This window comes from Elephas maximus, chromosome 20 (assembly GCF_024166365.1).
Source record: "Elephas maximus indicus isolate mEleMax1 chromosome 20, mEleMax1 primary haplotype, whole genome shotgun sequence".
NCBI classification, from domain to species: domain Eukaryota; kingdom Metazoa; phylum Chordata; class Mammalia; order Proboscidea; family Elephantidae; genus Elephas; species Elephas maximus.
In genome coordinates, this window is record NC_064838.1 from 62,519,338 (window position 1) to 62,807,108 (window position 287,771).

Genomic DNA, 287,771 nt, shown 5'->3' on the forward strand with positions numbered 1-287,771 from the left:
GTCATGGTTAATTGAATCTGGCCCTGCCTCCCTGAGGTAGCTGATATCACTGAGGGGGTCTTTCTGGCTTGGCCAGCTCCCACCTAAGAGGACCCTCACCAGCATAAACCCCCAGGTGTGGTCTGGAGGCCTTTGTCTAAGACACTTCATGCACTGGAAAAGTTCCAAGGTTTTGGAGGTTATCTCTCAGGAACCAAGGACAAAAACCAAATTCTTTGGGTAAAGTTAAATTCTTCACCACACATATGCCAAACCCAAAAAACTTGGTTTTCAGAGCTTTTTGAGCTGTGAACTGAGTCAAATAAAGAGAAAGTCCTTTAAATGGATTAGCTTTATGGAAACCTCAGCAAGTTGCCCGTGTTTTTCTCAGGCCACCCTGAACCACTGGAGACTGCCCTAGGGTAGGACGTTTGGGAGCTTCTGATCTAGGCCAAGACAAATCTTTCACACTGTCTCCCAGCTTCACCAGCTTCCTCTTGCATCGGAGGGTACATAAACGTGTGGCAGCATTCCATTGTGGCGTTCATTAGTGTTTCTTGCCATTGGAGTCCTAAGTCTGTCTCCTGGTATCTAGTAACCATGTCGGTCCTAGTTCTGATCTCCGTGCTGACCAACGCTCAGTAACTCCTCTCCTGGCTCCTCTTCAGTGACTGGAGCACACCTCTCTAAGCTGGCGAAAGGCCCAGTGACCTTGGCTCCCATGCTGTCCCTGTCACGTGACAAGGTTGCCCTCCATGCCAAGGGCCTTCTGGAGCAGCTGTGATTTTCAGGGCTTTCAAGAACGGCTCCCAGAAGGATCTGAACTGCTAAGAGTTCAGCTTGGAGCTGGGGAGCAAAGGAGAATGAAGAAAACCAAAGACACAAGGAAAATATTAGTCCAAAGGACTAATGGACCACATGAGCCATAGCCCCCACCAGCCTGAGCCTAGAAGAACTAGATGGTGCCCAGCTACCACCACTGATGGCTCTGACAGGGATCACAATAGAGGCCCTTGGACAGAGCAGGAGAAAAATGTTGAACAAAATCCAAATTCACCAAAAAAGACCAGGGTTACTGGCCTGACAGAGACTGGAGGAACCCGTGAGACTATGGCCCAGGGATACCCTGCTGACTCAGAACAGAATCCAGTCCTGAAGTCCGCCTTTCAGCCAAAGATTAGACAGGCCTATAAAAGAAACAATAACACACGTAAGGAACATGCTTCTTAGTTCAATCAAGTGTATGAAACTAAACGGGCAACAGTAGCCCAAAAGCAGGAAGGGACAGGAAACCTGGATGAATGGACAGGGGGGAAACTGAGGTGGAAAGGGGGAGAATGCTGACACATTGCAGGGATTGCAGCTGATGTCACAAAACAGTTTGTGTGTAAATTTTTGAATGAGACTCAATTGTGCTGTAAACTTTCACCTAAAACACACACACAAAAAGCAGCTTCCTGTCTGTGCATCCTGAGGGAGTATTAGAGTTTTGAACCACCAAGTCCTATTGATGGCTCAGGATCAAACCACTTCTCCAAGGAGCAGTCTGAGAAACGGAGTGCTTTGGAGACAGGCCTTGAAAGGCTGAAAGATTTAGATTCACCGGGAACATACTAGGAAGGTGGAATACTTGGTGGCACAAACAGTTAATATGCTTGGCTGCTAGCCAAAAGGTTGGAGGTTCAATTCCACCCAGAGGCACCTTGAAAGAAAGGCCTGGCAATCTGCTTTCCAAAAAATCAGCCATTGAAAACCCTATGGAGCACAGTTCTACTCTGACACACATGGGGTCTCCATGAGTCAGAGTCAACTCAATGGCAGCTGGCAACAGGAAGGCATTGCATGGAGAGGGTGGGAAGGTGTCAGGTGTGAGTGACAGGTTTTATGAGGCTAGAGCTAGGCCTCCTGGTGGAAGAGTGCTGTTTGGAGGGCGACACCGGAAGATGAGGGATTTCACCTGGGAGAAATGGGTGAGATGAGGAGGCTGGGTGTGGGCACAGAGGTTGCCAGGTACGGGGGAGGATTCGTGATCTTGGTTGTAAGGAGCCAGCAGTCTGACTTAAGCAGAAGGGCAATTTATCATGAGGTTCCTCTTCCGGGCATTTCTATTTCTATCCGTCTGCCTCCCTCCCAATCTCCTTTGAATACAGCGATTCCCCTGGTTAAGAACTTCAGATTTACAAACTGGCACTGAAGAGTGGACTGCCGTAAATCCTGTTGTATTAATGATTTGAGTTAAATACATGGTGCATAATAATGGACAGACACACTACTTTGTGACTGCTGAGTTTCTGGCTAGCAGCCAAGCACAGGAAATGTTTCTGAAGTGTTTTATATGTATAGAAAGGTAAAATACATATCATATACTAAGACAAGCATTAGACTATCTGACCATAAATAAGAACCCTATGTACCTGTTCCAATTTACCTACAAATTCGACTTAAAGACAGACTTAGGAAAGGACCTCGTTTGTAACCCAGGGAATGCCTGTATTCCCGAAGCAGCCCTTCCCTATTCTTGGCCCCTGGAGGACTTTTTCTGTGACCCTTATCTCCTGAGCACTTTCCAGTCCAGGAGTCTCATGGGTGTATCGTCTCTCCCGTATTAAACCACAGGCTGTTAGTGGGGGGCTGGGCCTCACTCCCCTGTGTAGCCTTCCAGCTCCCACTGCCTGGGAGGCATATCCCCGGTTTTGGGATTTCTCCAGGTTGACCTCGCCTTGGCCTCCCCACGGGAGGTGCCCATGTTTCCCCCTCCGTGTTATCTCCTGCAGTCCCTTGCAAGGATCAGATCTCAGGCTCCCTGCATTTATTGCATTTTTATGATCAAAGTTCTCGTCCAAGCAAGATGTTTTACATACCAGGAAACTTAAGAGGGTCCAAAGTGAGCCATGGGAAGAGGAATGGGGTGAGCACAATTTTCTCCAGTTTCTGGGGTGGTTTATAGTGCAGGAAAAGGAATTTGATCCTTCCCTGGGCTGCTTCTCTGGGCACCGAGCTGAGCGCCTTAGTCAATCTAACACACCCCTCCTTTTCTTTGATACTTTTTAATTTTGATACAGTTTAAAACTTAAAGAAAAGTTGCAGAATAACACTGGGAACTCAGATTTGCTTATCCTTCACCTATATTCACCAAGTGTTTATATTTTCACCATTTGTTTATCTGTCTCTATATGTGTGTGTACACACAAACACACACACACTTTTTTTTTCTGGACTGTTTGAGAATAAGTTGGAGGCCTCATGCCCCTTTGCCCCTATATACTTTAGTGTGAATTTCCTAAGAAGAAGGACGTTGTCTTGGTTTTTTTTTTAACTTCTTCACCAGGAGTTCTGGTTTCTTGGCCCTAATACGGTATTTGCTGGCGGTTGGGGGAGGGGAAGTCCCATGGAGCTGAGGGAGTTAGTTACCTCATTGTCGGCACAGCATTACTTTAGACCTTGAAGCTTCTATACAGTCCCTACAGTGGCACAGTGGTTAAGAGCTACAGCTGCTAACCAAAAGGTTGGCAGTTTGAATCCACCAGCTGCTCCTTGGAAACCCCATGGGGCATTTCTACTCTGTTCTGTAGTGTCGCTATTTGTCAGAATTGACTCAATGGCAGCGAGTTTGGGTTATTATTATCATTTTTACAACACCAGAAGGGAGTCCTGGTGACACAATGGGTAAGCACTTGCTTGCTAAATGAAAAGTTGGTAGTTCGAACCCACCTGGCCACACCATAGCTGCTTCGGTAAAGATTGCAGCCGAGAAAACCCTATCGGGCAGTTCTACTGTGTTACATGGGCTCTCTACGAGTCAGAATAACTAGACAACACCCAACAGAGCACCAGAATCCAGAAGGAAAAGAAGTAGCACGGTTGCATTTGTGGAGGAAGGCCTCTTCCGTTTTAGCCCTTGCTGCCTGTCATGGATTGAACTGTGTCCCCCGGAATGTGTGTCAGCTTGGCTAGGCCATGATTGCCAGTGTTGTGTAGCTGTCCTCCATTTTGTGATCTGACGTATTTATCCTATAAAAATTTTTTTATTGTAAATCCTATCTCTATGATGTTAATGAGACAGGACACAATCTACAGGACTAGGTTGTATCTTGAGTCAGTCTCTTTTGAGAAATAAAAGAGAGAAGGGAGCAGAGAGGAGAAGGACCCCATACCACCAAGAAAGAAGAGCCAGGGGTGGAGCATGTCCTTTGGACAGGGGTTCCTGTGTTGAGAAGCTCCTAGGCCAGGGGAAGACTGATGACAAGGATGTTCCTCCAGAGCCAATGGAGAGTGAAAGCCGTGCCCTGGAGCTGAGGCCCTGAATGTGGGCTTCTAGCCTCCTAGACTGTGAAAGAATGAATTTCTGTTTGTTAAAGCCCTCCACTTGTGGTGTTCCTGTTACAGCAGCACTAGCTGACTAAAATACTGCCTCTGGTAACAGTTGCAATTCTCACAGCAGGCCTGATTGCCGTCTTCATCCCATCATCATCTGCAGCAGGGGTCCCCCGAATCCCTCCTGCTCCTAACCAACTTCTCAGAGATTCTGGGGTTCAGGAACTGCAGAAGAAGAGCCATGGACAATCTCCCTCTTTAGGTTCCCCACATTTTGGTGATGGCTGGTAGATTGATGGACAGGAAGAACAGCTTCTTTTTTTTTTTTTCTGCTTGTAAAAGTAATCCATGCTTGTTGGGGAAAAAGTCAGAAATACAGAAAAATATGAAGAAGAGATACAGATCACCTTTAAGCCTTTCAGACACGGGTGTGGCGGAATGGCAGAATCCGTGCTCTAGATCAGCCAGAACTGGTCATAGTTCAAGCTCTGCCGTGACTACCTGGGCAAAGGACCTAACTTCTCTGAAATCCAGTTTCCTCATCTGTAAAATGGAGTAATAATACCAAACCGAACCCACTGCCATAGAGTTGATTCTGGCCAATAGTGACCCTATATAGGGTTTCCAAGGCTGTAAATCCATACAGGAGCAAACTGCCACATGGTTCTCCTGTTGAGCAGCTGGTAGACTCAAACTGTCAACCTTTTGGTTAGTAGCTGAGCTTTTAACCACTGTACCACCAGGACTCCTTGAGATAATAATAAAAAAAAAACCTGGTTAAATAAGCTAATGCATGTTAAGGGGAGCAATTGCCAACGAACATTAGTTCTAGATGACAAAAAAGATCTCATGCCATACCGCTGTGTGGTGGGCTGCCGTTTTCTCTTGCCAGTGGTTATTTCGTTCAACAAATATTTTTTGAGTGCCCGTTGCATGCCAGGCATAGTGCTAAATTCTAGCAGTTAGCCAAAAAAAATCCTTGCCCTCATGGAACTTAGGTACTTTCTAGTGGAGAGAGAGAGAAATAACAAATATGTATTTTTTTTTATATATTATAAAATATGTCAGGGGTGATAAGTACTCTGGAGGAAAACCCAGCACGGTGTGGTGAATAGAGACCACCCTCAGCAGGTCGCTGTTTTATATAAGGAGGCTGTATTAGTTTCTACGGAGCCCTGGCAGTAATCAGTTAAGTGAAAGGCTGGCAGTTTGAACCCACACAGCGGCTCTGTGGGAGAAAGACCTGGCAATCTGCTCCCATAAAGATTACAGCCTAGAAAACCCTGTGGGGCAGTTCTTTTGTCACATGGGCTCTCTATGAGTCAAAAACTGACTCAATGGCACCTAACAACAACAACATCAGTCTCCTAGGCTGTCATAACAAAGTACACAAACTTAGTGGCTTAAAACAACAGGAATTTTATTCTCTCGCAGTTCTGGGGGCTACAAGTCTGAGATCAAGGTGTTGGCAATATTGCTTCCTTCTGGAGGCTCTAAGGGAGAATTTGTCCATGCCTCTCTCCTGGCTGCTGGTGAGTACCCAGAACCCTTGGCGTTCCTTGGCTTGCAGCTGCACCATTCCAGTCTCTGCCTCCACCCCTACGTGGCTTCTCCCTGTGACTCTGTTGAGATGTCGAGAAAGCATTTTGCAGACTATAGAGCATTACACAAACGTGAGAGCTGTTAGAAAGGTGATTAGACTCTGAAATCACAGGCTCCAGATTGTCCTCTCATGGACATTAGCACGTCAACCCTAAACACCTGAGCTCCCCAAGCCTCTGACTATCCCCCCAGCTTTTCCTTTCCTTTGCCTGAAACAAAGCAGGTCTTTTATAAGCGAGGGAGGTGTGGGGTGGCTTTGCTTTTTGGAAACATGCTTTCACCTCCTTCCAGCTCATTGTTTTCATACAAAATTCCAGACGCACAGGGCAGGCACACAGAAGTCTCATTCATAGCCAGCAGTCCCCAGGCTGGTGTGTTTCCCGCCTCCCCTCACATCAGTCTTCTGGTGAAGCCATGACCCCCATAAGGTAGACTCAGGACAAAGGAGGTTTTGTACATAGTTGATGGGGTGTGCTATGGGTTGAATTTTGTTCCCCCAAAGATACAAGTAGTCCCCCCTTATAAGCAGGGGATATGTTCCAAGACCTTCCATGGATGCCTGAAACCACAGATAGTACTGAACCCTATGTATACTATGATTTGTCCTATACGTATATACCTGTGATAAGGTTTAACTTATAAATTAGGCATAGGAAGAGATTAACAACAATAACTAATAATAAAATAGAACAATTATAACAATACACTGTAACAAAATTTATGGGAATGACAGGGTGGGACAGCATGAGATTTCACCACGCTATGTCCCCTAGGCTCCAAAATTGTGAGACAAGAAATTTCTGTTGTCATAGCCTCCCAGTTTGTGGTACTTTGTTACAGCATCCCAGGCTGCTGGTCAGGGACATCCACCCACTCAGGAGGCCCTGTGGCCCGGTGGGAAGATCCCTGCATTTGCTTGCTGGTAGACTAGACTGGATTCCAGCTTGGTTCTGCTGGTTACTAGTCAGATGACCTCAGACAAGTCACTTAACCTTAACTAGTTGCAGTCAAGTCAATTCTACCTGAGTGTCAAAGTAGAACTCTGCTATATATGGTTTTCTTTTTTTATATATACTTTATTTTTGTTATTGTTGGGCATAGGAAACCCTGGTGGCATAGTGGTTAAGTGCTATGGCTGCCAACCAGAGTCGGCAGTTTGAATCCACCAGGCGCTCCTTGGAAACTCTATGGGGCAGTTCTACTCTGTCCTATAAGGTCACTATGAGTCGGAATCAACTTGAAAGCACTGGGTTTGGTTTGTTTTTTTTGGTTTGTTGGGCATATACACAGCAAAGCATACACTAATTCAACAGTTTCTACATGTACAATTCAGTGACATTGATTACATTCTTCTTGTTGTTCAACCATTCTCACCCACCTTTTCTGAGTTGTTCCTCCCCATTGACATAGACTCACTGCCCCCTAAGGTTCCTGTCTCTCGTCTTTTAAGTTGCTATTGTCCATTTGATCCCATATAGATAGATCTTAAAAGAGCACAATGCTCAAGGCAGGCTTTTTTTTTTTTTTTAACACTAGTTAAGCCAAATTATTATTTGGTTTTAAGAAGACTTCAGGGGATATTTTTGGTTTAAGGTTTAAAGATTATCTCAGGGCAATAGTTTCATGAGGTCATCTAGCCTCCAAAAAGTCTAGAGTCCATGAGAATTTGAAATTCTGTTCTGCATTTTCCCCCTTCTGATGAGGATTCTTCTATGGAATCTTTGATCAAAATGTTCAGTAATGGTAGCCGGGCACCATCCAGTTCTTTTGGTCTCATGGCAAAGGAGGCAGTTTTTCAGGGAGGCAATTAGCCACACATTCCATTTCTTTCTCTTCCTGATTCTCCTTCTTCCTCTGTTGCTGCAGGCGAATAGAGATCAATTGTTGTGCCTTGGATGACTGCTTGCAACCTTTTAAGATCCCAGGCTCCATAGGGTTCCCAGTGGCTGATTTTTTGGGAAGTAGATCACCAAGCCTTTCTTCCAAGGTGCCTCTGGGTAGAATTGAACCTTTGGTTAGCAGCTGAGTGTGTTAACCATTTGCATCACTCAGGGTCTCCCACTTAATCCCCTACTCCTCTGAAAAAGGTGGTTCTCAGGATCCTTTACAGCACACAGCTCCGGCCAGCTGCTGCCTGTGGAGCCTATTGGTATCCTGTGGGCCAAGTGAACGCCTCCTTCCAGGCTTGGTTAAATGGGCACAGAACTGAATATGAGGGTTCCTGGTGGTTCTGCTAAATTGTAGGGTGGCTTACAAAGCCTGTCCTTTCGTGAGACACATGTTTATGATTTCCCACTGCTTTCCCTCTACAGGCCCCACACCTCCCTGATTTTAGTCACTTGCAAGTAGTAAAACTCCAAATTGCACAGCATGTACATTTTTAATAAAACCCTTAAATCACTGACTTCCTCAGGCCCACACCTTCTGCTTTCCACAGGGGCTGGGCATCAGGAAGGCGCCACAACGCGCGGGGCGGAGGTGGGGGAAGGTGTCCAGTTACGAAACCCAAATCTGTGGTGTGCTGCAGTCTTTAGTGGAGCGTGATTTGGCTCTCCTGAACTGACGGAGATGCGGGTGACTGACTGGTCTGAGGAGGTTGGCTGGGTAGTTGGAGCGAACGAAAACAGAAATGCACACATTCCCACAAAGTGGACCATTTTTAGGGTAGTGGTATTTCTGGGGAGTGAGATTCAGGGGAACCCTCATTATGTATACTGCTACGTGTTTCAACTTTATACAATGAGCATGTATCAATTTTAAATCACATTTCTTAAGTCTAAGGTGCCATTGATTATGTTGTTGTTTTTGTGTGCCATTGAGTCAATTTTTTACCCCACATAGAGACCCCATGTGACAGAGTAGAGTTGCCCTTTAGAGTTTTCCAAGCTGTAATCTTTTTTTTCCTTTCAATTCTTCATGGATATATTTTTTCTTTTTATTGTACTTTAGATGAAAGTTTACAGCACAAACTGGCTTCTCATTAAACAGTTAGTACACATATCGTTTTATGACATTGGTTAACAGCCCTCCGACATGTCAACACTCTCCCTTCTAGACCTCGGGTTCCCCCTTACCAGCTTTCCTGTCCTCCTCTTGCCTTCTAGTCCTTGCCCCTGGGCTGCTGTGCCCTTTTAGTCTCGTTTTGTTTTATGAGCCCAGGCTGTAATCTTACGGAGCAGAATGCTGGGTCCTCCCACAGAGCCACTGAGTGGTTTCAAACTGCCAACCTTTTGGCTAGAAGTCAAACACTTAACCATTGGCACCTCCAGGGACTCCCCTGAAGGAGAACTACCACCAATTAAACTATGTAGAATATGACTTTGATTAGTAAGTCATGCCTGGGTTTTCAAAAGTTAAAATGTGAAAAAAAAAAATGTGCATCTTAAAACTGATGGAATGTAATAATTTTTAAAAATTAAAATATATTTCCCATTTTGGGAAAAAAAAATTACTTAAGTTGCACTTGCCTCCCACTCTGTCCTCAGAGATTTCCTCAAAAAGGCCCAAACCAACCAGTTGCCATTGAGTCAATTCCATCTCATGAGGACCCCATGTGTCAGAGTAGAACTATCCTCCCTGGGTTTCCAATGGCTGATCTTTTTGGAAAGAGATTGCCAGGCCTTTCTTCCTAGGTGCCTCTGGGTAGTCTTGAACTGCCGGCCTTTCAGTTAGTAGCCAAGTGTGTTTACCATTTGCACTACCCAGGGACTCTTAAAAAAAAAAAAAAAGTCAGATTCTTTTTCCTGATCACAGCGTGTAAAGGAGGGAGTAGAGATTGGAACCCGGCCTGCTGCCCACCCCCACCCCCCACCCCATGCCTCAGCTCTGAAGATGGCCTAAGAAAGGACACTGACCAGTTAGAGCCTCACTTCTACAGGAAGCCTTGTTAGCTGTCATGGACCTGGGGTTCCTGCACGGAGAAGCTCCCAGTCCAGGGGAAGATTGATGACAAGGACGTTCCCCCAGGGCTGAGAGAGAAAGCCTTCCTCTGGTGCTGACACCCTGAATTTGGACTTCTACCCTCCTAGACTGTGAGAGAATAAACTTCTGTTTGTTAAAGCCATCCACTTGTGTTTCTGTTACAGCAGCACTAGATGACTAAGACAGTAGCCAATGGAGTGAAGGCCCAAAGCTCCCCTCTCCCAAGTCCACCCTGTGCACACCACTCACATCTGGTTTAGGGGAAGCCAGCTTCCTCCTGGCCCCCACTTCCCTGCCAATCTGAGTGAGTCAGCCTCAAGATGACCTCACTGTCCCCAGTGGGTTGTTTGGCCACCTGCTCTGTGTCACCCAGCCCCACCCCAGCACCTCTGGCATGGTTGATGAGCATTTTCTCTGCCCCCACTCCTCAAATGTGGCTAGGTTTGAAAAGGTGACCCCCTCCACAGCTTGCCCTCTTCTCTTCAGCTCTCTGTTGGCTGGTCCTGCCCCCCAGCTCCTATGAAAGACCAAGCCAGAGAGGGCTGTTTTCCTCCTGCAAGCTCTGGGTGAACTGCCATCAGGGAGAGCTGGTGTGCAGCCTGGATTTTCCCAGTGCCTGCAACAGAGAGGAGTCCCTGGGTGCTGCTAACAGCTAATGCACTTGACTGCTAACCAAAGAGTTGGAGGTTCGAGGCTGCCTAGAGGCACCTTGGAAGAAAGGCCTGTGATCTACTTGTGAAAAATCAGTCATTGAAAAACCAACTGGAGCACAGTTCTACTCTGACACACATGGGGTCATCGTGAGTCATAGTCGCTGTTTTCGAGATAGAAGGGTGGGTCGTGGAGGGCGTTGCTTACCAGACAGTGAGCAGAATAAGCTGAGATGGCAGCTCTGGGCCTACGCTATATCTAAGTATAATTTTCAAGAAGATTCTTATACAAGCATATAGTGACCACATGTCAGAAAGCCACTTAAGTCATTAATGACGGGACCAGCAAAAGGACAAACCTGGTTCAAGAGATGACCTGAGAAAGCAACATAGGTATTAGGGGAAAAGACTGCTAGGATAAGATTGCACAGTGAGACCCAAAAGTCATAACGGCCTGTGGGGCAATACAACCATGACCTTTGGAGTTATCTTTTTCTACTAAACAGAAGTAATTTGCATCCTTACTAGATAAAAATTATTTGTACCCTATTGTTAAAGCTAATTAACATCTAACTTTTCAGAACTAGGGCCCAAATCAACAGTCCAAACTAAGTAAAATCAACAGTAAACAGTCAAAGAAGCTACCTTCTTCCAGAGTTGCACTCCCAAGTAACGTAGCCACTTGCCATATGTGGCTATTTTAATTTAAATTTATTAAAATTAAATTCAATTTAAAATTCACTTCCTGAGCCACACTTGCCACGTTTCAAGTGCTCAGTGGCCACACACACGGCGAGTGGCCACCATACTGAACAGTGAAAATAGAGAACATTTCTCTCATGGCAAGTTTCCCTGAGCAGCACTGCCTTAGACCCAAGGCAGGCTTGTTAGACAGCGCTTTGCTACAATATTGAAAATGGCATGTAGTAACCTTTGTGCTTATTTGCAAGTTTTGGGTGCTTTTACTGAACACATATGTAGCAAGCAGCTTTGAATTCTCAGGCCTTAATTCCATCTGCTACCCAGGTTCTGAGCTCTTTCCCTCCCTTGATCTGTGAGTCACAGCCCTGGGTCACAGCCCTGGGTCGGAGCCCTGGATCAGAGCTCTGGGTAGGTGGTTCTTGGTAGGGATCCCAGCCTCCACCATGAAAGCAGGCCTTCAGGGCTGCCTGAGCCTTGAGACTGGTGCGGGAGGTGGGGGGAATCTTTTCAGACTTGGGCCTGATGTTTCCCAAAGTGTTCAACTCCAGGCTATCTATGGATTGGGTTCATATTGCCCTGCCCCTCCTCTCAAAACAAATAAGCAAAGTCCGGAAGAGTGTAAGGAGAAGCTAGACCTGACTTACCCTATCCAGTCATTTGTTCAATCAGCAAACATTTATAGAGCATATACTATATGCCTATATGCCAAGTGTGACTGTAGACCCTGGAGACATGGGGACGTACAGTATAGACCCCTCCCTCACCCTCAAGGACCAGGACTCTTCTAATGAGGAGAGACAGTCAGCCAACAAGTAAACAAAGAGATACAATAACTAGACGTAGTGGTCACTGAAAAGGGATATCCAGGGGAGGCCACTGTAGACAGAGTGCATCAGGAAGGCCTTTCTGGGGAGGGGACATTTGAGTCGAGAGCTGAGGGATAAGAAGTTAGCTAGCGGAAGTGTTCTAAGCTGAACGGACATCATGTATGTCTTAGTCTGGGTTCTCTAAAGGAGCAAACCTGTGAAGCATATATAGATATACAGAGAGAGAGACATTTGCTTCAAGGAAATGTCTGGCAAGTCCAAAATCTGTGGGTCAGGAGGCAGGCTGAAGACCTCCATTGGCTCATGTGGTTTTGGGAACTAATGAACCCAAAATCTGCAGGTCGGGCGACATGCTGGAGGCCTCTGCTGGCTTATGTCTCAATAACTGGAGGTCAGACAATGAGGAGATTGCAGGGTTGAGAGAGAGAGCTTTGCCAGAACATCCATTTATATACTGGAGGCAGAACATACCCCCAAGGAAACTCCCCTTTCAGCTGATTGGCTGCTCACATCAGATCACAAAATGGAAGGTGATTACACAGTATCCTGCCAAACCACTGAGCATCACAGCCTAGCCAGGTTGACACATAGCACTAACCAACACAATGTGCAATGATCCTGTAGCAAGAAAGAGTTTGCTTACCTTACTGAATTCATTTCTCATTGCTCGGCGTCACAGACCGCTTGCTTCATGGGGGCAGTCTGTGGTGCTGGAAATGGCAGAGACATGGGAAACTTTCACGTCAGCTTTGGTCAGTCCCTGGTCTTCTGGGATTGAGTGTCTACCTGTTAATAAAACTCAGCAGAAGGCAAGGCCATCTCCACAGCAGAAATCAGTCCCACACAGGGCTTATTAAAGGGAAAGCCTTGGAGCTAGCTTCCAGGGTTCGGGTCCACTCCCCATTGTGTGTGACTTCTGACATTTTTCCACCTTTCTGGGCTTCGGTTTCTTCATCTGTAAAGTGGAGCTGATAGTGATAACGGGGCAATAAGACAGTCCCTAGAACAGCTCACTGGAAGCTCTGAATAAGTGTTCACTATCATCATCATTATTTGCATCGGGCAAATCTGCTGCAAAAGACCTCTTTAAAGTGTTAAAAAGCAAAGATGTCACCTTGAGGACTAAGGTGCACCTGACACAAGCCATGGCATTTTCAGTGACCTCCTATGCATGCAAATATTTTGCATATGTTCTACTCTGTCCCACAGGGTCGCCGGGAGTCGAAATTCGACTCAACAGCAGTGGGTTTGGTTTACTAAGTCAATGAATAAGGAAGAATGAAGAAGAATTGATGCCTTTGACTTATCATGTTGGTGAAGAATATTTAATATACCATGGATTGTTAGAAGAAAAAACAGACCTGTCTTAGAAGAAATACAGCCAGAATGTTCCTTAGGAGCGAGGATGGCGAGAGTTTGTCTTACATACTTTGGACACGTTATCAGGAGGGACCAGTTCCTGGAGAAGGACACCATTATTCCGTAAAGTCGAGGGTCAGGGAAAAAGAGGAAGACCCTCAACGAGATGGATTGACAACAGTGGCTGCAACAATGGGCTCAAACATAGCAACGATTGTGAGAATGGTGCAGGAATGGGCAATGTTTCGTTCTGTTATACATGGGGTCACTATGAGTAAGAACTGCCTGGATGGTACCTAACAACAATAACAATCATCATCATCATTATTATTACTATCCTGTTGTTGTTGGCTGCCGTTGAGTTGATTCCTACTCACAGCGACCCTGTAGGACAGGCTAGAACTGCTCCATAGTTTGCTAGGCTGTCATCTTTACAGGAGCAGGCAGATGGGTCTTTTCTCCTGTGGAGTGGCTGGGGGGTTTGAACCCACCTTTCAGTTAGTTGCCGAGTGCTTAACCGTTGCCCTACCAGGGCTCCTTGTTACTATCCTTGTCAGCACCATTCACAGCTTTGCTATGTTGGGATTCAAAGGGCTGCCCTGCTGGATACACTGGGAAATTCTCCTTCCCTCCTGGGCCTGGTCATTGCAGAAAGAAGAAAATCGTAGCTTGCCTCCAGTCTACAGAAAACGTCGAAAGACCGGTTCCTGATTAGCAAACAAGAGGCCTCTCTGCTTTTCACCCGACCAGGTGATTGCAGGCCAAAGCCAGCACAGACACTTGGCCCCACTTCCAAACTCACCCTGTCTCGTCTGCCCATTCTGGGTCTGGTTTAGAAGGTAATTTCCTCTCTCACTTAAAAATCGATGTAGCTGGCTATTTCTCAGCACTTGCAACCCATGGTAACCTTGGCTGGGCCTTTTGGGGCCCAGAGGGAAAAGCTGGGAACAACAGGCTTTCTGGCTAGAACTACAACTGGCCAGGCAGGAGAAAGCAGGCCTCCCTGGGCCAAGCAGCCACCAGGCCTGGCTTTCATCATCTCAGCTGGGCAGGGCAAGACCTATCAGCACTTAGTAAACCAAACCCACTGCCTAAAGTTGAATTCCAACTCATAAGGACCCTACAGGACAGACTAGAACTGCCCCATAGGGTTTCCAAGGCTGTAATCTTTACAGAAGCAGACTGCCACATCCTTCTCCCAAGGAGCAGCTGGTGAATTTGAACTGCAGACCTTTTGATGGTTGGCAGCCGAGTGCTTTAACCACTTCACCAACATGGCTCTATAGCACTTAGTAAGCACCTCACAAATTGTTCGGTGGGAAACGGGCCACCTGCCATCTGCATACAGGCCTCCTTCTCTCCTCTCGGGGGTCCAGGGGGGCGGATGACACAGGGCCTGGCCGGGCCTTGACAGGTAGCTATTACTGTCACTGCTGCTGTTTTTATTGTTGTCTGCTGAATGAAGACATGAGCCTGGAAGGGCCGCCAAGGGCCCTGCCCCTCAGGCCTCTCTGACCCTGAGTTCATCTGCAAGCTTTCTGAGTTGAGCCAGGGAGGGATCAGGCCCAGGCTGCCTAGGCCCCTTCTCAGACACCATTTCCTGCCCTAAAAAGCCTTTCCCTTCCCCGGCCTGGGTGAGAGCAGGGGTTCCTCTTGGATTGAAACCAAAAGGATGGCCTGGCTTTCTAGAAAAGGCAAAATTTCAGGGACAGAAAGCAGACGGGTGGTTACCCGAGACGAGGGGTGCAGATTGGCTGTAAACAGCTCAGGGCTGACTTTCTGGGGTGATAGAAGTGTGTGAAAACTGGTTGATGGTGGTGGTTGCACTATTGTGTAAATTTACTAAAACTCATCAAACAATCACTTACTATGGGTGAATTGTATGGTATGTAAACTATACTTCAATAAAGCTGTTAATATCTGTGAAAAAAAGTGTGTGTGTTTTATATGAAACACCTAGAACAGGCAAATCTATAGGAGCCCTGGTGGCACAGTGGTTAAAGTGCTTGGCTGCTAACCGAAAGGGCAGCGGTTGGAACCCACCAGCCCGTCGGTGGAAGAAAGATGTGGCAGTCTGCTTCTGTAAGATTTACAGCCTTGGAAACCCTATGGGGCAGTTCTACTCTGTTCTATAGGGTCACTGTGAGTCAGAACCAACTCGTGGGCAGTGAGTTTTTTTTTTTTATAGAGACCAAATTTTATTAGTGGTTACCAGGGAAGGGGAAGGGGGAAAGGAAGAATCATGGTTTAGGAAGCAGTGAGTATCTGTTAACAGTGATGGAAAATTTGGCAATGGATACAAGTGACGGTTGCACGGCGTGGTGAGTGCAATCGGTGTCACTGAATAGTGCATGTAAAATATGTTGAACTAGAAAATGCTGGACTGTGTGTATTTTTACCACACGCACAAAAAAGTGTGTGTGTGTGTTTAATGAATTATTTTAAAAGCATAGTTGGTGAGGGATTACCGTCTTCCAGGCACTGAAAATGCTCACATTTAATCTAATTTAGAGATAAGGAGCCCTGGTGATGCAATGGTTAAGGAATCAGCTGCTAACTGAAAGATAAATAGTTCAAATCCCACCCAATGGCTCCACGGGAGAAAGACCTGATGATCTGCTCCCATAAAGATTACAGCCCAACCCTATGGGGCAGTTCTACTCTGTCGCATGGGGTCACTATGAGTCGAAAATCAACTCAACAGCACCTAACAACAACAGACACCTGATAGGATGTGCTCAATAAAGGGCTATGAAATTGAAAAAAAGAGGGGGAGGGAACTGAATTGGAAGCCATGGCCCTTGTGTGACCCAGGGTGGGTCCATTCTGCTTGGGCCTCAGTTTCCCCATCTGTGACATCCTGAGGGTGGCGGAGTGCTGCTGTGACTCTCAGTGTCGGTTCTGCAGGTCTGGCCTGGGGCCGGTGGAGCAAACCAGGCACCACAGGAGCATCTCTGCCTTCCTGCCTTTGTGCAGGGCATTTCCTCCCTCCAGCCCCACGGAGCAAACATGCATCCATGAACAATTGGAAAGCCCGGGTTGGCCTGGCCTTGTTTCCCCTGCAACCCTGGCCCTTTCCTTTGACCTAGACCAGAGAAGCAGCTAAGAGACTACTGGAGAAAACCCCATCCTAGATGAAATGGGTCAGGTACCTGCTCTGCGTTTGCACCCTCTACATGCTTTAGTCCCTCCCTCAGCAACCTTGACAGGCAGCCTCATCCCATTTTACAGAGGAGAAGACTGAGGCTCAGAGAGAGATACTTGTCCAAGGTCATGCAGCTGCTAAGTGTTGAGCTTCCTGTTCTTTCCATCAGAACCCTTTGCCTGGAAAGGGGACAGGCTCCTTGCCCAGGTGGAAGCTGGGTGGACTGAGATTGCTTGCTTGTTTGGGAATCTCCTGCCCTTCTTGTTCTTGCCTGAGTATCAGGACAGCACAAATGCCATCTCCTTCAGGAAGTCTTCCCTCAAACCTCCGTGCATTCACCCAGCAAGTTCTGATAGCCCCCTCCCCTAGGTCCAGGCAGCAGAGACCTAGAGGCATGAGAAGCTGGGGCTATTTCCTGGAACTCATGATGGGAAGGAGGCCTTGGGAGTCAGAAGAAAATCTGGCCATTCCCACAAGGGACAACGGGGATCTACAGCAGGTTCTGAGCAGGAGTGGGATGAGCAGATATGGCTTCAGAGAACGTGGTTCAGTCAGGAGGACAGTCAGATCAGAGCAGGGCTGGGTGGAGGACGGGGGACCAGTGAGGAGGCTGCAGCCCAGCCTCCAGCAGGTGGGTGTGGGACTGTCTCTTCCTTTCACCTTTTCTTTGCCCCTCCTTTCTCATACTGTTCCTGTCCCCTGCCCCCCTCCCGTGGGCCCAGAAGGGCCTGGCTATCTGATAAGCTCTTGGCTCGCTGCTTCTCCCAGAGAGAGTTCTTAGCTGGCTTCTGATGCCAAAAGGCTGAATGGTGGACATCTGGGGTGGGCGGCTATGGGGGCAAGGAGAGCGGGGAGCGGCTCTGACCGGCTGGGCTGGGAGTAGGCCTGAGGTGGCTACAACTGGCTGACTCAGACTCTCCTCCCCTTCTTATCAGGCCTTCAGAGCGATAAGGGCTCAGTTCCTGAACTTCAGGTTCTAGGCCTTTGTTTGGGGCCGCCAGGAAGTGACTTGGTGTTGCAGTGGTTTAAGGAGTGGGGCTGGGTGTGTCGGGGGAGTTTGCAAATGCCAGGCCCTGCACCGCCAAGCACCAATAGGCCAGCCCAAGGGAGGCCCTGTGGGAGTGTGTCCGCCCACCACACCCACCTCCTGACCAAGGGCCACAGAGGCAAGGATTCCTCACCCTGCTAGCTTAAGACAGGAGGGGTTGCCCAGGGCGTCTCTCCTGTATTTATTTCTCACACATAAAATATTTCCGGAATAATGCTATTAATCCCCAAATGTGTCGACTGCTAAATGCCAAATCTAGACTAAGGGCTTCGCCTGTACTATCTCATTTAATCTTCACCCCAATAACAACAACCCGGAGAGGTCAGTGTTATCATTTTCCCCATTTTGCATGTGACAAAACTGAGGGTCAGAGAGAGGAAGTACATTGCCCAAGTTCACTCAGCTAGGAAACAGCAGAGATAAATTCCAAACTGAATCCAAAGTCCATGGGCGACTCCCATGAAAGACCAGAACAGACGTTAAGGCGGGGAGGGACACGGCTTCAAAACAGATGTTAAGGCGGGGAGGGACACGGCTTCAGGAGTTTTTTAAACTCCTGAGAAGCCATCCGGAGCTGACATCGGGTCCTCAAAGGTAACAAATCACTGCCCCAGGGGATTCTACCAAGCTGGAGGTGGTTCTTTTGCAGCCTCAGTTTCCTCATCCATGTGATGGATGAGAGGGCTGGGTCAGGTGTTCTTCATGAGCCAGAAATTAGGGGAGTAACCTGATGCTGCAGTGGGTGGGATCCTCTTCCAGTCTCTTGCAATGGAGAGGAGGCAGTTGGAGGAAGCATGGTGCCTGGAGATGAGATAAAAGAACAGGAAATTCCCAGCCCAGTGGGAGAGACCAGGCCCTATTAGTCAGGACAGAAAATCAATTCCAAAAAAGGAGAGGTTCTGACTCATGTCACTGAACCATCTATTGTCAGGACCATGCTCACTCAGCATCTATCAGTTAGACAGGCTTCATATGGCAAGCAAGGTGTCTGCTCAATGTCTCAGGTTCATGTCCTGCCAGCTTGACCTCCCTAGTAGAAACAGAGAGTCTCTGGCAGAAAAGTCCCAGAGAAAATTCTGATTGGCTTGTCTTGAGTCACACGCCATCCCTGAAAAAAAATCACCATTGTCTGAGGAAAGCATTTTCTGATTGGTCAACCCTTGGATCTTGTGGGGCAGAGGCAGCAGCCCAAACAAACCACAGGGAACAGGTGGGAGGTGGTAGGGAAAGGAAGAGGTAGAGGCAGAGGCAGGCCCTCTACCCCCCAGCCTTTCCACGCCCAGCTCCTCTGAGCCATTCCTGTCAGGCCAAGGATGCTAGAGGGTTATCCCATGGAGGGGCCATTCCGTGTTTTGGTTTAGGTCAGATGTTTTTAACTTCAGTACTATTGATAGTTCGAGGCAGATAAATCTTCATTACAGGGGGTTTTCCTGTGCATTGCAGGATGTTTAGCAGCGTCCCTGGCCTCTACCCACTAAATGCCAGTAGCACTCACACACACCTTGCTGTAACAATTAAAAGTGTCTCCAGACTGGCAAAATGTCCCCTGCAAACCTCTGGTTTAGGTTACCCCAGAAGCAGATCTTGAGTCTAGGATCCCAGTATAATTGGTTTATTTGGGAGGCCATCTCTGGAAACATAAGGAGGGAGGGGGAAGTGAGACAGGGAGGAGATACAGGGTGCATTAACGAGCAGGTTACTACGGTAGACAACTGGGCTCAATTCCACAGCAGAACCCTGGGAATGGTATGGAACATGCATCTCAGAGTTATCCCAGCTGAGGGGTAGGGAGTTGTGGTGTTTCTGTCCCAACTGCCATCAGGGCCTGAGGGCTGCTGGACTAGAGGGGCATTAATTCTGGGCTCATCAGGCCTGCCACGTGGCATAGGGTGGGCCCTGGCAAATCAGAGACAGCAGGTGCTGGCAGTTGGAGGCTGGGCGGTGGGCACTGAAGTGGTGAGGGACAAGGAGCTATGGGGCACACTCAATAAACCCAAACAGAGTTCCCTGCTTCTCTCCCCCTTGTTTCTCCTCTTCCAGCTGATGTAACCACGCAAGGATCCTGCCTCAGAGGAGGGTCTGTGGGCCTGCCATGCCCTCAGACCCCTTCTGAGGGCTTCCTTACTCCAAGGTCTCCATGTTTAGCATCATCTTTCCCACCGTTCCAGCTCCACAGACCCAGGTTTGAATCCTGACTCTGCTATGTCCAACCTGTGTGAGCTCGGGCAGATTTCTTAACCTCTCTGGGCTTAGATTTCTCCTGTATAAAATGGGCTCACGACACCTGCTTTAGGGGTTTATGAGGCTTAAAAGATAATAATGTGATAGGCACACAGTACATGCCAGTGGTAATAATAACCACTAGCTGGCTTCCCTGTTCCTCCTCTCATTGTGACGGCAGGACTCTGGGGGCAGACCTTTTCCCTAGTTACTCATATCAGGGCTTGCAACCTCAGGGCAGATGCTTCTCCCATATAGGGCAGGGTGGCCACACAGAGGAAGACTGAGTCAGCGGACACGCAACTCTAGACAAGGAGCCCGGGTGCCGCTTTTGGCTGAGTGTGTCATCCAGCCTGGGTTATTATCGTCCCTGCCTGCTGATTCTTCATCGAAGTAATGGGGCGCTGTTGGTGAACCCTGAGGACACGCTCTATAACCCCGCTGTACCACCTACCATTGTGTGGCTTAGGGCGAGCCCTCCACCTTTTAGTGCCTTTGTTTCTCTGCCTGAAAAATGAAGACAACTGGCAGAGTTTGTGTGAGAACTGAACAAGATAATCACAGAATCTGACAAGTATTAAGCACCTTCTGTATGCATGTATTATCTGACTGTGATAAAAACTCCTGCTTTTATCCCCATTTTACAGAGAGGTCAACTGAGGCTCAGAGAAGATTAATCATCTGGGATCTACAAAGAATATCTCACCTTCTCTGGAGGTCCTCCTAGGTACCTGAGAGTCCCATCTCTGGCCCAGCAGGTCTGGGAGGTGAAGGACCTGTTTGGCTGAGCCCTATAGGTATCTCCCACCCTGACCAGCACCTGCAGGGTTTCTGGCCCAGATTGACCACCCCTCATTCCTGAGTGCTGAGCTCAGAGACCTTGTCTCTGAATTTTCCCAGAAACACGTTGAAGTCGGTATTATCAACGTCCCCATTCTACAGAAGAGAACAACGAGGCTCAGAGGGTGAGCCAACGTCACATGGTAGTAAATAACTGATCCAGGACTTCAGCCCACAGCGACATGAGTAATCAGGTAGCACAAACCGATAAGTCCTGGATCCAAGCCTGAGCAGGGCCCAGAGGGGCAGTCAGCATGGAGAAGCTGCCTTCTCTGTTAGGGCGGAGACTGGTGGCCACCCAGAGAGTGCACAGCAGCCAGGCCAGGGGTCCATCCCAGAAGGCTCTAGGCATTGTGCTTCCCTGATGGTCAACCAACCAGGCTCAGGAGGGAGCCAAGGTCTGGCCCAAAGCACCAGTTGGGAGAGTCAGGAAGGGGCAAAACCAATCGTGGTTGAGGGCCCACCTCCCTGCAAGATCCTCCTCCTGCCTTGTGGAGAAGGCAGCTGCACTGTGGGATCCCGGCCAAAGCCCTGAGGAGGTGTATGGGTTTAAGTTACCACTTCATGGAGCCCTACTGGATTGCCCCCATTGGCTGACTCCCCCCATTCTGCTCCTACAGGTACTTAAGTACCCAGCTTGCTCTGAAATCATCTACAATCATTACCCAGATTTTTCAGTTATTAATGTGGTGAGGGGAAGTTCATATATCCAGAATGGTCCCAGAAGCCTGGGACCTTTTCACTGGGATCCTTATGGCCCCTGGCACAGTGCTCACTCACACACAGCTGACAGATCACCTGCCAGGAGCTAAGAATGAAAATGATAGCCCCAGCATATCTGTCTGCTCATTGAGTGGGAGGCAGGGCGGGCCAGTGCTTGGCACTCAGGCTTGGGCATGAGATTGGTGCTGGTCAAGTCGTGGCTCAACTTCTCATGGGCTGGGTGGCCTCAGTTTGCCCATTGGTAAAACGGGAATAATAACAATATCTGAGTAGTAATTAGATAGTGATGCAAAGCCCTTTGCCTGGAAAGAGCCCAGTGCTTATTAGCTGTTCTCATTCTTGCTGGTCACGTGCTCATGACATGCCCTGTTTCACCGTCTCCAAGAGGCCATGGGTTATAAAAATGAACATACCATTCTTTTTTGTGCCACTAAGAAAGAAAAAATTCTGCCAATAAAATGACACACTACTCTTTTCACTTAGGATGCTTATTTTTTCTCATTGAAAAAGTTCTTTTATTATATAACATATATCATTCTTCTGTATACATAAAATATATATATGCACACATATATGTATGTGTCTGTGTGTTGTTGTTAGGTGCCATCAAGTCATTTCCGACTCACAACAACACTATGTACAACAGAACAAAACACCGCCTGGTCCTGCACCATCCTCACAATCTTTGCTGTGCTTGAGCCCATTGTTGCAGCCACTGATATATATATGTGTATATGTATGAAGTATATGGATCAAGATATTATTTAGTCAATGACAGTTTTGTCATGATTGCCACCTGGTCGACTACAATCATGAGACTTACTGACCCAAATTTGCAGAGGCGGTGAAGTATGGAAATGTGCTTCTTATAATCAATGAAATACAGTCGTATGAGAGAAGAAAGACCTGGCCACCTACTTCTGAAAAACCAGCCACTGAAAAGCACATGGAGCACAGTTCTACTCTGTCACATACAGAGTTGCCATGAGTTGGAATTGACTTGATGGCAACTGGTTAACGTTGAGAAAAAAGATTTTGTCTTTGCATTCTGTTGTTTGTTCCTTCATCCATTTGGTAAATATTTACTGCCCTGAGGAGACCTGGGAGCTGTAGAGGGGAAGGTGGGCTCGGGGTGCCTTGGAAGCCCAGAATTCGGATCTCTGTTCGCTGGCTCCCACACCAAGGTCTCCCCCAGTCATTGAATGAAAGGAAAAAAAAATTGCTCCTGGTGTCAGAGGGTTGAGCAGGGTGACTTCCAAGGCCACAGAGTGCCATGCACTCAGCCTGAGGTTTCTCCCTGATCACATGGCAGGAAAAGTCTAGTGCCTGCCTGTGTCTGCCTGGGCCCAGCTTCCAGCTCCCAGTCCCAGGGAAGCAGTAAAATCTGCAGAATGAGTGAAAACACGGGGCTTAGCGTCAGTCAGATGGGGGTTCAAGTCCCAACTCTTCCTGTTGCCAGTTACCTAATCTTGGACAAGTGACATCTCCTCCCTATGTGCCTCAGTTTCCCATCTGTGAAATGGGGTAATAATAGTATGTCCTCGATTTGGTTTTCATGAAGATTAAATGGGACACATAGTAAATGCCTCCTGCACGTTACCTCTTATTATATTTCTATTTTAGGTGACTCCAGACTGGGCCCAGCTGACTTCCACTGTCCCCACTTGGGCTTTTTGCCTCCAGCCTGTAGATGGGAGTCCTCTCTCATCTGGCTGATTTCAATGACTTCCAGGTTGGATTCCAGGCCCTGCATAAAGCCAGGGGCTGGGCTTTTTGCTCTCTCCCATTAGGAAACAGAGCTTGAGAGTTTTTAGGCTCCTGGGAAACCCTAGACGGAGAGGCTGGACGTGGTAAGCTCCTGTGTGAAGTCCCACAGTGGTGGAGATGGGTCCCATGCTCCCCTGGCTCATATGGGTTGCCGGGGCTCCTTGAAGGCTCATTAGAGCAGGAGCTGTCCTGAGAAGCCTCCGACAGCACGTCCATCTGCTGGGTGAGGGGGACATGCTGCAGCATGGAAAAGGACAAGTCTGTGGATGACGTGACAGCACCACGGGAGGGGACGTGGAACTGTGGCAAAGAGAAATGCCAGCGTCCATCAGGATAGGAAGGAGCTACCAGAGCTCCAGATGGTCTCTTTGTAGGGTGAGTAATGAGAATGGCTTAGGGGGGAAGGAGGGATCAAGCTGATCTTTACCCACATGCTAAATTAGGTGTGCTCCTCAGATCCAGAGGAGTCTGAAAGATCAGTCCTCCAGGTTTCCAGCTGCTACCTGGTCCAGGGCCAGATTAAGGCATGTGAGGGCCTCAAACACTGATAATCTGTGGTACCCCTCTCATCTTTTTACTCGCACATTCAAACGGGATATGTGAGTTATATACACATATGTGTGTATGTGTCTTAGCTATCCATGGTACACACTCCCAAGGGGTCTGCTGAGATAAGGAGTTTCAATTACATGGGAGGGTACCTACCACAGGAGACAAACGTCAATGAAATTGTTGGAGTGGTAGGGACCTCTTAGCTTAAACCACCTTGCATGTGGGCACCCTCATGACCCTGCACGAACTTTATTCCTGGCCAGTACATTTCACGCACTGGAGCTGGTGCCAGTTCCCTTCCCCTGCTGTGCTTGCTTTTCCTTGTGTTCTGTCTGCTTGGCATCTATGGGTCTGTGCTTTGGATAACTGGTGCCCATTTTGTTGATGCCTTAAACTCATGCTTGACCTGGCCCCGATTATCTGAAACTATCTTGATTTCAAATATTCTGTCATTATCCACATAAACATTCCAAATGGTCCAGAAATCCCAACACCTTAGTGTCAAACTTAAGTGTCCTGAATTCATTTTTCACACAAAAATAATAAAACAAAACAAACAAACTGAAAGCTTGCTCTTGATCCTTGGATTGGAAAATATGGTGGCCATGGAGAACAACTCTGCTTGGTTTCCAATAAGAGCGGAACCAAAGCCTGTAGCTGTTGATACTACCTAAGTACAAATAAACACCTCATGGGGTTAGTTTTCTTGGTTCAAAGGTTTAGGGCCATGATTTCATGGGCCTTTCCAGTCAATTGACCTAATGTTGTTTTTAGAGATTCTGCTCTAACTTCTAGTTCAGTGAGTAGTGCCTGGGGTCTTAACAACTTGCAAGCACCACCCAAGATATAACGATTGGTCTCTATTCACCCGAAGCAATAGAGGAAGAAGGAGGCCCAGAACTGGGAGAAGGAAATGGACTGTAGATCTAATTGCCTCCATGAACTACTACCTCCTTTGCCATGAAACCAGAAGAAATGGATGGTGCCCCGCTACCATTACTGAACATTTTGATCAAGGACCCAATAGATGGATCTTGACCAAAAAGAGGAAAAAATATGGAACAGAACTTGAAATTCTTATCAAAGACAAGACTTACCCAATACATTGAGCCTGGAGGAAGCCCCCTGAATCTATTACCTGGAAACAACTTTTAAGTCTTGAAGCAAAACTATCCCATGAATTCATCTTTAAACTAAACAACAATTTAGCTCATTTAACAAAGCATATTTGCCTTCAGCATTGCATTCTTCTAAAGAGTTATCTACATGACGTTAAATGGAAAACAAAAAAAAAAACCCACTGCCATCAAGTCAATTCTGACTCGTAGAGACCCAATAGGACAGAGTAGAACTGCCCCATAAGGTTTCCAAGGAAAGCCTGGTGGATTTGAACTGCTGATCTTTTGGTTAGTAGCTGTAGCTCTTAACCACTATGCCACCACGGTGGACAATAGAAACTCTAAAACATAGAAGAGAACTTCACGGGGCAGAGTCTAGGTTAACAGTGCTGAAACAATGTGGGCAGAGAGAGGGAGAACAGTGACACAATGTGAAGTATGTAACCATTGTCAATGACCTGTACATGTAAAAACTGAATGGGTATATGTTTTGTCATATATATTTTCGCCAAAAAAGTTTTTTAAAGGTAACGATCATAAAGTTTAAGTGGAATGAAGTTGATAAAAATAATAAGCCAGTTCCATTTCACTGATTAAAAAAAAAAGGAAACTGGAGGATGTGAGAGTCAGAGGCTGCGGGCGAGGGGGAAGGAGGAACTTTCAGGGCCGGAAGGGTAACGGCCTAGGCATTTGAACCCCTTTCCTAGGCCATCCCTACTCCTTAAGTGTTCTCCTTGGTAGACACCATCTCCCAATTCAGGACAATCAAGAAATGGCTTTATGAAAGCCATTTGTGTTACTCTAAGGAGAATCATCTCTTTACTTTGATGGCGTCTTAGTTATCTAGAGCTGCTATAACAGAAATACTGTAAGTGGATGGCTTTAACAAACAGAAATTTATTCTCTCACGGTCTAGTAGGCTAGTAGTCCGAATTTAGGGTGTCAGCTCCAGGGGAAGGCTTTCTCTTTCCGTTGGCTCTGGGGGAAGGTCCTTGTCATCAATCTTCCCCTGGTCTAAAAGCTTCTCAGTCCAGGGACCCCGGGTCCAAAGGACATGCTCCCCTCCTGGTTCTTCATTCTTGATGGCATGAGGTCCCTCTGTCTCTCTGCTTGCTTTTCTATCTCAAAAGAGACTGACTCAAAATACAACCTAATCCTGTAGTTTCTGTCCTGCCTCATTGACATAACTGCCTCTAATCCTGCCTCGTTAACATCATAGAGGTTAGGATTTACAACACAAAGAATAAATATATACGATCACAAAATGGAGGACAACCATGCAATACTGGGAATCATGGTCTAGCCAAGTTGACACACATTTTGGAGGGACACAATTCAATCCATGACAGATAGCAAAGACATCCCCAATTTTCACTTAGGGAAAAAAAAAATTACAGGTAGGTGTATTAACTAGCCTTTGTTGCATAAGAAATCACCCCAAAACTTAGTGGCTGTAAACATCATTTATTATATCTCATGATTTGGTGAGTTGGTGGAGCAGTTCTAGTCTGGCCCCTCTCCATGTGACCTCTCATCCTCCAGGAAGCCAGCTTGGGCTTGTTCACATGGTCTGAGGGTTGCCAGCAGCAACAGAGGGCAAACCCCAGTGTCCAGTCTCCAAGCTTCTGCCTGCATCACTTTTACTAAGGATCCTTTGGCCAAAGAAAGTTATATGGCCAAATCTAGATTTAAGGGAGAGAAATAAACTCTACCTCTTGATGGGAGGAGTTACAAATTAGTGTGGCATTTATTTATTTATTTGTTCCTTTGTTTATTTTTTTCACCAAGGTTGTACACTTGTGTGTGATAGCCTAAAGAAGGGGTCTTGGGTCTGGGCAAAGCTCCCAAGGAGTTCCAGGAATAGTTTTGATTTAATAATTTAATTTTTCCCAAATTTGTGTTGCCTGATGGAAATTGTGAACATGAAATTCAGTGGTAGACTCCTGGCTGCAAGTTATAATCACCTGGAGGAGCTTTTAAAATACACTGATTTTGGAGCCCCACCTTCAGAGATTCTGATTTGATTGTTTTGGGAGTACACCTGGGCGTCAGGATTTTTTTTTTAAGGTCCGCTGATGATTCTAATGCACAGCCAGAGCTGAGAACCACTGATGTAATTAATCGTGTCTCAGGACCTTTGCACATGCTGTTTCCACTGCCTGACAGGCTCTGTAGCCAGATTCTCTGTGGCTGGCTTCCGGCTGCTGCTGTAACAAATTACCACAAACTTGGTGGCTTAAAAAAAAAAACCAACCCCCCTGGCATTGAGTCAATTCCAACTGATAGCAACCCTGTAAAGCAACGGAAATGGATTCTTTCACAGTTCTGAAGGCCGGAAGTCCCCAATGAAGAGGTCAGCAGGTTGGCTCCCTCTGGACCCTCTGAGAGAAAATCTGTTCCATGCCTCTCTCATAGCTTCTGGTGGCTGCTGAAAATCCCTGGGGTTCCTTGGCTTGGGCCTTCATAATTCTGATTTTTGCGTCTGTCTTCACATGGACTTCTCTCAGTATCTGTGTCTTCTCCTTTTCTATCTCTGACAAGGATATGCATCATTGGATTTAGGGCCCACCCTAATCCAGGATGATCTCATCTTGAGATCCCAGGCTTAATTATATCTGAAAAATTCCTTCTTCCAAATAAAGTCACATTCTGAGGTTCTGGGTAAGCATTTCTTAGGGAGCCACAATTTAACCCACCACAGGTCTCAAATGTCACCTCCTCAGAGAAGCCTTCCTTGACCATCCCTACTAAACCAGCCCACACCAGGTTACTTTGTTGTCAGTGTTTTATATTCTTCATAGCAATGATCACAGTATGACTTTTTATTATTATTTGATTAAGGGTTTATAATCTGTCTCCCCCACGTAAAATATAAACTCCAGTAGAGTAGGGGCAATATATGTCTTGTTCTTTGCTATATCCCCCACTTCCTAGTACAATGTCTGGCACATTTTGAACACCAGTAAATACGTGTCCAATGAATAAACAAAGTTTCCTTCTTTGCCTTTGCTGCCAGGAAGCTCAGAGCCAAACTATGACCCATCTCTAGTAAATAAGGGGACTTCATAGTTCTATTCTGTTTCCAACCTCATTGTTGGCCTCCTCTTACACTTATTTTCATTTCATCTCCTTTCTCATATTTATTTTAAATTTATTTTATCATGAAGCATTGCATTCAGATATGTTTTCAGACTTCCTTATATTATTCATAAATTCGTTCATTTGGCAAATATATATTTAGCACCCAGTATATGCCAAGCACTGCTCTAGGCCTAGGGATACGTAAGTGAAAAAACAAAGGTTCCTGACCTTGTAGAGTTTATAGTCTGGTGAGGGCAGAGAAAAGATGAGCAATAGCACATTAAATAAGTTATACGGTATGTTGTCATTGTTACTTGCCATCAGGATGGCTTTGACTGGTGGCAACGTGCGCCTGGTCCTACGCCATCTTCATGATCATTGGTATGTTTGGCTCCATCATTGTGGCTATTGTGTATTTTGAGCGGGGGCTCCTCTTCCAGCACTATATTGGACAATATTCTGTTGTAATCCATGAAGTTTTCAGAAGTAGATCACCAGACCTCTCTTCCTAGTCTACCTTAGTCTGGAAGCTCTGCTGAAACCTGTCAATTGTGGGTGACTGATGTACTGTGAAATAACATGATGTCTGGGATTTGCTTTAAAATATTTCACACGTGCGCACACACAAAAAGAAAGGAGAAAATAAGGACAGACTAAACAAGTAAGGCAATATCTTATTGATGGGTGAATGAGTGATGGGTATAATTTCATTGAACCATCTTTCCTAATACTGTGTGTGGATGAAATTTTTCATAATAAATGTTTTTATTTTATTTTTTTAATGAAACAGCCAATCAAACAAGTTGTCCATAGAACATGGTAGGGATCTGTCTGGGGTGATTTGGGGGAGGAGTGGGAGTGTGCAGATTATATGCAAAATCTGCATAAACCTGAAGGTTGGGGAAGGATTGGCCAAAAACATTGATGGGATGACGCCACCATTGTGGCTAAGGCCAAACCCATGTCTCTGTTGGGTCCTAACTGTTAAGGTGGCCAGGGCTGGAGGGGAGGATCCCATGAAGTCACCTCATCCAGCCCGTGGCTCCAGGCAGGACAACACCCCATCCAGGTCTGAGGCTGACTCACCCCCAGGTACTTACTGGAAAGTTAAGCTGCTCCCCCTCCTCTTCCTTCCAGGAAACCAGGCTTTCCCAACCTGGGCCTACAGCGTGCCTCTTCCTGCCCTGGGGTGTAATGGGGGTGATAGGAAGAGCTGGGTTGGGGGACTGGCTCACCCTCACCTCATCACATTCCTGGAGTTGGGGAAGGAGTGAGTCGCCCCCACCCCTAGCCTCCCAAAGCCTGCTGCTCCGCTGCTATGATTTGTGGGGCTGGCTTCCTGACCGAGAGATGATAAGCCAGTGGATCCCAAGGACACCGTAGAAAGGGCCCTGTCTACCTCCCATTTGGGAAGAACAGCAACACAGACCTGGGTTCAAGTCCCTGCTCTACCATGTCCTACTGGGTGACCCTGGGCAAATTCTTTGAGCTGAGCTCAGTTCCCATATGATGATGGTACCTAATTTATAGGGAAGGAGCCCTGGTGATGCAGTGGTTAAGTGTTGGACCAGCCGCTCTGGGCGAGAAATATGTGGCAGTCTGTTTCCGTAAAGATCACAGCCTTGGAAACTTTATGGGGCGGTTCTGCTCTGTCCTATAGGGTCCCTATAAGTCGGAATTGACTTGAGGGCAATGTTAACTTATAGGGTTGCTTGGAGGATTAAATGAGATACCTTAATCCTTTGCATAGTTCTTGCTGCAGGGTTTCTGCTCAGGAAGTATTAGTTACCTGGGAAGCAAAAGCATTTAAAGACAAAGGCCTTTTTTCTCGGACACTGAGGGCACCCACCACCAGGTCAGAAGGGGCTGGGAGTGTCCCAGCTAAGACTCTGTGTGGCGCTACCAAGGGCTAGTGTAGCTAGTGGGCGAGTGTACAGGCTTTGGAACCAGACTGCCTGGGTTAAAATTCTAACTGTGTGATGTTAGACAAGTCATTTAATAATCTGCTGTGTGCCTCAGTGTTCACTTCTGTGTAATGGGCATAATAATGAAAATGGCCTCACAGGGCAATCATGAGGATTAAATGACTTCTACATAAAGTGCTTAGAACAGTACCTGGAACACAGTAAGTCCTAGGAATGTGCTGGCTACTACCATCTGTATTATTTGTGTCTGTCCAGAGTCCTCTTCATCCATCCCCAATCACAACAATAACAGCAGCAGCCACTGTTTATTGTCCTCTCACTTGAAAAAATTATCTCAACAAGCCCACAGCACCATTATCACCTTATAGGTAGAGAGCCTGAGGCTCAGGAATGCTGGGTAAGGTGCCCAAGATTACACTGGTGGAGTCAGAATTTGAACTCAGGTCTCTCTGACTTCAGAGCCCACATTCTTAACCATTTGCTATATTATGCTTAAGGAGCCATCACCATACTTTGAAGGGGAATGGTTTTGTTGATCCTTTCTACTGTTTTTCTATTCTCTATTTCACTTATTTCTGCTCTGATCTTTATTTCCTTTCTTCTGGTGGCTGTGGGCTTCTTTTGCTGTTCTCTTTCTATTTGTTTGAGTTGTATAGCTAATGTTTGGATGTTATCCCTTTCTTCCTTTTTGATGTGTTTGTCTGTTGCTGTAAATTGACCTCTGAGCACTGCCTTTGGTGTGTCCCAGAGGTTTTGGTATGATGTGTTTTCATTCTCGTTTGATTCTAGGAATTTTTTTATCCCATCTTGATTTCTTATATTACCCAGAGGTTTTTAATCAGGGTATTATTCAGTTTCCATGTATTTGACTGTTTTTTTTTTTTTTCCCCCTTGCTCTTCCTAGTATTAATTTCTACTTTTATGGTGTTGTGATCAGAGGAGATGCCTTGTATTATCTCAGTGTTTTGGATTTTTTTGGAGGTTGCTTTTTGGCCTAAGATGTGGTCTTTCAACGTTCCATGGGCGTTAGAAAAGAACATGTACTTTGCTGCTGGTGGGTGGAGTGTTCTACATATGTCTGTGAGGTCAAGTTGGTTGATTATAGCCTTTAGACCTTCTGTATCCTTGTTGAGTTTCTTTCTAGGTATTCTGTCCTTTACTGAGAGTGGTGTGTTGAAGTCTCCTATTGTTACTGTGGAACTGCCAATTTCTCTTTACAGAGCTGTTTTGTGTGTTTTGGAGCTCTGTCATTGGTTGCATAGATATTTTTTATGATTACGTCCTCATGGTGGATTGTCTCTTTAATCAGTATATAATGTCCTTCTTTGTCTTTTACGGTGGATTTTGTTTAAAAGTCTATTTTATCTGAGATTAGTATTGCTACTCCTGCTTTTTTTGGTTGCTGTTTGCTTGATATATTTTTTCCATCCTTTGATTTTTAATATATTTATATCTTTGTTTCTAAGATGTATCTCTTGTGGACATCATGGGTCCTGTTTTTCATCCATTCTGTCACTCTCTGTCTCTTTATGGGTGCATTTAAGCCATTTAAGTTCTGCGTGATTATTGATAGGTGTGAGTTTATTGCTGTCATTTTGTAGTGCTTTTTTGTGTGTGTGGTGCTGATGTTTTCTTTGTTCCTCTTACTCTTCTGTGCTGAATTACTTTTGTTTATGGATTTTTTTTTTCTTTTCTTTCATTTTTGTTGTTTTTTTTTTTTAACTGAGACTTTATTTTTGTCTTTATTTTGATGAGTAGGTTGGTTAACTTTCTTTGCGGTTACCTTGAAATTTACCTGATCTTCCTAAGTTTAAAGAAGTCTTTTATTACTTGATAACACCTTGACTTCCTCTCCATTTGAAAGTTCTATACCTACACCATTTAGTCCCTCTTTTATTGTTCTGACATTGTTGTCATTTGCAGATTGCCGTCTCTGGTTCCTTGTAAATGTTTTAGTTTTGTTTTGTCCTTGAGAGTTCATTATCTAGGTTTGTATCTGGCTGATGGTGTCTTAGGTGCTAGATTCAGGTTGTTGTCTGATGTTGTTGGTTCTATAACCAAAGGACTCTTTGTAATAACTGTTTTAAGTTTGGTTTTTACATATTCCCTTAATTTCTGTTTATCTGGAAATGTCTTAATTTCACCATCACATTTGAGCAAGGGTTTTGCAGGGTAAATTATTCTAGCTTGGCAGCTTTTTTCTTTCAAGATTTTACATATATCATCCCATTGCCTTCTTGCCTGCCTGGTTTCTGTGGAGTAATCAGAACTTTGTCTTATTGTTTCTTCTCTGTATGTGACTTTTTGTTTGTCTCAAGCTGCTCTCAGGATTCTTTCTTTGGCTTTGGTTTTAGCTTGATGGGGAATGAGAGGCGAGCCAGAGCATAAACCCTCAAGAAACAATGAGACCTGGAGACAGTGACCTAGCAAACACCAGCTGTACCATCAGTCTATCATACAGTAAGTGTTCAGAGGAGAGAGGGAGCCAATGAAGGCCTGCGGAGGAGGTGTCTGGCCTTGGGCCTTGAGGGTTAGGTGCATCGGGAGGGGCATGGTTTCTGGTAGGGGCAAAGGTGTGGAGGTGGGGCTGGGTGGTGCTGGGTGAGGCCTCTATTGGAGGCAGTATTTGGCAGTGTGGAATAGGTCAGGGACGGGTGAGGAGACTGGCCAGCTTCCAAGTGGAACTGAGGCACAGAGCTGAAGGCTGAAGCCCAGGCCGGGATCTGAGCTCATCCTTCCCCTGTTAGCCAGGCTTCCCTTTCTCAGGGACCCCCAGGACTTGAGTTTTCCACTAGAATCTATCATCCCTGCCCCTAAAAATCCCAGACTTTGGAGACCAAAGAAATAACAGGTCTCCCTGCTCAGGCTATGCCCAGAACAGGGAGCAAGGAGCATGGGTGGGGGCCCCTATAGCCCCCTTTCATTGATTTATCCTCCTCTCAGGGGTGAGAACACCCAAATGGTTCCTGGTAGACAGTGGACACCCAGTAGGTGTCTTTGCCCTTCCTCGCCTTCCAGGACTGGGGGTGTGACCCAGCCTTGACACAGACTCACTCTCCCTCCAAAAACAAATCTAACTCCCACCACCAGAAATAGTTTTGCCAAACTTTGTTAAGTATTTAAAGGGCAAGGTCTTCATACAGCGCAACTTCCTGAAAATTCCACTTCCCACCCCAGCTGTCTCCCCAGAGATTTTTTTCCCTGAGGCCACACCTTCATTCCTCCTCTCTGCCCCGCTAGCTACCCCCTCGCTTCCTGCCTCTCAAAAATCCCAGTCAGCCTGCAGCCCTCACACACACAAACACTGTTGCCTGAGCAGGATTGGGTATGTATTTTGCAAGACCTGGAGTCCTATGGAAGCCTGGTGGCAGAGTGGTTAAGAGCTCAGGCTGCCAACCAAAAGGTCAGCAGTTTGAATCCACCAGCCACTCCTTGGAAAATCTATGGGGTAGTTCTACTCTGCCCTAAAGGTTCAATATGAGTTGGAATCGACTCAACGGCAACAGGTTTGGTTTTGGTTTGGAGTCCCTGGCTGGTATAAATGGTTATTGCACTCAGTTGCTAACTGAAAGGTTGGCAGTTCAAGTCCACCCAGAGGTACCTTGGAAGAAAAGCCTGGAGACCTATTTCAGAAAAATCAGCCATTGAAAACCCTATGGAGCACAGTTCTAATCTGATACACATGGGGTCGCCATGAGTCAGAATCGGTTCAACGACAACTGGTAGTGGTGGTATGAAATGAAAACGCAGGACCCCTTGTCCAAAAATGATGAAGAATTTCAAGATGTTGGTAAGCAGAGCATTAAACCGGGGGTGGTGCCCTTCTGAGTGCAGGACCTTGTGCAACTGTAGTGGTCACACACCCATGAAGCCACCCTGGCCCTCAGTGCACACCCTGGATGGTGAAGAATGTCAAGTTTTCAAGAATTTTAAAGCTGAAATCTGGTATTGTTCCCCCCACCAAAAATAAATAAACCCTATTGGAGAAGGGCTGCTGTGTGCTATACCCACCCTCAACCCTTAACCTCTCTTGCTCTTAGGCCCACAGGGAAAAATTTGAGCTCTCATATTTGAGCTGATTACACCTGTTGCAAAGTGCTTTCGTATGTTCTTCCTGAGACAGAAGTTATCATTCCATTTTACAGCTGGGCAAACGGAGATTCAGAAACTTGCCACCTGAGCTGGCATCTTACTGGCCAGGAGCAGATCTGACACCAAAACTCTGGTCTCCAGACAAAAGGACCACATAAACCAGAGACTCCATCAACCTGAGACCAGAAGAACTAGATGGTGCCCAGCTACCACCAATGACCGCCTTGAAAGGGAACACAACAGAGAGTCCCTGACAGCGTGGGAGAAAAGTGAGGTGCAGAACTCACATTTATGTAAAAAGACCAGACTTAATGACCTGACAGAGACTGGAGGAATCCCCAAAGCCATGGCCCCCAAATGCTGTTAACTCAGAATTAGAACCATTCCCACAGAAACCCTGGTGGTATAGAGGTTGAATGCTATGGCTGCTAACCAAAGGGTCGACAGTTCAAATCCACCAGGCGCTCCTTGGAAACTCTATGGGGCAGTTCTACTCTGTCCTACAGGGTCGCTATGAGTCAGAATCAACTCGACGGCACTGGGTTTGGTTTGGTTTTTTTTTTTCCGAAGCCCATTCTTCAGACTAAGATTAGACTGGACTATAAAATATAAAATAATACTCGTGAGGAGGGTGCTTCTTAGTTCAAGCAGATACATGAGACCAAATGGGCAGCTCCTGTCCAGAGGCAGGATGAGAAGGCAGGAAGGGACAGGAGCTGGTTGAATGGGCATGGGAAACCCGGGGCGGAAATTGGGAGTGTGCTATCACATTGTGAGGACTGCAACTAGTGTCACATAACAATGTGTGTATAAATTTTTGTATGACAAATTAACTTGAGCTATAAACTTTCACTTGAAGCACAGTAAAAAAAAAAACAAAGACAAATAAACAAAAAACCCTGTGCTCTCCAGACACTCTCAGCCTTCAGTCATTTCCATGAAAGGAAGAACTCAGACTTTATCTGAAGTCAAGGCATAAATGATGCAAAGGGAATTCACTAGAAGGAAATCATCCCCGATGAGTCAGGGAAGGATGGGGACATTACCTGCACCTTCATCAGCAATTCAGCTGATGGAGGTCTGGTGTTCCTCTGGGTTGGGAGGGGCAGTTTCAACATGAGAAATTCCTGTTACCATATAAATAAAAGATGGCCAGGTGGGTTTAGCAGGAGACAAATGGAGACAGAACCAAACTGGGGGTGGAGTGAGGGAGAGGGGCAGGGCTCTCCAGTAGAATCCAGCAGCAAACAGGTCCAAGCCTGGAAGAAACATAGTCTGAGGCCGCAAGAAGTCCAGCAGCGAGGCGTGTTGCTGGTGGCCATACACATTGGTATCGTCTTCCTAAAGTGCGTAAGAGGCCAATGGTGGTTCAGTGGTAGAATTCTTGCCTTCCATGTGCGTGGCCTGGGTTCAATTCCAAGCCAATGCACCTTGTGTGCAACCACCAGCTGTTATCATTGGGGACTTTGCATGTTGCTATAATGCTGAACAGGTTTCAGCAGAGCTTTCAGACTAAGGTGGATGAGGAAGAAAGGCCTGGTGATCTTTTGAAAATCAATGAAATCCCTAGGGACAATGGTCCGATTCGCAACCAATCGTGAGGGTGGCACAGGATGAGGAGGCATTTCGTTCCATCGTGCATGGGGTCGCCGTGAGCCAGGGACCTACTCAAAGCCAGCTAACCACAATAACAACACAAGAGCATATGGGTAATTTATAGGGGTCACAAAGAAGAAGCTGGCAACTTTTTGCATTGTGGAATTCTGGGTAACCCTGCTTTCTTCTTTCTTTTTTGGTTTCCTCGAATGAGGTTACATTGTTATTATTATGGAATCAAAGCACACTTTCACAAAGCAAGTTTGCACATTTTGTAATCAGGATAGTAGTAATTTGGTGGACAGTTTTGGGACACTCTCTTTGTGTTAAGCATGAGAGAGGTCCTGTTTTCACTCCTTTGGACAGAGTCGGGTGCAGAGGCTGAGACAGGAGTCTCTGAACTCACTCCAGGTGTTCCCTGCAACCACAGACCAAAGGGGAAAAGAGAGTCAGCACGTTTTCTCAGAGGTGCGTAGCAGGACTCTTTGTCCTGCTTCATTCCTTATTCAAACTTGAGGAAACTTGACTTATCTTATTAAGTAAACTTTATTTTGGATACATTTTAGATTGCTGTAAAATGGTAGCATCAGAAGTCCTCCGACTCAGGAGCGGTGAGGAGAATCTCAATCAGCGTCGACCCAAGGCTGATTCCTACGATGGGCAGGTCAGACATACCTTCACCCTCCAGCCTTTTTACCAGTTCTGACACCAGCCATCCCTCCCATGGCACTCTCTACTTCCCTCCTGGGTTTGATATTTCATTGCAACGGCCACACAGAACTTACAGACCATATTCACAATTACGGGGTTTATTAGGGAAGTAACAGGTTACAATTCAGGATCAAGATCAAAGGGGAAGTAACCGAACTACTCAGGATACAGTTCTTCCATCGGGACAGCTTCTTCTCACCTGTACCCACCAGGCGGCCTCTGCTGCCAGGCCCTGCTCAGGCAAGTGTTACGGTTCTCTAGTTCCCTGATGGGTGCCTGAAGGTACCCCACTCTGCCACGAAGCCTTCTACCCTAGGGCACTCAGCTCCGTTGCTCTGAGGGTCGGTGAACACACAGTCCTCTGCCATCTAGTGCCACTGTCCTCTGGTGCTGCTGCTGTTGCCTCCAGCGTCACGCTCTCCAGTGTTATACCTCTCTGTCTCCTGGGTCTAGGAGGTTCTCAGCACAGGGACTCTGGCTCCAAAGGATGCATTCCGCTCCTGGCTTTTCTTCTTGATGGTAGTGAGGCCCCCCTCAACCTGTGGGATTGTCTCTTTTTAAGCCTAGTGGGATGGTAAAACTGACCAATCCCCTGGGTGGGCCACAGACACCGTATTTGCATAGCCCCACTCAATCATTTTGTGGGAGTTAAGAGACCATGACCAGAAAGACATAGAAAGAGAAGCCCCTTGCCCTGCAATTATAAATATTGTAATTTTAGATTGAGAAGTTGCAAAGATAGTGCAAAGAGGTCCTGTACACCCCTCACCCAGTTTTCCCCATTATTTACATCTTATATTACCATACACCTTTGTCAAAACTAAGGACCAGGCATTGGCACATTGCTATTAGCTAGACACCAGACTTCATTTATATTTTACCTCTTTTTCCACCGGAGCCCTCTTTCTGTTCCAGGATCCCGTCCAGGATACCACATTGCATCTAGTCATTGTGTCTCTGCAGTCTTCTCTTGTCTGTGACGGTTTCTCAGCCTTTCCTTGTTTTTTATGACCTTGACAGTATTAAGTAGTACTGGCCAGACACCCTGTGGAATGCCCCCAATCTGGGTTTGTCTGATGGTTTCATTGTGAGTAGACTGGAGTTACGGGTTTTTGCTAAGGATGCCACAGAGGTGAAGAGTGCTTCTCATCACATTGGGGGTATGAGACAGCCACGTGGTTTCTAGGTGATGTTACCCTTCTTTCCTTGGTTAAGTTAGTGTCTGCCAGGCTTCTCCACTGCAAAGTTACTATTTTTCTCTCTCCCTACCGTATCCCTTAGGAGCTCTGGTGATGAAACAGTTAAGTGCTCAGCTGCTAATCAAAAAATTGGAGATTTGAACCCACCCCGCGGCTCCATAGGAGAAAGACCTGGCCATCTACTCCAATAACGATTACAGCCTAGGAAACCCTGTAGGGCAGTTCCACTCTCCCATACAGGGTCAATATGAGTCAAAAATTGACTCGACGGCACCCAACAACAACCACTGTATTCTTTCCAAACAATTCAACAAGTCTAGCCCATCCTCATGGCAATGGGTGGGTTTTCAGCCTACCCTCAAGTGGGGGAGGGTAGAAATTAAGCACAACCTCCAGGAATTAACTTTTATTTCTAAAATGTTAATTTAATTTCCATAAAACAAATCCCTTCTCCTGGTTTAAAATTCAAAAGATTCCAAAGAATACACAGTGGAAAGCCTCTCTACCTGTGTATCTGAGAGTAACAATGTTACCACTTCATTGTGAATCACTCCAGAGGTATTTTATACACAGACAAGCAATACACATCCTTGCTCCACCTTCATTACACAAACGTTGCTTGCTAGCTGCAGGGTTATTTGAACTAGTGAGACCCTGTAAACATCCCAATTGTCCAACCTTGAGAGATTGTTAAGTAAACTATTTTACTGTGTGGCAAGGGCCTGGCCATAGCCATCAGCAATTGTATAAGTAAACAGTATCCAGTACCATAGAAAAGTGATATGTTATAAGGAAATAAAATCAAGTGCAGAGTCCATTATGATTTCAATTGGGTAGAAATGATCTTTCAGGAGGAAAAGGTGCAAAAAAGACCACAGGAAACTAAATCCTTGAGTGAGGTGGAAGGTGTGTGGCATAACGTTTTGTTATGTGTAAAGGGGATATTAAAAGACAGGTCTGCGAGCTTTTAGGAACACAACCTTGAGACTCCTTGAGATGTCATGTATGGATGGCAAGACTCTGTCACTCTTTTCCTGGTCAGGGATAGGAGGGTTGTTTGACTTCCTAGATTCTGTCTCCCAAGGTTGAGATGTTTGCAGTTAGTTGCTTGGTGAAAATAAGAATAGAACAAACACTCTATCCAGAACAGGAACAGAACAGTTAAGGCCTTAGCTGTCCAGGCTCAAGGCCATACAGTTTTGGATGCTCCACACCCTACCACTATCAGGTTGCCTTCAGGAGAAATTGCTGTCCCCTCAGCCTGACTGCTCATCCATCCGTTCATCCATCCGTCCATCCTTCCCGTCTGTTCATCTATCCGTCCATCCCTCCACCCTTCTATTCATCCTTCCGTCTATCATCTGCCCATCTACCTATCCACCCGCCCTTCCATTCATCCTTCCATCTGTCATCCATCTGTGCATCCATCCATTCAGGGTTGGAAGTTTACCTCTTTTTTTACATCTCTGCCCAGCACCCAACCCAAGGCCTGATATACAGAAGGTGCTCAAGCATTGCAGATGGAACAGACGGGCATGGGCTAGACTCTGTGTGTTGGGTCACCTATCACTGGGGAACCGGAATATGTCTAAAAGTCCTCAACCCATGGCTTCCTGATCTGTAAAACAAGGATATTTTCTTCAACATTATTAGAGCACCTATATGCTGTGCTGGAAACAAGAGTGAAAAAGACAGAGTTGCTATTTCAGGGAGCTTCTAAGGAAGGGCCTGAAAAGTTACTAGGCAGTTATAATCCATCACAATGAGATGATGTGCTCTGTTGAAGGAGCACTAGGATGCTGGGTGAGCACAGCTTGGGTTGTTATCAGTTAATGAACTAATATACATCACACAGAGACATCAGATGGATCCTGGCTGAAAGCAAAGAATACCAGAAAGATGTTTCTGTGTTTTATTGACTATGCAAAGGCATTCGACTGTGTGGATCATAACAAATTATGGATAACACTGGGAAGAATGGGAACTCCAGAATACTTAATTGTGCTCATGAGGAATCTGAACATAAGTCAAGAGGCAGTCGTTCGAACAGAACAAGGGGATACTGCGTGGTTTAAAGTCAGGAAAGGTGTGCATCAGGATTGTATTCTTTCACCATACTTATTCAATATGTAAGCTGAGCAAATAATCTGAGAAGCTGGGCTATATGAGGAAGAACGGGGCATCAAGATTGGAGGAAGACTCATTAACAACCTGCATTAAGCAGATGACACAACCTTGCTTGCTGAGAGTGAAGAGGACTTGAATCACTTACTAATGAAGCTCAAAGACCACAGCCTTCAGTATGGGTTACACCTCAACATAAAGAAAACAAAAATCCTCACAAATGGACCAATGAGCAACATTATGATAAATGGAGAAAACGTTGACGTTGTCAAGGATTTCATTTTATTCCGATCCACAATCAACACCCATGGAAGCAGCAGTCAAGAAATCAAGATGCATTGCATTGAGCAAATCTGCTGCAAAAGACTCTTTAAAGTTTTAAAAAGCAAAGATGTTACCTTGAAGACTAAAGTGCGCCTGACCCATGCCATGGTGTTTCCAATCACCTCGTATGCATGCAAAAGCTGGACAATGAATAAGGAAGTCCAAAGAAGAATTGATGCCTTTGAATTGTGGCGTTGGTGAAGAATACTGAATATACTATGGACTGCCAAAAGAACAAACAAGTCTGTCTTGGAAGAAGTACAGCCAGAATGCTTCTTAGAAGCAAGAATGGCAAGACTTTGTCTCACATACTTTGGACATGTTATCAGGAGGGATCAGTCCCTAGAGAAGGACACCATGCTTGGTAAAGTAGAAGATTAGCAAAAAAAAAAAAGGAAGACCCTCAACGAGATGGATTGACACAGTGGATGCAACTATGGGCTCAAGCATAACAAGGATGGTGAGGATGGCACAGGGCCAGGCCGTGTTTCCTTCGGTTGCACATAGGGTCACTATGAGTCAGAACCGACTTTATGGCACCTAAGAACAACAGATATTGATGGAGATATTGATGGTTTCCTGTGTGCCAGACACTATGCTGAGCGTTTTACATAAACTGACTCGTTTAATCCTCAGGATAGCCCTATAAGGTAGATACTGTTATGATCAACCTCACTTACCCAGAAGGAAACAGAGGCTCAGAGAGGTTAGGTAACCTACCAGGCTCACGCAGCTGGTGAGTGGCAGAGCCAGGCTCAGGACTCAGGTAGTCTGGCTCTTAACCACAAGCTCTCCTGAGTAACAGGACACTGTTAGTCACAGATATCCTGACACACAGGTAACACTGAACTCTCCTTTACTGCTGGGAAGGCGAGTGAGGTCATGTCTACAGATCATGGGGCGAGGGCGGTAGCAAGGTTGCAGTAACACTTCAAAAAAGAATCTTTTTGGAACTTCCAGTGAGGCTGAAGTCTTTCCTGAGTCCCTGGCTCTGAGCACCCAGCCATAATCTGTCAGCTGGGCTCCTCCAAGGTTTACAGTAGAGAGACAGCTGGGAAGACATTGGGGGTGCAGGGGGGGTGGGGTACAGGGCCCCTGAGCTATGGCCTGATGTCTAAACCAACCCTTTGCTATAGACTCCAGACCCTCACAGTGAGGTACCTGCGGGTCCTCCAAAATGTAAAGGAAACTTCATCCCTCACTGCCGGCCTTCCTTGTCTCTTGGGATTTCCCTCCCCCCTTCCTTTCTGCATCCACCCCCATAACCCGAGCATTATTCATGTCCAGAATATCTCAGAAAGCCGCAACAGCCCTGCCCTTCACCCAGGACTGCATAGTCTCTTGGCCTGTGTTCTTTTAAAAGGCCATCTCTCTCCCTGCCCTCTACCGTTTGATCTATCGGGGGCCCTTCATGTCCTCTGTGCTTCCCTGGACAAAGCAAGGGTATGACTTTTTCTCAGCTATCTGGCCACAACCAGGAATTTGCCCACAGACACCATTTTCCTATCAGCCTCTGGGGTCCTGGGCTGCCAAGCCAGCCTTTCTGCCACCACCTGCAACCAAGACCTCACCCAGCTGTGGCAATCAGCTAATGTTCCTGCTTTGGTTTGTTCTAGACAACATCTCCACCACCCATCTATCAGTGTGTCGTCCTGTAGTAGCTTGTGTGTTGCTATGGTGCTGGAAGCTAGTCCACTGGTATTACAAATTCTAGCAGGGTCAATGGTGGACAGATTTCAGTGGAGCTTCTATACTAAGACAGACTAGGAAGAATGGCCTATTGATCTGCTTCTGAAAATTAGCCAATGAAAATATTATGGATCACAACAAAACACTGTCTCATATAGTGCTGGGAGATGAGGCCTCTTGGTTGGAAGGCACTCAGAATGCACAGTGGCTGCAACAATGGACTCGCAAGCTTACCAGTGATCATGCAGACGGGCCAGGACCGGGCAACATTTCATTTTATTGTACATGGAGTTGCCATGAGTTGGAGCTGACTGAACGGCAACTAACAGCAACAGGGCGCATCAGCATGTTTGAGAAAGGAAAGAAAACTGTGTAAGAGCCTTTCACCAACTGCTCTGCGGGTCTCAGAAAACTCCAGGCCTCAGTCCTGGCCTTGCCCATTTCCAAGGCTGAAGGAGCCATATGTTCCCGAGGCTGCCATGTTGTTTACAGCCACCAGACCCTGGTCCCACCGATCTAGCCTTCTGGAGCAGCGACGGCTTTGGATGATGTCTGTAGCTTGATGCCCACCCGCCCCCCTTCAACCCTTACCTTTTCTGTGCACACAGACTTCCAGCTGCCAGCAGCTGTGTCCCTTTGCCTGAGGACTTCACCTGTTCTACTGGAATCTGCTTACCAGCTCTACCTGGACATGAGGTGGGCCAGAAGGACCTCCTCCAATGGAGTGCCTGGGTAGTACAAACAGTTAGCATGCTCAGCTGTTAACTGAAAAGTTGGTTTCAGTCTACCCAGAGGCACCTCGGAAGAAAGACCTAGTGATGTACTTCCAAAAAATCAGCCACTGAAAATCCTGTGGAGTGCAGTTCTACTCTGGCGCTCATAAGGTCACTGTGAGTCAGAATCAACGCCACAGCAACTGGCTTTTGGTTTTCCTCCACCAGCAGGCCTCCGTCAATGCCTGAGAGTAATATCCCCACATCAACAGCTAGGCTGGACTGGCTAGTATCAGATCACCCAGTCCCACCACCACCACCAAGAACATCTAGAAGTGGCCCAGAGAGACAAGTCTGACATTGGGAGTCACTTTTCCCTTCAAGGCATTGGCTGATTCGGGCAGCTGAGAAGCCAAGAAGCCAACGAGCTCTGGTAGTAGCCTCAATGTTGTTGTTGCTGCTGGGTGCCATCAAGTGGATTTTCGACTCCCAGCAACCCCATGTAACAGTAGAACTACCCTATGGGATGTTCTAGGCTGTAATCTTTACAGGAGCAAATCGCCAGGTTTTTCTCCCATGGAACTGCTGGGTGGATTCAAACCTCCAACATTTCAGTTAGCAGCTGAGTGCTTAACTGTTGCACCACCACGGCTCCTTGACAATATCCATGAGAGGAACAAAAATTAAAGTACAGGACCCACCATGGTGGTGATTCCTTGATAAAACCCTCAAGCTTTGAGGTGGGACTCTAATAACTGTAATACATTTATGAAATTACTTAACAAGATAAAGAACTTCAGCAAAAAAAAACTGGAAACTATTAAAAAAAAGAATCAAATGGAAATTCCAGAACTGAAAAATACAAAACTGAAATTAAGATTTGCGCAGTTATGTTCTGAGCTGTGGTGTCTTCCTGGAGCTATTTGGGGAGACAGAATATAAACAAGATAAATAAGTTATGTAGTGTATATAGGTGGATATACTTCACACTAGAAGGTGGTACGTACCAAGGAGAAAATAAGGCAGGAGAGGAAGGCTGGGCGTTGTCAAGGGTGGGGTGGCAGGGTTTCAACTTATATGGGAGTGGTCAGAGAAGGGGGCTTTAAACAAGTATTTGTTTTATTTGTTGTTGTTGTTGAGAATATACACAGCAGAACATACACCAACTCAACAATTTCTACACGTACAATTCAGTGGCATTGATGACATTCTTCAAGTTGTGTAACCTATCTCACCCTCCTTGTCTGAACTGTCCCCCCCCATTAACAGAATCCCACTGCCCCCCACGTTTCCTATTTAAACTTTGGAGTTACTATTGTCAGCTGGATCCCATATAGGCCATTCTTAAGAGAGCACAATGTTTGAGGCAGATATTCTTTACTAATTAAGCTGAACTACTTGAAGAAGAGAGAAGGGGATTTTTGAGTATAGATTTGAAGACTCAGTAGGACAAAGTAGAATTGGCTTTAGACGAAGATCTTTCTGGACGATGGTGATGACAGCTATCTCTTCTTGGTTATCTGCTGTGCGCACAGCCCAGCATCTTGTTCTTTACCTACATTGGCTCATAAGCACTTCACAACAGCCATGTGAGATGTATAACTATCACTCCCATAACACTCATCAGTGGCACAACAGAAGTGTGAACCTGGTTCTGGGTCCAGAATCCCCACCATGCCTGACTTCCCATAGTGCCCTGGGAGGCAATTAGGGCGGTGGTTCAGAGCTTGGGCTTTGGAGTCTGACCTCTTAGCAAGATGCCTTTGGGCCGTTTGCTTAACCTCTCTGGGCCTCATGAGTTCCTACCTCATGGGGTTATGTGAAGATTCAACGCAGTGATAGATGTAAGACGCTCGCTCAATACACAAGAGCAGTGATAGATGTAAGACACTCGCTTGCTCAATACACAAGACTTGTGGTTATGATTATCACTGCTATTACTAGTGAAGTTTTGCATTCTGAAAAGCCATTCGGTTCAGTGGCCTCCCTGTGGTCAACCATCGAGCCAACCGAGGTGCAGGGAAAAAGTCAAACCTTCCACACTTGGAGAACAGCGACCCTCGAAGATCTCATTAAGCTTTCGCTTGGCCAATCACTTTCTCATTGTTCTCTTGTTACTTATCAATGAGCTTCCCCAGTCAAGGCTCTAGGGAAACCAAGGAAAAATGCTCTGTGTTGACTGTCACTCTTCCTCTCCCTCACTATTGAAGAGAAACCCAGAACAGTTGGAGGGAGGACTGACATCCAGCTGGTTTGGAAGGGCTTGTCTTCTTTCAGGGGCTGGTTCTGGTCTGAGTTGAGAGTGTATTTACTGGCCAAAGTCTGCTCCAAAGTAAACATGTCATCACATTCCTCGAAGCCTGTAACCTCCTCAGGGAGAAGCTCAGGCCATCATGGAGCAAAGGCAGTGAGGAAAACTTATCTAACTCCATGTCAGCGGCATCCCACTTAATTCCCTCTTGGTGGGGGTGGGGAGCCACAGGGGAGAGAAAGGAGCAGATAATCTTAAGTAAGTTGAATAAAAAAGCAGCATGTTTGGTGTAGTTATCTCTGCCATGTTGGGTTGGGGTGACTAGGAGATTCAGAAGACAAAAATGTTATGTCGTGAAACAGCACATATTTCTATGTGGGTGTGTCTTTGAATGTATTCTTATTACTTTTTTCTATCCATATAAGTAATAATACAGACTTGGTTTATTTTTTAGGTATAATTGACATACCTGTACTTATTTAAAGTGTAGAATTTTATAAGTTTTCACACACACACAAAGCTATCAGTACAATCAAAATGGTGAACATATCCACCACCCCCAAAATTTCCTCCTACTCTTTTGTGATTCCTTCCTTCTACCCCTCCCCACCAATTTCCTACATCCCCAAGGAGCCATTGATCTGCTTTCTGTCACTACAGATTAGTTGGCACCTTCTAGAATTTTATGTAAGTTGAGTCATAAGGTGTGTGCTCTTTTTTGTCTAGCTCCTTTCTTTTGAGATTCATGTTGTGTGTATGTTGTTGCTTGTATCAATAGTCCATTCCTTTTTACTGTTGAACAATATTCCATTGTATGGAGATACTGCAATTTTTTTAATCCATTCACTCGGGTGGACATTGGGTTGTTTCCAGTTTTTGGCAATAAAGCTGGTATGAACATTCAAGTAGAAGTCTTTTTATAGACACATGCTTTTATTCCCTTTGGGTAACTACCTAAGAGTGGAATGGCTAGATCATATGGTAGGTGTGTATTTAACGTTTTAAGAAACTGCCCAAATGTTTTCCCATTTACATTTGCACAATTTTACATTTGTGCCAGCAGTGTTCATTTACAAAAAAAAAAAAAAAAACATAAGAAAAATTTAAGGTAGAAACTCCTTAAGGGAGAAAGTAAAACTCTTATAATTCTACCTCCTAGTGAATGCCCGGAACCCTGGTGGCTCAGTGGTTAAGAGCTTGACTGCTAACCAAAAGGTCAGCAGTTGGAATCTTCCAGGTGCTCCTTGGAAACCCTGTGGGACTGTTCTACTGTGTCCTACAGGGTCACTATGAATAGGAATCAACTCAACAGCAGTGGATTAGTGAATGCTCGAGCCCTGGTGGCTCAGTGGTTAAGTGCTTGGCTGCTAACTGAAAGGTTGGTGGTTCAAACCCACCAGCCAGTCTGCAGGAGAAAACTGTGGCAGTCTGCTTACATAAAGATTACAGCCCTGGAAACCCTATGGGGCAGTTATTCTTCATCCTATAGGGTCTCTATGAATCAGAATTGACCAACAGCAATGGGTTTTTGGCTAGTGAATGCCCTGATTAACCGTTACAGAATTTTCGAGGATTCTTTTTTCTTTTCTTTCTTATCCATGGACAGAACCCGACTGAGACATATAGGTAACCTGGGCAAGCTAATAATTTGGCATTCCCTCAACCTGATATTTTAAAAATTGTTATACAACATTTATGTAGGCAGAATGTGGGGAAACTGATTTCCTGTCAGTAAAAAATAGCATTCCCTTCTGGAGCCGTTGAGGCTGGATGAACCCTAAAACTATTGCCCTGAGATGATCTTTAAACCTTAAACTGTCAACCAAAAATATCCCCTGAAATCTTCTTTAAACCAGTGTTGTTGTTAGGTGCCATCGAGCCAGTTCCACCTCACAGCAACCCTGTGCAACAAAACAAAACACTCCCTGGTCCTGTGCCATCCTCACAATCATTGCTATGTTTGAGCCTATTTGCTGCCACTGTGTCAATCCATCTCCTTGAGGGTCTTCCTCTTTTTCATTGACTCTCTATTTCAGCAAGCATGATGTCCTTCTTCAGGGATTGCTTCCTCCTGATAACATGTCCAAATTACGTGAGGCAAAGTCTCACCATTCCCATATCTAAGGAGCATTCTGGCTGTACTTCTTCCAAGACAGATTTGTTTGTTCTTCTGGTATATACCCGTCCATGGTAGAGTCAATTTTCTTTGCCAATACCGTAATTCAAAGGCTTCAATTAGTCTTCAGTCTTCCTTATTCATTGTCCAGTTTTTGCACGCACATGAGGCAATTGAAAATACCATGACTTGGATCTGGCACACCTTAGTCCTCAAGGTGACATCTTTGCTTTTTAACACTCTAAAGAGGTCTTTTGCAACAGATTTGCCCAATATAATATGGTATTTGATTTCTTGACTGCTGCTTCCTTGGGTGTTGATTGTGAATCCAGTAAAATGAAATCCTCTACAATTTCAATCTTTTCTCCATTTATCACGATGTAGCTCACTGGTCCAGGTGTGAGGATTTTGTTTTCTTTATGTTGAAGTGTAGTTCATACTGAAGGCTGTACTGTAGACTTTGATCTTCATCAGTGAGTGCTTCAAGTCCTCTTCACTTTCAGCCAGCAATGTTGTGTCCTCTGCATAATGCACATTGTTAAGGAGCCTTTCTCCAATTCTGAAGCCTCGTTCTTCTTCATATAGTCCAGCTTCTTGGATAATTTGCTCAGCATACAGACTGAATAAGTATGGAGAAAGGATACAACCATGATACACACCTTTCCTGATTTTAAACCACACAAGTATCTCCTTATTCTGCTTGAACGATTGCCACTTGATCTGTGTACAGGCTCCGCGTGAGCACAATTAGGTGTTTCAGAATTCCCATTCTTCACAATGTTATTCATAATCTGTTATGATATCCATAATTTGTTATGAAACCAAACAATAACTTAATTAGTTAAGAATGTCCACCTTGAGCACTGTGCTGTTTTAAAGAACTACCTGCATGGGATAAAATTGTCAACAGCAACTGGAAAGATTAGTTAGGAAACTTAGGGGGCAGTGAGTTTATGTTATTGGGGGAGGAACAATTTGGAAAAGTAGGGTGAGAATGGTTGGCCAAGTTGAGTAATGTAATCAGTGTCGCTGAATTGTACGTGTAGAAACTACCGATTCGGTATATGTCCCGCTGGGTATATTCTCAACAGCAACAACAACAACAAAATAAATTATTTCAAACAATAGCGTTCCTCTTTCTTCTCGAAATAAGGATTTATTACATGCATGGAATGTAACTTAACGTTTTAACTTACATGGCACTGTCCTGGAATTGTAGTTGTCCAAGCCGGTCAGCTTCTCGGGGGCTGTATTAAACGGTGTACAGTTCAGGTGACACACTAATAAATCACTAGGTCTCGGGGGCAGCATGTGGCCCTGGTCAAGGTCTAAGCTGACATGACCAAGGACTTGAGAGTGTGTCATGCAGCTGGCCTCTGGCTTGGGGGTGTAGCCAAGAGTTGCACCTTGTGCTGGAGAAAACCAAAAACCAAACCCACAGCTGTCGAGTCAATTCCGACTCATAGTGACCCCACAGAGGAAAGCGTTTTAATTTTCTCCAGAGGGTGCTATTTACCCCTGTTCACTGGTTGTGACAGGTCTGTCCTGTGTGGAAACCTGAGTTAACAGGCACCATGTTTCTGATTTATTCCAGTGCTGTTTGGCCTTCCCTTCTAGGCTGGCACCTGGGAGGCTGCCTTGGTGATCAGCTGCTTAATCCACCTCTGTGCATATTCACATACATTATTAGCATTCTTTGGATTTTTAAAATAGGTACATGAGTTAGATAATGCTGATTCATGTTGGTCTTTAACTTGCTTTTGTTTTTTTTTTTCATTTACGAATGAATTTAGGGATCTTTTCACACCAACATCTCACATTCTTTTAAAAAGTGCCAAGGGAGTCCATCTGATGGATGTATTGTAATGCAGTCCTTTCCAAACTTTACTGAGTGCGTGAATCACCTGGGGATCTTTTTCAACTGCAGCTTCTGACTCAGTAGGTCCTGGGTGCCGGATAAGTCCTGCATTCTAACCAGCTTCCAGGTGCCAATGCTGCTGGTTGTCCACACTTTGAGTAGCAAGGCTACAATGCATGTAATCAACCCATTAAACAACAACGACAAAAAAAAACCCAAACCAGTTGCAGTCAAGTCAATTCTGACTCATGGCGATCCCATGTGTCAGAGTAGAACTGTGCTCCACAGGGTTTTCAATGGCTGATTTTTCAGAAGTAGACCTCTAGGGCTTTCCGTCGAGGCAATTTTGAATGGACTGGAACCTCCAACCTTTTGGTTAGCAGCCAGGCATTTGTGCCATCCGGGACTCCCTTACCCAGAGACTGTGAATACTTGTTGACACATCTGTCACCCCAGCTAGGCCACAGGTACCTGGAGGGCAGGGCTCTGTGATGCATGTCTGCACCCCCTGTGCCTGTGTCCGCCTGGCATGGAGCAGACACTCAGTAATTGTCCCTGGAGGATTTGGAGGTGTTCTTTCCCACACACAACCTGGCCTTTCCCTTAGGCCCTGCCAGTGGCACGAGAAGCAGCAATGTTGTTTTTTCTACAGTGAGGAAAATGAAGCTTCTGGAGGTTGAACAATTTGACTAATAATGTCATAAGACTAGAGAGAAACAGAGGCTGAACCCCAGTGGAATAACCTGATTCAGGGGTTCATTCATTCATTCAACGTCAAATACTTACTGAGCACCTGCTGTATGTGAAGTATGTTCTAACTGCCTGCATCACCCAGGGCTCTAGCGGGAATGTTTAGGTTGTTACAAGCAAAGCTGCAATGAACAGCCCTGAGCATGCACTTTGGAGCCCTACAAAGCAGGTTTTGGGGTCAGAAGACAACGTTGAGCTCTGCCCCTGACACCGGGTGATGTTAAGTGAGCCACTTAAACTTTCTGATCTGCCATTTAGTCCCTCCTCTGTGGCAATTCAGTGAGTGATCACAAGCACCTCCACTCTTTTAGACTCTAGGGATAAAGGGGCACAGTCCCTGTTCTGGAGAGCTCTGAGAAGCAGAATGCTAATCTTGGCGTGCAGAGCCATGGGGGAGTATGTGAGATTAAGACAGAAAAGGATTTTGTCAGCCTGAGAGCCATCCACAAAGGGACAGTTCTGTTCCAGTTGAAAAGCAGACCAAGCCGGCCAGGTGAGCAGTGGCTAGACTGGGTTTTCTTTAGCAAAACAAGTGCTCTGTGGCATTTGTGTTTAGTTTTTAAAAAAACAAACCAGATGCACATTTAAACCTTCCAAGGAAGCCAAAGCCAGACTGGGTGGAGAAAGGGGGCCCAGTCATTTACAAATTATTATTATATTTGTGATTCCAGCAAGACTGGGGAGTGGCGGGTGCTCCACCTTGGGCTGGGAAGGCCCGGTGGGAGGAAAGCAAGGCCCTCAGCAGGCGCTCTCTCCCCACCCCTGCTGAACAAACCACACACAGATGTCCAGGGATGGTGGCCGCTGCCTCCATTCCTTTACCGTAACCAGGTAAGCTGTGCTCCAGCATTCAGGGCTGTGGGCTCTGAGGGCTGTGGGCTCTGAGGACTGAAGAACTTAGACATCAGAGCTGGCCTCTGCAGTTGGCTAGCCCAGAGTTGGCATACAGACTCTGACACTTAATATCCACATGCCCTTGAGCAAATGACTTGATTTTTTGCAGTCTCCATTTTCCCATCTTTTTTTTTTTTTTTAACATGGGGATGATAATGATAGTACCAAGTTTACAGTGTTCTGGAGAAGATTAAAAAGGATAACCCATACTAAGACACCTAGCTCAGTACCTGGTACTAGGGAATGACCATTTACTATGCAGCAATGAGAAACAAAGGCGAGAATACAGATCACAATCACTCAGCCCCACTATGCGGACGCAGTGAAGTGTGGCTTCTGGGAACTCGGCTTTGCCCCATCTGGAGTGGGTGAGTGGAAGGGCTTGGGTGAAGGTCTACCAGCAGCCCCCGCCTTATCTCAGGATGATCTGGCTGGTGGGGCCCCGGCCTTCAAAATGCCAGCACCTTTTGTCACACCACCCAGGGAAGGCCTGTTCTTTCTACCAGCATGAGCTTTCTCCCAGCATTCCAACCAGATGGTTCCAGAACATTTGTGCCCAGCGCTGCAGGTGGGGGATGAGCCTGTCCCCTTTCCAGGGAGCTGCTGAACCAGCTCTTCTCCGCCTACGGGCTGGAGGCAGAGGAAACGTTCTCCTTCATATTTTGCTTCCCTTTCTGGCAGGGTGTGGATATGGGTGTAAAGTTACAGCAAAGAAGGGCCCCACCCTGGGGGAAGGCACAGCTAGGGGAGGCACAGATGCATTTTGCAAGGCCTGGTTCGCCATCCCTGTTCTCTATGGAAAGCAGCCTGGTAAATCTGGGACTTTCAGGCTGCACTCTTTAGATGTTGGCTGGCAGAGGTGTAACAGTAGCCATGATAATGATAGCAGTAGCTGCTTCCTCAGCAGATACACACCTGCTAAGGGCTGGACACACAGTTTCTCAGCAGCAACTCCGAGGAAACAAATTGTTAATGTAGGTTAAAAAAGCAACAACAGTGGCCATGGAGTAGCTTCCAGCTCATAACAACCCCACCTATGTCCAGGTAGCGCTGTGCTTCATAGGGTTTTCTGTGGCTGATTTTTTGGAAGTAGATCATCAGGCCTTTCTTTTGAGGTGCCTCTGGCTAGACTTGAACCTCCAACCTTTCTGTTAGCAGCCAAGCACGTTAAGAGTTTGCACCACCAGGGACTCCTACCTAATGTAGGTTACAGGTAAGGAAACAAAGTCAGGGGCTGTGGCAGGTCCTGGCTCTTAAGACTGTTGCTTTTCTTAGCCCTTCTTCAGTTTCCAGGCTCTGCCACTGCGTGACCTTACTCCTCTCAGCCTCAGTTTCGTTATCTGCAAAATGGGGATAATAATAACAACTGTCTCCTGGGGTTGTTGTAGGATTAAATTAGACAATGCCAGAATTCAAGCAATGGAAGCTTCTATTATTATTATTACTGTTATTAGTTTTTACTGTCCCACAGCACCCTGTTATGAATATCAGAGAAACTGCAAAAGCAGGTCACATGGCACCCCTCTGAGAGAGCTGGGCTTCTTCAAGTGTGGACGTGGAGGGTCCCAAGGACAGGACCCTGGTGAGATCCTATGGATCGCCAATTTATTAACTGATTTAATTCCACCAGTCAGGCATATCTCTATCTATACTGCACTGTCCAGTATCATAGTTACTAGTAGCCAAAGGAGGAGCCCTGGTGGCACAGTGGTTAAGTACTCAGCTGCTAGCCGAAAGGTCAGTGTTGGAACTCACGAGCCACTCCATGGGAGGAAGATGCGGCAGTCTGCTTGCATAAAGTTTACAGCCTTGGAAACCCCATGGGGCAGTTCTAATCCATCCTCTGGGATCGCTATGAGTTGGAATTGACTCCACAGCAGTGGTATTTGGGTTTTTTAGTATCCAAAGGTGGTTACTGAGCGTGTGGAATGCGGTGAGTCTGAAACGTGCTATTATTAGTGTAAAACATGTCAGATTCAAAGACTTAGTATAAAAAAAAGAATGTAAAAACATTAAAATATTTTTTATATTGATTACATGTTGAAATGGTAACATATTGAATATATTAGGTAGGGTGACCAACTTGTTCTAGTTTGCCAGAACTTTCCAGGTTTCAGCACTGGAAGTCTTGCATCTCAAGAAACTCCCTAGCCTTGGACAAACTGAAAAGGTTGGTGTATCCAGTTCCTACGGCTGCTGTAACGAAGTGCCACAAACCAAGTGGCTTAAAACAGCAGAAACTCATTCTCTCACAGTTCTGGAGGCCAGAAGTCCGAAATCAAGGAGTCGGAAGGGCCATGCTCCTCTGAAGGCTCTTGGGAAGCATTGTTCTTTGCCTCTTCCAGTTTCCGGTGGGCCCAGGCATTCCTTAGCTTGTGGCAGCAAAATGCCAACCTCTGCCTCTGACTTCACGTGGCCGTGTGCTCAGCGTGTTGCTGTGTCTCTGCGTGTCTCCAAATCTCTCTCCTTATAAGGACAGCAGTTATTGCATTTAGGGCCAACCCTAATCCAGTAGGACCTCAAATTGATTCCATGTGCAAAGACTCTATTTCAAAATAAAGTCCTATTCACAGGTACCAGGGGTCAGGAATCGACTCGATGGCACTGGGTTTTTTTTTTAGGGGTCAGGACTCCAGCGTATCTTTTCTGGGGAGACAATTCAACCCACAGCAGGTCACCATAATATTGTCTTACAAGATATTATTGTGATTAAGTTCGCCTGCTCCTTTTTACTTCTGTTTTTGATTTGGCTACTAGAAAATTTAAAATTATGTGTGTGGCTTTCATTATATTTCTGTTGAACAGCAAAGGCTCCACCAGGTCTGCAGTGCAGTGAATTACTTCACGTGGCCTTTCTACCCATAGCCTTTGTAACTCCCACTAAATGGCTGGGTGGAACTATGCAAATGAGGTGCTTGTGGCCCACCAAGAGGATCGGACAGCTTGCTAATAATGCAAATAAGGTGCATAACACCCTTGTGGGGGTGGAACCACACAAATAAGGTGGATGGAACCCTAACAAGGGGATTAGTCAGTTTTGCCATCCCACTAGGCTTAAAAAAAGAGCTAATCCCAGAGCAGAGGGGGACCTAATTACCACCAAGGAGAAGAGACAAGGTTGGAACATGTCCTTTGGACCAGGGATCCCTGCGCTGAGAGCCTCCTAGACCCAGGAGACAGATGGAGGGAGCTGTAACATGGAAAACATGGAGAGGCAGGGGCGTGAGATGGCAGGAACCAGGAGATCCGCCTGAGACGGCTGCGATGGGGCTTGCAGACCCATGGAGCTAAGAGGTGTAGTACTTGCCCCAGAAGGCCCCTGCAGGGCTTGGCGGCAGAGGGCGAGAAGCTGTCCTATTTGAGGAACTGTGTCCTGAGTTGTTATTCTTGTTACTTCCAAGTTGATTCCGATCCTGAGTTGTACCCTCTTACCTCCCTAACAAATCACTTAACCGTAAATACGGTTCATGTGTTCTGTGAGACATTGCAGTGAATTAGGGAGCCCAAAGACAGGAGGGAGAGTGCTGGGGGTGGGGGGGAGTAGTTGATGTTAGAGATGATGGAGTGGCACAGCAGCTTGGAGAAGTTGGACATTTGGGACATCTTTAACCTGTACCTCATAGGAATAGCTTTGTGCTTGTTCCTATAAAAGAAATTGTTTAAGGTCTTAAACTCCAGGCTGGATGCTGCAAAGGGACAGAGATGACAGGACAGGAGCCTTGCCCTTCTTCAGCAATTGACCACAGCAAACGGCAACTGCACTTCAGCCCAAAACTCTTACCGTGACTCGCATGTGCGAATGAGGGGCCAGAGTCTGTGCTTCCACTTCTACTCCCTTCTACTCTCAGGGGTTCCACCAAGAGACCAGGGAAACCTGTGACCACGAGTATGAATGGGAGGCCTGGAAAGCACCCGCTAAAATGCTCTCTGCAGAAATGCTGCGTTGAGGTTTTGGGGCCTCATTTCTTTTCAAATATTGATAAAGAGTCATCTGAAGATCTGTCTGCATTTTCCCTCATTTCTAAAGCCACTGGCCACCCCTCCACCCTGGCTGTTGAGCCCCCCCCTCCTAAAAATCACTCTAGAGAGAACTTCTGGAGCCCTAGTGGCACAGTGGTTAAGAACTTGGCCGCTAACCAAAAGGCTGGCAGTTCGAATCCACCAGACGCTCCTTGAAAACACTATGGGGCAGTTCTACTCTGTCCTATTGGGTCGCTATGAGTCAGAATCTATTCGACAGCAACAGCTTTGGGTTTGGGTTTTTAGAGAACTCCTGGAGTCCCTGGGCAGTACAAACAGTTAAAGCACTCAACTGCTAACCAGAGGCACCTCGAAAGAAAGGCTTGGCCATCTACTTCCAAAAAATCAGCCACTGAAAACCCCATGGAGCTCAGTTCTACTCTCACACACAGGAGGTCACCCTGAGTCAGCATCGACTGAATGGCAACCGGTAACTGGTAGAGAACTCCTGGGCTTCTTTCAGTAGTGTGATGAGAATCACCTGGTCTGTCCCAGGACAGGGCTGTCTCAGCTCAGAGTGAAGTAGACTGGATATTTACATGCAGGGCTTATTAGTTGAGCCAAGGCATAGTAAAACAGAAACAGAAGAAAGGAGAAACTTAGCACATTAGCAGCTGCTGAGTGGGCTGAGTCGATGACATTAGCTTCAGTCTCACCTAGCAGGGAGGAGGTCCCTAAGGGAGTGAGACACTGGCCGATAAGTTTTGATGGATGAGTTTGGGTGGAGGAACGCATGAGGCACTGGGAACCTTGGGCACAGGGAAGGCAAAGGTTACCATCTGCCTCTAGTGAATTCACTGTTCAGGGAGCCCATTGTGTGGACAAAGGCAAGTCCCAGGCTGGGGGGCAGCATGGGACCCTCAGGCAGAATACTTTGGAGTCAGATCCAGGTTCAAATCCTATTTTGTCTGGTCTTTACCAGCTGAGCTCCAGCAAACCTCTTCACCTAATCTCTAATGAAGGAAATGAGCATTCAAATATTTATGGAGACCCTGCTACGGGCCAGGGCCAGGTAATACACACTCTCACCCCCAGCCGGTTGTGAGCACATCCAGCGAGCAAGGCGATCTTTCCAAGCAAAGCACTTCAGTGTTGTATGCGTTCACCCACAATCTGCTGGCCTCTCCTGGGCAGCCCCCAGGATTAGAAGCTCTTGATCTCTGTCCTGGTCAACCCCTCTTCCTCCAGGAAGCCTGCCTGCCCTGATCCCCTTCGCCTAAGCCTGGATTAGGTGCCACTTCTCTGGTCCCAGGGCACCCTATGCCTCTCTCTCTCCCCTCCCACAAGAGACTGAATCTTGCAAGTCTTACAGGCTTGATTCTAGTTCTAACTGTGCTGTGGGGCCCTGTACCAACCACTCAGTTTCCTCTTGTCAAATGGGGTCAAGGGCATGGAAATTGCTTACATAGTGCCTAGCACAGGTACACAGTAGGTGCGTAATAAGTACAAATAGTTATTCAAGCTGTTGACAGCAGAGGCCTGGCCTGGGTCTCGGCTGTATTCCAGCATGTAACTCAGAGCCTGGATGAGTACAAGAGAAAGTACTCAGTGCATGATGTGGCAGACAGAACAATGGCCCCTCAAGGATGTCCATGTCCTAATCCAGGAAGCTGTTAATATGTTACCTTATATGGCAAAGGGGAATTAAAGTTGCTGATGGACTTAAATTTGATGATCAGCTGTCTTTTAAGATAGAGAGATTATCCTGGATCATCTGGGTGAGCCCAATGTAACCATACCCAATAACCAGTTGCCTTTTTGTTGACCCAACTCACGGTGCCCCATGTGTGTTACAGTAGAACTGTGCTCTCCACGGTTTTCAATAGCTCATTTTTTGGAAGTAGCTCGCCAGGCCTTTCTTCCGAGGTGCCTCTGGGACAAAACACCTTTCAGTTAGCAGCTGAGTGCAATAACTGTTCTCACTACCCAAGGGTTCTGTGTAATCACAAGGTTTTTTTTTTTTTTTTTAAGAGTGAGCATAAAGCGTGGCTAAAAAAAAAAAAAATTTTTTTTTTTTTTTTTTTTTTTTTTATGGAGATCCAGAGAGATGGCAGCATGAGGACTCGGGCTGAGGTTGCTGGCTTTGCTGATGGAGAAAGGTGCCACAAGCCAAGGCACGTGGGTGGCCTCTGGAAGCTGGAAAAGGCAAGGAAACAGATTCCACCCTAAGGCCTCTAGAAAGGAATACACCTAGCCAACATGATTTCAGCTCAGTGAGTCATGTGAGGGGCATCTAACCTAAAGAACCGTAAGATAATAAATTTGTGTGTGTGTGTGCGTGTATTACTACTACCACTAGCTGTGATTGCTGACTCCTTCTTCTCTTCCGAAGTTAGGGAACAAGCCTGCCTTGATGACCACTGGGCGATACGTGCTGAGAAGAGAGGACCTACCAGACCGTCGGCATTCAATAAATGCTATTGATAATATTATAACTCATATGATTATAACTCATATAACAAAATGTGTTTCCCTCACGACGTCTCCCAGTCCCTAACATGGTGCCTGGCACACACAAGAGCTCAATAAAAACTCTTATTAAATCTATAGATGGATGAAAAGCCCCTCTCCACCGGCACCTCCCCCATGACCGACACCACGGTCCCCGCCCATCCTGTCCAGCCCCCTGCCTTCCCACCACCCAGAGCCAGTTGCCGTTCTCCTTAAGGAGCCCTAAGCCCCTTGGCCAGGAATCCTGCCTGAGCGCGAAATGAGGGTTACCAGGACGACTCGGAACGGGGCGCAGTGCCCACTATGGGCAGCAGGGGGCGAGCGCGGCCCGGGAACTCCCGCCCGAGGACGGGGCGGGGCTTCGGGGGGCGGGGCGGCTTAGCGCGCAGGCGCGGGGCCAGGGGCCTCTTGCGGCCAGGGGCAGACGGCGCAGAGCAACCCCGGCCGCGGCTCCGGTAGCAGCAGTGAGTTCGATCCCCGCTCCCGCACCGGCTTTAGTTCGCGCTCCCCCGACCCCTGGGCCTCCCGACACCAGTTCCCTGCAGCTCTCCGCGTCCTATCCCTCCTCCCGCCGCCAGGATGCCGGTAACCGAGAAGGACCTGGCGGAGGACGCACCGTGGAAGAAGATCCAGCAGAACACGTTCACGCGCTGGTGCAACGAGCACCTCAAGTGCGTGAACAAACGCATCGGGAACCTGCAGACAGACCTGAGCGACGGGCTGCGGCTCATCGCGCTGCTGGAGGTGCTCAGCCAGAAGCGCATGTACCGCAAGTACCACCAGCGGCCCACCTTCCGCCAGATGCAGCTCGAGAATGTGTCGGTGGCGCTGGAGTTCCTGGACCGGGAGAGCATCAAGCTCGTGTCCATCGGTGAGCACCCTGACCCGGCCAGGCTGCGGCCCGGGGTACCATCCGGGCCCCGCGCGTGCGCCCCCGCCGCTGGCAGGGGCTCCCCAGAGCGCGCCCCCACCACACCCAGCGGCCGCGGGCTGGGTGTGGGCGCGAAGGCGAGAGGAGTCGGCCCCCGGCGATGGGGGCGTAGGCCCTAGGCCCCTTCCCCGATACCGTCTCCGGGGCTGGGACCTCCTTCATGTGCCCGCTCCCCGCCATGCGCCCCGGCGGTGCGCCTAGGCTGCTTGTGGGTTGAGGGCTTGGGGTGGGGCTGCAGGGGGAGTGGTGGGAAAGTGGCATTTCTTCGCGCCTGGGGCGTCCCTGAGGGAGTTGGGGGACTGGAAACCCCTTCGTCCGCCTTCCCCGGGGGCGAGGCGCTAGTCAGATGCTCCGCGGAGCGCTCTCCCCGCTGCGCCCAGGCCAGTGCGCTTGGCGGCAGCGGAATGGGCGTTGGCGCGAAGGCCGGGGGGCGAGGGAGACCTGGGGAGGAACCGTTCTCTGCGCCTGGGGTCTCCCAGCCCAGGTGGAGACGGGCCCTGGTACCCTCCCCGCCGTCCCCGGAATGGGTGTGGGTCCCGAGATTGGAAGGAGAGCCGTGGGGGTGTGTCCCTTCTGGCTCTCTCTGCTCGCGGCTCGGCTGTGGCCCCGCGCAGCCCCGGGTGAGCCCGCTCTCCGAGGCTGAAGTTGTAATTGAGAGGTGGTGGAGATAATGGTGACTGCTGCGGTGTACGGAGCCCAAACTAGCCCCGTTCTGTGCTAACAGCCTTCAAAATGATTTCCATCCTTAGACATCGTGAGGGCTGGGGTCTCTTTAGACCGTCTGTTCAGATAAGGGCGTCAGGGACTTAACTGACGTGCCTAGGGTCACCCATGTAGCGAGAACCCAGCTGAGAATTGAAGGAAGTGGGCGACAGTTAGAAGGAGGCTTCTCGTTCCTCTCCGCCCTCCCCACACCAGGGTCTTCCTGAGAGGAGGGAGGTGTTGGTGTCTGGGTTCCTCTCCCCCTCCGCTGTAGAAGAAGAAGCGGGGGTAGGGTGAGGCCTCCCTCATGACCTGGGGCAGTTGGGGCCTTCCAGGAGGATGGCAAGGCTGCTGACGAAGTGGGCTGTGACGGCAGGGGGAAGGGTGTGTGCTGCGTGTGTGCGCGCGCCCGCGTGCACGCACCAAAAGAAAGTGTGCGGATGTACACGGCTGAGTGTGCAGTGCTTATGTGCAGAGAGATTGTGTGCGCATGTACACTCTACCTATGTTTTGTCAATTGAGGCCTGTCAGGGAGCGGCTGTACCTCCTCCTCCAGGCCTGGGCCTGGGGTCTCTTCGAAAGAAGTTACCCCAATGCTAGGAAGAGAAGTGGGCGTGGCTGCTGGGACTTTCTCCTGCCAGAAAGGAGTTCCCTCTAGGCTGGCCTTCCCTGGGCCCCGCCCTCGCCTTCCTTCCCCCACACCTGTCTTGGCGGGTAGGGCTTCTTCCTGTTTCCTGGGCCCAGATGGCTGCCACCTGCCCTGTTGGTCTGGCCTCCCAGCTGGGCTCCCAACAGGGCTTCTCCACCCCCCATGGCCACCCCGCCCTTCTCTGCAGAGGGGAGCTTCGTGGGGTGCTATTGTCTTCTTTTTGAGGGCCCGTCTCCTCTCTTGGGGAGAGTTAGCCTCAGAATTCTCCTGGAATTCCTTCTTTTCCAGGAACCACCCTCCTTCTGAGGAATCTCAAGGCCTGGCCAGGCTCAATTTAGATCCTTTCTTCTTTGTTTTAAAAATGTGTATTTATTTAATTAACTGAAGAAAGAAAGCAAACCATGACTTGAAATCTCTTTTAAAAAAATGAGGGGGAAAAAAAAAAAAACCCACACCACCAGAAAATCCCAGATTGCCTAATTTCGCCAACTGTTTGCAGAGGCTCTAGCTTAGATTCACATCATGCCTGAAGCTTGTAGGTCTCATTTTGGACTTTATTTGGTCCCTTGCATTTTTCTGCATGGTCCTCATGGTTTTCATTCCTGAACCAACCCAGGTCTTAGTGTCTCCCATTGTCTTGACATTCCAGTGTCAGCCTCTCCTCGGCCCCCCGCCACGTGGGCTGTTGGCAGCTTTTTGCTGTGGACCCACCACAAGTTACATTGTTTTATTTGTTTTTTTCCTTTATAATTATAATTATTTCTTTGACCTTATTCCCCAAAGTGGCATTCTTGGGGCAAAGGGTGTGACCATGTTTATGACTTCTGTTATTGACTACCTAGTTGCTCTCCAGAAAGATCTCACAGCAAACAGATTTTCCAGCATCTTGGAGACCCGGAGGGAGACTTGCCAAATGGCAGAACTCCTGCAGGGGTAATGTCTGAGGCCTCCTCCCTGTACTCCTGGAATGTTCTTGGTGATGGCCCTTCAAAAAGTCACATCCAACTTGGACTTCAGTTTATGTATTGACTTCTTATGTCATATTGCACTGTGCTGACTGTGGCAATACTCCAATTTTGGGGCACCCAGTGGTGCTGGGCACTGTCCTAAGTGTGTTCCATTGACCACCCCCCTGAATCCTGGTGGTGCTTACCGATAGCAATTATTATCACCTTTCCTGAGTATCAGTTCCTTATCTCTAAAATGATCTACTTTAGCAAGTCACAGGGAAGGGTGAAGGCCTAGGCCCAGTCCCTGGCCAGAAAATGGTTGCTATTATTGTTGTTGTCGCTGTTGTTAGTACTATTATCCCTATTTAAAGATGGGGAAACTGAGGTTCACAGAAGTGAAGTAACTCACGGAGGTCACCCAGGTTGTTAATGATGACTAGAACTCAGGTCTTTCCAGCTGTTGAGCTTGAACCTTAACTAACTTACCTTCCTGTGTTAGAAAACATCCCTCCCACCCATCAAAGGGCCCCTGTAACATTGGGTTTTGCAAGTCTGGGATGTTGGGGTGGTGGCCGGACACCCACACTTTGAGCCTCTGGACTTGGCCTGGTGAGCGACAGGGTTGATCCTCTGGGCTGTGATGAGGGGCCCATGAGTTGGGTGCCATGTTGGGAGGCGAAGGGAGTAAGTTTGCTTCTTGTATCCAGATGTACCTTTTGGGGAATGGGTACTCTGTCTTCACTGGTGTTTTTTATGGAGATTTTTTGCTACCTAATGGATGACACATTGCTCCATAATCAGGGAAAGTATCACTGAACAAATATGGGTCTTGTATACTCTTGGATAAACTCCCAAGAATACACATTGTGGATAACATTAGAATTGTGTATGGGCGCCCAGCTCTGGGACGTGAGATGGTCAGACCGCTGCCAGACGATGGCTGTACTGCTTAGATTTCACTGCAAGGTAGCCCAGGCTGTTTCCTCAGGTTGTGATTGTTTTGTAAGGTGGGTGGGCACATTTTCGGCTCGATCCCAAAGCTGAAGATTTTCTTCTATTTCTTGTTATGTCCTGGGCAGCTCATAGTGAGGCCTCAGCATATTTAATTCCAGTTGTCTGCCAGGAGCTGGCGGTTTTATTTACTTGTTTTTCCAAAGACCTTCCTGACCCTAGGCAGCCCAGCCAGCTTGGAGGAAAGGGTTGCCTAGAAGTTTGGGTGGTGTGTTTTGGTTTGGTCCTTTAAAAAAAGGGATTCTTTCCTTTTCAGAGGATGTGGTCTGACCCTAATGTTTACGGAAGTCACTTGTGCCAGGCCAGTGCCCTGGAGCGGTCTGGACACACGTTCCCTGGGATGTTGGGTCACTGGGCAGAGTTTCTACCACGCTGCTCAGCCCCTTTTCCCTCTCTCCCTTTTGTCCCACCCCCTCCTAAATAATGTACAAAGAACGCTCTCTTGTCTTTCTTTTAATAATTTATTTTGTTGTTGTTGTTGAGAATATACACAGCAAAACAGACACCAATTCGACAGTCTCTACATGTACAATTCAATGACATTGATTACATTTTTCGAGCTGTGCAACCATTCTCACCCTTCTTTTCTAAGCTGTTCTTCCCTCATTAACGTAAACTCACTGCCCCCTAAGGTTCCTGTCTAATCTTTTGAGTTGCTATTGTCCATTTGATCCCATGTAGATAGATTTTAAAAGAACATAATGTTCAAGGCAGACATTGTCTACTAGTTAAGCTAAACTATTGTTTGGTTTTAAACAGGGGCTGTTTTTGGTTTAAGGTTTAAAGATTATCTCAGGACAGTCATTTCAGGGGTTCATCCAGCCTCCATGGCTCCAGAACCTTTCTTGACTACCTAGCAAATGCCAGAGTGTCTTCTGGGTAATATACCTCAGACCCAGAGTGTTTAAAAAAGTAGGAAACAAGATCTGGGCTGTTTGCACCAAGACAGCACATTAGTGTGAGAGGTGGCTTATGCAGTGGTTAGGATTCTTGGTTTAGATCCTACCTGCCACTAACTAGCTGTTAGGAAATGTCTGTGCCTTGGTTTCCTTATTGCTAAAATGCGGTTAATAACTACCTCTTTAAAAGGTTGTTATACAGACTAAACAAGTTAATACTTTTTAATGTGCTTGGAACAGTCCATGGTACATAGCAAGTGTTATGTGTCTGCTAAATAAATAAGGTAGCAAAAAACCAAACCCAACCCATTGCCGTCAAGTCGATTCCGACTCATAGCGACCCTGAAGGACAGAGCAGAACTGCCCCATTGGGTTTCCAAGGAGCAGCTGGTAGATTGAAACTGCCAGCCTTTTGATTAGCAGCTGAAAGCTTAACCACTGTGTCTCCAGGGCTCCTGCACACTGGAAGGACATTTAAAATCAGCGCTGCTATGGGGAGACTAGCTTGGTTGGCCACTGTTGATTCTACTTGCTATAATGTGCTTATGGACTGTCTAGAGGGTGTTGCCTGCATGGAAAGGGATGACCCCTGGGGTGTTATGACTGCCTCTGGGGCCCATTCACAGCAGCTTTGTTTCCCAGCAGGACGGAAGCTCCAGGGTGGCTGGTCATTCCAACCTCCCACCCCTTTCACGAATCCCTGGGCCAAATCACTTCCAGATGGGGTTGGGCCCCTGTGGTGCTCCTCTAGCCCCGCAGAGCCAGAGTGCTGGTCAGCAGTCTTCTTCGTTCTTGTAGAGTCTGTGCTGAAGGAGGGCTTTGATTTGGAGCCAGATTATGTCTTTTGGGGACACCCACTGCAGGTCCTGCTTCAAGGTGGGTGTTGTGAAGTTGGCTGCTGCATTGGTTAAGGATGGCTGCTTTGCTCCTCGGAGCTGTAGATGCTCAGGGCATGAAGTCTTGAGGCCTTGCCTCCAGTGGCTCCATTGCCAGGGGTGCCATGTCACCCTGTTTGCTCCATAAATGGCCTCCAGGTGTGTACATACGAGGCTAAACTGGATACACCGTAGACTAATGATTCGGGGCACGGACCTGGAGCTAGACTTCCTGGATTGTAATCCCACTCTGGCCCCTAACTGCTGTGCAGCCTTGGTCCACTGCCTCAGCTTCCCCATCTGTAACATGGAAGACATGAATAGTTCCTACCTTAGGGCTGCAAGAGCATTGTGTATGAGTAGGTTAAGGTGTAGTACAATGCTTGGCTTTATTATTACTATTAGTGTGCCTTTGAACCCAAGGCCAGGCCTTTGTCTTGTCTTCCATCTGCTCTTCTGGCCAGTTCAGATGTTTTTGGAGTCCTGTTACTGTTACCTGTCATGCTGGCTGTTCCCTCTCCCCTCCACCTGAAGTGTCTGGTGAAGATGCCTCTCGACATCTTTCACTTCTTCCTTTCCTCATTTGGCAAATACATGAAAGACCCGCTCGGAATCAGGCCCAGTGCCAGGTGCTGGGGCCACAGGGATAAAGAGCCAGTCATGGCCCCTGCTTGCCTCATACACAGCTCAGTGGGGAGCAGCGGCAAGCAGCCAGGGAGTGTCGCAGAGAGCAGAGCTTCTCAAACCTTAAGGTGTACACAAGCCACCTAAGGACGTTGTTAAAGGTGTGGGTCTGATTTAGTAGGTCTGGGTGAAGGCTGAGCTTCTGCATTTCCAGACAGCTCCCAGACCTCACTCTGAGTAGCCAGGACCCAGACGATAAGCTCTCTGGAGAGCAAGAGCACCTACCCCCAGGCTAGGGTGGAGGGCTCCCTGGAGGAAGAGGCCTTTAAGCTAAAACCTAAAGCTTAACTGAGCAAGTGAGCAGAGAGCCAGATGCTCACAGGAGTACAAGACCATGTCAGGCAGAGAACGCGGCCTGTGAAGTCCTGGAGGTGTGTGTAAGCTAGTGAGAGAGACCACGTGGGCCGTGTCTGTAGGGCTGGAGGTCACAGTGCAAGTGTCAGAGAGGCAGTGAAGAGACAGGTGGGACAGGCTCACAAAGGGCCTTCTGAGGCTGAAGGCTGCCAGCTGAGTGTCCTCTGTGAGCGAGCTTTGTGTAGGGCTGGTGAATCCGGCTGAAATGGGTCATCTAACTTGGGGATCTCGCAAGTGCTTTGCTCCAGTCATTCATATCAGTAAAAGGTATTAATATGCCCTTTCTGTGTATATGTATATTTATTTGTTAGCTATATACATATACCAGGAATGCTGGTGATGCAGTGGTTAAAGCGCTCGGCTGCCAACCGAAAGGTCAGTGGTTGGAACCCACCAGCCTATCTGTGGGAGGAAGACGTGGCAGTCCACTTCCATAAAAATTTACAGCCTCGAAGAGCCTGTGGGGCAGTTCTGCTCTGTTCTCCGGGGTTGCTATGAGTCCATATCAACTTGACAGCAGTGCATTTTTTTTTTTTTTCTGTTTTGGTTTTTTAAAATAATATACCGCTGTCAATCTGTATATTAAATATTAATATTAGTGAAGTTTAATTCCCTTTTAAATAACAGGTTCAAATATAAGACCTGGTTTTTCCTGATTTCTCATGGATTATCTTATGCACCTTGGTGTACACATGCCTGACTGTGGAAGCCTCTGAGAAGCTGCGTTTCTGCATTTAGTTCTTTTTTCTTTTGCCATACTGTAGTGTGATACATTTAGTTTTCATCTTTGATTATCCTCAGTCAGGGAGCTGGATCTGCAATTATAACCCCTGCCCCCAACAATAGCTTTAACATAAAGCAATTGGAACGAGCCATTTCAATCTAAATGGGTGCTTTTTCCTGCTCTTGTAATGGTTAAAATTGCTTTTCATGACATTTTTCTAGAAGCCATCTTACATTGCCATTGTAAAGCTAGTTATGTGCTCAAAAACGATCAGATTGGCTCTGGTTATTGTAAGTGACTACCTTACTCAACAGGGCCTGGAAAGGTGGTCTTGTATTTTTAACATGCCTAGCTCACTTTCCATGGGAAATTTGGTCCATATGCTAGGGAGGGGGCTTCTTGGGAAACATGATTAGAAAACCAAATGGCTCCCTTTATGTTTAAAGTGATGAAACAGTAGGAGAGAGTTGGAATACATGGTAAAAAGGATGGAACTACGGGGTATTTTAATCATTCCCATTTAGAATCGAAGTGGCCTGGGTTTCTTTTTTTTTTTTTTCTGGCAAGAAAAATACTGAATTATGTGAAGTTACTGCTGTTTTCCTAGGAGCCTTACAGCAGTTGCCTGAAATATGTTCATTAAGTTCATTAAAATAAACTTTTGTAAATGGTTGTTGTAAAGCCTTTGCAAACTGTTCAGTTATAAAAACAATTTGATGGGCTCTTATTTGCGCCCATTGTCTAATCACAGAATTTACCAAAGAACATCTGCCCTCCCTGATCCTTTTTGACCAGCCTTTATACAACAGAATGTTCTTGACCAAAATTTTCATGAACTATAAGTCAAGAGACAACCCTGGTGGTGTAGTGGTTAAGAGCTACAGCTGCTAACCAGAAGGTCAGCAGTTCGAATCCACCAGGTGCTCCTTGGAAACCCTTTGGGCAGCTCTACTCTGTCCTTTAGGGTCGCTATGAGTAGGAATCGACTTGACGCCAACGGGTTTGTTTTTTCAGTTTTTGTTAGTCAAGAAGCAGTTTGGCTTTTTTTACTCAGTCAAGACTGGCTACCCACCAAAACCAAACCGGTTGCCATTGAGTTGATTCTACCACCTAGTGACCCTCTAGGACAGAGTAGAACTGCACCATAGGGTTTCTAAGGAGTGGCTGGTGGATTCAAACTGCTGGCCTTTTGGTTAGCAGCCGCGCTCTTAACCACTGAGCCACCAGGGCTCCAAGACTGGCTATAAGAATGAGTTATTCTGACAGAACATCTGACTTTCTCCTTGCCACCATCATCAAAACCTGGCTTCTCCAAGCAGCACGGGTAGAAAGCTTTGTGAGATGTACATTTGTCCTTCTGCAGGTCTTGGCGATTCTCTGTACCAAGAAAGCGTATGAATGATGCTGGCTGGGTACCTGGTGTCAAGGTGTGCACACGCATAGGTGCATTCTCTAATGTAATGTCTACTATTTTTTACATGCCTACTGTGTGCTTATGCACTGTCCTGAGTGCCTTACCTTTGTTACTTCTAGTCCTTGTTACAACCCTGCAAAGTGGGTGGCTTCATATCCATTTCTGTTTTACAGATGAAGAAACTGAGGCTCAAATCTGCCTTACTCCAAAGAACAGGCATGATGTCTGCATCAAGCTGTAAAGCTTCATACCACGCTTGTAAAGTAAAACGCACAGTGTAATCGGTGAGAGCTGGAAGTCAATGGGACTGCCTTGTTTTTCCAGGTCTCGCAAGTTTTCTGCCTTTGACAGGGTTACTCTTAGCACTTTTCTGTCAGTCTATATTGGTGGAGGGAGTCGGAATTGACTCGATGGCAACAGGTAAGGTACGAGTATATTGGTGGCAGATATTTGCATTTTCCGTCTCTGGCAGGTTTCTGCCTTACACAGGTTCCAGCTTTCGCAGGCTTTACCGTAGTGAGACTACGTGAGATACAGTTTTCCACTGATTTGGTTTTGTTTCTTTTTGTTTTGCCTGTAACTTTACTCATTTGTGCTTGATTAATGTGAAATTACAGGACAAAAACTTTTTTTGGCCCATTTGCCTTCTTACCATTTCCAGCCCTGCAGAGCTTTGGTTTCTCTAGCTCTTTCCTTGCTTTGTTTGACTGGGGGGAGGAGTGGGGATAGTGATGTCACTACAGACCCAGGTGGTAGGAACCAACCAAAGGTTACTTTGGGGGGAGCCAGGCAGGGCTGTCTTTGTGAGGCCTGGCAGGCAGAGGAGAGGAAGGAGGTACCTTGGAATTCCTCTTGACTGCAGTCCTGTGTGGAGCAGTGGTTAAGAGCTCAGGCTACTAAACAAAAGGTCAGCAGTTTGAATCCACCAGCCGTTCATTGGAAACCCTATGGGGCCATTCTCCTCTGTCCTATAGGGTCACCATGAGTGGGAATCGACTCAAGGGCAGTGGGTCTGTCTGTTTTGGGTTTTTTGCAGTCCTGTGGGGCTCACGGTGCCCATCTCAGGGTGGATGTTGGGGGGCTGTGTTGAGATCCAGCTATGGTGGGAGATCCTTGGTGACCGTAGCCATTGGCACAGCTGTGCCCCATCTGAAATGACTTCAGCCACATCTTCCTTCTACCTTTAAACATTACTGGTAGGTAGCAGGGTGTGCTGGGTTATGTTTGCCGAACTGAGCAACTTGACTTTTATCAGTCTGGTGAACATGGCACAAGTGGGCAGCCTGCTTCCAATCCAAGCAAGTGGCTTTCCGCTAATCCTCCAGGAACCTTCCAGGCAGCCCTCCCGCTGTTCTTCACAGCGTGAAGCTGTGTGCACCAGAGCTGAACTTGTCTTCCCCAGGGTATTCTCTGCAGCTCTCCTTCTGAGAGAGAAGGCTGGTCTGTTTGGCTGATTCAGAGCTCAGCCTACCTCCCCAGAAATCGCAGGGCTGGCTTGTTGAAAGGTCTGGGCGTTAACACAACACTCCCGTTCTCTCTCTGTAGGCCCTTTATGCTGGCATGAATTCCTTTTCTCATGGAGATCTGAAAGCTCCTTTGACTAAATGGGTCACCTTTCTGGGTATTTTCATAAGGCTGGTCAGCTTTTGCCATGCCAGACGACTTTTCTGGAATTTCCTTTCAGATATAAAGGGAACCAAAGAGGTTGGAATTATTTGGAACACAGGGTGGAATTTTGGCTTTCGAGCCATAGGGAAATGGGTGAGGCTTTGTGGCAAGAACTGTGTAAATTTGCTGTGGCCCATAAATTAAAATTTTAAGATTAAAAAAAGTAAGCAGCAGCCAGTGTACCTTCCACAGAGAGGAATGGTGTTACTTTATGCCTTACAGCGGCATTTGTGCCTGAGGGAGAGGCTGGCCCTGCCTGGGGGCTGGGTTATGGAAGGATTCTTGGTGGTTAAAATCAGATTCCTTGCTCTCTGTCCTGCTCCCCCAAATGCCCTGCATCCCGCTTCCCCCTGCCCCCAACTACCTGGGTGGTGCAAATATTTAACACCCAAACTGCCCCATAGGGTATCCAAGGAGCAGCTGGTGGATTCCAGCTGCCAGCCTTTTGATTAACAGACTGCTAATTGAAAGGTTGGAGGGTCTCAGGCAGAGGTGCCTTGGAAGAAAGGCCTGGCAAACTACTTCTGAAAAACCAGCCATTGAAAACCCTGTGGAGCACAGTTCTACTCTGACACACATGGGGTCACTTCGACAGCAACTGAAGAAATGAACTGAGCTGCTTGTGTGAAGCACTCTGATTTCCCTGCAGCCTCCGATTCCAGGGAAACAAGAATTACTTGGCATCTCGCAGCCTGTGGGGAGCAACTGCTTGCCAGAGAACAAAGTGGTATTGCCCTTGGTGGGGTAGAGCAGTCCAGGGTGCAAGACCAGGCCCTGTCAGTTGGGTGCTAAGGGCTTTGAGCTGAGACCCTACAAGCTAGGCTTTTGTGACTTGGAGTTTCTGTTAGATGGCCAGAGTTCCAGGTTCTGGGCCCGAAGAGGCCCCTCCATGGAGTGTCCTGTCATGGGGGGCAGGACCCAGAAAGTATCCTGGGTGGAGGATCCCTGGTGGAGGTTGGCTTGAAAGCACCTGGGCAGTGACTGTCATATTCCTTATCTCCACTAAAGGAGGTGAACTGGCACCTGGGGAATGCCTCTGCCGTCAGGGAGTCCTTTACAGGAAGTGATCCAGGTGTCACCTTACGCTTCCTTCAGCGAGCATCTCTTAAACCATCCCCACCGGGCCCTCCCCTGGGCACCCACAGCCTCCCCTACCCCATTTTGTAGCTTACTGCACTGTATTGGTTTCCTAACCTACCTGTCTTTGTCCATCACAGAAATCTCCAGTGTGCCAGGGGCGGGAGCTGTATCTCCCGTTCACCGCTGTGGCTCTGAGCTCCTTGGCGTGGATAGGTTGGATTACGTCTGGTTCACTGACTCATTTGCAATGTATTTGCTTTCACGAAATGCAAAACAATGGTCCTTGGCAACCTGTAGTGAAGTAGGAATTCTGGGTAGCGGATGCCTGGTTCTAGACTCCCAGTGGAACACTCGTGTTTGCCATGGTGCTAGGAGCCCTGGTGGCTCAGTGGTTAAGCACTCGGCTGCTAACCAAAAGGTCGATTGTTTGAACCCACCAGCCACTGTGCAGGAGAAAGGTGTGGCAGTCTGCTTCTATAAAGATTTACAGCCTTGGAAACCTCATGAGGCAGTTCTACTCTATCCTATAGGGTCGCTGCAAGTCAGAATCGACTCCATGAGCCCATGGGTTTGGTTTGGGTTTTGAAGCTGTGACACTGAATTTTAAGAATTTAACACGTCACATTCTTTCTCTGAATGTCTGTGGTTTGCTTCAACTGTTAGAGAACAAAGCCTTTTCAAAGTTGACATGTGAGCTCAGAATATGGATATGACAGGAAGCCACAGAGAGTCAGAATAGCATAACAGTAGTTTGTAATAATAAGGAACATATATTGAGCACCTACTAAGAACTGTACTTTGTGGTAAATGCTTTTCAATAATATCTAAGTGAAACCTTATTACAGCCCTGAGATGTACTTATTGTTGCAATCCCTGTTACACAGATGAGGAAACTGAGGCACACCCAGGCTTGGCCAGCCAGTATATGACAGGTTGTGACTGAGACTTTCATCTGAGCCCTTAATCCTCCCGCTCTACTTCTTTCCCAAAGGAAAGCCATTATCTTCCAAAATTCACTCCAAATAAGTTTTTTTTTTTAGATTTAAAGAATTACATTTGTAGTTCTTAGTCTTTGCAAAAAATGGCAAGAACGCAGAAAAATACGATGGAAAAAACACATACCTATAAAGAATCTTAATGAATCTTTTCCTACTTTTGGGGAATTTTGCTCACAGTGCCCTTTGATTGGAATGAGGAAGGGGGAGATGTATTTTCTCAGGGAGAAAAAAAAAAAAAAAAAAGAGAGAGACTGTGGACTAGAACGTTTTGGGAAATCATTTTGGTCAGGCTAATGGTTGTAACAAGAGTCATCCTTGAGTTACTGCTGACCTTTTGGCCGGCATTAAAATGGAGACCTTATTTGAGTTTCATTATGGTTGCAAGTCTCTCTTGGTCCAGTAGGGGTGTTCCAGCCACTTTCTGTCTCTTAAAAGTTTAAAGGACCAACTTTTATTGAGACTTCCAGGGTCTCTCTCTCTTTTTTCCTCTTTTTTTATTGTGCTTTAAGTGAAAGTTTACAGTTCAAGTTAGTTTCTCATACAAAAATTTGTGTATACATTGTTATGTGACTCTAGTTGCTCTCCCTATAATGAGATAGCACACTCATCCTTTTCACCCCAGATTTCCTGTGTCCATTCAACCAGCTCCTGTCCCCCTCTGCCTTCTCATCTCACCTCCATACAGGAGCTGCCTGTTTAGTCTCATGTATCCACTTGAGCTAAGAAGCACACTCCTTACCAGTACCATTTTATGTCTTATAGTCCAGACTAATCTTTGTCTGAAGAATTGGCTTTGGGAGTGGTTTTAGGTTTGGGCTAACAGAGAGTCAGGGGGCCGTGTCTTCCAGGGTCCCTCCAGTCCCAATCAGACCATTAATTCTGGTCTTTTTACTAGAATTTGAGTTCTGCATCCCAGTTTTCTCCTGCTCTGTCAGGAACTCTCTGTTGTGTTCCCTGTCAGGGCGGTCATTGGTGGTGGCCGGATACCATCTAGTTCTTCTGGTCTCTGGCTTATGTGGCCCTTTCTGTTTCTTGGGCTCATATTTTCCATGTGTCTTTGGTGTTCTTCTTTCTCCTTTGCTCCAGGTGGGTTGAGACCAAATGACGTATCTCAGATGGCTGCTTGCTAGCTTTTAAGGCTCCAGATGCCACTCACCAAAGTGGGATGCAGAGCATTTTCTTTAATAAACATTGTAATGCCAATTGACCTAGATGTCCAGGACTTCCAGGGTCTCTTAATGATAGTTATTATATTTGATAACTCTTATGACCTTGTCTTATGGTCAGCCCAGCACAGAAATTCATTTAACTTTTTTTTAATTATGGTAAATATATACATGGTGTTCTTGGGTGTTATAAATGGTTAACACACTTGGCGTTGGTGGTTCGCATCTACTCAGAGGGAACTTAGAAGAAAAGCCTGGTGATCTGCTTCCCAGAAATCAACCATTGAAAACCCTGTGGAGCACAGTTCTACTCTAACATACGTGGGGTCATCATGAGTCAGAACTGACTTGATGGCGACTGGTTATATGTATCTGTATATATAAAACAAAACATCTGCCATTTCAACATTTTTTTACAATTTAAGTTTAAAGTCTGTATGTTTCAGTGACATTGATTACATTCATCATGTTATGCACTCATCACTCATTTAACTTTTAGTTGCTTAGCTCCAGAGCAGTTTAAATATGTCTAAAATGAGTCCCTAGCAGAATGTAGATGGGCAACTTGGTTTATCCTTGCCTACTGCTTGGCTACTTGGGAACTTAAAAAAATTTAAAAAATTTTTATTGTTAATTGAGAATATACACAGCAGAACAGAGACCAATTCAACAATTTCTACATGTATAATTTAGTGACATTGATTATATTCTTCAAGTTGTGGAACCATTCTCACCCTCCTTTTCTGAGTTGTTCCTCCCCTATTAGTATGAACTCATTGCCACCTAAGTGTCCTATCTAATCTTTTGAGTTGCTGTTGTCCATTTGATCCCATATAGATAGATCTTAAAAGAGCACAATGCTCAAGACAGACAGTTTTTACTAGTTAAGCTAAACTACTCTTTGGTTTTCAGAAGACTTCAGGGGATATTTTGGTTTAAGATTTAAAGATTATTTTAGGGCAGTAGCTTTGGAGGTTCATCCAGCATCCATGGCTCCAGAAAATCTGGATTCCATGCGAATCTGAAATTCTGTTCTGCAATTCTCTCCTTTTAACCAGAATTCTATAGAATCTTTGATCAAAATGTTCAGTAACAGTATCTGGGCACCATCTACTTCTGGTCTCATGGCAAAGGAGGCAGTTGTTTGTGGAGGCAGTTAGAAAATGCAGGGGCAAGGCTGACAGGCCTAGCTTTGTACAACGGATTATCTAATATAATAACAAAAGCCTGGACAGCAAAAGACAAAATAAATAAATGGAACTTCATAAAAATTAAAAGCTTGGGAACTTGCTGAAGTCTGAGAATCATATGCAGCCAGACGGTCTTCATGACATTGGTTTTTCAGAGACCATTTTCCCAGCAGCCCTTAGGATACCAGGTCCATAGAGCCATCCTGTCTCAGCCTTGTTTGAGGCAAAGTAGATGGAATAGAAACCACTTCGTGATACAGATTGATCCACTTCATCAGTGTGATTAAGAGGATGGTCAGATAGACCCCGCCTCTTAGTGGCCAGGAAACTTGGGGAAAGTTGCTTGGCCTCTCTGAGGTTCAGTGTCCTGGGCCTGTAATAGTACTCCCCCTGGTATTATTGAAATTGACTGTTGCAATCCCTGCAAAGCATTTTGCCCAGTCCTTGGTGGACGGCAAGTACCCCATGAACTGTGATCACTGCCTGCTCCTTTCCTCTCCCCTCTCCCTGTCTTTCCACTTGCCTCACCCCCTCTCCCTCCACTTTCCTCTTTCTCCTCCCCCCACCTGTTGTGGCCCTTTCAGATTCGAGGAGGAAGTGACTCAGTTATCTAGGAAGGGGAGAGGTGGTTGGGATTCTGTCCAGAAATTGTTCAAAGATGCCTGGCACCTAATGAGTTGTTTTTGGAAGAAGAGGTGGCCTGGGTTTTTGAGTGTTGGGTAGGGAACCTTTAGCCAGTGGCCCCTGGTCTTCTGGCCAAGTTTCTTTTGAGGGTAGAAAACAGGTGCCAAGTGTTCTTGACGTCTTTCCTCACTTTCCCTCTTTGGCTAATAGATCTATTTTTTTAAACTAGTTTCTTTGCTCCTCCTTTCTTTCTTGTCTCTTGGAATGCCCTTCCTTCCCATTTCTCTTCCTGGTTTTGCCTTTCACAGACCACCCTCTGGGAAAATGCTCTTATGGAAGGCAGCCATAGTGTCCTGGTGATGCCTTCACTCATGGGTCTGAGTCTTGGCTCTGCCCCTTTATAGCTGGCTGACCTAGCAGACTGCTTCTCCCCCAGGACCTGTTTCCATATGTACAATGGTGACAATACAATGGTCAGCCTTACAGGGTTCTGAGGTGTAAAAGAGAATCTGCCTCTGCAGCCCATAGCCCTGTGCCTGGTGCATAAACGCGAGCCACTGCTACTGTGTCATGGTTGGGAGCGTTAATGCTAAGAGGTTGTCTGCCTCCTTTGGAAAAAATGAGCCCTCCATGTTAATGCCATGGGGGTGGCTCCTACTTCTCGTTTCAGGGCTTTAGTGGAGGAGGAGAAACACAGCGGAGCTAGAAAACACAGGTGTTTTCCAGTCAATTCCTGCCGGGTGTGAGGCTGGGCTGACTGCCTCTCGCACTTTCCATCTGGGGCAGAGGGGGGTGTACCACCCCCCAGGAGCCTGACTTGTCCCTCCCTCGGCCCTGGGCACCTCTTCTCTCCCTTCTGGTCCTGGCCCTCTGATGTCTGGGGTCATCGTGAGGCTGCTTGCTCCACCAGCCGGGATTTTTGCTGCCCCAGGTGTAGCCTTAAACCCAGCATTGTCCAGCCACATGTCTCTGAGCTGCCAACAGTATCTTTACAGTAGGGTTTGGACACTGGACTCCTGGGCTGACACCCTGTACAAACAGTGTCAGGGTTGCTGGGCTGGAGTGACCGCAGGAGGCTGGCAGCGGCAAATTCTGTGGTTTCTGAGACCAGAAAGGATGTGGGCAGTTGGTGGTGGTGGTGGGGGGGGCAGTCTCAATTCTTTTCAGGGGTGTGTTGGGCTTTGCCTGGCCAGGCTGAAGGGACCTGTCTGTGTCTTGTGCAAACCACCTGCTTTCTCCTGTTGCCCCTTAAGCAAAAAACTGCCTACGCTTTCTGTTGGCTGGGCCAGGCTCTGACACCGCAGCATTTTAGGAGAGTGACATTTTTAGGTCGTGTCTGTGGAACGCCCAACACTTCTCCCAAAGGCAGTATTTGTGGGGGTTTTGCTTGAGTGAATGACGAATGCAGATCTTTACGTTTTAACAATTAGAAGAAACGAGTCAGCCTGGTCAGCCTGGTTACTGTTTCCATGTGACAGGGCAAAATGCAAATGCTTGCACAATGTCTTTTGTTTCTCCAGCCATGAAAATTGACCATCAGTTAGGCGTTATTGATGAGATCAGCAGGTGTTAACCCATTCCCCTTCCAGAGCCCAGTTACTGGTTCTGGGAAGCATCGGGCCCAAAGCAGGCAGATCCCAGGGCCCAGGAACTGGGTCTTAGTCCTGGCCCTCCCTCTACCGTCACTGGGACATTGGAAAGGCCCTGCCACCCTCTCAGAGCCTGTTTTCCCATCCGTAAAGTGGAAGAACCGGCTAGGTCTATGTTTCCCAAACTTATCAATCATTCATCCTGGAACCAACCACCTTTACTCTCTTCGCCATATCCCATGGCAGTCTTTATTTTATTTTTCACAGGACACTTTTTTCCCCTGCAGTTGACTCACTTTTAAAACAAGTATGTTTGAAAAGGAGACTCTGTGTCACTGTAACAATGGAAACATGGTGTCACTAGGTAAATCAAAGGTAACCGTAAATAAACCCAAACCAGTGTGATTAAATCCCAGCTGGCACTGTTGCCTGCAGTGAGCTTGAAGCCTGTTCTCTTTTGGTTAAAAGAGAAAATTAGCAAGAGTTAGGGAGGTGATCTGGGTAACCGAGCGCCACATTGAGCCTTTCTCTTTGACCTATTCAGAAGGATTGAAAAAGAGTTGGTTCAAAGGGTCCAGTAGGGCCTCATCAATATCTCAGAGCAGGGTGTATGGGTGCTTTGTTCATCAAGTATTTGTGGGTCCTTACTGTGTGCCAGAACCTGTCTTAGAAGCTAGGAGTATAGAGGGGATTGGGACTTGGTTCCTGACCTTGGGGAGCTCACACCTGTCCTAGAAGCTAGGAGTATAGAGGGGATTGGGACTTGGGTCCTGACCTTGGGGAGCTCACAGCCTAGTGGGAGAGGCAGTCATAGGAGGAGACTGAGTATGGAAGAAGCACAGAGCAGGCTACAGGGGTTTCAGTAAGAAAACTACAGGACTCAGTTCTGTCATGAGAGTTGTTTAGACAACTGACTTATTTATTTGAGTTTTCTGTGAAATGTCTAATGTATTTAGAGTCCCAGATAATCATAGATTCTAGAGGAACTCTAAATATATGAAAGATGACTCATTGTTGTGAACCCTGATATATTCTTTGCAATGCTAAGACAGAACCTCAAACAGTTTTGCATCAAAATACTGTTTTTCTTTGTTTGGCCTCCTCCACCACAGTGCTACATTAAAAATCCTGTTTCTTTTGCTGGGCTTCCTCCCCCCAGCTTTGCATGAAAATCCTGCCTTTGCTTGGAAGTTTTATGTAAACCCCATTGTGCCTGGGTAGTGTGATTAAAAATGTTGCTGATGTAACTTGTATGAACTCCCTGCTGGTAAACCCTGTAAAAGTAACTTTTCCTCTCGCCTTTGGGGAGCACCAATTCCGACTAACTCCTTTTCCTTGCGCAATGAAATAAAGGTGCCTTTCTTGCTCTCCCACCTCGGTCTCTTGTTTATTGGCCAATACTGGTCATGCTGAGCAAGAACCTGGGGTTTTCCCCAGTAACAATGCCAATTTTTTTTTTTTTAGATTTGCATGTGTTACAGTTTTTACAAAGCACAGTATGTACCAAGATTGTCCTCAGATGTACCTCACATTGTCACAGGAATGAATGGTATCCTTTAGGGCAGTGGGATATGAGGCTGAGTCAGATTTTTCTGTCCATCTCCTAACCAAGGGCTTCACTTGATTTTTAAAAGTAAACCGTGTTATTAACTGGAGTAACCAGTCACCAGTTGCCTTCCTGCCAATTCCAACTCATGGCAACCCCATTTGTGTCAGAGTATAACTGTGCCCTAGGATTTTTAAGGCTGTGACCTTTTGGAAGCAGATTGCCAGGCCTGTCTTCTGAGACATCTCTAGGTGGGCATGAACTGCCAGCGTTTTTGTTAGTAGTCAAACGCTTAACCGTTTGCACCACCCAGGGCCTCCTAAAAAAGTAGGACAGGACAATAAAAATCAACGAACTAGAGCTCTGCTGAGTTGTGGGTCTCTAAAAAGCAGAGTCAGAGACAAGGACCTGCACCCAAGTGAAGGAGGCCTTTTTGGGAGGTGATCCCGGGCAGCAGGAGGGAGGCAGTAGAGTGAGACAAAGAAGGAAGAGAAATCAAAATTATGGTTGCTGCTGTGGGCACCTGGGGCTCAGCTCTGCTAGGACATCCTGCGAAGTGTATAGAATATCTTCAGAACTGTCCACCCAGAGAGGGATAGAGGCTGAGACCTGCCATCTCTATCCCCAGTGATGGAGGATTACCTCAGGGGCATTAATTCCCTTATAGTTTCAGGCTGGGTGCCTATCTATGCAGGCTTTGCCATGGTGAAGGCCTTAGGGCAAAAAGGAAAAAAAAGAAAAAAACATGTACTTGAGTTGGTACATGGTCCTGGGGAGGTGATCAGAGTTGGCACAGAGCCATCCACTACAGTTGAACCAGGAATCCAATGTAGGCCGAGGGGACAGGCACCAGAGGCGTCTCCAACAAGTCTGTCAACTCGGATCCATTTTACAAACAACCTGGAGCACAGAAAGCAAGTTGCAGAGGGATACATAGGCTATGATACTGTGTCTATAAAGTATACATATGCTATGATACTGTGTCTATAAAGTTTCACGTATGTAATCAAAGTACAGTTGTGTTCATAGGGCTGATCACCACCAACCTTTGGGTAGTGGTTACCTGATTGGGGAAGAGGGATTTGCTGCCATTGAAGGTTGTGCAGTTGCTTTTGACTCTGTAACATTTTATTATTCTTTCTCTTTTTTGTGTGCGTGTCGGAAATATCTCCCTTAAAAAATTATGTCATCTTAATGCTATAAAAAAGGAGCCCTGGTTGCACGATGGTTAAGCACTTGGCTGCTAACTGAAAGGTTGGTAGTTTGAACCCACCCAGCAGCTCCACAGGAGAAAAAGACCTGGCCATCTGCTCCCGTAAAGCAGCCTGGGAAAAGCCCTCTGGAGCAGTCCTGCTCTGTCACGTGGGGTTACTATGAGTCAGAATTCGATTCGATGGCACTTAACAATAACACAGTAACAGTGCTATAAAAATATGTATTGTTTTAATGCTAGCACAATGCATTATTGAGCTTGACCAAGGAAAGGGAAAAAACAACTTACTTTTATGATTTTGTTGGTTTGTTTTTGAAGACAAGCCTGAGTCCAGCTTATAAGAAAGAAAACAGATTATCCTCAAGATGTCCGATTGATAATAAGACGAAAGACATTCACACTTACCAGGATCACCCCCCGCCCCCCAAGTTGAAACTCCTGAGCTAATAACCTTAGAATGTGAGGCTCGTCCTGTTGCTTGTGAACAGGGCTGCACTGAGGCTCTCAAAGCTTTGCCTGGGGGACCTTCCAGCCAATAGCTGCTTTTCTAAGTGGAGGAGGTATTTCTCAAGGAAATATCTGTAGGGATTGCCGAACTATCTACATTGTCCCTAAAAGTGGGTAAAAGTCTAGCATGGGGGTTGGCTCAGTGGTGGGGTGAATGTCACCAGAGAGTTGCATTCCAGGAATACTTTGGAATTGCTACCAAATCCAAGCTGATCCCTATCTAGTGGGCTGTGGTCTGGTGTCCCAGGCACCTGCTCATGTGAATGCAGAAGTTTTTTTTGTTTTAATGTAGTTTTATTTTTGGCGAAAATATACACATCAAAACATGGTCCGATTGAACAATTCCTACACATGTTATTCAGAGACATTGGTTATATTTTTCACATTGTGTCAACATTTTCATTATTTCTGCTCTAGTTGTTTCACCCCCATTAATTTAAACTCACTGCCCCCTAAACTTCTCATCTATGTTCTAGAATTACTGTTGTCCATTTGGTCTCAGAGATCGTTTTTTAATAATTTATTTTATTTTTGGTGAGCATATACATAGCGGAACATACACCAATTCAAGTTTCTACATGTACAATTCAGGGACATTGATTACATTCTTCAGGTTGTGCGACCATTCTCTTCCCTCCTTTTCTGAGTTGTTCTTCCTCCGCTACCAGAAACTCACTGCCCACTAAGGTTCCTGTACAATATTTTTAAGTTGCTGTGTATAGGGGTCCTTATGAGTTGGAATCGACTCGACGGCAGTGGGTTTGGTTTTGGTGGGGTTGATCCCACATAGGATAGATCTTAAAAGAGCACAGTGCTCAAGGCAGACATTCTTTACTAGCCAAGGTAAACTATGATTTGGTTTTAAGAAGGCATCGGGAATCTTTTTGGTTTAAGGCTTAAAGCTCATCTCAGGGCAATAGTTTTAGGGGTTCATCCAGCCTCCACAGCTTCAGAAAGCCTGTATTCCATGAGAATTTAACTTTTTAAGAAATTGCCAAACTGTTTTCCAAAGTGGTGGTACCATTTTACCTCCCTACCAGCAGTGTATGAGAGTTCCAATTCTCCTGTATCCTTGCCACAAGAAGTGTGTGTGTGTGTGTGTGTGTGTGTGTGTGTGTGTGTGTGTGTGTGTGTGTGTGTACGGGTGTTTTAAAGACAATGTGTTTTAAGCTGGTTAGTGAAAACAGCTACGGCTTTGGTCACTTTTTATTTGTTAATTGTCCTCCACCCAAAGGTTTTCATTCTCACTGTTACGAATTTTGTAACTAATTTGCTTATAAGAAAATGTCTGAGCCGTGCTAACACCATGGCTAACTAGTGGAGTGGGGTTGCTTCAAGAAAACAAAACAGTCATCATTCAAGGATGATTAGGTAAGCTAGCATCTGCTGTGTGCCAGAAGCTGTGCTAAGGCGGTGCTTTACGTCAGTTGTCTCACTGAATTCCAGTTGCCCTCTGAGGTGGATACTGCATTCATTTCTCAGATATGGAATCTGAGGCACTGAGAGTTGTAGTAACTTGCTGCATAGCGAGGACATGGTAGAGACAGACTTGGATGTAGGTGTATCAGGTAGGATGCAGTATGTTTGCCAGCCATGGAAACCCAACCAATCCTGGATTATCCAAAAAGGGAGTTCTTTGGCTTCTACGGCTGAAAAGTCCAAGGGTAGGACAGCCTTCAGGAGTAGTTTGACCTAGAGCTCTCCTGGCTCTGGTTCTGTATGATTCTTTCATCTCTGCTGGTTGGTAGGCTGCTATAGCAGTTCCAGACCCCACAGGCACACCTCACGCCTCCCAGAGGGAGAAGGAAAGCTCTGGCCCCAGCAGTCCCAGGAAAGCCCTGAGGATCCCTGTGACTGGATCAGCCTGTGTCACCTGCGCACTCCTCAGGCAGTCACTGGCCGGAGAGTTTGCTAGGATTGGCTTAACCTAGATCACATGTTCTACTACAGTCTGAAATCAGGGACTTTGAAGGGGATGGAAGAATGGACTTCAGGGAGGCTTCTCACACTGGGTTATGATATAGAGGGGTGCCATTTGGTCTTTAGAAACCTCCTTCATTTTATGAAACCCTGGTGTCATGGGCTGTGGTATTATTTGTCCAGTGACTTAGGGTAATCACCTCTGTCCACACCTGTGAAGTGAGATTATCTCTTCGCCTCACAGGCAGTTCAAACCGAAAAAAAGCAAGTAAATTGTAGGGTGCTTGAAGTTCCTTTTAAGCTGCCTGCATAATTAAAAGATGTTACCCAGACTTGGATACGAAATAAAGCCTGACTTCAAATTTAAGTGGCATAATTTCCATGCCTTTTAAAATACCAGGTAACTTCACTTGTGATCCTCAATCTGGTGGACTTGTTGAAGTCCCATCTGAAGATGGTGCAAAGTGGTGGCTTAGTGAAAGCGACAGGCCTTCTCCTCTCCCCCTTCTTCTTAGGAGGAAGAGTTGAAAGAAAGAATGAACGTGTGAGGAGAAGGGAGTTTGAGTGCTTTCCAGGGTCTGTGTTGAAGGAGAGGAAAATGTAACTCAGTTGCAGTGACTCTGCCCAATTAAAAACTAAAAAAAGAGTGCGGTTATAGGGCTTGGACTTCTGACAAGCCACCGACCTCAGTCATTTTGAGCGTTATTCCAGATTGGAGGATCCTGTTAGGAAGAACATGGAAGCTTTGAGAATTCCTAGTTGGATTGTCAAAGTGGATCCTCATCCCAGCTCCAGCTAGAATAGACCACCTGATTCACTGGGCAGATAAGTTGGCTACATGTCAAGTCTGGCCCAGTATAACTTACTCAACCTGGGGCAGCAACATGGGAAAGATTTTTATTGGGATTAATTTTCTACAGAGATGCAGTTTCAAATGAGACCATCCTTTTCTCACTGGTGATCTCACCAGAGTCCTTATTCCACAAAGCTTAATTGTTTTGGACCCATAAATTTAAGCTTCTTAATTAATTGACTCAAGACTGAGGACAAAGTTGCTTTTCTTTATAGTGAATCCGTGACCTTAAATGCTTCTGGCTCAGATGAAGTGGATCCTGGGTTGCTGGAGAAATGAGGAGAACATGGATGTGGAATGCCTGGTTCTTGTCTGTACTCTGTTCTTCCTCAGCTCTGTGTCTTTGGGCCTCAGTTTCCTCATCTGTACACGCTGAGGGTGGAGCCAGAATCAGGGTCAGAAAATACCTGGCACCTGTACTGTACTTTTCTCTCTCATGGCAGGTATTGCTGCTCAGTCATGATGTTCTTTCCCACTGAGCCCAGACATGGCATTGGAGTCCTTTCCAATATGGTGCTCCAAGCAGCCATTCGGTCTTTGAGATAAAACCTACTTAGACCGTCTCTGTGAAACTACGTGAACTTTAAGTTCCCTTCATTGAGAATTGTTCGAATTTTACTAGTTAGAGCCTGTAAAGGAGCCCTGGTGGCACAGTAGTTAAGTGCTGAGCTGCTAACCAAAATTTTGGTGGTTTGAACCCACCAGCCGCTCTGTGGGAGGAAGATGTGGCAGTCTGCTTCCGTAAAGATTTACAGTCTTGGAAATCCTATAGCGCAGTTCTACTCTTTCCTATAGGGTCGCTATGAGTTGGAATCAACTTGAGAGCAATGGGTTTGGTATTTTTTTTTTTTTTTTGGCTTAAAGAGCTTATAAAGCAAGTTGTGCTCATTGGGCTGCCAGATTGGCTTCAGTTCTCCTCAGCCCCACTGCACCCTTTCCTATTAATGAACTGTGCTGTTCCCCTTCACACCTCCCTCACCTTTGCCCTAGCTCTTCCCTCGTCCTGACTGCTCCTTTTTTCTCGTGATTTAGGAACCAGCTCAGATGCCTCTTCCCTTGTGAAGCCCTTTTAAGACCCCTCATGTAGAATTAGTTTTTTCTCCTCTTGTGTTCCCATGGCACTGTGCACACAAATTACAATCCTTATAAAATGGCCATAATACTGTTTATGACCACAGCCCTCCACCATACTGGCCCCTCACCCGTTGGCTTTCTCATATCGCCGTCGTGATTCCTGCCTATTTAAAAAGGAGCCCTGGTGGCCTAGTGGTTAAGTGCTCAGCGGCTAACCACAAGGTTACCAGCCGTTCTGCAGGAGAAGACACATGGCGATCTGTTCCTGTAAAGATTACAGCCTTGGAAACCCTATGGGGCAGTTCTATGCTGACTTTATAGGGCCCCTATGATTCAGAATCGGCTCGATGGCAATGGAGCTTAAGGTGCTGGTATTGTTTTCTGAATGTTTTTTTCTTTTCATCTACTCACCTTTTACTCATTTATTTCCAGGGGAAACTATAGAACGCTATTGTAAATAGAAAGTCACTGTCACTTACTAAAAAGAATTTGTTGTTGTTAGTTGCCATCGAGTCAGTGCCTGACTCATGAGACCCCAGGCACAACAGAATGAAACGTTACCTGTTCCTGTGCCATCTTGATCTTGAGTCTCTCGGTGCAGCCACTATGTATTTTGAGCGCCTTCCAGTCTAGGGGCTTGTCCTCCAGCACTCTATCAGGCAGTGTTCTGTTGTGATCCATAGAGTTTTCGTTGACTAGTTTTTTTTTTTTTTTAAATTATCCATAAGGAATAAACCCAAATCCACTGCCGTTGAGTCGACTCTGACTCATAACAACCCTACAGGACAGAGTAGAACTGCCCCGTAGGGCTTTTAAGGCTGTGAATCTTTAGGGAAGCAGACTGCCACATCTTTCTCTCGCAGAGCAGCTGGTAGGTTTGAACTGTCAACCTGTCGGTTAGCAGCCAAGCGTTAAAAAGCTGTGCCACCAGGGCTCCTCCATGAGGAATACCCAAACCAAAAACCAAACCCACTGCCAGTGAATTGATTCTGACTCATAGCGACCCTGTAAGGGCAGTGTAGAACTGCCCCATTGGGTTTCCAAGGCTGTAACTCCTTAGGGAAGTAGACTGCCACGTCTTTTACCGGCAGAGCAGCCGGTGGGTTCGAACTATTGACCTCTCAGTTAGCAGCCATGTGCTTAACCACTGTGCCACAAGGGCTCCTTCCATAAAGAATAGGTAACTGTAAAAAGAAAATCAATGCAAACAGCAGTGTAACTAAATTCTCGCAAAGTTTGTTGAAGACTCTGAGCCCAGACCTGCTCTCACTGTTAAAGACAGATGAGCGTGAGAGGCGCCCAAGTTGTTTTAGCACCGGAGCGAGACTGACTTTCTTCTTGGCAGAATCTGATCCTTTGTGATGGATAGATGTGAAAGCCCTGTCTGTGAACTGCTTGGTAATCATCTGCTCCGTCTGTCATGGCCCTTAGGAAAGACTGCACTGACGCTCAGCGGGGGCCGGCATGTGGGAGAGAGAGCCTCTAGGTGTAGTCAGACAACTTGATACTGTAACCTGAACCTCCCATGCAGTGCCTCAGTTTACTGTCAAAAGTCAGAAGTGCATAAGGCTCAACAGAAACCTTGAGTGGAAATCAAACATTTGTAGCTTTGGTTAGCTAACTGCCTCTGACTGATAGGAGGGACTCATTTCTTTGCTCTGCTGGATTAGGATTTAGGCTCTCAGGAAGCTCTCCGAGGGCGGGAGGAGACCAGAAGAGCACTGCAGCCTCCCAACTGCCTGCCCTATGTCTGGGGTCCTCAAGGGTCACATGCTCCCTGGCCTGGTGTTGCTTTGCTGGTTTCCTTGCTCATCCTCTTGTCTTTATTAGAAAGGTACTACTCTGAGTGGAGGACTCCTGGTGGCGCAGTGGTTAAGTGCTTGGGTGCTAACCAAAAGGTCAGCAGTTTAAATCCACCAGCCATTCCTTGGAAGCCCTATGGGGCAGTTCTACTCTGTCTTATAGGGTCTCTATGAGACGGAATCGACTTGGCGGCAACGGGTTTGGTGTTTTTTGACTCTGAGTGAAGAGCCCTGGTGGTGCAACGGTTAAGCGCTCGTCTGCCTACCAAAAGGTTGGCGGTTCAAACCCACCAGCCATTCCATGGGAGAAAAGACCTGGCAATCTGCTCTGGAAAAGATTACAGCCTAGAAAACCCTGTGGGGCAGTTCTGCTCTGTCACATGGGGTCGCTATGAATCGAAAATTGACTCCGTGGCACTTGACAGCAGCTCTGTGAGCCAGGCCCTTGAAAAATCTTTGTATCGCCCTTTGGTCTTCAAACATGTTCCTTCGCATGTTGATCATTCATGGGCATACGGTTATTCTGTAGCTTGCTTTAAAATAAAAATATATTTTGGAGTTTGTAATGCATGATCATGGTACGAAATGAAAATTGTACAGCAGGGTGTAAGTGAAAGACAGGTTGCTTCCCCCCCTCCCTCAGCTCCCTTGTTCTCCTCATAAAGGTTAAGCCATCTTTCCAGAGAGATCTCCCAGATGTTAGAGATTTCCATGTGCATTGTCGAATGGCTCTTCCCCCAGCAGTGTGTGAGAGCTTGCAGGTATAAGGTTCTTTAAACCTTGATTTAATAGGTGAAAAAATAGTACAGAAAAACAAGTCTACCTTCGAACAATAGTGGACAATAGTGCTCTGAGCTTTGCAGCTTACATCTTGTGGAGGCCTGGTGTTGCAGACATTACATTTCATAGATGGGATACTGATGCCCAGAGGTTAACAACTGGCCTGGGACCGGTCGGGGGCAAAACTGGGGTCCCACCGCAGCACCTTACCTTCCCAAGGAGCGCCTCCTACCAGAGTTTTCGCTGCTGCAATCCAAGATGGCTGGGCAATGGACAAGAGCAGTGACAAGACTGAACAGACTTGCCTTCTTGGGATCTGAAAATGGGAATTTATTGGGGGTTCTTTTCCTCCCAAGGAATTCTGGAGGGAAGCCAATCACTTTATTGCCTGTTGTTCTCTTTTGCCCAGGATTTACTGGTGGGTGGGGAGTTTCAGGATTTGGCTTCGGTTGTTTAACACTAGTAGATATTATGAGCAGAGGCAGTGGGAAATTGCACTTGGTGAGCGAAGTGCAGAAGCAGTCCAGGCCCTCGGGTGCTGCGGCGGCAAATCCCCTGGCTCTGCGCTGAGGCGGCTGACCTCGCAGGCTGTCCTGCAGGATTGGTGTTTGTTGACTGCTAGGACACCCTGACCCGGGGAGCCAAAGCAAATAGAACAGTCACTGAAACTGCGGGGGAGGGTGGGTAGACGGTTACGTTCTGTCCCCGTGGAGCCGGCCTCTGGCCAGCAGCATGATGGCTGTTCGTGTCCCGCTCATAGAGCTGGTGGCGTTCGTGTTCAGTGTGGGAGCCAGCCTCCCGGCCTCTGCCTGCAGCATGGTGGCTGTTCGTGTCCCGCTCATAGAGCTGGTGGCGTTCATGTTCAGTGTGGGAGCCAGCCTCCGGGCCTCTGCCTGCAGCATGATGGCTGTTCGTGTCCCGCTCATAGAGCTGGTGGTGCTCGTGTTCAGTGTGGGAGCCAGCCTCCCGGCCTCTGCCAGCAGCATGATGGCTGTTCGTGTCCCGCTCATAGAGCTGGTGGCGGTCGTGTTCAGTGTGGGAGCCAGCCTCCCGGCCTCTGCCAGCAGCATGATGGCTGTTCGTGTCCCGCTCATAGAGCTGGTGGCGTTCGTGTTCAGTGTGGGAGCCAGCCTCCCGGCCTCTGCCTGCAGCATGGTGGCTGTTCGTGTCCCGCTCATAGAGCTGGTGGCGTTCGTGTTCAGTGTGGGAGCCAGCCTCCGGGCCTCTGCCTGCAGCATGATGGCTGTTCGTGTCCCGCTCATAGAGCTGGTGGTGCTCGTGTTCAGTGTGGGAGCCAGCCTCCCGGCCTCTGCCAGCAGCATGATGGCTGTTCGTGTCCCGCTCATAGAGCTGGTGGCGGTCGTGTTCAGTGTGGGAGCCAGCCTCCCGGCCTCTGCCAGCAGCATGATGGCTGTTCGTGTCCCGCTCATAGAGCTGGTGGCGCTCGTGTTCAGTGTGGGAGCCAGCCTCCGGGCCTCTGCCTGCAGGTCCTGGGACCTGGTGGTGGGCTGGGCTGAGGACATGGTTTCTTTAAAACATACTCCCCTCCTCCACCGCCCTCACAGGGAGGAGTCGAGTGTATCTGATTGCTTTTTCTCTTCTGTTTCTAAATCTTTTCTTAAAATTTATTTTATTTTAATTTGCAGAGTAGGTACATTCTTGATAAAAAATAGTTTGATCATTATAGAAACTTAATTAGAATATTATTTGAGTGCTGAACCATTATGATTGGGTGCTCCCTGTGTACTGGGTTTTTTGTGTATGCCTCACAGGAGGTGTGAGGGACGGTATAATCCCCATTCCACAGATGAGGAAACGGAGACTGTGTTTAAGGTTGCCGGGCCGGTAGGTGACTGAGTCTAGACTTGTACCGAGGTCTGGTGGACTCTGGGACCACAGCTTGTTATCTGGTGCGATGTAGTGTCTTTCTGGACTTGTTCCTTTTTGCTTTTGGTATCATTTTCGTTATATTACAGTGAGCTCATAGTATTTATTTGCAGAAGAAAAACTAAAGGGATTATTTTCATTTATTAAAAAAGAAGGTTACGAGAGCGGGGAGGGAGGGTGGGAGGGGGCATTCACTAATTAGATAGTAGGTAAGAACTACTTTAGGTGAAGGGAGAGACAGCACACAATACAGGGGAGGTCAGCACAACTGGACTAAACCAAAAGCAAAGAAGTTTCCTGAATAAACTGAATGCTTCGAAGGCCAGCGTAGCAGAGGCAGGGGTCTGGGGACCATGGTTTCAGGGGACATCTAAGTCAACTGGCATAATAAAATCTACTAAGAAAACATTCTGCATCCCACTTTGAAGAGTGGTGTCTGGGGTCTTAAACGCTAGCAAGCAGCCATCTAAGATGCATCAATTGGTCTCAACCCACCTGGATCAAAGGAGAATGAAGAACACCAAGGACACAAGGCGATTACGAGCCCAAGAGACAGAAAGGGCCACATGAACCAGAGACTACATCATCCTGAGACCAGAAGAATTAGATGGTGCTTGGCTACAACTGATGACTGCCCTGACAGGGAACACAACAGAGAACCCCTGAGGGAGCAGGAGAGCAGTGGGATGCAGACGTCAAATTCAAGTAAAAAGACCAGACTTAATGGTCTGCTGAGACTAGAAGGACCCCGGTGGTCATGGCCCCCAGACCTTCTGTTGACCCAGGTCAGGAACCATTCCCGAAGCCAACTCTTCAGACATGGATTGGACTGGACAGTGGGTTGGAGAGGGGTGCTGGTGAGGAGTGAGCTTCTTGGATCAGGTGGACACTTGAGACTATGTTGGGATCTCCTGCTTGGAGGGGAGATGAGAGGGTGGAGGGGGTTAGAAGTTGGTGAAATGGACACAAAAAGAGAGAGTGGAGGGAGAAAGCAGGCTGTCTCATTAGGGGGAGAGTAACTGGGAGTATGTAGCAAGGTGTATATGGGTTTTTGTGTGAGAGACTGACTTGATTTGTAAACTTTCACTTAAAGCACAATAAAAATTATTAAAAAAAAAAAAAAGAAGACACGTGAGCAGAGGTTTTCAATGAAGTCATCAGGCATGTGCACCCCCCTCGGCCAGCTGAGTTCCCCCGGTGTTCCAGGTTAATGTCCAGCCTCAGGATGGATACCTTGCAGGCCCTGCATGGGATTGTGTCAGACCCTGAGGGCTCCTAGATTTTCCTGAAGAACTTGTTTGAGGCTCCTCCCTTCCCCCCTCCGTGGGGCAAACTCATGGGCTCTAAGCCAATCTTTCCGTTCCTAACTTGGTTGTTGTTGTTGCTCATTGCTGTTGAGTTGGCCGTAACCCCTGGCAGCCCTGTGTACAACAAAAATGTTGCTTGGTCCTGCCCCATCTTCACAGTTGTTGGTATGCTCGAGTCCGTTGTTGAGGCCACTGTGCATGTTGAGTGCCTTCCAGTCTAGGGGGCTCGTCTTCCAGCACTGTGTTGGACGGGATTCGTTTGATCCATAGGGCTTTTCTTGGCTAATTTTGGGAAGTAGATCACCAGGTCTTTCTTCCTAATCTGTCTTAGTCTGGGAGCTCTGCTGAAATCTCCCTACCGTGGGTGACCCTGCTGGTATTTGAAATACCAGCGGCGTAGCTTCCAGCAACATAGCAACACACAAGCCACCAGAGTACAACAGGCTGACATGGATGGGTGGGTGCATTGCTAACTTAGTTTCCAAATAATGTGTAACTATCCACCCCCATTGCTTTGGTATCTTAGGCAGTCGTTGAGTGCAGAAAACAAACAGACCCGCCTTGAATCCGTGCCTTGAGCCAAATAGCCTTGACTGTGCAGCCTCTGGGAGCCGCAGACCCTTGGTTTAACAAGCTGAGCTTAGAGCAGTCATGGGACTGCCCAGGGTCATCTGCCTGTGTGTGTGTGAAATGGCCTCAAACCTACCTTGCAGATCCCCTCTCCAGCCCTGCTTGGCTGTTCTTTGTGGACTTCCCTTGGAAACCTTACAGCCTGTCTTGATTGTGGCTGACTGGGTGGTCCCAGCCATACAGCTTTGCTGTTAAACAGCTCCATAAGGGCTCCTGATGCAGCTGCCTTGCCTTGAATGCCCTTTTTTCTTTCTTTCTTTTGAGAGAGTTCTGAGACTTTTAAAAGAGTTTAGAGATTTTAGCATTCTTGAGATTCTTTTTGCGGCCAGTTTGGTAAACCATTCATTTCTTCAATTTCCCAGCTGACCCCATTCTTCCCCTTGCCCTTCAAAGGGCTGCCTTAGGTACATACCGGTTTTGCATTCTGGGTGAAGCTGCCCATATTTGGTTTGTGTGGGTTTTCTGCAACCTAGGTCAAACAAGTCTTCTAGAATCCTGAGCGATTGCTAATTCAAACCAGCCTATTTCCCAAATTGGCCTGGAAGTGCAGCTGTAGTGGACCTGGTGTCCTTTTTTATGTTGAGTGAACATCATGTTCCATGTGATTAGAGGTTATCATTTATGCTTCTTGTTATTTGTTCACCTTCTGGGGCTTTGGTGTCTATAGACTTATCCCCGCTTCCATCTCATGCTACAAAGCAGTTCTCAGATTCTTACCCTTTTGGTGGTTTATGCTTAGACTGTGTGTGCCAGTTATCATGGTACTGGGAGGGAATTAAATTAACTGAGAGGTCCACAATGCTGTTGACCAAGGTCATTTGACACCTCGAGACCACAGTTCAGTTCTTTTGACAGACTGGGAAGTGACTGGGAAATTTCATGGCTTTTTCGCTGCAATGTTGGGTGATTGTGAGAAAATATTCCTTAAATCTAGCTATGTTGACTGGATACATCATTATGGTAATTTACTAGGCACCACCATTCTTCTTTTGAGTTCTAGTGAGAAAAGCCCACCGGAGCTAGCTTGAATTAAAAAAAAAAAAAAATATATATATATATATATTGTTATGAGGATTTTTATCAAGTTTTTTTTTTTTTTTTTTTTAAATTGCAAGTGGTAGAAACCCAATTGAAACTACAAGAGGGAGCCGCTTGGTCCAGTAATTGAGAGGTGCCAGAGGAGATCTGCAAACCCTGGTGGTGCAGTGGTTAAGAGTTTGGCTGCTAACCAAAAGGTTGGCAGTTCGAATCCACCAGGCGCTCCTTGGAAACCCTAGGGGGCAGTTCTGCTCTGTTCTATAGAGTCACCATGAGTTTGAATCAACTCTACAGCAATGGGTTCGGTTTTGGTTTTGGGGTAAATCTGCCCCCAAGCATGGCTGTGTTCCAAGGCTCAAACAGATCATCATGGTTTGATCTCTTCTCATCTTCACTATGTCTGCATCAGTCTCAGGCTCCATATGGTGGCAGAATGGCTGCTGGCATCTCTGGGCCTTAATGCATCCCAGATCAAGTCCAACCAGACAAGCCCCAGGATCCACTGATTAGATCCTTTGAATCGTGTGTTGAGCTTGAACCAATCACAGTGCTTGGGAGGGAACACAGAGCTCTGATTGGCCAGGCTTGGTCACATTCGCTGCTCCACTGATGCCGTTGGGCATCAGAAACAACCAAGGATCTCTACACGGAACCAGGGCTTCAAAGACCTAAGGGCAGTCCTGCAGCAGGCCCTCCGGAAGAGCTTCGGAATGGAAATCAGGAAGCCATTGAGACTGCCTCTGGCTTGTGTGTCTCCGTATCTATCTTGTTTCATTCTTTCTGTTGATGGGCTGTCTGTTTACATTTCACTCAGTCTAGCATGCACAGACCTCAGGGGAGAATCCGATTCAGCTCTGGTTGGGGCTTCCACCCTGGTCCAGTCAGCTGTGGACAGAGGAGGTTGAGGCCAGGCTCTTTAAGACAAATCTGTGTGTGTGGGTCCTGTTCATAGGGACTTTGTGATGTGGGCTGATGACCCAGAAGGGACAGATGGCTGCATCTCCTTGTCTGTTGAGAAGCATTCTCTAAGTCCAAGATGTTGACAATAAAGAGCATCAAGGAACCTCTCTTGGCAGTTTGTTCCAAGCTAGGAACATGTCGGTGTGAAGTTCCAGCCCAGCTACGTGGAAGGCTGCTTCCTGCCTGAAGCAGTGCTCGGGGATCAGTACCTTGGGACCTCTCTGAACTTGTCTCTCAGCTCAAGTGCTGGGCCCTTCCTTCCTGCAGAGGCGACGGCACTGTCTGAGAGGCATGAATGGGAATTTCCTTCTTCCAGGCCCAAGTCAGCATGACTCGGGATGGCTTAGACTGGAAAAACTGAATCAAAGAGTGTGCTGAGGCCAAGGATTTCCCCAAGCACTAATCAGCACTGATTACTTCTAGCGTGTTGCCTTTGGCTCTGCAGAGTTTTGTCCATTGTGGCTGCAGTGTCTGGCTTCTGCTGCCCAGAGGATGAGAAATGAATTTGTAGGGATGAGCTGGATACCTTTAATGTGCCCCTTGCCATCCTGGCCTCTATTGGGTGTGAAAACCTCTAATTACAGTCATAGGCCATGACTGGCTTTGCTTCTAGCATTAAAGCTTGGGGGTGGAGTTGGGAGATTATAATATTGCTTGCTTAAATGAAATCCCCAAAGTGCGTCTGGGAAAATGTCCATAAAAATCCCCACCATGATCAGTGCTGAAAATGACTTTTCTCCCCCATGTTCATTTGTCTTCTGAACTGAGTCAAAATGCTCAGTAAGAGTAGAGACTCCATGTTCTCAAGCCCCAAGATCATCTAAAGGAAGTACTAACTGAATTCTGTGAACCTGAAACTTGATCTTGGATGAACTGAAGTTTTATTATTCTCTCAAGTTCACGGAAGTTCAATAACTGCTGTTTAAAATGGATGTAAAAGACTTGTAGTTAGTTCTCAGAGACTATCTTGGGGAATCTGAGATGCTTTCTCAGCCAGCCCTGAGTCCACAGATTGGAAGATAAAAGCTCGCGGAGGGACAGGTGTGATCAAGGTCACATAGGGAGTCTGTGGTGGACAGACTGCAGCCCAGGCTTCCAGGGTCCCAGGTCACAGAGATTGGGCTTGTCTCAGTCCTGCCTGTGACTACAGTACTGCCTTGTGCTAGGAAGACTGTGGCAGAGCTTGTAGCCCAGAAGAATGTTAGGATTTAAAAAAAAAAAGCTTTATTGAGATATAATTCACACACCATAAATTTCACCTTTTTAAAGTGTGCAAACCAATGTTTTTTAGTATATTCAGAGTTATGCAACCATCACCGAAGGCAATAATTTTGGAACATTTTCATCCCCCAAAAAGAAACACCCAATTGCTGTCATTCTGCATTCCCTCCTCCCCCAGCCCTGGCAACCATTCATCTGCTGTCTGTCTCCATGAATTTGCTTGCTCTGGACCTTCCGTTACAAATGGAAGTATACAATGTGTGGGCTTTTGTGTCTGCCTTCTTTCACGTAGCATATGTTTTGAGGGTTCATCCATGTTGTATCCAGATTTCATTCCTTTTTATGGCTGAATAATGGAATGTATAGGATTTGAATTTGAAAATAAAGCTGTAAAGTTCTCAGATTTATTTTTCCTCTGCCTGGTGAACTTTCCCCAGCAAAGCCAGTCTTTAGGTTTGGAGATTAAACCAGAAACTTTCTGAGTCTCTCTGCACTTCAGTTGCTGCTGCTTTTAAATGTTTTGACACCTGGGAGAAAAGTAGGTTCCTTGAAGGAAGTGTGTTCCTGCTTGTCTCGCCGGGAAGATTAACACATGTTAGTTAACACAGATGCTCAAGAGACAGAGGTTTGATGAACTTTTTCCTTATATTTATTTTCCAAATGCTTGGCTTATTTTTCATTTTAATTTTGACTTTAATTTTGAAATTTAACTTTTCATTTTTTTCTCTTCCTTCTCTCGACTTTACTGGAAACTTTCAACCCTACAGACTCTTTGAAAGAGCAGTATAGCAAACTCTCATATACCCTTCCCCTCGAAGATCCTCAGCGAGATGGATTGACACAGTGGCTATGACAGTAGGCTCAGACATAACGATTGTGAGGACGGCGCAGGACCAGACAGTGTTTTGTTTGTTGTACACAGGGTCACTATGAGTTGAAACTGACTCAACAGCACCTAACAACAAGAACTAGGGTCTCTACTTGTTAACAGCGCCACATTTGCTTGCTTTGTCATTCTCTCTAAAGTTGCACATCACACACCTTTTTACTGAACCATATGAATATACCTAGTGCACACGTCGTGGCTGCTCACCCCAGCAGGTGTTTCTAAGAAAAAGGACATTCTTCTAACCACAGTGCCTCTGTCATACCCAGGAGGTTTAGCACTGATACAACAATAATATCCAGTATTCAGCTTCCCCAAATGCTCCCAAATGCCCTTTATGGCTGTTTTCTTTCTTCTTCTTCTTTTTTTTTTTATCAAGGAACCAATTAAAGCTCACTTGATTGAACTTGGTTTCGAAGTTACTTCAGTGTTTCCTTTAATTGAGAGCACTTCTCCTACCTTTTAAAAATTTTTTCTTGACATTGTTATTTTTTTTTATTGTGCTTTAAGTGAAAGTTTACAGTTCAAGTTAGTTTCTCATACAAAAAATTATACACACATTGTTTTGTGACCCTAGTTGCTCTCCCTATAACGTGATAGCACATTCCTCCTTTCCACCCCGAATTTCCCGTGTCCATTCAGCTAGCTCCTGTCTTCTTTTGCCTTCTCATCTCTCCTCCAGACAGGAGCTGCCCATTTACCCTCATGTATCTATTTGAGCTAAGAAGGACTCTCTTTACAAGTATTTTATGTCTGAAAAGTTGGATTTGGGAATGGTTTCAGTTCTGGTCTAACAGAGAGTCCAGGAGCCATGTCTTCTAGGGTTCCTCCAGTCTCAGTCAGATCATTAAGTCTGGCCTTTTTATTAGAATTTGAGTTCTGCACCCCACTTTCCTCCTGCTCCCTCAGGGACTCTCTGTTGTGTTCCCTGTCAGGGCGATCATTGGTAGTGGCTGGGCACCATCTAGTTCTTCTGGTCTCAGGCTGTTGGAGTCTCTGGTTTATGTGGCCCTTTGTGTCTCTTGGGCTAATATTTTCTTTGTGTCTTTGGTGTTTTCATTCTTCTTTGCTCCTGGTGGGTTGGGACCAGTTGATGCATTTTAAATTGCCACTCACTAGCTTTTAAGAATTCAGATGCCACTCACCAAAGTGAGATGCAGAACATTTTCTTGAGAAACTTTGTTATGCCAATTGACCTAGAAGTCCCCTGAATCCATGGCCCCCAGACCCCCACCCCTGCTAGTCTGTCCCTTGAAGTGTTTGGATGTATTCAGGGAACTTCTTAGCTATTGGTTTAATCCAGTTGTGCTGACTTCCCTTGTATTGTGCATTTTCCTTCCCCTCACTTAAGATGATTCTTGTCTACTCTAGTTGACACTGACATTTTTGAAGAACCCAAGCTAGCTGTCTTGTAGAACTGGTGTCCCCCAAATGCTATGCACATAAGGATCCCAGGGGTGGGGTGGGAAGGAGGACTCATGGTAAGGCACACATTCTGATTTGGAGGATGGGTGGGACCTGAGAGCCCACATTTCTAGCAAGCTCCCACGTGATGGTGTCGCTGCCAGTCTTGGGGTAGTGAGGTTGTGGACTGCCCACGTTCTAGATTTGTCTGATTGTTTTCTCCTGATTAGATTCAAGTTAAAGATTTTTAGCAAGTGCGTCTCCAAAGGTCATGGGTACTTCTCATTGCATCACACCAGGAGGCCTGTTAGGTCAATTTGTTGTGTCAATTTGCTGTGTTATTAGTGATGCTAAGTGTGATCGCTTGGTTTAAGGTGTTTGCCAGTTCCCCATTGAAACAGCACCCTTCTCGCATAAGCTGTGGGGTGATCCTTGAGACTGTGTGGATATCTGTTCCCTCACAATTTTTACCCATTAAAGAGCTTTTTTGGGGAAAAATAGCATCTTGTGATTATAGTAGACTGTTGGCAACATATGCCTCTTATGTAATCAGCAATAAAGTGTGTGTGAGAGAGAGAGAGAGAGATTTTTTATTTAAAAAATGTAACTAGGGTTGATTGACTCCCATTTGTATTGTGAACATTTTTTACAGCCTCCCACATTTTGAAGCTTTATGATCCTATTTTGTATGATTCCCACGAGAAGTGTTTATAGCCCACAACCAGGGGCAGTGTGGCATATTAAAAAATTCAATTACAGATTTTTGAGAACTTTCTGGGGTTACTTACTAAGAACATAACTGGAACTCTTGACTTTCCCACAGACTTCAGAAAATCGCTCTTCTAAACTGGGCAGGCAGTTCTTACATGTTACGAGTTTTTTTTTTTTTTTTTTACTTGAATTAAGAGTTAAGTAGCACAGAATGGGGTATTTGAGTGGGAACCACTGACAAGTGTCTCAGGTGGGTTTGGTGCTTGAGGGTATGATACCTCCCCTTCTTCACCCTCCTCCAATTTTTAACCAAAAGCTGCAGACGGGAGGTTTCCAAATGAGGCCTCTTTAGCTGTGAGGTTTGGGGTGATGACGGTCTCATAAATTGGTCTAATACCCTGAGTAGCTCCTTCACCCCTTTTCTTATGTGCTGGTATTAGGTAGCAAGGTGAGGGGAGGAGAGTGTTCAAGGCCACAGACAGAAAGGCCTCATTCTGAGTCCCAGCCCTGCCTCTCACCCACAGTATGCCCTTGGGCACGTTTCTGAGCCCCAGTTGCCTGGTCTGTGAAATGGGGATACTAATGGTCTTGACCTTGGAAGGAAGAGATGAAGTGACTATGTGAATACTTAACACAGGGCCCCGTACACAGCAGATGCAAGAGAAATATTGATTGAATGAATTTCTAGTTCTTTAAAAAAAAAAAAAAAAAAAAAGAGGCCTTAAGCCTATTTTAATTTTAAAACATGTGACTCTGCACCCATTTGCCAATTATTTTCAAGCACACATGTACTTGATTTTATTCCAGTGTTTAGTTATTCAACAAGTGGATGTTTGCCCATAGAATCAGAGATTCTGTATACAAAGTTTTGGTTTACTAAGCTAATCTGAAATCTCTAAGTTATGTACATTTACGCTATTAAATGCCTGAGACAGCTAAGCCGGGGTCCCTGGGTGGTGCAAACGGTTTATTTGTTTGGCTGCTAACTGAAAGGTTGGAGGTTTGAGTCCATCCAGAGGCTCCTGGAGGAAAGGCCTGGTGATTTACATCCAAAAAATTCTTCATTGAAAACCCAGTGGAGCATAGTTCAACTCTGACATACATGGGGTCGCCCTGAGTCTGAATTACTCAGTGGCAACTGGGGAACTCTCTGGGTGGGGGACTATCTAAGCTAAAGGTGTGGTGAGTGAGTGCATCATTGGCCACTTTTAGCATCATTATTTTTCTGGAAATAAGGACCTAACCAGGGAGACTCATTCCACAAATATTCCTGAGCTTTTACTTTGTGCCAGGCACTATTCTAGGGCCAGGAGTATGAGTCCTTGCCGTGTGGAACCTCTGTCCAGTTGTCCATCAGCCGTCTTTTCATGGATGGCCAAGGTGCTTTTTCTGACCTTCAGGGCATAAACCATAAACTATGGCCAAAGTGCATCATCTCATTTCCAGTTTGGGCATCTTTTAAGTGGAGCAAGAATTTAAGGCTACTTGCCCTGGTGACACAGTGGTTAAGAGCGCAGCTGCTAACCAAAAGGCCGGCAGTTCGAATCCACCAGCCACCCCTTAGAAACCCTGTGGGGGAGTTCTACTCTGTCCTATAGGGTCACTATGGGTTGGAATCGACTCAGTGGCAATAGATTTGGTTTTTGGAGCCCTGGTGACACAGTGGTTAAGAGCTTGGTTGCTCTCCAAAAGGTTGACAGTTCAGATCCACCAGCCACACCTTGGAAGCCCTATGGGGCTGTTCTACTCTGTTCTTTAGGGTTGCTATGAGTTGGAATTGACTTGACAACAGGTTGCAAAGCAGTATGAGTGTAGAATTCTTTTGGATTTTGTTCCCTCTCCCCCATCACCTCAGTTTCATACAGTGATTTTACCTACACTTAAATCAGCAGCGCCCCCCCACCCCCCCGCAAAAGAAAACCCACTGTCTTAGTTATCTAGTGCTACTTTAACAGAATTACCACAAGTGGATGGCTTTAACAAACAAATTTATTCTCTCACAGTCTCGTAGGCTAGAAGTCCAAATTTAGGGCACCAGCTCCAGGGGAAGATCTCTGTCTGTCAGCTCTGGAGGAAGGTCCTTGTACATCAGTCTTCCCTTGGTTTAGGAGCTTCTTCACGCAGGAACCCAGTGTCTAAAGGATGCGCTCTGCTCCCAGTGCTGCTTTCTTGGTGGTATGAGGTCCCTATGTCTCTCTTCTGGCTCCCCTGTTTTATATCTCAAAAGAGATTGGCTTAAGACACAACCTAATCTTGTAGATTGAGTCCTGCCTCGTTAACCTAACTGCCTCTAACCCCATCTCATTAACATCATAGAGATAGGATTTACAACACATAGGAGAATCACAGCAGATGACAAAATGGTGGACAATCACACAGTACTGGGAATCATGGCCTAGCCAAGTTGACAGATATTTTTGGGGGACACAATTCAATCCATGACACCCATACACACAAAAAACTTTTTTCCCAACTTAGCATGTATTTATTTTTCCTTTTTACAATATTTACATTTTATATTGTCTTTGGCTAGGACATTGTATGCATTTGTTATAATGTCTAGTGGACGTTTTAGAAGTCACTAAAGCTAAATGAAGGGGCAGAGTCACCTGTGGTCCCACCAGAGTTGCCAGAGAAAATACAGTGAAACCTGTGAGAGCCGGAACTCAACAGGGCTGCCCCGTTTTTCCGGGTCTCGAAAGTTTTCCGCCTTTGATAGGGTGTGGTCTTAACATTTTCTATCACTCGTTTTAGTAGAAAATATTTGCATTTTCCTTCTCTAATGGGTTTCCACCTTGCACAGGTTCCAGCTCTCACAGGTTTTATTGTACATTAAATTTGAATTTCTGATAAACAACAAATAATTTTTTAGTGTAATTATGTCCCATGCAATGACTTGTGAGAATTGACTGCAACCTTGGGAACATACTTATATTAAAAAGGTTATTTGTTGTTTATCTAAATTCGCACGTGACTGAGAGTCCTATATTTTCCTTTGTTAAACCTGGCAACCCTAGGACCCAGCAGCTGATCAGAGAGGCTTCCGGTTTGCATGGTGGCCGCGGGGTGGCATTCGCAGCTGCAGGGATCCCATCACGCTGTGGTTTTGGGTGCTGGGGTGGGGACCAGATTAGTAATTAGCTAAGCATGACCTCACCCATGTGGAATGTGCTTTTGCTAGGTATTAGCGAGAGGTTTAGGCTCTTGGGAGCCATTGTCAGAAGCTTGTCAGTGATGTCATGAGCTGGAAAAGCCTGCTTCCAGGCCTCAGGAAAAAGCTAGAAAGCTAGGACTCTGGTTTTGGTAATAAATGGAAATGGAGTTTCACAGGTGGGGCGTGGAGGAATTTATTAGGACAGGAAGCCTGATGGAGCCTCGTGTGGTGTGCAGCCTCCAGCCAGGTTGCTGAGTTCTGATGAACAACCAGAAGCTTCTCACACGGCGTGTGATTACACTGGTGGCCCCGAGCCCTGGAAAGCTTGGCTCCAGCTCGGTGAACACCCCGGGAGCTGCAAAGGGGGTGTCAGGACTGTTGGGCAGCTCTGAGTGGGGCCTTTCAATTGAGGTAGAGGGAGACTGATGTGGAAATTGTTCATTAGGCTGCTTGCCTAGTTCTAGAAAATGTGTGCCCTGTGACCATCTGGGTCCTCACCATCCTTCTCATCTGGCCGTCTGCTGTGGGAGGCCCGGCGGGTGGAGGGGCGGGGGTCTGGTGGACTTAGACACTCACAAAACGCTCTTTTACCTTGTGAGTTGGAAGACGTAGAATGAGCTTTTAATTTTTTGTATTTTTATTGTTGAAGGGTAATTTGTTGTGCAGGAGTGGGCTGTCAGGTAAGAAGGGGGAGCTGACTTAAATCAAGTGCTGAATGTGGTGATTGCAACCACTTAATTTTGTTTGAAATTTCCTGTAAAACATTCTGGAAAAAGGTGAGTTCCAGAGGACTCCAACCACAGACTGGGTTTTGCAGTTCAGGCTTCTCTGGGCCTGTTGGAGGTTCCGCTTAAGCGATTACCTGAGACTCTGACTGCTGGGCTCAAGTACTGACTGTCTCCACCCTTTACCAGGTTGGATGCCCTGGTGAGCAGGTGGCAGGCTTTGAGCCTGGGTTCTGCAGGTCTGGCCTCCACCCCATCTGCCTTCCTTTGTCCAGTTAGATAGAGTGTGGAAGCGTTGGCATGGGTATTCCGGTTGACGCACTGTGTAGCTCATGGAATGGGGTAGCGGAGACACATCCTGCCCACCTTTTCTGCCACATGGTCCCCACTGTGGCCCTGGCCGAACCCTGTAGCGTCTCCAAGCCTCTGTTTAGGCATCTGTAAAATGGAATCCTATCTGTGCCCATCTGCCCTGCAGTCCTGTCCAGCGTACCCAGGTGACAAGAGCTGTTACCCTGTGGGTGGCTGATGCTGGCCGAGTAAACGGCATTTCAGAGGAGGCCTGTATCATTGAAAGAGTTGGGCCTGATCTCACTTTTGCTTTTGAATATGCCTTGTCCCAGCCTGGCTGTTTGTTATTCGGGACCCTCATTCCCCAACTCTCTGACCTCTTTCTAAAGTGAGTGTGCCATGGAGTAGCCGTGGTGGTGCAAATGGTTAACACACTCAGCTACTAATGGAAAGGTTGGCGGTTGAAGTCCACCAGAGGCACATAGAAAGAAAGGCCTGGCAACCTACTTCTGAAAAACCAGCCATTGAAAACCCTATGAAGCACAATTCTACCCTGACACGTGGGGTTGCCGTGAGTTGGAATCGACTCGATGGCAACTGGGGAAAAAAATGGAATAGCCCCAGGAGCCACCCGCAAGGCCTCCCCAGGGAGCAGCTCCCCTACTTATGAAATGCCTTTCTGCTCACCCGTGTAGGGTTTCATTATTAATGGTTATTCTTTAAAAGAGAAAAATTGAAACGCAGGGCTCAGGAGGGCCCTTCCAGCCCTCTCTTCACCACCCTGGTTTACTTATTCCAAGGGACTGGCAGAACCATCCTTTATTAGAATGTGGTTTCATCACATGTTGGCACGTAACGGGGCTTAACCCGACAGCCTTGGGTGCCGCCGAGTTCCTGGCTGTGCTTGCTTTCCTTTCCCTGCTTGCCTCTCTTGGGGTCTGCCTCTAGCCTGTGAAGAAAGGCTTGTCCTCTTTGGTGTTGACTGTGATGTGATGGGATTCACGTGAGGTCTAGTTACACATGAGTGGGTCTGCACCCTGACTGTGCCCTAGAGCTGCTTAGAAAGCTTTTAAAATCACAGATACCCAGACCCCAACCTCAAGAGGCTGAGTGAATTGTTTTCTTTGGGGAGAAGGGTAGTGCTCTTTTTTTCTTTTTTTAGCTTTTCAGATAATTCCAGCGTGTAGCCAGAGTTGTTGGAGCCCTGGGGGTGCAGTGGTTAAGTGCTCAGCCACTAACCAAAAGGTTGGCAGTTCAAATCTACCAGCCGCTCCTTGGAAACCCTATGGTGCAGTTCTACTCTGTCTTGTAGTGTCACTACGAGTTGGAATTGACTCGATGGCAGTGGGTACCCAAAGTTGAGACTCAGGTGATTTTTTGTGAGCAGCAGTAGTATTGAGGCTTGAGAAGAAAGTCGGGCAAACTGAGCCTGAGGTGGCATCCAGGTCATGCCTGGCATTAGTGGTAGAACACCTCTGGCCTGTTGGAGGGCAGGCCCTGGATGGACAGGAAAAGGGGGGAGACTTGCTTTGTTTTATTCACACTTTGAATAAAGTTTAAATAAATCTTAATGAATGTATTTTATAATTAAGAAAAATTGATAATGGTCGGGAAGAAACCCAGCTACTCCATGTTTGTCGGTGTGGACATATGAAAAAACCCAGCTACTCCATGTTTGTCGGTGTGGACATATGAAAAAAACCACTTTCTGTGGAGTCGATTCCAACTCACAGCCACCCGCGTGTATCAGGATAGAACTGTGCTCTGTAGGGTTTTCAAGGGCTGATTCTTCAGAAGTAGATTGCCAGGCCTTTCTTCTGAGTTGCCTCTGGGTGGCCACAAACTGCCAACCTTTCAGTTAGTAACTGAATGTGTTAACCATATGTGCCACCCAGGGATGCCCACCAACACGTGAGGTGACAAGAATTCCTTCAAATTAAGGGACTTCTTCCAACAGGGCTGCTGGGGTCCACAAACATTCTTGTAACAAGTTTAAAATGGCCCCAACCCACTCCGTGGAGCGCTTTAGAGGTGATGGGGCTGCCCTCCTCCCTCTGAGGGTGGGTCTGATTGTTAACAATGGATGGAGTCATTTGTCACCCAGCTTGATGAGTAAAACAGCTGGATAAGAGGGGGAACAGGGCTTTGGGTCAGAAAAACAGGATTGATGAATAACTGGATTTTCTTATCTGCTCAGCAAAGCCCCAGAAGCTACAAAAACCACAGCTTCCAGTTTTGTGTTCAGTGGCCAAGATGTTTATGTGGGTGAGAGGTTGTCATCTGGGGAGTCAGGGCAGCACCACACAGCTTTATAGCTCACGGGCTGGATCCCTGTGGTGCTCTCTGGGGTAGAGCACAGACTTATTGCAGTTGATTTGATTCGACTCATAGTGACCCTACAGGACAGAGTAGAACGACCCCACAGGGTTTCCAAGGAGCAGCTGGTGGATTTGAACTGCCGACCATCTGGTTAGCAGCCAAGGTCTTAACCACTGAGTCACCAGGGCTCCACAGAAGGAGACACTGATAGCGTGAATAGTAGACGTCAGGTAGCACAGCTGTCATGTAAGGTAAAGAACATGTCCTACCCAGTCCCGAGTTAGACTGTGCAGAAAGCTCGCACGGGAACCTCATGGTCATTGTATTAGCTTCCTACAGCTGCTGTAACAAATAGTACAAACTGAGCAGCTTGAAACAACAGAAATTTATTCTCTCGAAGTCTGAAATCGAGGTGTTGGCAGGGCCATGCTCCCTCTGATGGCTGTAGGGATGAATTTTGTTCCATGCCTCTTCTAGCTTCTAGTGGCTCCCGGCAGCTGCATCACTCCAATTTCTGCCTCTGTGGCCATGTGGTATTCTTCCGTGTGTGTGTCTGTGTTTCCACGTGACCATCTTATGAAGATACCGGTCATTGGTTTTAGGGCCCCCAGTCCAGTATATCATCATCTTAACTAATATTATTTCCAAATAAAGTCACATTCTGAGGTTCCAGGTGGACATGAATTTTGGAGGGACACTATTCAACCCAGTACAGTTACCCTGGTGTTTCTGTACTTCTGCCTCTGCCAAGTCTAGTTTGTGGGCTCCTCCCTAAGTACGTTCATGGGACATTTGTGTCCACTCAGCAGCTGACATTTATAGCTCTAGGCACTGTGCTAAGTGCTGTCCATTCCTGTGAGGTGTAGACACTGTCAACCCCATTTTACAGATGAGGAAAACTGAGGTAGAGGGTAAGACCATGTGGTGATGGAATGCAATGTTAACCCCTCTGTGCTCAGCAGGTGCTGAGGCTGGGATGATCAGTGGTGATGTTGACTGGGTTGTGAAGAACCTCTCAAGTGAGGTAAAAGGGTTTGGGTTTGACTCTGTTGACCTGCACCATCTACCAGTCCCATGTGGTGAGTTACATTTCAACTAATTAAGATTAAAAATTTAGTTCCTCAGTTGCACTAACCACATTTCAGGTGCTCAATAACTACACGTGGCTAGGAACTACCGATTAGACAGTGTACACATAACAGTTCCATCATTCCAGAAAGTACTGTTGGACAGTGATGCTGTAGTCCGTGGGCTGGCAAACTACAGCCTGTGGGCCAAATTCAGCCCACTGCCTATTCTTTTTTAAATAATTTTATTGTGCTTTAGGTGAAAGTTTACAACTCAAGTTAATTTCTCATTCAAAAGTTTATACACATATTGTTTCGTGACACTGGTTGCAATCCCCACAATGTGACAGCATGCTTCCCCTTTCCCACTCCATGTCCTTGTAAATAAAGTTTTATTGGAACGTAACTATGCCCATTTGTTTGTTTATTGTCTGTGGCTGTTTTCCTACTATAATGACCAAGTTAAGTAGTTCTGAAACAATGGGCCACAAAGGCTAAAATACATATTACCTAGCCCTTTATCAGATCCCTGGTGGCACAGTGGTTAAGAGCTCGGCTGTTAACCTAGAGGTCAGCAGTTTGAATCTACCATCTACTCCTTGGAAATCCTGTGGGGCAGTTCTGCTCTGTCCTATAAGGTCGCTGTGAGTCAGAATCAACTCAACGGCAATGTTTTTTTTTTTTTTTTTTAATTGCCCTTTATTACTGACTCTTGCTGTAGACAGTAAGGAGCAATGAAAGGTGTTCGAGCTGGGAGTAACACAAATGATTGTATCTGTGGATTGTTTGCTTATTATTTAGGAGCCTAACTCAGTTGGTGGTGGGTGGTCTGGAGTGGTGGGAGATAACCATTCTGTGGTTCATTTAACAAGAGGTCCATCACTGAAGTCCTTTCACTTTGGTTCCAAACATTATTAATTGGAGTCAAGGTTCCTAACTTCCTATGTGTGTCTGAGACCTCTTTGGCTGTCTGAAGACTGTGGACCTTTTCTTAGAAGATGTTCTCAAATGCATGAAATAATATACATGGGGCTGCAACAGGGAACCAGTTATATTGAAATACAATTATCAGACATCAATTTTTGAATATGGGAAGAATTGCACTTCCGTGTTAGCATGTTAAATAATAAGATGTAGTGGCGGGTCTGGGAGCCCTGGTGGTGCAACAGTTAAGTGCTTAGCTGCTAATTGGAAGGTTGGTGGTTTGAACCTACCCAGCGACTCTGAAGGAGAAAGACCTGCTGATCTGCCCCTGTAAAGATTACAGCCTAGAAAACCCCATGGGGCAGTTCTACTCTGTCACGTGGGGTTGCTATGAGTCGAAATCTACTCGATGGCACCTCACAATAACAAGCGGCTGATCTAATAACTACTATAATTTTGAAGTAGTGAAAAGCATAAAGGATATTTTGAGATTATCTGCAACACTGTAATGTAATAGAAAAATATCTGATTTCTGTTGGTGACAAAGCCACGTTGCTACTTATACACCTGTGTCATGTGGTCAACATTCATAATGGAAAAAAGATGCTAAGTTTTAGTTAACCAAACCAGTTGTTGTTGAGTTGATCCTAACTCATGGCAACTCCGTGTGTGTCAGAATAAAGCTGTGCTCCCAACAACAACAACAAAAAAGCCCTGGCCCAGATGGCTTCACTGGAGAATTCTATCACACATTCAGAAAAGAGTTGACACCAATACTATTCAAACTATCCCAGGACACAGAAAAGGAAGAAATACTCCTGAATTTGTTCTGTGAAGCCAACATAACCCTGATATCAAAACCAGGCAAAGACACCACTAAAAAAGAAAATTAAACACCAATATCCCTCATTCATAAGAGAAAAAAAAAATTTTTTTTTCATTCATACAGATACAAAAATCTGCAACAAAATTCTAGCCAATAGAATTCAACAACATATCAAAAAAATAGTACATCATGACCAAGTGAAATTCATACCAGATATGCAAGGTTGGTTTAACATTAGAAAAATCTATCAGTATAATCCACCACATAAATAAAACAAAGAACAAGAATCACGTGATCATCTTAATTGATGCAGAAAAGGCATCTGATAATGTCCAATGCCTGTTCTTTTTTAAATTGTACTTAGATGAAGGCTTGCAGAACAAACTAGCTTCTCATTAAACAATTAGTATACGTATTGTTTTATGGCATTGGTTAACAACCCCATGACATGTCAACACTCTCGTTTCTCGACCTTGGGTTTTACTAGCTTTCCTGTTCCCTTCTGCCTTCTAGTCCTTGCCCCTGGGCTGGTATGCCCCTTTAATCTTGTTTTGTTTTATGGGCCTGTCTAATCTTTGGCTGAAGGGTGAACCTCTGGAGTGACTTCATTACTGAGCTAAAAGGTTGTTTGGGGCCATACTATTGGGATTTTTCCAGTCTTTGTCAGACCAGTGAGTCTGTTTTTTTTTTTTTGTGTGTGTGAGTTTTGTTCGACAGTTTCCTCTCTCTCTAGGACCTTCTATTGTGATCCCTTTCAGAGCAGTAGGTGGTGGTAGCTGGCTACCATCTAGTTGTACTGGACTCAGTTTGGTGGAGGCCGTGGTATATGTGGTCTCTTAGTCCTTTGGACTAATCTTTCCCTTGTATCTTTAGTTTTCTTCATTCTCCCTTGCTCCCAAAGGGGTGAGATCAGTGTTGTATCTTAGATGGCCGCTCACAGGCTTTTAAGACCCTAGATGCTACTCATCAAAGTAGGATGTAGAACATTTTCTTTATAAACTATGTTATGCCAGTTGAGCTAGGTGTTCCCCGAGACCATGGTCCCCACAGCCATCAGCCCAGCAATTTGATCCCTCAGGGAGTTTGGATGTATCTACGGAGCTTCCATGACCTTGCTTTGTACAAGTTGTGCTGGCTTCCCCAGTATTGCAACACCCATTTTTGATAAAAACTTTCAGCAAAATAGGAGAGGGAAACTCCTCAGCATAATTCAGGGCATATGTACAAAACCAATTGCAACATTATTCTCAACAGAGACTGAAAGCATTCCCCTTGAGAACATGAACCAGACAAGGATGCCCTTTATCATCACTATTACTCAGTATTGTGGTGGAAGTCCTAGCTAGAGCAATAAGGCAAGAAAGGGAAATAAAGGGCATCCAAATTGGCAAGGAAGCAGTAAAGCTATCGCTATGTGTAGATGATATGATCAAATGCCTAGAAAACCCCAGAGACTCCTCAGAAAGCTACTGGAACTAATAGAAGAATTCAGCAAAGTGGCAGAGTATAAGATCAACATAATAAAATCAGTTGGATTCCTCTACACCAACAAAGAGAACTCTGAAAAAGATCAGGAAAATGATACCATTTATAGTAGCCCTCAAAAAGATAAAATATTTAGGAATAAATCTAACTGGAGACATAAGATTTACACAAAGAGAACTACAAAACATTACTGCAAGAAATCAAAAGATACCTACATAAATGAAAAATCATACCATGCTCATGGATAGGAAGTTGTCAAGAGTTTCATTTTACTTGGATCCATAGTCAATGCGCACGGAAGCAACCGTCAAGAAATCAGACGATGTATTGCCTTGGGCAGATCTGCTTTAAAAGCTCTTTAAAGTGTCAAAAAGCAAGTATGTCACTTGCTTGGATGGATGACTAAGGTGTGCCTGACCCAAACGATGGTATTTTCAGTCACCTCATAGTCATGTGAAAGCTGGACGATAAGTAAGGAAGACTGAAGAAGAATTGACACCTTTAAATTATGGTGTCAGCAAAGAATATTGAATATGCCATGGACAGCCAGAAGAACGAATAAGTCTGTCTTGGAAGAAGTACAACGAGAAGCCTCCTTGGAAGCGAGGATGATGAGACTTTGTCTCATGTATTTGGTACGTGTTATCAGAAGGAATCAGTTCCTGGAGAAGGACATCACGCTTGGTAAAGCAGAGGGTCAGTGAAAAAGAGAAAGACCTTCAATGAGATGAATTGACACAGTGGCCGCAAAAATGGGCTCAAACATAACAGCGATTTTGAGGATGGCACCAGGACCAAGGCAGTGCTTTGTTCTGTAGTACATAGGTTTGCTATGAGTCAGAACCAACCCAATGGCACCTAACAACAACAACAGAGAATAGATGCACGTTAACATTGGTGAAGGGAAGGCAGTACACAATATGGGGGAAGTCAGCACACCATGGCCAAGGCAAGGAAGATTGAGAGAGATATACAAGAAGACAGCATTGGCCAATACTATAACATATATAATCCTGCAGCAACAGTAATAACAAACAATAATTTATGAGTGGATGCATGGGTAGATATGTATGCTCAATAGGTGTGAGAGGGCACATGGGAGTACACCCACGTGCACATATAGGTTTGGCTGTGGGTATTTCTACTTACATGTTTATATGTGCTGCATGTGTACTTAGAGCACACGGGGGGACAGTCATGGAAACATCCTAGACGTAGCCAAACATCTCATGGGACTGAGTTACTGGGTTGAAGGCTAGGGACCACAGTCTCAGGGGACATCTGGGTCAATTGGCATAACACAGTTCATGAAGACACAATTTTACATCCTACTTTGCTGAGTCTTAAAAGCTTGTGAGCAGCCATCTCAGATACAACTATTGATCTCTTCCTGTCCAGAGCAAAGGAGAGGGAAGAAAACCAAAGCTTGAAGGAAACAATTAGTCTGGAGGACTAACGAACCACAGGAACCACAGCCTCCAGTAACCTAAGACCAAAAGAACTAGATGGTGCCTGGCTACCACTACCCACTGCTCTGACCAGGATAATAACAGAAGGGTCTCGGTTAGAGTGGGGAAAAAAATGTAGAACAAAATTCAAATTCATAAAAAAGACCAGATTTACTGATCTGAGAGAGCCTGGAGGAACCCCTGAGACTCTGGCCTTTATACACCTTTCTAACTTGGAACTGAAGCCACTCCTGGAGATGACCTTTCAGTGAAATAATAGACAGGCCTATAAAATAAACAGTCACACCCAGGAGGAAAGTGCTCCTGAGAACAGTCATCTACAGGAGACCAAAAGGGCAACACCTACCAAAAAGCAAAGCTGAGAAGGCAAGAAGGGGCAGGAAAACCAGAGGAATGGAAATGGGGAACTCAGGGGGGTGAAGGGGAGAGTGCTGACACGTTGTGGGGAGTGCAGCCAATGTCACAGAACAGTTTGTGGAGAAATTATAGAATGGGAAACCAGTTTGCTCTGTAAACCTTCACCTAAAGCAAAAAGCAAAAAAAAAAAAAAAGGACTAGAACTGTGCCCCATGGGATTTTCACTGGCTGATTTTTTTAGAAGTAGATTGCCAGGCCTTTCTTCTGAGGTGCCTTTGAGTGGACTTGAACGTCCCACCTTTTGGTTAGTAGCTGAACATGTTAACTATTTGTACCACCCAGGGACACATTTTAGTTAGAGATTAGTAAAAAATAAAGATGTATATTGCTTCTTTTTTTTTTTTAATTAATTTTTATTAAGCTTCAAGTGAACATTTACCATTCCAATCAGTCTGTCACATGTAGGTTTACATACATCTTACTCCCTTCTCCCACTTGCTCTCCCCCTATTGAGTCAGCCCTTTCAGTCTCTCGTTTCGTTGTATATTGCTTCTTATTCAAGCTCATAGACACTTGCCGCCCACAGTGCTTGGCTTAGACCTTCAGTCATGTGAAGATGGTTGGGCAGTTTAGGATGGTGGTTCCCGTTTCACTTTGTCCTGGACACTTAGTCTCATGTAGATCTGAGGAAAGCTCCACTCAGGTGCATTTGTGAGGTAGGGTTTATAGATAATCAGAAAGCACCTTGCCAAAGGGAAGGGTGAGGTTGTGTGCACAGGGAAAGGCTGAATCTTGAAGAATGGTTAAGAAACAGCCAGAGAGTGAGAGGTGGATAGGAGGGTATCCCACATGGAGGGAGCCAGATAATCAGAAAGCACTTTGCCAAAGGGAAGGGTGAGGTTGTGTGCACAGGGAAAGGCTGAATCTTGAAGAATGGTTAAGAAACAGCCAGAGAGTGAGAGGTGGATGGGAGGGTATCCCACATGGAGGGAGCCGCATATGCAAAGACCTGGAGGGATGGAGAGCTGGGTCTTCTACCAGGAGGAGCTAGAGCAGGGGTGGGGGTGTGTGACATATGGCCCTCGTGGGTGAGGGCAAGAGGGGGACCTAGGCAGAGACCTGACATGAGGGGGCTTGTGACCTACCGAGAGTTTGGACTTTGTCCTGAATGCTGGAATATTCTAAGACCTTGGACCCTGGGCATATCATATCAAATACAATAAAACACACCCACCCACCTCTCCCACTTTAAAAAAAAAAAAGTATGCTGTGTATATTGCTATAAAATAATTTGAAAGGTTCTTTTTTAAAAAAAAATAATTTTTCTTTTGTTTGGATTTGTGTTTTATTACCTGGCTGTGACTAACTCATTTACTTTACAGTTGGCTGTGATTTCTCAGCAGTCATAATGCATGCTTGGGAACTCTTGGGACAGGAGGAAACCTACAAATCATCCTCAGATGTAATGGAATTCCTCTGAATACTAAAGTTAGCAGTTAATGATGAAGATAAAATGTTATGGTTTGCAGGCATGTAATTCATTTCTTTCATCTTCTGTATGTTTTGGACCAATCTCCACTGGCTGCCCCTGCCTAGGTTTCAAATTGTTTAGTAGGTTCCCCAGAAGGAGCTGTCCCTGAGGGGTATGAACGAGGCGGCCTTGCAGGGGCCGTTGGGGAGATTTGGAAAGGGTTTTGGTGGTGCAGTTGTTAAGCTCTCATCTGCTAACCAAAAAGTTGGCATTTTGATCCCACCAGCTGCTCCATGGGAGAAAGATGCGGCAGCCTGTTTTCATAAGGATTGCAGCCTTGGAAACCCTGTGGGGCAGTTCTCCTCTGTCCTACACGGTCACCATGAGTCAGAATCAGCTTCGTGGCCATGGGGTTTTTGATCTGTAGGCTTAGGTGGAGTGATCAATAAAGGGGGCCTGGCATTAGCTGATGGCTGCTGAACTGGGCAGGAGTCTGGAGGTAGCCAGATGGGTTGGAGGAGTGACTGAATTTGATGGGAAAGAAGAGTCAAGTATGAGTTCAGTTAGGTTTTTACAGTTGGTTTGGTAGTTGGTTGACTGGGTAAGTGGTTGATGGTTGGTTGCTTTTTTAATTATTTTTAAAATAATGTATTTTGTTGTTGAGAATATACACAGCAAAAACCTATACCAATTCAAGTTTCTACATCTACAATTCTGTGACATCGATTACATTCAAGTTGGGCAACTGTTCTCACCCTCCTTTTCTAAGTTGTTCCTCCCGCACTGACATAAACTCACTGCCCCCTAAGGTTCCTTTTTAATCTTTTTGAGTTGGCTGTTGTCAGTTTGATCCCATGTAGATAGATCTTAAAAGAACATAGTGTTCAAGGCAGATATTCTTTCCTAGTTAAGCTTAAACTACTGTTCGATTTTAAGAAGACTTCAGGGGATATTTTTGGTTGAAGGTTTAAAGATTATCTTATGAAAATAGTTTCAGGGATGATTGGTTGCTTTGTGACTAGTGGTTGTTCGGCCGAGTTGGTTGGTTGATGGGTGGTTGGTTGTTGGTTTGTTTATTTGTGGGTGAGTGGGTGGTTGGGTGCTTGGTTGTTGTTTGGTTTGTTTATTTTTGGGTGGGTGGGTGGTTGTTAGTGACTGGTGATTGGTTGGTTGATTGGCTGGTGGGTGGTGGTTGTTTGGGTGGTTGCTGATAGCAGTTGGTCTTAGTTCTCTTTCATTCATCACCATTTTCCTTTTCTTTACTGTATTTCAGGCATCATTCTAGGTACTAGGATCACAACCATGCTGAAGTCAGAGCCAGGGCCCTGCCCCCATGACATTTATGTTGTAGTCGATTAAATCTTGGACTTGGATCCAATACTAGAAAGAAGTTTAGGGAGTAGATTTAATCAGCACTTAAGTCAAGTGCATGACTCACTGCTGACACTGTTATGCTTCTGAACATTTTATCAGTGACTAACACTACAATGCTGTTCGGATGTATTTCAGTTACTATAGAAACGATTTTCACTTACTCCTAATACAAGCCCTCCCTTGTCCCACATAGGAAGTGGCAATTGGGTGGAAGTGCTGGAGGTTTCCCGTTCACATAATTTGATATTCCAGTTGTCTCCATTAGACTGACTCCTCCTCTTGCTACTGACTTCAGCATCTGTCCAAATTACCACGTTCCATCTCTGTGTCTTCCCCATTGGCAATAAGTTGTCTACGGATGAAGATTTTGACATTGGAAACTCTAAAGCAAACCAAGGAAGGAGGAGGCTGGTTTGAGCCTGAATTCCTCTAAATCATTGCTTGTGTTTAAGAATTATAGTTTGCGCTGAGACAATAAGATGTTTCCTAACGTGGCTTTTAAGTGAGTTAGCTCTCGCCAGAATTTCATAAACGCCATGGTTAAGGAGTGTGCAAAAAATGCCCTTAATTAGGACCAGCATTTTGAGAGGCTGTTTTATTGCCTTTTATCAGCAAGACTCCTTGACTCCAAGTAGCACAGTTCTACTGTCTTCATCACTGCCACAAAAACAGTTGTGGATTAGAGAAAGCCTTCATTTCTTGTTTCCTATCCTCCCGCTTTGGTCCCTATTGCCTGTCTCTCTCACCCCACACCTACCAGGTTTATAAAATGTGATTTCCTAGCGTGTGGGAGTGTTCAGGAGAAGTCTTTGTAGACGATCCAAGGTAGAACTACCCAAAGTTTCTTCTGGAGAATATTAGTGTCCTTTGAGCTAGTATTAAAGCAAAGTTCCCTATACCAGTAAACTTGGGAAGGGCTGTGTGGGATCCTAGCTCTCTCCTGGAGATTGCCAATATACATTTGCATATTAAAGGCTCTGAAAAGTCCCGAAGCTGTTTAAAAATTCTTCAGTCCAGGGTGTCCCCAGCTTATTTCTATGATCACAGAAACCCTTTTGTCTTGGAAAAGCAGCTAGCATCTTGTGCATGCTGTTGCGGGCCTGGTACTCGCGAGGATACTAGGTATTACACAGCCTACGTTTAAGATGGGTACGTGTTTTCACGAGTATTTGAAAAATGCAGCTACTGCATCAAACCTGTGATTTTGCAGAAAGAATTGTTTAGGCTGAGTTAAAAAGAAACAGTGAGCTCATTTAAGAAAAAAAAGTACGTGGCTGGGGTAGTAAGCCGATAGGGTCAGGCTTGTGAGTGTGGTCAGAGGGGCGCTGATCAATACTGCTCAGAGCCAGGTTTAGGCAGAGCAGCTCAGAGATTTAGACGCTGAAGCTGGTGCTCCTGTGGAGCCAGGAAGCAGCTTTGGACTCAAAGCTCAGGCCTCTTTAGATGAAGAATTGGTAATAACGGGATCTGACTGGGGACTGCATGTCCTCAGTAATGGCGGCAGCTGGTGGTTGGGATGATGCCTTGGACATTTACCGTCTGTCGCTCGCTTGCCTGGTACTTGGACAGCACGCCTCAGGCATGTTAGAGTGTGTTGGCTTTTTAGCAGAGAAGCTGACCTGCCATGTGTTTGGTCCATTTATCTTACTGGCACGGCTGGTTACTATGGGACAGAGTTCAGGGGCACGGCAATTAATCTCTATTAGGAAGATGGTGTAACCCTCAGTGTTTTTTTTTCCTCCTGGGCTTTTGACAGTTTTTAAAGCCTTCGTGATTACCACCCTGTTCATGTATGGACCCTTCCTTTGTACCCCTGCCCTGTCTCCAGAGTGCAGTGGTCAGCAGCCAGCAGAGTATTCTGGTGTTGGATGGTTTGGGTTCAAATCCTAGCTCCACTTAGTGTTTAATTTACCTGTTCACTGTTTCTTTTTATCTGGAAAATGGGGCTAACCATGGTACTTTGTAAGGCAGATGTGAAAAGTCAGCAGATAATGGCACTGGACCAGGCCCTGGTTCATGTATGTACAACTGAAGGGTTGCCCACAGCAGCATTAGAGCGTGTTGGGGGTGCTGGGAAGGGGGAGGCAGGTATGCAGGGGTCAGGAAGGTGGGTGGCTGGTTTTTTGGTGGTTTGAAAAACACGCCTAATGGCAACCAAATGACTCCATCTTCTTGCAATGTAATCTTCAGCACCTTCTACTCCTCTGGCAAGCTGTTTAGAAATGGCAAAGGCCATCTTCAGAGGCAACACCGGGCCAGAGCGAGTATGTCTGGCTGAGGAGTGGGAAGGTGTTTGGATGGCTACTGTGTGAAAGCTAAGCAAAGGAGATTATCAGAAAGACGAGCAGGCAGCCCCTCAAAGTCTACATGTATTCACTCATTTGTAGGTGATGTTGAACGTGGGGGAAATTGTATGCAGTATAAACAGGTGAAAGGCCTCTCCCTCGCACTCCCCCTCCCATCCCCTGCTCCTCTACCAGAAACAACCGTGCTGTTAGTTGACAATTTTTGGTCTCCTCCAGAGATATTCTATGCATCTATAAGCCCAATTATGTAATTCCACAACCATGTCTTTATCCAAATGCAAACCTACTGTTGTTGTTAGCTGCCATAGTCAGCCCCTTCTCATAGTGACCCCACGTACAACAGAACAAAATGCTGCCTGGTCCTGCACCTTCTCCATCATCAGTTGCAGATCAGACCATTGTGATCCATCCTTAGGATTTCGTTGGCTGATTTTTAAAAGTAGATTGCTAGTCCTTTCTTCCTATTCCATCTTAGTCTGGAAGCTCTACTGAACCTGTTCAGCATCATTGCAACATGAAAGCTAAGCCTCTACTGATAGATGGGTGGTGGCTGTTCAAGAAATGCCATAACTGGGCACCGAACCTGGGTCTCCCTCATGGCAGGTGAGAATTCTATCACTGAAACACCACTACCCCTTAATCTACTGTACACATTGCTTTTATCATTTGATAAAACCTGTCAGTTTCCCCACATTAGTGCCTACATATTCCAACAAACAATTTTGAAATGAATAGTTCCTTAACATGTACGTTACTAGGTTTCTTTTTTGGGGGAGGGGGGATGTATGTGTCAAAATTAAGGAGCCCTGGTGGCACGGTGGTTAAGCACTCAGCTGCTAACTGAAAGGTCAGCAGTTCAAACCCACCAGCTGCTCTGAGGGAAAAAGATGTGGTAGTCTGCTTCCATAAGGATTTACAGCCTTGAAAACCCTATTGGGCAGTTCTGCTCTGTCCTACAGGATTGCTATGAGTTAGAATGGACTCGACGGCAATGAGTTTGGTTTTGGTGTCAAATTTTATTACAAGAGTAATATATGTCATTAATATTTTAAAAATTCAAATAGTACAGAAGTACACGACAAAAAAAGTAAAAGCTCGTCTTCTGTCATTGCTTCCTTAGTCTTCTTCCCAGAGAGAGAGAGAGAGTGAGGACAGCTTGCGTCCAGACCTTTCTCTGTCCAGATGCAGAGTTGTACCTCTTAAAACATCGTGATATATACTTCTGTGAATCCTCCTCTTCCCTTAATGTATCCTGGGCGCCTGCCTCTATTGGAACATGCAGATTTTTCTTGTTTTTTTCATAGCAGCCTGTTTTTCTCTTGCATGAATTTGGCCTAGTGTTTATTTAACCGTTTATTCACGGGAAGGCGTTTGAGTTGTTTTCCATTCCCCACCCCCATTTATATTGTTGTAATGAGCTGCGTTAATGTTTAAAGATCATTTTAGTGCCAAAAATTGTCCCTCCTCCACCCTCACCCCTGAAATAATATTAGGGAACTTTCTTGAATACTTTGTGTTTCGAATTGAATTTATTGACCTTGCGTTTACTTTTCTGTAAGTGGTGGCCCAGCCCAGCCCTGCAGACTGCTCAGGAATCTGCCGGAGGAGACGGGTGGCCTGCAGATTGTAGCACACTGCCGGTTCATTCAGCAGCTCCCCAAGCAGAGAACATCTTGATTCTATCAACCTTAATCTCGGGTCCCTCATGGGCCTGGCTCTCGTGGTGGTTAGCAGATGGAATGCTTGTCTGTATTCGAAGACTGAGTTCTGGGCATTCAGCTCTGAACAGCCTTGAACCAGAACTGAATGGCACTGAATCTTTTCCACAATGCTAACAGTGCACTGTTAGCCCCTAAGCTTGTGTGTGTTTATCATTTTAATAGGAACAATAGTTGTAGGAGTACTTGCTGGTGTGATGGGCCCTCATCAGGCATCATGCTACCTGCTTCACTGCTTTCTCTCACAGTAGCTTGATAAGGTGAGTCCAGTTCCTACTCTCATTTTACAGATGAGAAAACCGAGCTCAGGCAAGTGAAAAACCTGTTGCTGTCCAGTCGATTGTGATTCACGGTGACCCCATGTGTGTCAGAATAGAACTGTGTTTCATAGGGTTTTCAATGACTCATTTTTGCAGGGCTTCACACCCGTTTGTTGCAGTACTGCTGCTGAGAATTTGCATTTCTAACAAGTTCCCAGGCGTTGCTAATGCTGCTGGTTAGGGACCAATTCTGAGACCCACTAGTAGAGCCAAATCAACCAAACCCATTACTGACTTGTAGCAACCCTGTAGGACTGAGTAGAACTGCCCCATAGGGTTTCCAAAGCTGTAATCTTTATGGAAGCAGGCTGTCACATCTTTCCCAAGTAACTGGTGAGTTGGAATCACCAAGGACTTAACCACTGTGCCACCAGGGCTCCTCTAGTAGAACATTAGTTCTCAAAATGTGTTATATGCAAGAATCACCTGGGGATCTTGTTAAAAGGTAGATTCTGATTCATTATATCTAGGGTAGAAATGCAAATTCTCAGGAGGGGCTTGAACCAGAATGAACTGGTTCATGATTTTCTGGGGGGAAGTAGATTGCCAGGCCTTTCTTTTGAGGCACCTCGGGGTGGGGGGGACTCAAACCTCTAGCCTTTAAGTTAGCAGCCAGGCACTTAACCATTTGTACCACCTGGAGACCCTAAATCACATACCTACTAAGTAGGTGGACTAGGCTTTTCTGACTCCTAGGCAGGTCCTCTAAACTTCTAACTGCCCCAGTCACTGACTCACTTAGTGTCCCTGGCCCATGAGTTACTTGGCCACCGATTTCAGTTCAGCTCATTAGCTCAGCAAGCGAGTGGTTCAGTGTGTGAGTGGTTCAGCCTCCTCCCCGTGGTGGTAAGGAGTTTGTCCTCAAGAAGGAGGCTGGTTAGTGTCTCTGGGTTGAAAGCCTTTACAGAGAGCTCTGTTGCATTTATAAGCCTCGTCGGTCGCATCACCTGGAGGTACGAATTGCAGCCTTCAGTCTGTACTAAAGAGCTGGTATGAGGCGGGAGCGTCCGACAAGTGTCACTTTAAATAAAACAGCAAAAGTGCTGTTGTTGTCTGTTCTCTGAGAATTCACTTTCCTCCGACTTCCTCCTCTTTCTTTCTCCTGGTGATGGCTAGAGCCAGCAGTTATAAATTATTTGAAATTTCCCTCAGCTTGGTTCCTGTTCAAGACTTTAAATTGGGAGTTTTGTTCCTTTTATGACTTCACAATCTTTGGGCAGGCTGCCATTTCTATGACAGGCTTATATGAGTTGTAACGAGTTATGAGGGGGAGGGGCGTACAGACCGATTTCTTCCCTTTCAACCAAGGAAGCCACCTTGATCTGATTTTGTAACAAGGCTCAACTTTTACAAGCTTGCAGTTGAAGGATAAAAACCTATCCTATTCATTAAAAATTTTTTTTTTTTTTACTCTTTGTTATGGATTGAATTGTGTCCCCCAAAATGTGTGTCAACTTGGCTAGGCCATGATTCCCAGCATTGTGTGGCTGTCCTCCATTTTGTCATCTGATGTGATATTCCTGTGAGTTGTAGATCCTACCTCTGTGATGTTAGTGAGGTGGGCTTAACGGCAGTTATACTGATGAGCAGGACTCAATCTACAAGATTAGGTTGTGTCTTAAGTCAACCTCTTTTGAGATATAAAAGAGAGAAGCCAGCAGAGAGACATGGGGATGTCATTCTACCAAGAAACATGAGCCAGGAGAATAGTGCGTACTTGGGCCCGAGGTACCGCGCTGAGAAGCTCCTCGACCAGGGAAGATTGATGACAAGGACCTTCCCTTAGAGCCGACAGAGAAGGCCTTCCCCTGGAGCTGGCACCCTGAATTCAGACTTCTAGCCTTCTAGACTGTAAGAGAATAGATTTCACTTTGTTAAAGCCATCCACTTGTGGTATTTCTGTTATAGCAGCACTAGATGACTAAGACACTCAGTTATAAAAGGATACCAAACAACAACAACAGAAGCTCCAGAAATATAACCTAGTATGAGGGACAAAGGGTTTTTTTTTTCTTTTTTCCCCTAAAAGGCCTTCAGAAGCCTTGCCCCGTAGAGATGCAGGTTTTCCTAAATTGTAATGTTGTCATTTCTTGTGGAGTATTTTTAAGCCAATTTAACTTATTTTCATACTTGAAGGTAGAATTTGTATCCAGCACAAGGCCTGGCATTCAAAGGCACTTAAGAAATATTTGTTGACTAAGAGAACAGATGAATAAAACAAATTGAGCTTTCAAGTATATGAGTGGCCCCAATTTCTGTTTTCCAGAGAAACATAGAAACATAGGTTAATAGCTTTGGATAAGTAAGGGCAGAACTTCACGTTCTTCTGTCTTCCCTGAATTCCCCAAGGAATTGATGGCTTATGTGATGGGCAGTGGGAGATGTTCAGTGGACCTTCTGGATGCAGAGACAGGGCCATGATAGGTTTAGAATTCTTGGCCCTGGGGTTTAGAGAGGCTGAGTAAGTCATGGTTGAGACAAGGGAACCGGAACTCAGCTCTCTGTCTCCTAGCCCGTGTCCTCCGTACCTTGTGCTATCATGTTACATGCTGTATTTCCACCACGTTTTTTTCCTGGACCTTTGGAAGTTTGGGACTGTAGGCTTGACTGGGACAGTTAGAAGTTCAGAAGCCCTACCTGGGGGTCAGAAAATCCTAGTTCACCTCCCAGGCACAGCTCTTACTAGCCATTTGACTATACATGGGTTACTTCCCTGCGCTGGGTTTCCTTGTCTGTAAAATGAGAGCAACTACTGGACTCACCTCCTCAAGCTGTTGTTAGGTGATGTGTATTTAGAGAAGTTGCGGTCTGGCAACAGAGTTCTGGGTTTAAATCCAGGCTGTGCTACTATGTCACTTTTGCCAAGTGGCTTCCCCTCTGTGGGCCTCTGTTTTCTCGTCTATAGAATCGGATTAACTGTCTTTGTGAGGGTGAAGTGACGTGATGCTTACTGCTCAGGGCCTGGCCCAGAGGAGAGGTCTGGAATAGAGAGCTGCTGTCATATTTTGGCTCTGTTGACCTAAGAGGAAGAGACACTTAGGAGTCTTTCCCAGACAGGGCCCTCATGCCCTCACTCTTTCTTTGAGGCTTACCCTCGAGGCTGCGTACATGCAGCTTCAAAATGGGCCCAGAAGGTCTCTCAGGAGACTGAGCTGTGTTTCAGGTATGATGGCTGTGTCACATGACCAACTCTTGGCCAAGCTGGAGTCAGAAGGTCACGAGGACCACTGTTCATGGCCAGCATTTATGATTTCAGCTGGGCCCGTTCTCAGAGCAGCTGTGGCTGGAAGCAGTGAGCCAGAGGACAGACCCTATATGCTGAGTCCTCGCAGGCTCCTGTAGGGTTTAACCCGCACCTCCCAGTGGCTGTGCTTGCTCCTGAGTCCTTGGGGACCTTGACCTGCCAGTCACCCAGCAGCAGAAGGAGTTTGTGCAGGGACCGGTAGCTTTGGGGTCAGAACCCCAGTTCAGAATGTGCTACTTTGACCACTTCGGAGAGTCTTTCCTTTCCTTCTTTCTGTTGTTCTAACTTTTCAAGAATTTCCTAACAGTAGTGGGAGGGTGCTTCCTATATCCTAGGCCCTTCAATGTAACATCTCATTTAATCCAGTGTGGCTTTGTTGCTGGAAGTAAGGTAATTCTCAAAGTGATAAAAACTTTTCAAAGTGGCATTGAAAAGAAAGCCCAGTGGGTGTGAAAATGAAGCTTTTAAATAAGGTGATGCCTCTAAACAAACAAAAAAAAGGGATGTTTGGGATAAATTATAGAGTACTACATCAGGCCATACAACTGTTAAATGCTCGGCCGCTAACCGAAAGGTTGGCAGCTTACATCCACCCAGCGGCTCTGTGCGAGGAAGATCTGGTGATCCGCTTCCGTGAAGATCACAGCCTAGGAAACCCTATGGGGCAGTTCTGTTCTGTCACATGGGGTTGCTACGAGCTGGGATTGACTTGATGGCACACAGCAATAGCAGCAACACGTCATCATAGGATCTGTGGCCCCAAAAGTCCACCAAGCACTCTGTACCAAAAAAAAAAAAAAAAGTAAGGTATTCGGGACATGAATTGTTCTAAGCATTCCAGGCAAAAATTATTCGGCAAGGGAGAGAGAACAGAAGGGATAGTTGGCAAAGTAGGAAATTTGAAGTCTGAGGTTATGCATAAGGAATGTCCTACGGCCCTGTAGTAGAAGTATCAAATTTGTGATTTGGGAATGTTTACTAAGTTCTGTTGTAAAGACATCCTGGCCTCCACTTCCCCCATGCTGTGCCCAGGACAGGCATTGCTAATCTGCACAGTAATCTTTCTCGCTGATCCTCCATTCCCCATGCCTTGTTCCTGGAAGACATTGGTAATCCATTTCAGCAATCCAGATGTGGCCTCAGAATCCTTCTCAATAGAGTGAAAGAGTTTTCACCTGACATGCCAACACCATTTGCTGTCTCTGGTGTATTGTATCATCTGTTGAAAAACTACTAACATAAAAAGGCCTTCCGAATGAACTCTTTCTGTCTGAAGCCTGACATATTGATACATGAAAATGGGTAACTCAAACAGCTCTTTTGTAATACTTGAGCAGTTCATAACAGGAAGAAGAATCAGAAATCCAGCTGACCTCAATGCCCCAAACCAAAAAGCCAAACCCATTGGCTGTCCAGTCAATGCCGATCCATAGCGACCCTATGGGGCAGAGTAGAACTGTCCCGTAGGGTTTCCAATGCCCAGTCCACCCTTAGTTTATTGTTGGGGGTGCAAACGGTGAATGTGCTTTGCTGCTAACCAAAAGGTTGAAGGCTCAAGTCCACCCAGAGATGCCATGGAAGAAAGACCTGGCGATTTACATCTGAAACATTAGCCGTTGAAAACACGATGGGGACAGTTCTACTCTGCCACACGTGGTGCTGCCATGAACTGGAGCCAACTCAATAGCAGCTGGTGTATTTTATCTTACTGATCGAAACAGGCTCGTCCATAGCTTGCTTAATGTAAGCCTGTCTGTGCCTTGCTTACAGGTGAATCTGCCCCTGCCTCAAGGCTTAAGGGCAGCCCTTCATGGGATGCCACCGCTGTAGGCTGTCTCAAGAGACCAAAGCTGACAGGAAATCCGAAGGTAAAATAGGAGGTCACCGCCTTTAACTGCTAAGCTTTCACTTTTTCCTCCTGCTTTTGTCCTTTTTGCCTTAAGAGGAATAAGAGTGTATTGAAGTCAGTGGCTGTCAGGAAACAGTAATAATAGCCCTAGCGCAGTACTGTGCCTCTTCCACACAGCATATTGGGTGCTGGGCTGAGTGCTGGAGGTGTGCTACCTCGCTCAGCCTTTCCAGCAGTCCTATGCGCGTGTTCCAGTGTTATCCCCAATGTACAGATGAGGAAACTGAGGTGCAGAGAGATGGGATCACATGGCCAGGATCCTAATGGCTAGTGAGTGGTAGAGACAAGTTCATCATCTGCAGAGCCTACACACTTAACGAGTGTCATGGATTGAATTGTGTCCCCCCAAAAATCTGTGTCAACTTGGTTAGGCCATGATTCCCAGTACTGCGTGGTTGTCCTCCATTTTGTGATTATAATTTTATGTTGAGAGGATTAGGGTGGGATTGTAACACCCTTAACCAGGTCACCTCCCTGATCCAATGTAAAGGGAGTTTCCCTGGGGGTGTGGCCTGCAACACCTTTTATCCCTCAAGAGATGGAAGCAAGCAGAGAGTTGGGGACCTCATACCACCAAGAAAGCAGTACTGGGAGCAGAGTGCCTCCTTTGGACACAGGGTCCCGGCGCCTGGGAAGCTCCTGTACCAGGGGAACATTTAGGACAAGGACCTTCCTCCAGAACCAACAGAGAGAGAAAGCCTTCCTCTGGAGGCGATGCCTTGAATTTGGACTTTGAGCCTACTTTACCGTGAGGAAATAAATTTTTTTTTGTTAAGCCATCCACTTGTGGTATTTCTGTTACAGCAGCACTAGATAACTGAGACACGGAGTCTTCCCAGCCTTCCTTCTGTGTTTCCTGCTGGGGATTCGGAGATGGTCAGTCTGGAGCAGTTTGGAATTCTGGGTGTGTGTACTTTCTGCATCCATTCTGTAGCACGCAGCACTGCCTCCTCTAGGGTAAAGGAGATGAGAAGGCAGGGACCCCGGCCCCCAAATGGCCAAGTGTGCTGAGCGGTGGGAGCAGCAGGGACCGACCCAGTCCCTGACTTCTTGGAATTGACCCTTTGAGCAGAAGAGGCAGACATGACACAGGTGTTTACGTAGCTGGAGCTGTGGTTGCTGAAAGAAGAGGGCACACAGTGTTGAGAGGGCGTTTAACGGCATCTGTTCCAGTTTTACAGAGTTGGGTGGACAAGAGGCATTAGCTAGGTGAAGACAGAGGGGGTGGGTAGAGCGTCCCAGGTAAAGTGGGCTGGAGCCCAAGGATTGAGGTTGAGCATGGGGTACCATGAAGCCAGGGAAGTCAAGGAGGGGCTCTTTGTACTGCTTTGTCTTTCTGGAAGGTCTGATAACCCATTATTGGCATTATCTGGGCATTTCTTGGTTCTACGTTGGTGTCCTAAGCCACCCAGCGTAGAAGAATCCTCATTGCATGCAGTGTTGTGGGCCAGCCTCGTGTTGGAACAGGGGAGCAAGGACCTCTGGATGCTGTGGTCATGGCCCTTCTAATAAGCCGCTTGGCTCAGAGAAGTGACACATATAACATTTCATCTGTCTGTTAATTCATAGGGCATTTTCTTTTCATTCATCTCCTGCTTGTATGCAGCACTTGGATTCTAGCTTCTAGGCTTCTGGCTTTGGGGAGCAGTGTTGGGCACAAGCAGGTACCCAAGGATTAGATGAATGAGGGGAGAGGGGGAGCTAACATTATTAAGTGTCTGCTATGCTCCAGGCACTGTGTGCTCAACTCCTGGCATGCTGTATCCCAACTACTTTCAACAACTTCATGGAGCTGTTGATTGTGAGCACTCCCATTTGGCCGCTGAGGGAAAGTAAGTCTTAGAGAGAGGGTGGCTAATGCAAAGCCACATAGCTAGTGGAGCTGTCTCGTAGAAACTTACTTGTAACCACTCCACCATATGGCGGGTAACGGAGATGAAAGGGCAGGCCAAGTCATGGTGGGGTGTGGCTTGGGGACTTGTGCTCAAGCACACCAGACACAGGACTTCTGAAGCTACTGCCTGTCCTTGCCTCCCGCAGAGTTGCTTGCTTGCTGTTTCTGAGCAGCAGCCAGCTGCAGTGTCGCCAAAGGGTGATCTGTTGTTCTTACCCAGGGGGCCAAGAATGCAGAATGATGTCCACCCGTGCCTCTCTTCTGGGCCACCACCCCTGCCACTCTGGTTAATTGGTAACAGCCAAGAGAGAAGAAGTCCCTGGATTGGCTTCTGGGAGCTCCCCAGATGCTCTGTGCTGGAACGTGGTAGGTGCACAGACAGTAGTGTCAACCCGGTCTTCCTGATGTGAGTAGAGAGATGTGAAGGATCACCATCTATCATGGACTGAATTATGTCCCTCCAAAAATATGTGTATCAACTTGGTTAGGTCATGATTCCCGGTATTGTGTGATTGTCTTCCATTTTGTGATTGTAACTTTATGTTGAGATGATTAGGGTGGGATTGTAACACCACCCTTACTCAGGTCACCTCCCTGATCCAATGTAAAGGGAGTTTCCCTGGGGTGTGGCCTCAAGAGATAAAAGGAAAGAGAAGCAAGCAGAAAGTTGGGGTACTCATACCACTAAGAAAGCAGCACCAGGAGCAGAGTGCATCCTTTGGACACAGGTCCCTGCTCCTGAGAAGCTCCTCGACCAGGGGAAGATTGAGGACAAGGACCTTCCTCCAGAGCCGACAGACAGAGAAAGCCTTCCCCTGGAGCCAATGCCCTGAATTTGCACTTGTAACCTACTAGACTGTGAGAAAATAAATTTCTCTTTGTTAAAGCCATCCACTTGTGGTATTTCTGTTGTGGCAGCACTAGATGACTAAGATACCGCCTCTCTGCCGTCTGGTAACTTATCCACAAAGGAGATGTTTCCAGATGTTGCCAACTTCCAAGGAGTGCCTAAAAATAGCTGTTTTCCACCTGGTAAATGTGTCCATTCCAGAATACTTCTTAACAAGGACTCAAGAACTGATGTACCACAATGATGTAAAAATATTACATCCTAAAATGTGTAGTAGCTCAGATTAGCTATCTAGCTATTCAGGAAAAAAAAAAAAAAAAAAAGCTACCACCATCCTTTATAAGCAACAGTGGATAATCTTAGTAGTTTAGGAATGTGTGTGTGAGGGTTATAGTTGCCCAGAGCCAGGACCACTTACATGGAAGGTACAGTTGGCTGGATCCGGGCAGGAGAGACCTGTGGCCAGATTCCAGCCCACCACAGTCTAAGCAGATTCTAGATGGTTGGGCAGGCGTGGCCAGCGTTGCCTTATTTTATTCCTGAAAGAGGACCTCAGCACTTTTTAACAACGTGGATTCCTGCCGGATTCCTGGCCTTTCCTCCTTTTACGCTTCTGCTCCGTATTTGCACTTGGCATAAACGTTGCGGAGCAACCAAGTCTGAAAAACTCTGTCATCTGCTGTCGTGATCACACATGGACGCTGTGACGCTGTGTAGCATTTCATTTTCAACACATGGAGGCGTCTCCTGTTTCACATGAATGGGAGCAGGGGAAACCTTTTAGGCAAGCCGCCATCTTTTTATTGTTCCAAGAGTTCGTGTAAGCATTTGAACCTTCACATGTCAAAGTCGCTTTTGGAATGAGGACTGCTCTCCCTCTAGCTTCTCAGTGTAGCAGGATGACGAAGGTATTATTTATCCCAATAAAGACCCTAATCGGGGCTTTCCTGTTTGGACACCCACCTTGACTTCATTGGAAACAGAAGTTCTGGGCATTGTATTTTTCATAAATTTGGCTCAGACTTTAATGAGGTCCTATTCCCCCCCGCCCCCCTTTGCTTAAGACTCCTGCGTCATTCCTATAGACCAGCATGTGTGAGTTGGGTAAAAGTAGAACAAACTGGTTTTGTGTTTTGATCTGTAAACTAAATCTGCAGGTTTTGCTTTTGAAAAGCGTTTAGCACAGAACGTAGGAAGGTTTGAGCTTTGCAGACTGGTCCTGTGGCTGGGTGAGGCTTCTTAGCCTGTGCACATCCTGGTGGTGCGGGAGGTGAAGGCCTCACGTGTGCAGGCCACCGCCACTGCCAGGAATCGTGAGAAGCACGCACACACTTTATTTCTTCTCTCTCTCTCTGACTGATCTTCTCCCTTTAGTTTGAATAAAGGAAACTGGAATGGAAAATTGTCGGACCTGGAATTTCTTAGGATCACTAGGTGGTGACGGTGGTTAATTGCTGTTGATGAATAGGCTCTGACTCACAGCGCCCTTACGTATAACAGAACGACACGTTGCCTGGTCCTGTGCCATCTTCATGATCATTGGTATATTTGAGTCTGTTGTCGGGGCTATCGTGTCAATCCATCGCGTTTTCGCTGACCCTCTACTTTACCAAGCATGATGTCATTCTCCAGTGATTGGTCCTTCCTGATGATGTGCCCAAAATAAGCAAGTTGAGGTCTCAGACAATATTCTGTTGTGACTCACAGAGTTTTCATTGGTTAAATTTTGGAAGTAGATCATCAGGCCTTTCTTCTTAGTCTGTCTTAGTCTGGAAACACCACTGAAACAGCCCATTGTGGGTGGCCCTGCTGGTATTTGAAACACCGTTACACAGCTCCCAGCAAGCCACCACAGCGCAACAGACTGACAGGTGGTGGTATCAGTAGGTAGTAACTTGTTAATCAGTACCAAACCAAACCCAACCCCTTGCTGTTGAGTCAATTGCAACTCGCAGTGACCCTATAAGACAGAGTAGAACTGCCCCATCAGGTTTCCGGAGAGTGCCTGGTGGATTCAAACTATGAACTTTTTGGTTAGCAGCTAAGCTCTTAACCACCGCACTGCCAAAACAACCTCGTGAAAGGACATCTAACGCAAAAAAATCAGCTGAAGTCCAAGACTGCCAGCTGGAGAAACATACGGTCCAGTGGGAGAAAGTCCTCAGGGTCTGGTGTTTTATGCAGACCATAGGATCTTAAAGGCAGGGCCACGGTCATACGACTGGTGCAGCCACACAGGGCACTGTACTGAGAAGGACCCCACACTCAGAAGGGCTGTGTGCTTGGTTTAATGCTCTGTTGTCCTGGTCTTGGAATTCGTAATACACTTTAGACAAGGAGCCTTGCATTTTCATTGGACCCCACAACTTATGTAGCTGGCCCTGCTTAAAAGTTATTATTTATACAATTCATTACATAGAAAATTCCTGGGTACCTTAACTTTGAGTGCAGATTGCTGGAATTTAGTTTGTTCTCCCAGCCAGCTGGTAATCTTTATTTTGCCCAGTTTTCAATAATCCGAGTTTTATTATGTCTGAATCTGCAACTGTGAAATTACCTCTGATTTCTGTGGGTTTGGGTGTGGGCTTTTAAGAGGGTCTTTTGTTGCAAGAGGATATAACAGTAACCAGGTTAACTGAAGAAGGAAAAGCCCCACTCTTTCTGTTTTAAGTGACATTCCATCTACATCTTATCAGCATGCGAGTATGTTTTTTCATGTGGCTGCAGTTGGGTGTCATTAAGCTGAATTTGATGTGTGTTTCGCCAGCATTCGGGTGACTCCTCAGTGGGTGGGTGGGACTCCAGGATGAAGAAGGCTCGGTTACTCCCCACCAGGCATTTGCAGTCCTAGAGTGGGGAGTGGGGGACTGAGGGGCGAACTGAGGTTCTCGTTTCAAGGGAGAGGACCCTGCCACAGCCATATGTACACAGGGGAGTGAAGCGCTACCAGCCATTGGATCTGGCTCTTGAAAGGTGAGCCAGAGTTTGCCCCACAGGAGGGTGGGGAGGAGGGTCCTCCCCATCAAGGGGATATGGACCATGTAGAAAGGCAAGAGGTAGTCCAGGAACAAGGGTCTTTGAGTCTGGGGTGTAGGGTATGGTAGGAGTGAGTGATAAGGGTGAAAAAGTTGATGGAGTGGAGGTTTCTTAGGGTTCTAAAGGCACTGTATGTTGAAGTTTGACTGTGGACAGCAGGAGCTATTGATGAATTTGGAAACCTGGAGGTACCTGATTAGAAAGATGATTTTGGGGTTGTGTGAACAGTGGATTCTGCTTTATGACTGTAAAGGACTCCATGGGGGAAGAGGGACCCTATACTTATTGGGAGGGTATAGAAAGAATTTATGGAGCCCTGGTGGTACAACAGTTAAGTGCTGGACCAAAATGTTAGTGGTTTGAACCCATCTAGTGGCTTCACGGGAGAAAGACCTGGTGATCTGTTCCCATAAAGACTTGTTGTTGTGTGCCATTGAGTTGATTTTGACTCATAACAACCCTATATGACAGAATAGAACTGTTCCATGGGGTTTCCTAGGCTGTAATCTTTATGGGAGCAGATCCTCAGACCTTTTCTCCCAGGGAGTGACGGGTGGGTTTGAGCCACCGACCTTTTGGTAGCTTTCGTGCTACCAGGGCTCCTTCCCATAAAGATTAAAAAAACAGCCTAGAACATCCTATGGGGCAGCTCCACTCTGTCAAATGGGGCTACCGTGAGTTGAAAATCAACTGCAGTGACATGTAGCAACAAGAGAAAGGATTTACCCAGAGATTTAGGTAGGGAAGGAATTGACACATTGTGGCTACACCAGGGGCTTGAAGTCCAAGGTGGTTCTGCTAATAGGTGGTTATCTCTGAGGTGTAACCACCCTTTTTACAATCTATATGTCTGAAATGATGACTATAAAATTTTTTTATTGAGGTAAAATTCACATAACATAAAATCAACCATTTAAAAGCGTACAACCCAGTGGCGTTTAGTCTATCCACCATATTGTGCAACCAATACCTCTGTCTGGTCCCCAAACATTTTTATCACCAAAAAGAATCCCTGTACCCAGCCTCTGACAACTACTAATCTACTTTCTGTCTTTATGGGTTTACGTATTCTTTATATTTCATATAAGTGGAATCATGTAGTATTCATCCTTTCGTGGCTGGTTTCTTTCACTTAGCATAATGTTTTCAAGGTTCATCCATATTGTAGCATCTATCAGTATTTCATTCCTTCTTGTGGATGAATAGTAATTCCACTGTATGTGTGTGTCATGTTTTGTTTATCCGTTCATTAGTTGAGGAATATTTGGGTTATTTCCACCTTTTGTCTATTGTGAGTAGTGCTACTATGAACATTCAAGTGCGCGTTTTTGTGTGAATACCTGTTTTCAAGTCTTCTGCGTACATACCTAAGAGAGCAATTGCTGGGACCTGCGGTAGTAACTCTGTGTTTAACTTTTTGAGGAACTGCCAAATTCTTTGCCACAGCAGCTGCTCCATTTTACAATCCCACCAGCAGTGGACGAGGGTTCTGGTTTTTCCACATCCTCTCCACCATTTATTTTCTTTTTTTCCCCAATAACAGTCATCATAGTGGGGTGAAGTGTATCTTATTGTGGTTTTGATTTGCATTTCCCTGTTACAAGCATCTTTTCATGTACTCATCGCCATTCGTATATCTTCTTTAGAGAAATGTCTATTCAAGTCCTTTGCCCATTTTTTTCATTGGTTCTTTGTCTTTTCATGGTTGAGTCTTTAAATTTTTAAAGCCCTTTCTTATTATGGACAATTTTAAACATATATAAAAGTGGAGAGAATAGAATGTGTACATGCATCCTAATGTACACATGACCCTGGTAAACAACAACATTTTGCCAATTTTAGTTCATCTATTCTCATCTCCAGGAAAGCCTGGTAGTCAGAAATTCGAATCCACCAGGTGCTCTTTGGAAACCCTATGGGGCAGTTCTGCTCTGTTACATGGGTCGCTATGAGTCGCAATTGACTCGACAACAATGGGTTTTTTCTTTTTTTAATTCTCATCTCCAAGTATTTTGAAGCAAATTCCAGACATTGCATCTGTTTACTCTTAAATATCTCAATACGATTCTCTAACTGATGAAGTCTTAATTCACTGCATGACAAAGCATAATTCATACCTGTGTAACCCAAATCAGTAACAAGCCTGCACCTCTCTCCCCAGACAGCAAAGCCATCGTGGATGGGAACCTGAAGCTTATCTTGGGCCTGGTGTGGACACTCATCCTCCACTACTCCATCTCCATGCCCGTGTGGGAGGATGAAGGGGATGACGATGCCAAGAAGCAGACGCCAAAGCAGAGACTGCTGGGATGGATTCAGAACAAGATCCCCTACTTGCCCATCACCAACTTTAACCAGAACTGGCAAGATGGCAAAGCCCTGGGAGCCCTGGTAGACAGCTGTGCTCCAGGTGAGCACCCATGACTGCCTAAACCATCTCTTTGGGGTGGGGTGTGTGCTAGTCTTTGGGCTCTAAGCCTGTCTGTTTTTCAATGGGAAAGCCAGGCTTGCTGTGATTGGTGTATTTCTCCTTATTTTAGCCCATTTAGAGACAGCTTGTGAAACGAAAAAGGGCTGTTTTCCTCCCAGTGACATGTATCCATTGTCTCCCAGTGACACCTTGCATTGAGGTGTATCCATAGACTTGTTTAAGTACTGAATTCAGTTACTTATCTAAAGTCTCAGTGAAGGCCTTGGTGGTTGGAACAGGCCTTGGGTTTAGCTTCCAGACTCCAAAGTCTTGCTTCTTCCCACTATTGGTGCCTAGTTTCCTGCTGGCTTCGACAGAAACATGTGGTCCTGTTAGGTGGCTTGGCATGAAAATCTGAAAACTTCCATTGAGTGGAAAGTACCCATTTTTATTAACCACTGGGTTGTCTATATATGGTTTTCTCTCCCCTTTTCTTCCCACAATGCTGTGAAATCGTGTTTGGTCAGGACCCAGCTGGAACCTTTACCACCCTTGATGGGCTCCTCTTTTCTGAGTGGTTGAGTGCACATCAAGGTAGCAATTATCCTCACTGGCGGGTTTAGATTGATGGGTAGAGTTTGCTGGTACATACTCCATACAAAAACCGGAGCCTGTGTTTTATAGGTACCCCAAAAAATATTGTTTTTAATAAAAAATCTACTCTAATAATCACATTTTCCATTTACTGAGTGCTGTGTATGTGCTGGGCACGTTAATATTCTATAAGCTAGTGATTCTCAACATGCTCAAAGCAGAACTAGCTGGTATCAGTTGGGTAGGAAGGAGGGCTGACTCTAGGCCCCATTCTTCATTGAGAGAGCCTATAAGCTGGTGTCATGCAAGAATAACTCAAAGTTTAGCATTAGTTCCTTTCCCAGTGCTCTCTTCCCTGTTTCTATCTGAAGACACATTTTACAATAGCTTTTTCCAGTGTAAGCTCTTTTTACTCCAGTCCTACATTCTTGCAAAAGCTTTTAAAGATAATTCTAGGTTTTTGCCTTTGAGCAAGCAGATGTTTGAATGATACAGAATACTAGTCCAGATATGTCCAGGAATGGGTCAAAAATCTCTCCTGCAAAAAAGCACCAGGCCCAAATGGTTTTACAGGCCACATACACACACGCCCACACACGCCCACATACATACATACGTGCCAAATCTTCAAGGAATGTCTAATTCCTGTTTTAAGGCAGGATGATAGCAGCCTAAAGGAGAAGTCCCAAGTTAATGTAGAATAATTCCCACTCTGGCACATTCACATCTGTGATAATTTTTTTGCCCATAAAATATATAATTGATTGAGATTTTTGGAAAAACCATTCTTGAAGTAAGAGACCAAGTGGGTTACCTCTACTTATATTGCTTCAAGATTTAGTTTAGGCATATAGTGTCTTTTAATCAGTCAGCTAATGCTAAAAGTATCTTTTCTGTTATGTTAACAGGTCTCTGCCCAGACTGGGAATCCTGGGATCCACGAAAGCCTGTGGATAATGCACGGGAAGCCATGCAACAGGCAGACGACTGGCTGGGTGTCCCACAGGTATACATGCAAGTGTTCCATGTCCCACAAGGCTGCCCCATCCCCTGGCTCATTCCGGCACTCTTGGGATGCCTTTCTGGGCCAGGCAGGCAGTATGACTTTCTCTGCGTTTGGCCTTCAAGGAATGGTACTGGAGCATTGCCTGTGGCACTCTCCGTCTTCTTCAGTTTACTCATAAAAACAAGTTCTCATTGACTTAGGTGCTTGGAGGTCATTCAAAAATCTTAGCATTCTTCTTTATCAATTGCTTGCAAATATTCAGTATTCCTGCCCCATCTCAAAGGCTGTCTTTGAACCTCAGAGTACGAACATGGACCCTCGTGACTATGTCGAGCCATAAGAAATTGCCAATATTCAACCATGTTTGACCTGTTTAAAAAACATAGTTTTAATCCAATATTTTAGGGAAAATCACAGGACTTAGAACTTAAAAAAAAAATTTAAAGCAGGATAATCTACCATTAGTGGACATTGTGGTAGAATTTGTATTGCCCATCATCCTATCATGCGGATGTAGCAAGAGCGCTTGGGAATTGAGTAAGTCTTGGATACCTTCTACAGTAGCCACATTATTGAGGTCCAGTCTTCATAACAGAGAGGGAGAACAGTGTTTTCTTTCCAGAAACTCCATCTAACAATTAAGCACCATGACTCCCATGTTCAAAGCTTTGGTCAGCAACCTGTGGGTAGTCAGTGCCACGTGATGGATGACCTCACCATAGGCTCTGTTAAGGCCTAAGTTGATGTTTAGACCTGAGTTTAGTGTATTTCGTAATAGAGGATTCCTTGGGAGGTAGAAAAACTTGCCTATGTTTCTTTGGTTTGATTTTGGAATCATGTCTCCACTACTTGGCCCATTTCTTGGCTCTTCTACCTTCAGGAAGTGGTATAGTGTATTTTCCATCTCCTCTGAAACCTACAATCGTCTCTCTTTTTGACGTTCATGTGATACTGGCACTGTTAAGTTGTTGAAGGGGCTGCCTGGAATAAATGGCCAAGTCAATGAACATTCTATTTTTTCATGAAATATATGGATGGCGCCTGTTTAAACCCAAGTAGCTATTTTGTTTCTGCAGGCTAATCATTAGAATGTTTTCTGGTGTGTTTTACCATGGGGTGAGAGAAGCTGGGTACATCTGTTGTTCATCAGCATTTTCTTAACCTGGCTCACAAGCCAGAGCCTCCTGTTTGTCCAAGGAGGTGTGGCTTGCCTCAGCACCATCACTGGGGCAGCGAGGACTTTGTGTGTCCTTCAGGGCTGGGTCAGGTGGTAGAACCAAGGCTGGGATGCCTTCAGGGAGGCCGACATCACCTGTCCAACATGAGTCTAATCTTGTTCCTGTACTGAATGTCAGGAGAAATTTACCTCTCCCCATTTTTTGATGGGTCCTAATGTATTGAGCTGTGTATCTTAAATGTCACTGTGTTGTCTTTTTTGATTTTTATTTTTTATTAATTGTTGAGTAATCAGAGATAGAGGGAATAGATACATGAGCAAAGGAAAAGACCAGCTTATTTACACAGTTTTATAATACACTCACAATCCTGTGTATACTTGTTTCTTCTGCCTCTTGATTTGGTCTATCTTACCCCTTTTGGAAAGTTTGGCCAGGGAAGTGAGTTGACTTGTTTAGGGCAGGAGGGAAAGTGGGGTCATGAACTTCCTGCAGTTATGTGCAGATTTGATATATAAATGCATTTTTCTGGAGAGAGTCCCCAACTTCCATAAGATCCTCAAAGGGGATGGTGACACTTTTAAAAACCACTGATCTTGGCCTATAGGTTTAATGTAATTGCACTTAATTGAGACACTGACTCAGTTTCTACTATTTGTAGTGTTTGGTTTAAGAGACTTTTGCAAAAACTTTAGCAGTTGAAAAGTGATATGTTCTGGGTGCTCAACCTCGATGTTGCTATTCTAGGTCATCACTCCTGAAGAAATTATTCACCCAGATGTGGATGAGCACTCGGTGATGACTTACCTGTCCCAGTTTCCCAAAGCCAAGCTCAAACCAGGGGCACCTCTTAAACCCAAACTCAACCCAAAGAAAGCCAGAGCGTACGGCAGAGGTAAGCACCAATCACGTTGCATGGGAGGCTTGTCCTCTGGTGTTAGCAATTTTTTTTGTAGCTTTAGGAGAAGTGTTCTCAAAATCAAGAATGTATAGGCTTACCGATAACCATTGCCATCGAGTGGATTCCTGATTCATAGTGACCCTGTGGGACAGAGTAGAACTGTCCCATAGGGTTTCTGAGGAGCAGCTGATGGATTCGAACTGCTGACCTTTATGTTAGCAGCTGAACTCTCAACCACTGCGCCACCAGGGGCTCCTATATAGGATTAATTATCTTTTATTTATTCGCTTTTTAGTGGTAAAATGTATATAACATAAAATTTGCCATTTGAGCCATTTTTAAGTGTACAATGCAGTGACATTAATTAATTCACTGTGTTGTGTGACCATCGCCACTATTTCTAAAATTTTTTCATCACCCCAAACAGATACTCAGTATCCATTTAGCAGTAACTCCCCATCCCTCCCTCCCCCAGTCCTTGGTAAGAACCAATCTACTTTTGTCTCTAAGCATTTCCCTATTCTGGGTATTTCATGGAAGTGGGATCATATAAAGTGTTTGTCCTTTTGTCTGACTTATTTCGCTCAGAGCCCTGGTGGTGCAGTGGTTAAGAGCTTGGCTGCCCACCAAAATGTTGGCAGTTCAAATCCACCAGCCGCTCTTTGGAAACCCTATGGGGCAGTTCTACTCTGTCCTATGGGGTCACTATGAGTCGGAATCAACTCAATGGCAATGAGTTTGGTTTTTTTCGTTCAGCGTAATGCTTTCAGGGTTCATCGATGTCGAAGCAGGCATCAGATCTTCACTTCTTTTTAAGTCTGAGTAATACTCCTTGGCGTGTACATACCACATTTTGTTGTCCATTCATCTGTGGATGGACACTTGTATTGTTTCCACCTTTAGGCTTAATTCTTAAAGATAGTACAAGCCTCCTTTTTCAGGTGTTTTTTTACCTAAAGCTTCCTTGGGTTTCTAACCATCCTTTTCTGCCATACGAATCTGAGACTTTAAGAAATGTTGCAGCTTTCACATGATGGGGAATGATGAGTCAGTTGCTTTGTGATTTTAGTGCAGTCACCCTAGAATGAAGAAAGGACTGTTGTTCCCATTTTTCAGATGAGGAATTAGAAGCCAGCCCACCAGGGGGTCTCCACCGATGGGGGTGGGACAGGAGCCTGGCTCATCTGGCAGCTGATTCATTTCTCCTTCCGTTACGCTAAAGCTGCCTTGAGATTTCCAGATGGGGTGGGAGCTATTGTTAACCCCCGGCGAGGCTTCCTTGCTAAGACATCCTGTTTATGATCGCTGAGGCAGCAGCAGGACACTGTTCTGCTCAGGCTGTGTTATGGAGGGTTGAAGCCTTTTCCAGGCATTTGGTGTTCTGGCTGGCTCCTGACTTCAAGCACACCAGCTTTTTAAGGACAACGGTTACATGTCAGCACCGTGTGGTTTCCGGTAAAGATGAGCACAGTGAGACACAACTTACTCCCTTTTCTATGGGGATGGGAGTATGTTTATGTCTTAATTTTCATAATTAAAATTGGAATAACACTGATACTCATGTGATATTCTGTATGACCTTTCCTAGAATCCACAGTTGTTAGTATTTTAACTTAATAGCTTTCTCGCACTGTGTGTGTGTGTGTGTGTGTGTGAGATTGATGAATTATTTGAAAGTGAATTGCAGACGTGGTAAAGTTCGCTCTCAAATCAGCAAGCCTCTTCTAAGAACAGGACATCCTGCTACATAACCACAATATTCATTATCACACATAGGAAAATTAACAGTAACTCCCTATCATCTTCTATCCACTTTGTATTTAAATACTCCTAAAAAAAAAATTTTTTTTTTGTTCCAAGATTGTCTTTTATTATTGTTGTTTTTATATACAGAGTTCTGATTAAGATTCACTTATTGCATTTGTCACTTCTTCTTAGCCTCTTTTAATCTAGAATATACAATCCCCACCCCACACCACCGCCCTGCTTTCACTTTAAATGACATTGACTTTCTGAAGAGTCCAGGGCACTTGTAGGATGTCCCATATACTCATTCTCTTTTAACATAGCATTTCCCTACTTGGCATCAGCCTAGTTTTAAGACAGCACACAGCCAGGGCAGTGGTGCTGACCGTGTGCTGTTGTTAATCTCAATGGCCAGGTCCTTTTCATTAATCTTTTTAACATGATATAGACCAGCAAAGAGCCTGACTGTCCTAAAACAAACCCATTTGCCATTTGAGGTCCCTTTGGGCGATGAGGTGGGGTGGGGGTCTGTGCAATCATTTTTGTTATCTTTTTTTTGGGACTTTGTTTGAAATCCTCCTGTCATTTGCAGCCCCTTGATGAGGGGGCATTTCAGTGCTTGCTTTTAAAAGTATGTTCTCTAAGCTGTGACCCATGGTAGTGGCTGGAATGAGGAATCTCTGATTTTAAAGGTTATGCCGCGTTAATGGCGAAAAAGCAATGAGCAGCCAAATCCTTGTCAACAGAATTGGTCAAATGGATTGGACCTAATCAAGGCATAAAATACTTGTTTGTAATAACTTTATCGCTGGCTGTCCGGTTTCCCCATGTTGATGGGAGTTGGTTTCCTTTCACCATGCTGCTTTCTCCAAGACAGCTGCTTGCTGCAGCTCAGGAATGTGGCTGCTTGCTGCTGTTTCCTTCACCTGCCTTTGTAGTATTGTGCACTTGGGAAGGAAATACACCTTTTCTTCTCATCTTTTCAAGTAGGAAAACAAAGTGGTCATTTCAGGCAATAGGGCCATGACGTGAGGCCACGTGGTGAGGGCCTTGAGCTGTCATCCTGTCACATGGCGGGACGAGGGACAGGACAGTTTTGTTCTCTCTCCTGTGTGACCACACAGGTTCGTTTCTGCCAGTCAAACCAAAGAACAGAGAACACTTCTTTTTCTAGTTTCTAAAAGGATTGAGAGGCTTATTTTATTACATCTTCTGGGTGTTTAATAAATCCCAGTTGCCGGCTGGTTAGCACTTGCAGATCCATCTACTGAGCCTGAACTTGCTTAGACCCAGAAGGTTGAAAGGAAAACTGGGGTGAGGCAAACCTACAGCCACAAATAGATCTTTGTAGTGGTTTCACTTGTGGGGTTAGGTATGTCGAAAACATGGTAGGTATCTATCTGTGACCTAAGCAGAAATCCTTTCTAAAACCTGTCTTCTATATGAAATTTTTACTGCATAGCAAGCCATAAGCACCCCTTATGGAAAGGAGATGGGGTCAGCCTACATTCTGAGTAATCAAAGGGAATACCAGCCTAAATAGCAAGCATAGCTTCAGTGCAGTTTTCAAAGTGTGGGATGTGGTTCAACCCCCTCATCCACAATGGTTAGCCAGGGCAGGTGAGCCCAAGCCGGGCCTTACTTACTCAAATAGAGTAAGTTGCTTCTCAGGCTGTTGAAGTCATATGAATATTCATCAGTATTTTAAGTGCATGTTTACATCATTTATTTGTTAAAAGACTTATTTTCTGATCACTGTGTAAAAATTTAAGCAAAAGAAAAAATGTAGAAAATAAAAAGTGAAGCCCACTTCCTAACTGTTAACCTCATCCCTTCCTTCAGAGCCTAGGGTATTTCCTTCCAGCGGGTTCAGACTATGTACTTGCTTCCATTTGCTTTTCTTCCCCAACAGTGTGTGAAGGACATCTTATTATTAATCATTCTACTACCAGTTTTTCATTGTTGAAAACCAATACAGGTCTAGAGTATAGGAACACATGACCCATTGTCTTTAAAAATTGACGGCAAAGAAAAAAGAAGAGATGGAGGAAAATCTACAGGTTAAATGAGATTTAAGAGACTTAACAACTGGTTGTAATATGTGAACCTAATGAAATAAAATGGTGTCTAGCATTTGCATCAAAGTGATATAGGAAGAAAGAAACATTCTTTGACGGTTACCAGGGATGAGAGGAGGAGAGAGGGAAAATCAATAACTAAATAGTAGACACGTGTTAACTTGGGTGAAGGGAAAGAATACACGGTCGGGGGAAGTCAGCACAACATGACCAAAGCAAAGGAAGACACTGAGAGGTACCCAAGAGTAAAAGGCAGCAAAGGTAAATATTATTGCATATACAATCCTGCAGTAACAGTAATAACGAACAATACATTGCAGGTGGTCCCTAGGCTAATACATAAGCTGAACAAGTGTGAGATGGCTTATGGGAGTATACCCACAGGCATGTATAAATTTGGCAGTGGATTAAAAAAAGAAAAAAAATTTTTTTTTATTACTACATACATATCTGTATGTGCTACAAGTATATCCATCTACATAATAGAGCACATAGGGGGCACAGTTATGAAAACTTCTTAGCTAAAAAAAATACCTGCGGGACCAAATCACTGGGCTTGAGGGTTTAGGACCGTAGTCTCAGGGGACATCTAGGTCGATTAAAAAAAACATAATCCATAAAGACAATGCTGTACATCCTTCTTTGGTGAACATCGACTGGAGTCTTAAAAGCCTATGGGCAGCCATCTAAGATACAACTGTTGGCCTTTTCCCGTCCGGAGTAAAGACAAACAAAGACCCAAGAAAACAATTAGTTCAAAGGACTAATGGACCACATGAACCATAGCGTCCACTAGCCTGAGACCAGAAGAACTAGATGGTGCGTGGCTACCACTACCGACTGCTCTGATAGAGAACACAATAGAAGGTCCTGGACAGAGCAGGAGAAAAATGTAGAACAAAATGCAAATTCATAAAAAAGACCAGACTTAAGTGGTCTGTTAGAGACTGGTGGAATCCCGGAAGACTATGGTCCTTAACCCAGTGCCCAGTGCTGTCGAGTCAATTCCAACTCATAGGCACCCTTTAAACTCGAAACCGAATCCACTCCCGGAGATCACGTTTTAGCTAAACAATAGACGGGCCTATACAATGAACGCACACACCTGTGAGGAATGTGCTCCCCAGAACAATCAACCATATGAGACCAAAAGGGTAGTATTTGCCCAAAAACAAAGTTCGGAAGGCAGGAAGGGACAGAAAGCTGGGCAAATGGAAACGGACACCAGGGGGAAGCAGGAAGAGTGCAGAATGAAGGGGATAGAGAAAAGAATCTGTAAACTGGAAGGTTGAGCAATGGAAATGACTCATTTTGAACAACAGAGAGAAATACTAAGAAAATGACCAGAGCTTCAGGGACCTGTGGGACTGTAATAAAACGTCCAATATTTGTGTCATTAGAGAGTCAGAAGGAGAGAAAAAAAGTGGGGCTGAAAAGGTACTTGAAGAAACAATGGGTGAAGATACTTCAAATTTGGCAAAAGACATAAACCTACAGATTTAAGAAACTGAATGAATCCCAAGCAGGATGAACTTTCCCCCTCAACACACACACACAGACACACAGACAGACACACAAAAACACCAAGACACATCCCAAACTTCTGAAACTAAAGACAAGAAAAAGTAGATCTTGAAAGCAACAAGAAAGAAAGGAAACCTTATCTACAGGGGAAAAACAATTAGAATGACAGCAGATTTTTCATTGGAAGCCACGGAGGCCAGAAGGAAGGCATACAATATTTTTCAGGTGGTGAAAGAAAAAAAAAAAAAGATCAACCCAGAATCCTACATCCATTGAAAATACCCTTCAGGAATGAAGAGAGTAATCAAAACATTCTCAGATGAAGGAAAACTCAGAGAATTTGTCGCTAGCAGACCTGTCCTAAAAGGATGGATAAAGGAAGCTCTCTGAAAAGAAAGGAAATGATAAAAGAAGGAATCTTAGAATAAGATTCCTGGAACCTGAAACAGGAAGAAAGAACACAGTAAGCAAAATACAGGTAACTACAATAGACTCAAAAACCACAAACTACCAAAACTCAACCAAGATGAAATAGATTAACTGGGCAAAGGATATTATTTCGTATAAGCACATGTGAATCTATAATTATCTCAAAAAGTTTAATTAAAAAAAGAAGTAATCACGGAATGTTGTTTGAATAAATTTCAAACACTACTATATGGTCTTTAATGACAAACGAGACATCCTCTTGCTCAGACCTTGTTCCTCCTCCCCGTACGGGCCTCTCTGGAGACAAGCTCATTACTAGTTTCTTACCACATTATTTTTCACAGTTGTGTGGACTTCTGATTGAATTGCTCTGAACATTTCAGAGTAGGGATTTATTGAAATAACAAGGGAAAAAGACTTTCGACCTGTTGGTTTCTTCTGGTCATGTCTGGTCATGGCAGTTTGTCTCTGTCTCTGTCTCTAGCTGCAGGGCTAGATCCCACCATCCCTGCCCTCGGTCCCCCCAAGAAGACACAGTAGGTGATGGCTGAGGTGCCAGGCCTGGCCTGGCTTGTAACGTGTTGTGTAAACCCATGACAGGAATCGAGCCCACTGGAAACATGGTGAAGCAGCCGGCCAAGTTCACGGTGGACACCATCAGCGCTGGGCAAGGAGAAGTGATGGTGTTTGTCGAGGACCCAGAAGGGAACAAAGAGGAGGTATGTGGGAGAATACTGCCTCTCCCCCATCCTGTGCCCCAGGAACTTTTGGGAGCTTGTAACAGAGCCAGAACTGTACCTCTCATTTTCCTCACTGAAGCTCAAGACAAAAAGTGTTTTTACTGAAAGGGCACTGAGACTTAGTGTAGTTGAAGTAACTTGCTAAGAGCTGTGCCCTGGAAAAGAATATAAATTGGTATCCAGGGACAAAAAGGTCTTGTTGCTGAGGTTTTAGGTACTGAAGACTAGAACACTGAGGTGTTTCTTGTTCTACTCTTTCCACACTGAACATCCTTTGGTTTCCTTCCTCAGGGCCTTTGCACATGCTGTTCCCTGTGTCCTCCTGCCCTCTTAGGGCTGTATTTTATCCCTTGCACTTAGCACAATCTGAAATGCTAAGTTTATTGGCACGTTGCCTGTTTACCCCATTAGGGCAGAGATTCTGCTTAACTTGCTCATCGTTTAGTTTGGAGACCTACCAGTGTACCTGGCATTTCATAAGCTCTCAATGGCTGCTGAGCCAGTAAAGGTTTATGCTACCTGCTTTGTATTCTCTCTCATGTAGAGAGTTCCAGCCCTTGAAATGGTGGAGGATCCTGACTCTGTCATGCTTTTATGCTACGAGGTTTTGTTTTCTGTGACTTCAGGTGGCTCCTCTCCTGAGATGCCCCATGGGAGTGGCAGGGCAGGAAATTGCCAGCGCCTTCAAGGTTCTAACCTGGCAGCTCACTGCAGGACCTTGGCTGACGGAGCACGCCCTTCACTCACACCCCGCACCTTCTCTAACTGTCGCTTGTCTTCCCACCTAGGCACAAGTGACCCCTGACAGTGACAAGAACAAGACATACTCTGTGCAGTATCTGCCCAAGGTCACCGGGCTGCATAAGGTAAGTAAGATGAGGCGTCATGGTTGTGTGGCCTGCTCTTCTGGGCTTGCTTTGATATATGTGAAAGAAGAGTGTCTTAGGAAGAAGAGTGGTTTTCTTAACTTCTGACTTTTCTTTCTGGTTGTAAAAGCATCCATATTTATTGTAGACAGTGTGGAATCTCCATGAATCACTAGATTAGTTGAATTGCACTGACTAAGTTCTTTGCATTGTCATTCGATTTTTCTAACTCTGTCTAGGTAACTAATGGTTGCAGTTACATGCCTGGAGTGTAGATGCCATAGTGATTAAACTCTGGGCTCTTTGTCCTTAGTGCTTCCTTAAGTATTCTGCTTCAAGATGCTCTGAGTCTCAGTGTGGAGACCAGTTGACTATAACAGAGGCAAGTGACCCACACTAGTACCTGGAGAAACCATGGGGATCCAGCCCAACTTCATGTCTGAGGCCCCTAAGTGCTTTATCTCTGCACCATCTTGAGTTCTATTCAAGATAGAATCTAGTTGGCCTGTTGAGTGGCGGTCTAAGGGAGCCTGTCTTGCAGGAGAGTGAGGTGACCCAGGAGTGCGCCCTACCCTGGGAGAAAGCTCTTGGTAGCACGTAAAGGCCAATCCCGAGTACCATCCAAGATGCTGAGACATAGATGACTCACCACCTCGGGTTTCAGTAAATTCACCTGGATCCACAGCCTTAGATTTCTTTTACACCCTTAGAACATCACAGATTTGTGAAGAGAAAAAATCTTGAAGGAAGAATTTACAATGTAAAAATTCAGCCTAGTCAAGTATGAGTTCACATGAAAACCAGCCCAGTAGTGAGTCAAGCTTTAGATGAAAATTGTCATACTTTGTCTCAAATCCATGTATCTGGAAATGAGCTTGGTATCTTAAAAATACTTTGACTCTGGTGTTGAAACCTGGAACTGTATATTTTATTCCCAGAGAGAATAGTTCCTTCTGCAGCCCCCTTAAATAACCCAGTGTCCAAAGGTTCATGTATAAGTACTGTTTCATTTCCTACTAGAGAGGCCGGGCATACTGACTAAAGCGCTTTTAGTTTGCGAAAAGTAATCTAATTTAGAGATAAGGAGCCCTGGTGGCGCAACAGTTAAGTGCTTGGTTCTTAACTGAAAGGTTGACAGTTCGAACCCACCTAGAAGTTCCTTGAGAAAAAAACCTGGTGATATGCTCCTGTAAAGATTACCCCCTAGGAAAACCTATCGGGTAGTTCTGTTCTGTCATAGTTCTACTCTGTCGCATGAGATTACTGAGTTGTAATCAACTCGATGCCATCTAATAACAATAATAAAGCCAATCATGGTTCCTGGGGCCTAAAGGGAGTCCCACTCAGGTCACCTAACCTGGTTCTGGGGCTCCTGGTTCTAGCACCTTTTGTGCAGGCAGCCCTGAGGACGGTGGAAGAGAAGATCATCAACGCGTGTGGCTTGTGATTCTATCCCACTTCTCTATGACCTGCAGGTCACAGTCCTCTTCGCAGGACAGCACATCTCCAAGAGCCCATTTGAAGTGAATGTTGACAAGGCCCAGGGTGATCCCAGTAAAGTCACTGCAAAAGGCCCAGGATTGGAAGCTTCAGGGAACATTGCCAACAAGCCCACCTACTTTGACATCTACACGGCAGGTAACGTGCCTTTTCTGTGGATCAGACCTTTGGGCTTTCTTCTAGAGCCTGAGATGTAATCTTCGGGAGCCTGAAGGCTGACCTTTTGTCTTTTATTTATTGTATTTAAATACATAAATATTTTTGAAGTTATTTTTGTTGTTGTTGAGAATATACACACCAGAACATACACCAATTCATCAATTTCTACGTTATAATTCAGTGACATTGATTACATTCTTCAAGTTATGCAACCATTCTCACCCCCCTTTTCTGAATTTTTCCTCCCACATGACATAAACTCAGTGCCCCCTAAGCTCCTTATCTACTCTTTCAAGATGCTGTTGTCAGTTTGATCCCATGTAGATAGATCTTAAAAGAGCATAATGCTCAAGGCAGACATTCTTTACTAGTTAAGCTAAATATCGTTTGGTTTTAAGAAGACTTTTTGGTTTAAGGTTTAAAGATCCTTCTATCCTTTAAATCAAACAAACAACAATAAAAGCAGCTTTTTCAAATGTGTTGGTGATATTCTTAGATTTTTCAAAACCAGCTTTTCTTCTCTAAAATTACAGACTCAAGCTTGAGCTTCACTTTCAATAACTCAGTTTATCTGCACATTTCAACCCTGACTAAATAAATGTTCTAAAGCAAGTTTTTGGAAACCCTGGTGGCGTAGTGGTTAAGTGCTACGGCTGCTAACCAAAGGGCCGGCAGTTTAAATCCACCAGGCACTCCTTGGAAACTCTATGGGGCAGTTCTACTCTGCCCTATAGGGTCACTATGAATTGGAATCGACTCGACGGCACTCGGTTCGGTTTGGGTATTGGACCAAATTCTAAGCAAGGTATGATGAAAAAAAGGATCGAGTAAGACAGTCCTTGACTTGTCCACTTTCTTTTCAATTTGGAAAATAGAGAATGTGGTAAAAAAGGAAACATTCAGCCCTAACTCTTACCGCCCTGAGAAATATGGTCATTAGCGTTTTGGTGATGACCTTCCCAAGCGCCTGTCTTGTACTTGCAATTTGCATCTGCTTTTGCACTCGTCAACAGGGAGCTTTCAGAAAGAGGGCCTTGGGCTCATGGCACTCTCGCTCTCTCATAGGAGCCGGCGTGGGTGACATCGGTGTTGAGGTGGAAGATCCCCAGGGGAAGAACACCGTGGAGTTGCTTGTGGAAGACAAAGGAAACCAGGTGTACCGATGTGTATACAAACCAGTGCAGCCCGGCCCCCACGTGGTCAAGGTCTCCTTTGCCGGAGACACTATTCCTAAGAGTCCCTTCTTTGTGCAGGTTGGAGAAGGTGAGTTTGAGGGCCGTGTGTGCCTCTGGTGCCGAGACTCAGTGAGTGAGCTCACCAAGGCCAGCAGAATGATCGTGGTCCACACTGAGCCTGTGCCTGTGCCTTTTCTGCCAGGGTTGCTTATGGTGGGAAGTGGCTTCCTTAGTTTTCAAGATACTTACACTCATATCTTCCTATGGCCATGCAGTGACCTAGTGCTTTACTTGAATTAGCTCATTGAATTCTCTCCAAAACACTTGTACAGGGAGAGTCGTTATCCTCACTGACCGAGGAGGCTGCTTGAGGAGTTGACATTTACGGCTGAGGTTTGCGGTGGCAGCAGCAGAGATGTTGCTGGTGGCCCGCTGCCTCCACTGCTTGCCCTTTACTGGCTGCCAGGTACTTAGCACAGTTCGTCTAATCATCACACCTATCTGTGTGTTGTAGGTGTAGTTATTATCCCCAATACACAGATGGGGACACTGAGGCTTAGACAAGGTATTAGTGAGTAAGTACGAGGTATCAGGGCTGGGGATAGAACCCAAATCTCCTCTGTAGAGCCTGCCCTTAACCTCTCTTCTAACCTCCCCCTGCAACCAGGAGCAATTTTTCTCTAACGTTAAACTTTCTTTCCTCTCTTGACTTTGTTGCCTTTTTTGTTTGTTTTCCAACTCTGCTGCCTTCTCTAACCAATACTTGCATTTCCCTCTCTGTCCTTGGCATCTGCATCTTCAGACTTGACTTCTTCCTCTGAATCTCGCCTCTGGGCCAGCCAGGACCCCGAAGCTGTTGGCCTCCTAAATGATAGCACTGGGCCAGAGCGTCTTGGTCGGTAAGGCTGGCCGGGTGGGGCTTCTTTGCTAGTTCTTTGTGCTGCTTGGCAATGATAGCTGAGCTTATGCTGTTTGTGGCTTTAAGAAATTCCTGTGCAGGCATTATTGCAGCTTGTCTAGCCAGACCCCAAAGCCAGTGTCTAATTGCGTTTAAACATCCCTAAGGCTTGACAAGATGGCAGAGAATCTGGCAGTTTCCTTCAAATTCTTCAGCTCCATTTAGTGTTTATATGAACTTAGCAGTTGAGACTACATCCAGAAATTCCACGAGTTTTTCCTAAAGACCCCCGAGAAGTCTGGTCATCCTGTTGTGATTCGCTTCTGGTATGACCAGCTTTTCTCACCTTAACAAAAGATTAAAGAAAAAAACAAAAACATCCTATATATTCATAAGAAAAACTGTTTTTGACATAATGCAAGGGAGAATTTTGAACAGCTTTCCTATTTCTAATGGTGTTTCCCAACCTTCTCTCACTCATGGACTACCTGTTTCATTTCTAGCATATCCATCCATCACCTGTATTATCTGGTATTTCGTTAACAGGGTTTTAATTTTCGTTTATTAACCCTTCCCCCCGCCTTAAATGAGTTTATTCAAAAGAAACTCTGTATCACCTTCATACATGGACAACCACTGTCGCCTGTCGAGAAGTGTCAACTCTGAAACTGTGCTCATGCACAAAATGCCTAAAATCATCTCTGACCCCGGCAGCCGTCCGTATGATGCTTCAGAAAGCAGTGGTTTGCCCAGTAGCCAGCTGAGGACTTCCCTTGACATTGTGGGGAGGGGGAGGCAGAAGAGAAATATCTTCCTTCTGTGGACTGAAGAGTCTCATCTTCTGCAGCCTGTGACCCCCATAGTGTGCATGGAGTTGTCAAATATGTAGCATCAGATTTGGAAAGAAAAAGCCACTTAATAAACAACAGGACTTTTTACCCACTAATCTCCCATTTCTATACTTAATGAGGTCGCCTACGCTGAGCTAAAAATTCCTAGGGTACAAGCATGTCTTTTATCAGCTATCTAAAACTTTCTGACTAATACCATGAAGTAGTAGTTTGTAGACTTCTCATGCCAGGAGTATTAGAAGCTACCTTTGTCCTTAATGTTTAGGCTTTTAACTTGGAGTTTTTAAACTGAGTCCAGAAATCAAAACCAGAGCGGTGTTTGCTGCTAATTGTTGTGTTCGTAGCCACTCTTATTCTGAGGAGCCTTCAACAGACAGCACTCAGATGTTGGCATGCCTTGGCCAAGCTGGCACTGACCTGGTCTCCTTTTGAGCTGTTCCTTGTTATTTTTGCCTGACTGTTCATGCGGAAGACAACAGCTATGCTTCGACTTTTAGAAATGGCTGACCCAGAGATTGGAATCCGGTCAGATGTTTTCAAGCGCTGCATTTTCCAAGTACGCTTGAAAAAGCCCAGTCTTCCCAATTACTGGGCGCTGGAGCATGGCAGTGAGGTTTGAATATGGTCCAGCACTTGGTCTTAGCTCCTCCTCACCACAGAGTGGACGAACGCTGGGCTTCATCTGGTATCAGGAGCACAGCGTGGATTCGCTGGGCTCTCTGCTTTCTTTGCCAAAGTAACTTCTCCCCAGTCCCTCTGTGGTGTGGCTGGACAAAGCTGTGTTGTGTCCTTATTTGCTAGCCTGGTGTGCTCCTCAAATGGGACCCCTGGTCTCGGGCAACTGCTGCATGCTCTTTGTGCAAAGCAAACATTTCTTGGCGGGTGGTTCCAAGTTACCTTGGCTTGCTCAATTCTGACTGGAGAATGAAAGGTTGAATTGATGTCGAAACTGTGCTTGCAGCCTGCAGTCCAAATGCCTGTCGGGCCAGTGGCCGAGGCCTGCAGCCCAAAGGCGTCCGCATCTGGGAGACTGCAGACTTCAAGGTTGATACCAAAGCTGCTGGAAGCGGGGAGCTCAGCGTAACCGTGAAGGGTCCTAGTAAGTGCACCTTTGTTTCCCCATTCCGGGTGTGATTTGGGCTAACTTTGCAGCCATGGTTTATGGATTTTATTCCATGGCCAGCCTCATCATTTTATCCCAGAGACCTGTGTTGAGGATTTGAAGCTATCCGGGCTTCAAAGGTGAAGGGAACAGTGATTGATTAGTGATGTCTGCCCTGGGTGCAGGACAGAACAGTGGGTTGCTTGATAATCTCACATTATATTAAGGCCTTTGGGAGTAGAAAAAGCAGCGATGTAAGAGAGCTGGGGAAATGCTTCCCTTGGGACAATTCAAAGTGACCCATTTTTTATTCAAGGATACCTAGACTCAGGGAGGAAAGGTCTTGCCCGAGGTCACACAGCTTGTAAGCATTGGAGCCGGAATTCACGCACTGCTCTCCAAGCCTGTGATCTTCCCACTGCAGGTTACAGTTTATAGACTATGAAATTATGTCAAGTACCTAATTATATTATCATAAGTGTTTATAGAAGGGAAAAAAAAATTCCCTAAGATTAAGTTTTCTTTGTAGATACATGCCATTCTTGGAGGGGCACATTGTACCCTGCAAACCATTCTTGCTCCCTCTATTGGGAAGGGAGACTGTGGTTGCAGGGACAGGTGTCTTCCCTGCCCATCTTCAAGGTTTTCCCTGGACCAGATGAGCCACTCAGCAGCTCTGGACACAGGTGGAGCAGCCCTCGGTGTTTTCACTTCTGTTCCTGTGGGATCTTGAGCCTTCTGTGCTAGGACTGCCCTCACCCTGTGTTCCCCAAAGGCTGGGGCAGGAACGTTCTGCACTCCAGAAAGTTACTATGTGATCACCAAGCTTTGGAGTGGGTGTTCCCCGAGGGCAGCCAAGGTTCTAGACTGCCCACACCTGGAGCCAGGCTCCTCAGGGGCTGGTCTTCCTCCCGGCTTGTTGCAACAGGAGCCAAGGAGTCATTTTTCTCTGACCTTGGATTCTTGCTTGACTCAACGGCTTTCCCAGCCAAACCTCAGGGCTTGACATAAAACAAGTTCCTGCCTGATGGCTCAGTCTAGAGTTTGAGGTGTAAAACATCTAAAGCCTGTCCTCATAGATAGCCTACAAGGGCCTTCTCGTTTTTATTGTCCAACATGAGTTGGAAAGGAATGTGGAGACATGAACCTGAAACTCATGCCAGATACTCATAAAGGTTCTTTCTCTCCCCAGTTTTTGTGGGGGCTGAGAGAGTGGCTTTTTTTTATTGGGAAATAGCCAAAAAATTCAGTCACATCTCAGCATAACATGTAATGTTGAGAAGTGATTGAATTTATCTTTACACAGACCCAGGAGAACTTCCTTAAGCTAGTTAGCTGGGAAAGCTTCCATTTCCCCACGCTCCGAAGCCAAGATGGGTCTGTTTTCAGCTTTGGAGTAACCTCACGGGTTTTGGTGGCTGCGTGCTTTAAGGCATAGTCTCTGGGTGGTGCAAACAGTGAACGCGCTCATATGCTGATGAAAAGGTTGGTGTTTCAAGTCCATCCAGAGGTGCCTAGGAAGAAAGTCCTGGGGATCTGCTTCTGAAAAATCAGCCATTGAGAACTCCATGGAGCACAGTTCTACCCTGCCGTGCTCGGGGGCGCCGCGGAGCACGGTTCTACCCTGCCGTGCTCGGGGGCGCCGCAGAGCACGGTTCTACCCTGCCGTGCTCGGGGGCCCCGTGGAGCACGGTTCTACCCTGCCGTGCTCGGGGCGCCGCGGAGCACGGTTCTACCCTGCCGTGCTCGGGGGCGCCATGAGTCAGTCGACTCGATGGCAGCCGGCCTACCCTGAGGCAGCTCACCGAGATTTGTATGGCGCTTATGTTTTGTGGATATTAGTCTCTTTATGTTCTTGTCTTTTGGACTCTTCGTTTTAAGCCTAGGATCGCTCTGGAAAGATTGTGTGCTTCTTTCCCACAGAGGGTCTGGAGGAGCTGGTGAAGCAAAAAGGCTTCCAGGATGGAGTCTATACCTTCGAGTATTACCCCAACACCCCAGGGAAATACAGCGTCGCCATCACATGGGGGGGGCACCACATTCCAAAGAGGTGAGGCTCCAGCTGGGGACAGGGCTCCCCGGGGGACCTGGGCTCAGCACGCTCACGGGCAGTGGCTTTCAGGCTGCAGGAGGGAAAGAGATCTTTGTTCAAGACTTTTTTTCAGAGCAGCATACAGACTTTTGGCCAGTTCTCAAAAGCGGCAGAAAGTCACTGTGGTTTCGGCTGCCTTGATTTCAATCAAATGCTGGCAGTTTGGGGCTGGTGGGAGGCAGGGGAGCCAGGAGGAGCAGTAATAGAGAGCAAATGGGCTGTGTGTCTGTACGCCCTTCTGTAAACTGAGATTTTCTTTTTTCAATGGATGTCTCTGTTCGGGAATTCCACGGGGGTAAAGTCTGCTACGGTTTACATTAAAATCATCTACGGGAGCGCCATCAGGGACGGGGACACAGTCTGTAGCTTTGCCTCGTGGGCGTTGCAGTTGCCACCTGGGCATTCATGTCTGCTTTCAAGTGCTGTCCTTGGGACGACATTAAACTCTGAATAAATTTAGTTTACCTGGAGAAATATTTGGGTATTCTAGGGCTTTAGGAGTCTAAGTGCCCTTGTTTTTAACCTCCCACACCAGAGTTAAAGTACGTCCATTTATGTATGTGATAAAGCCTACTCCACACGGTTTGCTTGTTATACCATAAGCCGGGTAAGGGAAAGTACACACTCTCTGAACTTCCGGGGCTCACAGTTTGGTAAGCCCTGCTGCACACAAAGGGGAGTCCCTGGTCGGTGCAAACGGTTAACACACTTAGCTGCTAAATGAAAGGTTGTTGGTTCAAGTCTACCCAGAGGTGCCTCAGAAAAAAGGCCTGGCAATCTACTTGTAAAAAATCAGCTGCTGAAAACCCTGTGTGGCACAGTTCTACTCTGACGCACATGGGGTCCCCATGAATTGGAACGGACTCAAAGACAACTGGTTTTTGGGGGGGTTTGTTTTTTGGCACACTAAGGGACAGGTAAACAACCAGGATAGTGCAAGGCAGGGTGTCTTTGAGTGCCAACCCCGTGGCCACCTGAGCTCCTGAGGCAGCCATATTACACTATATTGTTGACATAATAATGGCTGTATGGGGACCTGCAGGGAGGAAGGGTTTGGCTGGACATTGGGACTCCAGGTCAAAGGATCAGGTAAGTGGAAAGAATGTACATTAACAGCTTATGGCTTTCTTTATTCAGCCCTTCTTCTCTCTTTAATGCTTCTTCTATTCCTGTCCTGCTAGCCCCTTTGAAGTTCAAGTTGGCCCTGAAGCAGGCATGCAGAAAGTCCGCGCATGGGGCCCTGGACTCCATGGTGGGATCGTCGGAAGGTCGGCCGACTTCGTAGTGGAGTCCATTGGCTCTGAAGTGGGGTCACTGGGTAAGTGGAGGCAGCTGACCAGCAGCTTCTAGAGGGCTCAGGTTACAGGGTACCTGGTGCCTGGGCTCTGGCTGGGTCTCATCTCGACCTCACTGCCCTTAGCGCTTTTGCCTCCAGACCACCTGAGGCCATCTCTGGATACTGCAGGGGAGATTGCAGCTCCCACTTTCCTCCTGCCCTTCCAGCTGCCCCTGCCGCTGGCACTGACATTCCTTCATCCGCTAGACCTTGAAGGCAGAGGCCTTGTATGGGTGTTGTTCCTGGTGGTGCAGTGGTTAGTGCACTCGCTAACTGAGAGGTTGGCAGTTTGAAGCCATCAGCTGCCCTGTGGGAGACAAGCGTGGTAGTCTGCTTCCATAAAAATCACAGCCTTGGAAACCCTGTGGGGCAGGCGGTTCTGCTCTGTCCTGTAGGGTCATTATGAATCAGAATCGACTCAATGGCAATGGGTTGCTTTGTTTTTTGGTGCTAAAACAGTACCTGGAACATAGTAGGCACTCAGCAAATATTGTTGACTGATCTTTTGTTCGGATGAATCAATGAATGGATTTTGCTGAAATTAGAAATTTGGCAAGTAAATATGTTCTTTGGATCATATCTGAGGTTTTTTGTTTTTTTTTTAAATATACAGCAGATGTATACATGAGCATTTTAGATCAGGGGGTCAGTGAACTTTCTTTGTAAAGGACCAGATAGCAAATATTTTTGGCTTGTGGGACATATGGTCTCTGTCACAACGGTTTTACTCTGCCATTGCCATTGTAGCGTGAAGCAGCCTTAGACAAGTAAATAAGTGGGCGTAACTATTCTAGTAAAACTACTTGCAGAAGCAGGCAGCGAGCTGGATTTGGCCCACGGGCTGTAGTTTGGTGATCCATGTTTTAGATAACAAATAAGCAAAAAGGGAAAAATAAGATTTATCATGTTTAATTCTCCCTTCTAGAGAAAAAATATTAAACCTTTTGGTACATCCTTCCAGGCTTTTCTTTTTCTGTAGATTCACATACAGATGTTGATCTACAACATGAAATATTTGGGGGAAATCTATCTTTCTGCACCAGTTAAATATGGGATACATCTTCATTGTCCATGGCTTCCATGGAGTTCCATTGTACGGAGACATCTATTGTTAGGTTCTCGAGTTATTTCCAGGGTTTTGCTATAAAAATAATACTGAATACAGATCCTTGTGGCTAACCGTTTACACATATCCTAGGTTATTTCCTTCAGGTAAATGCCCAGATGTGGCTCTGCTGGGGCAAAGAGAGAGTGTAGGTTTAAGACTTCTGGTATGTGTTGCCATATTGCCGACAGAAAGTTATGCTCAGTTAGATGGTTTAAAAAAGTATAGACCCCAACGCTTCCATCTCTACTGAAAGCTCGGTGGGCTTGGTTTTGTGTGAAAGGCACACAAGCAGATTTCAATCTTCTGGCAAATACAGTTTTTTAGGGGGCCAGAAGGATTGAGTTGGTAGCAACATATAATAGGTTCTTTCTACAGTGTAACCAGGAAATCCTCCCCTTCCATCCCCAGGGTTTGCTATTGAAGGCCCATCTCAGGCGAAGATTGAATATGACGACCAGAATGATGGATCGTGTGACGTTAAATATTGGCCCAAGGAACCTGGCGAATATGCCGTTCACATCATGTGTGATGACGAAGACATCAAGCATAGCCCATACATGGCCTACATCCACCCAGCCACAGGAGACTACAACCCAGACCTGGTGAATCAGCTTGTTGTGTTCCCTTTTCTCTTCCTTACTTCTGGCTCTCTTCCCGCTGCCTGAAGAGCTGCCTTAGGCAGTGTGTAGAGAGATGATAGAGAGGAGCCATTTAGAGCTTAGGAAGCAGCTGATCCTGAATTTGAATTCTGTTGGTACCACTTAGCGCTTTTATGATGTTGAGCAAGTAACTCACCTCCTTGATTCCTGGTATCCTCCTTAAAGTGGGGATGATAATGGTGTCTGCTTTGTAGAGTTTCTGGGAGGAGTCAAGAAGGTAACATGCATAAAGAGAACCTTTAGCACAGTGCCTGGCCCATGTGGGAGACTCCGTAAGTTACTCTGTTCTTGCAATCCAGAGCTTTGTGTTTCACCCTTGATGTGTTCTGTGGTTATTCGTGACGTTTCATAAAGATCCCCTTCCCCACCTCCAGCTCACTGTCTCTTAAACTGGAGAAATTTTTGCAGTATTTCCAAGAGGTCTCATCTCATACCCTTAGTGGCTGATGAGCATCAGGCGTGAGCAAGCCTGGCTAATGAGAGAAGACCTGTCACTGCTGTTCACCCACGTGGGCAGCTGTCCATAGGCTGTCGTGGGTCCAGGCTGGTAGCGTCCCCCTCTTTGGCCAATTGCTAGCCCTTTATGCTCTGAGGGCTACAAACTTTTGTAACATTGTCTGTGATGAAGGTTCTAAGCCCCCTGGAAGTGGTAACAGTGAGGTTGGGTATAGTTGGAAGTCCATACCCCAGCTCAGAATAATGTAGGGAGCTCAGACTAGTTTGGGACCTGGTTTTCGAGAATTTTCTCCCTCACGAGAGATTAATGAGATACTTTTTTTTTTCTTAATTATTGTAAAAATTGTATATCCAAAACCAAACCCATTGCCGTTGAGTCGATTCCGACTCATAGCGATCCTATAGGACAGGGTAGACCGGCCCCATAGTGTTTCCAAGGAGCGGCTGGTAGATTCGAAGTGCTGACCTTTTAGTTAGCAGCTTAGCTCTTAACCGCTGCACCACCAGGGCTCCAAAATATATATAACATTCTGCCAGCTCAACATTTTTTATGTGTATAACTCAATGATACCAGTTATATTAATCATGTTGTGCGACCACTGTTGGTATCTGTGGCCAAGTCTTCCATCTCTGTAAACAGAGACTCGATGCTTCCTAAACGATGACTTCCCCCTTTCTACCTGTTATTTTTAAGTTACCATCTACTTTAGCATTTACTTCTCCTAACCATCCTGCTATGTAGAGACCGTAAAGCCAGACACAGGTTTTGATCTTCCCCCACATCCTGGTGACCAGTCTTCACATAGGGGTTTAGTTGGGGCATTGCATAGGAAGAGAAGCAATAATGATTCTCTTTCCAGGTGCAAGCATATGGGCCAGGTTTGGAGAGATCCGGGTGCATCGTCAACAACCTGGCTGAGTTCACCGTGGACCCCAAAGATGCTGGAAAAGCTCCCCTGAAGATATTTGCTCAGGTAGGTGTCTAGGGGTCACCTGTGCAGGAAAGTGGCAGGTGACAAGATCTCTGAATTTTAATGGCAAGTTGCTCAGTCCATCTGGTCCTCAGTTTCCTCATCCACACATTGGACATAATAAGAATTTTGTCTCGTGGGGTTATGTGAGGATTAAATGAGATTCTAACGTGTAAAGCACCAGGGTGCTTTTGTCATCATGGTTTGTATTCCCTGGAAACAAGGCTTGACTCTTTCGGATTACCCTGCAACGTGTCTTCACGTGGCTGGAGCTACTTAGGCCATGATAGAGGGGAGGCTTGGAAAGAAGGCTGTTTTTTTTTTTTCAATCTGCTTATCTAATTTAATTGAATTTGGCCAGAGAATTTAAATGCAAGATTGAAATTAAGAAGCACTGAGTAGCCGTGAATTTCCTCTTGGGTCATTTGCTCTTTCTTTTAGAAAATTCGTGTGGTAAAATACATATAGCAAAAAATTTTAACTATTCTTAAGTGTACAGTTCAGTGATATTAATTATATTCACTATTTGCTCTTAATTAAAAGATTAATTATTAATTAAAAATAAGTAATTGGTATAATGTTTCACCTCCTGCCATTGTATTGTGAAGACGTGGCACGTTGTGATTACTTTGGGAATTTTGGTTGGCGTGAGTCAAGCGAGTGGCGACTTGACTGTCTGGGAAGGCAACGATGCCCCTGCTTGGCTAAAGACAGCACGAGGGCCAGCTCTGTTCCTAGCCCCAGCTCTCTTGCAGGATGGGGAAGGCCAGCCCATTGACATCCAGATGAAAAGCCGGATGGACGGCACGTATGCCTGCTCGTACACCCCACAGAAGGCCATCAAGCACACTATCGCTGTGGTCTGGGGAGGTGTGAACATCCCACACAGCCCCTACAGGGTAGGTTGTGAGGCGGAACCTGGGGCAGATCTGGGGGCTCCATGCCTGATGGCCAATACAGAAATAAACCTGTAGAAAGGACCCATCCTTGGTAGAACTTGAAAGGTGAGTGGGCTGAAAGGCAGAGTACTTTAGACTGTCCACAAGAATTCTAACAGTGTTTCACTGGATCCAAGTGTAGGAGAGCTTGTAATGACGTTCCTCCTGTCTTATCTAGGTCAACATCGGGCAAGGCAGCCATCCCCAGAAGGTCAAAGTATTTGGGCCAGGTGTGGAGAGAAGTGGTCTGAAGGCAAATGAGCCTACCCACTTCACAGTGGACTGTACCGAGGCTGGGGAAGGTGAGAGGGGGTGTCACCCAAAGCAGTGATTGTTGCTCCTTAGGGGAAAAAGGTCTTTTTTAAAGTTTTAAGGGCCGTGAACCAGGAAGTAGACCTTCCGGATAGGGAATTGGTCATCTAATGAGCGTCTGTGTCAGCTCCTTGCTGATGTACACTAATCTTCCATCTCCTCCCCCAAACCCTGACTTACCATCATCCCTTTCTCGTATTTACTATTAGAAGCTTCCTGGTTGCTCTTTTGGTGTGTTAGCCTGAGCTGGCAGTGATTGCAAGGGACGTGCTGTTTCTTGTAAACGGTGGCTAATGAGCTGGTCTGTTCCAGGTGATGTCAGCGTCGGCATTAAATGTGATGCTCGGGTGTTAAGTGAAGATGAGGAAGATGTGGATTTTGACATTATCCACAATGCCAATGACACGTTCACGGTCAAATATGTGCCTCCCGCTGCTGGGCGATACACTATCAAAGTTCTCTTTGCATCTCAGGTTTGTGTTTGAGCCTTAAAGGAGGTGGACGGGAGGGGCCCGCTTTGCGCGTCCTTTCTGGCCACCTGTGTTTATCTCCCCTTCCGGATTTTAACAACAGAGAAGGCATCTTGAGAACTCTGTTCCGTAGTTTTCCTCTGGTTCCTAAAAACCAAGAAGGAAAAAAGAAACACCCAGAGCTGGATTTTTACTACTTTCAAACAAAAGTGAGGCAGTGTGTTTGGTGATTAAAAGTAGAGGCTCTGGACCGAGACTGGTCTGTTATAAGCGTTTATCAGTTTTTGATAAGTTGACTTCTAGGTGTGTTCTACTTTGACCTCCTTGAAGTGATGCCTTTGCCCTCTACTCTTAAACCTTTATAGGGAGAGGGCTTTACAGTGTCAGCTAGAGTTCTTATTTACATATGATAGTGAAGATAGGGAGAGCAGTACCCGAAAACAGGGAAAAATGAAATCCTGGGGATTAGAAGAAGCTTTACACAAAAAATAGGAACCTCAGGAGAAACTCCTGTGCCTAAAAGTAATTATCTTGAGTTCACTTAACCCAATCAGTTAACCTCTTCTGCCTTCATTTTGATAAGTCTGCAATATTCTTTTTTGTGGTAAAAAGATACATAACAACGTTTGCCAATTCAACAATTTTTACATGTATAATTCAGTGACATTGATTATATTCATCATGTTGAGTAACCGTTAGCACTCTCCTTTTCCAAATTATGCAATATTCTTTTTGAGGAATTAGAATCATCCCATTTTTGATTAATTTCCTGCCTTCTCAAGACCTTGGCTCTTGGCTGTCCCTGGAGGATGTTTCTTTTCCCTGACTCCATTTCTTGTTTTTGTTTTGGGTTTTATTTCACTCGTGGTGTGTTTTCATTCTAAGTACTCATCATTTGATATTAAAGAGTTTCTAGATTTGCCTATGGAAAACCTCCCCTTAGCTGTGGAGAAAACAGGTCAAAGCCTATGGTTTTAGGGATCCAGGCATTAGTAAGTGACTATTGTGACACTTACCTGATGCTAGAATATGGAGACCTGACCTGTGGTGACGAAAACTTGCTCACAGCTCCCTAAAGTAAGAGTCGTGCTAAGGTTTCAGCCCTTTGCGTTTGGGTACAAGGCTAAGCTCTGGCAACTGCTTCAGGGGCTTTCCACTGAGAAGAAACTGTCTCTGCCACAGGAAATCCCCGCCAGCCCTTTCAGAGTCAAAGTCGACCCTTCCCATGACGCCAGCAAAGTGAAGGCAGAAGGCCCAGGGCTCAGCAAAGCAGGTAAGATGGCGCTCGTGCATGGCTGTCCTAGAGGCCTTCTCCTAGCCAGTGATGGTGGGCGTGCCTGGTCCAGGGCTTTGATGGGCTCATTTTCCCCAAAAGCAGGAGTTCTGTTGGGCTCAGATGTAGCAGTGGTGGCGCTCCTGTCTGAGCTGTTGGCCAGTGGCCCCTGACACTGGCTGCCAGGCAGAGCTGGTGCTGTGGAACCTGTCAGGCTGGTTCTAAAAGTGAAACCACTCTGGTCTGCCAGTCTCCTCACGTCACAGTTTGTCCTTCCAGGTGTGGAAAATGGGAAGCCAACCCACTTCACTGTCTACACCAAAGGGGCTGGGAAAGCCCCACTCAACGTGCAGTTCAACAGTCCCCTTCCAGGCAATGCAGTGAAGGACTTGGATATCATCGATAATTACGACTACTCCCACACTGTTAAATACACGCCCACTCAGCAGGTAGGGTCCTTCTCAGCCCCTCCTCTGCTGCTTCCTAGCCAGGTATCTTTCCACTCAACACTGCCTAGGGTCATCTTTAACACCAAGGGGTGTAATATCCTCTCTGTTGGAAGTGCTCCACTGTAGGAGATGGCTCTTCATGCCTTTTGTTCAACCTTTCTGGGAGCGCTGACAAAAAGCCTAATTGGTGTTATCAGGAGGGCCTGCAGAGTTCAAGCGATTCCCACAGAACAAGCAAGAAGCCAGCTCCAAGTCTCCCCACCTCAATCTCCTGCCTCCATTTTGGATTTTATTGGAGAAATGCTGAATTCCTGAAATTCTGGACCTAATACCTACCTCTCCTTTACACACACAGTCTCTCTCACACACACATACACACTTAACACACATGCTGTCTCTCGTACTCACACTCTCACTCTTACACATTTACTCTCTTACACTCTTACGCGCTCTCTCTCACACTGTCTTATACACACTCTCACACTGACATGTATACTCTTCATCTCGCTCTCACACTCATTCTTTCACGTAGTCTCTCTCACACACACCCTCTCACTCACACTCTCTCACACTTTGTCTTATACATGCTGTCTCTCACACTGACACACACGCTGTCTTCTCCTCACTCTCACGTTCTTTTATACACACTATCTCACACACACACCCTCTCATGCTCTCTCTCACGCTGTCTTATGCACGCGCTCTCTCACACTGACACACACAGTCTTTCTCTCACTCTCACACTCACATTCTTTCACACACACTGTCTCACACACGCACCCTCTCATGCTCTCTCTCATGCTGTCTTATACACGCTCTCTCTCACACTGACACACACTGTCTTCCTCTCACTCTCACACTCACATTCTTTCACACACACACCCTCTCATGCTCTCTCTCACACTCTGTCTCATACACGCATTCTCTCACACTGACACACTGTTCCTCACTCTCACACTCACACATTCTTTCATACACTCACACACATACATACTTTCTCACTCTAACACATATACTCTCTTATGCTCTTATGTGCTCTCTCTCACAAATACTCTGTCTCTTACACTGACACACACACACTATCTTCCTCTCACTCTCTCACAGTCACACATTCTTTCACATTCTCACATACAGACTCTTTCTGACACCCACCCTGGTATCCTTACCAGCTGCCTTTTAGTCTTTTATTTCTTACGTACGGAAAAACAACTGTTTTTCCTTGCTGAGCCTTTAGCTTAGTTTACCTTTTACAAAGTGTTACAGTGGGATCTTTTCTCAAAGAGCCAGTTCAGCCCAGTGGGATCTTTTCTCAAAGAGCCAGTTCAGCCCTTAGTCCCTGGGGCCCAAAGCACCATTTAAAGCATCAGTTGTCACATTTACAAAATGCAGGAATACAAACAGGATCTTGCAGCCCAGGCTGGCTTGCTCTATTTTAAGGCAGTAATGAACTCAAGTACTACTTCTCTGTACAAGTTTATGTTTATTAGTTTAGAGTTTTGTTTTGCTTCATGTCTACTTCTGGGGTCCAGGGAACAAATATCCTAGCAGAACAGTCTGGGCTTTACTACTTATGCATAGTGTTCTAAACAGTCTTTCTAAACTTCTGAGATTCCTTCATCCTTGAGGAAAAGAGCCTCACCCCCACCCGCTGTGAGAGATGCCACGTGGAGGAGAAGGGTGATGGCTTTTGGCAGAACATTACTTAAGCAGTGGTGCTCCTGCTCAGGACCTCTCAGTAAAGAGCTGACTGGAGAAAAGTGGGGAAGGATGTGGGGTACAGTGAGGAGAGCATGAGGCGGATGGTCCCTTGCTTTGCCCTGGGCTGCCGGTCCTTGGAGATGGGGTCTTTACTATGAGAACTTACCTGGCGGTGGGCTTTCTGGGGTAAGATGGTTGTGTACCACATTACAAGCCTGGCCTCTTATCTCCAGACTTGTGTCTTCTATGCTTTTTTCTCCTAATGAGGGGCTCGATATTAGTAATGGTAAAACTAATACTTCTGCAATTAGAATACCTTTCCTCATTGGGCAGCTCAGTGGTAATGAGGTAATTATTTTTCCCTCTGTTGGTTCTGAGGGCTGAGCCTTACTACCACTAGGGGCATTGACTTGAATGTTATCTTTGTTGTGTAATCAGACATTTTTGTGCAAATGCCAATTCTCCACATTCCTCAGGAGACGGCACCAGCCACGTACACTGATCACGGATCACAAGGTCATAGAATCTTCTAAAAATACTCTGCAACATTTGCTTTATCCTATATCTATATACCTTTTTTTTTCCCCTTCTACTGTGGTATATGCAGCCCTGGTGGCGCAGTGATTAAGAGGTTGGCTGCTAACCAAAAGGTTGGCTGTTTGAATCCACCAGCTGCTCCTTGGAAACCGTGTGGGGCACTTCTATTATGTCCTGTAAGGTCACTATGAATCAGAATCAACTCAGTGGCAACTGGTTTATTGTGGTATATATGTAACAAAACATTTTCCCTTTCAACATTCTTCACGTGCACAATTCAGTGTTAACAATGTTAATTGTGTTTATCATGTTGTTCAGCCATCGCCATGATTTGTTTACAGATTTTCCTACCACCTTTACCAGACGCTCAGCGTCCCCTGAGCAATGAGCTGTATATACCTTTTTGTGTTTTGGCTGGACTGTTAGAAAGTAAATTTCAGACCTCAGGACAGGATTGTGTTTTGATCTGCACCCTCAGAAAGGACTGCAGGGCTTGTTTCCCTGGATGCCCCAGCTGACAGTGGACGTGGAGCCCCAGGTGGAGGTCAGGAACCTAAGTCCTATTTGGCTGCCTTTGAAGTGATGCTATAGTGGAAGGCTCCTTACTTCAGAGTCACCTCAAGGTCAAGTTCGCCCAGTTCTCTGATAACAGCTAGCGTGAGGGCTGTTGGCAAGCTGGTAGCCACTTGGGGCTGTTTGTCAAAATGCTGCCTGTGATAAGCCTGAGGAGCCTCACAGAGCCTGGGTGTTGAGGATGGCCTTTAGTGTGGAAAACTGGCTAGCTCAGTGCTTTTTCACTGTTTAGAGTGGGGCTTATCACTCTTTGCTTGCAGTTCTGCATATTTCTCTAGGGCAAAGACAGCAGATTAAATCTCTCCTCTTGGTTGAGGAGTTCCCCAAGGACAGGTTGTGATATGTTGTGCCTTATCTGTCTCTCCGTCCCCAGCCCCAGGGCCTGGTGCTTAGGAGGTCCTGCCTGTGGATTTGTATCTGGGTGAGTGGATTTGTATCTGGGTGAGTGAGTAAACGAAGAGAGGCCCAATTAAGAAGGACAGGCAGCACAAGAACACTGTCCTCTGGTAGCGAGGGGGCTGGCTGGTCCTCAGTGCTCCTTTGAATTCTTTTCTGAAGAGCAGCTAAAAGCTTGAGATGGGTTAAGTTAGTGTGCCGTTTTATCCTGTCCTCTTGGATGTGGTCAGGAGGCCTGGGTCAGCCCAGAAAGCTGTGCCCTGATAAGGAAGCAGGAGCATACTTGGAGGGCTGACGCCCATGGCACACCTTCTCGCAGTGGTTCTGAGGGAATAACAAGCTGGAACTTCCCAGAAAGGCAGCTGCTTGGTGTGTGTGCAGAGGCGTGGGTGGGAGGGTCCTGGCTCTGGCAAACACTTCCCCCACAGAATGCAGACTATGTGCTGTGTGAGGAGGGGCAGCCCCACCTGCCTGTGGGACCCTGACTTCTGGCTCAGGACACACTCCCTGACACCTGCAGGGTCCCTGAGTGACAACTCACGTCCCTGGAGTAGACAGGTGAGGGGTGCTGGTAGTTGGTCCTCTTTGCTCTGTCTTCCTCCAGTACAGGTTGGGGTGCAGTGATCAGAACTCTGTGTACCTTGGAGGAGGGGACTTGTTGGTCTGGGGCTTGAGGACCCCCTCAAAGGTCAGAAATGGAAGAATTACTCAATGCCAGTTTCCCCAAGGACTTTGTCTTCCCTGGCTCTGGTTGTCTGTGGCTTCAAGTGACTTAAATTTCTCGCCTTGAGCTCCCCTCAAGCAGAGCAGTTTGGAAAGCTGGTGGCAGCAGCACCATGACATTCTGGGTCAGGAGCCACCAGGAATCGGAAACGCCACATGTAACTGTGGAGCCTTTAGGAAATCCCGTGACTTCACTGAGCCTCCCAGGAGAATAGCAACAACAAAATAAAACAGTTGCCATCAAGTCAGTTTTAACTCACGCTGAGCCCATGTGCATCTGAGTATAGCTGTGCTTTGTAAGGTTTTCAAAGGCTGATTTTTTGAAAGTAGATTGCCAGGTCTTTCTTCTGAGATGCCTCTAAGTGGACTTGAACTGCTGGTCTTTTGGTTAGCGTTAACTGTTTGCACCACCCAGGGATTCCCACTAGACAACAGTTCCTATTGTAAAATGTTGATGATGCTGCTGCCCATGGCTGCTTACAGTGGGTGCTGGAGGGATGGGCTGTCTCTTTCCCACCCTCTCTGAGCTGCCAGATACCGTGACCATACTGTGTGCACGTGTTTTGCAGATTAAGGTCTCGGAAGCATGTGGGAGGGAGAATAAACTATTCTGCAGGCAGTGAAGTCTTCCTGAAATGCACAGATCACGACTCAAACGTTCCCCACTTCACAGCTCTCTGGGGGGAAAACAGGCCATTTTCATAGCTGCTGGTTCCGAGGACACATTAAAATGCTGCAGACTCTGTAGGTGTGAATCTCTAAGGGGTCTTCCTCTTCCTTTTTTGGTTATTTCAGGTAGAATGAGTTTCCTGTTTGAGCTTTGTTGTTTTCTATGACAGTTAGGAGGACGAAGAAGCCCTGGTGGCGAAGTGGTTAAGCGCTTAGCTACTAACTGAAAAGTCAGTGGTTCAAACCCACCAGCTGCCCCAAGGGAGACAAATGTGGTAGTCTGCTTCCGTAAAGATATACAGCCTTGGAAACCTAGTTCTGTTCTGCCCTGTGGGGCTGCTATGGGTTTGGTAAGGAGAACATACTTGCTTTTATGGGGTGGGTGGGTGTAATTAGAGGAGGATTTCCCCTCACCCAGATCAGAGAAGTGGCTAGATATAGGGGCTGGGAGGCTTCTGTAGGAGGCATGGGTAGCCTCGAGGCCTAGCCCACGAGGAGTTACAGGCAAATGGAGGCTCCAGAAGAGATGGCAAATATGCCTCAGTGGCTGAAGTAACAGGTCAGTCCCTGCCTTCAGGATTACAAAGAGGAGACCTCTCCTGTGCCTTGGCTGGCTCTCAGCTGTATTGAATCTGACCTGTGTACATTTTACCAGGAAATGTTATACTGTGGAGGCAGGGAGCCAGTTGGATTTTGTGTGAGGTACTAATAAATCCTGTAAAACCAATCCCCCTGCTCCATTGATATAACCAACTTTTTTCTTGGCTTTTTACTCCTTCTTTGTTACAAAAGGGATGTGTGAAAATATACATAGACTAAAAATGACACCCTTTTAACAGTAGATTGGCCGCAGCCTTCAGCAGGGGCTGAATTCCTGGGAGCCCACTGGATTTGTGGGGGGTCGGTACGGTCTTGACCATTTCTCCCTCGCCCTCTTTTCTTTCCTTTCCATGTTCTCTTACATTATATCGCAGAGTTTGAAGTGACAGGGGTCTTCATCGACTGAGGCAACTGTAGGCTTTCAAGGAGCCTTGGTTTGGAGGGCGGGGACTCAGCTGGCCGGCGGTGGAGAGAGGGAGCAAGCAGCGAGCAAACCGGGCCAGGACTGGCCGGAGCAGAACAGCAGCGGCGCACAGGGCCACGCAGGGCTGATGCCAGCCGGGGAGGCCGCTAAGCCCACAGTCGCCTTGGCCTTCACACTTGAACTTTTCTTTCCTTGATGTGGTTGTGGGAGTTCAGATACCGTGGGGTGGTCTTAGAACAGCTCGAGGTGAGCTCCTGCAGATCCCTTTTGCAGGCTGCTGACCCAAAACTGATTCCCAGGCCATGGGACAATGATTCTGCTCTTTAAAGGCCCCCAGACCAGCTGCTCCACCCATGGCTGGGCTGGGTATGTGTTGGCTGGGTAGTGTGGCAGAGCAGCTAGGTACACAGGTTTGGGTGCCATGGGTGCACTGCCCAGCTCTTGCACTTACCAGGTTGTGACTTGGCCTCTCTGGGATGGGATTTCCTCTCCTGGGAAATGAGTCAACAGCAGAGCTGCCTCTTCTGACTGTTTTGAGATTGAATCAAGGAAATGCATAAAGGCACATAGCACGCTGCTTGGCATGTATTAAACGCTTATTAAATTGTTCCTGTTATCAGCTGCTCTTATTTTACATGGAGTCACTAGGTGGTGCAAACAGTAAATGCACTTGACTGCTAAGCACCAAAAGGTTGGAGGTTCAAGTCTACCCAGAGGCACCTCGGAAGAAAGGCCTGCTGATGTACTTCCAAAAAGTCAGTCATTAGACCAGGAGAACTAGATGGTGCCTGGCTACCACCAATGACCGCCCTGACAGGGAACACAACAGAGAGTCCCTGACAGAGCATGAGAAAAGTGGGGTGCAGAACTCAAATTCATGTAAAAAGATCAGACTTAATGGTCTGACTGAGACTGGAGGAGCCCACGAAGCCATGGCCCCCAGTCTCTCCCTTAACCTAGAACTAGAACCATTCCCAAAGCCCACTCTTCAGACAAAGATTAGACTGGACTGTAAAAGAAAAAATAACACACTCAGGAGTGTGCTTCTTAGTTCAGGCATACGCACTAGACCAAATGGGCGGCTCCTATCTGGAAGCAGGATGAGAAGACAAAAGGGACAGGAGCTGCTTAGATGGACACGGGAAAGTCAGGGTGGAAAGGGGGCGTGTGCTGTCACATTGTGGGGACTGCAGCTTGTGTCACATAACGGTATGTATATGGATTTTTGTATGAGAAATTATCTTGAGCGGTAAACTTTCACCTAAGGCACAATTAAAAAAATAAAAAGTCAGCTACTGAAAACCCTATGAGCACAGTTCTACTCTGATATACATGGGGTCATCATGAGTTGTGGCTGACTTCACAGCAGCTGGTTTCCTGATGTGTTTTATCTAATTTCTCTGTCACTCTTGTCATGTAGCCAATACCTTAGAGAAATAAGTCTTAGAGGCTTTCCAAATCCATAGGAGTTAAGTACCTGTACCTTTGAGAAGAATGAAAGATCTCAGAGGGCGTGTTTAAACACCAGGTTAGTGTGCTGGTATCCGGAATTTGACTCGGTTTTCCCTCTTCTTCCAGGGCAATATGCAGGTTCTGGTGACATATGGTGGTGATCCCATTCCTAAAAGCCCATTCACCGTGGGCGTTGCTGCTCCGCTGGATCTAAGCAAGATAAAAATTAATGGGCTGGAAAACAGTAAGTGTGCTAGTGGAGGGGAGACAGGCCATTGCAGACCACCAGACTGGGCTGCTGGTTAGATTGCCTTCAGAAGACAGGCTTTGCAAAGAAGCAGATTCTTTCTTAAGGGACTTTGCAGCTACTTGGCTTGAATTGAGGCCACGCCCTGTGACCCTACCTAGCCCTTACCTCACCAAGCCTCAGTCTTCTCATATGTATAATGGATGGAAGTGGTCAATAACCCTTATGGGACTATTGCAAAAAATTAAAGGAACTAATAATTCAGGGCCTGGCACATTGTCAGACTGCTGACATTGCAGTGGTAAGTTTTTATTACCGGGAGAAGTTGGGGCACATTGCTTTCTGGTAAGTTTCTACTGTCCCAATTGTCCTTGGCCAGCTAAATTCACATTAAGGTTGGTAGTCACATAAAAGCCTGCTCCTTGGCACTCGGAAACCATAGTGTACCCACCCAGCCTCTGTTTCTTTAGCTTGTTAGATATCTTATTAGCTCGTTTCCTTTTTTTTTTTTTAATGTACAAGGACACGATATTGAATGAGGCAAGTGCTTATAAAACTACCGAAGACTAAACATTATTATGAGCTATTAAAAATTCAAATCCAAGGGCTGCGATTCCTATTTCTCTACATTTCGAGACTAATTACTAAAAACTAATAGGAGTCAATGAGTAATACAAACCATGAATGCAAATTATGAATTATCTCAGCATTCTAATACCTGTTTATACAGAATTTTGTTTATCTCTGGCATGAGAAATGCTTATCTGATTTTTATGTTATAGCACTGCACTTTCTCAGTTCTTCCTTGTGTTCCCCATTTTGTCTGACATTGATTTTGTATGTAGAATTACTCAGTATATAATGATTCAAAGATATTTCACTTACTTTTAAATCAATTTTCCAATTTTTTTTTTTAATTATGGGAAATGTCAAACATACAACAGTAAAGAGAATAGTGTAATGTGAACATTCATGTACTCATCAGTCAGCTTCAGGAGTTGAACACATGGCCATAAAATTAAGTTTTCTTATGCAAGGACTACATCCTTCCATTTTTCATCTCAGCATTTCACCGTTTGGCCCATCAGCTATCTCCCTCCCAAGGGTTAACAACTTATCAGTTCAGCTTCTGTCATTACTGACCTTTTCTCTCTATCTATACATGTGTATGGAGTCCCGAGTGCTACAAATGGTTAATATGCTCAGCTGCTAACCGAAAGGCTGGTGGTTCGAGTCCACCCAGAGGCACCTTGGAAGAAAGGCTTGGTGATCTACTTCCAAAAAATCAGCCACTGAAAACCCTATAGAGCACAATTGTACTCTGACACACATGGGGTCCCCGTAAGTCAGCACTGACCGAACAGCAGCTGGTTTGGATTACATACGTGAGGGCCAGTAGACAACATCGAGGGGCCCTGGTGGTGCAATGGGTAATTAGGCACTCAACTAGTAACCTCAAGGTTGGCAGTTCAGATCCACCCAGCAGCTCTGTGGGAGAAAGACTTGACAGTCTGCCTCTGTGTAGATCACAGCCTTGAAAACCCTATGGGGGAGTTCTACTCTGTCACATGGGGTCACTATGAGTCAGAATCGACTAAATAACATCTAATAATGACAAGACAGCATTTGGCGATGCTTGGCAACTTTATTTTGCATTGAAGTTATCTGACGACACCCATCCATTTCAGCCTGCCTCTGGAATTCAGCGGTGTGCTGGCAGTTATTCCCACACGAATGTCCCCTGTTGGCATGAGCTGGTCACAGAACAGGTGCCCCTCAGGGTGCATATTGACGTGGCCTCAGGATCACACAGGGCCGAGTAGGTACTCTCGGGGCATCCCTTCCGGGAGGGTTTCTCCAAGGCCTTGATGGTGTCATTGTGAACGCCTTCATTACCTGTGACCCACATCTTGAGTTGTGAATGAGGCCAGCTCCCCATTCAGGGGGCTCTGAAGCGAGAGCTCGGTCTGGGGAACAACCAGCGCTGAGCGTTTAGACGGTCACTGTCCAAACCTTTTGCTTTGTCATTCCTTTCCCCAGGACACTGAGGGTTTCGACTGCAGGGCAGGAAATGGACAATACCTGTTAGGAAAAGCCTCTCTCCCCTGGGGATGTGGAGCTGTACACCTTCCTTGCTGAGTCTCAGGAGTGTTCACTTTGGCAGGCCCTGTATTGCCCCAGAGTCAATATTTTTCTGCGTTGTTGTGGGGCCCAGTGTTCCGGGTGCTTTTGTTTTTGTTCAGAGCCCTTTCCTTGCTTTTGTCAAATAAAACACACGGGTTTCCTGTGGCCCAGCTTTGCAAAGACCTTTCAAAAGTCGTTACGGTGAAGAGTCAGTTCTCAGAACTTACTTCAATGCCCTTACATTTGCCAGCTCTTTGACTTTTGCCTTCTTTGGGGGAACTACAAGATTGAATTTGTTGCCTACAATTAGTAAATCAAACATGGGCTTATGGGGTGTTTTGATACAAAGTTAACGCCCAAGAGAACAGTGTCAGATTATAATTTACTGATCAGCAAAGCAGATTTGGGGGTTAGGTAAATTTAAGCGCTTAACTTCTCTGAGCCTCAGTTTCCCCATCTGTTTAAGTCACTGGTTAATAATTAATAGGGTTTGGTGAAAATGAAAGGATCTTCATGTGCAGTGGTATATTTGAGTCCATCGTTGTGGCCATCGTGTCAATCCATTTTATGGACGGTTTCTCTCATCTGTGCTGGCCCTCCTCTGGGCTCTTCGCTGGAGAAGGACATTGCTTGCTGTAGAGGCTGAGATAACTTTCCAAGTCCAAGGAGCCTTCACTTCTCTGCTGTGAATTTTTCTTCCTACTGCTGAAAAGGGTCAGCTTTTCACTTAGGCTTGTTCCCCTTCCCCAGGAGTGGAAGTTGGAAAGGATCAGGAGTTTGCCATTGACACCAAGGGGGCCGGAGGCCAGGGGAAGCTGGACGTGACGATCCTAAGCCCCTCGAGGAAGGTTGTACCGTGCCTGGTGGCACCCGTGGCAGGGCGGGACAGCAGCACAGTCAAGTTCACCCCTCGGGAGGAGGGGCTTTACGCCGTCGATGTGACCTATGATGGACACCCCGTGCCTGGAAACCCCTACACCATGGAGGCCTCCCTGCCACCAGACCCCAGCAAGGTCAGGCCCAAGATCTGGGACAACCAAAAGCTTTTTGTTGTTGCAAACTTGTCCCCATTTTGTCAAATGTAACACCGTGGTCCCCTTCTGACTCTGCCTTTTGAAAATCGTTTTGTGGTAAAAGTCAGTTCTCAGTGGCTGACAGTAGTTCTTTCTCCTGCAATTCAGCATGAAGAGTAAGAACGTGGTCCCCTGGGGATGTGGGTCAAACTCTGCTCAGCTTCCTGCTCACGTCCCTGAGTGCAGGTCTTGCATCTGTTAGCGTAATAATGGTGCTCGCTTCTAAGCAAGCCTGTGAGGTTATAGTGAGAGGGAGAGTGTGAAGGCCTCAGCCCTGCGCCCAGCACAGAGTGAGCTCCACCTGAAGAAGCTGTTTTTATTATTCTCGTTATTACCATGCCTCCCTAGTAGCCTCCCCTGAAGGGTATTTCCAGTGGTCTGATTTGCATGAATCCTATAAAACTGGCTTACTTGTTAAAACAGTTTTTAAAAACAGTTTTTTGTTACACAGAATTTTCGAGTGAGATATAGCGCCCAAAGCAACAGTGAGGTCCATGACAGCAGTTCCGTGAGCACTCAGTCAGGAAGCCGTGTGTGGACTGGCTGTTAGACCTCCAACTCTAACTTTGTGCTGAGGAGACCAAGGGCTGGCAGGAGAAAGGAGAGTTGTGGAGGCGCCCTGCTTCAAAGGGCCAGGCCTCTCTCCTGTGGTTGCTCCCTGCTTCAAAGGGCCAGGCCTCCCTCCTGTGGTTTTCAGCCAGGAAGTCAGTTGATGATTGAGTTCACGGCCAGGGTGCCCCTTAGTTATCTGCAGCGGTAACCTACTGCAGTATGGTTCTGCTTCGGTGTTGTGTGCATGCACTCATGTGTGTGTGACACAAGTGAGACCTCAGAAAAATGACCACTCACTCGCAATGAATTGCAGCTTACATATTGAAAGCAATGCTGACTGAGCAGCAATACCCATGCCAGGCAGAATTCAACTCTATTTTTTTCCACGTAGGTAAAGGCTCATGGTCCTGGTCTTGAAGGTGGCCTTGTGGGCAAGCCTGCCGAGTTCACCATCGACACCAAAGGAGCCGGCACTGGCGGCCTGGGCCTCACTGTGGAAGGTCCCTGCGAGGCCAAGATCGAATGCTCCGACAATGGAGATGGGACCTGCTCTGTATCCTACCTCCCTACCAAACCCGGGGAGTACTTTGTCAACATACTCTTTGAAGATGTCCACATTCCTGGTTCTCCATTCAAAGCCGACATCGAAATGCCATTCGACCCCTCTAAAGTGGTGGTGTCGGGACCGGGTCTTGAGCCTGGGAAAGTAGGTGAAGCTGGGCTGCTTAGCGTTGACTGTTCAGAAGCGGGGCCCGCAGCCCTGGGCCTGGAAGCCGTCTCAGATTCGGGAACAAAAGCGGAAGTCAGTATTCAGAACAACAAAGACGGCACCTATGCGGTGACCTACGTGCCCCTGACCGCCGGCATGTATACGCTGACCATGAAGTATGGCGGTGAGCTGGTGCCGCACTTCCCTGCCCGGGTCAAGGTGGAACCTGCTGTGGACACCAGCAGAGTCAAAGTTTTTGGGCCAGGGATAGAAGGAAAAGGTGAGTTTCCTAAAAAAGACAGAGGCTGCGGGATTTAAGGGCCACTAGAAACTCCCACAACAGGGACTGCCAACACAGGTGCCTACAGGGGCAGGCAGGGTATAAGAAAAGGCTCCCAAGGGACCCCTGTGTCAGGAGCTGTGAGGGTGTCAGAGCACAGGGGTGAGCACACTGCATTTCCAGTGGCCATACCGCTGCCCGACACCCACTTTCTGTTTCTCCATGGAAATGGAGCCCTGCCTCGTCAGCAGGTTTCCCGTTTTCTGGAGAAGCCAGAAATCTTGGTTTGTATGTAGAAACTCAGTGTACTTAATTGTTAAAATGCAGTGCTGATTAGCCCTGCACTGCCACAGAGCAAGACTCTCTGTACCCTCTAACCTGCTTAGACTCCTACCTTGCCCCCAGACATGTGAGAGTGGCTATGTGGTCACTTGGCCAAGAATACCCCAGAAGGGGCTTTTAGAGGGGGTTAGTATTTCTGATTTTGGGAGTCAGACCTCAAATGTGCTTCTGGGTCTGCGGGCTCAGTGACGTCCTTGTCTGTGATTGCTCTGCAGATGTGTTTCGCGAAGCCACCACTGACTTCATGGTTGACTCACGGCCCCTAACCCAGGTCGGGGGGGACCACATCAAGGCCCACATTGCCAACCCCTCAGGGGCCTCCACCGAGTGCTTCGTCACAGACAATGCTGATGGGACCTACCAGGTGGAGTACACACCCTTTGAGAAAGGTGAGTTGCCCTCTCCTTGGACATGACCCTTGTTCTGACCTACACTTGACCATTTTCTCCTGGTGGCTGATGCTGACCCCTTCCCACGCACTTGACCTCTCTCAACAGAGGCATGTGTGAGCTGGGCAATGCGTGAAGTTCCCTGCCCTGCAGAGCCACCTGCCTGCTCTGTGCCTGGCTTGTTGGCCAGGACGTGTAACAGTTGGGCTAGGGCATAGCCTCAGGCTGTCTGAGCAGGGTATAGCATGATGTGATGGCACACTGCTCTTTTATGTAATTTTTTTACATATTAATGTCTTTCCTGAACATTAGGAATTGTAAGACATTTGGATAAAACAGAACATAAAGAAAAACAAAAAATTTAAAGCACCCATGTAGCCCCATTTCCTGTACCCATAATCCCTGTTAGTATTCTGAGGTGATGCTGTCGATGTTTTGTGGATGCGTGTCTCTTCTATCTCATGGGTTTCCGTCTATCTTTTGGTTAATGGCTGGGTGGAGTTTTCCCAAATCAGGATAGTACCTTTGAGATGGACTGACTTGAATATAGAGTGAGTGATATTTGCTTTGGGGGGACCTCTGTGGAAGGAGTGGGCTACATGACTACTGAGTGAACAGAGAGCATAAACAGAGTATATATTTTTTTTTAATTAGAGAATACCAACATTACTGTTTTTTAATCTAGTCTTTCAAATAACAGCATAGCACAGATACTTGAATGCAAGATAAAACCCTGGGATAGAGTGTCATTTCCCACAAATAGGTGACTTGTGTACAAATGTGTGTTCTGTTTGTTGTTCTGAACAGGCCTCCATGTAGTGGAGGTGACATACGACGATGTGCCCATCCCAAACAGCCCTTTCAAGGTGGCCGTAACCGAAGGCTGCCAGCCATCTCGGGTTCAAGCCCAAGGACCTGGATTGAAAGAGGCCTTTACCCACAAACCCAATGTCTTCACTGTGGTTACCAGGTAGGCCAAGCCCTGTGGTCTGTATGCTGTCTCTCTTGCTTTAAAGATGTTTTATGGGTGTATTCTACATATGTGTCATGGTCCCAAAGCTTTTGGTAAGAGACAGTGTTTTCATAAAGTGTAAAGCCTTTTGTTCTGTGAAGACTTAGGTTATAGAAAAAGACCAAGTATAGCTAAAAAGGTACCAAAAAAGCATTTGATAGTAGTCATAAAACTACTTCACAAACCAGGACTGGATGGAAGCTCCTTAACCTGATATTGCAGAAGTATATTGCCAATCTCCTATTTAAGTGAAACATTAGAAATGTTCCTGTTAAAATTGGTCACATGACACATAGCCGCATTGTACTTGAGGTCCTAGCCAATGCAATTAGTTAAGAAAAGCAAATGAAGGATGAGCACTGGAAAGGAGGGATCAAAGCTATCTTTGTTTATATTGTACTACCCACCCAGTAGCTCCATGGGAGAAAAGACTTGGCTCTCTGCTCCAATAAATATTCTGTTGCCATCAAATTGATTCCAACCTATAGCGACCCTATAGGACAGAGAAGAACTGCCCCATGGGGTTTCCAAGGCTGTCAGTCTTTACAGAAGCCACATCTTTCTCCTGCGGAATGGCGGTCGGTTCCAACCACCAACCTTTCATTTAGCAGCCAAGCTCTTAATCACTGTGCAACCAGGGCTTCTCCCATAAAAATTACAGCCTAGGAAACCTTATGAGGCAGTTCTACTCTGTCATATAGGGTCACTATGAGTCGGAATCAACTCAACAGCACATAACATCGAGAGAGGTGTGAGGGATGGTGTCACAGCCGTTGAGTCAGCTCAATGGGATGGTTTATAGTTTTATCAGTAAGCAGACTGGCATGAATCATCACCACTTTGCTTTCTTTTCCACACTCGGCAGAGGAGCAGGAATTGGTGGGCTTGGCATAACTGTTGAGGGACCATCCGAGTCAAAGATAAACTGCAGGGACAACAAAGATGGCAGCTGCAGTGCTGAGTACATTCCCTTTGCTCCAGGAGATTATGACGTTAACATCACCTATGGAGGAGCCCACATCCCTGGTAAGCTATGCCTCCGAGAGGAACTCCGAGGATAATTGTTTTTGTGTGAAAGCTGGTTTGATCTTCCTATCACTCTGAGGAGGAAAGACAGTCTGATATTCACAGTAGCTGCAAAGAGAGACTTTGCTTTAGGGCTGCATTTTCAAGACTATTCCAACTCCCAGTAGGACTAGTAACATTTGAAACATAAAATAAGGCTAGTGCTTTTTTTGACGTGGCCGAAAGTGTTGGCTTAGGGTCTTGACCTGCAATTGTGTATGTGTTGAAGGACCTAGTTCTTGATTTCAGGGAAAGCTGGTTCTTTACAGTGTTGAAAGCTCTGCTTTAGTTTATGCTCAGTTCTCATTTGGCTGATGCACGTGTCTCATTTTCTTTTTTTTTTCCACTGGCAGTCCTGGTAGAGACACACAAACTCAAATTCTTATTCTGTTTAACAATGGAGTGTATGCTTACTGTAAAATAGAGTTTATCAGCCTCACACTGTTGACATTTGGGGTTGGAGGATTCTTTGTTGTGGGGGGCTGTCCTGTGCCTTGTAGGGTGTTTAGCAGCACCCCTAGCCTCTACGCACTAGATTCAGGAGAAGCCTCCCCCAGTAGTGACAACTAAAAATGTCTCCAGGTATTGCCAAGTGTCCCCTGGGGGGAAAAATTGCCCCGATTGAGAACTATAAGGGATTCGAACAATGAAGAAATGTATGACTTCAGTAGTGAAAAGCCCTCCTGCTTTCAACCAAAAAAACCCCACTGCTTCAAGTCGATTCCCACTCATAGCGACCCTATAGGACAGAGTACAACTTCCCTGTAGGGTTACCAGGGCTGTAGCCTTTATGGTGCAAACTGCCACCTCTCTTACCCTCCAGAGGGAGAAAATCTCTAAAGATTCTGGTTCTAGTTCTGTTTATTGAATGAAGTGACTACCACCAGCATACTTCTGAAAGGGTAGGTGAGCGCGGAACGGTGTGAACGCTAGTCCAAGGACTCTAGGGCTGTTCTGAGTCATCTTGTACCTTATCTCAGGTGCAGCAAGAAAGAGGACAGAGCTTCACCCCAGGAGTGGGAAGAACTTTGGGTGGGTCAGTGTTGTTCTGCTCTGGAGGCTGTAAACTGGGGTGAGGCTGAGAGAGGAGGACGAAGGCTGAGGGGCCTACTGTTGCTTTCTGGATTGACTCCCACGAAGCTGCAGTGTCTGCTGACCACACGCTTGCCTCATTCTGCCCACTCTTTCCTCCTTACCAAGTGCAAATGTACATATACACTTGCACTCTCTGTTTTTTGCCACACTGATCAGAAAGCATTGACCTCCAACTCAAATCAGTTCTACTCAAATGTTCATTTAAGCCTTAATTCATTTAAAGTGACCTGTTACTCCTCAAACTTGAACAGTTCGTTTTTAAAATTCCTGTAATCACTGTTGTGTTGTTAGGTGCTGTTGGGTCGGTTTGGACTCATAGTGAGTCTGTGTACAGTAGAGCAAAACACTGCCTGGTCCTGCACCATCCTCACAATTGTTGCTATGTTTAAGACCATTGTGACAGCCACTGTGTCAATCCATCTCATTGAGGGTCTTCCTCTTTTTCACTGACCCTCTACTTTACGAAGTATGATGTCATTCTCCAGGGACTGGTCCCTCCTGATGACAAGTCCAAAGTACAGTACATGAGACAGAGTCTCACCTTTCTTGCTTCTAAGGAGCATTCTGGCTGTACTTCTTCCAAGACAGATTTGTTCATTCTTCTGGCAGTCCATGGCATGTTCAATATTCTTTGCCAACACCATAATTCAAAGGTGTCAATTCTTCTTCAGTCTTCCTTATCCATTGTCCAGCTTTTGCATGCATGTGAGGCAATTAAAAATATCATGGCTTGGGTCAGACGCACCTTAGTCCTCAAAGTGACATCTTTTGTTTTTAACGCTTTAAAGAAGCCTTTTGCAGCAGATTTGCCCGGTACAATGTGGTGTTGATTTCTTGACCGCTGATTCCATGGATGTTGACTGTGGATCCAAGTAAAATGAAATCCTTGACAACTTCAATCTTTTCTCCATTTATCATGATATTGCTTATTGGTCCAGTTGTGAGGATTTTTGTTTTCTTTATGTTGAGGTCCAATCCATACTGCAGTGGATAAGCAGTTGGTAAGAGAGACAGAGCTCCTTCCCTAAGGGAGCGTATTGTCTGATATGTATGCCATTAAAGCTTGTGATAACTGCACTAAAGGTGCTGTGAGCGAACTCAGAGTGACAGGTGCCATTTGGAGCATTGCAGCCCTAAAGCACTTGGGCTGGGAGAGGATGGAGCATAGAGAGTGGTTGAAGGCTGTTCTGAGGAGAGACAGCCAGCCTAGTGGCTCGGACCAGGCAGGTGGTAGTGGAGACAAGTATCTCCTGGTTGTGGAGGCAACAGAACTATTTAATTCTACTAGGAAAGTCTTTGGATGCCGTCAGCTTAGGAATTCCCCTTACAGAAGGGGTTGAAGACTTGGATCACTTTGGCTGACCCACGAGATTGGGGCAAACGGTCATCTTCAAACACAGGAACAGAAAGAGACCTGTTTGGGGTTTTCTCATCAGTTGTAGATGGCGCCTCTTTATGTTTCAGACTCTGTTGTCTCTCAGATAAGACTGCCAGCTCCTCCTGAATCCCAGAACTTTCCTAGGCTGTGTTACTTAATAAACGTTTGTTGGTTGTCTAAGTGTCAGACATCGTAGCTGAGGTAACTTGTGAGGTGTTCCTGTGAAGCATTCAGCAACCTGATAGCTTCTGATTTCTTTCATGGGGATTCTGGGTGATTACATTATTAGCCCAGCTTCTCCTGGCCTGGTATAAACTTGTAGTGGAGTTACTTTTTACAAAGTGCCTGTCTTACCAGGAGTGGCATACTGGTTTCCTCTGGTGGGCCAGCTGTGGCCTGTTGGTAGTGCGCCTAGACCACTTGGATGAACCGGGGCTCAGGACACATCAGGAAGAAGGGCTTCCTGTGATCGATTGATGATATCTGCTGGGGCATGGAATGGGGGAGTGGTAGTTAATGCTCTGAATTTGCCATCTCGGACCTAAATTTGTCTTGCCTTTGCTTGTTGGTTCTTGGCTGCCCTTGTGCCAAGTTCAGTCACCATCCGATGGAGATTCTAACTTGGAGGTTGGCCTCAGAGGTAGTTCATTGTCGTCACCTGTTGACATTGGAATCCTCAACTGTCAGTCTGTAAAATAAAGCTCCCTTTTGTTTCACTAAACCCCCAAATGGGGGTGAGATGCTTCTCTTTGCCACTTTTAGCCATTGATTTCACTTAGCTGAAAAGCTGAATGCCATTGACCAGCTGTAACCCAGCCATTGTTAGAAAGTCAGGGTCTCCTTCCTTTGTGTGGTCTTTGTTATTTAGCACCCCTAATTCCAGGGTATAGACTTTATGCGATGCGGAGCATAGATACCTCAGCTTCTGTGGCAGTTGTTGTTAGCTGCCATTGAGTCAGCCCCCAACTCATGGCAACCTCATGAACAAAGCACTGCCCCATCCTGTGCCGTCCCCGTGATTGGTTGTGGCTAGAACCATTGTGATTGACAGGATTTTCATTGACTGATTTTCAGAAATAGATTGCCAGGCCTTTATTCCTAGCCTGTCTTAGTCTGGAGAGGTCATTAACTTTGTTATACTTCATGAGAGGCATAAGGAGGCTGTAACCGCTGTGTGGCAAGAGGTACAGTTAGCTCCTTAGTGATGAACTTGGCAGCCCAAGGAATGGTGCTGGGAACACCACGACTCTTTATTTCTGGCTCACCTCTGGGAAGGTCTTATTTAGTCCCTTCTTTGGAGGAAATCCCATGAGGGTCTCTGGCCCCACCCTTATTTCTCCGTTTAGTGCTTCTCCTGCAAATCCCCATCTCCCTACATTCTCCACATTCCATTGGTCTTAAAAACCAACACCCTCAAGGAGTCAGAGGCCCACAGTGTCCCCTGTGGAGTCAGCAGTGCGGAGGGGCAAGACAGGGCTTCCCCTGATGGTCAGGAACCAAGACAGTCAGGTGTGGTCAGAAGGTACCTGCTACGTCAGAGGGAGAGGATCCCACTTGTGGGAAAAGATGTTGACTGTGGTATGCAAGGCCTGCTTGCTCCTCTCCAGTCCTTTCTCCTCCTTTCCACCACCCGGCTTCCTTCTTCAGTTCCTTCAGCGCCTGTCTTCTCCCTCACCTCCAGGACTTTATACATACTAATCCCTCTATTTGAAATGTTTCTCCACTTACTTCCTCAGGGTGATACCTGTACAATCTCCTGTCTCAGCTTAGTTGTTACTGGGATGCTTTCTCTGGTCTCCCAAGACCAGGCCAGTTGCCTTCTTAGTGCGCCAACAATGCCTGTGTATCCCCCAGTGTATGTTGTATACCATGTTGTGATGACTTGCTTGCCTCTTTCTTCTCTGAGATGGTGGGCACCTGGAGGGCTGGGGCTGTGCCCTTCATGTTACCCGCTCTGGGCTCAGCACCTGACGCAGTGTCTGGACATAGCAGGTGCTCTGTAGTTGTTGCTGGGAAAAGATGAGTGGACACACAGGTGCATACACGGCAGGTCAGGAAGTGCCAGTTGAGGCTCACACAGTCGAAGTATCAGGCTGGAGCAGTGGCGCAATTCTGGGCATGAGTTAGGTGGGCCTCTGGCCTATTGGTGGGCTATACTCAGAATCCTATGACCTCTTTTCCAGGCAGCCCCTTCAGAGTTCCTGTGAAGGACGTCGTGGACCCCAGCAAGGTCAAGATTGCTGGTCCAGGGCTGGGCTCAGGCGTCCGAGCCAACGTCCTGCAGTCCTTTACGGTGGACAGCAGCAAGGCTGGCCTGGCCCCGCTGGAAGTGAGGGTGCTGGGTCCACGAGGTAAGTATTCGTCCCGCCTTCCTGCTGCCGTTTCACCTGCCCAAGTAGGGCAGTCATGATACAGGGCAGGCACTTTATTGGTTTTTTTTTCTTTTTTAAAATTGTACTTTAGGTGAAGGTTTACAGAGCAAATTAGTTTCTCATTAAAGAATTAATACACATATTATTTTGTGACATTGGCTGCCAACCCCGTGACATGTCAACACTCTCCCCTTCTCAACCTTGGTTCCCTATTACCAGCTTTCCTGTCCCTTCCTGCCTTCTTGTCCTTGACCCTGGGCTGGTGTGCCCATTTTATGGGCCTGTCCCCTCTTTGGCTGAAGGGTGAACCTCAGGAGTGATTTCAGTGCTGAGTTAAAAGGGTGTCCGGGGGCCATACTATAGGGGTTTCTTCAGTCTCTGTTAGACCAGTAAATCTGGTCTTTTTTTGTGAGTTAGAATTTTGTTCTACATTTTTCTCTGGCTCTGTCCAGGACCCTCTATTGTCATCTCCGTCAGATCAGTCAGTGGTGGTAGCCAGGCACCATCTAGTTGTACTGGACTCAGTCTGGTGGAAGCTGTGGTAGTTGTGGTCCATTAGTCCTTTGGGCTAATCTTTCCCTTGTGTCTTTGGTTTTCTTCATTCTCCTTTGCTCCAGACAGGGTAGGACCAGTGGAATATCTTAGATGGCCACTCACGGGCTTTTAAAACCCCAGACACTGCTCACCAAAGTAGGATGTAGAACATTTTCTTTATAAACTACGTTATGCCATTGAGCTAGATGTCCCCCGAGACTATGGTCCGTAGGATCCAGGGCAGGCACTTCGGTCTTGAACTTAAATTTTGTAAAAGACTTTATTGTTTAACGTTTTAGGTAAACAGTAGAAGTTCCTGCATGGAAATAAGCAGGCCTGTTATTTCTCCAGGGGTCTGTTTTTCCCCGTTTAATGATGTTGCTGTTGTTATGTGCCATTGAGTCGATTGGGACAGATAGCAACATCATGTGACAGAATAGAACTGCCCCATAGGGTTTCCTAGGCTGTAGTCATTATGGGAGCAGATCACCAAGTCTTTTCTCCCACAGAGCCACTGGTGAGTTTGAACTGCTGACCTTTTGGTTAGCAGCCAAGTGCTTAACCAGGGCCCCTTTGTTTAATAATAGCCGTAAATTTCTTTTTTTTAATTTTTTTTTAAGTAGCTAGATGAAACAAGTAGTATTTGACCTCTCATATATGATATTACTGCAACTGCCTCATTAAGTATTGGGGTGACTGGGTTGGTCTGGATTTGAGTGGGTGGTAGGCTCAGAAGTAATAGCTGTCTCTGAGATGCCTTGGTGCTCACACAGGACGTGCCCAGAATCTCTGGAAATGACAGGTACTCAGCCCAGCTCCCTGGAGAGAGTGTCTCTTGGGGTAATTTGGCCCGCCCCGTGGTCAGCTTGGAATTTGGGTTTGGTAAGGCTTGCAGGCCATTTTGGGACAAAGCCTTAAAGTGCATTGAAACTTGCCTTTTTTGGTAAGTGACCACATTTCCTCTTCCAGCATTTTACATGTGCTGTTCCCCTAGTTTCTTAAATGATCTGGATTTTTTCCCAGTGACGTGTTCTTGGCTTCTCAGTAGAAGTGGCAAATGGGGGCTTCCTTCTTTGAAGAGGGACCTTTCTCCTTAATAGGGTTCAGGAGAAGGTTATGCCCTTTGAAGCTCAGTGCAGAAGTGGTTTGAGGGAAATGAGGTCATGAGGTTGGAATCTGATTCCACGAAGTCATGGAGCTCCAAGACCTGTGTGTGTAAGAGAATAGAGACACTTTACCTAGGTCTCTGCCTCTATTAATGGAGGATTTTTTCAAGTAACAACCTTTTAATTTTAGCGTTCGAGATTCCCAGTCATGGCACAGCCCCTTGAAAGCCATTTCAGAGTTCTTTAAAAGTGACCCGAAGGGTGACTTTAAGAAGACAGGTTTGCATTTTGCTATTGGCTGATGCTGTAAATTATGTAATCTGAATGGCTCTTGCTGGCCTCTCCCCTAAAATTGGCTTGTACCTGCCTCACTCGTTTTGCTTAATGAGTATGTCACACTTTGATTAACCTACCTGCAGTTGACCCATCCTTGACTCTTCTAGTCAGAACTGGATCTGGATTCCACCAGCCCAGTGCATGCCTTGATTATGCTTTAACAGACACGCTAACAAACCCCCGCTGGTGTCACATTGGGGGCCCACCCCACCCCACCCCACGAGATTGGCACCCTCCCTTGCCCTGCCCCCGTACCCAGCATGCTGGCCCATAGTGACCTTTGCTCAAAGGTGGCCACGAGTCTTGTTTGGCCACCCCACTGGTTAATTTTTGCTATTTAGACCTCTGGACTCTTTGGCCCCTTCTTAGCTATAGAGTAAAATTGCCAAATCCCAAGCATGCCTAACCAGCTTGAAAAGAGGCAGCATATCTGCAGCCTGAATCTCCACCATACCCCTCCAGTAGCAAGTGCAGCCAGCCTCCTTAAGTACCCTCTAGGGCAGACTGAGTGTACTTCAGCCAACAGAAAGCTAAATGTGTCTTGGGGTCATTTTTGCAACCATGAAGTGGGGTTCTTGTCTCACTGTGATTCCTGGCCTGTGATCACAGCGTGCTTGCCTATATGTTTCTCATCAGTGGAAACCAATAGGTCTCAGGGATGGATGTGATCTTTTTGCAAACTCTGCCCAGGGTGGAGTCAAGGGGAGGCCAGGTTGGTCCTCAGACCTCTTGTCTCTGTCCTTAGGCCTGGTGGAGCCAGTGAACATGGTGGACAATGGGGATGGCACGCACACAGTGACCTACACCCCATCCCAGGAAGGGCCTTACATGGTCTCTGTTAAATATGCTGATGAAGAGATCCCTCGCAGGTAAGCTCCTGACACTTGGGGAAGGGTATCCAAACCAGCCTCGAGCCCATCCCCTGCAGGATTGGCCAGCAAAAAAAAAAACTCTGGTGGCCTGACCATCTATCTGTCCAACCATCCATCCATCCGTCCGTCTGTCCGTCCATCCGTCCGTCAAATCCATCCAATCCATCCATCCAATCAATCAGCAAGTATCACTGAGAACCTGCCTGCTTCCCATGGGAGTTACAATACAGAACCTTGGTGTATGGGGCTCCCGCCCTCTTGGCTCTCCCCCTGCCCTTGTTCCTTTTACCTTTAATTGAAAGGCAAGCTGAAATTAAGGACTTGGAATCTTTAAAGAAACAAGGAGTGTATTAATTTACCAGAAGCTTCTTTTTGATGACCCTGCAAGTAGCTTTCTGATTAGGGCAAAGATTTTATTTCTTTACTTGAGGGTTTGGTTCACAATAGCGTTCCCAGAAGTTGTTGGGTAAAAGGCTTGTTCCTCATTCTTATTTAATATGAAAAATGTTATGTAAGCTTTTCACCTCTTGGAACAACCTCTGAATGTTTTTGATCATACTGTTTAAGATAAAAACGTTTTCGCCCATACCCCTGTTATACTAGCATTATAGAAATATACATATAGCTCTAGCCTAAACCCAGTGCCGTCGAGTCTAGCTACATAAAAATACATAATTTATAAATTACATTTGTGTATTACTTTGCTGATAGATCACGTACATTATAAAGCATACTGAAAGGAAAAAATAAGAGCGGATGAGGTAAAATAGTAAAACTCAAGTTCCAGTATTCTCTTTGTATTTTGATGACTGTGCATTGTCTTAGCACAACAAAGGTGGGTTAAGTATGTTTAATCCCATGTTTTCCAAACTAATTTGGGAGCCCTTCTTCCCCAAACTGTATGCCATGGCACCCACTCAGGGCAAAGCTGATCTGTTGTATGATGGTTACTGCCTTGTGGTTATAAATTTACACTGTGTTTAAGGCACTTTAGCTGAGCTCACTGTCTGGACTGCTGTGGAAATCCCCGTTAAGTCCCAGTCTCTGTGTGTAAGAGAGGTCAGACGTAGTGGAGTTGATGTGTATCCTGACCGGTGTTTGTGTGTGTGTGTCCAGTCCATTTAAGGTCAAGGTCCTTCCCACATATGATGCCAGCAAAGTGACCGCCAGTGGCCCTGGCCTCAGTTCCTACGGAGTGCCTGCCAGTCTGCCCGTGGAGTTTGCAATCGATACCAGAGATGCCGGGGAAGGCCTTCTTGCTGTTCAGATAACGGTAACTCTGAGTTATTTTCTGGAGATGACCTCATTGATAGGACCTAATTTCTCGTCCAGGAATAAGAACAAGGGCTTTCATCATCGATTTCTGACCCGATGGAAGTGTATTAGAGTTTCCCTATCAAAGAGTCAGTAACTGGAGGAGAATGAGCATGTTCATCTGAGAAAGGTGTATAGCTCTAAGCACCAATTTTTGGTGAATCTTATGTATTTTGCTTTTTATTATGTCTTTCTATGATTTTATTTTAAAAATGTGCTGAATTGCTCATTGGATCAGTTAGGACTAAATTCTGCACATATCATAATAAGTCACAAAATAAGAATGGCTTAAACACATGGGATTATTTTCTGTTATAAAAGAAGCCTTTTATAAGAGTGATACTTGCCCACGTAGGTAAGCCACCTAGGTGGCTCCATGGCTCATCAAGAAAGCAGAGCTACCTCTCTACTTAAGTTTCCTCATGGACCAACAATGCTGCCAATGCTCTAGCCATCGTATATGCATGGTAGGCCAGAAGGTGGAGAAAAGGCAGAGGGAATAAAGAGGCCCTCCCAGTTCAATCGCTCCCTTAAGCAGCCCTATCAGAAGGCCGTCATAAGACTTCCACTTTCATTTGCCAAAAGTTGGTCATAAGTCACATGGTCATACCTCTTGGCAAGGAGTGCTAGGAAGTGGGAGTCTTGTATTTCTTCGTTCAGCTCAGCTAGTTAAGAGTTAGGGTCCTAGTACTAAAGAGAAAAAGGAGAACGGATGTGGTGGCCTGTGAGTGGGAGCTTCTGTTGTACTTACCTCCTTAAATTTCAGTGGATTTAGAGCAAAAGCTCTATTTGGTCACTTGACAAAAAAGTTGTTAAAAATTGACTATGGCCATCACGGTGTTAAAGGAACCTGTGACCTTCTCTCCCTGCCAAAAAATAAAAGATCTTTTTAAGCCTCTGCCCCCTCCCACTTAAAAAAAAAAAACTCATTGCTGTCCAGTTGATTTGACTCATAGCGACCCTATAGGACAGGGTAGAACTGCCCCACAAGGTTTCAAAGAAGCGACTGTGGATTTGAACTGCCAGCTTTTTGGTTAGCAGCCAAACTGTTAACCACTGAGCCACCAGGGCCCCGTCCACTCTGCCTAGAGGCACTAACTAATAAACAAAATGTGTCAAGGTTTTCCATGAATGGTTTCTACATCTTGATGACAGCACTCTATAGAGTATTTCTCTGTGACCCACAGGACCAAGAGGGAAAACCCAAAAGAGCCGTTGTTCAAGACAATAAAGATGGCACTTATGCTGTCACCTACATCCCTGACAAGACCGGTCGCTATTCGATTGGGGTCACCTATGGAGGGGATGACATCCCATATTCTCCTTACCGCATCCGGGCCACCCAGACGGGCGATGCCAGCAAGTGCCTGGCCACCGGTGAGTGCAGGGTAGCATCCAGGTGCAGAGCGTGGGCTTTGGAGTTGGAAAGCCACGAGCTAGCGCTTTGCTACCACTTAGTAGCTGTGTGACCAGGGCAAGTTGCTCAACTGCTCTGAGTTTCAGTCAGACTTGGATTGAAGATCTTTTTGGGGAACATTTAGACTCGTGAAGCTCTTCAAAAGATCAGAGTGTTCCACAGGGTTATTGCAAAGATTGGGTGAGGTCAGCCATGAAACATACTTAGTGCAGTGCCTGGCACATGGGAGCTATTGTTCTGTCACTTTTTTTGAAGTGGGTACATTTGTTGAGATCTCAAGTATGATGGTGAATCCCATGAAAAGCAGCAACTTTCTGCCACGAGTAGATGGTTTCAAGAGCGTTTCAGGTCAGTGTTAGAGAAACCCATGGAAGAATCCAGGTTTTTCCTCAACACTCAGGACTTATGTCTAGGCCCCTCAGGACTTCTCCATGAGCATCACAGTGTCTTTAATGTCTGAGATGCAGCTATTTGGTACATGGTTCTTTCATTTTCTAAGAACACCTCTTACAAGTCTGTGATACCGCTCAAGCAGATTTCAAAATACATATCTCCATCTGTGGAATGAAGCAAATTTTATTTTCTTTAAGGTAACAAAATCAATTATCTTGTATCTCAACCAGTTCTAAAATGGAGAAAATCTTTTGGCTTAGGGGCAAGGTTGTAAATGGCTCAACTTGACCTTTTTTCACTTACCTAGGGCCAAAATTCAGAAATTTTGAAACACTGGCTGTCTTAGTCATCTAGTGCTGCCATAACAGAAATACCACAAGTGCATGGCTTTAACAAAGAAGTTCATTTTCTCACAGTCCAGAAGGCTAGAAGTCCAAATTCAGGGCTCCAGCTCCAGGGGAAGGCTTTCTCTCTCGGTTGGCTCTGGAGGAAGGTCCTTATCATGCATCAGTCTTCCCTTGGTTTGGGTGTATCTCAGTGCAGGAACCTCAGGTCCAAATGACGTGCTCTGTTCCCGGGCTGCTTTCTTGGCAGTATGAGGTCCCCCTGTCTCTCTGCTTGCTTCTCTCTTTTGGCTTTAAGACACTACCTAATCTCATAGACCTCATCAATATAACTGCCACTAATCTATCTTATTGCATCATAGTGATAGGATTTACAACGTTTAGGGAAATCACATCAGAAGATAAAATGATAGACAGTCATACAGTCATACAAGGGAATCATGACCTAGCCCAGTTCGCAGATACTTTTGGGGGGACACAATTCAATCCATGACACGGGCCAATCAGATATTTCCTAGATCTGTTTTGCCAGTGATAAACTGAATTGTCTTAACCTGAGGGTTAATGTTGGGTAGGGACTTCCTCCTTGCCCATTCCTCCAGGCCCTCTTCCTGCCTCACCTCCAGCAGAATCAATCCTGTTGAGTACTTTGCTCAGCCTGGGGCTCCCGTTCTGCACACCTTTGGTGTATCATTCAGGGCCTTCCACAGCCTGGCTCCCATCTCCTCTTCCACTGCTCTGTCTGAGCAATGGTCTTGTGACTCCTCCTTGCTCTTACACACCTGACTTATTTTTGCCAGTGTGCTTTTAGTTCACATTTTCTGCATTCCCTGATATTGCCACAAGTCAGACAGAGAGAAAGAGAGACTGGACGTTGTTTGAGGAGTACCCATCAGAATTCAGCCATTTCCCGTTTTTTCAGGAAGCCCTCTGTCAATGTGGCAACTCTTGGGATATAAATTCTTAGAGCAGGACAATTCTCTGAAGAACTATTGATTATCTGTTCTATAACTTAGTGCCCCTCATTGTTTCCATGGCAGGTTGAGCTGTCATTCTTGGTGCCTTCATCTGCTGTTACAAACTCCTCGAGAGTGGGGCCTGTCTTGCTCACCTTTCTATGTACGTGGCACTTAGGAAACGCCCAATGTATGTTCGATGCTGAAAGTTGACCTTTATCCCACATACCCTTGAGTGCTGGTGAACCAGGTCTAACATTTGGTTGACACTTAGAGTTTGCAGGTACTCCGTATTTGATGAGTAATTGATGAAACACCCCCTTTGCGCAGCACGTTCCCCAAGTGGCCTTTGGGTGTGCCCTCTGTGTGGCAGCAGCTGCAGGGCTGACATTTACAGACATGGTGCGAACAAGCATGGTTTGTTTTGCAGCCTCCAAGGCAAGTGTCTGTAGCTGAGGCGTCCGTTCTCTTCTGCTGAACTTGTTTCTCCCCAGGTCCCGGAATCGCCTCCACCGTGAAAACCGGTGAGGAAGTGGGCTTCATGGTCGATGCCAAGACCGCTGGGAAAGGGAAAGTGACCTGCACCGTTCTGACCCCAGACGGCACTGAGGCCGAGGCCGATGTCATTGAGAACGAGGATGGCACCTACGACATCTTCTACACGGCCGCCAAGCCGGGCACCTACGTGATCTACGTGCGTTTTGGTGGCGTCGATATTCCCAACAGCCCCTTCACCGTCATGGTAAGACAGATTCCTTCTCCAGGGCAGACTGCTATCAGCAGAAACAATAATAGCCACCATTTACTGAGCCCTGGCTAGGATTTCCACTTCTACTTTTTTTTCTTTAAAAATAATTTTTAAAGCAGTCCTGACTTTGTAGAGTTGTAGAGTAATCTCTAGAGACCCTTTGGCTCTTAGGGCTTTTAGGGAATCTTGTTGGCCATCAAGGCACCTGCCATGCTGAGACACCTAGGCAGTGTCCTAGCCTAAGCCAGTTCTAAAGGGTACGCTTTTATTTAAAAAACGTTCATAAGTAAAACATTGCACTTTCTCATCTTCTTCCACTAGTTCTTTCCCCAACTCCATGGCCATTCTCCATGGCTAGAGAAGAGAGGATGTTGTTTTGTCTGGGGACTTGACTCTTGTATCCCAGGACTCAAAGTACCTCCGGTTTTGTTTTAAAAAGGTCTACATTTTGCTTATGAGGGGGAAATACCTTGTCTTTCGAAACTGGGAACATCTGGAGTAAAGGAAACCATTATGCAAATGTCTGGGCTAGAGAATGCAAAGGGTCTTTAATTTTCAGTTCTGAGTAACCTTGAGATCGTCTTCTGATTATTAAGATTCTTCACTCAGGAAAGAGGTTAGAAACCTCATTGGACCCTCAAAACCAAGGATTGTTGACTGTTTGTTTTTAATAATTTATTTTATTTTGTTGTTGTTATTGAGAATAGACGCAGCAGAACCATACACCAATTCAAGTTTCCGCACGTACAATTCAGTACCATTGATTACATTCTTCAAGTTGTACAGCCATTCTCACCCTCCTTTTCTAAATTGACATAAACTTACAAGTCCATTAACATAAACTCACTGCCCCATAAGTTTCTTATCTACTCTTTCTAGTTGCTGTTGTCAATTTGATCGCATTTGGACAGTTCTTTAACGTTGTTGACTGCTTTACAAATGAGGAAAGCAGCACCCTAGGTAAATTCAAGAGGTTTAGGAACAGACCTAGAACCCAAGTCCACTCTGGACAGCCACCAAGTGCCAAGCCATCTCCCTCCCCGTGTCTTTTGATGCTGAGGGCAGCAGCCACGCCGGACCATGAGATTCCTAGGCCCTTGATGACCTGGCCCCATGCACAGCCTTTGAACTACCTTCTGATTATTCTACTCTGTGCAGCCGTGGGGAAGGACAAGCAGGCTCTACTTTAAACAGAAGCCCAGGGACTCTCTTGCATCCTGTCACCTGTCATGGCTTTTTTGCCTTTCCTAGACGTTTGTTTATCTGTAAACATTTTACTAGAGATCTGGGAGGCCCTTTTATGTCTCAAGTATATAAACACTTCTCAACTTTTGGCATCGTTCACTTGGAAGTGTTTTTTCTTGCAGGGGAGAAATGCAGCTAAAAAGTTTGTGCTCTTCTTGTTTACAGAGAAGGAGTCTCTCTGCAATTTTAAGATTCTGTTTTTAGCCCATGGCGGGTTTTATCTGATTGGTTAGAATCTCGGACCATGGAAGCAGCCACTGGGCAGAGCGCAATGCCACTGGGAATATAAGACCATATTGGGAGGGTTTGAGCATGAAAATCAGTGTCAAAATCCTGAGGACCATCTTAGCAGGCAGGCCAGGGTCCTGAAGTGAGGGCTGCCAAACTCTTCAGGAGTAAATGTTACCTACAGGCAGTGGTGGTTCAGTGTAGAATTCTCATCTTCCATGCGGGAGACCCGGGTTCTGTTCCAGCCAGCGCACCTCATGCTGAGCCACCAGCCGTTTGTCAGTGGAGGCTTACGTGATGCTATGATGCTGAACAAGTTTCAGTGGAGCTTCCAGACTAAGATGGACTAGGAAGAAAGGTCTGGTGATCTGCTTCTGAAAATCAGCCAATGAAAACCCTATGGATAAAAAAAAAAACAAACAAAACCCTATGAATCACAACAGTCCTACACTGTTGTGCATGGGGTGGCCATGAGTCAGGGGCTGACTGGAGGGCAGCTAAGAACAACCACAGGCCCTGGACTGCACATAAAGCAGGGATACTTTGTGTATACACACTGCCCCCTAGCAACTGCTGATGGCAGAAAATGACCAAAAAAAAAAACACCAGCCTTACCCAGCTGGCTGACTTTCTGTTCACTGACTTCAACTGGGTAGACCCCTTACGTCCCTCTACAGGCTTGGGGCCTGGAGGACATGAACCCCCAGTGTTCCTAGCAGGTGTCTCGAGGAGACCCACAGCCTCCAGTCTCAGTTCAACACATCACACAACCTCGCCACGAGAAGTCACGGCCTAGCCCTGTGGTTCAACATTCGAGAAGTCTTGGATCAAAGGCCATCACTTAGCCCCATGGCTGATGCATCCCTGAATAACCTCGATCTGAGAGGGCCCCAGAAGTGGGGGGACAGGGCTGTTCCCAAATGTAGAAGCTTACAAAGCTGCCTTTGTAAGTGAAGCCCCCTTTCTGCCAATGCCAAAATACAGAAAAAGGAGTTAACATGGGTACATGCCCCCACAGAGGAGGCCTTCAGTTCTTGTCATGGCAAAAGTAGGGGGTTGAGAAGGCCACTGGGGTCCTTCCTTATTGGTTCGGTTGGAAGGAGTATGAAGTCTAAGACTTTAAGCTTTATTAATGAATTTATTAAAAAATTTAAAACATTAACCCCTTAGGCATTTATTAAGAAAAGTGTCCCCTTTCCATCTTGCAGAGATGACCCTGTTAGTTTTTCTGTTTACACAACAGACACTTCCGTTTTGTTAATGGGACCACCATGAAAGTATCGTCTTGCAACTTGCTTACTTCCTCAGTGTGCCGGAAATACACTTCTGTGCTAACTCCTAAAATGTAACTGCTCCGATTGGCTTCACTAGCTCCACGGTGCACATATGCCATCATGTATGTAACAGAGCCCCTTACAGAGGGGCGTTTAGGTTGCTTTAGTCATTTACTCTCACAAACGGCGTACCTCACATACCTGTGTCCTGCCAGAATTGCTGTAGGCCCGCTTCCTGGAAGTGGGTTTGTGGCTTCAGAGGGCACATGGGTTTGCCATTTGAGGCGAGGACACCACGTTGCTCTCCAAAGGGTGGTAAGAATGTATGCTCCCGCCAAAGCGAGCGGCTGGCTGTCGTGTGAGATGAAGCAGGCAGGAGGAAGCAGCTCTCAGGTTGTAGAATCTACTAAGCGGCAATGTTCTTCCAATGTGATTCCCAACTAATCTCCATTTGCCACCAACCAGGCCACGGATGGGGAAGCCACAGCTGTGGAGGAGGCACCGGTAAATGCATGTCCCCCTGGATTCAGGCCCTGGGTACACTTTTTTTTTTTTCCTTTTTATGTTTCTGTGTTGACTCAGCCTTCATTTCAGAAAAGCTACAGCCTGCTTCTGGGGACTGCTTAAGCCCTCTTGGTGTGCCGGTCATTCATTCCCCTCCCCCCCATCAGCCCATCACAACAGCCCCCGCTTTCCCTGTGATAAGGCCCCCCCTGGTGTCATCGTACGCACTCCGCGCGTCGCCCTCCGTCCTGTCTGTGATCACGCTCACCGCAGTGTGTCTCCGTGTGTAAAGAAAAAGATGGACAGCTGTCTCAGCCCTCCTGCTGACTCTCAGAACCACCACTTGCACATTCGGGTTCTGTCCAGGGGAAAGCCACTGCTCTGCTCGCTGCCACTTAAAACGCACCTTCTTTTCCAGGCCACAAGCAACTAAAGCTTTCCAGGTGGAGCCTCTTGGGACTCACAGACATTGCTGTCTCTCACTTTTCCTCTTTCCTGGGGGCGCTGCTGGAAATTTTACAAGCAGACTGCCGAATGATCTCTAGCAATTGGTCAGCACAGCTTCTCAAGTCCTTCAGGTTCGGCCCTGCACCCCGGGCCAGTAGACAAAGCCCACACCCCATGGGCAGCCATGGCCACAAATCCCGGCTCAACTGACTTGCAGAATTGCCAGCTGCTCTCCCCGTGTAGCTTTACTAGCCTGCTCTGTTGTCTGCTTTACCCAGTGACCTTTGCTTCCTGTTTTTAGGTAACCGAGGAGGCCTATGTCCCAGTGAGTGACATGAATGGCCTGGGATTTAAGCCTTTCAACTTGGTCATCCCGTTTGCAGTCAGGAAAGGAGAAATTACTGGTAAGCACTCTCTCTCATGAAGGCCACCTTGCCCTCACTCGCTGGCGATAGCTCTCCAGGACGGTGCTGGAATGTGATCCCACCTGTCCACCAGACCGGGGTCCTTAACCCAGAGCCTCTGGTTCTTGATTTAAGGGTTGGCCCATGAGACCTGAGATTTCAGATGTTCTGTGTGTGTATGTGTTTCTCAGAGGTGGCAGTTCATGCATAGCTTGTGTCGCGTTCTCAAGAGGGCCTGGAACTGCTGTGGTTGGACACTTCTCAGCTGTCGGATTTCTGTTACCCCCTTTTTTCTGCCTTCCCTTAGTCTCCAGCTGTTCCAAACCTGACCGTGGCGCGGGGGCCTCCTGTACAGGAGTCGTCACTTGCCCTATGCAGCCTGCTTTTAATGCCTGCTTCTCTCTGAGTTGACTCTGTACTAATCTCCTGGCTTCGTGGTCCTTCGTACATCCTGTCTGAGCTTCTGAGTTGTCAGTAGCAGAAAACCGTTCACTTAGGAGCTGCCTGGCACATCTTGTGGAAGCCAAAGGCAAACAGGTCTCTGTTTCCCCACTCTGAGCCTTGGACGTTTGGGGCAGCAGTGAGTGTTCCTGGGGGTGAAAGCCTTGACTCTGAAGCCATCCCGCCAGCAGTGAGTGTTCCTGGGGGTGAAAGCCTTGACTTTGAAGGCATCCCGCAAGCAGTGAGTGTTCCTGGGGATGAAAGCCTTGACTCTGAAGCCATCCTGCCTTGCACTCAGACTCTCCCGGGCAAGCGGCCGAGGGGCTCATGGTCCTGTCTCCTTGCGCTCCTAGGGGAGGTCCACATGCCTTCTGGGAAGACGGCCACCCCCGAGATTGTGGACAACAAGGACGGCACGGTCACCGTCAGATACGCCCCCTTGGAGGTCGGGCTCCATGAGATGCACATCAAATATATGGGCAGCCACATCCCTGGTGAGTCGCGCTCAGCCGGTGGCCCTGCAGGACCCTGTGATTTAGGCCTGGAAGTCTGGGAGGTTCTGTGCGTGGAATGGTTCTCGGTAGCAGGTTGGGGAAAGCTGTGTCAGCATCCCTGTGAAACAGAGGGGCCCATGCCCCCAGTAGGTCCAGCGATTGCCAGACAGGCTGCTGCCGCTCAGCACCATGGGTCACAACACAGGTCCTCGGGGCTGGGCTTGTTTGTCTTTGTCACCCTGCTAAGTGTGGCCAAAGGGTGAGCTGGGAGGACAATATGAGGAGCAGCGAGGGACTTTCCAGCCCGGCCTGCAGGACCCTACGAGGCGTGGCGGTTTTGAGTAGGACTCCAAGGCAGGGGAAGAGGTCATGAAGCATGACTGGGAGAGAGAAAGACAAACTGCCTGATTGTCAGAGAGCCCTTGACAAGGACGCCAGCTCCGGTTTCATTTCCGTCAGTGAGCACAGCATTCCTGTTCTTTTTAATTGTTTAAATCTCCCTTCATTTTTTACGTTAATATTTTGGGTAGGTTACACATACACGTGGTTTTAAAATAAGAATGACGTGATGAAAGGTTCCCTCCCATCCATATCCCCATCTGCCCTCTCTTTGAACCTAACTGGTGTTCATGTTTTTATGTTCTACAAGTAAACGGGGATATAGATTTTTAATTGCTCTTTTTTTTTTTTACATAAACAGTAGCCTATTTTACACATTGAGCCCCTGGGTGGTGCAAATGGTTAACATGCTCAGCTGCTAACCAAAACGTTGGAGGTTCAGTCCACCCAGAGGTGCTGTGGAAGAAAAGCCTGGTGACCTACTTGTAAAAAACCATCCATTGAAAATCCTGTGGAGCGCAGTTCTGCTCTGACACAGGAGGTTGCCGTGAGTTGGAATTGGCTCCCCGGCAACTATTTATTTATTTTTTAAAATTCTGTACACTATCTTGCCCTTGCTATTTTCATCTAACAATATATCCAGGAGAGCTTTCCATGTTGGGACAAGAGAGCGTCTTTGTAGTCTTCCACCATTTGGATGAACCGGTTCCCCTCCTGGAGGGCAGCGTTCCCACCTTTTCTTATCACCAGCCGGGTTGCAGTGAAGAGCCCCTTACAGACATCATTTCCCCAGAGGAGGAAGTGTGGGGTCAGAGGGCGCAGGCACCCATAGTTGTGCTACATCTAGCCAGATGGCCTTCATAAAGCTTGTTCCAGTGCACACACCCCCCGGCAATGTCCGAGACTACCTGGATCTCCGCGAGTTGGCCAGTGGCGGCGTATACTATCAAGTTTTGGGATCTTTGCCAGTCTGATAGTCGGCAAATGGTATTGTGGTGTCGCTTTATTTGTATTTCTCTTCTGAGTGAGACTGAGCAAGTTTCCCTATGTTTAAGTACCATTTGCATTTCTTTCTCTTAACTGAACGTTTGTATCCTTGGCCTGTTTTTCCGTTTGGTTGTTGGCCTTTTCCATATCAGTTTCTAATTTGCGATAGGAGTTGCAAATATTTCACCCCGGTTGACAGTTCGCTTTAGTTAATGTGTGTATGTGTACATAATATTTGTTTAAAACAAAGTTGTATTATCTGCTCCTATTTAAATATTCTAAAGTTACAGATGTAGAGAGAGTTAAAAAGTGTGTCTTTCGTGATTTCTCTTCAATTTCCCTGGGAGGTGTGAATGTGTTATCTTTTCAGATGTTTTTCTGTGTAGCTACAAACATGCACACAATTCAGTTTTTAAAGAAATGAGATAATGGTATTAATATCATGCAGTGGCTGACTTTTATTTCTTTAATGCAACACATTATGGATAATCTCCCAAGGTAGTACATTCAGAGCGCCATCATTCCTCTCAGTGACTGCATGAATAGGCCAGCGTTTATTTTACCAGGAGTCCCTGTGTGGCACAAATAATTAAGAGCTTGGGTGCTAACAAAGAAGTTGGCAGTTCAGATCTACTCAGAGGTGCCCCAGAAGAAAGGCCTGGCAATCTATTTCTGAAAGATCACAGCCATCAGAAACTGTGGAGTAGAGCTCTGTCCTGAAACACATGAAGCCACCATGAGTTGGAGTCAGCTTGATGACAGCTGGGTTTTGTTGTTGTTTGTTTGTTTTTGGTATTGTTAGACACTGGAATCTCCTATTTTTATCTGAACACTAGAAATGAAAGCCCTTGCATAGGGCTGGAAATGGGGTGGGTGAGAGGAAGCACTCCTGTAGGATGGACTCCTAGTGATGGGATCCCTAGGTCATAGGGCCTTACCTTTTGAAAGGTGCAGGCAGATGGGTTTCTAAAAGGCCTTCCCATCACGCACCCTCTAGTAGTACGAGCCGGTCATTCTCCACATGGTGCAGGTGTTTCCTCCGCATTTGTCAAGCTCAGCTGGATTCCCCTGCCTCTGCCCCACTGCCCTAGTCTGGAGCAGACTCAGGATTGCCTTTCTTATGTAACGATTGAAGGAGCAGCACTGAGCAGACCCCTCGGGTGCCTGGGATGGGGGCTCCACAGCCCTCTAGGTCCTTTGGGTAGGAGGCTCCAAGCCCACCTACCGATAGGTAAATGTTAAGATGCCATTGCCCATGGTCTGTGTTCGCCTCTCACGACTCACGGTTTTGTCTGTGTCCTTTGCAAACCCAAGAGAGCCCGCTCCAGTTCTACGTCAACTACCCCAACAGTGGGAGCGTGTCTGCTTACGGCCCAGGCCTGGTGTATGGTGTGGCCAACAAAACCGCCACCTTCACCATCGTCACCGAGGACGCGGGAGAAGGTACGGCGTGGTGTGTGGGTTTGTATGCTTCCATTTGGAAAGCAAAGTGAACGCAATTCTGGGGCGGCTTTTAAAAGCGAGACTGTTGCATGACAGTGTTTGTTTTACCTTTTCTCACGTGTGACTTTGTCCCTGCTTCTGTCTTCCATCCAAAGCAGAGACCTCTGAAGTCCTTCTTGTCCTGAGTGAAATCACATGCTGTGAAATGTTTTGGGTGACTGGCCTGACACTTAAGTGTTTGGGGCTGATGATGGTCTTGGTTTTGTTCTTTTTACCCATGTACATCTACCCAGATGCCCTCACGAGTTGGTTAGAGGTCTATCCTAGATATAGCTCTGTACCCCTCGTGTTCATGGAGAGTTCTAACTTTATGGTTGTCATTGGATTTCCCTGATGGCACCTGGTGCCTGGCCGATGCTGACCACCTGTCTGAGATCCTCCTGTATATGATCAGCATGCAGAGTTCCATCCGTTTATCTTCTCACATGTCCCTAAGAGTGGAGAGGACTTAAAGGGTTACTTGCAGGGAGGAATTCAGACACTGGGGTGTCTTCCCAATGGGCGTTTTACCTTGCAAGTGGCTTTGTTCTGATGACACAGCCCCTTTCCCACAGCTCACGTGGCATGTCAGTCAGTTGTCCCAGCCTCAGGGGTACCCCAGATAAGTTGCTGTCGCTGTGAAACAAGGATGCTATCTCTCCCTAACCCCTCCCTCCCTGGTCCCACTCCCAGGGGGTCTGGACCTGGCTATTGAGGGGCCCTCAAAGGCCGAAATCAGCTGCATTGACAACAAAGATGGGACGTGCACGGTGACCTACCTGCCCACTCTGCCAGGCGACTACAGCATCCTGGTCAAGTACAACGACAAGCACATCCCGGGCAGCCCCTTCACAGCCAAGATCACAGGTGGGGCCTGGGGGCTTCCAGGGGTGGGTATGGCGGCACCCCAAAGCCTGTCCCTGCCCAACCTGGGTCAGCAGCTGGGCGTCTGACTCAGGTCAGACTGCGTGGGGATTCCTTGAGGAGGAAGCGGGACTCCTCTGTTAGCAAGTGATCAGGAAAAAACAAGAGCTACCCTTTGGAAGGTGCTCATAGTGTGCCGGGTGCCTGGGTGGTACAAACGGTTTGTGCTCGACCACCAACCAAAAGGCTGGCGGTTCAGTCCACCCAGCAGCGACTCTGGAGGAAGTCCTTGAGATTGTAAGTCTGTAAGATTGCAGCCATTGAAAACTCTATGGAGCACAGTTCTACCCTGACACACATGGGGTTGCCATGAGTCAGAGCTGACGGCAGCTGGTAGTGGTGTTGGTACTATTTTGTGCCAGTGTGCCGCCAGCGTTCAAATGGTAGCCCTCAGATAGAGGGGTTCAAGTGCTACGTATTGAATAAGTAAATGAACTCAAGGACGAACAGCACTGCCACATAGACTTCCTGCTGTCCATTTTACAGATGGGGAAAGTGAGGCTTGAAGAAGGCATGGCTTAGCCAAGTTCACGTGTGGGCAATCTGGGATCCAGAGCTGGGTTATCTGATTCTAAAGCCCATCCTCCTAACTTCTGTTCTACTTGCTGTGTTCTGGCTCAGGCCCTCAGTGGAGTCACAAGACAAGGCTCCTGCTCTGAGACCTGTCTGTGAAGCAGCCGACAGTTCCATGTGGAACGTGATGAGCGTTTACCCGAGAACTGCCCAAGAGGGTGGCAGGCAGGTGGGAGGGCCTTGTGCCACTTGAGCACAGGTCCTCAGTCCTCTCAGCTCTGCCTCTCCCCATAACCAGACAGAAGTTGGTTAGGTTTGCTTATTGTCCAAGGCACAGTTTTTCACTTAACGCTGGGTAATTACATCTTACCTGTTAAAGTGGCATGTGGCGTGAGGGTGAGCAACATGTAACGTGAGCTGTGGGGGGCTGTTCCCAGATGACAGCAGGCGCTGCTCCCAGGTGAAGTTGGGCTCTGCAGCCGACTTCCTGCTTGATATTAGTGAGACCGACCTCAGCACCCTGACGGCCAGCATCAAGGCCCCGTCTGGCCGTGACGAGCCCTGTCTCCTCAAGAGGCTGCCCAACAACCATATCGGTGAGCCTTCTGGGCTGGGGCCGGGACAGCTTGGGTGGGAGGATGGGGAGTCCTGCAGTCCTGTCATAGGGAATATAGCTCATCGGGGTGTGTGATGTGATAAACCTGCTGGGTCACACGCATGACAAAAGTCCAAGTGCATTTCTGCTCCATGATGTTGACCAGAGCTCTGGACACTCTGGGTTGCTGGAAAGTCACAAAGGAAGTCATGTTTCCATTTTTGGGAGTGTGTCTCCCTCCCACTCGTCTCTTCCACCCCTTCCACCCTTACAAACCTCCGATCTCTGCTCTGGTCCAGGCATCTCCTTCATCCCTCGGGAGGTAGGCGAACACCTGGTCAGCATCAAGAAGAACGGCAACCATGTGGCCAACAGCCCTGTGTCTATCGTGGTGGTCCAGTCGGAGATTGGTGATGCCCGCAGAGCCAAAGTCTACGGCCGAGGCCTGTCAGAAGGCCGGACTTTCGAGATGTCTGACTTCATTGTGGACACGAGGGATGCAGGTCTGTGGAAGTGGTCCCAGGGGACAGGCCCAGAGCTGGAGGAAACTGCTGCTTTTTGGTCAGGCTGCTTTATCTTCTCATTCTACTGGCACCTTTTCTTTCTGAGCATCTTCCAAGTTGTAGATCCTTACACTTGCATTGTTATTTAAGCCTCCTGACAGCTGGTGAAGTAGATATTACTCTGTTTTATTGATGGATAAACTGAGGCTCACAAGGGTCATCGGTCCCATCTGCGTCTGGTGTTTGAACCCCTGGCCACAGTCACTCTCAGATCCCTGTTTTCTTATCCATACTCCCTCCCACCATTGCTTTCAGTTTCCCAGGGTCTCCTGGACTCATCCCAAAGCAAAGAATGTCAGGCCAGCTGGCCGGCGTTGTGTTCAGTTGAGCAGTGCTTTCGTGGAAATGAGGAATCTGTGTGTGTTCTCGCTCGGAGGTGGTTTGAGTTAGGCTGGGACTCTCCTAAGTGTGCCACCCCCGTGTCTTCATCATCTGTCTTCTGAGTGACTGCTACATTTGTGAATTGTAGACATAGTCATGTTCCCAAGAGAGACGGCTGGAGAGTTCCTGCTCCTAATGGGTAGATGTTCCCTGTTGATTCTTGATGCTGTATACCTTCAGAGCAGCTGACTTAGTGGTTCTCTGGCTGGACATCAGAGGCAGCTGGAGGCTCTTTAAAAATTCAGATGACCAGGCCTGTGGCTAGCAGTAAAGCCCCGAGGCAGTGGATGCTCTTCTTGGAGGCAGGTGGGCAGTGTCTTTTCCATGGGCTCTGCAGGACACTCACTCCGTGGGATAGTAGTATATCTCCTTGAGACGAGGGTTCTGCTAGCGTCAAAGCCACGTTCAGCCGGTTGTTTCACTCTAGGACGTCTCAGAGCCTTCTTCCCCGGGGCTGTGCAGCAGGGGCTGCCATTTCTTTCTGCTGTCTGGAAATAGCAGTTTCACCTCCAGGGGCCAGCTGTGCTTTCTGCATCCATCGAGCTCTCCTTCCCCATGGCTGCTGTGTTGCAGGTTACGGCGGCATATCCTTGGCAGTGGAAGGCCCCAGCAAAGTGGACATCCAAACAGAGGACCTGGAGGACGGCACCTGCAAGGTCTCCTACTTCCCTACTGTGCCCGGGGTCTACATTGTCTCCACCAAATTTGCTGACGAGCATGTGCCCGGTATGTGTAGTCCCCTCTCCTTCCTGTCTGATGCTAGGGTTTTCTGTCACTATCATGCCACAGCCTCTGGCCCGCTCACGAGGGCCTTCTCACTTCTTGCAGGGAGCCCATTTACCGTGAAGATCAGCGGGGAGGGAAGAGTCAAGGAGAGCATCACCCGCACAAGTCGGGCCCCGTCTGTGGCCACTGTCGGGAGCATCTGTGACCTGAACCTGAAAATCCCAGGTGGGCAGGAGGGGCTCACAGGTCAGGGCAGCCTGGGGCACTGGCCCTTGGGAATGGGTCAGGGCAGTGGCCACCATTGGGAAACCAACTCCAGGCATGGGTCCAGACAGAGTATCTAAGTCAGCTGTGTGTGATCTTTTTCTTTTTTTTAGCGTTATTTTTTATTTTATTACCTTTTTTTTTTGGCACAGGTGCCCATTCAAGGCAAATAAATCTGTTTACATGCTAAGTTTTTCTTTTTCCAGATGAAAACAGCTTTGTTTTGTCACATGGGGGGAAAATAGATGGGATTCTCAATTTTAGGTTTACAATCTGTCAAATAGAACGGTATCAGTGAGACAGTTGGCCCTGCTGGTGTCGGTGTCTGGAAGTATGTAGGAAGTAGCAACCCAGAGGCAGCCTTCAGGTATTTCCATTCATCCCCTTCCATCGTAAAATTAGAACAAGCTGTGCTGCCAGGCTGGGTGGACCACAGCTAGCCCTTTGGCTACGAATTGCTCCTCATGGCACTAAATGAGCAGCAGTCACAGGCCATAGTCTGTCTGCAGAGTGGCTCTTTCCATAGAGAATCCTCCAAAAGAGGAAGCACTGTGTCAGCGAAGGCTTTGGGGCTCCTCTGCCCAGAAGTTGGCACATGTTGAGAAATTATGCACATTCTGCGGAGAAGGAGAATCTGTATCATCCTCAGATGAAGCCCACGTCGCGATGTCCTGGAAAGGGGCTGTTTCTCCTACATGGTGTGCAGCAGCTCTATGCACTATGCCTTTCCGTTCCATCTGCCGGGTTTTTCCAGGGTAGGCATGTCAACCTCGGCCACGTGTTGAGTGCGGTAGAAGCCCCATTGCTGTCTTAGGGGAATGGAATCACTTACAAAGGGCCATATTGGTGCTTGTAATCATAGAGTCTGTGTGCTCAAAAATGGAGAAAGTAAGTGCCACCGTGTATCCTGCCATCTAGGGCAATGACTGTTCATGTTTGAGGCATAGATCTGGGCTCCGCAAACCAACACCCGCAGAGACACGAACGCTCAGTTTCCATCGATCAATCACAATCTACACACTGTACCACTTCTCACCCTCTATATTGTAGGCATCGTTCCATGCCAAAAAGTATACAGTTGATTCTCGTTATTCATGGTACTTATGCTCTCTAAGGAGTCAGGGTAGTTCAGTGGTAGAGCTCTTGCCTCCCACGTTGGAGACCCAGGTTTGATTCTTGGCCAGTGGACCTAATGCGTGGCCAACACCCATCCGCCTGTTGTGGAGGTTTGTGTGTTGCTGTGCTGCCGAACAGCTTTCAGCAGCTTCCAGATGAATACAGACTATGATGAAAGGCCTGATAATCTATTTCCAAAACATCAGCCACTGAAAACCCTATGGATTACAACAGTCCAGCCCCTTTGTGTGTGGGTCACCAGGAGTCTGGAACTGACTCCTGGAAGCTAGCAGCAATTATGTGTTCTATAAAGTCCCTGTGGACTCTGAACCAGCCTAGCTTCAGCCTCAGCTGGGAATGCGCGTACCAGCAACTCAAGTTTTTTGCCATTCGTGCACGTCTGCAGACGACCACAGAAGTGCTGTAGGTATTGACCTGGGAGTTGCATATGAGTGTTAGTGAGTAGGCAAGTCTGCGGTAATGAGAATTGCCTGTACTTGCACATCATCTTTTTATACCTATATGATATTCTTCTTCACGTCCAGATGACCGTGCTTCATTGGACCGTCTCCTTCTAGGTACACTCATTTCAGCCCCCAACGCCTGTAATCAGTGCAGCTGGGACAGTGGCCATCGCGTGCTCAGGCTGTCACGGCGGCATGGATACCCAGGAACTGGATTGCTGGGCCAATCCATTTCAGATGCCTTGGCAGACAACCCTCCAGAAAGTGTCAGTGCCCATTTCCGTACATCCCTCACCAGCCCTGGGCACTGGCTTTTGTGCTCACTTTGGCCAGTCTGATGGAAAAATATGGCATCCAGTTCCATTTCTCAGCTTACTAATGACTTGGACCGTATTTTCGTTTGCTTTACTTTTTTATTTTGCGAACTCTCTCTTCTGTTCCCTTCGCCTGTTTGTTTCTTGAGGAACTGGTGAGCATCTTTGTTGGACTATGGTGGTTTGCATGTCGCCGTGATGCTGGAGGCTATGCCACCATATTTCAAATACCAGATAGGTTTCAGTGGAGCTTCCAGACTAAGACAGATTAGGGAAAAAGGGCTGGTTATTCTGAAAATTAGCCAGTGAAAACTCTGTAGATCGAAACAGAATATTGTGCGATACAATGACTGGGCAGGGTTTCATTCTGTTGTACGTGGTGTGGCTGTGAGTCAAGGCCGACTTGGCAGAAACTATCAACAACAGCCCTTCTTTTAAGTCTTTTCCTGCGTCTTGACCAGTTTGTTACTCTTTTCAGTTGTTGGTACCAGCTGACTCTTTGTTTGTTTGTTTTAATTTTATTTATTGTTTTGTTGTTGAGTATGTACACAGCGAAATATACACGAATTCAACAGTTTCTACGTGTACAATTTAGTGATATTAACCACATTCTTTGAGTTGTGCAACCATTCGCACCCTCCTTTTCTGAGTTGTTCTCCCCCATTAACATAAACTCACTGCCCCCTAAGGTTCCTATCTGATCTTTCTAGTTGCTGTTGTCAATTTGATCCCATAGAGATGGTTCTTAAAAGAACATAATGCTCAAGGCAGACCTTTTTTACTAGTTAAGCTAAATTGTTGTTTGGTAGTAAGATGACTTCAGGAGATATTTTTGGTGTAAGGTTTAAAGATTATCACACGGCAATAGTTTCAGGGCTTCACCCAGTCTCCATGACTATCGGAAGTCTGGAACCCATAAAAATTTGAAATCCTGTTCTTAATTTTCTCCGTTTTGATCAGGATTCTTCTATGGAATCTTTGATCAAAACGTTCAGTAATGGTACCATCCAATTCTTTTGGTCTCATGGCAAAGGAGGCAATTGTTCATGGAGGCAGTTAGCCACACATTCCATATCCTTCTCCTATTCCTGACTCTCCTTCATCCTCCATTGCTCCAGGTGAATAGAGACCAGTTGCTGTGCCTTGGATGGTCACTTGCAAGCTTTTAAGACCCCAGGTACTACACAACAAACTAGGAGGGAGAACAGAAGCACTAAACACATTATTAGGCCAATAAACTGGGATGTCCCATGAAACCATGACCCTAGAGCTCCAAACCAAGGATCCAAGTCCCATGAAGTGTTTGGTTGTACATAAGCAGCCTTTGTAGCTACTCTTTTTGTTTGTTGTTGTAAATATATCTATCACACAACTTTTACCAGTTCCACTTTTTACCAGTGTACAAATTATTGACAGCAGTTACCATAATCGGCTATGCAACCCTACCCTTAAACAAAGCAATTTTTCCATCACCGTTAATTCCCCTTTCCCCCTTCCTCTGGCAACCACTAATAAATGTTGGTCTCTATACATTTCTCTTTTCTTGTCTTTTTATATAAGTGAGGTCATACAATATTTGTCCTTCTGTTTCAGCATAATGTCTTCAAGCTCCTTCCACACTGTAGCATGTTTCAAGACTTCATTTTTCGCCTACTAGCTGAGTAGTATTCCACTGTATGTATGTACCACATTTTGTTTATCTATTCATCTGGCGATGGACATTTAGGTTGTCTTCCACCTTTTGGCTATTGTGAACAGTGCTGCAGTGAACATTGGGGTCTCTTTTAGAGTCTCTACTTTCAAGTCTTTTGCATATATTCTTAAGAGTAGAATTGCTGGGTCATACGGTAGTTCCATTTTTACCTTTTTGAGGAATCAACATACTGTTTTCCACAATGGCTGTACCATTTTGCATTCCCATCAGCAATGGATAAGTATTGTAATTTCCTCGCATCCTCGCCAACATTTGTTATTTTCTGTTTTTTTTTTTTATCTTAGCCATCCTAGTGGGAGTGAAATGGTATCTCATTGTAGTTTTGATTTGCATCTTTCTGATTAATGATGCTGAACATCTTTTCATGTGTTTGGTGACCATTTGAATGTCCTCTTTGGTGAAATGTTTATTCAAGTCCTTTGCCCGTTTTATGACTGGGTTGTTTTTTGTTGTTGTCAAAGTTTTCTATATATTTTGGTTATTAGATTTTTGAAAGATATATGGTTTCCAAAGATATTCTCCTAGCCTGTCTTTTCACTTTTTTGGTGAAGTCTTGGTGAACAAAAATTCTTAATTTTTATGAGGTCCCATTTATTTTGTCTTTTGCTGTTTACGCTTTTGTTATTAAGTAATCTATTGTTGAAAGCTAGGCCTGAGACCGTTGCCCCTGCTTGTTCTTCTAAGAATTTTATGGTTTTGGTTTGCACCTTTAGGTTTTTAATCCATTTGGAATTTGTTTTTGTGTATGGTGTGATGCATGGATCCTGTTTCATTTTTCTGCATGTGGAACTCCAGTTTTCCCAGCATCATTTATTGAAGAGACTCTGTTTTCTTCCATTGAATGGACTTTGCACCCTGTCAAAAATCAGTTAACCATAGATGTGTGGGTTTATTTCTGGACTCTCAATTCTGTTCCATTGCTCTGTGTGTCTATTGTTATACCAGTACCAGACTATTTTGATTACTGTAGCTGTATAGTATGTTTTAAAATCAGTAAGTGTTAGTCCTCTTACTTTGTTCTTTTCTTTCAGCACTGTTTTAGCTATCTGGGGCCACTTGCCATTCCATATAAAGTTGAGGATTTGTTTTTCTGTTTCTGTACAGAAGGCTGTTAGTATTTTGATTGAGATTATGTTGAATCTATAGATGGCTTTGGGTAGTATTGACAACTTAACAATATTAAGTCTTCCAGCCCATAAACATGGAACATCTTTCCATTTATTTCAGTCTTCTTTAATCTCTTTCAGCTGTGTTTTATAGTTTTCATTGTATAAGCCCTTCACATCCCTAGTTAGATTTATTCCTAGGTATTTTATTCTCTGAGATGCTACTGTAAATGGAGTTGTTTCCCAAATTTCCCTTTTAGATTTCTCACTGGTGGTGTGTAGAAACCCAGCTGATTTTCATTTGTTGACCTTATACTCTGCAACTTTGCTAAATTCCTCTATTAGCTCTAGGAGTTTTCTTGTGGACTCTTTGGGATTTTCTATATATAAGATTGTATCATATGCGAATAGAGATAATCGTACATCTTCTTTTCCAATCTAGGTACCTTTTATTTATTTATTTATTGTCTTACTGCTCTGGCTAGGACTTCTAATACAATATTGAATAGAAGTGGTGAGAGCGGGTACCTTGTCTTGTTCCCAATTTCAAGGGGAAAGCTCTCAGTCTTTCTCGGTTAAGTGTAACGTTGGCTGATGACTTTTCATATATGCCCTGGATCATATTGAGAAATTTCCCCTCTATTCCAATCTTCTTTAGGGTTTTCATCAAGAAAGGGTATTGATTTTATCAAATGCTTTTTCTATATCCATGGAGGAGACGATCATGTGGTTCTTTTCCTTTGTTCTATTGATGCAGTGTATTATGTTGATTGATTTTCTAATGTTGAACCATCCCTGCATTCCTGGGATAAATCCCACTTGGTCACGGTGTATAACTCTTTTAATATGCTGTTGGATTCTGTTCACTAGTATTTTGTCGAGGATTTTTGCATCTGTTTCATAAGGTACCAGATGACGCTTGATGAGACTCACTTTCCCTCTCATTACCCAGGTGATCCTTCTTCTCTCATCAGCTAGAATAGAGGGGAGCTCACCAGCCATCCTCAGAGCCCCAGGCCCTGTGGGGTGACCCACTCCTTAACCACCTTTCCTTTCTCTGTCCTCAGGGCCCAAAGTTATGAACTGCTCAACCTACTTTCTGTAGGGCTGGAGGGTGCAGTTTCATACTGGCTGTAGGTGACGTCATTGCTTCATTACCCAGCATGCAGTGCGCCTGTCTGCACCTCATCAGTGTAGGCACAGTTGAGAGCATGACACCCACACCTTGAGTGGAGCAGTTGTGGTCTGCTTTCTCGTGTAGTGACTGGAGGCATTGCTTCTCTGAGCGTGTAGCCTCTGATCTTCAGTTTGCTGAAAGCTTTGCTCATGCATGGTTTCCCTTTGCCATTGGAGCTGATGTGTGTTCACCTTTTTCTCTAAGTGCATTTTGTCTTGTTGCTCAAAAGAAACACCAAAGCTTCTTGGCAGTAAGGGATGACAGCTCCTGATGTTCTATCCTTGCCTACCTATGGAACGAGCCTCTATCAGCATGAGAGATGTCCAGGTGTTACCTTTGGGCTAGAAATATCTGAGCTGCTGCATTTTTGTTTTACACTCTGTAGCAGTCAGCTCGGGCTGTAGTTTAAAGCTACCCTGTGGGATTAACTCAGCTCCAGCTGCGAAGCCTGTAAAAATACTTAGTGGGGCAAGGAAGTATCAATGCCCCAGGAATGCTCTCTGCATTGGGTGCCCATAGGGCTCTGCTCGCTCCACGCTGACCACAGCAGCTCAGGGGCTCGAGGGGTCGGGAGGCATCCAGCTTGAACAGGGGAAGCCCAGACAGCCCACACCCACTGGGCAGTGCCCACCTTGCCTTCGGCTGCTTGCCCCACGTGTTCTGCCCTACTCAAGCTGCTGTCCTGACTCTCCTCTCTTTTCCCCCTACCTCCTGCCCCCTTTCAGAAATTGACAGCAGTGACATGTCGGCCCACGTCACCAGCCCCTCAGGCCGCGTGACTGAGGCAGAGATTGTGCCCGTGGGGAAGAACTCACACTGCGTCCGGTTTGTGCCCCAGGAAATGGGCGTTCACACGGTCAGCGTCAAGTACTGCGGTCAGCACGTCACGGGCAGTCCCTTCCAGTTCACTGTGGGGCCGCTCGGCGAGGGGGGTGCCCACAAGGTGCGGGCAGGAGGCCCCGGCCTGGAGAGGGGAGAAGCGGGAGTGCCAGGTGAGCGTTCAAGTGGGGCTCGTACTTGAGAAGAGTAAGGGCTGAGCCTGGGCTGTGTGAGCACCCTGTGTCCTTCACTGTGTTCTAAAGAGGAGACGTCTTGTGTGTGATTCTCATGGGTGGTGTATTAGTCAGGGTTCTCCAGAGAAACAGCCAACTGGATATATGTAGCCGGGGCCGGCAGCGGGGAGAAGAGTGAGAGGTTTATTTTAAGAAATTGGCTCATGCAATTGTGGAGGCTGACAAGTCCAAAATCCATAGGCCAAGTGGGCTGGAAACGCCAGCAGGATATCTATGTTACAGTCTTGAGGCAGAATCCTTTTCTTCTCAGAAGCCTCCGTTATTGCTCTTAAGGCCTTTGACTGATTGGATCAGGCCCACCCAGAGGTGACTTAGAGTCAACTGGGTGCCACGCGGCCTAGCCAAGTTGACACATAAAATTAACCGCCACAGGTGGTGTTAAGGGGCATTCTTTTTGAAAAGTTGGGGGTCGCTAGCTTGCCCAAAGACAAACAGTTTCTTAATCAGGCCTTCTCGGAGCCTGTAGTTTATTAGTGTCGTTGTGAGTCTCTAAGAGGGAGCAGAGTAATAAAGCTGTTTGCAGAGATCTTGCAGGGCGCATATTCTGTGGAACATGCTAGAATTCTACAAAACCAATCATAAGGGTTCCTTCCAGGGTGGTTGCTGGTGGGAAGATCTGTGGAAAATACTGAACATTCTCATCTTCTTCTGGCTTGGTTTGGATGTATCAGAAGGGCACCAGCTGTACCACGGACTCACTGGTGGTACTTAGGAAATCTCAGTGATGGTCCTTGCTTGAGTCCTGCTTGGGTTTAGGGAAAGAGGAAGGGGTTGGCAACAAACTAAACCCAGCACTGCAGGTTTAACAAGAAGGGACAGGAGTCCATACTGGGCTCGGTCACTACCCATGTGTTTGCTTGCTTTCAGCCGAGTTCAGCATCTGGACCCGGGAAGCAGGCGCCGGGGGCCTGTCCATCGCTGTTGAGGGCCCCAGCAAGGCCGAGATTACGTTCGATGACCATAAAAACGGATCATGTGGTGTGTCTTATATTGCCCAAGAGCCTGGTATGTACTCAAGAGCCAACTAAGGACATTTTCCTTGTTGAGGGATAGTTAGGTGTCATGGAACAGAAACCCATGAAGCTAGCTGAGTAAATGAGGAGCTTATTTGCATGGGCATGTGGGAAGCCCCCTAGAAGTCCAGTTGCAGGAAACACAGCCAGGCCTCAAAGGGGCAGGAATTCCTATGCTCGTCTCCTTGTTTGTCCTTCTCTGTTTGTCTCTCTGCTTTGTGCTTTCATTCAACTGCTTCATTCTTTCCACTGACCAGCCTCTCTCTGCCCATCACTGCTCAGGGCTGGTTGGGGCTGCCTAGAACAGAGGTCTCAGCATCTGAGAGTCCTAGAAGGGGGGTTCTTTGCCTTATGCGTACGGACCCTCCTGGCATCTGGGAAGCCTATGGGGGCCACTCTCAGAGTAACATTTTGCAATAAAATACATCAGATTATAAAAGAAATAAATTATATTAAAATATAGTTATCAAACTACTAAAAGAACAAATAAATATATGATATGGCAATACGTATGCCTCTTCATGAACACATTAAATCATAAGATCAGAGTACCATCTGTGAAGTACCCCAATTTCAAAGTGGTGATGAGTATAAATGATGGGTCAAGGTATCTAAGAACTGTGAAGTGATATAAAAATATCTGTGGTTCTATTGGTGATAGAGTCACAGGTACTTCTAATGTGCTGTGGTGTCTTGTCAACATTTCTAATGGAAGGACATGCTAAGTTTCAGTTAGAGGTTAGTGAAAATTAGGATGTCATTTTTCCCCGTTCAAGTCCAGGGAGCCCCTGAGTTCTATACACAGACCCTGTGGGGTCCCTGCAGACCCAGGTTAAGAATCCCTGCCCTTCAATCTATTGGCCATGACCAGGGGGTGTGGCTCCATGCACAGCGGGTGTCCTAGTACAGCCTTAACACAAATAACACAAGCTGGTGACTTGAAAGAACAGATGCTTATTTTCTCCTGGTTCTAGAGGCTAGAAGTTCACATCAAGGTCTCAGCTGTGATCCTCTCCTGTCCACATCCCTGGGTGTTCCCTGGTTCCTTGACATTCCCTGGCTTGGAGACAGTCTTCGTATGGCATCTGTCTTCCTCCGTGTGTCTCTGAGTCTATTCTGGTCTTTCTGTAACTCAAAAGTGATTGGGTTTAGGGTGCACCCTACACAGATGTGCCTCATCGACACAACACAAGAAAAACCCCATTTCCAAGCAGGACTACATCCACAGGACAAGAACCGGGAACTCAACATGTATATGTGGGGGATACCGTTCAGTTTATAGCAGAGGGTGATGGGTGGAGGGCAGGGTCTCTGTGAAGGCATTTTAGCCCTAGGTGAGAAGGAAGGGTCCACTTGAGGTCTACCTTTCTGGGATCTCTGAAATGATAGGACATTCCTGCCCCCACAGGTAACTACGAGGTGTCTATCAAGTTCAACGATGAGCACATTCCTGAGAGCCCCTACCTGGTGCCCGTCATTGCGCCTTCTGATGATGCCCGCCGCCTCACTGTTATGAGCCTTCAGGTGAGACACAAGGAAGCATCCATCTCCGTGGCCACAGGCCGACCAGTGAGACCCCTGGACCCCTGAGGCCACTTCAATTCCTGCTTTAGTGCCCAGGGCCCCCTTCACACTTGAGCACAGATGTTGCCAGTTGTAGGGGAGCTTTCTCCTGGCAGAGCCAACTCCCCAGACACTTAGGGAGGGCAGAGGACTATTAGAGCAAGCCGAAACAGAGCCACAGTCAGCAAAAGAGCATCTCAGTGTTTGGGGACAAGTTTATTTTTAAGTATTTATTTAAGGGACACAAAGGAGGCTTGTTAATAATTGGTTAAGGGATAAGGGGGGCTTTCAAAACCAAACAGACACAAAACTAACAGACCAGTGAGGTTTAGCCTGCTGTTGTTGGCGTCCTTTTCCTCAAGAAAGTGAATTACGGTTTCTTTTACTGTGATGATTTATTTATAGTAAGTGTGCTGAGAGTAACTGGGCTAAGAGCTTCATCAGTGTTACCTCATTAAATCTTCACAACATCTTGGTGAGTAGATTCTCTTGAGCCCATTTTAAAGATGAGCAAACTGAGGTGCAGGGAGGTTGTGGCTATAAGGGAACCAGCAAATATGAGGCAGAGCGCAATCTCTCTGGTTCCAGAACCTGTGCCTTTTACCATGGCCTCCTCGATCCCCAACCTGACATTGTGGCAAATGGTGGGATAATCCAACTTATTGGGGTGCTAGGAAATGTCACTTTTCTCCCTGTCTTAAACAGGCCATTTAATTCAAGTTATTATTAGAGCCTTCAGCCAAACTAAGCAACAGTTGAGGACGCCTTTAGGTCTTTGCTCAGTACACTGAAGAATAATTAGGTGTCTGAATCGAGACTAGCAATTCAGTAGCCGAATAACACCTGAATCCCAGAATGTGATTTCTGGTTGAAGGGATTTCTAAATACCCTACAGCTGCTCCCTGGTTCTTGAAAATAATGGTTTCAAACCCAGTCTTGTCTCAGGATTGGTGCTCCTGGACCTAGTTCCGCACACTTGGTTTACATGTAAAATTCTAGCCTTACTCTGAGGGGAGTGGGGTACCACTTGTTCCTCACATCCGTTGGTAGGTCAGGGATCAAAGTGGAACCCACGGCAGGATCATGGTCCCCAAATTGAAGAGGTCTCATCCTGGGAGCTCCAGGGGTACTAACTGGTCTCCGTGGCACAGATGTTTTTCTTGTGTTTCATTTAAAAGCTTCTTAACAGAAGTTTCTTTTGTTGCCAACGTAACTAAAACCTAGGGAGGGAGATAAACCTAGTGTTCACTGAGGGCAGGGGGCTTCCTTCCTGCATCTCGAAGATTTCTTTGGAATCTTCCGAGGCGGTTATCTCCCTCTTGAGGATTTAGCAGCAAGTGGATTCAGGTAACAGAAACGGTTCTGTCTGAAGGGAGCTGGTGAGGAATCCTCTTGAGAAAATTTCTGAGAGTCAGCCCTCTCATCACAGTTTGGTCATAAATGTTTGAATAAGTACACGGCAGGCTGTATATGGAGCATTGGTAGCCTGCTCCGGCAGGAGGGACATGTGTGTCAGCCTCGTGCCTGTTCTTCCTGGGTCATTTGATGCTCAGTGATACGTAAATTATTCATCAGACATTTATTGGAGGCCTGCATGACAGCACCTGGTGCCAGTTACAAAAGAGCAGCATGAATTGCTTTGCCTTGCTTTTAGGACTTTTTTAAAAGAAAGTTGGAGACTATCAGCACTTTATGGGGGCAGGGAGTGAGATCGGGGTGATCTATCAGTCAAAGACACCTTAATTCTGTGTTCTGACCTCCCTTCCTAGTCTAACCAAAAAAACCAAACCCGTTGCCATCGAGTCAATTCTGACTCATAGCGACCCTATAGGACAGAGTAGAACTGCCCCATAGAGTTTCCAAGGAGTGTCTGGTGGATTCGAACTGCCGACCTTTTGATTAGCAGCTGTAGTTCTTAACCACTACACCACCAGAGTTTCCCTTCCTAGTCTATAACCTCTAAATTAGTGATGTCCAATAGAATGTTTCTAGAATGTTGGAAATGTTCCATAGCTCCACTGTCCATCATGGTAGTTAGTAGCCACCCGTGGCTATTGAGCACTTGAAATGTGGCCACTGTGACTAAGGGACTGAATTTCTCTTTGTGTTTAATTTTAATTTAAAAATACTTAGCCACATATGGCTAAAACCCATAGCTGTCGAGTCGATTCCGACTCATAGTGACCCTGTAGGACAGAGTAGAACTGCCCCATAGGGTTTCCAAGGAGTGGCTTGTGGATCCAAACTGCTGACCTTTTGGTTAGCAGCCGAGCTCTTAACTGCTGTGCCACCAGAAATCTAACATATGGCTAGTTACTACCAAATTAGACAGCACAACTTCAGTGGTGTGTTTTACTTATTAAAATACTTTCCTTGGGCCAGCAGCCTCACCATCACCTGGAAACTTATTAGAAACGTGGAATCCAATCCCAGACCCGCTGAATTAGCACCTGCATTCTACACGAACCCAGCTGATTTGTCTGCACATTGAAGTGGGAGTCCTACTGCTTTAGAACGCTGGTCAGGACTGGCTGTCCAGCCAAATTTAAGTCAAAAGTGCTGGCTTGTAAAGCTTTGCCACTCAGGATTGGCCGTTCGAAATTCTCATCTCCTCCTCGCACCCCAGAAAGGGATGTAGTCTCTAAGACCAAGCGTGGAGAGTGAAGCTGATCCAATAAAGAGCAAAATCTCTCCTTCTCTCGTTCCTTCCTTTGGGGTACAGAGAACTTGTAAATGGTCATTACTGTTTAACGATAAGCTGGAGTTTTGGAGCCTTGCTGTGTAAGGGCCAGGCTCTGTGTGCTGGGTGGTTTACAGGCATAATCTCATGTCACTGTCACAGCAGTGCTGAGGTAGATTCTGCTGTTGTACCCATTTTTACAGATGAGAAAACTGAGACTCAAAAAAGATTAAACAACTTGGTCATATAGCCAGGAACTGATGGTAAATCCAGGTCCAGCTGACTCTTAACTGACTACAGTACTGCCTCCATTGCATTTGGATACTTTCACAGTTTTATTAAAACTTCTCCCCTTTCCGGTCCTGGAGATAAAAAGCAACAATGATATAAAACTTTGTTTATGTGAATGAGTGCAAGGTTTTGTCATCTACCTGGCCCCTTTTAGAGGACCCCTTATTTTGGAGGCCTAGAAGATACGGGTTTTCTGGTCTCTCTTGCTTGGGTTGCTGAGACTACAGCCCTATCAACCGTGATGTCTCAAGTCTCCAACCCCAGGACCCACCTCTTGTACCCACACCGCCTGACTCAAGGTGGTTGGGGGTACCAGACCGTGCTGCATGTCTTGGCTTTTTTGTATCTAATGCTAGAGATGTGCTCATCACCCGCCTGCTCTTCTGTTGCCAGATGTTATGTGGAAAAGCATTCTGGGTCTGTTTGCATGAAAACTGTCACCCCGAGTTTCGGGTCGGGTCTTGGGTGCCACTGAGCAGGAACGCCGAGGGTTGGCCTTAACCTGTCTGATGTATTGAATTCTCAGGAATCGGGATTAAAGGTTAACCAGCCAGCCTCCTTTGCTATCAGGCTGAATGGGGCAAAAGGCAAGATTGATGCCAAGGTCCACAGCCCCTCTGGTGCCGTGGAGGAGTGCCACGTGTCCCAGCTGGAGCCAGGTAAGCCGGGGCTCAGTGTGCGGGCCACAGCTCTGGCCCTTCCCAGCAGGTCTGTGTGTGTGCACCCCAACGGGGACTGGTCAGACTCATCACTGCCAGTCAGCCTCCGAGTTCCCTTACTGCAGCCAGACATTGTTTATAAATTAGGGTATAAACATTTGCAGGGGTGACCCTTTGAGATATAATATATAATGCTTTTTTTTCCTTTAAAAAAATATCGCTTTATTTTCTTAGTTTCCCAGTTCCTTTCACATGACATTCACCTTGGTTTTCTCTCCTAGTTTAAAAAAATCTTGCCGATTTTTCTTGTATTGTTGACCTTATGACCCGAGTAAGTACCGTTTGACCTTACTTTATGCTGAGGGAAAGGATAGGTGTTCATCTATAAAATTTTAGAAAGAGTATCTGGGTGTCTAGGGCTTAATAGCATAAGACTTTTCTTGCCCTGAGCCTTGGTATATGGAATTCTCCAATATCAATCAGCTTTCAAGAAGCCATTTTGCCAGTAAGCATTTATTAAGTGCCAGAAACTTGGCAGGAAGTCAAAGCTGAGGAATACACATTTCCTGCCCTCATAGAGGTGCTCAAAATCTAGTGAGCACCTGGCCCAAAACCTCCAGTACACCGGCGATGACCCCAGGTAATGACCGAGTATGCTGGAGAATTGACAGCCAAATACTGTGGCTACTGAGAAGAGGAGAGAAAAACTGTTCTGCCTCAATGTGGTCAGGAGGGCTTCTAAGAGGAGGTGACATGAATGTGCATGTCATTCGTTGATGCATGAGGAGGAGCCCTGTGATCAGTGCCCTTGTTGAACAGCTGCTGTGTACCCAGGTCTATGTACAGTGAGGGGAGAATCTGGGGCCTGTATTACCATTTAGACGTCTTTCTCCCACTGGGCAGAAAGGGCAGTGGAAAGCCTTAGGAGGAACAAGTATGGAGGGTGGTGCCCTGGTCAGACCTTGGCTTAAGTTGGCCACATCATAGAGGACGTGTTGGAGTATCTGAAGGGCACAGGGGTGAGCTGATGTTCCCAGAGCAGTCCAGAGAAAACAGACTTAATTGGCAGCACTGGAAATGGAGAGGGGGTTGAGGCCAGAGAACTATAGCACTTGGTGAAGGAGGGTGTGAATTCAGAAAGGCTGAGGCTTTGAGATTGAGCAGAAAGACGATGATACAGTTAGCTGAACTAGGGACAGCCAGCCAGAGGGTGGGCAAGGGGTGGTCAGGGCTTTGAAGAGTTGACTATGTTATTTTGTAATTTTGAAGTGCCACCTAGATGTCCAAGCAGGGATATATAATGTATTGCTTTGACATTGAGATCGGCAACCAGTGAGGTTTGGGGTCCTCGGCCCCAAAGCAATATTTGGGAGTCTAGAAGTACTGAGATCACCAGGACACTGTGGTTTGCCAATTACAGGCCCCCCAACTCCAACAGTCTTAGACAATAAAGGGCTCCATTATTCAAATAAGTAGAAAATTCAGGATCCAAGGCAGGCTTCAACAGTGATTTGATTTAGCCCTTCAAGACCCCAAATATCCCTGTTCCTTTGCTTTATGGGCCTCATTCTGAGACTAACCTTCCTCTTGGTGGTAAGATGGCTGCAGCAGCCCCAGACTTCCCATCTCCACACCAATCGGGAGAGACATCCTCTCCTCAGGATGCTTTCTCAGAAGTCTGAGAGGCTCCTTTCCCAGAAGTCTCTAGCAAACCACCCCTCCCCTGTCACTGAGCTGGGACTTGGGAGTCACGTCCTGTTACTAAGGAAATGCCGTGTGCTGATTGACTTAGGGGCAGGGAAGGAGGGATTTTTCTGATGAATTTGATCCAATCAGAGGCCACTCCTGGACTCGGGAGTGAGGTCAGCTTCCCCTAAAGCATAGTGGCTTTAAGAGAGGAATACCCACGGGGTGACTGCTGCGGGGAGGTACAGTGCTGAGGGGTATGGGCTTGGCGACTCCGTATAGAAGTTCACCTCTAGTGGAGAGCCCCAGAGGAGAAAGAGCAGAGGGTCAGAGTGGAGCTTTGGAGAACACAGATTCTGGAGGGGATGAAGGGTACAAGGGGCCAGGGAGAAGTGAGAAAGTGACCAGAGAGGTAGGAGGAGAGAACAGGCTAGCTGTAAGCAGAGGGGAGGGCTTCCAGGAGGGAGGATTGTTCAGAAGGTACGTGATGGATGGGTATTCTAGGTGCTTGTTCTAGTCAATGGGTTATCCTGCCACATGTTGTGACCCAAACGCACGGCAAAACACTAAGCCAGTCGTTGCCCCGTGGAGCAGTTGCTAGCTTTGAGCCTCATTAAGAAGCATTCATGCCAGTTGGAACCATTTTTTTCCCCTTCAGGTAGCCAAGTAGAGAGACTTTGCAAGAAGTGAGCTTTTTATAAAGGAAGGACGCATTCTTATAAGGCAGGGTTACAGGGGTAGGCAGGGTTAGAGGGGTAAGCAGTCCTGGGTAGCCACAAAATGTTAAACATAGAACTGAGATTTGGGTGTGTTTTCCCAAAGGAATGACTAGGGAAACTCAAATAGGCCCATTTAGTTTTGGAATCCAATGTGTTGGGCACTGGGCAGGCTTCCAGTGGGTCTGTTGTCCTGTTCACAGTGTAACGTTTGCCATCTCAGGGTGGCCACCTGCTCTTGGTCCTCGCCTAACTCGGAGCTGTCCATTTGCCCAGTTTTACCCTGTGGCTTTGCTCACTCTCTAGATAAGTACGCTGTTCGCTTCATCCCCCACGAGAATGGAGTCCACATGATTGACGTCAAGTTCAATGGGAGCCACGTGGTTGGAAGTCCCTTCAAAGTGCGCGTCGGGGAGCCTGGACAAGCGGGGAACCCTGCCCTGGTGTCCGCCTACGGTGCAGGGCTTGAAGGGGGCACCACAGGTAACATGTCACCTCTGTCTCTGGTCTTCAGCTTATCTGGCGCCGGGGAAAAAGCCAAATGGAGACCCCCAAGCCCCAAGGGTGCCTTTTAGACACTGTCTCGGTTATCTGGTGCTGCCCTAACAAAAATACCACAAGTGGGGGCTTTAACAATCAAAATTTATTTTCTCAGTCTAGGAGGCTAGAAGTCCAATTTCAGGGTGCCAGCTCCAGGGGAAGGCTTTTTTTCTGTCGGCTCTGGGGGAAGGTCCTTGTCTGTTGGTTCCTTGGTGACCCACGTGTGGGTGTGGCATCTACCGGCCCCATCTCTGCTCCGCTGGCTTGCTTGTTTAATCTCTTTTATATCTCAGAAGAGACTGATTTAAGACATACCCTACACTAATCCTGCCTCATTAACATAACAAAGAAACCCTTATTCCACAAATGGGATTATAACCACAGGCATAGCGATTAGGATTTACAACACGCATTTTTGGGAGCACAGTTGAATCCCTAACAGACGCTGTCCTCAGGGAAATGGGAGTCATGCACACTTTGGAGGCTCTCTCTCCAAGGTCGTCTGGGAGGTGTGGTTTGACCCGTCACTGATCCAGAGTGAAGGCTTGAGGGCCGTGCCATTACACCCTGTCACTGTGTCCTGGCCCAGTTTCTTCCTTCACCGAGCTCTTTGACCTTAGGGACAGACGCTGACAGTCGGGAAGTGTGGCTTCAGGTGTGACGGCTCCTGCCTCCATGGAGCTGACAGGCCTGTAACGGGCCTCGGGAGGGTCTGCTGCCTCTCTTCTGTTTGTGGTCCCTGGGCTCCCTGAAGCATGTAGAAGTAGGAGCAAATCCTGTCGCAGCCCACTCCCCCCTTACACTCTGACCCTAATGGAGGAAGGGGGAAGACAAACGGTCAAACAATGCTGAAGCTTTTGAACCACTTACAATTTGTTTTTAATCTTCGCCAGAGATGGGACACATGTTTAGTTGTGAAAAATACAGGCAACAAAACCTAAAACCAAACCTGTTGCCGTTGAGCCGATTCTGACTCCTAGTGACTCTATAGGACAGAGTAGAACTGCCCCATAGCATTTCCCAATCTGTAAGGAAGCAGACTGCCACATCTTTCTGCACAGAACAGCTGGTGTGTTCGAACCACTAACGTTTCAGTTAGCAGCCGAGCACTTAACCACTGCACCACCAGGGCTCCTTACAGGCAGCAAGGAAGTATATAAAATAAAACTCAGTCTATCTCCTTACTTCCCCCTCTCCCTTCTCCTCCCCCCACCCAGGTCCAACAGTAAACACCGCTAGCAGCTCAGGGGAGCACCTTCCAACTGTCCACCTCGTTGTCTGTCTTCATTCCTGGTTGGTTCAGATAAACAGGCAGACACATAGTTTTGCGTTTCTTTTACAGAAGTAATCTCTTGTTGCACGTATTGTTGTACAACTTGGTTTTTTTCTCTTGTTACCTGGAAGATCCTTCTGGGTCAAAACATACAGACCCGCCCCCCTTTGGTGGCTGCATGTAGCACTCATAGCGTGAACTGTGATGTGAGCCCTGGAGATGGGTGCAGGGCAGGGAGCTGGTCCACACATGCCTCTGTATAGGGGAGTCTGCCCGCATGGGCTCACCGGGACACAATTTACATTTGGGTGTCACTTTGGGCCTCCTTAGGAATGTGACCCTGGCCCTGGTCTCATGATTCCCTTCTGTGTGCAAACCCCACCTTCGTCTCCACCCTGGATGTGCTGAGTGGGGATGGAGAGCTTGCCTCCCCATGGGCGAGGGGCCATGGTCACCTGGCCTCCGGCCTGGGGAGAAAGTGTCCTTCGGTGGCCGAGGGGTCCTTCCCAGGTAGAAGACTGACAGGCTGATGTGCCACTCTGAGACTCCAGCCAAAGCACTGCCCTCAGGAGAGCCACCCATAGGGCTAGCGCGAGTGTTTGCCAAACCCCCAGGTGGATGCAGTCAGCCTGCAAAATGAACTCCGTGCCAGCAACTTGCTCTTTGTAAAAGGCACAGCATCATGTCGCCCTCCCAGAGCTCCCATGAGGCTAAGCGCTGTCCATTTTACAGATGGGTAAACTGAGCAGAGAGGTGGATTCACTCCCCAACCTTTCTCAGCCAGGAATCTGTGGGTCTGTGACCTCAGAGCCTGTGCCTTCACCCCTGTGCTTTGCCAGCTCTCTAAGTGGCTGGCTCACCCAGAGGCAGTAGCTGCACCCCCAGTCTGCTCTGTTGAGTGTCCTAAAACCAGGATCCCTGTCCTCCCAGCCGCCCCGGAGTGGTTCCTAGGCAGCAGTGCAGGCAGTTGGCCCCTGCAAGCCACCCACCATCAAAGGCCCAAGTGGGGTCCTTTGGCACTTGGAGTGCCCAGGAGGCCTTGGTCAGGCTGCAGAGTGGCTACAGGGTCCCCTGTGGCTCCCAGGAGCTTCCCACCCTCTTGCCAGGTCACACGGGCTGTGCCAGGGCCCTCTCCTGCTTCCTCTTGGCAAGTTGCACACCTTCTCGGGAGCTCAGGTTTCAGACAGTGCTTTGTAAGCACTGGACGCCGCCAAGAGAAGGAGCTGGTCTTACAGAGAAACTCCCAACCAGAGAGCAGAGGTACAGAGCGTGCCTGTTTCTAACGCTGTGTAAATATTGCTCTTGTCGAGAGGAGAGCATCTTGTTTTTCTAGCCCTCCCACTCACGAGCCTGTTCCCAAATATCCATCTTGAGATTACATAGCTGCAGTGTGAGTGGAATGAAAAGGTGTCTGTGCTGGGCCACCCCAGGACCCCGCGTGCTGACCTTCGGAACAAAGGAAACCTCCCTGTGTTTTTATGGGTGGGTTTGCCATATCTCCTGCCAGGAGCTCTTGATGATCCATTCCATAGATTTTGGAGCTGGAGAATTGGGGTGGGACTCTCTCTGGAGGGGAGTTGAGAGATCGGGACTTAGCCCAGAAAGTCCCAGACTCTGGAGCAGTGGAGCTTTTTTCTCAATAAAATGGTCCAGAGACCCGAATATGCTCAAGATGTTACAGTACAGCACCCCCCCCATCTTGTCACCTGCCTTAAAGATACAGGGCCGCTGCATCCAACGTGCGTTGAACTCACAGGAACTCAGTTGTACGTGCTAGGTTTTGGTATCAGGTATTGCTTACAGCTGGAAGAACAGTGTGAGAGAGGTGGCCTCCTGCACACAGACTTTCTTTCTCCTGTCTTCTCTCAGTCAAGCGCCTTACCTCCAAGCTGGGCAGACCTCATGTTTAAACCTCACTTCTGCCATTCCCCAGTTATGTGACTCGGGGTGAGCTGGTTCACCTCCCTGAGCCTCCACTTTCTTCTCTGTAAAATGGGAACGAGAAGCAAGCCTACCTGATGGGATTGTTGTGAGCCTTAAAGGAGGAAGTGTGTAAAGCCCTGGCCAGGTGGCTCCACTCCCGTACTTCCTTCTTCGCCTGTTCCCACCTCATTTTTTCTTTCTTTCCAACCGTCACAGTTGGGGTGACTGATTTTTCTCAGGAATGGAACAGTTTGTGCAAAGGGGTGAGGATTCTTTCCACTGAAGCCAGCACTTCTCAATTTCACATTAAAAATATCTTTTCTTATCGGTGCCTTACAGCTATTTCCTGAAAACATGGCCCCCTTGCTGCCCCCCCCTTCTCACATGCAGCAGGTGCCATGACCAGGCTGAGATAGCGGGGAGGGCCCTGAGACAGGCAGAGCCTTGGGACCTTCCAGAAACAGCTGAGTTGTGCTTGGGGGTTGCATGATAGCAGCTCCTTTGTTTTTTTGATAACGAGAACAATAATTCTTTCTCTGGCCTAGGAGCTATAATTACGCCAAAATAGTTCCCAGCTGGGGTGGTGGCCATCTAGGGCTCTGGAAAAAGCACAACCCTGCATGGGGTGCTGAGCCACAGGCGCCCCGTAGAAGGCACCATAGAGGGCAGGCACCTGGCATCTGCACACCCAAGCAGCCTCACTGACCACCTCATTCCTTCCGGACTGGAAAGAGGCCTGCGGGGGCAGGGACTCTTGTGGGGCAGTGGGCTCAGACATGGTCATGGGTTGGCACCCTTCTTTTGTCCTGCTCCCCTCTTATCACAAGGGAGGACGCCTGTGGGAAGAATGGATCTCACTGGACCAGCCAAGAGGTAGGTGTCTCAGGGCTGCAGTTGGGGCATGCAAGGTAACCCCATTGTCCATCTGGTCCTGGTGGTGAAGAGCTCGGCCTGGGCCCCAGAGCCAGGCAGATGTGGTTCAGTTCCCAGCTCTACCATCTTCTAGTTCTGTAGCAGAGATGGATTAACCAGTAAGTAAGGTATGCACGGGTCTGCAGTAAGCAAGGTTCGCTTGGGCATAATTGTGTTTCACACGGGTTTCAAAGAAGTGACAGATGTGAAATTGTGCATTGCGGATAAGTAAGCACAAGTAAGCCCGGTGTACCTTGCCTGTTGGGCAGTCCATCCCTGTGTGTAGCCCTTGACTGGCAAGTGACCCAGTGCCATCACTTGTAGAACAGGACTCACTGTGAAAGGATCCACAGGCAGTGCCTGTAAGAGGCCCAGCACAGGATCCGGGCTTGCGTGGTGCGTGTGGCGCTCAGTTAGCAGGACAGCTGTTGTGTGACTGTTGGTCACGGTAATGTGGTATTCACGGCAGTGTGATTGGGCTGGCAGATACACAGGGGCTGCCCCAGCTTCAGCATGGGTCCAGGGCTAGGAGCCTGAGGAGGAGGGCGGAGGTGAACTGGGGCTCCTTGGCTTCTCCAGTCCACCAGAGGCATCCAGAGGAGAAAGGAAAGGTCAGAGGGGCCCACGCCTGCAGCCTGGAAAAGGTCAGAGGAGCCCACACTTGCCCAGCCCCGTGGAGGCAGAGTTGGATCCCAGCAGCTGAAACAGCACTTGAGCTCACAGTGATGACTCAGGCCTTTCCCCTCAGCCGCGGCTCACGCCCAGAGGAAAGAACAGGGTGTCCACGCCTTGGTGCTTGTGGGCGAAATGTCAGCCTTAGTCCTAACTTGGCATTGGAAAGGAGCTTGGCCGTGTGTTCCCACGCCACCAAGGTGACCCCTCTGTGAGGGAACCTGTGTGTGCCCCCACCACTGCCTCACTGCCCCCCAGAAAGCCCCCTAGACCACACCCCAACCCTCCAAACCATCAACAAGGCATTCCCTCTTCCTTTCTCTCAGGTATCCAGTCCGAATTTTTCATCAACACCACCCGAGCAGGGCCAGGGACATTGTCCGTCACCATCGAAGGCCCATCCAAGGTTAAAATGGATTGCCAGGAAACCCCAGAAGGGTACAAAGTCATGTACACCCCCATGGCTCCTGGTAACTACCTGATCGGCATCAAATATGGCGGGCCGAACCACATCGTGGGCAGTCCTTTCAAGGCCAAGGTGACAGGTATGATGGGCAGAAGTGTATCAACAGTAACGAGCGCCCAGGGGCAATCTCTAAGGTGCACCCTTCCCCCCAGTTTCAAGATGAGTAGACATTGATAGTGGGGACACATCAGCAAGAAATGCCTTTCCCCTTCTTTGACCGGCTGCCTCCGTCAGGGGTCTTTCATATGTGACACCCGGGGACACGTGCTCCCCTCTGCCGCCCCCGCCCACTATCCCTCTGATTGGTGGGCTGCCTCTGGAGTTATTCTCCGCCCTTGTGATGCGGACCTAGCTCTACCAGATTAACAGTAGGGCCCCTTCATGTCAGAACCGTGAGGGTTTTGGATATGTTGAAGCTGCTTTGGATCCGGATGTAAAGATACAGTATCGCGTGTCAGAGGGGAGTATGGGTCCCAAATGTGCAAAATCAGTGGGCAGAGTGGGAGTGGAGAAATTGAGAAAGCACATTAGATGGTTTTCTGTCTCCAGCCGGAAAAAAGAAATATTGACGTAATTGGAATCTCATGTATTTAGATCAGGGTCTGACGATCTCGTTTCTAACCTTCACTTTAAAAATGTTGAAAAGCCTTTATTACTGATTTTATAAAAATTCCCTTCCTACAGAACACTGGCAAAAATACCACATGGTAAAAATCCGCCCCCACCCCCACCAGCCAACTACCCAAGATAACTACCATAGTAAACGTTGTGGTGCATTCCCTTCCCGTGTCTTTCTGTGTAGATTCACTGTTACTTAAGTAGTATAGGTACATTACAGAGAAATTAGAAAGTACAGGTAGAAGACACATCCCCTCATGCAGAGAGAATCAGTTCTGATATTTTGTGAGATGGCCTTCTAAATATCTACACTGCATATACATCGAGTATATTGTAAAAATGGAAAGATGTGAATTCTACAGGGCAGCATGTGTTTATGTGGGAGGAATTTCTAGGGGCCATCTTGTCAGCCAAGGCCAGATTTCTGCATTTGCCCAGAAAGCTAGATCCTAGTGGTATGGAGTCGGAGCCCAGGGCCTTTAGAAGATATTATGGCGGTGAGATGGGGGTATGGTAGGTTTGGGATCCAGTGTTGGGGGTGAGGATTTTCTGTGGCCTCTGTGTGGGGCACTTGCCTGTCCTCTTGGTATGGCCCCTCACACCCGCCTCTCCCCCTTCCGTGTTCTAGGCCAACGTCTTGTCAGCCCTGGCTCAGCCAATGAGACCTCCTCTATCCTGGTGGAATCAGTGACCAGGTCCTCAACAGAAACCTGCTATAGTGCCATCCCCAAGGCATCCTCAGACGCCAGCAAAGTGACCTCCAAGGGGGCAGGGCTCTCAAAGGCCTTTGTGGGCCAGAAGAGCTCCTTCCTGGTGGACTGCAGCAAAGCCGGTAGGCAGTCTGGCCTTCTGAGGTGGGGTGGGGGCAGGCTGAGCACCCTCTGCCCTCCTTGGCCTTCTCTGCTGAGGTCTTCTGCAGTACCCATCCACCCATGAGACCCACCCACCATTTGCACATACCCTCCTTCATTCCCCTAGTCTCCTGCATTCCATATATTTTTTTCATGTGATAATTTTGTTGTTTTTTACTGTAGTAAAATACATAACCAAAACTTTCACCAGTACAACACCTTCCACATTTACAATTCAGTCACATTGATTACGTTTTTCATGTTGTACCATCATCTTTGCTGTCTTTTTCCAAAACATTCCATCACTATTAATATAAACTCAATGCTTCCCACATAAAACTCCCCCTTACCTCCTGCCTCCCACCCTTGGTAACCATTGATGATCTCTGGTTTCTGTATAATTGGTTATTTCACGTAAGTGAGATCATATAGTATCTGTCCATTTGTGACAGACTTCATTCAGCATAATGTTTTCAAGGTTCATTCATGTTGTGGCAGGTACACTCAATATTTTTAAATGATTTCTCTCTTTGCCTTCTGATTCTTTCAAGTGACCTCAAGGTGGACAGGAAAGATGGAGCTCTCCCCATTATAGATGGGCAAACTGAGCCAGTAACCTGGCCCCTTCTCTAATTGATCCAATTGCAGTTTGAACATGGGTGTCAATGGTCAGTTGCCCGGGTTTTGGCATCCAGCACACCTGGGCTGAAACCTGGCTCCACCACTTCGTTCATTCATTCACAAAGTTTATTAGCTATGTGACCTTGGGCAAGTCACTAAACCTCTTTCTAAGAGGCAGTTTCCTCTTCTGTAAAATGGGAATAATAGCGCCTTCCTTAAGGTTCTTGTGAAGATAAAAGAGAAGATTGTTATATGTTATAGCCAACACTTACATAGCCCTCACTATGCACTCAACAGCTACATACCCCTCTATATGTGCTCAACACTTACATAGCCCTCACTATACACGCAACAGCTATATGGCCCTCACTATGTCCTCAGCATTTACATGGCCCTTACTATGTGCTCGACACTTAAATGGCCCTCACTATGCACACGCTCAACACTTACATGGCCCTCACTGTGCACTCAACACTTAGATGTTCCTCACTATGAACTCATCGCTTACATGGCCCTCACCACGCACCCAACGCTTACGTGGCCCTCACCACGCGCCCAACGCTTACGTGGCCCTCACCACGCGCCCAACGCTTACGTGGCCCTCACCACGCGCCCAACGCTTACGTGGCCCTCCTATGCACCCCAGCGCTTACATGGCCTTCACTGTGTGCTCAATGCTTACATGGCCCTCACTGTATGCTAAATGCTTGTATGGCTCTCACTATATGCTCAACACTCAACGTAGCCCTCACAAAGTGCTCAAAACTTACCTGGCCCTCACTATGCACTCAACATCTGTACAGCCCTCTTATGTGCCCAGGGCTCAATACATAACTCTTCTCTTCTCACAAGCCCATGAGGTAGGCGCTATTGTCATTTCCAGTTTACAGGTGGGGAAGTTAAGAGAGAGAGAGAAGGAGTCCCATGTCCAAGGTCACCCAGCCAGGAAGTGACAGGGCAGGGATTTGAACTCACAGAGCTCCATGAGTCTGTGTTCATAACCACCACACTGTCCCACCTCTTAAGGGACACCAGCATTGTGTCATCATCCAAGCCCAGTAGGCATAACTAGCACCTTTCCTTTTGACTCCCTCCTCCTACTCTGCCTGCTGTGATTGCATCCTGATGAAGTCACTGCCTTCCTCTGTCTCCCAGGTTCTAACATGTTGCTGATCGGGGTCCACGGGCCCACCACCCCCTGTGAGGAGGTGTCCATGAAGCACGTGGGCAATCAACAATACAACGTCACATACGTGGTCAAGGAGAAGGGAGACTACATTCTGGCCGTGAAGTGGGGGGAAGAACACATCCCCGGCAGCCCCTTCCACGTCACAGTGCCTTAGAACCGTTCTCGTGAAATCCTCGGGGCAGTTCTGGCAGTTGCTTTTGTTGCTTGTTTGTAACTCATTTTATATGAAGTTCCCTGGCCTATTCGTGGGCCTGAAACCCCACCCCTAACATCTCCGCTCTAAAGTGCCTTCGGAAAGAAGTTCTAGACTTGATTCTTTAGGGACGTGTTGGGGAATCCTGAAAAATGTAAACGCGAATGGTCTAAGAAAATTCCATGTACACTTAATTCAAATCGGACCTCTTGGTGGCACAGATAACCCACTGCAGACAGACCGAGAACACGGACAAGATGGACGTTTTTAAAAAATGAAATTGGTTATCCTAAGCTACTGATTTACTTTTCAGCATTTAGGAAACAAGACCAGGGACCAATGGGGGAAAGAACACCTGTCTAAGTTGTTATGTAGAAACAGAGATGGGCTGGAAACTGTCTTCATCTAGTCCAGTGCCCATGTTACCTAAGGAAAGGCTGTAGGGTAACTACCATTGTTTTAACACTACTCCCCCACCCCACCCTATCCCGCCCCACCCCAAATGCTCTGTGGCTTTTTGCATTTCGAAAAGGGCAGAGCCTCTGTGGTAGCAAACTGGCCTCCATGACTTCCATGTGCCCCTTTCCTTTCTCTGCTGATGGTTTACCTGCAGAGTCATAAGGAGCCAGGATCTTGGCAGCCAGGGTTTTGCTTTTCCTGAGCTCATCCCAGTCGCTCGGTCTGGGGAAATTCTGCAGTGGCAAGCCGCACCCCACGTGCCAAAGATCTTTTTTTAACCAACACTAGCCCTCCTTTTAACACCCGCTCCAGCCTTTGTCAGTCTGGTGGGTGGGTCTCACCAAAGCATTAAAATGATCGCAGGTGGGTCTGAGCATTAGTGACCTCATCGGCGAGGCCTGTCCTGCAAGAAAACACTCCCCACCCAGCCCTGGTCAGCTTCCTGGGTCACTTTTTCTGCAAAATAATTATAGACAGGAAAGAATGACGCTTCTGCAGACCTTTGGCCTGAAGGTCAGGGAATTGATGGGGAGGGAAGGGCAGCAGCTCACTGTGGTGGTGTGTACCCTTTGGCCGAAACAGTGAAAGCTGCACAGCCGAGACAGCGAGTGGCCCAAGTGTTTGGCCTTGACCACCTGTCACTCGAGGCTGTTTGGAAAGCAGCGTGCAGGCGCAAAATTCCACAGTGGGGTGTGGGGCATTTTGCATGCCTACCTGCAGACATGAGCTGGCCTTGGGATAGAGTGAGTGTTTGGGATGTTTCCTGGCTGCAGACCCCGGATTTGTAGTGTGGTCTGTGTAGGTGAACCCTTCTGACTTGCTGCTCAGTCCTGAGGAAGGCGCTGCTGCCCTGGTGGGAGCCTCCACCGTGAGGGGTGAGGTGGGGGCCCCTCACCAATGGGTAGCAGCTGGGGCGAGTGTTGGTAAAAACCCACCTATCTGAAACTGGAGCAGCCCGGAGTCTAATGTGAAATGACCACAGGCGTTGTAAACTGGGACGTGGACGCAAAACTGGAATCAAATGACGGATTGTAAAGTGTATCTTATAACTTATTAAATAAAACCTTTGCTCCATAAAGTGCCTCCTTGTGTTCTTAGGCGGTGCCGTTTCCGAATAAATGGTTTGTGTGTCTAACCAGCTCTCCCAACCCCTAGCCAGAAAGCCACAGGCAAACAGCTTGTTTTGACCATGAGTGAGGCCTCTTTCTGCGAGTGGCAGGGAACTCTTGCTTCTTCCCGAAGCCACAGTGGGAGTTATCATCAGGAGAGGTCAGGTACCAGAGAGGGCCGGGCCTGAGAGGGGAGGCGGTGCTGGGGAGGGTGAGCGTGGGTTCCCCCCACCCCGGCATCAACACTACCTCCTGGTCAGGGCTTACCCTGGGCTTTTAACAGTCCCAGATATTAAGAAACCCACCTAGGTGAGGGTGTGCATGTGTATGTGTTAAGCCCTTTTCCGTATTGCATCAGGAAACACCTGTTTTTGGGAATTTGTTAAAACAAAAAGCTGTCACCAGCCATCCCGCTGCCCTTGGACAAGTGGGGTTAGCATTTGGCATTGGGTACTTCCTCTCTCTGCCCTTCTCCTCCCCTCTTGCCAGGAGGAGCTTCTGACTGCTGAATGCTTAGGGTGTACCAACACCCAACCTCCTCCTACTAACAGCAGTCCTGTGACCCCATTTTACAGATGGCAAAACTGAGGTGCTGCATTGACTTGTTTGCAGTCTCAAAGCTCATTTGGGGGCCGGCCCTGGTCACCAGCCTTTTTGGCCCCAGAATGGGGGCTCTGCCTCCCTAGTCATAGCCCTGTAGGCGGGAGTGCAGAAGGAGGTGACTTGGGAGCCCCCAGACAAGGCCCTGGCGTTGCCATGGTGATGGGAAGTCCCTGCTGGGCCCCTAGACCTCCAGTCTGGGGGTGGGGTAGGGTACTGCATGCCCGGCAGGTACACTCACGTGTTTTCTTGTGTGGTCCCAGAAATACCTTTGGGCTTCATTTTATAGGCTGAAGGCAGTTGAAGCTCAGAGGGCTTAAGTGACTTGCCCAAGACCCCCGATTCTCATGTTTCACCTCAACTAGTGGCAGGAGGGGCCAGGAGGACACTGGGTGTCCAGGGTGGGTATGGCATGGATGACCACAGTGATGAGACAACTCCAGGCTCTGCAGGGGAGCTGGCAGGTACTGTCAGCTCAGCTTCCACTGGCCACCAAACAGTGATGGCCCAGTCAGCTCCTGATAGGAATGGGCAAAGTCAACCAGTGAAAGCTGGAAAGGACTGGCACCTGGCCTGTCCAGGGTCAAATTTCAAAGTTTTAAGGTGTTTGCACAAACAACAGTTTGTTCCCATAGCAGCCAAACCCACGTGCAGATAAGAGTTGCCCTTGCAGTTCTATACACTGGCCAGCAGAGAGGTGCATGGATCTCCACTCTGAGGTGTCTCTGATGTCAGGCTTGTGGTGGCCTTTACGGGAAGGGTGTTCCCCAAGGTAACATCACCGTCGCCTCCATGCAGATGTTCAGCCCTGCAACCAGCCTTGTGGAAGAAGCATCACCTGGGTACGTGCTGGCCAAGATGTGGGCAGGGAACTGTTCCTTACAGCTCTTAGTGGGATTTCATCTGACCCTCACCACCGTAAGGAAGGTGTGCAGCAAGAGGTGAAGTGACTTCCCCAAGGCCACGTAGGGAGCCCTGGGGTAGCTGACGCCAAGTCCACACTGTTAACCTACAAATGCCGTCCCCCTAAACAGAAACTCCCAGGCATCAAGAAGGTCCAGAAATCACTGGCCATGCCCCTGTGTTCCTCTGTGGGTTGGACTCCACAAAGCCCAAGGACCTTCTGGGCTGCAGGAATCAAGAAGACAAGGTGCAGGGCCATATATCAGGGCACTCCTTCCAGGAAGGGCAGGAGAAGCCCACCCTCTCTGCAACCTTCTTCCTCCCCCTTCTCAGAGGAAAATAAATCCCTGCCTGGTCTTCGGCCAGGGGTCTGGGGGCCCAGCAAGGACTTCCCATCACCATGGCAACTTCCAGGGCCTTGTCTGGGGGCTCCTGAGTCACCTCACTTCTGTGCTCCTGCCTACAATGCTATGACTAGGGAGGCAGAGCCCCCATTCTGGGGCCATAAAGGCTGGGGACCGGCCCCCAAGTGAACTTTGAGATTCAAACAAATCAATGCAGCACCTCAATCAGTTTTGGCATCTGTAAAATGGGGTCACAGGACTGCTGTATTAGGAGGAGGTGAGGTGTTGGTACACCCTAAGCATTCAGCAGTCAGAAGCCCTTACCAGCAGTACTTGCCCCTCCAGGCGTGTAGAGGCCAGATGCAGGGGGTGATGGGCAGGTCAGGCTTGGTGGGATGCTGAGCAGTCAGCTCCTTGGGTGGTGTTTCCCAGCTGCACACAGTGCCCCCTCCCCTGCCATTTGATTAGCGGGCCCCACTCTAGAGAATACTGTCTGTGTTGGCTGTGTCTCAGATGGAGCATGGAGCTGAGGGGTTGCCCAAAGCCTTAAGAAGTAGAAGCCGAAGCAAACATTGAGCTCTGGGGTATGCAAGAACTTTGCTTGGTGACCACATAAAACAGCAATGGCCAAGCTGGGAAAGTGATAAAGCACCAGAGGGCCACCCAGTGAAGCCAGTCCCCAAGAGTCCTTGTCACTTATGAGGACTCAGGGCATTGCTGTCACAGCTGAGCTGTCTGCTTTTCTTGAGTCTTTTAATCCCTCCAAATGTGCTGCCAGATAGTCTAGTACTGGAAAGTGCCACAAACACACGGCTGAAAAATGCTGGTTTGAGGGGCCTGTCTGAGAAGCCTGGGGCCCACGCCCCACCCCAGGTCTGCCCGCCTGGGAGATAGGGGGCTGTGAGTGGCCTGGTGCGCACTCGGTGTCCCTGAGCCTGAGGAGCTGTGTCCTGCTCCCTCGGCCTCTCCCGACTGAGGAGCTGGTGTCTGTCCCCTGTTCCTGGTGGCCTCCCAAGCTCCCTCTGTTCTTCCATCTTTTCTGAGTCTCTACCTCAGGCACAGTGGTTTTTAAGTCTCGATAAAATATCCAACCTAAAAAGGCTCCCTCACCCCCAGAGCGGCTGGGGTACAGATGAGCCAGGGAAGGCTGTTGGGCCAAGGGCAGGAGCATTTCCACACACAACTGTGCTGGGCTCTGAGTTCCTAGAGGGCCTGCCCTCTGTCCCAGCTGCTGTCACCTGCAGGAGACTGCCTGAGCCAGGTGGATGACCAGGTGGTGGCTGAACAGCTGTCCTGGGGCAGCATCCTGCAGGTACAAAGGACCTAGAAAGGGTGATTTGGTCTCTGGGGCCCAGGGAGGCCTCGCCCATTTTCTCTCCTGAAAAAGTGGCTCTGCGTCTCTTTGTGTTTGAACCAACAATGCCATTTTCCATGATTGGAGATGTGAGACTGAATTTTCCTTGCTTGTCCATAATGTTTTTCACCCTTCTTGACATCAGGGTGGCCTGTAGTGACCTTCTAGGGACAGTACCAAATGGAGTAGCTGACTGTCTTCCCTGATAATTCTGTTGATTTTTTTAAGCCTTTGGAGTAAGGACACATCTGGGTTCAAAACCCTGCTTCCCCTCTTTATAGCTGTGTGACCTTGCACTAGTGTCTTAACCTCTCTGAACTTTGGTTTCTTCATTTGTAATGTAGGAACAGAGATATAGAAGTACCTAATAGTGCTTCTGAGTCAAGCACTAAATCCAGTGCCTGGTGAATAATTGGAGCTCAAAAGGGATCAAAACCAAAACCCATTGCCATCAAGTTGATTTCAATTAATGGCAACTCCATGTGTTAGAGTAGAACTGCTCAACAGAGTTTTCTTGGCTGTGATCTTAACAGAGCAGATTTCTTCCATGGTGCCACTGGGTACGTTCGAACAGCCAGCCTTTAGGTTAGTAGACAAGTGCAAACTGTTGGCGCCCCCCAGAGACCCTTCAAAAGGGTGGCTATTTTTTTTATCACTATTATTAACCGTGATAACCCTAACTGCCTCAGGCTAGTCTCTGGGTGGACATCAGACACAGTTCCTACTGTGAAGGTCACATATGCCCTGTGATTCTCTTCCTGTGTAATCTGGTTGGACCTATCCATACACACTCTGGAACTGGGGAACCCATTTTCCCTAAAGGTAGAAACCAAGACTTTAGGGATGTCAAGTAATGTAGAACCCAGTGGGGAATTGATTCACATTTCCCTGGCAGGAGATAGAAGCTTCGGTACCTTCTCAGCTTCCTGTTAACCTGATTGGCTTTTTTTTAATGTGCTAATATATTGTGGTAAAGATATGTACAGCAAAACTTTTGCCAATTCAACATTTCTTACATGTACAGTTCAGCGACATTGGTTACATTCATGATATTGTAGAAGTATCACAACTACCCATTTCCAAATTATTCCATCACCATTAACAGACACTCAGTGCCCCTAAGCTAAGACTCTCCCTGTCTCTCTCACTCCCACGCCTAGTAAGCACTAAGAAACTTTGGTCTCTATACATTTGCATATTTTATGTAAGTGGGATCATAAAATATTTGTCCTTTAGTGACTACTGACTTCTTTCACTCAGCATAATGTTTTCAAGGTCCATCTGTGTTGTATCATGTATCAGGGCTTCGTTTCTCTTTATGGCTGAGTACTCTTCCCTTGTATGTATGTACCACATTTTGTGTATCCATTCATCTCTTGAGGGACATTTAGGTTGTTTCCATCTTTGACTATTGTAAACAGTGTGACAATGAACATTGGTGTATAAGTTATACCGTTGCTTTTATCTTATTTAACAACATTTTCATTGCTCTCATAGCCATTTAAAAGAATACAACAGTACATTAAGTGAAAGTTTTCTCTCACCGTCCATTCTACCAAAGATAACGTTAAGATGTCAATGCATATACCGATAGTTTATTTTCCCAGAATGGAACCACGCTAGGCAGAGTGTTCTACAAAATTAAATTGATCCTCAATTTTTTTCCAACTTGTTTTTAATAGATACACAGTTTTCTTTTGCTTGAGGGTCCCAAAAGGCATTTACCATTTAACCAACCGATAGACAGGTAGATTGTTCCCTATTCTTGCTGTAGAGAACAATGGGCCTCCTTGTCTACCCATCCCTCTCTGTCTTGGCCTCTATTTGTCTGGTGTATTACTGGAGGTGACCCTAACGGAGGATCCTAATACTGAGATTAACACACCAGGGCAAGGACGTGTGCCCCCAGAGGTTAAGTAAGGGAATTGGCTCAGGCCTCCCCGGCCCAAATCTCCCACCTGGGGGTTGTTAAGTTGTTGTTAGGTGACGTTGAGTCGGTTCTACCTCAGCAACCCTACGTACAGCAGAATGAAACTCTGCCCAGTCCTGTGCCATCCTCACAATGATCGCTATGCTTCAGTCCATTGTTGCAGCCACTGTGTCAATTCATCCCATTGAGGGCCTTCCTCTTTTTCACTGACCCTCTACTTTACCAACCATGATGTCCTTCTCCAGGGACTGGTCCCTCCTGATAACAAGTCCAAAGTAGGTGAGACAAAGTTTCACCATCCTCATTTCTAAGAAGCATTCTGGCTGTACTTCTTCCAAGACAGATTTGCTCATTCTTCTGGCAGTCTATAGTTCATTCAATATTCTTTGCCAACACTGTAATTCAAAGACATCAGTTCTTCGTCAGTCTTCCTTATTCATTGTCCACCTTTACATGCATATGAGGTGACTGAAAATACCATAGCTTGGGTCAGGCGCACCTTAGTCCTTAAAGTGACATCTTTGCTTTTTAACACTCGAAAGAGGTCTTTTGTAGCAGATTTGTCCAATGCAACATGTCTGATTTCTTGACTGCTGTTCCCATGGGCGTTGATTGTGGATTCAAGTAAAATGAAATCCTTGACAACTTCAATATTTTCTCCATTTATGATGATGTTGTTTATTTGTCAAGTTGTGAGGATTTTTGTTTTCTTTATTCTGAGGTGTAATCCATACTGAAGGCTGTAGTCTTTGATCTTCATCATTAAGTGCTTCAAGTCTCTTCACTTTTAACAAGGAAGGTTGTGTCATCTGCATATCGCGGGTTGTTAATGAGTCTTCCTCCAATCCTGATGTCATGTTCTTCTTCATATAGTCCAGCTTCTCAGATTATTTGCTTAGCATACAGATTGAATAAGTATGGAGAAAGGATACAACCATGACACACACCTTTCCTGATTTTAAACCACACAGGTGCCTCCTTGCTCTGCTTGAACGGCTGCCACTTGATCTATGTACAGTCTTCGCATGAGCACAATTAAGTGTCCTGAAATTCCCATTCTTCACAACGTTATCCATAATTTGTTACGATCCACACAGTTGAAGGCCTTTGCGTAGTCAATAAAACACAGGTAAACATCCTTCTGGTATTCTCTGCTTTCAGCTGGGATCCATCTGACATCAGCAATGATATCCCTGGTTCCATGGCCTCTTCTGAATCCGGCTTGAATTTCTGGCAATTCCCTGTCCATCTACTGCTGCAACGGTTTTTGAATGATCTTCAGCAAAATATTACTTGCATGTGATATAAATGATACTGTTCAATTATTTCTGCATTCTGCTGGATCACCTTTCTTTAGAATGGGTACAAATTCGGATCTCTTCCAGTCGTCTGGCCAGGTAGCTGTCTTCCAAATTTCTTGGCATAGCCAAGTGGGCACTTTCAGCACAGCATCCATTTGTTGGAACATCTCAATTGATATTCCAGCAATTCCTGGAGACTCGTTTTTTGCCAATGCGTTCAGTGCAGCTTGGGCCTCTTCCTTCAGTACCAGTGGTTCTTGGTCATATGCTACCTCCTGAAACACCCCTGGGGTAGGGGGAATGAAAAAAATCTAATCCACATGGAAGAGACCCTGCCCCCTTCCAAACCCAGATGCCTAGCCTCTTCCCCATCAAATTTCCCATTGCAACTCAGGGAGGCTCAGTAACACTCTCAGGAAGGAAACATTATATTAACATGTCTTCTTGTTCCCAGGGAGCCCTGGTGGCACAGTGGTTAAGTGCTCGGGCGATTGTAAACCCAACGATCAGCAGTTTGAACCCACCAGCCGCCCCGAGGGAGAAAGATGTGGCAGTCTACTTCTGTAAAGATTTACAGCCTTGGAAACCCTGTGGAGCAGTTCCACTCTGTCCTGTGGGGTTGCTATGAGTCGGAATCGACTTGACAGCAATATGTGGGTTTTGTTCCCAGTGCACTTATAAACACGTGGGTCCTTGACTACATGTCTACTTTTAGGACTTCCAAAAGGCCCTTTAAAGCCACATTTTTGATGAGTGTTTATAAAATGGTGGCATAGTGGTTACGTGCTACGGCTGGTAACCAAAAGGTCGGCAGTTCAAATCTGCCAGGCACTCCTTGGAAACTCTATGGGGCAGTTCTACTCTGTCCTATAAGGTCGCTATGAGTCGGAATCGACTCGACGGCAGTGGGTTTGGTTTATAAAATGAGTTGGGAGCATAGGGGTTTAATGTCCCTTGAAAACTGCATGGAATAAAATTAACAGAATAAAGGTTAATGGAGAGATAAGTGCTCAATCTTTGCCAGCCCCCCAAGTTTGTGTTTTAACACGGGGGGACAAGATAGTTATCCTTCGTCTCTTGAAGCAGGGTCTCGGAAATAAATGGAATCTTTCCAAGTCTCCAGTAACCTCGAGGGTGAAAGTGCTTTGCAAATCAGAGCGTTTTGCGAAGGAAAGCTCTCCCAGAAATACGTCTTGTTTAGATAATTTTCTCCTCATAACTCGAAAAGGGATAAAAAATGTCACATCAGAGGGAGGGCGGGCTCGAGGCAAGGCTGGTTGTGATTTTTCTCCTCTGGCTTTGTCTTAAGCGTACAGCCCAAACACATGGTGGGAGGAATCCTTCTAAACAAAGGGACCCTTCTGTGCTTTGTGATAAGGCATTTGTCTGGGTCCTTGAGCCATGGGGGACCAGCTCATGTGCCTGGAATTTAGGGTGGCCCACCCCACAGCCCTCACTCCCCTTCTTCCCTCTCCCTCGAGAGCCCTCAAGTGCAGGCTTCACATTTGATGGGGACTTCACACGCCTGATTTGTGGCTGGAACCCAAGGATGTTTTGAATGTTGGACTTGCTTATCTCCCAAGGACGGAGCTCAAAGATGCCTCCACCAGCCTCTTCCCACGTTTCACCCTCTGCTATGACCACCTACTTTCCCAAGGCACCTCTCTTCCTGTCTCAGCTGCCCTTCCTCCCTAGGCATTCTTGGGGCAAAAACTGAACCCTGGGGGTGATCTCAGAGGAGAAGGAGATCTTGGCAAGGCGCCAAGCCCCGGAAATGCCAAGTTCAGGCCCAGCTACAAGCAGCCACGCTAGTAGCAACAGAATAACGTGTGGTGTGAAAGTTCTCAGGAAGCAGCGGGTCAGACACTGCAAATTTGTCTGGATTCCAAACCCAGCTCTGCCGCCTCCTGGCTGACAGACCTCGGCAGTTAATTTCTCTGTGTCTTGGGGCCCTCTTGTGTACAATGGGAAAATAACAGCAAGCTTCCCATCCTAAGATTAACCTTTGGAACGACCCCCCACCCCCAGTATATTCATTCCCCACCTGGCCTGGGCAAGCCCCTCCACCCCAGAGCTGCTGGGAGCAAGGCTGCCGGAGCGTTGGGGGACGCGGCAGAGCCAGGCAGAGTGGAAACAGTACCCACTGAGGGGGTGGTATACAGGAAATCAAATCCTGGCCGTACCACGAGCTCCGGCAGGTCCTCTCTGTGCCTCCATTTTCTCTCTTGTGAACTGAGGTAGTATAATAGGACCCATGTCAGCATGTCTGAGGATTAACTGACAAAACATAAAATGCAAATCACAGTGTCTGGTATGTGGCAAGGGCTCCAGGAATTGCTAGTGTTGGTGTAAGGTGACAAAGACAGTCCTTCCGCATAGAAAGCTTACAGTCCAGGTGTGGGACACTTTGAGAATAGATAAGTACTAGGAGAGGCCGTGTGGCATTGAGGATAGAGCCAGGGTGCTGGGGTTGGGGCTTCTGTCTTTGGTAGGAGGGGATGGGGCCGGACCACGACAGAACTCTGAGCAAGCTGGGACATAGGTGGCCTGGAGGAGAGGTCAGAGAGGTGGGAGGGAACTGGGTGCAAGTCAGATACACCCCAGAGGGTTCCAGCCTGTTGTCGCCTGGGTTTCAGAGCCTCAGTGCCCCCTCAGCACAGGCCTAGGCCTGAGACAGGCCTGGCGGCTGCCCCTACACCCTCCCAGGGGTTGCTGGGTGGAGCAATGAGTTCATAAATCTGGAGCAAGAAAATAATCCTAAGTAACACTAGCGCTAGGCGCTGAATGTCTTACTATTACCCCCACTGAAAGGGAGGCTGCTAGGGCCCCCAGAGTTTTGCCACAGGTCACACAGGTAGTAATGGTCAAGCCTGTGTTAACACCTGGGCAGCCTAAATGTAGGAACGAGCCATGAAGCTGTGCGCTGCTGGAAGTGTCCTGGTACAGGGTGGGCGGTCACAGACGTCAGGAATGGAATCCAAGGGCGGCTCTCCTTGTGTCCTTGCGCTCGGGGGAAATACTGCGCTCGGGGGAAATACCACTTCAGGGGCACCTCACTACACCCTCTGGTCCCCCTCCCCTCTTGGAGGAGCCTCCAGGACGGGCTGTAGTTGCTGCCGCCGCCGCCAGGGGTCACCTTGAGCACGCGAATTGAGGCGCCAAGGGCGCCCCCTGCCGTCCGGAAGGCGCAGGTTCCATGAGGAGGGGGCACTCACCCCTCACCCCTCCGCGCTCCAGGCTCCTGGGGATTGGGGTAGTTCGGGCGAAGGTGGCTTTGCTGAGTTCTAGGATCAGACCCCATCCCCAACCGTTGGACCCCTTGTCTGCTCGCCCAGCGCCCTGCCCTGCCCCCACAGCCCCTCGGCTCCTGACTTTCCTCCCCTGACCCCCTCCCCTCAGTTTACCCCTGCATGAGAACTAATGTGAAGTGCCCTGATTCATCCTTCCCTTGAGCATCCGCTGTGTGCCCGGCACTACCTAAGACCCTGGGATACGGTGTTGAGCAGGACCGGGCACAGGAAGGACATTTGTCGGCTTTGTTCCCTGCATGAGGGAGGATATTTGTCGGCTTTGTTCCCTGCAGCTAGTGGGCATAGGGGTGGTGGTGGTATTAGCTGCCCTCCGTAGCCACGGCATGTGATAGAGCAGAACTGCTCCATAGGGTTTTCTAGGCTGTAATCTTCATAGGAGCAGATCACCAGGTTTTTCCTGGTGCGTTCCAGCCACTATCCTTTTGCTTAGCAGCAGAGCACTTAACTGTCACCACCAGCCTCCTTCAGCGAACAGCAGGCCCTCAGCAAATTTCTGTGGGAAGAATGAATGGCACCTAGAGCCTGGTCAAGGAGCCTGGATGGAGAAGGTGGCTGCACAGTTAATCAATGACCCAGTGAATGCTCCCCCACTCTTTCTAGCTAACTCATGCTCATAGTTCAGGCCTCAGTGAGAGGATACCTCCTCCAGGGAGTCTTCCCTGATTCTTCTCCCCCCATTAACTCCTCCAACTCCAGACTGGTAATGCTTCTGTCTCCCCTTCTGTATTGCAAAACCCCAAGTCCCTCCTCATCTCCCCTTAGTACCTGGCTTGGTGCCTGGCATGGTGTCAAGAGTGACTGAATGTTTGTTGAATGAATGAATGAGAGCACACTAAGCAGAGTGGAAAGGCAAGTAGCCCCGAGGCATTCTGGGTAGCCTCCTTCTCACTGGCCTCACCCCTGGAGGGCCCTGGTCCAGGAGTCAGAAGGTGTGAGAGTACTGGAGGCAGACATCGTGGTGCCACGAGGGTCCTGCCATGCCTGTACCTCTCTCCTGATGCTTGTCACACTCTGTGGGAGAGTTTTGTGTCTGTAACACACAGACGTGGGCTTTGGATTCAGCCCCATGTCACCATTTCACGTGTTAAACCTGTTTTCTCACCTGGAAAAGTGACATAAGAGAGCTTACTTGCAAGTTCTGTGAGGATTAAGTGAGCCAACACAGTGAAGTCCCAGCACAGGGCCTGGCACCACCACGTACCAGCTGTGTGCCCTGGGCATGCTCACACCATTTCTCCAAGCCTCCTTTCCCACCTGAAAAGGAGGTATGAGGACCCTATGATCAAAGAGCCTGGCACAGTGCCTGGCACCCAGCCGGTGCTTGATAAACAGCACCTGACACTTATGGAGGACTCCCTTCATGCTGGATACTCGTCTCATGTCATTCTCCCAATACTAGTTCCTACTATTGTCCCACTGTACAGATGAGCCAGCTGAGTCTCAGAGAGGCCACTAGCCACACTTCAGAGTTGCCACGGCAAACCCTCTGCCATGTGTTCAGAGCTTCCTGGGAGTAGAGACTGGGCCACTCCTTGGACCCCCCCACCCCATGTGCCTAACCCACAGTAGGTGTGTATAAGGGTTTACTGAACAGAACAGAGGCTGCAGCAATCCATATCCTATCCAGGGCTCTCTGGGCATGAGGGGGAGAGGCCTGGGCCCTAAGCCCCCTGAGGCAGAGCAGGGCCCCTGTCAGACACCCTGGGTGGGACCAGCCTGGTGGGTCCTTCTGCCTGGGAGTGGTCCAGAGCCCCCTGGCAGCCCAGCCCCTCCTCCCCAGCAAGGCCTTGGCAACCTGATCCTGATTGGCTGCACGTATCCTCGGAGACAAAGCACCAGCAACCCAAACAGAGGTGGGCAGAGCAGAGCGCAGACTCTTTCTGCCTCTCCCTTGCCCTTCCCACTGCCATGAGGGAGCTGCTCACCACCCAGAGTCAGGCCTGCTGGAAGGAGCGCATCCAGAGGGAGGCTGCCGCCCGGGTCGCCTGGAAGCTCAACTATGGCCACAAGTACCTGAAGGAGGGCCGTGTGCTCAGGAAGCAGCCCCTGCCCAGCTCAGCCTTGAGGTCTGGTCTGGTGCCTGCTACCTGTTCCCCTGACAGCAAGGAGGTGTGCACTGGATGGCCAGAGACAAAGGGGGTCCAGAATCAGCTGTCCAGGGCAGTGGGTGGCCAGAGCCCCCTACCCAAGGGAGACAGAGCCAGGGAGGTCCAAAGAGCAGCCCAGGGCCCAGCAGGCCAGACAAGGGCAGGCGGCTTGGAAATGCAGCCGGCCCCCCCGAGAACGCTGCAGCTGCTCTTCCAGGGCATCTCCCATGACAGCCAAGGCCGGGCCAGGTACCTTCGGGAGCGGTATCGGCAGAAGCCTCAGGAGAAGTTCCGGTACCCTATACTGTCATCCTGGGATTACGGCTGGCACATGGGTAAGGGCCACTGCCATCTTGCCACCCCAGGCCTTTGGTGGGCAGGACCCAGCCTCTTCCTCCACCACCCCTCACTCACCAGCATGTTGAGTCAGCTCCCCATCCTGAAGCAGGCCAGGACCGTCACCCTTCCAGGCCTTGGCTTATTCTGGTCCCTCCTCCTGGAATGTTCTTTCCTGCCCCTCCCTCTGCCTGGCTAACCTTCAGATGTTGCCACCTCTGGGAAGTCTTCTAAGAGTTCTCTGGGCAGTTAGTTGGGCCTGTCTTTGTGCTTCTATGGCTTTTGAGTCTACAAAAGCACTGGGCCCCCTCTGTTGCTGTTTCCTAAGTGTGTGTCTGGCTGGGTGAGTTCTTTGGGGCCAAGACTTCTTAGTTAACCTTATTAATGTCCTCCCAGCTCCCCCCATGGGGCTGGTACTCAATGATGGTGGAGTGAATGAGTGGATGAACAAATGAATGACCATGGGCTGGGCATTGAGACCTCAATTTGGAATCAGGAAGTCTGAGTTCAAGCCCTGGCTGCACCACTTTTGAGTTGAGTGATCTCAGGCAGGAATCATAGCCTCTCTGACCTCAGTCTCCACATCTGAAAAATGGAGATAAAATGGCACTTGCCTTCCTATGTCACAGGGTTTTGGGGGGAGCCAGGTAGGAAAGGGAAAGGATCTTGGACAGGAATTATCCTCACAAAATTCCCTGGAGCAGGTAGGACATTCATTTGTTCATTCAGCATGTGACCTGGAGTTACCTGAATATAAGTTAGTGAAGGAACAAGCACGGAAGAGCCGCTGAGCACTCTGTGTGAAGTTAGGAGTCTTGGGTCTGGATTCTGGTTCATTCATTCATTCAATCAACAAATGTTCATCGAGCACCTACCATGTATCAGGCACTTCTCAGGTCCCTGGGGATACAAGAGAGAACCCAACGGACACGGTCCCCAGCCTCACGGAGGACAGGCAACCAACAGACAGATGCATAAGGCAGCGTCAGGCTGTGGTCTGTGCTCTGCCGTGCACACCTGGGGCTCTTGTTAACCCGCAGCGGCTGATTCAGGGCAAGATTCTGCATTTCTAATGAGCTCTCAGGTGCTGCTGCTGCTCTGTGGACCGCATTGAGTATGGAGGCTGTGAAAGGAGATAAATCAGGAGGGGGGGTTGTGTTCGTGTCTAAGGCAGCTGTAACCAAGTACCACAAAGTGAGTGGTTTTAAACAACAGGAATTTATTCTGTCACGGTTCTGAAGACTACAGTCCGAATTCAGGGTGTCAGCAGGGCCATGTCCTCTCTGGAGGCTCTAGGGGAAGCCCCTTCCTGTCTCTCAGCTCTGGTGGCCCCAGGTGTTCTCTGGCTTGTAGGTGCACCTCCCACAGCTGTCCTCCCCGTGTCTGCTCTGAGTCTCATCTCCGCTTTCAGGACACCAGTCACATAGGATTAGGACCTGCCTGACTCCAGTGTTAACCTAACTGACAACATCTTCAAAGACCCTGTTTCCAAACAAGGTCATGTTCACAGGTTCCCAGCATACATTTGGGGTGGGACACAATTCAGTCTGTAACAGGGATAAAGTGGAAAGGGCTGCTGTGGTGGACAGGTTACTCAGAGAATCCAGTGGGGAGGGGACATTTGAGCAGAGCCCTGAGTAGTATCTATGACACAGGACTCTTCACAGAAGGACCTGACCCCCTCGTCCACAGAGCAATTCTCAGTTTAGGCACATGCAGAGTCTTCCATGTTCCTCCCCTCCTGCTCCAGGCCCTTGTCCACTGCCTGTGAGGACTCCACCAGGCACAGGGTGGCCAGGTTTAACCAATGAAAATACAGGATGCCCATTTACATTTGAATTCCCAATGAATAACAAGTACATTTTTAGTAGACATAAAAAAAAAAATTTTTTTTTTTTAGACATACATCCCATGAAATATTTGGGGTACATACTAAAAACTTCTTGTTTATGGGCAATTCAAATTCAACTGGGAATCTTGTATTTTAATTATTGGTGCACCCATGCCCATGCTGGGGAGCTGACCATAGGTGTCCTGGGCACTAGGGCAGTGCCAGGTGTGTCAGAGGCCGGGAGGCGCTCCTCCTCCATAGTGGCTCTGCGTAAGCCCACAGTTGCTCATAGACTCTCTGTAACATCCTGTGAGCTTCTGACCTCATATCCCTAATCCAACCCCAGCTCAGGGGTCAGATGGGGAAGAAATGGCAGACCTTCTGCTGACCAGTCCTCCCCTGTCCCCACCACAGTTACACACAAGGGTGCTGTTATCCCAGTGGGTGCAAACAGACACGGAAAAGAGGGGCTGAAGACCTTGTCTGGACCCCAGCTGGGTCAGCCAAAAATGCCCCTTGACGCATATTAAAGCACCAGTCTAGTGCCAGGTGTAAGTACTCAAGACGTGGTAGCTGAAATTGTTACAATTGTGTTTGGTTCCACACACAAGGTTTTCAGCTATGGGCATTTGGGGAGCTAGTTCAGCCTTGGGCAGCCTGGAGGTGCTCACTGAGGAGCCCTGACATGCATGGGGCGTCCCTGGGTAATGAGGACAGAGCGCTGGGGCTAAGTCCACTTGGGGTATGGGGGGGATTTGTTGTTGTCAGGTGCTATCGAGCTGGTGCTGACTCATAGTGACCCTATATACAACAGAACGAAACACTTCCCAGTCATGAGCCATCCTCAAAATTGTTATACTTGAGCCCATTGTTGCAGCCACCGTGTCAATCCCTCTTGTCGAAAGTCTTCCTCTTTTCCGCTGACCCTCTACGTTACCAAGCATGATGTCCTTCTCCAGGGACTGGTCCTTCCTGATAACATGTCCAAAGTATGTGAGACCAAGTCTCGCCATCCTTGATTCTAAGAAGCGTTCTGGCTGCACTTACAAGACAGGTATCTTAGTTCTTCTGACAGTCCATGGTATATTCAATATTCTTCATCGACACCATAATTCAAAGGCATCAATTCTTTGGTCTTCCTTATTCATTGCCCAGCTTTCCCATCCATATGAGGTGATTGACAATACCATGGCTTGGGTCAGGCACATCTTAGTCCTTAAAGTGATATCTTTGCTTTTTAACACTTTACAGAGGTCTTTTGCAGCAGATTTGCCCAGTGTAATGCATCATTAAATTTCTTGACTGCTGCTTCAATGGGTGTTGATTGTGAATCCAAGTAAAATGAAATCCTTGACAGCTCAATCTTTTCTCTGTTTATTATGATATTGCTTATTGGTCCAGTTGTGAGGATTTTTGTTTTCTGTGTGTTGAGGTGTAATCCATACCGAAAGTGTAGTCTTTGATCTTCAACAGTAAGTGCTTCAAGTCCCCTTCACTTTCAGCAAGCAAGCTTGTGTCATCTGCATAACGCAGGTTGTTAATGAGTCTTCCTCCAATCCTGATGCCCTGTTCTTCTTCATACAGTCCAGCTTATTGGATTATTTGCTCAGCATACAGACGAAGTATGGTATAGGTATGTGGGGTAGGAGTAGGGTCAAAATATTTAACAGTTGGAATGACATGCAGGCTACCCATCAGAACAGATCCTGGCCGTGGTGCCAAAGCAGGGTTTCAGGGTTGCTATGAGTCAGAATCAACTTGACGGCAGTGGGTTTGGTTTCTTTGGTTATACTGTGCCAGGCATTACTGCTTTGTCATTGGATCATGGGACAGCCTGGGAGTGCTAAGGTAGGGGTTAGGGGCTCCCGGGGACAGCAGCTATTCCTAACTGTGGGTGGGTCAGAGCTGGCGGGAGGAGTGTGACCCCTCCTTACCCAGGCCTCTGCTGTGTTCCAGAGGATGCCATGAAGGACACCAAGGCTCCAATTTACGCCAAGTCCCAGCCTATCACAAAGATCTTTTACCTCAAAGGTGGCATCTTCCATTTCCCTCGGCGAACAGACCAGCTCATGTGACTGTGGCTGCCCCTTTCCTGTCCCTGCTGTCCATCTGGACCGTCCAGGGTGGAGACACTGCCAGCTGGACCCTGTCTCTGTTCTGCTGAGCTCTGCCTGTGGCTTTGCCTTGGCTGCTACATAAAGCCCTCCATTGCCCCTTGCTGAGGGGGGCGTGTGTGTGACTCGCAGGGGTGTGCCACCGTGATTTACCAGGCCCATGCTGCGGGTTCTAGCATCTCCCAAGGGCCTCAGCTCCTTGCAGATACCCCACCCCTACCCCCACCAGCACAGTGTGGGACACCCAGGCTGCTCGTCTGAGCCACAGCCCCATAAATCACACCCAAGTGCTCCGTCAGCAGACCTGGGGGCGGGGAGGGAACTTGCTAAGTCCTTAAGGTGCTAAGGGTGGGGGAGGATGAGAGACTACATCCCTGCCCTTTATTTCTCTACATTCTCTTGAAGGGATCCATTGCAGAGTTGCTTGGTCCCAATGAACTGTACAGTTTAAGAAAGAAGTAGTTTCCATTTTTTACTTCCAGCTTCTCTCAGTCCAAGAAACTGTGTCAGGGCTGCCTCACTGCTATAACAAACAGCCCCTAAATCTCAGTTGTTTAAACCAATAAAGTTTTATTTCTTATATCACAGTCCAATCTGCTATTCCGTGGGTGATCTTCCACATGCTGATTTGGGGGCCCAGGCTCCTCCCGTCTGGTGGCTCTGCTATCCCTGAGTCCCCAGGGTCCTTTCCTGAGTCCTCTACACCCAACCAGGAGACCAGGGGAGAGACAGAGAGTGTGGCAAGCACACACCCACACTTTTTTCTCTCCTTTTATCATGGTAAATATGTAGGTAACAAAACATTTGCCATCTCAACAATCTTCTCAGGTACAGTTCAGCGACGTTAAATGCGTATGTCGTGTTCAACCATCATCATTCCCGAATTTTTCCATCACTCTTGGCAGAAGCTCAGCGCCTCCTAAGTGTTGGAGAACACACCCATCCTTAACTTCCTGGGCCTGGAGGGAATGTGCATCACTTCCACTCACATTCTATTGGAGAGAACAAGTCACATGACCTCCTGTAGCTTTGAGAAGCCTAGGGAAGGCCCCTCCTTTCTGATAGCTAAGCCTTGGTTACTGGGGCCATCTTGACAGGCCTTCCTCCTTTCCTTGGGGAGAGGCGTCTCCCAGAATCCCAGACATGTCACATGATTGCACATGGAGGCCCATCCGGTGTTGATGCATCCAGCATCTCATTGCTTAGACAGCCTCAGGCACGCAGGGAGCCCAGATAGTCACCCCCACATGGCTCTCTGTGAAACCAAAATGCTCATCACACGTGTTGCTTAGTGAGGGCGCTGTGGTCCTCCTCCACCCCGGCCCAGTCAAAAGAGCAGTTCTTCGGGCTGGCCAGAGAAGGGACAGCGCAGCCTAGTAGCTGGGCAGCCTAGCAGCTCTTTTGAGGGCCATCTCTAGGCTCTCAGCTCTGCCCTCGTAGCACAAAACAGCCGTAGACAATACAAAAACAAATGGGTGTATTCAGCCTGTCTGTCCAGCATTGTCATTAAATTAAAAAATTAAATTTATTTACAAAATAAAATTTTGTAAACTTTATTTACAAAAACAGCCAGTCTGTCGGTTCAGATTTGATTTGACCCACAGGCTGTAGTTTGCTGACCCCTGGTTAAATAAAAGATACTATTTAAAATTTAAAATAATATAGGGTCGCTATGAGTCGGAATTGACTCGACGGCACTGGGTTGCTGAGTATTTAAAATTATTTTCACTCATTTGTTTTTACACTTTACAAATATTACCTCTGGGGGTTGGCCTTGCCACCGCAGTTGGGAGGTGTGTGTAAGGGAAGATGTGTGCACTTCGATGACAGCCCAGGGAAGGACTGGAGCCGGTCGACCAAGGGCAATCTGGCTTCTGGCTGCTTCCTGGGGGCGCCAGGATCTGTGTCCTCTCCAAATTCACTCCCTGACTAAAGGGAAGTTCTCTGAAAAACCACCAGGTGGTGCTGTCGGACCCTGAGGTGCGGTTGCTGGCCCACTAACAACAACAACAAAAAACCCAAACCCCTTGCATCATGTCTATTCTGACCTACAGTGATCCTATGGGACAGAGTAGAACTGCGCCACAGGGTTTCCAAGGCTGTAATCTTTACAGACGCAGACTGCCCATCTTTCTCCCCCGGGAGCGGCTGGTGGGCTGTGCACTTAACCACTGAGCCATCAGGGTTCCATTCTTGGCCTGGCTTTGCCACCCATTTGCTGTGTGGCTTTGAATCTCAATTTCTTCATTTATGAAATGAGGTTAGATTAGAAAGTGGTGAAAATGTGGACTTTGGAGGCAGACCGACTTGGATTTGAATTCCTGACTCTACCAGGGCCACATTATGACTTTTGGGGATCCTAGGCACTTTTGCCTTCATGGATGAGCCCCTTCCTCCATAAAAAATATTAGAATTATGTTTGACAACTGCATTGACGTAAAGACAAGTATATTAATATTGGGGAGCCCTGTGATGCAATGGTTTAAATGCTCGGCTGCTAACAAAAAGGTTGGCTATTTGAACCCACTCAGCAGCTCCTTGGGAGAAAGATTTGGTGATCTGCTCTGTCAACATCACAGCCTAGAAAGCCCTATGGGACAGTACCGCTCAGTCACATGGGATCACTATGAGTCAAAATCGACTTGGTGTACATGACAACAACATGTTAATATTATATAGTACATTTTTTCCTTGAACTTAAAAATTCATTTTTTTCCCTCTGATTTTGAAAGAAATTAAAAAATTCTGTTGGTCCTTAAAAGTACTATGAGCCTAAGTACTGTGCCTACTATACTTAATGCATAAGTTGGCCCTAGGTTCCCATACTTACTAGCTGTGTGACCTTGGGCAAATTGCTTAACTTCTCTGGGCCTTACTTTCCTCGTCTATAAAATGGAGATGACAACAGAACCTGCCTCTTCGTCTGTGGTTGGAATTAAGTGGGATAGTGTCTGCCATGCCTTCTTGGAACACAGCCTGGCACCGAGCACGTCTTGGCAAATGGCAAAAAAAAAAAAAAAACAACTAGTTTTTATTATTATTTTCTTTAAGGATCTTTTCAGCTCTAACCTCTATGAATCTATCTTAGAACAAGCAGGAATCTTGAAGTAAATAAGTCAGAAAAACAAAAGGAAGCTTTTGGGGGGCGGGGTTTGATGACGGAAGGAAGCGTCTCCCCCAGAGAACAGCGAGTCAGAAGAAGGAGTTCTTGAAAATGAATAAGACTTGTTCCTTTCTGCCACCCAAGAGCTCCAGGGAGGCAGGAACATGGGCTTGGCCACCCAGACGGAACCTGAGCAAGCTGGACGATGTGTCAGGCGGGGGCACGAGAGGTGTGTGTGTTTGAGAGACACGGAAACAATTGTCTTAGAGGGGGGAGGTTTGCATGGAGTTTTGAAGGCCCTGCAAGCTTTAGACCTGAGGGGAGAGGTCGTTATGCTCAGAGGGAACTGGGTCAAGGAGGGGAGGGGAGCCCTAGGCAGAGGGAACACCATGTGCAAAGGCCTGAAGGCAGGAATATGGAGGGCAAGTTCAAGGGACCACAATGAGGTTTACCTTCAGCTGTTTTTTTGTTGTTGTGTTGAGAATATACACACCAAAACATAGACCAATTCAACAATTTCCACACGTACAATTCAGTGACATTGATCACTTTCTTCGAGTTGTGCAACCATTCTCACCCACCTTTTTGAGTTGTTTCTCCCCCATTAACATAAACTCACTGGCCCCTAAGCTTCCTGTCTAATCTTTCAAGTTGCTGTGTCAATATGATCCCATATAACCAAAACCAAATCCATTGGATTCCAACTCAAAGCAACCCTATCAAACAAAGTAGAATGGCCCCATGGAGTTTCCGAGGAGCGCCTGGTGGATTCAAACTGCCGACCTTTTGGTTAGCAGCCATAGCTCTTAACCACTACGCCACCAGGCTTTCCTGATCCTGTGTAGGTCATTCTTAAAAGAGCACAAAGCTCAAGGCAGACATTCTTTACTAGTTAAGCTAAACTTTTAAGATGACTTCAGGGGATATTTTTGGTTTAAGGTTCAAAGATTATCTTAGGGCAGTAGTTTCGGAGGTTCATCCAAACTTCATTGTGCCAGGATATCTGGAGTCCGTGAGAATTTGAAATTCTGCTCTGCATTTTCCCCAATGGGTTTAGCTGGGTTTTAAGGTTTTAGTTTTTGTGTCCCCGGTACTTTTCTGTTTTGCATCATTCAAATCTTTGAGAAATTTTAACATGCCAGAGGGCGCCTGTTTATTCTTAATAAAACAATGACATAGGTTGAACTTTGTAAGTTAGGTGTTTCCACATGGAAGGGTTTCTAAAAGAAAAATTACAAGAATTCTACTACCCAACGTTTGCTGCCTTTGGTTCAAATACATTCTTTCTTAAAAAAAGAAAGATTACTCTTGGAGGCTATTGCCTTTACTCCAGATGGCACAGCCAGTGTCCCTGTGTTTAATTAATTTAATGAAAATGTCTGACTAAGAAGATGCAGCTCTGCCTTCTGGAGGCTGGAGGCTGGGAAGTGGGCAGACACTGGGTAGGTAACTGTACTGGTGACGAGGCTGAGGAAGGGGAAGTACAGGACACCAGGGGAAGATGTGACTGAGGGTCCCAAAACAGACTGGGGGCTGATCAGGAGGCCTCCCTCCTTGAGGAAAGTTTCAGCTGAGTTTTGAGGAAGGAGATGTTAGCTAAGTGAATGGAAGAGAAGAGAGATCCAGGAGGAATAGTATGCTCAAAGGCACAGAGGCATGGAGAATGGAGGAACTAAATGGTGTGGTAAGAGTCTACAGAGTGGTGGAAATGGGGTTGGAAATGTAAATGAAAGCCCGGGAACACAGGGGCCTGTAGGCCATGGTAAGGCATTGGGTTTTCATCCAGGGAGAAACGGGGAGCCACTGAGGGTTTTAGGCAGGTGAAGAGGTTTCATGAGGGGGGTGGGATTTGCATTTTAGAATACTCCCTCTAGTTGTTAGGAGATCAGATTGGAATGGACAAGAGTGGGAGCAGTGGACCAGTGAGGCGGCTGCTGATGTCATCATACAAGAAGTGGTGACTGGACCAGGGAGGCCACATTTGCCCTTGGCCCCACGAGGCCTGGTTTTTGTCTGCAGCTTTGTTTTACCCACTTGCAGGCTTAGAAAACCAAGCAACCATTCAGCTGTTGTACCATCATGGGCACTTGCTGCTTCCCAACCTGTTTCACAGAAGAATCGAGTGGGTGTGTACACGTGTATGTGTCTGTGTATATGTGTGCGTGCATACACACACATCCTCACGCACACATCCTTATTCTCTTGAATTCTTTTAGTTTTACTTAATTTCAGTACCTTTTCTGAATCCAAAGCTTGAAGCCATGAGGCCAGGGGTTCCATGGGACCATGGTGACCCACTCTTCTTTGAAGATGTGGCCTGTGGGTAAGTGACACAGGAATGCTGGCTCTCATTGTGGCCTCTGCCTTTGGGACCATTTGGGTGCCTAACTGGGAGACTCTGCAGCTGATGCAAGTATGAGCTTCTCAGCAGCTGTGCTTCCACCCACACACCCTCCTGGGCCTGGTGACTTTTCTCCTTCTAGAAGAAATGAGGGACATGACCTCCGGTTTGTCACATTTTCTTGGTTTCTAGGGTGGCTATACTGGAGAAGCCCCCTCCACTCTTGGCAGGGACAAAGTAAAGAGCACCAGGGGGGTGTTTCTGTGTTTCAGGCAAGAAAGACATGTGGGCATGGAAGAAGAAATAACAATGGCTGGAAGCAGAGGTGTCTTCATTTCCCAAGGCTCACTTGCCAAAATACTTGGCTGTGGTGAATGATGAAGAAATGGAACCTTGGCAAAAATTCATTCTAAATGAGAGCAATATGTACCCAAAGACTTAAGTGGCCTACCTTTTGACCACACAAGTCCTGCTAATAAAAATATAGCTTCCATTTGTTGAGTGCTTACTAGGTGCTCAGAATTTTACTTGCATTAGTTAATTTGAATGTTACCTATAAGTTGATTCATTTATTGTCTCCATTTTACAGATCAGGAAACTGAAGGTAAGTAATCTGCTCGAGGTCCCACAGCTAGCAGGTGGTACAGAATATGGCCCCAAAGCCAGCCTGTATCTTTATACTTACACAGGAACAGGAGCTGTTGTTGTTGTTAGGCGCTGCTGAGTTGCTTCTGACTCATAGTGACCCCATGTACAACAGAATGAAACACTGCCCAGTCCTGAGCCACCCTCACACTCGTCGTGCTTGAGTCCATTGTTGCAGCCACTGTGTCAATCCATCTCATTGAGGGTCTTCCTCTCTTTTGCTGACCCTGCACTGTACCAAGCATGATATCCTTCTCCAGGCACTGGTCCCTCCTGATAACATGCCCAGAATATATGAAATGTAGTCTCGCCATCCTTGCTTCTAACGAGCATTCTGGCTGTACTTCTTCCAAGACAGATTTGTTCGTTCTTCTGGCGGTGCATGGTGTATTCAATATTCTTTGCCAACACCACAATTCAAAGGCATCAATTTTTCTTCTGTTACCCTTATTCATTGTCCAGCTTTCACATGCATATGAGACAATTGAAAATACCATGGCTTGGGTCAGGGGCAGCTTAGTCCCCAAAGTGACATCTTTGCTTTTTAACACTTTAAAGAGGTCTTTTGTAGCAGATTTACCCAATGCAATACATCCTTTGATTTCTTGACTGCTGTTTTCATGGGTGTTGATTATAGATACAGGTAAAATGAAATCCTGGACAACTTCAATCTTTTCTCCGTTTATTGCTCATCATCAACAAGCGCTTCGAGTCCTCTTCACTTTCAACCAGCAGAGTTGTGTCATCTACATATCGCAGGTTGTTAATGAGTCTTCTTCCAATCATGATGCCGCATTCTTCTTCAAGTAGCCCAGCTTCTTGGATTATTTGCTCAGCATCCAGATTGAATAAGTATGGTGAAAGGCTACGGCCCTGACGCACACTTTTCCTGACTTTAAACCACACAGTATCCTCTTGTTTTGTTTGAACGGTTCCTCTTGGTCTAAGTACAGGTTCCTCAGAGCACAATTAAGTGTCCTGGAATTCCCATTCTTCACAATGTTATCCTTAATTATGGATAAGAAGGAACAGGAGAATGTTTTTAAATGTGGGCCTCAAATCACTTGCGTTGGAATCACCTGGGGTGAGGAGGATCTTGTTAAAAAGCAAGTTCTTACATTTCACAACATGGAGGAACCTGGAAGGCATTATGCTGAGTGAAATGAGTCAGTTGCAAAAAGACAAATATTGTGTAAGACCACTATTATAAGAACTTGAGAAATAGTTTAAACTGAGAAGAAAACATTCTTTTGTGGTTATGAGAGGGGGGAGGGAGGGAGGGTGGGAGAGGGGCATTCACTAATTAGATAGTAGATAAGAACTACTTTAGGTGAAGGGAAAGACAGCACATAATACAGGGGAGGTCAGCACAATTGGACTAAACCAAAAGCACAGGAGTTTCCTGAATAAACTGAATGCTTCAAAGGCCAGCGTAGCAGGGGCAGAGGTCTGGGGACCATGGTTTCAGGGGACATCTAAGTCAATTGGCATAATTTATTAAGAAAACATTCTGCATCCCACTTTGAAGAGTGGTGTCTGGGGTCTTAAACGCTAGCAAGCAGCCATCAATTGGTCTCAACCCACCTGGATCAAAGGAGAATGAAGAACACCAAGGACACAAGGTGATTATGAGCCCAAGAGGCAGAAAGGGCCACATGAACCAGCGACTACATCATCCTGAGGCCAGAAGAAATAGATGGTGCCCGGCTACAACCGATGACTGCCCTGACAGGGAACACAACAGAGAACCCCTGAGGGAGCAGGAGAGCAGTGGGATGCAGACCCCAAATTCTCATAAGACCAGACTTAATGGTCTGAGACTAGAGGGACTCTGGTGGTCATGGTCCCCAGACCTTCTGTTGGCCCAGGACAGGAACCATTCCTGAAGCCAACTCTTCAGACATGGATTGGACTGGACAGTGGGTTGGAGAGGGATGCTGGTGAGCAGTGAGCTTCTTGGATCAGGTGGACACTTGAGACTATGTTGGCATCTCCTGCCTGGAGGGCAGATGAGAGAGTGGAGGGGGTTAGAAGCTGGCAAAATGGACATGAAAAGAGAGAGTGGAGGGAGAGAGCGGGCTGTCTCATTAGGGGGAGAGTAATTGGGAGTGTGTAGCAAGGTGTATATGGGTTTTTGTGTGAGAGACTGACTTGATTTGTAAACTTTCACTTAAAGCACAATAAAAATTATTTTAAAAAAAAAAAAAGCAGGTTCTTGGGCTCCACCCCAAATCACCTGAGACAGACTCTGAAGGCCTGGGGATCTGTATGTTAACGGGTTCCCTGGGATTCTGGTGCACACTAAGTTTGAGTCGCTCTGGACAGAGCATCTCTGGGGTGCTTTCCAGGGTGCACACAGCCAAGGGACATATCCCGTCTCCAAAGGTCACAGGAATTCCTTGTGTCGGCCAGGCCAAGTGACCCACAGGGATAAGAGGACTTTTGCGAGTCCATTAAGCTCCGGACAGTGAGAAGACCAGCTCAGTTCTTGCGTGCTGGCAGCCTTTGCACAGGATAGGTGCTGTCGGGTGCCTGTCCCTCGAGTCACCTGACTGTGTGTAGGAACAGTGGAATGAGCCGCTGCCGAGGAAGCTGCAGGGGTGGCAGGAGCAGGTCAGAGCCACAACCAGCTCGTCCAGCGTCTGGTTCAGCTTCCCTGCCTTCCCATCCAACACACAGTCCCAAGCCCAGCAGCCAGGGCTTTCTCCCAGCCGTGTCAGCCACGGAGCTTTGTGCATGGGACAGAAGGATGGTCCTCTCCTTCCAGAATAAGTTCATTTGTAAATTGCATCCTTGGCCATTTTGGACCTTGGGAACTGGAATGTTTCTTGGGACAGCGAGCCTGGCCTCAGAAGAGGGGGCGACAGAAATCTCAGCAGCCTTGACGCCCTCCACCCTGCCCTCAACAAGGCCTCCGAGGTTAGTTGGGTGCCTGGGGAAGATGGTTTCCTCCTGCTTAAGCAGGGCCCTGCTTTTGATCTTATTCCCTCAGTCAGATGCCACATAATCTTAAATACCAAGCTGATGGTCTCTTTTTCTTGTATCGAAAGTCACAGGGTCTGAGAAGTAAGGAGAAATAAGCGAGGATTGGGACCGTGCATATGGTAGACTCTATTTATTAAGGTTGCATATGGTGCTGTTCATGCACAGGCTCTGGGGAAGATTACATAAGCTGGTACGAGGGGTTGCTCACGAAAAAGGAAACTAGGGGGTGGGGCCAGGCTGTGGCGTTCTTTCGCCTGCTTTTTCTTTAGTAAAAAAATCAAAACCCAATCAGTCGCCGTCCAGTCGACCCTGACTCGTGGCGACCCACGTGTTCAGAGTTGAACCGCTCCACAGGGTTTTCAAGGCCGGGACCTTTCCGAAGCAAATCACCAGGCCTTTCTTCAGAGGTGCCTCTGGGTGGGTTTGAACTGCTAACTGCTTGCATATTTTGCCAGCCATGTTCACGTATGGCTCAAACAAAGAAACAATATAAGGGAAAACAAAGCAAAGCAAACAAAATGGGTATCTCGGATACAGGTAAAATGGTGCCCTGTTGCTAGTCTCCTACGAGCCTCTTTTGTTGAAGAAATATAACAAAATTCCTGAGTCCTTGCCAGCCAGCTGGGCTTTTGTCACAGGGGATCCCCCCCCCAAAAAACCCAGTGCCATCAAGTTGATTCCGACTCATGGCAACCCTACAGGACAGAGTAGAACTGCCCTATAGAGTTTCTGAGGAGCGCCTGGCGGATTCAAACTGCCGACTCTTTGGTTAGCAGCCGTAGCACTTAACCACTATGCCACTAGGGTTTCCCACAGGGGACCCCCAGGAGCCCTAATACTGGCCCTGGTGTGGGGAATGACACAATAGAGGAATGGTGTATGCGGAGGCCAAGGGACACCTCATCCAGGCTTCCAGGATGGGGTGGTGTATGTGGGATGGCCAAAGCCTGGAGGGAGGGAGAGATGACATGGGGGTGTGTAAGAGGAAGTCCTGCTGGAGGGGCGGCTGGTGGGAGGGGAGGGGGGCTGAGATGCCAGGTATAGAGACCCTCGTGGGTTTTCAAAGACTCGGGGCTCCATCTGGGCTGGGATGGGAGCCCTGCAGGACTTATAAGCAGAGGATGAGGTGGGGTAGGTTGTGGTCAGAACAGTATTTCAAAGGATGACACTGATGGTTACTGGGCTCGCTGAGGTGGAGGAGGACAATTTAGAGGTGGTGGGAGTGGCCTTTATCTTTCATCCTGTGAGGCACGATGGGATGTGACCTCAGACAGGAGGGGGCAGACCCCTAAAATAGTTAGTGACCCCCAAACCACTGGGTGTCGTTGGGGCCTTGGCGTTTTCTGGTTGTTTCCGGTAGAACAGGATCCTCTTGTGAAGACAGAAGGTATAAGCCCATCTTCCTCCTCCACCTCACAGGGCAGGGCTGAGCGGTGGGCCTGACGGTGGCAGCGACAGCTGACGGGGCTCTACCTCAGGGTGTGCAGACCATCATTTTGGACTGTGAAAGTCCCCATTTGGTTTGCTTTTGGACAATTCAGGGGAGGTATGGGCCCTGGGAGGGCTGGTAGAAGACTCTCCACCCAATTTGGTTCAAGTGGGATTAAATTCAAGTTGAAAAATGAAAGCGGTCAGACTAGTCTTTTTCCTGAGTGTGGGGACCAGTTCACATTTGTTAAAGCTGTTTATTCAGAGGCAGGAAATGGGTAATAAAATGGTGCTCTTGTATCTAGGAGCTTTTGGCCTTTTTTTTCTTCTTTGGAGAGACTGATTTTTTGCTGTTGGTGATGGCCCTTGAAGACTGTAGTTTAAATTCAACCGGAAAGTGGTCGCTGATATTCAGGGCCTGCAAGGAGAAAAAGGAGATAGCTTTGGGAATTAGGAGATGCCTGGGGATTATTTATGGGCCAAATGCTCTCATTTTAGTATTGAACAAATTCAGGCTAAGGGAGGAAATATGTCACCGACATCTTTCAAAGTCACCCAACGGTGCACAGTGGTGAGCATTGTGCCTGTACCAGCTCAATCAGAAATGTAGGCAGGAGCTCAAACCAGAGAATCACAGGCATTGACACTCGAGGTCCAATGGCCCAATGTTGTGTTTTCAGTGGTAACGTCATAGGGTGACACCAATACATCTTCCCAAGATAATAGCACGGAAAGACAAGATGGCAGCCTTACCTCCTCTTCAGACAACTCATACGCTTTCTGGAAGTTGAAGATGCTGTTTGAGTTGGGAACAACAGAGCTGATGATCTGTCCTCTAAGAACGATCCTGGAGCAAGGGGAGAGGAGACAGTCGTGTTAGTCTACCCACCAATTTCTAAGGTAAATCAACGTCTATGTTTGGCAGCTGGAATTGGCTGAGCCTCTGGCCCTGGCCCTTTCAGTATCCCTGGGTGGTGCAAATGGTTTGTTTTTGGCTACTAACTGAAAGGTTGGCCATTCGAATCCACCCAGTAGCACCACAGAAGGAAGGCCCAGTGATCTGCTTCCATAAAGATTACAGCCAAGAAAAGCCTACAGAACGCTTCTACTCTGTCACACATGGGGTTGCCGTGAGTTGGAACTGACTTGACGTCAACAAGTTTGTCTTTTTTCTGCCCGTTTTCATGTGGTGCTGTAGACCTGGGTTAGCTACTAACCTACAGAGCAGAGCCAAAGATTGCTAAATAGGACTAGTCCCTGCCATGCCCCTATGGGCACCAGACCAGTGTTTCCCAGTATGGCCAGATATTCCTGGTGGTATAAGAGAAGATTTTACATGACATGTGAACACCACTTGTTATGAATTTAATTGTGTCCCCCAAATAGATAAGTCATCTATGAACATGACCTTGTTTGGAAATAGCGTCTTTGAAGATGCTAATAGTTTAGTTAACATGCGATCATACTAGGGTAGGGTGGGTCCTAATCCAATGTGAGCGGTATCCCAGTGGCATCACTAGGGAGTTCAGGGGGTGTGGACTGCACCAGGTGACACTGTCAGAGGGGGTGACACCAAAATGACTCTCTTTAAAATTTTTGTGCAGTGTTTCAGCAGAAATTTATTATTTTGTATTAAAATATCCCTGTAGTTAGTTACAACAAGAACATCTTTCATAAGCCCAGCTTACATGTATCAATATACCTACAAGGCTAAAACCCTGCTTATTTACATCTAATACCCTCCCGTCAGAACAGACATTATTACCCAGTTATAATGGCGTTTCAGATCACGTGGTTTTGCCTGCATGGCTACAACTTACGCACTGTTGTTTTCATTACTGCTGGTGTTTAAGATTTACGAGTAACATTAATAGAAAAAACATTACTAAGGATTCTGTTTGGTCTGGTACGGGAGGAAGTCCATGGCGGGGGGTGACATCATGAGTTACTGTACTGGGTGACACCAACCCTAGTGAGGCCACTGTGGTATCCTTATAAAGGAGGAAAAGAGACACAGAGCCAGAAAGAAGGACACAGCCATGTGAAGATACATCTACAAGCCTAGGAATGCCTTGGGGTACCAGAGCTGGGAGAGACAAGAAAGGATATTCTCCTCAAGATTTCAGGAGCATGGCCCAGCCAACATGTTGATTTGGATCTCAACCCTCCAGAACTATAAGACAATAAATTTCAGTTCTTATAAGCTACCTGCTTTGTGGTACGTAGTCATGGCATCTCCAGGAGTCCAAGGTACTACCTCACCCAACCAGGACTTGCATACTGAGAATGTCGTTCCTTTTCTATTTTTCAATTTTCCTGATTAGGTCATGGAGAAGCTCTCAGATAGGAGCTGGCTTGTCTTTATATCTACCTGGGGGAGCCCTGGAGGCGCAGTGGTTAAGAGCATGGCTGTTAACCAAAAGGTTGGCATTTTGAATCTACCAGCTGCTTCTTAGAAACCCTATGGGGCAGTTCTACTCTGTCCTATAGGGTCACTGTGACTCAACGGCTATGGGTTTGGTTTGGTTTTTGGTTAAGCTCCCACCTGACACAGAGAAAGCAGGCCACCACCTCCGAGCATTCTGCAGGCAAGAGAACTAAGGTAGAATTTACCATTGTTCGGTTTTCACCAAGTTTATTTTCACCTTTAATTTATGGTGAGTGATAATGTTTTCTGACTGACTTATTATGAAGTTTCATTTAAAAATTAATTTGTTTCAGTAGGGAATGAATGGATTTAAAGAAAAGCATAAAGAAGAACGACAGTGCAGCTAGTACACGGTGCTGACAACAAGTGGGAGCATGGTACTCAAGTGACTGGGGTTTTGGGAACACAGACTCAAAAGCGTCACAAGGGGGGTGATAGAGTCTGGTCTGTGTGGCCCCAACCAACTGATGGAGAATGACAAGGAGAGCCACACAGCAATGTCATGAGTACCCACCAGGTTTTCCCTGGTTCTGTTTTGGGTCCCAAGGAGCCCTAGTGGAGCAGTGGTTAAAGTGCTCAGCTGCTAACCAAAAGGTTGATTGTTCAAGCCCACCAGTAGCTCTGTAAGAGAAAGATGTGGCAGTCTGCCCCTGTAAAGATTACAGCCTTGGAAACCCTATGGGGCAGTTCTTCTCTGTCCTATAGGGTCACTGTGAGTCAGGATTGACTTGACAGCAATGGGTTTGGTTTTTGGTTTCCCATGTTTGCTATCTACACCACTGTGGTTAACTTTGAACTGAACCAAAAAGCAAGCTCCTCACATCAGGTTGGGAATGTGCTCAAATTGTTCTTTGAGTCCCAGATAGCAAAGAACACCGTCATTGAATACCCCCTCGCCCCAGTGTCTGACTTCCTCGAGTTATGTGTGTGGTGGGTCCAACATCCAGGTTACCTGCTCTTGACCCTCATCCAGCTACGAGTGTACTTTCTGTAAATCTTAAACTGCTCTAAAAAGTAAAAGTGCATTAAAAAAAATCACATGTAATCCCACCATTCTCTGGCATACACCTGTATAGAATCAGGATCCTTTTAGTAAACACTTTTCTTTTTTTAACTATTTCCCCATCTGGCCTGATCTGGTGTGAACTTGTGGTTAACTCTTCTTCTGTGTCACTATTTTTGACCACCCCCGCTTGTTTGTCAGGGGAGGAGAATGGGCCCGAGGAGGGACATGACCTGCCCGAGGTCACACACTGGTGTGTGCAAGTGGACGAGTGGCCATCTCCACCACGGTGTGGGGGTGGGGAGAAGGAGGCAGTCTGGGAGCTGCTGAATCTCCTGTGACCTCCACCTTGATTCTGCAGTCCACACTCGGGGCTGTTTCCACTTTTGAGAGCTAGGGCAATGACTTCTGCAAAGGAAACAGCAGCCCCCGAAAGCTCTGAGGGGAACAAAGGAGGTCATAAACAAAGGGTGGAAATGAAAGCCAGACCTCAAAAGTTGAGAAGTGAAAACAACGTCCTATTGCAGATGGCCATCTCACGCCATCTCTGCAGCAGGGGCGGGTTCTGGGAACCAGGCCACCGTGGGACCGGGGCTCCTAGGGGATTCCCTGTCAGAGGTCTTTGCTGCGGGTGGGTAGGTCACTAGCGTTCCCACACTTCAGGTACAAGCTGTGTAGAAAACTGTTGCCGTTGAATCAATTCTGACTCATAGCAACCCTGTAAGGACAGAGTAGAACTGCCCCAAAGGGTTTCCAAGGAGCGGCTTGTGGATTCAAACTGTAGACCTTTTGGCTAGCAGCCGAACTCTTAACCACTGCGCCACAAAGATAGAAGTTGCTTAAAATCTCCAAAGAGCTCTTGCAAGTACAAGAGAATGTTGTTATTTACCCGTACTTGCATTTAGGATTTCATAAATACCCTTTCGGCCACTGGTCTCATTTTTTGGGGTCTTACCCTGAGGAAATTATAAATGTGTGCATAAAGGGCATAGACAGAATGTTCACTGCAGCAGTGTTTACGATAGCAAATCCCAGTGAATCCCAGCGTAAAGGACTGGGTGAGTAAACTGTGGGGTGTCTTGTGAAGGAATGATAACTGTACCGAGCATACGGAGCACTCATCCTATGTCAGGCCCTGTGCCGGCAGCACAGTTACCACATTTAATGTCTCCTCATTTAATCCTCACGTCCACAGGTGAAGTACTTGAACAGTTTCCATTTACAGGTGAGGAAACTCAAGCCCATAGAGCTTAAGTCTCATGGTCACAGACATAATAAGTGGTAGAGCCAGGATTTGAACCTAGGCGTGTCAGGCTCCAAAGCTTGTGTTCATCACTGCTCAGCCATGGGGCCACCATTGTACTAGATTGACTAGTGCTCCCCCAAGATCATGTCTACCTGGAACCTCAGAATATGACTTTATTTAGAAATAGGGTCTTTGCAGAGGTAATTAGGTAAGATGAGGTCATGCTGGATTAGAGCGGGCCTAGTCCAATAAAACTAGTGTCCTTATAAGAACAGAAACAGAGGGAGACATGACATGATAGTGAAGGTAGATACTAGAGTGATGTGAATGCCAAAGTGAAGGAATGCCAAAGATTGCTGGCAACTACCAGAAGCTAGGAAAAGGCAAGGAAGGATCCCTACCTAGAGCCTTCAGAGAGAACGTGGCCCTGCCAACACCTGTACTTTGGACTTCTAGCCTCCAGACTGTGAGACAATAAATTTCTGTTGTTTTAAGCCACCCAGTCTGTGGTGCTTTGCTTGACAGCTCTAGGAAACTAATAGAGCCATGTGGCTTAAACACTGCACATGTACCCAGTGGAGGGTCTTGAAATCTAATTACTGTTGCTCTCTGAGTGCCGTGGTAATGCTTCATCCACCCAGATGGGGCGCCCTTTCTAACACACACCAAGGCACTGCACAGGCCGGCAGGGGTCTCCCACGATGCCTCGTACCTGTCATATGCACAGTTGGTGCTCTCCTTGACTGTGGTGTCCTCTTGGTCCCCAATCAGCCAAACGAACCCAGGGTCGGTCCTCAGGCGAATGTTCCTCCAGGACTTCTTGGGGACATAGCTGCAGCCGGCATTGAAGTCACCCATGAAAATGAAATTCTGAAAGACACAATTTGGAACTGTCACCTGGTGGGTGTCACTGCAGAATAGTTTAGATTGAGTCTACTAGCAATGACTCCACCTCCCATACCCAGTGAACAAGGGGTCTTTCTTCATTTCTCTTTGCTGTTTAAAAGAAGAGGCCAGGAGGCGGAGCCAAGATGGCGGACTAGGCAGACGCTACCTCGGATCCCTCTTACAACAAAGACACGGAAAAACAAGTGAATCGATCACATACATAACAATCTACGAACCCTGAACAACAAACACAGATTTAGAGACGGAGAACGAACTAATACGGGGAGCAGCGATTGTTTCCAGAGCCTGGAGCCAGCGTACCAGTCAGGTACGGCACAAGCACAGAGACCTGCTCCACCCCCCTGAACTAACCCTGGGAGGGGGACCAGCCAGTTCCACGGGCGATGTGGGACGCAGCCGGTAGGAGAAGTCCCCGGGAGGCAGTGACTGGTCTGGGAGCAGAAAGAGCAGCATCCGAGCCGGGGAACCGTCCCGCAGGGATTTGGACTGGACGCAGGTATGCCATAAACACGGAGAGTTGCTCCACCCCCCTGAACTAACCCCGGGAAGGGGACCAGCTGGGCCGCGTGGGCGGCATGGGACGCAGCCGGTAGGAGAAGTCCCCGGGAGGCAGCGACTGGTATTGGAGCGGGGAGAACAGCGTCCCAGCCGGGACACTCGGTCACGGCACAAGCACGGGGAACTGCTCCATCCATCTGAACTAACCCCGGGAGGAGGCCCACCTGGTTCTCGGAGGCGGCACGGCCACACGGCTGGAGGGACGAGAAGTCCCCGGGAGGCAGCGACTGATTTTGGAGTCAAGAGTGCACTGTCCCAGTAGGGGAGCCTTGACGCTGGGCGTGGGGCTGGAAGCGGAGGATCTGACCGTGACTCCAGCGGGCCAGACCCCCCGGGGGCAATCTCCACACAGCCAGCACACATAGGCGACGCGCCCGCGGGAATCTCAGATATAATAGTCATTCCAAGCAAGACAAGCAACTCTGGCTATATTCTGAGGTGCTACTCTCCTATCTCTCTATTCCCTCCCCCACCCTCCCCAGGCGGCTTCATTAACATCTGAATAGCCTGAGCCAGAGGGAGAACTCTGATAGGGATCTGACTGCATTTTTTTTTTAGCGGATTTTCTGGAAAAACTAGTTTCCCAGTGATGGCTCGGAGACAACAATCCATATCAAACCACTTAAAGAAGCAGACCGTGACAGCTTCTCCAACCCCCCAAACAAAAGAATCAAAACCTTTCCCGAATGAAGATACAATCTTGGAATTATCAGATACAGAATATAAAAAACTAATTTACAGAATGCTTAATGAAATCACAAATGAAATTAGGATAACTGCAGAAAAAGCCAAGGAACACACTGATAAAACTGTTGAAGAACTCAAAAAGATTATTCAAGAACATACTGGAAAAATTAATAAGTTGCAAGAATCCATAGAGAGACAACATGTAGAAATCCAAAAGATTAACAATAAAATAACAGAATTAGACAACGCACTAGGAAGTCAGAGGAGCAGACTCGAGCAATTAGAATGCAGACTGGGACATCTGGAGGACCAGGGAATCAACACCAACATAGCTGAAAAAAAATCAGATAAAAGAATTAAAAAAAATGAAGAAACCCTAAGAATTATGTGGGACTCTATCAAGAAGGATAACCTGCAGGTAATTGGAGTCCCAGAACAGGGAGAGGGGACAGAAAACACAGAGAAAATAGTTGAAGAACTCCTGACAGAAAACTTCCCTGACATCATGAAAGATGAAAGGATATCTATCTAAGATGCTCATCGAACCCCATTTAAGATTGATACAAAAAGAAAAACACCAAGACACATTATCATCAAACTCACCAAAACCAAAGATAAACAGAAAATTTTAAAAGCAGCCAGGGAGAAAAGAAAGGTTTCCTTCAAGGGAGAATCAATAAGAATAAGTTCAGACTACTCAGCAGAAACCATGCAGGCAAGAAGGGAATGGGACGACATATACAGAACACTGAAGGAGAAAAACTGCCAGCCAAGGATCATATATCCAGCAAAACTCTCTCTCAAATAGGAAGGCGAAATTAAGATATTTACAGACAAACACAAGTTTAGAGAATTTGCAAAAACCAAACCAAAGCTACAAGAAATACTAAAGGATATTGTTTGGTCAGAGAACCAATAATATCAGATATCAGCACAACACAAGGTCACAAAACAGAACGTCCTGATATCAACTCAAATAGGGAAATCACAAAAACAAACAAATTAAGATTAATTAAAAAAAAATACACATAACAGGGAATCATGGAAGTCAATAGGTAAAAGATCACAATAATCAAAAAGAGGGACTAAATACAGGAGGCATTGAACTGCCATATGGAGAGTGATACAAGGCGATATAGAACAATACAAGTTAGGTTTTTACTTAGAAAAATAGGGGTAAATAATAAGGTAACCACGAAAAGGCATAACAACTCTATAACTCAAGATAAAAACCAAGAAAAACGTAACGACTCAACTAACATAAAGTCAAACACTATGAAAATGAGGATCTCACAATTTACTAAGAAAAACGCCGCAGCACAAAAAAGTATGTGGAAAAATGAAATTATCAACAACACACATAAAAAGGCATCAAAATGACAGCACTAAAAACTTATTTATCTATAATTACCCTGAATGTAAATGGACTAAATGCACCAATAAAGAGACAGAGAGTCACAGACTGGATAAAGAAACACAATCCATCTATATGCTGCCTACAAGAGACACACCTTAGACTTAGAGACACAAACAAACTAAAACTCAAAGGATGGAAAAAAGTATATCAAGCAAACAATAAGCAAAAAAGAAGAGGAGTAGCAATATTAATTTCTGACAAAATAGACTTTAGACTTAAATCCACCACAAAGGATAAAGAAGGACACTATATAATGATAAAAGGGACAATTGATCAGGAAGACATAACCATATTAAATATTTACGCACCCAATGACAGGGCTGCAAGATACATAAATCAAATTTTAACAGAATTGAAAAGCGAGATAGATACCTCCACAATTATAGTAGGAGACTTCAACACACCACTTTCGGAGAAGGACAGGACATCCAGTAAGAAGCTCAACAGAGACACGGAAGATCTAATTACAACAATCAACCAACTTGACCTCATTGACTTATACAGAACTCTCCACCCAACTGCTGCAAAATATACTTTTTTTTCTAGCGCACATGGAACATTCTCTAGAATAGACCACATATTAGGTCATAAAACAAACCTTTGCAGAGTCCAAAACATCGAAATATTACAAAGCATCTTCTCAGACCACAAGGCAATAAAACTAGAGATCAATAACAGAAAAACTAGGGAAAAGAAATCAAATACTTGGAAAATGAACAATACCCTCCTGAAAAAAGACTGGGTTATAGAAGACATCAAGGAGGGAATAAGGAAATTCTTAGAAAGCAACGAGAATGAAAATACTTCCTATCAAAACCTCTGGGACACAGCAAAAGCAGTGCTCAGAGGCCAATTTATATCAATAAATGCACACATACAAAAAGAAGAAAGAGCCAAAATCAGAGAACAGTCCCTACAACTTGAACAAATAGAAAGTGAGCAACAAAAGAATCCATCAGGCACCAGAAGAAAACAAATAATAAAAATTAGAGCTGAACTAAATGAATTAGAGAACAGAAAAACAATTGAAAGAATTAACAAAGCCAAAAGCTGGTTCTTTGAAAAAATTAACAAAATTGATAAACCATTGGCTAGACTGACTAAAGAAATACAGGAAAGGAAACAAATAACCCGAATAAGAAATGAGAAGGACCACATCACAACAGAACCAAATGAAATTAAAAGAATCATTTCAGATTATTATGAAAAATTGTACTCTAACAAATTTGAAAACCTAGAAGAAACGGATGAATTCCTGGAAAAACACTACCTACCTAAACTAACACATTCAGAAGTAGAACAACTAAATAGACCCATAACAAAAAAAGAGATTGAAACGGTAATCAAAAAACTCCCAACAAAAAAAAGCCCTGGCCCGGACGGCTTCACTGCAGAGTTCTACCAAACTTTCAGAGAAGAGTTAACACCACTACTACTAAAGGTATTCCAAAGCATAGAAAATGACGGAATACTACCCAACTCATTCTATGAAGCCACCATCTCCCTGATACCAAAACCAGGTAAAGACATTACAAAAAAAGAAAATTATAGACCTATATCCCTCATGAACATTGATGCAAAAATCCTCAACAAAATTCTAGCCAATAGAATCCAACAACACATCAAAAAAATAATTCACCCTGATCAAGTGGGATTTATACCAGGTATGCAAGGCTGGTTTAATATCAGAAAAACCATTAATGTAATCCATCACATAAATAAAAGACAAAAACCACACGATCTTATCAATTGATGCAGAAAAGGCATTTGACAAAGTCCAACACCCATTCATGATAAAAACTCTTACCAAAATAGGAATTGAAGGAAAATTCCTCAACATAATAAAGGGCATCTATGCAAAGCCAACAGCCAATATCACTCTAAATGGAGAGAACCTGAAAGCATTTCCCTTGAGAACGGGAACCAGACAAGGATGCCCTTTATCACCGCTCTTATTCAACATCGTGTTGGAAGTCTTAGCCAGGGCAATTAGGCTAGACAAAGAAATAAAAGGTATCCGGATTGGCAAGGAAGAAGTAAAGTTATCACTGTTTGCAGATGACATGATTATATACACAGAAAACCCTAAGGAATCCTCCAGAAAACTACTGAAACTAATAGAAGAGTTTGGCAGAGTCTCAGGTTATAAAATAAACATACAAAAATCACTTGGATTCCTCTACATCAACAAAAAGAACACCGAAGAGGAAATAACCAAATCAATACCATTCACAGTAGCCCCCAAGAAGATAAGATACTTAGGAATAAATCTTACCAAGGATGTAAAAGACCTATGCAAAGAAAACTACAAAGCTCTACTACAAGAAATTCAAAAGGACATACTTAAGTGGAAAAACATACCTTGCTCATGGATAGGAAGACTTAACATAGTAAAAATGTCTATTCTACCAAAAGCCATCTATACATTTAACTCACTTCCGATCCAAATTCCAATTTCATATTTTAAGGGGATAGAGAAACAAATCACCAATTTCATATGGAAGGGAAAGAAGCCCTGGATAAGCAAAGCACTACTGAAAAAGAAGAAGAAAGTGGGAGGCCTCACCTTACCTGACTTCAGAACCTATTATACAGCCACAGTAGTCAAAACAGCCTGGTATTGGTACAACAACAGACACATAGACCAATGGAACAGAATTGAGAACCCAGACATAGATCCATCCACGTATGAGCAGCTGATATTTGACAAAGGACCAGTGTCAATGAACTGGGGAAAAGATAGCCTTTTTAACAAATGGTGCTGGCATAACTGGATATCCATTTGCAAAAAAAGGAAACAGGACCCATACCTCACACCATGCACAAAAACTAACTCCAAGTGGATTAAAGACCTAAACATACAGACTAAAACGATAAAGATCATGGAAGAAAAAATTGGGACAACCCTAGGAGCCCTAGTACAAGGTATAAACAGAATACAAAACATTACCAAAAATGATGACGAGAAACCCGATAACTGGGAGCTCCTAAAAATCAAACACCTATGCTCATCTAAAGACTTCACCAAAAGAGTAAAAAGACCACTTACAGATTGGGAAAGAATTTTCAGCTATGACATCTCCGACCAGCGCCTGATCTCTAAAATCTACATGATTCTGTCAAAACTCAACCACAAAAAGACAAACAACCCAATCAAGAAGTGGGCAAAGGATATGAACACACATTTCACTAAAGAAGATATTCAGGCAGCCAACAGATACATGAGAAAATGCTATCGATCATTAGCCATTAGAGAAATGCAAATTAAAACTACGATGAGATTCCATCTCACACCAGCAAGGCTGGCATTAATCCAAAAAACACAAAATAATAAATGTTGGAGAGGCTGCGGAGAGATTGGAACTCTCATACACTGCTGGTGGGAATGTAAAATGGTACAACCACTTTGGAAATCTATCTGGCGTTATCTTAAACAGTTAGAAATAGAACTACCATACAACCCAGAAATCCCACTCCTCGGAATATACCCTAGAGATACAAGAGCCTTCATACAAACAGATATATGCACACCCATGTTTATTGCAGCTCTGTTTACAATAGCAAAAAGTTGGAAGCAACCAAGGTGTCCGTCAACGGATGAATGGGTAAATAAATTGTGGTATATTCACACAATGGAATACTACGCATCGATAAAGAACAGTGACGAATCTGTGAAACATTTCATAACATGGAGGAACCTGGAAGGCATTATGCTGAGCGAAATTAGTCAGAGGCAAAAGGACAAATATTGTATAAGACCACTTTTATAAGATCTTGAGAAATAGTAAACCTGAGAAGAACACATACTTTTGTGGTTACGAGGGGGGGAGGGAGGGAGGGAGGGAGAGGGTTTTTTATTGATCAATCAGTAGATAAGAACTGCTTTAGGTGAAGGGAAAGACAACACTCAATACATGGAAGGTCAGCTCAATTGGACTGGACCAAAAGCAAAGAAGTTTCTGGGATAAAATGAATGCTTCAAAGGTCAGCGGAGCAAGGGCGGGGGTCTGGGGAACATGGTTTGCGGGGACTTCTAAGTCAATTGGCAAAATAATTCTATTATGAAATCATTCTGCATCCCACTTTGAAATGTGGCATCTGGGGTCTTAAATGCTAACAAGCGGCCATCTAAGATGCAGCAATTGGTCTCAACCCACCTGGAGCAAAGGAAAATGAAGAACACCAAGGCCACACGACAACTAAGAGCCCAAGAGACAGAAAGGGCCACATGAACCAGAGACCTACATCGTCCTGAGACCGGAAGAACTAATTGGTGCCCGGCCACAATCGATGACTGCCCTGACAGGGAGCACAGCAGAGGACCCCTGAGGGAGCAGGAGATCAGCGGGATGCAGACCCCAAATTCTCATAAAAAGACCAAACTTAATGGTCTGACTGAGACTGGAGGAATCCCGGCGGCCATGCTCCCCAGACCTTCTGTTGACACAGGACAGGAACCATCCCCGAAGACAACTCATCAGAAATGAAAGGGACTGGTCAGCGGGTGGGAGAGAGACGCTGATGAAGAGTGAGCTAATTATATCAGGTGGACACTTGAGATTGTGTTGGCAACTCTTGTCTGGAGAGGGGATGGGAGGATAGAGAGAGAGGGAAGCCGGCAAAATTGTCACGAAAGGAGAGACTGAAAGGGCTGACTCAAGAGGGGGAGAGTAAGTGGGAGTAGGGAGTGAGATGTATGTAAAGTTATATGTGACAGACTGATTGGATTTGTAAACGTTCACTTGAAGCTTAATAAAAGTTATTAAAAAAAATAAAATAAAAAAAAAAAAGAAGAGGCCACAGTTTAAAACTGAGTCACCATTTTGATGAGCAGGTAAGTGTGCACAAGGGACGGTGTGCGAGTGGAAGGAGGATGTTTGTTGTAGCTGTTTGCCCCTGTTCTTAGCCACCACGCTTCCCTGTAAGTCAGCGTGCAGCCTTAGGTGGAGAGAGAAGAAGCCAGCTAATATGTCCTGCACATCTCTTGTCTCTGGCTCCAACTACCACAGGGTACAAACGTAAGAATGAACCAACGCCTTTTGCTCCGAGCAGGACAAATGAACTTGGGTGGTGTCCACGACAGCTTTGGATCTGCTTTTTCTCTCCTGCTGTCTTGAAGCTGGGCCCTTTTTCCTGCAGAAATTCTGTTGAGGAAGTGGGAAGGGGTCTGAAGGTGAGGGGTCAAACGACGATCTGTCCACCCCCATTCTGAAACCATCAACAGAAATTTTCTATCTTGGATGGATTTTTCCCTCTAGGGCTCTTGGAATAGAATTTTGACATTTCAACCTGGAGGAAGTGTCAAATTTCCTTGTTTGCGCTATTGTTTGGGGCTGCTGACTTTAACGTTTTCTTCAGAAACATTTTATTTTGACCTTGGTAATTATGGCTTTCCCGGAGATTGATGGGAGCGGTTGAGGTCTGCGTGTCTTCCTTAACTGCTGTGATTGCAGCTTTTACTCACACTGGGCAGGATTTACTGAGTCTTCTCTGTGTGCCAGGCCCTGTGTTAACTGTTTTACAAAGGTTAATTTAAATCTCACAACAATAACACTGAGGAGGTAGAAAGGACCATTAACCCTGATTCACAGTAAACTGTGCATCACAGGGATTAAATAAAGGACTTGCTCAACTGGGAGGAACAACACTGGGAGGTCAGGGGGTGAAGGCAAAAATTGAGACCTGACATGTCTTACTGTCACCATAGTGACAGGCTTTCCCCTCTGGTTCACTTTTGTGCCAACAACGCTCCTCCAGTGCCTGGCACTTAATAGACGCTCAATAAATTCTTGTTGAATGGATGGGTGAATTAATAGTTTAAGGATGGAATGAATGAATGAGTCTTTCTCTTGCCCTGTTATCTACAAATAAACAATGAAATACATCCCTTGTTTTCTCCATGCCCCAACTCTGACCCACTCTCTGTGTCCACATTCTGTTATGTTGTTAGGTGCCATCGAGTCAATTCTGACCCACGGCGACCTTGTGTACAACAGAACGAAACACTGCCCAGTCCTGCGCCACCCCACAATCGTCGTTGTGCTTGAGCCCATTGTTGCAGCCACTGTGTCGGTCAATCCCGTTGAGGGTCTTCCTCTTTCTTGCTGACCCTCTACATTACCAACCGTGATGTCCTTCTCCAGGGTCTGGTCCATCCTGATGACATGTCCAAAGTATGTGAGAGGAAGCCTCACCATCCCTCTTGCTGCTAAGGAGCATTCCGGCTGTGCTTCTTCCAAGAGAGATCTGTTCGTTCTTCTGGCAGTCCGTGGTATATTCAATAATCTTTGACAACACCAAAATTCAAAGGCATCAATTCTTCTTTGGTTCGCACTTGACTTAACTCATTTTACACTTTAAGGAGAGAACTGAGGAGGAGGAAGGGGGATTCCCGGAATCACATCCCTAAAGGAAGAAAGAGCACAAGGAAGAAGAGCCCTCTGGAACACTTCCACATTTGCCAAGAACTTCCACAGATGCTCGCAGCCACAGGTAGTGGCATCTCTGATTTTCAGATGGGGACATTAAGGCCTAGAGGGTGTAGGATGCTTCCAGCTTCTGCTGAGGGCAGCTCTCCAAGTTTCCTCCGGAAACCACGCTTCCTCCACCTCACTCCCTGAGGCTTGGGTGGAGCTGACACAGATTTAGCCAATCAAAGCATCTCAGCCCCCTGATCACAGTGATTGGTTCAGGGATGGGCATGTGACCCAATCAGAGCTGAAGTGACTCAATCCCAAGACAGGGATGTGCTGGTGGCCATCTTGCCACCTCGGGGGTGAAGCCTGCCTGAGAAGGAAACCCACCCATAGGAAAGGAGAATCAAGAGATGGAAAAAAAGAGAAAAACCAAGTCCTGATTCCCTTGTTTCAGCCCTGGATTCAGCTGTGCCTGAGCTAGTCCTGGACATTTCAGTTACATGAGCCAATAAATCTCTCTTTTTATGAACTAGTTTGAGTTTCTGCCACTTGTAACCAAAAGACTCCTAACGTCTCTGCCTCGCTCCTCTCACTTGCAAAGCGGGAATGATAAAAGCACCTGCCTCGTGGGGTTTTTGGGAGGATTAAACAAATTTGTACATGTCAAGCCTCAGAACAGTGCCTTGGCATGAGCGAGTCACCCAGTAAGTGCCGGCAGCTGTTACTGGTGGTGCAGTGTATGGATTCCCAAGATTCTCTTGGACAGGTTTAGCAAGAAGTACATCCAAGGCTGAGGAGAGGAATTAGAGGCTGTAAAGTGGGGGTGGACCACACAACAATCTGGGAGTTACTCATCCCACCTGAGGACGAGATTCTGGTCTTGTTAAACGAGAATTTGACAAATGAGAGGGCCATCACCTGAGCATTCCAACGTTTTTTCACATCTATGTAGACATCAACCAGCTCATCAATCTCCTTAACGGACGTCTCGGGAGTGGTATGCAAGGGGACAATCACGAAGTCCTTGACAGCTGAGGATCAGGAGAGAGCGCGAGGTCACACACTGCCCTGTCCAGGTCACATGAACGCTGCTCCAGGGCAAAGGGCCTCTCACAGAGGCACAAGCTGTGTATGGTGTCTGGGTCCTCCCATTTCCAGAGGGTCCAGCAAGTGGCTGAGACTGGTGCAGTGGTTAAGAGCTCAGCTGCTAACCAAAAAGGTCGGCAGTTTGAATCCACCAGGCGCTGCTTAGAAACCCTATGGGGCAGTTCTACTCTGTCCCATAGGGTCGTTATGAGTCGGAATCGACTCGACATCAACGAGTTTTGGTTTTTAGAGTCATTCGGCTGGTTACTTTTAATACACAAAAACCTCTTTTCTCCCACTTGCCCTTCATCACTACAGAGAAAGCTATGAGGCACTGTTCTTTGCCAATATTGTGTGTGTGTTTGTTTTCTCATTTTCTGCAAATCTGTATTCTTTCTTTTTTTTTTTTTTAAATAATGGGCCCATTTGGCTTTTGGACTAAGGAAAAAGAATATTTTTCTAATTAAAAAAAATTGATGTTTGTCAGTTTATACTCCTTTTGTAAGCGGGGGGATAAAAAACATAAAATTATTTTTAAAAATGCAGTGGTTTTGTTGGAGTGTTTAAAAACCTTGCCCCAGCTGGAGAGGGCGGAGGGAGCCTGGGTGTGGGGATGTGGGTCAGCCATGGAGAGTGCCTCGTCCACCTGCTAAGGCCAGCTGCTGTCTTCTGGCGTGCCACCGCCTGGGGCTTTAACCTCATCTGCCCCTGGATTCCCACACCTGCCTCAGGAGCTGGGGGCTGCTGGGTGGTCACTGCTGCAGACATGTAGCTGCTCAGTGCAGAGCCAGGACTTGGATCTGGGCAGCCTGTCTCCAGACCCACACTCCACTCCCCCATCATCTTGGCCACCATTTCTTCTGTCTGGTCACCCCATCTAAGGTGGAGCCCCCTGCTATTCCATGCAACCTGCTTCCTTCCTCCATGCTCTGAAGTTATTTTCTTTACTCTTTGTTTGGCCCACTATAATGTAAGCTCTCTGAGGGCAGCCTTATCTGTCTGGTTCACCCTTTTGGCCCCAGCACATTGGAGGTGCTCAAAAATGTTTGTTGTCTGGACGCATGCATGAATGAATGAGTGAATGAAATGACAGATCCATAGCTAACTTCTTCATCTTTGGTCCCAGATAGAGAGGACATAGGAGGTTTTCTTGCACAACAGAGAAAACTCCAAACAGGACATGGGCAGTGGTGTCCCAAGGAAGAGAGGGAGGGGCATGGGCTGGGGAGAGAAGTGGAGGCTGGTGGGGGAGGGAAACGGGTTTGTTTAGCAGTTCAGGAAGGCCCAGAGCCCTCTTTGAGAAGAAATAATCATTTAGGGAAGCCGTCTCCAAACACTGCTCTAGTCAGCCGAGTGTGAATGGGGTGCCAGACAAAGGTGATAATGGCAAGTGCTCTCTGAAGATTATTTCTTGCCCTCAGCAGTCCCCACCTCCTAGCCTAATTTCCCCCAGTTTATTTTCCTGAATAAGTACTCTGCCCGTGAGCTAATTAACTCTGGCCCAAAATAGCTGACTGCACGGGTCAGGATGTTTGTCTCTGTGTTGCGTAAGCATAGGTGTGCATACTTACAGCTGTGCATACATTTATTAAGTCATCAGCTGTCCCTCTACTACACCTGAACTTCACGGGGGTAGGGACCTTGCCTGTCTTGTCTGGTGCCCAGAACAAGGCCTGGCGTGTAGTAGGTGCTGAATAAGTGTTTGATTCTATGTAGTTCCAATCTGCGAAGGGAGCTTAATGCTTGAGTTTCCCCTGCATGCAGCATAATGGCTAAGAGCACGGGTCCCTGCCTGAGATGGCGGCTTGCGTAAAAACCCTGGTGCGTCCACTTCGGTAGCTGGGCAACCTGGGACAATTGACTTCATCTTTTTAAACCTCAGTTTCCTTAACTGTAAAGTGGAAATAATCCTCGTTCCTACCTTGTAGGACTGTTGGGAGAATTACAGGAGGCCATGCCTGTATGATGGCTGGCACTTAATCAGGGATCAATAATTGTTAGTGGCTAGGAGCCCTGGTGGTGCAATGGTTAAGCGCTCAGTTGCTAACTGAAAGGTCGGCAATTCAAACCCACCTAAACACTCCGTAGGAGAAAGGCCTGGCAATCTGTCCCTGTAAAGATTATAGCCTAGAAAACCCTATGGGGCAGTTCTACTCTGTCACATAGAGTCACTATGAGTTGAAAATCGACTTGATGGCACCTAACAACAACCAACAAAAACAACAACGGTATAAGTACTAGAAGTCCCTGGGTGGTACAAAAGGTTAATGCTTTTGGCTGCTAACTGATAGCTTGGAGGTTCAAGTTCACCCAGAGTTGCCTTGGAAGAAATGCCTGGTGATCTACTTCCAGAAAAAAAGTCAGCCGTTGAAAACCCTATGGAGCACAGTCCTACTCTGCTACACGTGGGGTCACCATGAGTCGGGTCCACTAGGCAGCAACTGGCAGTACAAACACCACTGTCATTAAGTTCAGAATGTGATCCATCTGGATTTCTTCTCTACCCCCAGTCTGTGGAGGAGACTGTGCTGTAGTGACTGGAGGGAGAGTGAGACTCTAGGCTGGGTCCCATCTTTGCTGGCCAACACTTGGGATGAAGGGATAGTTGTACATGATGGGGACTGAGGAACTGCAGTCAATGATTTCCACAAGCCCAAGTGCTCCAGAGAATGGAGATACCACTGATTCCAGAGAGGGGTTCCAGGCTGGGGAGGTCTTGAGTTGCGGCATTCTGAGAAGTGAGCCCGGTGCCATTAAACTAAACTGCATCCTCTACATTGAGGTATTAAAAGATGTCTTTGGTTGTTGTCCCAAGCCTGATGCCACCCCAAAGATGCTGCATACACCCTGGAATGGCAGTCACACTCAGGGCTGCTGCCCATTCGGGGATGGATTGCCCAGTCACCAAGGTGTGCAAGGGCTTACTGGTGCTTACTAATCTGTAGTGCACAATTTGAAAGTGTGCACTAAAGATTAGTAAATAAAGACAATTAAGCCCATGTGTACCTTGCTTTCTGGGTAATCCGTCCATGTGTCAATTCATGGGGTCTCTGGGTAGGTCTAGCTTCTCTCATCATGCATGAGAGGCCTGTGGGTCTTACCAGTGTGGGGCGACTGAAACCAGGTCACAAAGGGCTCCCTGGAAAACACATCTGCATCACCATTCTGATTGTCACCATAGACGTAGCTTTTCTTCACAGACAGTAGCTTTTCCCTAGAAGAGAAAGAAGGAAGTCCTCCAAGCTGAGTTTGTTCTGTTTTCTTGTTTCAAGAAGCAGAGCCTTCTGCTCCCAAGGCTTCATTAGCCTCTGGAACAGGCTCAAGCCCTGAAGGGATCTTTTTTTTTTTTTTTTTTAAATATTTTATTTTCGTAGTTGAGAATATGCACAGCAGAACATACAGCACTTCAACAATTTCTACATGTACAATTTGGTGACATTGATAGCATTCTTCAAATTGTGCAACCATTCTCACCCTCCTTTTCTGAATTGTTCTTGCCCCATTAACATACACTCATTACTTCCTAAGTTTTCTATCTTCTCTTTCAAGTTGCTGCTTTCAATTTGATCCCATAGATCTTTAAAACAGCACAATGCTCAAGGCAGATATGTATTTTTTTTTACTGAAAAGGTTTTTTTTTAACTTGTACTTTCGATGAAGGTTTACAGAGCAAACTAGTTTCTTATTAAACAAATAATGTACATACTGTTCTGTAATATTGGTTGCCAACCCCACAACACGTCAACCCTCTCCCCTTCTCCACCTTGGGCTCCTCATTACCAGCTTTCCTGTCCCCTCCTGCCTTCTGTCCTTGCCCCTGGGCTGGTGTGCCCATTTAGTCTCAATTTGTTTTACGGGCCTGTCTAAGCTTTGGCTGAAGGGTGATCCTAAGGAGTGACTTTATTGCTGAGTTATAAGGGCATCTGAGGCCATACTCTTGGAGTTTCTCCAGTCTCTGTCAGACCGGTAAGTCTGGTCTTTTTTTGTGCGTGTGTGAGTTAGAATTTTTTCTGCATTTTTCTCCAGCTCTGTCCAGGACCCTCTACTGTGATCCCTGTCAGAGCAGTCAGTGGTGGTAGCCAGGCACCATCTAGCTGTACTAGACTCAGTCTGGTGGAGGCTGTGGTAGATGTGGTCCATTAGTCCTTTGGACTAATCTTTCCCTTGTGTTTTTGGTTTTCTTCATTCTCTCTTGCTCCAGACAGGGTGAGACCAGTGGAGTATCTTAGATGGCTGCTCACAAGTTTTTAAGACCCCAGACCACTACTCAACAAAGTAAAATGTAGATCAATTTCTTTAACTATGTTGTGCCAATTGAACTAGATGTTCCCTGAGACCATTGTCCCATAGCCCTCAGCCCAGTAATTTGGTCCCTCAGGGAGTTGGGATGTATCTCGGGAGCTTCCATGACCTTGCAAGGTAGATGCTCCTTACTAATTAAGCTTAACAGTTGTTTGGTTTAAAGAAGACTTCAGGGGATATTTTTGGTTTAAGGTTTAAAGATTCTCTCAGGGCAACAGCTTCAGGAGTTCATTCAGCCTCAGTGGCTTCAAAATCTGGATTCTGTGAGAATTTGAAATTCTCCTGGAAGGGATCTTTTGGGAGAGCAAGGCTAAAGACAACTCTTCTCAGTAATGGTCAGAGCCCTTTGGGAGTTGAGAGTCTGAGCTGTACCCCTTATCTGGGGCACCCACAAGTTAATGTTCAGATTTAACACAAATCACTAGCAGGAAGAAGACAAGAATATGACATTCAGAAGTCAGCCATCCTAGGCAGGTTGTATTTCCAGGCCGGGATCAGAACTTGACTACAAAAAATAAAGAACTACTTGGTCTAGGCAACCATTGATCTAGCCAACAAGTAAGTTGTTAGGAAGCTGTTTGGGTTTTCTAGTTTGAAGCATTAATGCTTTGCATTAGCCCCAATTTTGACAGCAATTATTTTGATGAAAATTGAGAACTGGTTAGAGATCAAAATCAGGTTTTGAGGGAAAGGTAGGCATGCTGATTCAATTCACAGACTTAATTCATAAGTGGACCATGTTCCAGGTGGCATAGATTGTACTTACATATAGAGAAAGGCATATTGTTCCTTGTATGTGTTTCTTCCCAGCCGAGGGCTGATCACATAGTTGTATTTTATGCCTCTTCGTGAATTTCTAGAAAACATAAGGATTTCTCATTGCATCTTAAAGAGTAGATATTTCCTCACTGCATACATTCTCCTTTCTCCACTCTGCCTCCCTCTTCCCAATGGGACTTCTCTTCACCATAAGCTTTGCTTAATGGGCATTTGAATCTAATAAAAAGGGTCACCGTTGACTGGGAATGTAATGCCTGCCAAGATCTTTACAGCCATTATTTCTTGTTCTTACAAGGTGGGTAGTACTGTTACTCATTTTTGTAGCTTGCAAGTGTAGAGCTGGGATTTGAACCCAGGTCTGACTCGCTCCAAAGCTCACTTGCTTTGTCCTGTGCCTCTGACCTTCAAGATCATAGAAAATTTGGGCCAGACTCAGTCCCAAACCTCACTGTGGTCCATGCCTAGGGCTGTAGTTCGTACTTCTTGGTGGAGTAAGGCCCATGGGGTCACCACCACTCCTGTATTGATTACACGCAGGATTCCCAGTAAAGCTTTAGTTGGACAGTCTCTCCAACTCTGAAAACCACCAGGCATCTTCTCAAAAGTCCTGTGACTATGACTTCAAATCAGCTGTTCTTCATATACCAGGGGCTGGGGATACAGCCGTGGAGTCCTGTTGAGCCTACCCCTCGCCTACACTGGGGAAACGCAACTCTTTCTGTGTGTTTGCCAAACCTACTGATAACCCCACCCTGGGCAGCGCCTGACTACAAGAAGATCTGGAGCATGTCTAAAGCTGTGGCATATTCGCAAGTTCAGTTGGATAAAAACAGAGGTGGTATTTAGGGGCAAACAGACCCTATAGAAATTCCTGGGGCTTCAGACACATGTTTTTGGGTAGACTCGGCCATTGGGACCCAGGGGTGTTGACAGCGGATTCAGCTGGGCTTTCAGTTTGGGAAGGCTGGCGCTGTTTTGAATCTAGCCTGCCAAGGCCTGGGTCGGCAGACTTCTTGCAGTGATTCAGCTAAGGGTGACTAAGGCCCCTCCTGGCTTATGGGGGACCAGTGGATGAATAAACAGGCTTGGGTTGTCCTTACAAGGTGGGTAGTATTGGTATCTCCTTTTTATAGCTCTCAAGTGCAAAGCTGGGGTTTGAACCCAGGTCTGACTCACTCCCAAGCCCGTGTGCTTTGTTCTGTACCTCTGACCCTCGAGACAGTAGAGGATTTGGGTCAGAATCAGTCCCGACCCCACTGTGGTCCATGGCTGGGGCTGTAGCTCATACTTCTGCCCCCTGCCCCCCGCACCATGGCCCACTCGAGGTGGGTTGGGGAGTACCCAGGGCACACTGCTGATGGAAAAACTTGCTCCAGGGGGGAGATGCCTGGAGCTCATCTGGCCCCTCAGTCCTCTATGCTCCTGGAAACTGACTGAAGCCACTCCAAGGAAAGCTGGGAGGGGGGACTCAAAAGAGAGCCCTGGCTTGGACTCAGACGTGACCAGGTTCAAAGTAGCCTCTGCCTCAGTTCCCTGGGCTATAAGAAAAGCTGTAATGGTACCTACCCCATAGGGTTCTTGTAGGGAGTACAGGAGATGGAACATGTAAACTGATTAACAAGTTGCCTGGCACATAGTTAGGGTATCAGCGGTTGCTCTTACACGTGCTAAACCTAGACCACTACCTGTTCTTATAATGTGTCCCTTCCTCTTACTAAGGATCCCTGGTGGCGCAGTGGTTAAAGCGGTCCACTGCTAACCAAAAGTCAGTAGTTCGAACCGACCAGGTGCTCTTCATGAGAAAGATGTGGCAGTCTGCTTCCATTAAGATTTGCAGCCTTGGAAACCCTATAGGGTCACTGCAAGTCTGGATTGACTTGATGGCAGTGGGTCTGTTTTTTTTATTTTTTGTTTGGTTTGGCATGCAGCAGTGCTCAATAAGTGCTAGTGGTTTCTATTACTAATAAGAGGAACCAACCAAACTAAATCTGACTCAGCTAGGCACTGTTAAACCACTTGTATGCATGGTTTAATTTAATTGTCGCTAAGTTCCAGGAAGGTGTTTCTACCATTAGTCCAGCTTTACAGATGGAGACAGCGAGGCATAAAGAGGCTCAGAAACTTGCCCGAGATCATGGCAGAGCCAGGACCCAAATCCAGGTGGTATGAGCCAGGCTGGGCTCCTAATCACCAGGCTACACTCCCTCTTTCAAAGGCAAAGATCAGATCCAGAAACAGAAGACAGGCTGAGGCTGAAACAGAGAAGCTCTGCTCTGACCCATTATTTTCAGATGAGGAAACTGAGGGCCAGAGTGGGGTGGGGTAAGCTCAAGAGGCCCTCTGTGTGAAGTTCAGTGTCCATAGCTGTTCCTCCCCAGGACTAATGGGTCAGGATTGCCCCTTTATTTTTGAAAAACAGTGTGAGTTTTCCTATTTATCAAAGTATACTAATTGCCAGATGTTAAGATCGCTATGAGCCGCGGTCACCTCAGTGGCAGCGAGTTACAGAGTCCTGTTTGTTAAATCCGGGTGGTGGCACCGTGGCTGTTTGTTACATGGTTCTCTGTGCTTTTACGATTTATTTCATAAGAAAAAGGGAGTTGTAATATTCTCATTTTGGAGAACTTGGAAAATACAGAAAGTATGTAGAAGAAACTACATTTAGATCCCTTGTAAATTTGTACCTAAGATAGCCACTGTTAACATTTTGTTGTGTTTTCTTTGAATTTTTTACATGTATTTTTAACATAATTCAGCTACCTGGTACTATTGTCGTGTCCCCTGGTTTGGTGCTTAATCCTATAACGTAGCTACAAAAGAAACTTTATATTCAAGGTTTTAAAAAATTCAGGTGCCTCAGAGACACCCTGGAAGCTTGTGAAAATACAATTCCCCTCTCACAGATGTTTTCAGTCACTAGATCTGGGGTCTATGAATATATATATATATTTTTTAATTTTTATTTGAATATGTATTTTGAACTCACTCTCCTGCGTGATTCCAGGTTGGGGGGGGGAGTCTGCTGATCATTGAGAAAGAATATAAATCTTAAGTATCACCCAATGAGGGCACTGGTTTTTTAAATTAATTTTTAAAGTATGAAATTAATTTGGACTTGTTATAGATATTAAAATCATATGGAAGTAAATAAAATAAAGAGAAAATGCGCCCCATTCCCTCAGTGGTTCCCCCTTGCCCCTCACTGTTCTCCGGTCACACTCCCAGAAAGAATCACTATTAACAGTTTGGAGTACATCCTTCCAGTCTTTCTTCTATGCACGTGCAGACGTTACCCTTTGCTGCGGAGCTGACTCTGCCTGATAGTGACCCCGCAGAGCAGAGTAGAACTGCCTCACAGGGTTTCCACAGTTGTAATCTTGATGGAAGCAGACTGCCACGTCTTCCTCCCACAGAGCAGCTGGTGGGTTCCAAGCGCTGACCTTTTGTTAGCAGCTGAGCCTTCAACCGTTGCACCCCCAGGGCTCCTTATGCAAACACTAGCCCAGCCTTGTTCATGGCTAGGATGATGTGATCACTGAAATGGACTTCTCAAGCTACAATTCTGAACTTGCTTCTTTCACTATATGGTGGCCACCTTTCCATGCTGAAATACGTTCTAACTTATAGCTCTAACTTATTTTGTAGTAAGCATGATTTTTTTTTTAATTGTGGTAAAATACATATATAACAAAATATTTGCCATTTCAATGGAGTATTTTTTTTGACAGCTGCATAAATATTCCAGCTACATAATTTAATTGAATCTTTTTTTTTTTTAATCAGCATTTGATCTTTTCTTTATCATAGTGCTCAGAGCCCAGGCTCTTGTCACCTTCTTTCATTTCTCTTTCTATCTTTACTCTGCACGTCTTCCCCTATTTTGCTCTATCGTGTGCAAACCAGAAGGCTGAAAGTTCTCAAGACCATGCTAATGGAGTTAGAAGCCTGGGCAGCTCTGGCCGCATAACCTGGCGGTCAGTCAGGGTAAGCACCAGCTCCTACACTAAGCTGCAGTTCCCCGGGGCTTTTCAGGTGCCCTTGCATCTGACCTGGAGCCTGTAGAGGGCCTGGACACCCACTCCCCCTACCCACCCCTACTTTCCAACTCCCCATCTTTACCCGTTCAGCCTCTTCAGCAGCATGGGACAAATCCTGTTGTTACTGTCCTTGATTTCCATCAGAAGCATGATGTCACAGCGTTTGATGATCTGCAGGGAGAATTCCCAGCTGTTTGAGGCCATTTATTAACAACAGTAGAACCTTTACTGGGCACTTACTATATTTTACATGTCACATTGGGTGCTTTATTAAATGAATCATTTCTTCCCTGGAAAAAATGCAGGACTCCCTGAGAAAGGTGCTACATATGTCTATTTTTAAGATGGGGAGACTGAGGCTCAAGGAAAGCTATGTAAATGACCCAAAGTCACCCAGCTAGAAAGTGGCCAAGGTGGAATTTGAACCCAGGCAACCCAATTCCAGAGACCACGATCATAACCCCCCAAATCCTACCTCTTATCTTTGCTTGAATAATTACAACAATAATAATAAATATAAATATTTTATAAGAACTTAGTAAGTGAAAGGGCCCAGGCTGGATACTGCAGAAATAAAGAGATATGATAATTATTAATATTATTAAAATAAAATATTATTAAGGACTAATAAATAGACATGCTTCCAGAGAAGGTATACAAATGGCCAACCAGCACATGAAAAGATGCTCAACATCATTAGTCATTAGGGAAATGCAAATCAAACTGCAATGAGATACCACTTCACACCCACTAGGATGGCTAGTATGAGAAAAACTGAAAACAACAAATGTTGGAGAGGATGTGGGGCAATTGCAGCCCTCATCCACTGCTGGTGGGAATGTAAAATGGTGGAGCCATTATGGAAAACACTTTAGCAGTCCTCAAAAGATTAAACATAGAATTACCACGTGACCCAGCAATTCGACTCCTAGATACATACCCAAGAGACTTTAAAGCAAGCACTCAAACAGATATTTGTACACCAATGCTCATAGCAGCGTGATTCACAATAAACAAAAGATGGAACAACCCAAGCGTCCATCAACAGATGACCGGATAAACAAAATGTGGTATATCCACACAATGGACCATTGCTCAGCCATAAAGAGAAATAAGGTTTTGGTACATGCTATGATATAGATGAACTTTGAAAAGATCATATTGAGTGAAATAAGTCAGACTCAAAAGGACAGATACCATATGATTCCACTTACATGAAATATCTAGAACAGGAAATGCTTAGAGACAAAATTTATCAGGGGTTACCAGTGGATTGGTGGGTGGTGAGGGGGGAATGAAGGATTATTACTCAAGGGATACTGGATTTCCGTTTGGGGTAATTTTTTTCTTTTTTAAGTAGATGGTGGTGACAGTTGCACAGCATGGAGACTGTGATTAATGTCACTGAATTGTAGACTGGTTGAAATGGCAAATTTTTTGTGTGTTATATATTTTACCACAATAAAAAAGCACTACAATTGTTGTGAGCCCACTTTGAGCCTCACAATAACACTCTGAGGTGACTCTGAGTATTAGCGTGTTAAACAAAGGAGAAAACCAAGCTCAATTTAAGGTCACACAGCCAGTAGGTGGCAGAGCCAGGTTTGAACCTAGGTCTGTGTGACTCCAAAGTCCACCACGACAAACTGTTAAAACACAGCCCCTGCCCTCAAAGACTCACAGTGGTGAGAGGGAGACAAATAGAAACTACTAGCTACTATGTGAGGCAAATAAAATCTGTGCTAAGTAAAAACCACACGCTTTGGGAGTGTCAAGGAATAATTAATTACTTCTGCCCGGAGGCTCAGGGAAGCCTCCAAGAAGGAGGTGGCATTTGAACAGAGCCAGGAAGGTGAGATCTTTGGGCAAAGAGCACAGGAGAGGTGCCTTCAGGGTAACAACAGCCTGGAAACCAGGGTGTAGACCCAGCCCAGGCCCCTTGCCAACCACTGGGCTTGTTCTGTGTCTGGGAGCCTGGTGGGCTCAACACCACTGGATATGCTGGTCAAGGGCAGGGCATCCCCAAGGTCAATTTGCCACCAAAGACGTGGAGCAGAAGGACTATTCCACTGACCCTCTGTTTGCAGAGCATGTGATCTATTCTGTCTCCAGAAGTGTGGGGTGGGGAGCAGAGGCAACAGCACCGGCTCAGCCTGTAAGAGACTGTCCTGGGCTGGGGATGCATCGTACAATGAGTGGCGTCTGGATCCTTCTATCAAAGTCATGGCAGCAGCCACACAGGGTTCACCAGGGAAAGCCAGGGACTGCTCGCTAAGCCAGCTTGCTGATTTAGTCACTTGTGACTTCCAGGCCTTTCTGGAAGACACTTCAGGGTATGTATCAAAAGTCTTAAATAATGTATATACCCTTTGATACAGTCTTCCCTCCATGAAGAATGCCTTCCATTGAAAGGATATGTCACTTGACCATAACAATTGTTAACTCTGAGCCTCAGTTTCCTTATTTATAAATTGGGGATAATGGTGGTCGTTCCCTTATGGGGTTGCTAGAGGATAAAGTGGGTATTCAGAGTAGTGCCAGCCATATAGGAGGCACCCAATAAATTATTATTATTTCTACAGATCAAATAAGAAGATTCACACTAGCAAAAAATTGGAAACAACCTAAATACTCCCAGATAGGAAAGTATTAACAAAGTATGTTTCAAACGCAGGATAGGGCATTATATGGCATTAAAAGTCATGGCTTTTTTAAAAAAACAATATGGGAAATACTTTTAACAGAAAAGCAGGATGCAAAACTGATGATACAGGGCAATTTCCATGCTACAAAATAGACACAGATTTTTGTGTTTATTTCTGCATAGAAAAATTCCTGTAGAAAATTCACCCAAATGCCAACAATTGTTATCTTCAAGGGACAGGATAATGGGTGATTTTTTTCTTCTTTATTCGTTTCTGTATTTTCAAAATAATTCAAAATGGGTACAATTACTTTTATAATTTTAAAAAGTTAAAGTGTTACTTAAAAAAAGAACACTGTTTGATAAGAAAGGAATTTGGAGGGGGAGGGGATGATGGCAAGTCTTTATTAAGACATGCCAGGCATGATTCCAATGCTTGACGTAAGTTAAATGAGTTGTCTTATATAAAGTGACTAATACAGTGTTTGGCACATCCTAGTACCTAGTGCCGTAGGGAGGGCTTTATACTTGTTAGCTCACATTCTCAACTCATTGAATCCTCACAATAACCCTGCAATGTGGGTCCTCTTATTATCCCATTGTATAATTGGGGACTCTGGGACTCAGTGGGGTTAAGTAATTTGAACATCAAGTGAAGGTTGAGGTTGGGATTCAAATTCAAGTGGTCTAGAATAGCTGTCTAAAATATGACTATTGGTCTCTACTCATCAAGAGCAAAAGAAAAAGAAGGAAAACAAGCCTTCTGAGAAGAAACTAGTCTACAGAGCTAATAACCTATACCAGCCATGACCTCACCTACCCTGAGACCAGAGAACGAGATGGTTCCCGGCTACCACTACTGAATGTTCTGATCAGGCTCACAACAGATTGACCCTGACAGATGAGGAGAAAAATGCAGAACAGACCTCAAATTCTCAAAAAGTTCAGACTTAGTGGGCCAGTTGAGACTAGAGAACTCCCTGAGACTACACCCTAAGATACTCTCTAAACTTTGACCCCTGAGGTTACCTTTTAGCAAATGAATAGATTGGCATGCAAAGTAAAGGATGTTACCCATGAGTATGGTGCTCAAAGTAAAGGCCCATCAACAATGACTCCAAAGCAAAGATGAGACGCTGAGGGGGTAGGGCAACTAGAGTACTGGAAGTGGAACAACCAGAAGACAAAGAGAATGTTGACACATTGTGGAAAATGTCACTAATGGCACTGAAAAATTTGTGTGGAAACTGTCCAATGGCAGCCTACTTTGCTGTGCAAACTTTCACACAAAAAAAATATAAAATATTATTATGTTTTTAAATTCAGGTCATCTAACTACAGAGCTCCTTCTTGACCACCACACTAAACAATCAAGGAAATCAGTACATCCCCGTGACCGCCCCTCCTCAAAGACCAAGGTCCCTTTTTGAAGTGTGACTGATCAGTACAGGGCAAATATGGACTGTGGGTCAAGACTTCCTTTCCTGAGTAGAGAGGTTGAGGCTCCAGATTTCCTGTTTATAACCGAACAACCCCTTTCCTTGCCTAGCAACTGTACCTGAGCCCCACATCCCCAGCAGTTACTGATTTCCACCTCCTTTGGGAAGTCTGCAGCCCTGGTGGTGGTTAAGAACTTGGCTGCTAACTAAAAGGTTGGCAGTTTGAATCCACCAGCCCTTCTTTGCAAACCCTATGGGGAGTTCTAACATGTCCTTTAGGGTTGCTATGAGTCAGAATCAACATGAGAGCAAGGGTTTTTTTTTTTTTTTTTTGCAGCAGGGCGGGGGGAAGTTTGGGGATATTTCCTATTGACTAGAATGAACACTGCAGTAAGCCATGGCTCAAGATCCCACTATCAGTGGACCCTGTAAAGATTATTATTATTCTGAATGCTTGGGACTTTGGTTTAGCTGTAAGCCTTGTCAGTAGCTCTAGCAGTATTTTGGGATGGTCTCTGTTTACAGGTGGTTTTATTGCCTTGACAAAAAACTTAGACATACTTGGTACTGGGTGTGACTGGCTGGTGTTCATTGCCCAGCCCTGTAGGACACAGAAGCTCAGGGGAGGTGCCAAGTGTAGGCTTCCCACCATGGAATTGCCAATGAGCAAAGAGACAGCTTTTAAGACTGTGGTGTCATCTCCCAGGCTGAGCAAGTGAGGGAGTGATGGGAAATCAATAGATATCCAGGCTCCCTAGGGCCATGTGTGAGGAAGTTGGGAAACTCGTTTCTTTGCCTATCAGAGTTCCCTGTTGAGCCACAGAGCTTCGGTTCCTGCAGGCTTGGCATGGCTGTCACAGCTACAGGACCACATCTAGAAGGCCTTGGGCACCATCCAAAGGGCAGGGTAGACCTAGTCTGAAAGGATCCTCTAAGTAAGCACAGTGCATGCCAGCCCTCACTCTAATCTACTTTGCCTAATTATAATAACAATACTGGCTCTCATTTATGAAGACCTGCCTTGTTGGGCTCTGCCAGGGGGCCTTACACACCTTGAATTCTCCCAGCTACAATATGCTACAAGCAGTGTGAGCCCCGTTCTACTGAAAGGAATTGGAGGCTCAGAGAGGTGAGGTAACTTCCTGAGCTCACACAGCTGGCAAGTGGGATGTGAACCCAGGGCTGCCACCAAAACCCAGCCTCTTTCCACTATACCATGATGCTTCTGCTGCTTTCTAAGGTGATAAGCACCCCCATCAGAGTCCTGGGAAAATATTTAGTTCCCAGCATCAAAAATAAATAAGCCTGCAGGATAAAGAGAGTCAACTGACTCCTGAGTGAGAAGAGTCCCCAAACATTGCCCATATTATCCCCAAGGAAAGCATTAGTGAAGTGGAAAGAGAGATTAGAGTTGGGAGTTGGGAGGAGCGAAAGAGAGAGAGAGAGAAAGAGGAAAAGGAGGAGGAGGAAGAGAAGGAGAAGAAAAAGAAACGAAAAAAGAAGGAAGGAAGATAGGCAGAAAGGAAAGAAGGAAAACGGAAGACACAAACAGGAAGGAAGGAAGAGAGAGAGGCTGGGCAGCACCTTAACAAAGTAAGACCAGGCCGGACTGCCATCCTGCCTCCACCACCCACTGGCTGTACAATGTTACTTAATCTTTCCTCATTCATCATCCTGTACAAGAGGGATAATAACCCTCCTTCATGAGGGCGATGACATGAAATCACGTATTTAAAGTACCTGACATATACATTCAATAAATGGTAACAAGAGTTATAATAGCCAACTCTTACAAGGAAGAAGAACTGATGCCTTTGAATTATGGTATTAGTGAAGAATATTGAATATACCGTGCAGTCGGAAGAACGAACAAATCTGTCTTGGAAGAAGTAAAGCCAGAATTTTCCGTAGAATGGAGGATGGCAAGACTTTTACATACTTAGATACCTCGAACGTGTTATCAGGGGAGACCAGTCCCTGGAGAAGGACATCATACTTGGTAGAGGGTCAGCAAAAAAGAGGAAGACTCTCAACAAGACGGATTGACACCATGGTTGCAACAATGGGCTCAAACACAGCAACGATTGTAAGGATGGCAGAACTGGGCAGTGTTTTGTTCTGCTGTACACAGGGTCGCTATGAGTTGGAACCAACTTGGCAGCACTTGACAACCTGGGATTTACTGCGAGCCAGACACTGTTTTAAAAGCTTTGCATTTACCAACTCCTGTTTCCTCACAAAGCTCTTGTGGAGGAGATACTGTTATTATCACCAGTTTACAGACGGTGACACCTAAGCCCAGAGAGCTGAAGTGGCTATTGTAATCGTTGCCATGTTATTGTTACAAAATTCCACACCAGCTGCTACCTACCCCTCTCAGAGCTGACTTTAGCTGAGTGCCTCCTGAGTCTCTTAAAGTCTGAAAGCAGTAGAGAGGGTGTGAGGGGGTGCCTAGAGAACATTCTGACAGGAAAGGGGCTCACCTTCACAATGATGTCCATGACTTTCTGGTTTTCCCTCTTGGTTTCCCCGAAGGACCTCACGTTGAAGGAGCAGACCCTCAGGGCCAGTGTGCCATGGACAGAGAGGAGGAGAAGCAGCAGCAAGGCGGGCAGCGACTGAGACATCCTGGCACTTCTCCGATTCAGGACTTGGTGAGAAGACAGCAGCGTTTGGAGTGCCAGAGTGCCGGCCATCTGGCTCGGCTGACTTATAAAGCCTGCAGATAACAGGAATTACTGGATTCCTGGCTGCTAATTTCACTTCTCTGGGGAACTAAAGATCACGGGTTACATTTCCAAGGAAATGGGCTAGTCTTTGAAAAGCCCATTTTTATCACCCTGTTGAGGAAATTGCCTTGCCTACTTCAGGCACCTCCTCTCCAGTCTCTCGACTCTCAGCTCGGATACATGGCCATCTCTCCCATGCCCTTCCTGTTCCTGACAGTCGAGGAACTTGGAAGGGGTCTGGGATGCCCTCCGGGAGTGACTGAACCTTCTGCTGGGGGTCAGTGAGGCAGGGTGCACTGGGGTCCTGCTGCTTGAGGAAATTCTGCTGGATTTTCTGCCATCACTGGAATTTGGAGGCCAGCTGTCCCTGAACACGCCTAGGCACCAACACTCTAACTGACCTGATGGGTGTAAATTAAGGTCAAGTCTGGTTTGAATTACATAATTTTTAAGGCAATTTTAGTGTACATGATTTAATACTAGCAGCGTGTTGCCAGGGAGAGCAACTGCTGGTTCGCTAGAGTAAGTCAGTAAAATGTCCTTGGGCTTTGAGGATCGCTTAAGCCCCCACGATTCAACCTGATATTATTTTATTATTTGTAACAGTTGTGTGGCTCTGAGAAAGGAAGTGTTTGCAAGAATTATAAAATTTCAGCCTAAGTAAAATGACTTTTAGAGATCTGGGCAGGAAGATGTGAAAATCTGAAAAGCATAAGAAATGCAAAGCACAATGGAGGTATAAATCCAAGTGAGATATACGGACTTCTGGAAGGAAAATTCGCCTGTGAAAAGATTAGGTAATGAGAACGAGTTGAAGCCAGTGTTTGGATCTATGTGACCACCTTCTCTTGGGGTGCTAGAGTTTTTGACATAGCTGTTATAAGCAGGGAAAATTGCAACATTAATGTACCCGTAAAAAAAAAAATTTTTTTTTTATGTTCAGTTAGCATCCGGGCCAAAATCTCTGGCCAAGCATCCCTAGGTATTTTAAGGAGAGTGCCCCCAAATATCACATCCTGAGTTGATGGTGAGGCTGAATTACCCTGAGTGTCTGCTAACTGATTTAACCTCATGCCTGGTTAAATCTCTTGTAAAAAGTAGATCTGGTTAACTTGGTGGTAATTGTCTTCCTCGGTAAACGGGCATCTTCCAACCACAGGAAGGTTTAGAATTAAGTAGAGAAATGTTGGATAGAGGTGTCGAAGAGACTCAGAGCCATGGTGCAAGCTTTCCGTGTGTTTCGAGGAGTCTGTGCTTACTCAGTATTTTATGAACTTGTAACATTTATTCAGTTTATGTACAGTTCTGGAATATTTACAAGAACCTTGGGTTGGTAGTGTTTTATAAGATTAATTTATTAGACTTAGAAGAGTTATTTCTACCCCAAAAGGTTGTTGTTATTGCTGTTGTTGTTGTTGTTAGTTCAGACAATTGAGGAACTTTAAGAAGAAATAGAGGGTATTAAATTTATATTTTAAAAAGTTGAAAATGTTTGTAAATGGGACCAAATCCTCTGAAAAGAAATTGCATAAGTTTGCTGGATTTAAGGTTGGTTTAGAACTGTTCCATAGGGTTTCCGAGGAGTGGCTGGTGGATTTGAACTGCTGACCTTTTGGTTAGCAATCGAGCTCTTAACCTCTATGCCACCAGGGCTCCAGTTAAATCTGAATTTCAGATCATTCAAATTTAGTTGAGCATCCTATATTTTATCTGGCAATGTTAGCTGGACTTATAAATAGAGTGAGAACTTCTGTCAGCTGTGCTTAAAAGCATGACATTTCAAAGGTAATAATCAGTTTGGGAAAGGTTTCTCGTTTCCAGTATCAAAAATAAACTACCATGTAGGATAAAGAGCATCAACTGTGAATTTTTAACTTTGATAACTTGAATATTAATTTGAAAAATAAAGTGAACCTCTGAATAGTGATTTCTGCATCTAGAAACTGCCCTTGAGAACTTCAAAACAGTTTCACATCAACTGACTAAAGAGGTTGAACCCATTCTGTAACTAACATACGCATTGCATGAAACACGACATTTAAAAAAAACGTAAATCACAAAAGGACAAATACTGTACGACCTCACTTCTGTAAAGAGACAAGAACAAGCAAATACATAGAGACCAAATTTTATTAGTGGTTACTAGGAGTGGGAGGGAGAGGGAAGAAAGTTTCTGTTTATGGTCATGGAAAATTCTCGTTGATCAAGCATAAGAGTTGCACAGCCGATTAATGTCATTGATCTCAATACGTTGTACACCTGTAAAGAGTTGAATTGCTGACTGCTGTGTGATGTATATTTTTACAAAAAATGAATAAAGAGCGGCTGCTGAGGCTGCTTATGTATAACCGAACACCTCATAAGATTTGGTTTCTTGGTTTGGAGGTTTAGGATCATGGTTTCATGGAACATCACAGTTAATTGGCCTAATATTATTTTTAGTGCTTCTGTTCTACCTCCTAGTTCATTTTGTAGTGTCTGGGGTCTTAAAGCTTTCGAGTAGCTATCCAAGGCACAATAATTGGTCTCTTCATCGGCCTGGAGCAACAGAGAAAGGAGAGTCTGGAATAGGAGGATGAAATGGAATGAGTAGCTAATTGCCTCCATGAACAACTGCCTCCCTGACAATGAGACCAAAAGAACTGGACGGTGCACAGCTACCATTACTGAACATTTTGATCAAAGAACCAGCAGAAGAATCTTGATCAAAAGGGGATAAAATGTAGAACAGAATTTCAAATTTTCGTGGAATCCAGATTTTCTGGAGCCATGAAGGCTGGATAAGCTCCCTGAAACTATTGCCCTGAAATTATCTTTAAACCTTAATCCTTAAATCAAAAATATCCCCTGAAGTCTTCTTTAAATTGGTAGAGAATGTTTGCCTTGAATGGAGCCCTGGTGATGCAGTGGTAAAGAGCTCGACTGCTAACCAAAAATCCAGCCTTTCAAATCCACCAGCTGCTCCTTGGAAGCTCTATGGGACAGTTGTACTCTGTCCTATAGGATCGATATGAGTCAAAATTGACTCGACAGCAATGGGTTATTGGTTTGCCTTGAGCTTTGTGCTCTTCTAAAGAACTATCTATATGGGAGCAAAATGACATGGACTCGAAAGGTCAGAGAGTCAGTTTAGGGGACTGTGAGTTTATGTTAACAGGGGAGGGTGAGAATGGTTGCATAACTTGAAGAATGTAATCAATGTCACCGAATCGTACATGGAGATACTGTTGAATTGGCATCTGTTTTGCTGTGTATATCCCCAATAACAATAAAGAGAAAGAAAAATGCCTGGCGTTTGGAAGGAAAACCCTAAGAGTTTCCTCTAACTGAACTCAGCTAGGCGCAGCCACTGTGCTGAGTGCTTTACGTCTATCATCTCACTCAACACTCTCCCCTCCTCCCCTTTTACTGTGGCTCCTCCATTTTACAACTCAAGTTTGTGCCCAAGGCCACAGAGTTAGTCCAAGGCAGAGCTGGGTGTGAACCCGGTCACTCTGACTCCAGGCCAGCCTTCTCACCCACTAAAACCATCAGTGTCTGAACCTTAGTAAAGAACGCAGCAGTATAGGGGTGGGAAAACACTCAGAGGGGGGAAGATGAAAGGACTTTTATTTTTTATCGTACACTTTTGTGTATTTTTGGATTTTTTAAAAATAAAAACATATAATCCCCATTGTCATCAAGTAGATTTCATCTCATAGGAACTCAATAGGACAGAGTAGAACTGCTGCATAGGATTTCCAAGGCTGGTGATGTTTTCGGAAGCAGACAGCCACATCTTTCTCCTGCAAAGTAGCTGGTGGGTTCGAACTGCTGACTTTCTGGTTAGTGCTTAACTACTGCACTACCAGGGCTCCTTCATAAAAACATACACTTCTTACTAACTGAAAAGAAAACAAAAAGTGCTAAAAGCTTTTTATTCTTTTAAGCAAGGTGAACAATGCTTGTTCAGGCATGTTTTCTGTCTTTGTGTGCAGCTGAGCCAAAAGCAGCTTTGGCCCCTTACCCCAGGCGCCAGTGGGAACATGGAGGAGTTAGAGAGAAAAGGGCTATACTGAACTCCAGGAAAGGGGAAACGCACCAGCTCGTCCTTCAGTTGTAGTCTGAGTTTTTATTTATTTATTTATTTATTTATGTTTTATTTTTTGCCTTCTCTTGTCTTTTTTTTTTTTTTTTTGGTTGTTGTGCTTTAAGTGAAAATTTACAATTTGAGTCAGTTTCTAATACAAAAACTTCTACACACATTGTTATGTGACCCTAGTTGCTCTCTTTACAAGGTGACAGCACGCTCCTTCACCCTATATTCCCCGTGTCCATTTGACCAGCTCCTGTTCCCCTCAGCCTTCTCATCTTGCCTCCAGAAAGGAGCTGCCCACATAGTCTCTTGTGTCTACTTGAGCTAATAGGCACACTTCTCACCAGTGTCATTTTATGTCTTATAGTCCAGTCTAATCTTTGCCTGAAGAGTTGCCTTCTGGAAAGGTATAGTTTTGGGCTAACAGAGAGTCCGGGAGCCATGAACTCTGGGGTGCCTCCAGCCTTAGACCATTAAGTCTGGTTTTTTTACTAGAATTTGAGGTCTGCATCCCACTTTTCTCCTGCTCCATCAGGGATTCTCTGTTGTGTTCCCTGTCAGGGCAGTCATAGGTGGTAGCCGGGCACCATCTAGTTCTTCCAGTCTCAGACTGATGGAGTCTCTGGTTTATGTGGCCCTTTCTGTTTCTTGGAAACCCTGGTGGCATAATGGTTAAGTGCTGTTGTTGTTGTTGTTAGGTGCTATCGAGTCGGTTCCGACTCATAGCGACCCTATGCACAACAGAACGAAACACTGCCCGGTCCTGCACCATCCTTACAATTGTTGTTATGTTTGAGCTCATTGTTGCAGCCACTGTGTCAATCCACCTCATTGAGAGTCTTCCTCTTTTCTGCTGACCCTGTACTCTGCCAAGCATCATGTCCTTCTCCAGGGACTGATCCCTCCTGACAACATGTCCAAAGTATGTAAGACGCAGTCTCGCCCTCCTTGCCTCTAAGGAGCATTTTGGCCGCACTTCTTCCAAGATAGATTTGTTCGTTCTTTTGGCAGTCCACAGTATATTCAATATTCTTCGCCAACACCACAATTCAAAGACATATTGATTTGGTGATTTCCTCTTCGATGTTCTCTTTGTTGGTGTAGAGGAATCCAACTGAAATTTGTATGTTTATCTGGTATCCTGATATTCTACTGAACTCTTCTATTAGTTTCAGCAGTTTTCTTGAGAATTCTTTAGGGTTTTCTGTGTATAAGATCATGTCATCTGCAAATAGAGGTACTTTTACTTCATCCTTACCAATTTGGATGCCCTTTGTTTCTTTTTCTAGCCTAATTGCTCTGGCTAGGACCTCCAGCACAATGTTGAATTAGAGTGATGATAAAGGTTATCCTCGTCAGGTTCCGGTTCTCAGGAGGAATGCTTTCAGACCCTCTCCATTTAGAATGATGTTTTCTGTTGGCTTTGCATAAATGCCGATTACGTTGAGGAATTTTCCTTCTATTCCTATTTTGTTGAGAGTTTTTATCATGAATGGGTGTTGGACTATGTCAAAGGCCTTTTCTGCATCAATTGATAAGATCATGTGATTCTTGTCTTTTGTTTTATTTATGTGATGGATTATATTGATAGTTTTTCTAATATTAAACCACCCCTGCATACCTGGTATGAATCCCACTTGGTCATGGTGAATTATTTTTTTTGAGATGTTGTTGAATTCAGTGGCTAGAATTTTGTTGAGGATTTGCATCTAAGTCCATGAGGGATATTTGTCTGTAATTTTCTTTTCTTTTTTTTTTTTTTTGTGGTGTCTTTACCTGGTTTTGGTATCAGGGTTTAGCAGAAGTGGTGTTACTTCTTCTCTGAAAGTTTGGTAGAGTTCTCAGTGAAACCACCAGGGCCAGGGCTTTTTTTGGTTGGGAATTTTTTAATTACCTTTTCAATCTTGTCTTTTGTTATAGGTTTATTTAGTTGTTCTATCTCTGTTTGTGTTAGTTTCGGTAGGTAGTGTGTTCCTAGAAATTTGTCCATTTCCTCTAGGTTTTCAAATTTGTTAGAGTACAATTTTTTGCAGTATTTTTGTTATGATTCTTTTAATTTCCTTTGAGTCTGTTGTGATATTGCCCATCTCATTTTTTATTCCGGTTATTTGCTTCCTCTCTTGCTTTTCTTTAGTCAGTTTGGCCAACGGTTTATCAATTTTGTCGATCTTTTCAAAGAACGAGATTTTGGTCTTGTTCACTCTTTCAATTGTTTTTCTGTTCTCTATTTCATTTAATTCTCCCCTAATTTTTATTATTTGCTTTCTTCTGGTGCCCGAGGGCTTCTTTTGCTGCTCTCTTTCTATTTGTTCAAGTTGTAGGAATAATTCTTTGATTTTGGCCGTTTCTTCTTTTTGAATGTGTGCCTTTATTGCTATAAAGTGACCTCTGAGCACTGCTTTAGCTGTGTCCCAAAGGCGCTGGTAGGAAGTGTTTTCATTCTCACTTGATTCTATGAATTTCTTTATTCTGTTCTTAATTTCTTCTATAAACCAGTAGTTTTTGAGCAAGGTATTGTTCAGTTTCCATGTGTTTGACTTTTTTTTCTTGCTTTCTCTGTTATTGATTTCTACTTTATGGTAGTGTGGTTAGAAAAGATGCTTTGTAATATTTTCATGTTTTAGATTCTGTTAAGGCTTGCTTTATGACCTAATATGTGGTCTATTGTGGAGAATGTTCCACATGCTTTGGAAATGAAAGTATATTTGGCTGCTGTTGGGTGGAGTGTTCCGTATATGTCTATGAGGTCAAGTTGGTTGATTCTGGCATTTAGATCTTCCATGTCTTTATTGAACTTCTTTCTGGATGTTCCGTCCTTCACTGAAAGTGCTGTGTTGAAGTCTCCTACTATTATTGTGGTGCTGTTTATTTCCCTTTTCAATGCTGTTAGAGTTTGTTTTATGTGTATGGAGCCCTGTCATTGCATGCATAAATATTTATTATGGTTATATCCTTCTGGTATATTGACTCTTAATCATTATGTAGTATCCTTCGTTATCCTCTGTGGTCAATTTAACTTTAAAGCCTATTTTGTCAGAAATTAACATTGCCACTCCTGCTCCTTTTTGGTTGTTGTTTGCTTGATATATATATATTTTTCATCCTTTGAATTTTAGTTTGTCTGTGTGTTTAAGTCTAAGGTGTTTCTCTCGAAGGCACCATATAGATGGATCATGTTTTTTTAATCCATCCTGCCACTTTCTGTCTCTCTATTGGTGCATTTAGTCCATTTACATTCAGCGTAATTGTTAATAGGTATGAGTTTAGTGCTGTCATTTTGATGTCTTTTTTTTTTTTTTTAGTGTGTGTGGTTAACAGTTTCTTTTTTCCACTTAATTTTCTGTGCTGAATAGTTTTCTTTACATATTGTGTTTTCCTCTTTTTCATTGTTGTTGCTTAGGTATTTGCTGAGTCTTTCTGTTTTTCTTGTTTTTTATTTTGATGTGTAGGATTATTAGTTTCCTTTGTGGTTACCTTAATATTTATCCCTATTTTTCTAAGTTTAAACCAAACTTTTATTTCTTTATATCGCTGTGAAAGATCTATGAATACATTTTTTAGTTCCTCTTTTTTTGATTTATTGTTGTCATCTTTTACATAATGATGTCTCTGTTTCCCTGTTCTGAGCATTTTAGCTTTGATTTATTTTCTTCATTCCCTGTCTGGGTTGATATCTGGTTTCTCTGTCCTGTATTCTAGTCTTGGGCTGTTATCTGATGTTATTGATTTTCTAACTGGAGGATTCTCTTTAGTATTTCTTGTAATTTTGGTTTGGTTTTTGCCAATTTCCTAAACTTCTGCTTATCTGGAAATGTCCTAATTTCTCCTTCATATTCGAGAGACAGTTTACTGGATTTATGATCCTTGGCTGGCAATTTTTTTCCTTCAAGGCTTTATACATGTCATCCCATTGCCTTCTTGCCTGTATGGTTTCTGCTGAGTAGTCCAAGCTTAGTCTTACAGATTCTTCTTTGTAGGTGACTTTTCATTTATCCCTAGCTGCTCTTAAAATTCTCTCTTTTATCTTTGGTTTTGGCAAGTGTAATTATAGTATGTCTTGGTGACTTTCTTTGGGATCTACCTTGTGTGGGGTTCGATAAGCATCTTGGATAGATATCTTCTCATCTTTCATGATATCAGGGAAGTTTCCTGCCAACAGATCTTCAACAATTCTCTCTGTATTTTCTGTTATTCCCCCCTGTTCTGGTATGCCAATATCCTGTAGGTTATTTCTCTTGATAGAGTTCCACATAGTTCTTTGGGTTTCTTCATTTAAAAAAAAATTCTTTTATCTGATTTTTCCTCAGATATGTTGGCATCAAGTGCTTTGTCTTCAGTCTCAGTAATCCTGACTTCCATTTCCTCAATTCTATTCCTATGACTTTCTACTGAGTTGTCTAATTCTGAAATTTTATTGTTAATCTTCTGAATTTCTGTTTGCTGTGTCTCTATGGATTCTTGCAGCTTTTTAAATTTGTCATTATGCTCTTCCCTAATCTTCTTAAGTTCCCCTAATGCTATGTCTGTAGGTTCCTTGGCTTGTTCTGCATTTTGCCTGATCTTCCTGATCTCTTGAAGAGTTCTGTACATTAATCTTTTGTATTCTACCTCTGTTAGTTCCAGGAAGTTATCTTTATCCAGAAGATTTCTTGAGTCTTTGTTTTGAGAGCTTGCTGAAGCCATCATGATCTACCTCTTTATGTGATTTGTTATTGACTGCTGTCTCCGAGTCATCAATAAGTCATTGTATTTATTTATTTTATGTTTGCTCACCGTGTCCTAGCTTCTTGTTTTATTTTGTTTTAATATGCCCAAATTGACTGCTCAAGTGAACTAGATCAATTATTGGCGCCTTTGAAGCTCTACTATCTTGTGACCAGATAGTTAGAGCTGTTACTAAGTATATGAGCCCAGGAGTCCATTTACTTTTCTTGTATGGATTCAGCTCAGATGTCCAGGTAGTTGGTCACCAAGTGTGTGGTATAGGCTCTCACCTACAGTCTTAGGCGAGCAGGGGTGATCATTTTAGGCACAGGTATCTGGCTGCAGTAGGGGATCATGCACTGAGCAAGACAGGGGACTGACAACCACCCCTGAGTGTCTGTGAGGAAAGCACATCTCTGTTTCCTAGGGCACCTAGGCAGGGGTTTTTGCAGCCAGACTATGGACACCCAGTGCTGTTGGCTATAAGGACTGGGAGGTACCACTTATCCTTGGATACTTGTTGAGGGTGGCTAGGTGGCGTTCATGAAGCCAGCAGTCCTCAGGCCCCTGAAGTGGGTAAGTGAGGATCCTGTTTAATAGGTAGAGTGGTGTCAAATATCACGAACCTGCCTCTCTACTATATAGCTTAAACAGTTAAAGTTAGGCAGTCTGAGTTTTGAGGTATCCCAGAGTCCCTTGGTGGTATAAATGGTTAAAACACTTGGCTGCTAATCCAAAGGTTGGAGGTTCAAATCCACCCAGAGGTGACCTGGAAGAAAGACCTGGTAATCTACTTCCGAAAAGCCAGCCATCAAAAACTCTATGGAGCACACTTCTACTCTGCCATAGCTGGGGTCACCCTGAGTTGGAGTCACCTGGAAGGAAAGGCAGACCCAGGATGAACACTCTATCTCTACCTGAGGCTTCTTTCCTTCTGCCCTTCAGTGTCTATGAGCTACTTTAGATGATGTTTCCTTGTGCTTGTACCTCCAAA

The 287,771-nt window shown here is 46.3% G+C and overlaps 3 protein-coding genes across 4 annotated transcripts; 2 read left to right on the top strand and 1 right to left on the bottom strand.

Annotated features, from left to right (window-relative positions):
- Window positions 1-56,954: 56,954 nt before the first annotated feature.
- On the top strand, window positions 56,955-219,664 carry FLNB (filamin B). 2 transcript variants are annotated; one of them, XM_049863255.1, is made up of 46 exons: window positions 56,955-57,432; window positions 126,709-126,957; window positions 128,460-128,557; window positions 130,480-130,627; window positions 137,011-137,129; window positions 137,939-138,016; window positions 139,492-139,654; window positions 140,741-140,938; window positions 143,561-143,698; window positions 145,625-145,751; window positions 146,975-147,111; window positions 148,646-148,839; window positions 150,213-150,326; window positions 151,079-151,222; window positions 151,440-151,563; window positions 151,886-152,046; window positions 153,226-153,316; window positions 153,596-153,765; window positions 160,964-161,081; window positions 163,959-164,221; window positions 165,225-165,822; window positions 166,380-166,553; window positions 167,361-167,523; window positions 168,431-168,591; window positions 173,287-173,454; window positions 176,197-176,320; window positions 177,440-177,596; window positions 178,825-179,014; window positions 181,242-181,489; window positions 184,708-184,779; window positions 185,495-185,597; window positions 186,392-186,532; window positions 189,173-189,301; window positions 190,034-190,207; window positions 191,215-191,373; window positions 191,672-191,875; window positions 192,890-193,042; window positions 193,145-193,267; window positions 199,923-200,189; window positions 201,138-201,275; window positions 202,692-202,807; window positions 206,344-206,476; window positions 209,185-209,361; window positions 214,525-214,743; window positions 215,911-216,114; window positions 217,910-219,664. In XM_049863255.1, the coding sequence occupies exons 1-46, from the start codon at window positions 57,141-57,143 to the stop codon at window positions 218,095-218,097; spliced, it is 7,809 nt and encodes a 2,602-aa protein (XP_049719212.1). In that variant the 5' UTR covers window positions 56,955-57,140; the 3' UTR covers window positions 218,098-219,664. The 2 variants fall into 2 exon arrangements, with proteins under 2 accessions (XP_049719212.1, XP_049719213.1); XM_049863256.1 differs by lacking the exon at window positions 184,708-184,779.
- Window positions 219,665-231,355: 11,691 nt separating this feature from the next.
- LOC126063642 (protein ATP6V1FNB) lies at window positions 231,356-235,776 on the top strand. The gene is made up of 2 exons (XM_049862078.1): window positions 231,356-231,869; window positions 235,658-235,776. Exons 1-2 carry the CDS (start codon window positions 231,356-231,358, stop codon window positions 235,774-235,776), a joined length of 633 nt encoding a protein of 210 aa, XP_049718035.1.
- A 10,786-nt stretch (window positions 235,777-246,562) lies between these two features.
- DNASE1L3 (deoxyribonuclease 1 like 3) lies at window positions 246,563-277,941 on the bottom strand. Its single transcript, XM_049862452.1, has 8 exons — window positions 277,753-277,941; window positions 271,269-271,357; window positions 267,136-267,225; window positions 265,169-265,281; window positions 261,900-262,012; window positions 251,707-251,864; window positions 247,071-247,164; window positions 246,563-246,735 (listed from the first exon to the last, which is right to left on the bottom strand). The coding sequence occupies exons 1-8, from the start codon at window positions 277,894-277,896 to the stop codon at window positions 246,619-246,621; spliced, it is 918 nt and encodes a 305-aa protein (XP_049718409.1). The 5' UTR covers window positions 277,897-277,941; the 3' UTR covers window positions 246,563-246,618.
- Window positions 277,942-287,771: the final 9,830 nt, after the last annotated feature.

Coding starts and splice junctions, on each gene's coding strand:
- FLNB (XM_049863255.1), top strand. CDS start 57,141: ATGCCGGTAACCGAGAAGGACCTGGCGGAGGACGCACCGTGGAAGAAG. Junction 173,455..176,196: donor GAGGGTGCTGGGTCCACGAG/GTAAGTATTCGT, acceptor CTCTGTCCTTAG/GCCTGGTGGAGCCAGTGAAC. Junction 176,321..177,439: donor GATGAAGAGATCCCTCGCAG/GTAAGCTCCTGA, acceptor GTGTGTGTCCAG/TCCATTTAAGGTCAAGGTCC.
- LOC126063642 (XM_049862078.1), top strand. CDS start 231,356: ATGAGGGAGCTGCTCACCACCCAGAGTCAGGCCTGCTGGAAGGAGCGC. Junction 231,870..235,657: donor GGATTACGGCTGGCACATGG/GTAAGGGCCACT, acceptor GCTGTGTTCCAG/AGGATGCCATGAAGGACACC.
- DNASE1L3 (XM_049862452.1), bottom strand. CDS start 277,896: ATGTCTCAGTCGCTGCCCGCCTTGCTGCTGCTTCTCCTCCTCTCTGTC. Junction 251,865..261,899: donor AAAAACGTTGGAATGCTCAG/GTGATGGCCCTC, acceptor TGTGTCTTTCAG/AATTTCATTTTCATGGGTGA. Junction 247,165..251,706: donor ACCAACTGTGCATATGACAG/GTACGAGGCATC, acceptor CCCTTGCTCCAG/GATCGTTCTTAGAGGACAGA.